The sequence below is a fragment of the Dendrobates tinctorius genome, unplaced genomic scaffold (genome assembly GCF_039654945.1).
Source record: "Dendrobates tinctorius isolate UK_male_01 unplaced genomic scaffold, ASM3965494v1 ptg000011l, whole genome shotgun sequence".
Classification (NCBI taxonomy): Eukaryota; Metazoa; Chordata; class Amphibia; order Anura; family Dendrobatidae; genus Dendrobates; species Dendrobates tinctorius.
Genome location: NW_027361679.1, coordinates 128,478,997 through 128,767,354, shown reverse-complemented (window position 1 = coordinate 128,767,354; position 288,358 = coordinate 128,478,997). Strand labels below are relative to the sequence as shown.

Below are 288,358 nucleotides of genomic sequence, written 5' to 3'. Positions count from 1 at the left end.
TAGAAGAACACAGCAGTATCTTACCAACATCTCCACAGCCTTGAAAGACCGTGAGAAGGGTAAAAGCCTAACATCAATAGGCACGCATTTCTTGGACGTCCATAGGAGCCGCCCCACGGGACGTAAGGTGTCACGTCGGAGGCAGCCGCCGCCCCAGCAGCGGCGGGGCCTGCCGCCGCCTATACTTACCGGCGCTCACCTCCCCGCTCTGTGCCCGCCTCCTTCTCCTCTGTCAGGCGCGTGCCTGCTTCCTGCGGGCGCCTTAGGCCGCAGGCGCGCGCTCTCCAGGTCTCTTAACCCTGGAGTGCCCGCCCAGAAGCCTAGGCACCCAATCAGCCGGCAGCACAGGGTATATCAGGCGTCTCCAACATGGTGGAGACGCCTGATTATCGTGTGCCTTTCCTACGGTATCCTGGCCAAGTGTTTAGGGGTTTCCCCTTCACACTCCCTATCTCAGTCCTGTCTCCGTCCTGTACTCCAGTGCCCTGTCCTGTACTCCGTGTCTCCGTCCTGTACTCCAGTGCCCTGTCCTGTACTCCGTGTCTCTGTCCTGTACTCCAGTGCCCCGTCCTATACTCCGTGTCTCCGTCCTGTACTCCAGTACCCAGTCCTGTACTCCGTGTCTCCGTCCCTTATTCCCCTCTTGGTGCCTGGTCCTATACCCTGTGTTTCCGCCCTGCTCCCACTCCGTACTTCCTACTCCCTTCTGCATTCCGTGCCTCAGTCCTGCACCCCTCACTCAGTCTTGTGAGCCGCCCCTCTTGGGTCTAGCAGTCGCGGCATCTGTCTTCCGAGGGCCTGCCCCTAACGGCCCCTGTATAGGGGTCGGCACCACCTGGTGCGCTCGCCCCTGGGAGCTCCAGTGCCGCGACCCAGAGGGTCCACTCTCGGACGTAACCTACCCGTGGTCAGTTTACGTCACAGTATAATCAGGCCATGGACCCTGCTAGCGCCTCGGCGGCCACCTAGAAAAATTGCTCTTGCGGGAAAATCAAACTAGGATAATGTCCTTTATGAAGTCCATGGACACCCGCCTTTCCGCCTTGCAAACTACCGATCCGGGGAACGCCCCGTTACTAGCGGGACTCCAGCAGGAGCTCGCGCAGCAGCGGGACGCCCAGTCCCATATTCTGAGCTACATGGCATCGGGGACGACCGACTCCAATCCCTACATTCCTCTGCGGCCGCCTCAGCCCTACCTTGGGACCCCCAATCCCATCCGCCACCACGCCTAGGGAAACCTCCCAGGTTTAGTGGCGACCCCAGGTTTAGTGGCGACCCCAAGTTGTGTCGGGGGTTTTTAAACCAGTGTCGCTTGCACTTTGAGCTCCTGCCTCAGCAATACCCTTCTGATCGGGCCAAGGTAGCTTTCATTGTGTCCCATCTTGAGGGGGAGTCCTTAGCGTGGGTGAATCCCCTATGGGAGAGAGATGACCCGGTGGTATCAAGTATCCATAACTTCTTGGATACTTTCCGCAGGGTATTTGATGAGCCTGGCCATGTGGCCTCTACCACTGAGGCTCTTTTCAATCTTCGCCAGGGCTCCCTCACCGTGGAACAGTATGCTATCCGCTTCCGGACACTGTCCTCGGAACTGGGGTGGAATAATGAGGCTTTGGTTGGGGTGTTTTGGAGGGGTCTCTCCGGTAAAATAAAGGACGAGCTTGCCGGCCGAGACACTCCTACCACTCTGGAAGATCTCATATCTCTAGCTACCCGTATAGACTTACGGTTTCAGGAACGCACCCGGGAGTCAGTTATGGAAAAGAGATCTTTTAGGCTATACCAAGCGCCGCTCCCCGGCATCCTCTAGTAATTCCACTCCTGAGCCCATGCAAGTAGACCGAGTAAGGTTGTCTGAGCAAGAACGCAGGGAGAGAAGGACGCATGGCCTATGCCTCTATTGTGGTGGGGCTAATCATTTTGTGCGTACTTGCCCAGTACGGCCGGGAAACGCCTCCGCCTAGGCCAGGTAAGAGAGGCTTTCCTAGGTGATACCGATTCCTCTCTGCCCCTTACTATTTCAGCTCTATTTGTTTTAGGTCGGGAGCGCAGTTCGGTGGAGGCGTATGTGGACTCGGGTGCGGCTGGTAACTTCATCCAGCTCAAAGAGGTGGACCAGCTCCGAATTCCGGTTGTTACATTAGAGAATCCACGCTCTATCGCCTGTGGATGGCAAACCGCTACCTGAACCCATCACCATTGTCACTGTCGAGGTGGAGATACAAGTTGGAGCTCTTCACCGAGAAAAAAATCGCCTTTTATGTTTTGCCCAGTTTGTCCCACGCCGTGCTCCTCAGCTTACCCTGGCTTCTTCTACATGAGCCCGTTCTAGATTGGCGTTCCGGGGAGATCCTCCGCTGGGGACACTTTTGCCATGAACGTTGCCTGTATCTCGCCCAAGTCCGCAGCAAGCTCCTATCGATCTTCCCGGGCTTCTTTTGGCTTACCACTTGTACGCCGATGTCTTCAGTAAGAAGGAGGCTGAGACTCTACCGCCGCATCGTGCCTACGACTGCCCAATTGAGCTTCTTCCAGGAGCGATTCCTCCCAGGGGAAGAATTTATCCTTTGTCTCCGGCAGAAACCTCGGCCATGTCCGAATATGTCCAGGAAAGTTTGGCTCGGGGTTTTATTCGGAAGTCATCTCCCGCTGGGCAGGATTCTTTTTTGTTCAGAAGAAAGACGGGTCCCTTCGGCCATGTATTGACTACCGAGGCCTGAACAGCATCACGGTCAAAAATCGGTATCCCCTTCCGCTGATCCCTGAACTCTTTGACCGCTTGAGAGGGGCCCGGATCTTTACCAAATTGGATCTGCGGGGAGCCTATAACTTGATCCGGATCCGCGCTGGCGATGAGTAGAAGACGGCCTTCAATACTCGGGACAGGCATTACGAGTATTTGGTTATGCCTTTTGGTCTCTGTAATGCTCCGGCGGTTTTTCAGGAGTTCGTTAACGAAATCTTTCGAGACCTACTCTACTCATGTGTCGTCGTATACCTAGATGACATTCTCATCTTTTCCCCTGACTTATCCACTCACAGGAGGAGTGTTCGGCTGGTTCTGCAACGTCTACGAGAGAACAGACTCTACGCTAAACTAGAAAAATGTCTGTTCGAACAAACCTCACTGACCTTCCTAGGGTATATCATCACGGACTCCGGAGTAAAGATGGATCCCGATAAGTTGTCGGCTGTGCTCAAATGGCCACGTCCGGTTGGAGTAAAAGCCATCCAATGGTTCCTGGGCTTCACAAATTACTACCGACAGTTCGTGCCCTTCTTCTCTTCGGTGACTAAGCCCATCTCTGCGTTGACCCGGAAAGGGACCAAACCAAATGCCTGGACTCCAGAGGCTGAAGAAGCCTTCCTCGCCTTGAAACAGTCCTTTGTTTCCGCTCCGATTTTACATCGGCCGCTAGTCAATAGGCCCTTCATCCTTGAGGTGGATGCCTCTTCTACTGGTGCGGGAGCGGTCCTTTCTCAGCGGACAACTTCGGGTCAAGTGGTACCTTGTGGGTACTTTTCTAAATCATTTTCTCCCGCAGAATGCAATTATGCAATTGGAGAACGGGAATTATTGGCCATTAAGATGGCTCTGGAGGAGTGGCAGTATCTTTTAGAAGGGGCAGTTCATCCCTTCATAATCTTCACAGACCACAAGAATTTGGCGTATCTTCAGTCCGCACAAAGGCTCAACTCCAGGCAAGCCAGGTGGTCGCTATATTTCTCCCGGTTTGACTTCAAACTTCATTTTCGGCCTGGGGACAGAAACATCAAGGCAGACGCTCTGTCCAGGTCCCTACAGTCACCTGAGGTGGAGGAGGGTTCGTCTCACATCATTGAGCCTGCCAAAGTTATCACCGTGGCGCCCTCTCCCATTCCGCCAGGCAAAGCCTTCGTCCTGCAGAATAAGAGGTCAGAGGTCCTGGATTGGGGGCATTCCTCCAAGGTTGCGAGTCACGTTGGGGGTCAAGAAAACCCTCAGCCTCCTTTCGCGCTACTACTGGTGGCCATCCCTTCGCCAAGATGTGACTGATTATATAGCCTCCTGCACGACTTTTGCTCTGAACAAGGTACCAAGAAGTCTGCCGTCCGGCCTGCTCCACCCTCTGCCTCTTCCTGAAGCCCCTTGGCGACAGATTGGTATGGATTTCATCACCGATCTACCATGCTCTTCCGGGTGCACTACCATCTTAGTAGTGGTCGACCGCTTCTCCAAGATGGCCCATTTCATCCCGCCGCCCGGGTTGCCTACGGCCTCGAGCTAGCCAAGGTCTTCATACACCAGATCTTTAGGCTTCACAGACTTCCTCAACGAATTGTCTCCGATCAAGGGGTCCAATTTACCTCCCGTTTCTGGAGGGCACTCAGCAAGCTCATGGGTATGTCTCTGGACTTCTCCGCTTATCACCCTCAGTCCAATGGGCAAGTGGAACGGACCAATCAGGTATTAACAGCCTACCTGCGTCACTTCTCTAACGCCCATCAAGACAACTGGGTGTCTCTTCTGCCGTGGGCAGAGTTCGCCCACAACAATCATCCTAATGAGTCCACCACTAAAACACCGTTATTTGTGGTTTCCGGCCAGAACCCTGGTGTTCCACTACCTCTCTCTACGCCCTCTGGTGTTCCCGCAGCAGATGCCCTCGCTACCGAATTTTCTCAAGTCTGGAAGGAAACCAGAAAGGCACTTGAAAGATCTAGTATCCAGATTAAGAGACATGCAGACAAGAGGCGCAGGGATCTTCCACCATACCAACCTGGCGACAAAGTTTGGCTGTCAACTAAGTATATCCGTTTGAAGATACCTTCTTACAAACTGGGTCCTCGGTACACCGGTCCGTTCGAGGTTTTGGGACGCATTAACAACGTGGCTTATAAATTGAAGTTGCCGGCTTCGCTTCGGGTCCCTAACGCCTTCCATGTCTCGCTCCTTAAGCCTGTTGTTCTGAATCGGTATCACTCAGTTCCACCTCCTTCTCCTCAGCCAGTAGGGGCCGATGACGTCTTTGAGGTGAAAGAAATTCTTGCCATGAAAAAAGTTCGGGGGCGTATCCTCTACCTCATTGATTGGAAGGGTTTTGGCCCCGAGGAGAGGTCCTGGGAACCCAGGGAGAATATTAATGTTCCTCTTCAATTAAGGAGATTTTTGTCTAACTTCAGGAGAGGGAGACGTAAAGGGGGGGGTACTGTCACGTCGGTGGCAGCCGCCGCCCCAGCAGCGGCGGGGCCTGCCGCCGCCTATACTTACCGGCGCTCGCCTCCCCGCTCTGTGCCTGCCTCCTCCTCCTCCTCTGTCCGGCTCGTGCCTGCTTCCTGCGGGCGCCTTAGGCCGCGGGCGCGCGCTCTCCAGGTCTCTTAACCCTGGAGCGCCTGCCCAGAAGCCTAGGCGCCCAATCAGCCGGCAGCACAGGGTATATCAGGCGTCTCCAACATGGTGGAGACGCCTGATTATCGTGTGCCTTTCCTACGATATCCTGGCCAAGTGTTTAGGGGTTTCCCCTTCACACTCCCTGTGTCAGTCCTGTCTCCGTCCTGTACTCCAGTGCCCTGTCCTGTACTCCGTGTCTCCGTCCTGTACTCCAGTGCCCTGTCCTGTACTCCGTGTCTCCGTCCTGTACTCCAGTGCCCCGTCCTATACTCCGTGTCTCCGTCCTGTACTCCAGTACCCAGTCCTGTACTCCGTGTCTCCGTCCCTTATTCCCCTCTCGGTGCCTGGTCCTATACCCTGTGTTTCCGCCCTGCTCCCACTCCGTACTTCCTACTCCCTTCTGCATTCCGTGCCTCAGTCCTGCACCCCTCACTCAGTCTTGTGAGCCGCCCCTCTTGGGTCTAGCAGTCGCGGCATCTGTCTTCCGAGGGCCTGCCCCTAACGGCCCTGTATAGGGGTCGGCACCACCTGGCGCGCTCGCCCCTGGGAGCTCCAGTGCCGCGACCCAGAGGGTCCACTCTCGGACGTAACCTACCCGTGGTCAGTTTACGTCACATAAGGTAATGGGCCTGGAGGAGATTCCCTCAAAATTCAGAGGGGGTGACATAATCAAGAAATTGTTAAGATGTGAATCCAAATGGATCTATGATTTGCATAGTTTGGCACCTCATGGTCTCAATGAGGAGCTCCTCTTTACTGGCTTTTACAAACAAATTTGAGGTCTATATACCTGGCTTCTTTACTTGGATGGATAGCTCACATTGTGTTGTCTTTTTGTCATACAGGAATATATTTTTCCGTGAGGCTTTATGGCATTGACCTCCCCAATCCATCGATTGACTACTGCGATCATGAAAACCCCAGTACCTAAGGATGGCCTTCCTTTGGGCCTGAAAGGAAATTTGGCTCCTCCTTTATAATATAATACATCTATTTATACATTTAATCGAACTCTGATATGGACATCTTGGAATCACGCTCTTAATCTAAAATGGACTTTTCCCAATATTCGACAATAGGATCTTGGGAGCTGTGATTCTTTGGATTGGTACACTCCTGCGCCTTGAAGAGGATCTGGTCCTCTGCTCATCATTCATCTTACATTTTTTTTTTTTTTTATCATCTGTTGGCTCTTTTGCCGCCCTTGCCTATCAGTGATACAGGGGCTTTGTATAATTGTACATGGCCCTTTGGTTGGCTATGCCTCTCTATGATCTATATAAATTTGAACCTTTTGTTTCCAATGTCTTAGGCTAGTTTCACACTAGCATTTGGAGGAGCTGCGGAGGGATGCGGGCTACCTCCATGAAGCTCCGGCCAGCTCCGCCTCTGTCCGCATGCAACCTGTGTACCCTATCTTTAGCATTAGGTACGCAGGCCGTGCCGATGTATGCGGATGCCTCCGCATGCGTCGTTTTGACGGTGCGGCAAAAGCACCAGAATGCAACGTTGCGTTTGGTGCAGGTCGCCACACCGTCAAAACGACGCATGCAGAAGCATCCTCATACATTGGCACCGCTTGCGTACCTAATGCTAAAGATAGGGTACGCAGACCGCATGCTGACGGAGGCGGAGCTGACCAGAGGTGTGGCTGTGGGCGGAGCTTCACGTAGGAAGCTCACATCCCTCCGCAGCTCCTCCATACGCTAGTGTGAAACTAGCCTTATTATTTTGTCTTTAATATATTTCTCTGGATTTTTGTAATATGGGATCTGTATGGTTTAATATATTATAACAGAAAGGGATTGGTTTTCCTTTCTCGGCTCCCTCCTTGTAGGGTTTATTCTGCTACCATTTCTACATGATGAATCTTTCCATCACATAGAACAGATGAACAATGTTCTCTGAGACCATGGTCTTTTTACATCACATATCTAGGGGCCACTCCACTCTATGCCTCGTTTCTTGGTTGTGACACAATATTACTGCACCCTGCAACTTTAATATATCTATTTATTCTTTCATTCCTTTATAGTTATTTCATGCATATGTAGCTTTATGCCTTTTTTTTACATTAGGATAGTTGCACATCATTGTATTTCCTGTCGTGATAATGTGTGCACCCTTCGATAACACCAACCGGGGCCTGGTGCTTTGATTCCCCTTATACTGGGGTGTCCTGATAGGGGTGATATTGACATTCTCCCAATTACCTGCCTTCTATTCGTTCCTTTCCATCCCACAGTTGCGGCTACGGTCCCCCAAAAAATTCCGCTGCGTCTGCCTCACTGCGGCAGCGACGTTTCTGCTTGTTCCACTCCTCCTGCCGGTTGTCCTGATCCAGACTGGGGTTGAAGTCCTGTCTTCCCTTTTTCCTGGTCTGGTCATGAAGGGGTTAACCTTTCTCAGCCTCAATCTGGGTTCAGGTTTGCTATTTATCTCCGCTGCTTCCCGCAGGCTATGTCGGTTATAATTTTGCCTAGGGCTGCTGTAGCTGACTCTGATTCCTCTGATTTGTCATCCTGTGCTTGCTGTCTGAACCCGTGTCTCTGTTTTCCCCCATTCCCGTTTTGACTCAGTGTTCCCTTTAGTGTATTGACCTCCCGGTTCTGACTTGGCTTGTATCCTGACCTACTTCTGTTGGCTTATCCACTTCCGACCATTGCTGATTCTCTGCCTTGTTTCTGACCACGTGTATTGCGGTTCCATATGGTACTTTGTTCCCTCTCTGTTGCTGACCCGGCTTTTCTGATTACTCTTCCGCCACCTAGTGGCTCCTCCCTTCTGCTCTGTGGTTTCACTGTGAGTGTACCTGTTTTCCTTCACCTACACCCCTGGTGGAGGTTGTGTGCTACTGCACTGCAGCAGGCATGACATTATAACTGACCAGAAACAGCTAGTTTTTTCTGCTCTGCTTTCTATGGATCCGCTCCATACCTTGGTGGATCAAATGAATAGTTTGACACAAATGATTCAAAACCTGTCTGTAGAACATAGGGCTTTGGCCTCGTCTCATAACCACCTGCAAAAGGAACTTTCTGACTCGGTAAAATCTTTGCAGAGACTTTCTTCCCAGTCTGTCTGTAAGTACTCTAACACTGTTGATGTCTCATTGAACTCTCCTGTACCTACAGTCAGTCTCCCAGATAACTTCTCTGGGGAAAAGGAGAGGTTCCATACGTTTAAGGAGAGTTGCAAGCTATTTTTTTCTCTTAGACCCCGATTCTCTGGAAATGAGAGTCAGCAGGTGGGGATAATCATTTCCTTACTGCGGAAGGTACCTCAATTGTGGGCTTTCTCTTTACCTGCTTATGCCCCTGAATGTGTGTCTGTGGATAGGTTCTTTGAGGCCTTAGGACTTATTTTTGACGAGCCTGACCGGGTCAGAGTGGCAGAGGACACAATCGTGAGTCTCTTTCAGGGGAAGCTCTCAGCTGAAATGGTATTGCTCCGAGTTCCGTTGATGGTCTACTGAGGTGTCCTGGGATGACACTGTGCTGAGATGTCAGTTCAGGAGAGGACTGTTGGATCACCTCAAGGACGCTCTAGCTCTCCATCCACCACCCAGCTCATTGGAGGAGGCTATGACTCAGGCTATCTGTATCGATCGGAGACTAAGGGAGAGAGGTGTTAAGGCCCCATTACACATAACGATGTCCCAGCAATCCCACCAACGATCCGACATGGATGGGATCGCTGGGACATCGTTAGACTGATCGCTGGTGAGCTGTCACATAGACAGCCCCTCCAGCAATCAGGACCAGCGAGCAAGCTGGTATCTAAGGTAAACAGCGGGTTTCTAAGAGCCGCGCAGCTCTTGGATACCCGCTGCTTACCCTGGAAACCAGCTTTTTCAGTGTCACCCATTGTCTGAATAGAGCAAGTTCACGATCTTCCTGCTGCAACTGACCCCGCTCATCACGAGATCTTCCTAACACTCCTTCATGATGGGGGGGTCTGTATTTGGTCCAGCGTAGCCGCCACCATGCCAGCAGTCTTTTGGAACCGACGAACCTCCTCGTCCTCCAGCATCTCATCTTTACTCTTTCCCGGCGGCGCATGTCTCGCTCTGGACAGAGCATCAGCGTGAGTGTTCTCCGCCCCCCTCTTATAGGCGATTCTGTACCAAACTTCGCCATCCGGGCCACATGGAGTTGTTCCAAGGCTCCTAATTTGGCATTCTCCAGATGTGTTAACGGGTTATTATCGGTGCGCACCAGCACCTACGAGCCGGACAGGTATTCTGCGAATCTCTCCGTAATGGCCCACACCAACGCCAGCAACTCCAGCTTGAAGGAACTGTAATTATCCAGGTTGCGTTCAGAATCGTGAAGGGACCGACTAGCTTAGGCGATCACTCTTTCTCTTCTGTCCTGCACCTGTGACAACACAGCCCCAAGTCCGTGCATGCTGCCGTCAGTGTGTAGAATGAACGGTATAGAGAAGTCCGCATAAGCTAGTACCGGAGCTTCAATCAGCGCCTTCATTAAGTCACAAAGCGTCTTCTCTTGCCTATCCTCCCAACGGATGGATCGACTCCTAGCATTTGGGGGTACCCCTTTTAAGAGTTCAAATAATGGTTGCACCACCCGGGCAAAATTCTTCACGAGGTGACGGTAGTACCCGTCAATCCCAGGAATGCCCGGACATCCTTTATGTTCTCCGGGGTCGGCCAGACTCTGATTACCGCAATCTTCTCCTATGATGGCTTCACTCCCTCGGCGGAAATGACATGACCTAGGTACTCGATCTGAGTCCGGAACAGGTGACATTTTTGGGGTTTCACGTTTAGCCCATACTTCTGTAAGCAGCTCAGCACTTGCTCCAGTCTCCAAATGATCTTCAAACAAGGCAGCATACAGTTGTGGCCAAAAGTATTGACACCCCTGCAATTCTGTCAGATAATACTCAGTTTCTTCCTGAAAATGATTGCAAACACAAATTCTTTGGTATTATTATCTTCATTTAATTTGTCTTAAATGAAAAAACACAAAAATAATTGTCCTAAAGCCAAATTGGATATAATTCCACACCAAACATAAAAAAGAGGGTGGACAAAAGTATTGTCACTGTTCGAAAAATCATGTGATGCTTCTCTAATTTGTGTAATTAACAGCACCTGTAACTTACCTGTGGCACCTAACAGGTGTTGGCAATAACTAAATCACACTTGCAGCCAGTTGACATGGATTAAAGTTGACTCAACCTCTGTCCTGTGTCCTTGTGTGCACCACATTGAGCATGGAGAAAAGAAAGAAGACCAAAGAACTGTCTGAGGACTTGAGAAACCAAATTGTGAAGAAGCATGAGCAATCTCAAGGCTACAAGTCCATCTCCAAAGACCTGAATGTTCCTGTGTCTACCGTGCGCAGTGTCATCAAGAAGTTTAAAGCCCATGGCACTGTGGCTAACCTCCCTAGATGTGGACGGAAAAGAAAAATTGGCAAGAGATTTCTACGCAAGATTGTGCGAATGTTGGATGTAAAAGCTCAACTAACATCCAAACAAGTTCAAGCTGCCCTGCAGTCCGAGGGTACAACAGTGTCAACCCGTACTATCTGTCGGCATCTGAATGAAAAGGGACTAGGTAGGAGACCCAGGAAGACCCCACTTCTTACCCCGAGACATAAAAAAGCCAGGCTGGAGTTTGCCAAAACTTACCTGAAAAAGCCTAAAACGTTTTGGAAGAATGTTCTCTGGTCAGATGAGACAAAAGTAGAGCTTTTTGGGCAAAGGCATCAACATAGAGTTTACAGGAGAAAAAAAGAGGCATTCAAAGAAAAGAACACGGTCCCTACAATCAAACATGGCGGAGGTTCCCTGATGTTTTGGGGTTGCTTTGCTGCCTCTGGCACTGGACTGCTTGACCGTGTGCATGGCATTATGAAGTCAGAAGACTACCAACAAATTTTGCAGCATAATGTAGAGCCCAGTGTGAGAAAGCTGGGTCTCCCTAGGAGGTCATGGGTCTTCCAGCAGGACAATGACCCAAAACACACTTTAAAAAGCACTAGAAAATGGTTTGAGAGAAAGCACTGGAAACTTCTAAGGTGGCCAGCAATGAGTCCAGACCTGAATCCCATAGAACACCTGTGGAGAGATCTAAAAATGGCAGTTTGGAGACGGCACCCTTCAAATATCAGGGACCTGGAGCAGTTTGCCAAAGAAGAATGGTCTAAAATTCCAGCAGAGCATTGTAAGAAACACATTGATGGTTACCGGAAGCGGTTGGTCACAATTATTTTGGCTAAAGGTTGTGCAACCAAGTATTAGGCTGAGGGTGCCAATACTTTTGTCTGGCCCATTTTTGGAGTTTTGGGTGAAATGATCAATGTTTTGCTTTTTGCTTCATTCTCTTTTGTGTTTTTTCATTTAAGACAAATTAAATGAAGATAATACCAAAGAATTTGTGTTTGCAATCATTTTCAGGAAGAAACTGAGTATTATCTGACAGAATTGCAGGGGTGTCAATACTTTTGGCCACAACTGTATATGATGATATCATCCAGATAGATGAGCGTGGCCTCAAAGTTCATATCACCTAGACACCTCCATCAGTTGTTGGAACGTACCGGGGGCATTGGCCAGGCCAAACGGCTTCCTGTTGAATTCAAAGACGCCCATGGGAATTATAAAGACTGTTTTCGCCTGATCCTTTTCTGACATGGGCACTTGCCAGTAGCCACTGGTGAGATCCAACGTCGAGAAGAATTTAGCCTTTCCCGATGCGGACAGAGATTCCTCAGTCCGGGGCAGAAGGTATGAATCCCGTACAGTGTTAAGCTTGCGGTAGTCTACACAGAACCTCAGTGACTTGTCCTTACGCACCAGCACAATGGGAGCTGCCCACGGACTCTGGCTCTCCCTAATGGCGCCCGCCTGCAACATCTGACCAAGCATTTCTCTCACTTCCTGATATAACTGGGTGAATCTGCCCGGAACATTCTCGAATGGGTGCTGTATCTCCCATTGGTATTTTGTGAGTGATCGCCGTGTTGCAGCCGAAGTCATCTTCATGATTCGCTAAAACGGACTGATATCGCTGCAGTAATGCTTCTACTTGGTTCACTTGGGTGGGCGTGAGTTCAGACAGTTCAGCGCGCAGATGCGCCAACCCTCTTGGATGTATTGAGGTTCGGCCGTCGGAGAAGTAGTGACTTTCACCGACCAGGGGTCTTCCGGATCCACCGCCATCTGTATGACCTGGGCCGGTATGACTTCTTCGGGCATGCCCTCTACCCGCGCGACTTCACCCCTGCGTGGGACGACAATCTCCTGGTCTGTCAGATTCACGAAACCTACCAGCACCATCCCTTCTCATGCCACGGCCAGCATTCGGGCCACCAAGAGTCCTGCAATCAGTTGTTCCACTACCGAGGGTACTTCCACCCCCTCCAGCGGGGCATGTGCTCGGACGGGCAGGGTTAGCACGGTCTATCCTGGTGGTAAGGTGAGTTGAGTGGAGGCAGGCACAATCACTTTTCCTAACGTTTCCCCTTGACTAGAGACTTCCTGCACCCGAGCTGTATGAATTAACTGTTGAAACACCCGCCGCTGAGGGGTGTGTGGACTCCACTGGTTTAGAGACGAGTGTGAGGGTTCATCACTCAGCAGTTTTCTGAATTATTTCAGGATATTCATCACCAGCGTAACGATATGACCATGGCTAGCCTCTCCTTGGGTCAGCACGATACCCCTCCATCTGAGATCCTTCCCGTACAAGGAGACCTTCATCCATACCACCCCTGCAACCGGGATGGGCAGGTGATTTGCCGCCGTCAGCTTTACTACTGGGCCCCACTCAGGCCTGAGAGTCTCTGGAAAGTGCTGACGGAAATATGCTTCATCGTGGTCACTTGAGACCCGGTATCCACGAGGCAACGCATGGCCCGGCCATCGAACTCAGCCCAGACCAGCGGGCATGTAGACACCAGATTCGTGGGACTTTCACTACTCCTTCCTTTCCATTCTGTCTCCGGGCGATGTCCCCCAGGCTCAGAGCCTTCTATTTTAATGGGCGGTGTGGCCAGGGGCCAGCCCGTAGTGGACATTCCCTAGCCATTTATCCTATCTCTCCACAGTTGTAACAAGCGAAAGACCTCGGCGGCTCCTTCGGGCCTCGTTACAGACATTTGCCTCACGATGGCTTCCAGAGTGCACTGGCTGGCCTCAACTTTCTCTTTCATCTGAGCCAGTTCCCCTTGAATATTCAACAGTTCTTTTCTCATCTCTTCAACCCATTGGGGTTCAGCTACCGACTGCACTGCTGCATCACTACTGTGGACCTTTCCTACCGGGACTGTCACCCCCTGCTCCTGTTCATGTGACCGGGCCTCTCTCCCTATGTCAGCAAAAGTGAAACGAGAGTCTACCCGCACCCGCGCTCTCAGGGTCTGCTTGGTCAGGGCGTCCCGCAGGCCAGTCACCGGCAAGTCACGCAGCACGATGTCTGTCGGCCTTATCCCCCAACCGTATTTTCTGACAATGGCGGTGTGTTATTCTTGTAGGGCATTCCTATATTGTGTAACCGTCTCCCCCTCTCTTTGCATACGGCTAAACAGGGGAGTCATAAGTTCTCCTACGTCAGTGGCCTCAATACGCCTCTGTGCTCATCCTGGGGGGAACACACAGCAACCCCTACATGGGACACTGGTCACTGCATCACAAACAGCAAAACAAAATGGTAGCACTACAAGCAGCCCTTGCGTCAATGGGGGTCAGCCCACTCAGGGTTAGCAATGTCCTTTAACAGGCACCACGAGCACAAACACTGTCCTGGAGTTTTGCTCTAAAGTCACTCAACAATAACCGACTGCCCCTGGAGATCAGCCATTTAAGCCCAGACTATTAGACTCCGCATACATGTGACTGATCACATGACTGTGACATCACACAAAACTTGTCAGCACACGGCAATGCCGGCTATGCTGGTGGAAATAAGGTGGACACCGTCCCAACCACTCTATGGATGTCCACATTAAACAAGCAGCTTTAGCTTAAGCCTCACAACTAGAGTTGAGCAACTTTTGGTTTTTATGGTCGAGTTTCGTTTCGTGAATCCCGACTTTTCCAAAAGTCGGGTCGAGCAAGATCGGCCGATTATAGGGAAAAGTCGGGGTCGTCCCAAAACACGAAACCCAATGTAAGTCAATGGGGAATAAAAGTCGGCAGTGAGAGGAGGACAGGAAACACACCTACAGTGCTCATTTGAATGCCAAAAGCATCAATTCTTCTTACTTAAGCTGGTCAACCTTAATTAACTTCATAATACAAGTTACGCACTGAAAAATGGGGGTTATTTGGCTAAAGTTGTGGGGGGTAGGGCTGGCTCCAGGTTTTCATGTGCCCTGGGCGAAAGAGCGCCCCTTTAACACATACCACAACTCATCATGCTTCGATACGGCAGAGAAATAGCGGTATAGTACAATGAAAAATACTTCACTTTTTACATCTCATGACGAGGCCCATCTATTTCTCCATACAGAATCATTGGTCCCATATAATGTTTGAAACAGTATATGATGCGCTCCACATAATGGTACAGTATATGTTGGTCCCCATGGATGAAGCTCCACTGTCTTATGGGCCCAAATAATGCTCCAAACATAATGGGCCCCATTTCTAATGCTCTAGTGTATAATGGGCCCTGTAAATGCTGCTCCAGTGTCTGATGTCCACCTTTGGAATGTTCCAGTGTATGGTGGGCCCCATCTATCATTCTCCAGAGTATAGTGCTCCCCAAAAATTGCTGTCCCAACATTGAAAACAATCAAATAAGTCTCCTCGCTAGGGAATCCCTGTACTAGTCTGGACTCCTCGTCGTCCCCATCTTCCATCTCACTGCACAGTATTTCAACCTTGCAAGTGCTGTGATCCTGAGCAAGCAGGGGGGGCCCACTCGGCGACGGCACTGGCACAGGGCCCCTGATAGTACGGTGGTGTGTCTGATGGCGGGTGGGCCGAACCTGCACTTTCATCTGCAGCTTCCTCTTTGTCACCGTTTAAGATGGAACTGTATATGGGAAGGGTAACCTGAGTTTCATCAGGGTCAGATTCAGGCCGGGTAGCGTGTGAGGGGAATGTAGTGGTCTGGGTCAATGTACCAGCAGATTCATCGAGAAGTGGCTGGGCATCAGTGCACTTGTGTCGCCCCCAGGAGTACGGTCGCCACAGTGGCATTACCTTCCTCCTAGGGAGTGTGATGTCATGCTTGGGAGCAACGAAGGATCTCTCTAGCAGGTTAACTGATTGGGCGGCGTTATTCCCACGAGTCATGACCCTCCAAACAGCGTTCATGAAGGCAAAGTGTTTGTTTTACGTGGGCAGTATGGTTGCAAAGCTGAACCTTAAAGGAATGTCCAGAAGGGCACCACCAGGAGTGGAGCCTACGGCGTAATTTGACTCAACACGGGCAACCTCAACCATGCCAGCTACAGAACAGATGCACACATTGCAAGCTTAATTCCGTTAACGAACGAGACTCCGTCATGCCCCGCGGTCCGAGTCCGGCTTACTAGAGGGACACGTGAGGCTCTGGCACATGAGACTGGCCAATAACTGGTGTGTCATGCCCTTACATGTCCGTGGCTGCATGTGCGCTACACTGAAAAGGCCAGCGTTTGTCGCTTACAGGTGCAGATAACCCGCTGAACAACGTTAGTGATGGGGATCACTGATTACAATTATTACTCGCGAACAATGATTTCCCAGTAAGTGCAGGTCAACCGCAGTTCCGGAATTAGGCCTAACCGTCATTCCTGAAAAAATGAAAAACTTACGTGTGCAAACCACAGGTGTTGTAGCTTGCTTAACAGCTCGCCAGCCGTTCTCACGCCCAGTATGGATTACACGTGATTGCACAAAGGTGAGAAAGGGTACCGTATCCCCGGATAACATGTATGGATGGCGTACACATTCAAAAGATATGTCTATACATCAGGAGGCAGGCTCAGACGGTGTTAGGCCCAGTATGGCTTGCAAGTGATTGCACAAAGGTGAGAAAGGGTACCGTATCCCCGGATAACATGTATGGATAGCGTACACATTCAAAAGATATGTCTATACATCAGGAGGCAGGCTCAGACGGTGTCAGGCACAGTATGGATTTGACGGCCCAGACTACACAGCGGAGGAGCAGGGAGAGGTAAAGATTGCAAATGCTGGGGCCCTGCCCAAGCAAGGGGGCCCACTCGTGGGCGTCGGTACTGGCACTGGGCCCCTCATAGTACGGCGGTGTGTCTGACGGCGGGTGTGCACCATCACCGTCAGAGACACTTGATTGCACTATGAGGGACCCTGTGCCAGTGCCCGCGCCCAAGAGTCGGCCTACCCACCTGTCCATGGCAATGGCACTCCCACGGTGTCGTGCGCTAGGTGGTGACCCCGGCCATGGGGGGGGAGGCAGCACAGTTAGGGAGTTTTAGAAAGTGGCATATGTTGATGTTGGACATTCAGCTGATGCAAAAGGCGAAATAGGTCAAGTCCCAGGAAGAGGTGGACCAAAGCAAGCCATTTTTCTGTCACCCTATGTGTCATCAGGGGAAGGTGGGACAAAATCCTTGGAAACCCATGCATGGTTCATTTTAATGAAGATTAGATCATCCACATTTTGGGTTGACAGACGGGTCCTTTTTTCTGTCAGGATTGATCCAGCTGCACTGAAGACTCTTTCCGATAGCACACTTGCAGCTGGGCAAGCGAGCTCCTGTAAGGCATATTGGGCCAATTCAGGCCAGGTGTCCAGTTTAGCAGCCCAATAGTCAAAGGGGAATGACCTGTGTGTGAGAACATCGATATGGGAGGAAAAGTAGTTTGTAACCATAGTTGACAACTGCTGTCTCCTGTCACTTTCCATCGATGCTGTATTACCAGTTGTGTGAGCGGTACTTGAAAAATCAGTCCACAACATTGTCATGAAACCCCTGTCTCCAATGCCACTTCTGCTGTGTGCACCATGAACACCTCTGCCAAGCTGCCCCCGGCCCGTACGGCTCGTGTGAGAACCATCACCGCTGCTGTGTGCTGGGAATGCCTCAAGCAACCGATTTACCAGAGTTGCTTGTTTATTAGCCAATATTAGGTCAAGGTTCTCCTGTGGCATGATGTTTTGTAATTTGCCTTTATAGCGTGGATCCAGGATGCTGGCCAACCAGTAGTCGTCATCGTTCATCATTTTGGCAATGCGGGGGTCCCTTTTTAGGATCCGCAAGGCATAATCTGGCATGTGGGCCAATGTTCCCGGTGTCAATGATGCACTGCGAGTGCTGGTTGGAGGAGCACTTTCTGGCAAATCCACATCCCTCCAGTCACGCACAAACCCTGTACCAGACCTTGCCACGCCAACATTTTCACTTGCCCCACGAGATGCATCCTCCTCCCCTAAGTAATCATCCCCATCATCATCCTCCTCCTCCTCTTCTTCCTCCAACTCGTCCAGGAGAGGTCCCTGAGCAGACAATGGCTGAATGTCATCAAGGATTCCCTCCACCTCTTCCTCCTCGTCAACATTGGCTGCAGACACCTGCTCCTTATGGTGCGTCAAAGTTTGCATGAGCAGACGCATAAGTGGGATGCTCATGCTTAGGATGGCGTCGTCTGCGCTTACCAGCCGTGTGCATTCCTCAAAACACTGAAGGACTTTACAGAGGTCTTTCAGCTTCGACCACTGCACACCTGTCAACTCCATGTCTGCTCTCAAAGTGCCTGGCCGTGTATCCTTCCACAAATGCATTATGGCCTGCCTCTGCTCGCACAGCCGCTCCACCATGTGCAGGGTGGAGTTCCACCTTGTTGCAATGTCGATAATGAGGCGGTGGTTGGGAAGGTGGAGCAATCGCTGCAGCTTCTGCATACGAACGGAGTGTACAGGCGACCGGCGGATGTGTGCGCACAGTCTTCGCACCTTATGGAGCAGGGCTGTTAACTCCGGATAATTTTTGAGGAAGCACTGCACCACCAGGTTCAAGGTGTGAGCCAAGCAAGGTATATGGCTGAGTTTTGAAAGGGCTATGGCTGCCACAAAATTACGGCCGTTATCACTATCTACCTTGCCTGCCTCAAGATGTACACTGCCCAGCCATGACTCAGTTTGTCGCTTCAAGTACTCGGCCAGCACCTCTGTGGTGTGTCTGTCGCCCAAACATCATCTGCAACACAGCCTGCTGACGCTTTCCACTAGCTGCTCGATAGGGGGACACCTCGTGTGCAACAGTGGCAGCTGCAGATGGAGTGCTCGTACGACTGCGCTCTGTGGACGAGCTTTCGCTTCTGGAGGAGGAGGAGGGTGGAACGCCTACAGCCAACTGTTTCCTATACCGTGGGCTAGGCAGCACTGTCCCACCACCGCTGTCCCCTGTGGACCCTGCATCCACCACATTAACCCAGTGCGCAGTGATGGACACGTAACGGCCCTGGCCATGCCGACTGGACCATGCATCAGTTGTGAGGTGCACCTTTCCACTCACTGACTGCTTGAGTGCATGGACAATGCGGTCTTTCACATGATGGTGGAGGGCTGGGATGGCTTTGCGAGAGAAGAAGTGGCGACTGGGTAGGTCATAGCGTGGTACTGCATAGGCCATGAGTTCGCGGAAAGCTGCGCTTTCCACCAACCGATAGGGCATCATCTCAAACGAGATTAGTTTGGCAATGTGGGCGTTCAAACCCAGTGTACGCGGATGAGAGACTGAGTACTTTCTTGACCTACTCATAGTGTCTGGGAGGGTGAGCTGGACTTGAGAGCTGCATATGGTGGAAGTAGCGGTGGACAGGGCGGACTGAGAGAGGGTTGATGATGGTGATGGAGTTGGTGTTCTTTCTGATGGCCTAGATTCAGTATTTCGTTGATATAACAGTGGGATTCCCTGACTGCTGTGGCCTTGCAACGACACCTCAACATTTGCTGCTGTGCTAACCGGTGGGCTTACAGTGGGGGAAACAATGTAGCGTTGCTGACTACCTTCTTTGTGATCAGTTGCACATGTGGCACTTGAGGTTTGGTGTTGTGTCCACGCTTGCAAGTGCATGCTGGTTAAATGTCTAAGCATGCAACTGGTATTCAAATTTTTCAGATTTTTCCCTCGGCTAAAGGTCTTTGCGCACTTCTTACAGATAACCTTGGCCTGATCATGAGGATTTTGTTCAAAAAAGTGCCACACTGCACTCTTCCTACTTTGGCAGACATTTTGCGGCCTAGCACGCTGTGATGTTTTGACCCTCTGGACAAGCTGTCCAGCAACTCTTTTGATTTTTGGAACCTGTCTTTGGAGTGCTCCGGGCCTGCCAGATAACAGCTGTTGCGATGTCGATGTCTGCTGTGGATGCTCCTCATCTGAGCTATTGGAAGCAGCACCCTCTTCACCCAATGGATGCCAATCTGGTTCAAGAACTGGGTCATCCATCACCTCCTCTTCAATGTCATGTGCACCTTCCTCTGTGTCACCGTGTATGGTGGTATAGTGTGCGGGAAGGGGCACCTGAGTCTCATCAGGGTCAGAATCTGGCTCTGTACACTGCGAGGACAATGTAGTGCTCTGAGTGAATGTACCAGCAGAATCATCTATCAGCGGCTGTGCATCAGTGCACTCCATGTCAGATTCATCTTGGCCTGGGTAATTCACCATTTCACTTGATAATCCAGGCATGGTATGTGAAAACAGCTCCATGGAGTAATCAGTAGTATGGCCTGCATCATCCTTCAATCTTGGTTGTGGTGAAGGACACAAGGAAAGGTGTGGTTCATGAACATGAGCCTCCAATGACGACTCAGTGCTTTTACTTTTTACAACTGAAGAAGAGGAGGCGATAGAGCTGGAGGCTGAGTCAGCAATGTAAGACAAAACTTTTTCCTGATGCTCTGGCGTTAAAAGCGGTTTGCCAACTCCTAGAAAACTAAGCCTTCGAAGCCTTATGGAGCCAGACGATGACGCAGGCTCAACACCTCCTGCATTCAGTCCTATTTTGCTTTTGCCACTACCATCAGATCCACCACCAACACCATCATTACCAGCTGCCAACCCCCGCCCAATTCCACGGCCTCTTCCACCAGCCTTCCTCATTTTTGGTAGAAATGTAGACAAAATCCTACAAACTATATAGTAATGTAAAACAAGGTACAAGGTGTCTATAGGACAGGGGAGATTTAGATTTTCTGCAGACACTTGTGGACACTGGACACTTGGATTGTGTGAGGCCCACTGAATATCAGAGCGCTATGTCACAGGCTCGATGCAGCAGGTGTGAAAAAAGTGACTACAGGATAAGGGAGATTTTGAATTTCTGCAGACACTTGTGGACACTGGACACTTGGATTGTGTGAGGCCCACTGAATATCAGAGCGCTATGTCACAGGCTCGATGGCACAGGTGTGAAAAAAGTGACTACAGGATAAGGGAGATTTTGAATTTCTGCAGACACTTGTGGACACTGGACACTTTTGGATTGTGTGAGGCCCACTGAATATCAGAGCGCTATGTCACAGGCTCGATGGCACAGGTGTGAAAAAAGTGAATTGTAGAATTGGGCAGAATAGGAATCTCCCTAGAGTGTAGGTCTGTAAGAACGGAACAAGTCCTCCACTTATCCTTCCACAGTGACACACAGATAGCTTCACTGTGGCTGTGATAACAGCCGTTACACGGTACTGTGTGAGGAGCGTACACCGCTGTATGGTGTGAATAAATGCACGCTCAGTACCTTAGCAGGACAAAAAAAAAAAATTGGGATTGCTTTTAAAAAAAGCAGTTTGCAGAGCAGTGGGGAAACAGCAATGCAGCTGTCAGGAAGCCTTAGAAGGCAGCCTAACAACCAACACCGCTGGTCCACCACAATATAGCCTCCCCTTGCACTGCACACACAGTGACTGGTGTGTTGCACAGGCAAAATCGCTAGCAGCAGAAGCAGTTTTTTTGTCTTCTTCCCTGCCTAACGCTCTCCCTACAGAATCAGCAACCTCTCCCTATGCTAAGATCGGCAGAAGTAAGATGGCGGTTGGCGTGCACGCCCTTTTATAACCCCTGTGACGCCCACCAAAGCAAGCCAATCACTTGCATGCCCTTCTGAAAGATGGTGGTGACCCCTGCCTATGTCATCACGTTGCCCACAGTGTCCGTGGATCCTGATTGGCTGAAAAAGAGCGCTAAACAAACTTTTGAAACGCGACTTTGGCGCATAAGTCGCCGACCTCGTGGCCGACCTCATCCTAGGGTCGGGTTTCGTTTCATGAAACCCGACTTTGCCAAAAGTCGGCGACTTTTGAAATTGTTCGACCCGTTTCGCTCAACTCTACTCACAACTAGAGTTGAGCGAAACAGGTCGGTCAGATTCAAAAGTCGCCAACTTTCGCCAAAGTCGGGTTTCATGAAACGAAACCCGACCACAGTGTGAAGTCGGCCATGCGGTCGGCGACCCAAGCGCCAAAGTCGGGTTTCGCCGAATGCTTGCATGTGACTTTTTTCAGCCAATGAGAGAAGCATAGCGTAGCGAGAGCGTAGCTGGAGTGGGAGAGAGAGGGAGAGGGAGGAGAGAGAGGAGAGAGAATTCGCCGTCTCTAGGGTTAAAATTCATGCCAGGTGTGTTTACAGTCCTCCACTCACTGCCAACTTTTCTCCCCATTGACTTGCATTGGGTTTCGTGTTTCACGACTTTTCCCTATAGTCGGCCGATTTCGTTCGACTCGACTTTTGAGAAAGTTGGGTTTCATGAAACCCGACTCGACCCTAAAAAAGGCAAAGTCGCTCATCTCTACTCACAACTCTTTAGAGTGCTGGAGGAAAATACTCACTGATGCCATATATCACTGATGCCATTAAGCGAAGTTATCTCCCCTCCAGTACTTTACCAGTGACTCTGTCACAATAATAAAGGGGGAGAGATTGTCATGGTAAATATTTATACTTTGCTTTGATTATCATTCAGACAATTTATATATCTTTGATCATTCAATATTTTTAACCCCTTTTCGACATCAGGTGTACATTTATGCTAATGTTGGACTCCCTCCCTTTGATGTGAGCTCCAGCGGTGAACCCACATCTTTCCCGGGACATGTCAGCTGTTTTGAGCAGCTGACATGTGCCCACCATAGCCGCGGGTGGAATCGCGATCCACCCACGGCTATTAACTAGTTAAATGCCACTGTCAAACGCTGACAGTGGCATTTAAACGGCGCCTACGGCAATCGCGCCAGAAATACGCACAACGGTGACCCGGGTCACATGATCGCGATTCACCAGTGTGTCAGTATGACAACCCGAGGTCTCCTGGAGACCTCTATGGTTGTCAATGCCGGCGCCACCCAGTGGTCGGAGCTCATAGTAGGTCAGAAATTCTACTACATAGAGGCGATTTGACCATTGCCTCTATGTAGCAGAGCCGATGAAGTTGTGGCAGCTTCTAGACATCTATGGAGACTATTGAAGCATGCCAAAAGTTAAAAAAATGTTTAAAAATATTTAAAAAAATAAAAAAATATAAAAGTTTTAATCACTCCCCTTTCGCCCAATTCAAAATAAAACAATAAAAATCAAATCAAACATACACATATTTGGTATTGCTGCATTCAGAATCGCCCGATCTATCAATAAAAAAAGGATTAACCTGATCTCTAAAAGGCATGGTGACAAAAAAAAGTAAAAACGCCAGAATTACTCTTTGGTTGCCGTCACATTGCATTAAAATGCAATAACGGGCGATCAAAAGATCATATCTGCACCAAAATGGTATCATTAAAAACATCAGCCCGGCACGCACAAAATAAGCCCTCACCCAACCCGAGATCACGAAAAATGGAGACGCTATGGGTCTCAGAAAATGGCTCAATTTTTTTTCACCACTTAGATAATAAAGAACCTAGACATGTTTGGTGTCTACGAACTTGTAATGACCTGGATAATCATAATGGCAGGTCAGTTTTAGCATTTAGTGAACCTAGCAAAAAAGCCATACAAAAAAAGAAGTTGCAATTTCACCGCACATGGAATTTTTTTCCAATTTTCTAGTACATGATATGGTCGAACCAATGGTATCGTTCAAAAGTACAACTCGTCCCCAAAAAATAAGCTTTCACGGCCATATTGATGGAAAAATAAAAAAGTTATGGCTCTGAGAAGCAGGGGCGTGAAAAACGAAAATGCAGAACAGAAAAAAGCTCCGGGGTTTAAGGGGTTAATATTAGCTTTATAAGTGTTATTCATAAAAGCAATAACAGGGCATTGTATCTGATAATAATAATAATAATCTTTATATAGCGCCAACATATTCTGCAGCGCTATACAGTTTAACAGTTTCAAATACAACAGTCATATGTAACAATGATGCAATGATTAAAGCAAAATAAAACAACCCTGCTCGTGTGAGCTTACAATCTACAATGAGGTGGGAAAGATACAAAGTATAGGTGTGTATTTACAATGATGGTCCAGCCATCTTGAAGGAGAGGGGGATAGATGGAGATAGTGAATGGGCTACACACACACATAAAATGACTTTGATTAGGGAACGTGATAGGCTGCTCTGAAAAAATGTGTTTTGAGGGAGCGCCTAAAACTGTGCAAGTTGTGGCTGGTCCTAATTTCTTGGGGTAAAGCATTTTAGAGGACTGGCACAGCGCGGAAGAAGTCTTAAGAGTCGAGAGTGGGAGGCACGGATTAGCGCAGAGGTTAGTCAAAAGTTGTTTGCAGAGCGCAGCGATCAGCTAGACCGATAGACAGAAATGAGGGAGGAGATGTAATGGGGTGCCACACTGTGGAGAGATTTGTAGGTGAGAACAAGTACTTTGAATTGGATCCTATAATGAATGGGCAGCCAGTGTAACGACTTAAAGAACGGATGCGTCCAAGTACCAATTAGCCAGAAGGATGACCCTGGCTGCTGCATTAAGGATGGACTGGGGAGGGGAAAGTCGAGAGAGGGGCAGGCTAATTAATAAAACATTACAGTAGTCCAGGTGGGAGTGGATCAGGGCGACAGTGAGGGTTTTTGTTTCCATGGAGAGAAAAGGGCAGATTCTAGAGATGTTCTTTAGGTGTAAGCGTCAAGAGCGGACAAGAGAATGTATATGGGAGGTGAAGGAGAGATTGGTGTCAAACATAACACTTCTGCTGGGTGTTATTATGGTACCATCCACGGAGAGGGAAATGTCAGATTTAGGGAGGGTAATAGACAACGAGAGCAGAAAAAGTTCAGTTCTGGAAAGGTTGAGTTTCAGATAGAGAGCAGACATGATGTTGGAGACTGCGGACAGACAGTCACTGGCATTCTGTAGTACAGCGGGGGGTAAGGTCAGGGGATGACATATATAGCTGTGTGTCATCAGCATAAAGATGGTACTGAAAGCCAAATCTGCTGATGGTCTGTCCAATTGGGGCCGAGTAGAGGGAGAAGAGAAGGGGACCAAGTACTGAGCCCTGAGGTACCCCAACAGTGAGAGGAAGAGGAGATGAAGTGGAGCCAGCAAACAAGACACTGAAGGAGCTGTCAGAAAGATAAGAAGAGAAAAAGGAGAGAGCAGTGTCCTTAATGCCTAGTGACTGGAGCCTAGAGAGTAGGAAACGGTGGTCAACAGTGTCAAATGCTGCAGAAGGATCGTGAAGGATGAGCAGAGAGTGGTGACCATTACATTTTGCTGTCAGAAGGTCGTTGGTCGCTTTGATGAGTGCAGTTTCTGCTGAATGTAGGTAGCGGAAGCCGGATTGTGAAGGGTCTAGGAGGAAGTGAGTGGCGAGGTAACGGGTAAGGCGGGAGTAGACCAGTCACTCCAAGAATTTAGAGATGAAGGGGAGATTGGAGACTGGTCTGTAGCTGTAGAGCGGGTTTCTTTAATAATGGAGTGATGATAGAGTGAAGGAGGAGAGGAAAATGCCCAAGGAGAGGGAGAGATTAAAGATTGTAGTTAGGTGAGTTGTGACCACTGGAGAGAGAGACTGTAGGAGATGTGAGGGAATGGGGTCAGTAGTGCATGTAGTCAGACGAGAAGAAGAGAGGGGCCTGGAGACTTCTTCTGTGATGGGATCAAATGTGGATTATAAGCCAGGGGAAATGCATGGAGGGATGGGAGTCATGGCACCTGGATGGATATTATTTATTTTCTCTATAAAGAGGGAGGCCAGGTCATCAGCACAAATATCTGTGATAGGGCTTGTGCTTTCGGCCTGAGGGAGTGAATGATGTTAAAAAGTTTCTTAGGGTTGTTGGATAGTGAGGAGATCAGAATGGTGAAGTAGGTCTGTTTGGCAAGGTGCATGGCAGAATTATAGATTCTTAACATAAATTTCAAGTGGATGAAGTCTTGTGGTGTGCGAATTTTCCTCCATAAGTGTTCAGCACACCTAGAGCATTGCTTGAGAAATCGAGTTTGCGATGTGAGCCAGGGCTGTTTTACTCTGTGCTTGGAGGTTCTGTGGGTGAGGGGAGCTACTTGGTCAAGGGTGCTTCTGAGGGTGTTATAGTGCTGTACAGCCAGATCAGGAAAAAGAGGAGATTGGGGACAGTGATGAGTGTAGGGAGTCTGAAAGTGTATGAGGGTTAATGGCTTGTAGATTTCTGAAAGTGTGGTAGGTAGGAGTGTGCTGGGGTGGGCGAGGAATTGTGAGTGTGAAGGAGAGAATGTTGAACAGAGCCGGACAAAGACCAGGTCAAGGGTATTACTGTCTTTGTGTGTTTGAGAGGTTGAGAGTTGTGAGAGGCTGAGAGAAGTGGTTAGTGATAGAAGCTGGGATGCAGATGTGGAAGTGGGGCTGTTAATGGGGATTTTGAAGTCTCCCAGGATAAGGGTTGGGAGGACATGAAGTGCGGCAGCCAAGCAGAGAAATGGTCAAAGAAGTGGGTTGGTGAGCCCGGGAGCCGGTATATGACTGCTTCTCTGAGGGAGAGGGGATGGAAGAGCCTGATGGTGTGGACCTCAAAAGAAGGGAATGAGAGTGATGGAACTGGGGGGATGACCTGGAAAGTGCATTGTGGGGACAGGAGTATGCCGACTCCACCCCCAAGTCTGTTTGTGGGTCTCAGGGAATGGGAGAATTGTAAGCTACCATGGGAAATGGCAGCAGGGGAGACTGTCAGAATCCTGAATCCAGGTTTCAGTGAGGGCCAACAAATTAAGAGAGTTGTTCAGAAAGTAGTTGTGCAGGAAAGGAAGCTTGTTGCATACAGACCGTGGATTAAGGGGAAGACACAATTGAAAGGAGATGAAGGAGTGCAACTAATATTAATAATGTTATTAAGATTTCGATGTGAGGTAGGGTAGAGGTTGCGGAATGGTGTACCAGGGTTGGGGGAGATGTCCCCTGAAATCAGTAGGAGTAGGAAGATAAAGAGCAAGTAGTTATTGGAATTGTAAGAAGATTTGTAGGCGATGAGCTGAGGTTTTTCACGAAGGGGAGAAGTGCATGGGAGCTGTACATGGGAGAGGGACGTATAGAGGGGCTGATGTGTATGAGTTGTGATGGAGGGGGGATGGGACTGTGAATGTGGATGGCAAGGGAACACAGGAGGGTAGAAACTTAGCACATGGTTAAAAGTTAGTGCAGAGTGTGGGTTACCTGACTCCTGCCATGGAATAACTGCTTCTTCTAGATACTTAGCTAATGGGATGCTTTGCTACATGGGATGCGTGCGCCCCACACTGCGTGCACCCCTTAGAATGCATTTACATTTTTAGGCCACACTACAGGGTCAGGAGAAAGGGATTGTGGGAGCTGGTTTGGGATAATTTGGCAGCTGAGGCCAGCACACCAGGGGGTGGTTAGATGATCAAAGACACTGGGCCTGACTACATCTATATGCTATAGCACCTTCCACCAGATAACATCTACAGTGATCCCAGTCATGGATATACAGCAGTGAGTATTAAGTACAATGCAACAAATTAATTATACCAAACATTTAGCAGACACATTAAAATATGTTGCAAGATGGTAAAGCATCAGATGACAGGCAGCAAGCAGAGGTTGTACCATTAAAATATGTTGTAAGATGGTAAGGCATCAGATGACAGGGAGCAAGCAGAGGTTGTACCATTAAAATATGTTGCAAGATGGTAAAGCAGCAGATGACAGACAACAAGCAGAGGTTGTACCTGTGTGAAGAGAGAAGATGAATGTTAATTCCTTGCATGGAATAACTGCTTCTAGATGCATAGCTAATGGGATGCTTTGCTTGATGGGATGCGTGCACCCCTTAGAATCCATCTGATAAAGTCTGTGATAAGCTTTGTTACAGAAGGCATAGGAAACTGGATAGAAGTTTCAAAGACAGCAGAATCCATAATTTACGAGTTTGTTATTACCAATTAAAAATACTTTCTTTTTCCAATTAAAATATCATCTTCCTTAAGTAATGTAAAGCTATACACCTTTTCATATCTTTGTGGTTGTAATAAATACTTGTTACTGGGCATCTGAGATCATACAAGCCCGAACACTAACAGACACTGGTTGTGTGCCCTTGTCTCCAATCGATCGACTCTGATTTGATCAAAACTGGCAAACGTGTGAAACCTTTAGAGTTTCTCTGAAAGCTTTCCATACAGGTTTCCACATCACTGTACATGTAATGTTACTACAGCTCTAAATAATAGCTCTAAATAATATCTCATCATGAAATGTTATACAGTAGTTACATTTATTTTAAAAACATTTCAGAGCAAGAAACATGACATACATTCAGTCTTATGTCCATGTTTTTCCAAGATCTTTAGCAAACCAACATTTGATACAATGACATGTACATGCAGGATAACAACACAGTGAATGTGAAAAGAAGCCTTTCATTTGAATTCTTCCAAGTTAAAAGTAGGGGAGGGAATCCACTGAACGATCTAGGTATTTCTTCTTTAGACATGTCACGAGGTGATAGTGGAAACCGAACATGGGATAAATCAATACATCTCGTCTTGCTTCTGCTTTCATCAAGTGTCTTACCCATCATAGCTGTTATTTTGCTTACAAACATTTGAGAATATAGAAATTACAAGAAGTTCCTCTTGGACAATTACAGAGCTTCCCAATTCGTGCTCCTTTCCTTATTGCACATTGCTCTCCAGCGTCACACTAATCGAAACAAAGAGATAAACCAAGAGATCAATATCAATAAACATTAAAGCACATGTAAAAGAAATGTACAGTCCAATTTCCTAGTCTGACTCCTGAGTGCCCACAACAATTGAAATACTTTGAAACATTACCCCCCAAGTTATCATTCAGATACTCAAATTACAGTATCATATCACTAATAGTCAATTAGTGAATTAGTCAATATGAATATTCCATGATTATGCATGAACACCTGCTCTGCCGAAGGGATTTCTGAAGTTGGCTTCATTCTGAACCTGTCAATCTGTTAATTCATTATATATGTATATATATATATATATATATATATATATATTAGCTGAAGAGCCAGGCGCTGCCCGGGCATAGTAACTAACTGTGGTTAGTTATAGCAAGTTATAATTATCCTCCATCCCATAGTCCCGTGCCCATATACCCATCATACATATCCACGATCCCATAGGCCCGTGCCCATATACCCATCATACATATCCTCCATCCCATAGTCGAGTGCCCATATACCCATCACACATCCTCCATCCCATAGTCCCATGCCCATATACCCATCATACATATTCGCCATCCCATAGTCGAGTGCCCATATACCCATCACACATCCTTCATCTCATAGTCCCATGCCCATATACCCATCATACATATCCTCCATCCCATAGTCCCATGCCCATATACGCATCATACATATCCACGTTCCCATAAGCCTATGCCCATATACCCATCATACATATCCTCCATCCCATAGTCGAGTGCCCATATACCCATCACACATCCTCCATCCCATAGTCCCATGCCCATATACCCATCACACATCCTCCATCCCATAGTCCCGTGCCCATATACCCATCATACATATTCACCATCCCATAGTCATCATACATATCCTCCATCCCATAGTCCTGTGCCCATATACTCATCATACATATCCGCCATCCCATAGTCCCGTGCCCATATACCCGTCATACATATCCTCCATCCCATAGTCCAGTGCCCATATACCCATCACACATCCTCCATCCCATAGTCCCGTGCCCATATACCCGTCATACATATCCTCCATCCCATAGTCCAGTGCCCATATACCCATCACACATCCTCCATCCCATAGTCAACCATTATGACATAATGAGCGGCGTGGCTTGCAACCTATGATGACATCAACGTAGCCATGGCAACTTTTATGACATCATAATGAGGGGCGGGGCTTGATACACACAAACTTTTTCCCCATTATGTAGATAGGGGCAAAATTGTTTGGTGAATTGGAATGCGCAGGGTTAAAATTTCGCCTCACAACATAGCTTAGGACACTCTCGGAGTCCAGACGTGTGACTGTGCCAAATTTTGTGGCTGTTGCTGCGACGGTGCGGATGCCAATCCCGGACATACACACACACATACACACACATACATACATACACGCACTTGAGCTTTATATATTAGATATATATATATTGTGAGGTAGCGCTGTTATTCAGTTAGGGGATCCTCGCTAGGCAGCGAACAAAACACATCCGGCACCGTGTTTTCATAACTCATTACATAGTCCATGCAGTTTATTGTGCAGCATAAACCGTGACCAATAACATAAAGTTCGTATCACCAGCATTGCGTCCATTATAGCTTCATTCTGGTAGCAATGTCCAGCATACACAGGCTCTTCAGCCTCATCATTATCTCACCCACGTCAGGGTTTCCTCATGGCTGTTGCTCCACGCTGCACACATCCGCTCTCTCCTCTGGGACTCTCAGACCCTGGCAGCCATTACACACAGCCACACACAGGCTGTTAGCCAGGAGACAATTCTCCTCACGTGACCTTCCGCTCTGGACCAACCAGGTCCCTGCATTCACTCCTTTTGACTCACCCTGGCCACATTATATCGTTCATAGCCACGCCCACCGGGTCACATGACTCTGACCTCATCACAGGTCCTTCAGGCATTTTCACACTCTTTTACAATAGTGCTTTAAACAGACCCCCTGGGTTGGTTTGTAGGTAACCAGAACCTCCCAACACTCTAGTTACCTGGAGACTTCTCCCTAACACGTAGAAACGACACCTCAGCAGTATCACTGCTGGTCAATACACGCATCAGTCTCCATCTCAAGGCCACCCACCTTGAGATACATAACGGTCCTTCATGGTTCTGCCATTCATCCGTTCTCTTGGGACATCTGCACAGCGCCCCCTAGTGGATACAGTGGTTACTACACCACATATCTCCCCCCTCTGTTCAAACTTGTGGGGTTGAACACACAACATTACAGCAGGCTCTCGAGACCGGGCACTCATTACACCTTGCCCCACAGGTTGAGAGAACGTCTCCATCTATCATACGGCCTCATCTCTACGTTAGGCCTCCCCCGCCCCCAGCGGTCAGAATATCGGTCATTGGCTTTGACCCTCCAGTCACAGTCTGTCTGCATCGTCAGACATTGTCTAGTCACCACATTCCTCTCTCTGTTTATTCTGTTCCCCGACCAGCTCCCCCGGTTGGTACGGTCATCAGTCTTACTCGGACCTACTGTCTGGCCTGAGTCTGACCCACTCAGCGTCTCACAGGAACTAATGTCTCTCAGCCTCATACGGCCCGTCGAACTGCCACTCGCTGACATTCTTCGGCCATCTGCCCTGTCACTTCTTGGCGGAACCCTTCGGGTCCTTACATCTTGTTGGGTTGGAGGCGGCCGCCACTTGGTATTCCGTACTTCTCTATTAATTCGCCGGCGGTCCAGCCTCAACTGCTCAATTTCTTGCAGGTACCCCACTCGATACTCCACGAGCATTCGAAAATCTCTCAGGCTTTCCACGGAACCAACCACCATGATGGGAATCCTACCCTCTTCACTGATTACCTGGTCTTCCTCATCAGGAGGGATCCTCACCCTCACCACACCAGAGATATTCACAAGGTCTTGCATTACCTTCCCGGATCTTCCAATGATTCTTCCAATCAGAGCTTTGGGCACCGGAACTACCTCTTTCCGCAAACCCAACCGATCCATAGCCTCTCTTGCTAACTCTAGGCGTCGAGTAGCTTTCATATTACTCCGCCTAACCAACTGTTTGACATGGAGACACTGCAGATGCATGTTTTCCAGGACAGCCACCCGCTTTGCTGTGTCTTCCCGGGCTGACATTATCACCAACTGCCGAGTCTCAGGCGCCCAGTGCACCTTATACGCTTTGACCGCCTCTTTGAAAGCCTCATGCACACCTTCTTCAGCACAGGCTTCTTGCATGTCTTCTGGTACCTCAATCACAGACTGGAAGGTCGTGGTCTTGCTCTCTTCCTGACCAGGAGGCTCTGGCTTTACCATGGACACTTCTGTTATGAATGAGTCACCATAGGAGGCAAAAGCAGAAATACAAGCTAAGTCCAGAAAACCAAAGAGGTTGGCAACTATCAGATTGCAGACCCCTGAACCTATCAACACAACTAGCAGTCGCCGTGGGGGGTTCCTACGATGCCCTAGACCCCTCGATCACAGCCGGAGAAATACATAGGCCTAAAGAAAGAAAGGGGAAATCTAAACTGCCCCAGAGCAGACCCCAAAGCAATAGGCAGCCCCCAACATATAATGACGGTGAAGCAAGATGAAAATACTAACACAGACAGAAAGATAGACTGAGCAAAGACAGGGCCCCAAAACTACCTAGATAGGAAAGGACAGGAAGGCTGCTGTCTGCAATCTGCCAAAACCCTATCAAAGACATAAGCCAACCAGCTGATATGAAAAAGGCCCTGAAGCAGCTAGGCTTCCAAAACTGAATCAGCACTCAGGTATTTTCAGAAGACAGAGCTAAATGAATTCAGCACACCCCAGCAGGGAATGGCAGAAATCCAGAAAAACAAAGCAAAAACAAAGTCAAAGCACAAAAGCAAAAGGCCGAGCAGCAAACTTAGCTTTGGAGGAGCAGGAATTCAGACTGGTCTCCAAGGATCCCACAGAGAAATCACCCGCAGAGCAGAAGGGCGTCGGCAGCATTATATCCAGTCCGTAACTCCACTCAGCCAGTCACAATCATCAGCCTCAGGTGTTTGACAATCAGGATCACTACCTTTCTTTACCAGAAGAGGGAGTTCCTCGGGCCTCCGTAATGAAGGGGAAAATGAACTCACAACACACTTCCCTCACTACAGTTGCCCCTACGGGGTGACTGTCTCCTTCAGTTCTCCGTTCCCCAACTTCACGAGATCTCATCTCCTCCCGACCGTCTGCCAAGGTGGGCACCGGCAGCTCCGTTTCACCACCAGTCGGACCCGGCCACGGTTCATCACTGTTCAAGTTCTTCTCCCGCAGAAGACCACTTACAGTTTCTTTGAGCTCTAAGACCTCTTTCTCGAGTTCCTCAACCCTGTGCTTGGCCCGTTTTCTCAGGACTCTCTCGTTTCACATGTTCTTCCATCTCTTCCCTGAGCGTCTTGTTCACGTTTTGCCACGTTGACATGTGACCTCTGAGCTCAGAGACTTCCTTCTCTAGCCCTTCTATTCTGTGCTCTCTTTGTCTCTCAGAGGCACAGTCACCCCCAGAGTCTGAGTCACGCCGATCATCCAAGTCAACCCTCCAGTTACCGTCTGACCGTGTGTCCACTCCAGTCACCTCATCTCCCAGCCCACCATCTGTCTTGTCACGAGACGTCAGGTCCATCAGTTGGGCAGATGTATTTCTTCTTCTGGACAGTTCTACCTCTGACCTGTCCACGTCAGGAGCAGTCACTGTCTCAATATCTGTTAACCCAACAGTAAAAACGTCTCCAACCTCCTGCCATATGTCATCAAATGCGACAAAGTCCCGGCCCCTCTCCAAGGCATAGACTAAGTCCCGTGGTATCCCGCCCCCTTGGCACACACCACCCACGGGCCACTCAAACATTACCCTGTCTACGGCATAGTTCACCATGACCCCGTGTTTACAGCGAATCCTAACGTTTTTCTCAGTCAGAAAGAAAACGAGAGGAGTTCCTGTTAGAGTCACCTGACTCTTTGAGCCCAGCCAACCCAATACTCCTTCTCGGTGCAGCATTACAATACACACCTGTGGCCCGTCATTATCCGGAAAGAATATTCCACACTCCTCAAAACTCATACAGACACACTGCGGTTTCCCAGACATACCCACTGAGCCAACCAGTGCTGCCATTTTTCCAAACTCGGCCCATTTCTGGACCACCACCCCGATTTGGGTCACCGCCCCCCTCTGGGACTCCACCCCTTTTTGGGTTACCACCCCAATTTGGGCTACCACCCCCTTTCGGTACTTCCCCATGTCCGTTATACCAGTCTTGTCAGACCACAGTTCACACCACACAGTTTATGTCGCTATAACGATACCACACAAGTCCTTGCTGGCACCACCACAGCTCCTGCTGTCACCGATCACCACCACCACCGGCTGCTGTTCACACACAGCGGCTGGTGTCACTGCAGCTCCTGCTGCGCCGTCTTCGTGGACCCGCCAATCCACCGGAAGCCGCTTGTCCCCTTCGTAACCCCGCCGAGTTACCGGAAGCCGCTTGTCACCATCTTGACTCCCTCTGAGCCACCGCAGGCTGAGTTGAGAAAAGAAGAAAAAAAACTCACGTGTCCTGTCTGTGTACTATTCAGGACGTACCGTCTCCGCCTGAGACCGTCCAACACACAGGGCGCACCGGGTGCTATTCGGGGAGCGGCCCTCCTCCCAGGGTTTCCCAACACACCGGCCTCAACAGGTCCAGGGGCTCAACGGGTGCTATTCAGGACATCCATCTCCTCCTGAGACTGCCCAACACTCACGCCTCACCAGGTCCAGGGGCTTAGCGGGTGCTCTTCAGGACATCCATCTCCTCCTGAGACTGCCCAACACTCACACCTCAACAGGTCCAAGGTCATACCACGTGCTCCAGGGATCCGATTCTTCTCCTAGAACCTCCCAACACTGACCCTCCAGGACCTTTGCTCACTGAACCCTCCAGGTACACAGTCTTTATCACTGACCCAGGTCAGCACAACACGAACACCTGTCCGTTACCTGTGTCGGCCACACAGGTCCTCGGATACCTCTTCTCCACAGAGGCACCCTATAGCAGACCACAGTCTCTTTCTCACTGACCCCGGTCAGTACAACACGGTTTTCACGACCGTCACCTGCTGGCCGCGCAGGTTCTTGGACCCCTCTACCGCAGAGGTATCCTATAAGTCTTTTCCACTGCCTCCAGTCAGCATATCACATGGCTTTCCAGACCGTCAGCCCTCCTGGCTCAGCGTTGCCCTTAGCAACCGACTTTGCAGTCCTTTTCCGTTGCCCCTAGCAACAAGGCTACAATATTGCCCATAGCCTTTTTCACCATATGTGAGGTAGCGCTGTTATTCAGTTAGGGGATCCTCGCTAGGCAGCGAACAAAACACATCCGGCACCGTGTTTTCATAACTCATAACATAGTCCATGCGGTTCATTGTGCAGCATAAACCGTGACCAATAACATAAAGTTCATATCACCAGCATAGCGTCCATTATAGCTTCATTCTGGTAGCAATGTCCAGCATACACAGGCTCTTCAGCCTCATCATTATCTCACCCACGTCAGGGTTTCCTCATGGCTGCTGCTCCACGCTGCACACATCCACTCTCTCCTCTGGGACTCTCAGACGCTGGCAGCCATTACACACAGCCACACACAGGCTGTTAGCCAGGAGACAACTCTCCTCATGGGACCTTCTGCTCTGGACCAACCAGGTCCCTGCATTCACTCCTTGTGACTCACCCTGGCCACATTATATATCGTTCATAGCCACGCCCACCGGGTCACATGACTGACCTCATCACAGGTCCTTCAGGCATTTTCACACTCTTTTACAATAGTGCTTTAAACAGACCCCCTGGGTCGGTTTGTAGGTAACCAGGGCCTCCCAACTCTCTAGTTACCTGGAGACTTCTCCCTAACACGTAGAAATGACACCTCAGCAGTATCACTGCTGGTCAATACACGCATCAGTCTCCATCTCAAGGCCACCCACCTTGAGATACATAACGGTCCTTCATGGTTCTGCCATTCATCCGTTCTCTTGGGACATCCACACAGTGCCCCCTAGTGGACACAGTGGTTACTACACCTCAATATATATATATATACTGTATACATAAATACTATATATACAGTGCCTACAAGTAGTATTCAACCCCCTGCAGATTTAGCAGGTTTACACATTCGGAATTAACTTGGCATTGTGACATTTGGACTGTAGATCAGCCTGGAAGTGTGAAATGCACTGCAGCAAAAAAGAATGTTATTTCTTTGTTTAATTTTTTTTAAATTGTGAAAAGTTTATTCAGAGGGTCATTTATTATTCAACCCCTCAAACCACCAGAATTCTGTTTGGTTCCCCTAAAGTATTAAGAAGTATTTCAGGCACAAAGAACAATGAGCTTCACATGTTTGGATTAATTATCTCTTTTTCCAGCCTTTTCTGACTATTTAAGACCCTCCCCAAACTTGTGAACAGCACTCATACATGGTCAACATGGGAAAGACAAAGGAGCATTCCAAGGCCATCAGAGACAAGATCGTGAAGGGTCACAAGGCTGGCAAGGGGTACAAAACCCTTTCCAAGGAGTTGGGCCTACCTGTCTCCACTGTTGGGAGCATCATCCGGAAGTGGAAGGCTTATGGAACTACTGTTAGCCTTCCATGGCCTGGACAGCCTTTGAAAGTTTCCTCCCGTGCCGAGGCCAGGCTTGTCCGAAGAGTCAAGGCTAACCCAAGGACAACAAGGAAGGAGCTCCGGGAAGATCTCATGGCAGTGGGGACATTGGTTTCAGTCAATACCATAAGTAACGTACTCCACCGCAATGGTCTCCGTTCCAGACGAGCCCGTAAGGTACCTTTACTTTCAAAGCGTCATGTCAAGGCTCGTCTACAGTTTGCTCATGATCACTTGGAGGACTCTGAGACAGACTGGTTCAAGGTTCTCTGGTCTGATGAGACCAAGATCGAGATCTTTGGTGCCAACCACACACGTGACGTTTGGAGACTGGATGGCACTGCATACGACCCCAAGAATACCATCTCTACAGTCAAGCATGGTGGTGGCAGCATCATGCTGTGGGGCTGTTTCTCAGCCAAGGGGCCTGGCCATCTGGTCCGCATCCATGGGAAGATGGATAGCACGGCCTGCCTGGAGATTTTGGCCAAGAACCTCCGCTCCTCCATCAAGGATCTTAAGATGGGTCGTCATTTCATCTTCCAACAAGACAACGACCCAAAGCACACAGCCAAGAAAACCAAGGCCTGGTTCAAGAGCCAAAAAATCAAGGTGTTGGAGTGGCCTAGTCAGTCTCCTGACCTTAACCCAATTGAAAACTTGTGGAAGGAGCTCAAGATTAAAGTCCACATGAGACACCCAAAGAACCTAGATAACTTGGAGAAGATCTGCATGGAGGAGTGGGCCAAGATAACTCCAGAGACCTGTGCCGGCCTGATCAGGTCTTATAAAAGACGATTATTAGCTGTAATTGCAAACAAGGGTTATTCCACAAAATATTAAACCTAGGGGTTGAATAATAATTGACCCACACTTTTATGTTTAAAATTTTTTAACATTTAACTGAGCAACATAACTTTTTGGTTTGTAAGATTTATGCATCTGTTAATAAATCCTGCTCTTGTGTGAAGTTTGAAGGCTCTAACTTATTTGCATCTTATCAAACCTGCTAAATCTGCAGGGGGTTGAATACTACTTGTAGGCACTGTATATATATACTGTATATATTTATATAATTGCCTTGTAATGTTTTAATTTCCTGTTCTGTCCACATGTCACCGTATCCCAGAATTCCAAGGGGAGGAAGTTCACCGACTCACATATTGGGACACCCAAGTGATGGGTGTCTCAATATGGAAAATGCTGCTGGTACCAACATATTGCGTGGTACCACCAGCGGAACACCGTCGCACCACACACACACACTATACACCGTACGCACCACACACACTCACACCACTCTCACACTCATACTCACACACTCACTCACACACTCTATCGCACTCACACACTCACACTCACTCAGCCTCTTGCGCTGTACCACCAGCCGAACACCGTCGCACTGCACCTGCATGAATTCTGCGTAGGCGCAGTGAATCATTCAGCTGATCCCGGCGGCAGATGCACGATGTCTCTAAAGGCAGAGGAAGCCGGTCACATTAAAGGGGTTTTCCTGTGAACGAAAGTTCATTTTAAAAATTGTCTGTGTATGCACGGAGCATAGCACATCTCCTGGGCAGGGGAGGAAGCAAAAGACAATACTGACATTACAGCAGGGGATCGCAGAGTATTCATTTTGTGAGATAAAATATTTCACTGACTGTTTTGAAACAATATTTTACCTCACAAAATGTATCTTCTGCGATCTCCCGCTGTAATGTCAGTATTGTCTTTTACTTCCTCCCCTGCCCAGGAGCTGTGGTATGTTCTGTACATGGTCAGGCACAGGGGTGAGAGAGACAGAGCACAGGGGGAGACAGCTCAAACAGGACAGAACATGAGGGGAGAACACAGCACAGGAAGGAGAGAGACAGCAGACAAGGGGGATAGCACATGGGGTAGACAGGTCAAAGAAGAGAGCACAGACGGGAGAAGTCAGCACATGGGGAAAGAGAGAGTGGATAGGTGGGTGAGCACATGGGGGGAGAGATTCTCAATACTGCAAAGCCTGCCCCCATCGTGACATTACCGCCCTCCCCATGCGATAGCGTCAGGCATCCATCTAGTATATATATTATATATATATACACAGCTCTGGCAAAAATTATGAGACCACCACATCAAAACTCTGTCATGGGCAGCCCTTTCTCCAGACCTGAACCCCATTGAAAACCTCTGGAATGTAATTAAGAGGATGATGGATAGTCACAAGCCATCAAAAAAAGAATTGCTTAAGATTTTTTTTTGCTTAAGCAGTGTGAAAGACTGGTGGCAAGCATGCCAAGACGTATGAAAGCTGTGATTAAAAATCATGGTTGTTTCACAAAATATTGATTTCTGATCTCTTCTTGAGTCAAAACATTAGTATTGTTGTTTCTAAGTGATTATGATCTTGTTTTCATTATTTGAAGACTGAAAGCCATGTTCTTTTTTTAAATTATAGCTATTTTTCTTTAAAGAGAAAAATCAGACAAACTGAACACTTTGCAGTGGTCTCTTAATTTTTGTCAGATATATATATATATATATATGTACAGTTGAAACCAGAGGTTTACATACACTATTTAAAAGGATACATATGCATGTTTTTCTCCAGATCTGACATGACATCAGAATAAACCTTTCCAGATTTGGGTCAATTAGGATTACCATTATTATTAATAATTGCCGAATGCCAGAATAATGAGAGAGAATGTTTCAAGGAATTTTTATTACTTACTGCTAATTCAAAAGTTTACATACACTAATATTACTATGCCTTTAAACAATTCTGGACTGCCCATATGATGATGTCATGCATTTGGAAGTTTGGCTGCATCTGAATTAAAGGGAACCTGTCACCTGTTTTGACCCCACCTTTCAGGGCTTATGTACAGCATTCTATAATGCTGAAAACCACAAGGGAAAATAATAAAAACAATCAAATTTTATTTATCTCTAATCAATAAAAAAATCATATAAATCATATAAATATGTTACAAAAAGTCATCTGACAGGTAGCAAGGAGGAACTTCCAAAACAAACAACAGGGCAACCCATAAAATATTGACAGAGTAATGAGTCACCCAGAGTGGATAAATATAATAAAATACCCACTGGCTAAATCTGCCTAAATAGTAGATACAAAAAAGTGCATGTACATAAACATAAGGTGCCAAGGACAAGTAGCATGTCTATTTAAGTTCTGTATGTATCTACATGATTAGCACTGTATGGCCTAATGGGTCATAAGAAGTCCAGGCTGCCAGTTACCCATGTCAAAAATAAGATGGAGTGCCACCCTTGTCCCCGACGTGGGTTTTGCCACGGGTTTCTCAAGGGGCAAAGTACTGCAGTGCGCAGACAAAGGTGCCAGGAAAGGCTAGAGAGGCCCAGTGCCTGCGAACTGCAGTACTTTACTCTGCCCTCAACAGGGCAGATAAGTACGCCTAAGCAGAAACGCTATGCCTTGAGCGATGAAGCAAGCAGGAGGGGCGGCATCGAAAGAAGATGGGAGGCGCCAGACCCAGACCTGCGACACCCATCGGACCTGACCGTTCCCCCGGATGAGTATAATGAAACTTATTTTTCTTATCTTTCAGGTCAGACCGGGGGCTTATCTACAGCATTATAGTATACTGTAGATAAGCCCTGAAAGGCAGTGGCCGCATCCTATAGCGGCCAAAACAGGTGACAGGTTCACTTTAATTAGAGACACACCTGTGGATGTATTTTAATGAACTTTAAAGTGCTATGCACTTTACGTACATGCCCTAATAGACTAAATGAATTTTAATAACGATCATGTTGTAATAATATGCACATATACTGATATGAATCATGTATGGATAACATGTGATTATGCACTTGAATTTTATATGTAAAATTTCACTATTGAATTTATCAATTGACTAGCTGAAGAGCCTGGTGTTGCCTGGGCATAGTAACCAACTGTGGTTAGTTATAACAAATTATAATGATTATATTGCACATAAATCCGTGCATCTAATCCTATCCTGTGTGATACTGACTGCTGAGCTGTGTATCTAATCTTATTCTGTGTGATACTGTCTGCTGAGCCGTGTATCTAATACTATTCTGTGTCATACTGTGTGCTGAGCTGTGTATCTAATCCTATCCTGTGTGATACTGACTGCTGAGCTATGTATCTAATCCTATCCTGTGTGATACTGACTGCTGAGCTGTGTATCTAATCTTATTCTGTGTGATACTGTCTGCTGAGCCATGTATCTAATACTATTCTGTGTCATACTGTGTGCTGAGCTGTGTATCTAATCCTATCCTGTGTGATACTGACTGCTGAGCTATGTATCTAATCCTATCCTGTGTGATACTGCCTGCTGAGCCATGTGTCTAATCCTCTCCTGTAATTGTATTCACTAAAAGGTTGAAACAAGAGCGCAATAGGGTCTTATCCGGGTAAAATGTACAAATACTAAAAGTATTATACTCACCTTCTCAAAGAGAAAGTAAAGCCTGCTGCACGTCCAACGGTCCACAGCGGAACCGCACCACAGTTCAATAAGGAATAAATTCTTGGACTTTAAGTGCGCTGCCAGACAGATTCCATAACCACACAAGGTTAAAAAAGTTAACCCTTTAATCCCTACGCGTTTCGAAGCATAACGCTTCTTCTTCAGGGGTTGACACCCTGAAGAAGAGGCGTTAAGCTTCGAAACGCGTAGGGATTAAAGGGTTAACTTTTTTAACCTTGTGTGGTTATGGAATCTGTCTGGCAGCGCACTTAAAGTCCAAGAATTTATTCCTTATTAATCCTCTCCTGTGTGATACTGACTGCTGAGCTGTGTATCTAATCCTATCCTGTGTGATACTGCCTGCTGAGCCATGTGTCTAATCCTCTCCTGTGTGATACTGACTGCTGAGCTGTGTATCTAATCCTCTCCTGTGTGATACTGACTGCTGAGCTGTGTATCTAATCCTATCCTGTGTGATACTGACTGCTGAGCTGTGTATCTAATCCTATCCTGTGTGATACTGACTGCTGAGCCGTGTATCTAATCCTATCCTGTGTGATACTGGGCTCCCCCTGCAATCTGTGTCAGAGGGTGGTCTCTGTTGGCACGGTAATAAATTGTGTTATTTCCAGCTTTACAGAAGGATGATAACACCATAGAAATGATAAGAATAATAGGCCTCAGTTACCACAACTGTCTACAAAGAAATCTGTTGCTGATAGCAACCAATCACAGCTCATTTTTCATCTTTTTAAACAGCTCTGGGACAGCATGGCGAGTTTTGAGTGGCGACTTTTGTGTTTCGACTTTTATGTGGCGAGGTTGGTGTATGTGTGGTGAAATGTGTGCTGAGGGTGGTATATGTGTTGAAGCACGTGGTAGTGTGTGGCGCATTTTGTGGGTGTGTTCATATCCCTGTGTGTGGTGAGTATCCCATGTCAAGGCCCCACCTTAGCAACTGTACGGTATATACTCTTTGGCGCCATTGCTCTCATTCTTTAAGTCTCCCTAGTTCACATCTGGCAGCTGTCAATTTGCCTCCAACTTTTTCCCCATTATGTAGATAGGGGCAAAATTGTTTGGTGAATTGGAACGCGTGGGGTTAAAATTTCACCTCACAGCATAGCCTATGACGCTCTCGGGGTCCAGACATGTGACTTTGTAAAATTTTGTGGCTGTAGCTACGACGGTGCAGATGCCAATACATACATACACTTTTTCCCCATTATGTAGATAGGGGCAAAATTGTTTGGTGAATTGGAACGCGCGGGGTTAAAATTTTGCCTCACAACATAGCCTATGATGCTCTCGGGGTCCAGACGTGTGACTGTGCCAAATTTTGTGGCTGTAGCTGCGACGGTGCGGATGCCAATCCCGGACATACATACAGTACATACATACATACACACCCACATTCAGCTTTATATATTAGATGATGAGGTGATGCACTATATATAATCTGATGTTTATGCCTATTCAGTGCTTGAGAAAGACTGGTCACAGCTGAAATGCTGAAACACCATATGGGCTAATAAAGTCCACTTTTTGCATAATTTATTGAAGTGCTGCCTCCTTTTTTCTTTTTTTATATGTACATATTGTGAGTGGTTGACTCACTCTGCTGCTTCAGAAAGGTAGACACAGAAACAGTCCTAGTAGAAAATCAACTGCTGGTTTATTTTAGACAGCAAAAACCTTCGCAGGGTTCAGAAAAACAAACCAAGCCTTTCTGGCAAAAATGAAAAACAAAAAGTCTCTCAGAGTCCTTGTAGTGCAGGCTTCACAGTGCAGGTAATGCACACAGCGTCCTTAGCTCCTATGGGAGCCATGTGGGAGTTCCATCTCTCTCCCAGCACACACCTAGACTGACCCACAGGTCCAGGTATATCATCACATATACTAGTCATGTGATCATGACATCATTGCAGGTCCTCATACACCTGCCGCTCCTGCAGGGAAAAGGGGTACGGTGAGCACCCTCCCACCCGCACTGCGGGTGCTCACATAAAACCGGCCCATTAAACTCTGTACCAGCCTCTCAGCACCTAGTGTGCTGTAAACACAAAAACATTTCGGTTTTACATCACTGAACACTGCATGCGCAGTGACACGTACCTCCCTTCCTCCACAAAGCCAGTTAATATTGTGACAAAGTCACTGGTAAAGTGCTGGAGGGGAGATACGTCTCGCTACGCTGAATGGCGTCAGTGATAAAACCCATAAATTTTCCTCCAGCACACTAAGTGCTATGAGGGGTTAACCGCTAATTTACATAATGGTCTGGGTTTTATGTGGACGACCATAGAGTGGGTGGAAGGTTGTTCACCTTATCTCCACCCCCAGGGTGTAGTCTAGGGCTTAAATAGCTGGAGGCAGTCATCATTCAGTAGGACTGGAGAGTGGAGCTCCAGTGCATTGTGTCCTGTAAATGAAGCTAAACCTTTGTATGCTGATTTCTCCCATGTGGGCACATGAATGCACGGTGTTATACTATTTTGTTTTATTTTCCTGTTTTGCCCTGCCTGAGGGGCCGTGTTTATTTGTCTTCAATGTGATTTAAGCCGAATGTCTATAATAAACCTGTGAAGGTTCCTTTGCCTACCTCTGTGTCAGCTGAGTGAACCGCTCTACCACTTTAAAGTAATAGATATTTCAGATCGGACATAAATGTATAATCACATGAAGCCCTACCGAACCAAGCCAGCGTTCATGCGGAGTGCATCACCACCGCTCTATTTATTCTCCTCCTTATTGCGTTTACATCACTAACAGACAGAATGAAAGATCGTTGTTTTTTTTTTTACTCTAAAAATATTGTGAAGACTTCCCACCTTCCAAAGTACTTTTTTCCATAACTTCCAACCCAGAGCATTTGAATGGACACTTCACATTCTTTTACAGGTGCTTCTCACAAAATTAGAATATCATCAAAAAGTTAACTTATTTCAGTTCTTCAATGCAAAAAGTGAAACTCATATATTATATCGAGTCATTACACTCAGAGTGATCTCTTTCAAGTGTTTATTTTTGCTAATGTTGATGATTATGGCTTACAGCCAATGAAAACCCAAAAGTCATTATCTCAGTATTAGAATACTTTATAACACCAGCTTGAAAAATTATTTTAAAATCCAAAATGTTGGCCTACTGAAATGTATGTTTAGTAAATGCATTAAATACTTGGTCAGGGCTCCTTTTGCATCAATTACTGCATCAATGCGGCGTGCCATGGAGGCGATCAGCCTGTGGGCACTGCTGAGGTGTTATAGAAGCCCAGGTTGCTTTGATAGCAGCCTTCAACTCGTCTGCATTGTTGCGTCTGGTGTCTCTCATTTTCCTCTTGACAGTACCCCATAGATTTTCTATGGGGTTAAGGTTAGGCGAGTTTGCTGGCCAATCAAGCTCAGTGATACTTTTGCTTTTAAACCAGGTGTTGGTACTTTTGGCAGTGTGGACAGGTGCCAAGTCCTACTGGACAGCGAAATTTCCATCTCCAAAAAGCTTGTTGGCAGAGGGAAGCATGAAGTGCTCTAATATTTCCTGGTAGATGTCTGCGCTGACATTGGTCTTGATAAAACGCAGTGGACCTACACCAGCAGATGACATGGCTCCCCAAACCATCACTGACTGTGGAAACTTCACACTAGACCTCAAGCAGCTTGGATTGTGGCCTCTCCACTCTTCCTCCAGACTCTGGGACCTTGATTTCCAAATGAAATGCAAAATTTACTTTCATCTGAAAACAACACCTTGGACCACTGTGCAACAGTCCAGTTCTTTTTCTCCTTGGCCCAGGTAAGACGCTTCTGGTGTTGTCTATTGGTTATGAGTGGCTTGACACTAGGAATGCGACACTTGTAGCCCATGTCCTGGATACATCTGTGGCTCTTGAAGCAATGATTCCAGCAGCAGTCCATTCCTTGTGAATCTCCCCCCAATTTTTGAATGGCATTTTCTTAACCCCTTAGTGACAGAGCCAATTTTGTACTTAATGGCCAAGCCAATTTTTACAATTCTGACCACTGTCACTTTATAATTCTGATTCTGAGACTGTTTTTTCGTGGCATATTGTACTTAATGCTAGTGGTAAAATTTCTTTGATATGACTTGCATTTATTTATGAAAAAAATGGAAATTTGGCAAAAATGTAAAACATTTTGCAATTTTCAAACTTTTAATTATTGTGCCCTTAAATCAGAGAGTCATATCACACAAAATAGGTAATAAATAACATTTCCCACATGTCTACTTTACATCAGCACAATTTTGGAAACATTTTTTTTGCTAAGGCGTTATAAGGGTTTAAACTTGATCAGCGATTTCTCATTTTTCCAACAAAATTTACAAAACCATTTTTTTAAGGACCACCTCACATTTGAAGTGAGTTTGGGGGGGGTCAATATGACAAAATACCCAAAAGTGACACCATTCTAAAACTGCACCCATCAAGATGCTCAAAATCACATGTAAGAAGTTTATTAACCCTTTAGGTGCTTCACAGAAATGTTTGGAATGTGAAAAAAATGGACATTTTAATTTTTTCACAAAAAAAATTACTTTAGACCCAAACCTTTTTATTTTCACAAGGGTAACAGGAGAAAATGGACCAAAAAATTTTGTGAGAAACACACTGGTGCTCCAAAATTAGAAAAACGCCTAAAGTATCTGCAAGTGAGGAACAGGTACTGTGCAAAACTTGTTAAGATGCAAACAACAAAACAATAGGTATGGATTCACTGTGCTTACTCCAAGAGACCTGAAAACTAAATACAGAGATCAGTGTGCAGTGCCAGTACACTGAAGTGTGCTAATACACATCCACTGTTAGTGAATGGCAAAACAAAATGTTGAACACTTAAGGCCCCATTACACATAAAGATGTCCCAGCGATCCCACCAACGATCCAACATGGATGAGATCGCTGGGACATAGTTAGGCTGATCACTGGTGACCTGTCACATAGACAGACTCACCAGCGATCAGAACCAGCGAGCAAGCTGGTATCTAGGGTAAACAGCGGGTATCCAAGAGCCGTGCAGCTCTTAGATACCCACTGTTTACCCTAGATACCAGCGTGCAGCGTCGCTGATCGCTGGACTCTCGCTGCCACACGCAGCGATGCGTGCTGGCCAGCGAGAGACCAACGATCAAAAAATGGCCCAGGACAATCCTGCACAATCAGTGATACCCGGCGGGGGGGCCGGTCGCTGATGGATGTCACACAGCGATATCGCTGGAGAGATCGCTGATGCGTCACAAAATCAGCAATCTCGCTAGCGATCTCGTGTGTGACGGGGCCCTTACTTGTATGAACTTCATACAAGTAAGTGTTCAACATTTTTTTATTTTTTTTTTTATTTGCCACTCACTAACAGTGGATGTGTATTAGCACACTTCAGTGTACTGGCATGGCACACTAATCTCTGTATTTAGTTTTCAGGTCTCTTGGAGTAAGCGCAGTAAATCCATACCTATTGTTTTGTTGCTTGCATTTTAACAGGTTTTGCATAGTACCTTTTCCTCACCTGCAGCTACATTAGGGTTTTTTCTAATTTTGGAGCGCCAGTGTGTTTCTCACATTGTTTTACTTTCTCTTCACTAATCTGTGCATCACACACTCGGGCAGCCCACCATAGCCATTAATGAATTATGGCACGATAGGGATTTTCGGCTCAATTTAATTAAGAAACAATTCAACCGATGCCTCTACCTTGTGCGAGTCACTACACTGGCTACCCATCCACTCCAGAATTCAGTATAAACTTATTACCCTCACCCACAAAGCCCTCCATGGCTCAGCACCACCCTACATCTCCTCCCTTGTTTCAGTATACCACTCTACCCGTGCCCTCCATTCTGCTGATGACCTGAGGTTAGCATCCTCAATAATCAGAACCTCCCACTCCCGTCTCCAAGACTTTACACATGCTGCGCCAATTCTTTGGAATGCACTTCCCAGGTCAATACGATTAGTCCCCAATGCCCACAATTTTAAGCGTGCCCTGAAAACTCAATTATTCAGACTGGCCTACCGCCTCAACACATTAACCTAATCTATCCCTATGTGGCACAGTCAAAAGTTTTACCATAACCAGGTTCCCTGCATCATGTTCCCACATGCTTTATGCATCCATTAGCCATCTGTGTCTGTACTGTTACACACTTAACATTATGGCTGGTCCAAACAATCAGGGCAATTGTTACCACCCACCTTTCGTGTCTACCTCTTTCCTCATAGACTGTAAGCTTGCGAGCAGGGCCCTCATTCATCTTGGTATTTGTTATAATCTATGTGATTATTGTTATGCTGTAATGTCTATTGTCTGTACAAGTCCCCTCTGAAATGTAAAGTGCTGCAGAATATGTCAGCGCTATAGAAATTAAATTTATTATTATTAACGGAGTACGGTTTCAGCAGATTTTGAGCAAGCAAAATCACTGCTGAAAACTCTAGAAAAACACCTACATACAGAAATGAGAGACTTGTGGGAGATAGCCTCTTTGGAGCAATATGCCAAAGCAGGAATTGTGCCAAGAGGTTTAATAGTATATAAAACCATAACCAGTGATTTTGGGGATGTGGCTATTCAAACGGAATGGAATACCCTCTTTGCCTCTTTCTCCAACCAAGCTTTACATACGCTTTATTATTGAAAAGAGATAATTAAATCTAAAAAAACACACACTCAAATCATCACCAATTTATTTGAACAACTTTAAACATTCAACCAGGTAGAGGGTATTCAGGATCTCACCTCTCACATCATATTGAGACTAAAGGGAAAAGAAAATGAAATCATGCATAAAAAAATGAAAAAATTCACTCGTGATAATGTACCTCTAAACTCTGGTGCCATTTCTCCCATTTCACAGAATGGGAGACTACAATCTAGTCCCTCACAACAGTTTTTAACCCTTGATGAATATCAACTAACACCATCCACAACTCCGGTCGATAATTCAATTTTTTTTCTACATACACAGATACCAATTCTACTCAATATACACCAGTCTCTATACATAAAACGAGACAAGGATTAATAAGTAAAGGCACTCCACCCAGGAATAATAGATCAAATAATTCTATCCCGGTTGAACTGGATCCTAGTACGCCATTAGGTGCACAACACTGTTAAATATTAAATCGGTTGTTAATTTATATTTCTTATTGCACTCAGTTCTGTACTGAACATTGCCTTCTGCTGACACTACATATGTTATTTTTGTAAGTTTAGCTCATGGTAAAAGTCAACCTCATATATAGAGACCACGTGCTCTGACAGACGGATATATATGTTGGGACTTACTCTAGGGGTCGCTCGCTCCTTCACTACCATCAGAGGGGACATCTCTGCTCGGCCACTACGTTGAATGGACAGCTGGTATGTAACTTAATCACCATGTGTGACTTCAAGAGAAGCTACGTGCTGAAGATAGATGTTTTTTCCATTCAGAGTTCAGAATTCCGGGAAAGAAGGATACAAGTTTAGCTGTGAACAAATGGACAATCTCTTTATAATCATTTAACCTATTTTTTATGTTTTTCTGTAATAATCTTTTCTTTGATGGAAGAATCCAAATAAACCACTACATTGTCATATTTTAGAGTATCATATCTGGTAACAAGTCCTGAATAATATACAAGAATATGTATATTCAACATTGGAGAGCCAGCCATATCTGAATTTTTGTACTTTTTTTTGCGAATTTCCCTCAACTTGCCCAAGGGGGAGTGTTTGTTAAGCTTTGATAACGTCAGATGTGCAAGTTATCAGGAACTCCTCTACTATGGACAAATCACAAGAATCAGACAGAACCTAGAAGTGAGGACTAAGAATTGCCAGATGGATTGAGAAGTATTACAAGTGCCAGACGTACTACAAGTTAGACGTGTGAAGACAAGAGCCCAGCGTTGTCCATCAAAGGAACTACAAGCTAAGATATTTCAAGGTAAGAAACATGGATGTCATTACTTCTTTTTCTAAGCAAAGTAAACTAAAATTTATGTCTGTAGATGAGCCTAATTTAGACGTTTTATGGCTCAGCTTATATGCAGAATGTGAAATGGAAAATCTAAGTTAGATTCTAAGCTGGTGTCCTTTAATAGAGAAAGAGAGAAATTGAAAAATATTTTACAAATGGTTGATTTATTTCACAAGGTTGTGTCAGAGAAATCCAAAATTGATTGTGTAAAGGAAAATAGTGATGTTCCCGAGATTGACTGTAATGTGGAAAAGCAGTTACAAGATGAAAGGCATGGTGTGTCTGTAGCAGCAGCCATTCAAGGTGACCTTGCAGACTTGGAACAAGATGGAGAAGTAGGAGGAGACTTCAGAACTGACGTAGAGGACATACGAGGGACAGACGTACCACTAAAAATAGACCACTCAGAGGCCCAACTCCAAATTAAAGTTAGGAAAAATTTGTTAAAATTATGCAAAATCATTCCTGCATATGATAACAAAATCCATGTTTGTAGAAACTCTGAGGTTTTTGAAAGCTTTATTGATAAGTTTGATTTGACTAATGAGGAGAAAAATCAGTTGTTTAAAATGTGGATCCCTTTCCAGGTGGTTATCTTTAAGGATATCTGGTGAATCACATATAAATTTAAACGATAAAGACAGATTAAAAATTCTGATTTTTTTGTGCATCAAATGAAAATTATTCAGATATTGATATTCTTCAAAAATTAAGGATTGGTCGGAAAGAATGTACTTTTACATTCATGTCCATATTTGATCGGTTGTACAGAACTCTTGTTAAAAATGTCAAAACACAGTCTCTGATAAAGAGTTTTGTAAACAAATTTGGGTTTCTAAATCCTGCATCTCGTGTTATTGCGTCACAAAAAGATTATTTGAATGTGCGCAATCCCTTGATTTTGCTAGAAAACATGAGAATCGTGAAAGGAAGATAAGTCATGCTAACTTTGTAAAATCTTCTCAGAAGCCAGTATCAAAATCTAAACTGAGTTATCACCGTAATCAAATCTATGAAGAACGAAGAAAATCACATATTTGTTATATGCCGTATGAAATGATGAAAACTTCACAGATTGAATTCAAAATTCTGACCTTCTTTCTGTAAAAAGGCAAATGGCAGAATTTGACAGACAGAAGCAGCTGACTTAGAATCATAGAATCGTAGAGTTGGAAGGGACCTCCTGGGCCATCTGGTCCAACCCCCTGCTCAAAGCAGGATTCGCTAAGTCATCCCAGTCAGATGTCTGTCCAGCCTCTGTTTGAAGACTTCCATTGAAGGAGAACTCACCACTTCTCGTGGCAGCCTGTTCCACTCATTGATCACTCTGTCAAAAAGTTTTTTCTAATATCTAATCTGTGTCTCCTCACATTCAGTTTCATCCCATTGCTTCTAGTCTTTCCTTGTGCAAATGAGAATAAAGTTGATCCTTCTACAATGTGACAGCCCTTTAGATATTTGTAGACAGCTATTAAGTCTCCTCTTCGCAGAGTGACATCATTAGCTGTAAACTGAACATTTTGCTCAGAGAATCCGTTCAATCCTTCAAAATGGCAAGAATTTTTCAGGACTTTTTTTTACAGAGAAATAAGATTGGGTTTAGGAATTGGCTAAAATGTAATTATATGTTTTGTAAAAGTGTTATACAATGTATTAGTCAGTTATATGTAATTATTTTATAGAATATTATTCTGTAGTTCTATAGTTTTGTAGATATATACATGTTCATACAGTATTTAGTATATTTGTATAAGTAGAGATTGTAGAACTGTATTTTTTAGTGAAAATTAAAATTTACTCCAGTACATATATGTATAGGATATTGCAATTGTTTTGTTTCTGGATGAATATGATATTAACCTTATCTTTTATTTTTCCTTAGAATTTTCATTTCAAAGCAGGACTTAATCGGGAAAAATTCTCTTACATGGATTTATGCCTTTATTTACACAGGAAGTTGTAATAATTGCATGATTTCATATATTTAACGCTTAAAAGAAAATAACTAACTGAATCTAAAATCTGTGTGCTGCTAATATGATGTCTTTACTGCATGGCTTGACATGACAAACACAGCATGTGAAATCTGAACCTTGTTCTAATAATAAGTATACCATGTCCCTGTTTTTAGTGCTGTAATTTAGCCTGTATCCTTAGTGAAAAGAATTTTTGAGAGACCCCAGCCTTTGCAAGACAAAGGAATGCCCAAGTTTCAAGTATAGCTATACAACATATATTTATGTTATGTGTATTTGGGGAATATTCAAAGAAATATTAAGATACTAAATTTAATAGTTTACAATACGCATTGATAATTAGGACAATAATTTTTTGGGTTATATTCATGTATTCATACCTTCATATGTGGAATAATTTGTTTTGAACTTATATGTGACACAGTCTGAGTGACAAATGTCAGATGCGTGTATGATCAGCTGCTAAGGAGTAATGTGATACGTTTGATGTATGAAAGATTCCTCAGGATTTTGTATGCAAGAAAAAAAAACCTTTATCTTTAGGATAAATATGCAGATCAGTTAAATTATTAGAATATTAAGATACATAATGAAATATTATCTGCACAACATTTATTTCTATATTTCTTTAGTAATTATTTCTTGATTTAGTTAATTGTGGATAATTGTAATCACACATCAAAATGGTTTATTAAGAAAATCTACATTTAGATTAATTTTTTCTAAAGGATAATTTTTCTGATATTCAATTTTGTTTTTAATTGTTACATAGATGGGTACACATCTTCAGATAAATATATGGTATAAAACAAGTATAGAATTTACACAAATAATTTATAAATTAATTATTTTTTTTAATTTTGGTTTTGATAAATGAATTATTTAATAAAACAATATTTTTTTGGTATTAATGTGTTTTTGATCCTGACTACATCATCACATTTGATTAATACCTCTTCTTCACAAATTTTAATAAAGAAGAAATATTAATAAGGTACAATGGTATAAGTATTGGGTATAATAACATTAAGTATTATAAAGAGTAATTTATTTACACTAAGAAGAGTATTAAATGCAAAGCTGCAAAATTTGAATATTTTGGTAATACAAGTTTATGACAAATATGAAATAATCCAGATCATGGAAATATTAAGGGTATATGTTATTGAAGACATAACTACTCTGCTTTTGTTATCAACATAAAGGCCTTATTTTTATTTTTCATTTTTAATTTTTATTATTCTTACTATTTTTATTTTTTAATTCTTAAATTTTTATTTTTTCTCTCAATCAAGAAAAAATCATCAATATTTAATAAAGTAATGTCTAGTATGAGACTATTGCTTCATTAAATATAGCAATGATATTTTTCCATTACTAAGGAAAAATGTTTCAATTCTGAGTTATATGCAACAATTCATTCATTCATTTATTCGCTTACTCATATATTCTTATTTTGGTTCATGGCTATACATTCTTACATATTATTGGTATAATAAATATATTCTATTAATAAAGTTTTAGTAATAAAGATGGAAACACTTGTTGCATAAAACACACTGACACCTATGGGTTGAAAAAGGTAATTACACCTATGACTTAAAAAATGTTCTTTCACATGAAGAATATGGTTAATAATGTATTATCACTTATTATTGTTTTATTATTCCAAACATGAAATCCATATATGGTACATATTCTGATAATGATTATATGGATATTACTGATTGCTATGGTACGCTGTGATATTATGGGTTAGGAAAATTGCCAGATTTGGTATAGAATAGGGAATGAAGACTTCAAGCAAGATGCTGAAATTACGTTAATAAAGACTTTTCATATTTCTAAATTCAATTGATTCATAGTAGTTTCAATTGATTCCAGTTGCAAGAAGAATGCGATCCAGAAGTCCCAGAAGGTAACAAAGCTATGATTTCTGAGTAACAGACTGTGTTAATTACAAGTGCAGTATCCACCACTGACAGTCACAATTAAAGTATCTAACCTGACAACCAGAGGACGATGATCCTATGATGCTGAGATGAACTGTGTCATCACGTTCTTACCAAGTTCCAGTGGTTTCCAATCACCTGTAAAGCTTCAATGAAAATCTGGTGAACAATGAGGGTAATTGTCAGGAAGCTACAACCCTGACATGTGTCCTGTGCATTAGGAGTGACTGGTAATGGTGCTATAACAAGGAAGAGTCATTTTAACCCTTGCTTTGCTGACCAAATACGTTACACCTGTTCAAATACCAGTGCCGATGAAGGATTCCAGAAATATCCAAGGCGAGCCAATGTAAACCCAGATTTTTAAAGGTGACACTGCACAGATATTAAAGCTACATTTCATCTATAGGCTTTGTTTTATTATCCACATTTGAATTTATGGACTTTGATTTGACCTACGACATGATTTCTACAACATCTATATGCTATTTCAAAGGAATTATAATATAAAGACTGTTTTAAAAGAACCAAGAAGAAGACAAGACATCAAAATGAAGACCAGATGACATCAGATGATGATGACTGGACCTGAGATGCTTCAATTTAGATTTAGGGAAGTATAATTATACATATTGTATATGAATATTGTTCACGGCTTACCATGAATTCACATCATTATGTTATTGAGTATCTATAACAATAATCTGATATTATTATTATTGATATTAAATTATTTTGCCAAGAAAAGAAGAAAGAAGATCTCGTTATATTTTGAGGATTCCAATTAATGTCTGTCACCCTCAAAAGGGGGAATTGTTAAATATTAAATCGGTTGTTAATTTATATTTCTTATTACACTCTGTTCTGTACTGAACATTGCCTTCTGCTGACACTACATATGTTATTTTTGTAAGTTTAGCTCATGGTAAATGTCAACCCCATATATAGAGACCTCGTGCTCTGACAGACGGATATATATGTTGGGACTTACTCTAGGGGTCGCTTGCTCCTTCACTACCATCAGAGGGGACATCTCTGCTCGGCCACTACATTGAATGGACAGCTGGAATGTAACTTAATCACCATGTGTGACTTCAAGAGAAGCTACATGCTGAAGATAGATGTTTTTTCCTTTCAGAATTTTTGGGCTAAACATGGGAAAACCAAAAGAGGCAAGAGAGGTGGGCAATTCACCAAAAATAAAACAACCCTAATGGATACATCACAATAACAAAAAATATTTAATTTGAGTTCCTATTCACTATCCCCTAATGAACAGTCATTGCTTTAAAAAGGATTAAAATTTACTCCTACAACAACCACTAGCTCTTTCAACCTGTATATCAGTATAAAAAAATTCCTATGGAATCTAGCCCTCAAAAAGTATTTTCTAAAAAGGACACAGTCAATACAGACGGTTAATTCTACCATAACAATTCAAGAAAAACCATCAATTATACACACCTCTCTAACTAAACCCTCCATGTTCAATCCCATTAGTGAATATTCTAATGCTTTTCATTCCTTTGAAACCTTGGTCACTTCTGATCTGAGAAAATCATGCAAGGGTAAACCTAAATTCCTCAAATACAATCTCAGTAATATGGAAAAGAAATCAATCATTGATCTTCAGGAAAATAATAATATAATTATTCGACCAGCAGATAAAGGGGGGGCATCGTTATTCTTGATCAAATCAAATATCATCAAGAATCCGTTAGATTACTGGAGGATACTACAACTTATCAAAAATTATCTAATGACCCCTCCACTACTTTTATCAAACAATTGAGTGAATTAGCTCAATCTGGCAAAATTTGTGGTATTCTTACAAAACAGGAACATTCATTCATTACCAATAAAACACCCACCCTAGCAGTCTTCTACCATATCCCGAAAAGACATAAGAATCTAACACACCCTCCTGGTAGACCAATTATATCTGGTATTAATTGCCTGATGGCTAACCTATCTAAATAAGACACATATCTGCAAAGATGTAGGAGTCTTCTACCAGCATATCTTAAAGACACAACACATATGCTCCAAATCTTGGAAACTGTGCAGTGGAAACCAAACTATTTTTTGGGCACACTCGACATTAAATCGCATTATACCGTAATTAATCACCAAAAAGGCAGTGAGGCAGCAATTTTCTTCCTTCATAATCTCGGGATTTATGAAGAGAGTCAAATCAATTTTATTGGGAAAAGCATTGAATTTATCCTTACCCATAATTATTTTATTTATGAAAAACAGTTTTATTTGCAGGTATGTGGAACTCCAATGGGTAAGCGTTTTGTGCCCAGTTACGCCAACACATGTGTTGGCAAATGGGAGGAATTATCTATTTATATCAATGGCAGCCAGTTACAAAAAGGGCTAAGTCTATGGTGTCGTTTTACAGATGACTTTTTTTCATTTGGGAGGGTTCAAAATTGGAACTAGAAAATTTTCTTTCAGGTTTAAACAATAACGGCTTCGGCCTTGAATTTACGCCAACCATCAGCCAACCTAGTATAAACTTTTTGGACCTTACAATTTTTACTGAAGGTAGCAAGTTCCAAGTTGGTAACTAAGTGTTATAGAATATCAGTTGATTCTAATAGCTATATTCATCTCAATAGCTGCCATTTACCAATCTGGCTCACAAATGTCCCTAAAGGCCAATATATTCGAATCAGAAGTAATTGCATAAATAGTGAGGATTATGACAATGAATCCAGACATCTCACTCATCAACTAGTAGCTAAAGGCTATGCATTTGACTCATTAGAAAAAAGCCGACTAACAATTACAATCTCCTGGAACAATCTCATCCACAGATCTATCCCGAGTAGAAACCCGCCAAGCCTTCAGGGGCAAATTTATGTTACCTTTTATTACCCAGTATCATTCAGGACATGCAAAATTCAATACAATTATTAGAAAACACAGGCCACTATTACAGAGAGACAAAGTCATTGATAATCTTTTATCCCCCTGACCAAAATTCATATATAGGAAAGCCCCAAATTTAGGTCTCTTACTAGCCCCTACTACCAAATCTGTATTTCCCCTCAGAACACCATCTGTGAACCACTTTCAGACTCTAAAAAAGGGTTTTATTCCATGTGGCAAATGTTCATGTTGTCTACGCACGTGCATCAAAAAAGTTTATTTTTTTTCTCATTTATGTACACTCTGCACCCCATCTCGACTGAAAAAAAAACAGAAATGTAGAAATTTTTGAAAATTTATTAAAAAAGAAAAACTGAAATATCACATGGTCATAAGTATTCAGACCATTTGCTCAGTATTGAGTAGAAGCACCCATTTGAGCTAGTACAGCCATGAGTCTTCTTAGGAATGATCCAACAAGTTTTTCAAACCTGGATTTGGGGATCCTGTGTCATTTTTCCTTGCTGATCCTCTCCAGTTCCATCAGGTTGAATGGTGAATGTTAGTGGACAGCCATTTTCAGGTCTCTCCAGAGATGCTCAATTGGGTTTAGGTCAGGGCTCTGGCTGGGCCAGTCAAGAATGGTCACAGAGTTGTTCTGAAGCCTCTCCTTTGTTATTTTAGCTGTGTGCTTAGGGTCATTGTCTTGTTGGAAGGTGAATTTTCAGCCAAGTCTGAGGTCCAGAGAACTCTGGAAGAGGTTTTCAGGCAGGATATCTCTGTACTTGGCCACATTTGTGTTTCCTTCAATTGCAACCAGTCGTCCTGTCCCTGCAGCTGAAAAAAAAAAAATCAATAGCATGATGCTGCCACCACCACGTTTCACTGTTGGGATTGTATTGGGCAGGTGATTAGCAGTGCCTGGTTTTCTCCACACATACCGCTTAGAATGATCACCAAAAACTTCTATCTTCATCTCATCAGACCAGAGAATCTTATTTCTCAGAGTCTGGGAGTCCTTCATGTGTTTTTTAGCAAACTCTATGCGGGCTTTCATATGTCTTGCACTGAGGAGAAGCTTCTGTCAGGCCACTCTGCCATAAAGGCCAGACTGGTGGAGGGCTGCAGTGATAGTTGACTTTGTGGAACTTTATCCCATCTCCCTACTGCATCTGTGGAGCTCAGCCACAGTGATCTTGGGGTTCTTCTTTACCTCTCTCACCAAGGCTCTTCTCCCACGAATGCTCAGTTTAGCTGGACAGCCAGGTCTAGGAAGACATCTGGTGGTCCCAAACTTCTTCCATTTAAGGATTATGGAGGCCACTGTGCTCTTAGGAGCCTTGTGTACTGCAGAAATTATTTTGTAACCTTGGCCAGATGTGTGCGTTGCCACAATTCTGTCTCTGTGCTCCTTGGCCAGTTCCTTTGACCTCATGATTTGGTCTGACATGCACTGTGAGCTGTGAGGTCTTATATAGACAGGTGTGTGCCTTTACAAATCAGGTACTATCAGTTTAAGGTAATTTAACACAGCTGGACTCCAATGAAGGAGTAGAACCATCTCAAGGAGGATCACAAGGAAATGGACAGCATGTGACTTAAATATGAGTGTCTGAGTAAATGGTCTGAATTATTATGACCATGTGATATTTCAGTCTTGCTTTTTTGCTAAATTTGCAAAAATTTCTACATTTCTGTTTTTTTCAGTCAAGATGGGGTGCAGAGTGTACAATAATGAGAAAAAAATGAACTTTTTTGAATTTACTAAATGGCTGCAATGAAACAAAGAGTGAAAAATTTAAAGGGGTCTGAATACTTTCCGTACACATTGTACTGTATGAGCATATACATAGCCTTCTATATACAGCATGAGCCCCCAAATAGCTTCCTATATATAGCATGAGCCCCACATAGCTCACTATATAAAGTGTGAGCTCTCACATAGCTCCTATATACAGTTTGACCCCCCCCCACATAGCAACCTACATTGGGGGAAATAAGTATTGGATCCATTGCTGATTTTGTAACTTTTCCCACTGACAAAGACATGAACAGTCTATAATTTTAATGATAGGTTAATTTTAGCATTGAGAGATAGAATATCAAAAATAAAATCCAGAAAATCACATTGTATAAATTATATGAATTTATTTGCATTTTGCAGTGAGAAATAAGCATTTGATCCCCTATCAACCATTAAGTGTTCTGGCTCCTACAGTTAGACGCTGCTAATCAACTCGTTACCTGCATTAAAGATAGCTGTCTTACTTACATAGTCACCTTTAGAAAAGACTACTTTCCACAATCTCAATTAATCAGTCACACTCTAACCTCTACAACATGGGCAAGACCAAAGAGCTTTCGAAGGATGTCAGGGACAAGATCATAGACTTGCACAAAGCTGGAATGGCCTACAAAACCATAAGTAAGACGCTTGGTGAGAAGGAGACAACTGTTGGTGCAGTTGTAAGGAGGTGGCAGGTCCCCTCAGTTGCACTCTCTCCTCTTTCCATGTGACCCCCCGTGTACTTTACTGTATATACATATGCTATGTGTTCATTATTGTAATATATGCGGTACCCGGACAGAGTACCTATGAGTTAATACTTTAATGTAAAATGTCCATGTGTTCTTAATGGGCTATGTTTTCAATGTTTCTATGTGTATTATAGTGTAATGTATGTGATGTACTCTGTGTTATATCTTGTTATTCCTGTAATGTGAGGAGTTCCCCTTTAACTACTGTTGGTAATACACTACCATTCAAAAGTTTGGGGTCACCCAGACAATTTTATGTTTTCCATGAAAATGTATACTTTTATTAATGAAATGAGTTGCCAAATGAATTTAAAATCTAATCCAGACATTGACAAGGTTCAAAAAAAAGATTTTTAATTGAAATAGTAATTTTCTCCTTCAAACTCTGCTTTCGTCAAAGAATGCTCCCTTTGCAGCAATTACAGCATTGCAGACCTTTGGCATTCTAGCAGTTAATTTTGCTGAGCTAATCTGGAGAAATTTCACCCCATGCTTCCAGAAGCCCCTCCCACAAGTTGGTTTGGCTTCATGGGCACTTTTTGCGTACCATGCGGTCAAGCTGCTCCCACAACAGCTGTATGGGGTTGAGATCTGGAGACTGCGCTGGCCACTCCATTACAGATAGAATACCAGCTGCCTGCTTCTTCCCTAAATAGTTCTTGTATAATTTGGAGGTGTGCTTTGGGTCATTGTCCTGTTGTAGGATGAAATTGGCTCCAATCAAGCGCTGTCCATAGGGTATGGCATAGCGTTGCAAAATGGAGTGATAGCCTTCCTTATTCAAAACCCCTTTTACCTTGTACAAGTCTCCCACTTCACTAGCACCAAAGCAACCCCAGACCATCACATTACCTCCACCATGCTTGACAGATGGCGTCAGGCACTCTTCCAGCATCTTTTCAGTTGTTCTGCATCTCACAAATGTTCTTCTATGTAATCCAAACACCTCAAACTTGGATTCATCTGTCCATAACACTTTTTCCAATCTTACTCTGTCCAATGTCAGTGTTCTTTTGCCCATGTTAATCTTTTCCTTTTATTAGCCAGTCTCAGATGTGGCTTTTTCTTTGCCACTCTGCCCTGAAGGCCAGCATCCCGTAGTCGCCTCTTGACTGTAGACGTTGACACTGGCGTTTTGCGTGTACTATTTAATGAAGCTGCCAGTTGAGGACCTGTGAGGCGTCGATTTCTCAAACTGCAGACTCTAATGTACTTGTCTTGTTGCTCAGTTGTGCAGCGGGGCCTCCCACTTCTCTTTCAAGTGGTGGCAGCAATGGTATTCTGCGGGGAAATAAGTATTTGATCCCTTGCTGATTTTGTAAGTTTGCCCACTGACAAAGCCATGAACAGTCTATAATTTTAAGGGTAGGTTAATTTTAACATTGAGAGATAGAATATCAAAAATAAAATCCAGAAAATCACATTGTATAAATTATATAAATGTATTTGCATTTTGCAATGAGAAATAAGTATTTGATCCCTCTGGCAAACAAGACTTAATACTTGGTGGCAAAACCCTTGTTGGCAAACACAGCAGTCTGACTTTTTTGTAGTTGATGATGAGGTTTGCTCACATGTCAGGAGGAATTTTGGTCCAATCCTCTTTGCAGATCATCTCTAAATCATTAAGATTTTGAGGCTGTTGCTTGGCAACTCGGAGTTTCAACTCCCTCAATAAATTTTCTATGGGATTAAGGCCTTAATCCATGACCTTAATGTGCTTCTTTTTGAGCCACTCCTTTGTTGCCTTGGCTGTATGTCTTGGGTAATTGTCTTGCTGGAAGACCCAGCCACGACCCATTTTTAATGTCCTGGCAGAGGAAAGGAGGTTGTCACTCAGGAGTTTACGGTACATGGCTCCATCCATTCTCTCATTAATGCGGGGAAGTAGTCCTGTGCCCTTAACTGAGAAACACCCCCAAAACATAATGTTTCCACCTCTATGCTTGACAGTGGGGACAGTGTTGTGAGTTAATTTTCCCCTTCGTCACTGAGGTCTGGTGAACTCCCTATTCTGGTAAAGGAAGGTAATGAGCCTGATTATCAGGCACCTGAGTCTAATGAGGATGACTGGCTGAGTGGAGTCACTGACTGGATATAAGGCTGCCGATGCCCTTCTGCCCTGCGGGTGATTTCTCTGTGGACTTCTAGGACACCAGTCTGATTGCTGCTTCCCTAAAGCTAAGTTTCTGCTTTGCCTGTTTGCATTTATGTTTTTGTGTTTGTTTTCCTTGCTTTTCTGGATTCTGCCATTCCCTGCTGGGATGAGCTGAATCTCCTTTTGCCGGTTGCTCTGTCTTCAGAATATTCCTGAGTACTGACATAGCTTTTTTGAAGCCTAGCGTCTTCAGGGCCTTTTTCACTGTCAGTCTGTTGGCTCTTATTTTCATAGGGTTTTTCACGGATTGCAGACAGCAGCCTTCCTGTCCTTTCCTATTTAGGTAGTTTGGGCCCCGTCTTTGCTCAGTCTATCTTTCTGTCTGTGTTAGTGTTTTCATCTTGCTTCGCCGTCATTATATGTTGGGTGCTGCCTATTGCTTTGGGGTCTGCTCTGGGGCAGTTTAGATTTCCCCTTTCTTTCTTTAGGCCTATTTAATTCTCCGGCTGTGATCGAGGGGTCTAGGGCATCGTAGGAACCCCCCACGGCTACTGTTAGTTGTTGTGATAGGATCAGGGGTCTGCAATCCGATAGCTGCCAACCTCTCTGGTTTTCTGGACTTAGCTAGCATTTTTGTTTTTGCCTCCTACGGTGACTCATTCATAACAGAATCACCCGCCATACCGCAGATCCTAGGGTACTCAATAGCAGGAAAGAATTGTGTTTAAAAAAAAAAAAAAGTGTGTGTATATTCTTTCCTCTATATCTCTGAGGCCGTAGGGGGAATTTTTTTTTTCTCTCAATGGAGATAAAGCAATTGTCTGATCGTGTGGAGCATCTCGCTGCGGAATGCTGGGAATTTCCGCCTACCTTGCTCATTCGCATGCTGTTGAACCAAAGATCCCTACACCTGATGTATTTTTTGGGGATCGATCTAAATTTTTGAGTTTCAAAAATAATTGTAAATTATTTTTTGCCTTGAAGCCTAACTCGTCAGGGAGCTCCGCGCAGCAGGTTAAAATTGTCATCTCTTTGCTGCGTGGCGATCCCCAGGATTGGGCGTTTTCTTTGAAACCAGATGATCCTATTCTGACTAATGTGAACGCATTCTTTCAAGCTTTGGGGTTGTTGTATGACGAACCTAATGCTATTGATCAGGCTGAAAAGACCCTGTTGGCATTAAGCCAGGGTCGGGATTCGGCAGAGTTGTACTGTCAAAAATTCCGAAAGTGGGCGATCCTTACTACCTGGAATGATGGTGCCTTGGCAGCCCTCTTTCGGAAGGGTTTGTCAGAAACTGTAAAAGATACTATGGTGGGATTTCCTGTTCCCTCTGGTCTTGACGATTCTATGTCATTAGCCATTCAGGTGGATCAGCGTTTACGTGAACGCAAAACAACACGAGAGATGTTGCCACCTGTTGAACAAATGTCTGAACCTATGCAATGTGATAGAGTTTTGTCTAAGGCGCAACGTCAGGAGTTCAGAAGGCGTAATAAGCTGTGTTTTTTCTGTGGAGATGCCTCGCATATTATTTCTGTTTGTCCTAAACGAGAGAAACGCTTTGCACACACGTTTTCTGTTGGTGGTGTTCAACCTAAGTTTCTTCTGGCAATTACTCTGATCTGCTCCCTGTCCACATTTTCCGCCAAGGCTTTTGTGGATTCGGGAGCAGCGCTAAACCTAATGGACTTGGATTTTGCTAAACGTTGTGGATTTCCGATGACACCTCTGCAGACGCCTATCCCTTTGAGGGAGATTGATGCTACTCCTTTGGCTAAAAATAAACCTCAGTTTTGGACCCAGGTGGTCATGCGGGTCGCCCCAGACCATCAAGAAAATTGCAGATTTTTGGTGTTGCATGGTCTGCATGATGCCGTTGTTCTGGGGTTTCCCTGGTTGCAAATTCATAATCCAGTTTTGGATTGGAAGTCTGTGTCTGTGGTGAGTTGGGGTTGTCGGTGTGCCTTTAGTGAGGCTCCGGTTTTTTCCACCTCTTCTCAGTCGCATGATGTTCCTGACTATTTGGCGGACTTTTATGATGTATTTAGTGAGAATGAGTCTGCGTCCTTGCCTCCTCATAGGAGTTATTACTGTGCAATTGAACTAAGCCCGGGGTGTAAATTTCCCAAGGGTCGGCTCTTCAATTTATCTGTACCCAAGCACGAGGCTATGCGGTCCTATATTAAGGAGGCGTTGGAGAAGGGTCATATTAGACCATCCTCTTCACCCTTAGGTGCCGGTTTTTTTTTTGTGGCCAAAAGGGATGGTTCTTTAAGGCCTTGTATTGATTATCGTGCCCTCAATAAAATTACTATTAAATATCAGTATCCGTTACCCCTGATTTCGGATCTATTCTCTAGAGTTAGAGGTGCTTGCTGGTTTACCAAGCTTGACCTCAGGGGGGCGTATAATCTTATCCGCATTAAGCAGGGGGATGAATGGAAGACGGCGTTTAATACTCCGGAGGGACATTTTGAGTACCTGGTGATGCCTTTTGGGCTCACTAATGCCCCTTCTGTCTTCCAGTGCTTCATGAACGATATTTTCCGAGACTTTGTCGATAAATTTTTGATTATCTATCTGGATAATATTTTGATCTTCTCCAAGGATTGGGATTCTCATGTGGAACATATTCGGACTGTGTTCCGGATCTTGAGGGAGAATTCCCTGTATGTCAAAGGATCGAAATGCCTTTTTGGAGTACAGAGGATTTCATTTTTGGGATTTATTTTGTCTCCGTCAACTATTGAAATGGACCCGGCCAAGGTACAGGCCATTTATGATTGGGTTCAGCCCACTTCTTTGAAGGCCCTCCAGAAGTTTTTGGGGTTTGCTAATTTTTATCGGAAATTTATAGCAAAATTTTCTAGTATTGCCAAGCCATTGACTGATCTGACTAAGAAGGGTGCTGATGTGTTGAATTGGTCTCCGGAGGCTGTTGCTTCCTTTCAGGAGCGGAAGCAAAGATTTACCTCCGCCCCGGTTTTGCGGCAACCGGATGTCTCACTCCCGTTCCAGGTAGAGGTGGATGCTTCTGAGATTGGTGCAGGAGCTGTTTTGTCCCAAAAGGATCCTGTAACATCTAAAATGAATCCCTGTGCTTTCTTCTCCATCTGAACGTAACTATGATGTGGGGAATCGGGAACTGTTGGCCATGAAATGGGCATTTGAGGAGTGGAGACATTGATTGGAGGGAGCTAAACATCAAGTTGTGGTCCTCACTGACCACAAGAATTTGATTTACCTAGAGTCGGCTAAACGCTTGAACCCTAGACAGGCTAGATGGGCCTTGTTTTTTACACGTTTTGATTTTGTGGTCTCTTTTCTTCCTGGAACTAAGAATGTCAAGGCAGACGCCCTCTCTAGGAGTTTCTTTGCTGATTCTCCTGTGGTGACCAAGCCTGCTACCATCTTAGGCGAAGGGGTAGTTCTTTCTGCCATCTCGTCCGATTTGAGACTTGCTCTGCAAGAGTTCCAGGAGGACAAACCTGAGCGTTGTCCCAGTGGAAAGTTGTATGTTCCTGACCAGTGGAAGAAGAGAGTGATGTCTGAAGTTCATTGCTCTGCATTGGCTGGTCATCCAGGTATTTTTGGTACTAGAGATCTGGTGAGTCGCTCTTTTTGGTGGCCCACCTTGTCTCATGATGTCAGGAATTTTGTGCAGTCCTGTGGGACTTGCTCCCGGTCTAAATCTTGTTCTCGCTCTAGTGGGTTGTTGATGCCTTTGCCGGTCCCCAGGAGGCCATGGACCCATATTTCAATGGATTTCATCTCTGATATGCCGGTCTCTCAAAGAATGACTGTTATTTGGGTGATTTGTGATAGGTTCTCTAAGATGGTTCATCTTGTACCACTCCCTAAGTTGCCATCTTCCTCTGAGTTGGTGCCCCTGTTTTTGCAACAGGTGGTTCGCTTGCACGGGATTCCTGAGAACATTGTATCTGACAGAGGAGTTCAGTTTGTGTCTAGATTTTGGAGGACTTTCTGTTCCAAGCTGGGAATTCAGTTGTCCTTCTCCTCTGCTTTTCACCCTCAGACCAATGGGCAGACAGAGAGAACAAACCAGACCTTGGAGTCGTATTTGAGATGTTTTATTTCCGCTGATCAGGATGATTGGGTTTCATTTTTGCCCTTGGCCGAATTTGCTTTAAATAATAGAGCTAGTTCTGCCACTTTGATGTCACCTTTTTTTTGTAACTTTGGGTTTCATCCTCGATTTTCTTCAGGGCAGGTGGAGCCTTCTGCCTGCCCAGGTGTTGACACTGTGGTGGAGAGAATGCACCAGATCTGGGACCAAGTGGTGGATAAGTTATCTCTCTCCCAGGAAAAGGCCCAGCGGTTTTCCAATCGACATAGGACCATTGGTCCCCAGTTTAAGATTGGTGATATGGTGTGGTTGTCTTCAAAAAATATTGCTATGAAGGTGGCTTCTCCTAAGTTTAAGCCTAGATCAGGAGGATAATTCCTGGGTCTCTGCCTCTGATATTCATGCCAAAAGATTGGTGCGTGCCTTTCATCGGGCTCACACTGATCACCCTGGTGGCATGGTTGAGGTTCGGTGACCCCCTCCTCAAGGGGGAGGTACTGTTATGAGTTAATTTTCCCCTTCGTCACTGAGGTCTGGTGAACTCCCTATTCTGGTAAAGGAAGGTAATGAGCCTGATTATCAGGCACCTGAGTCTAATGAGGATGACTGGCTGAGTGGAGTCACTGACTGGATATAAGGCTGCCGACGCCCTTCTGCCCTGCGGGTGATTTCTCTGTGGACTTCTAGGACACCAGTCTGATTCCTGCTTCCCTAAAGATAAGTTTCTGCTTTGCCTGTTTGCATTTATGTTTTTGTGTTTGTTTTCCTTGCTTTTCTGGATTCTGCCATTCCCTGCTGGGATGAGCTGAATCTCCTTTTGCCGGTTGCTCTGTCTTCAGAATATTCCTGAGTACTGACATAGCTTTTTTGAAGCCTAGCGTCTTCAGGGCCTTTTTCACTGTCAGTCTGTTGGCTCTTATTTTCATAGGGTTTTTCACGGATTGCAGACAGCAGCCTTCCTGTCCTTTCCTATTTAGGTAGTTTGGGCCCCGTCTTTGCTCAGTCTATCTTTCTGTCTGTGTTAGTGTTTTCATCTTGCTTCACCGTCATTATATGTTAGGGGCTGCCTATTGCTTTGGGGTCTGCTCTGGGGCAGTTTAGATTTCCCCTTTCTTTCTTTAGGCCTATTTAATTCTCCGGCTGTGATCGAGGGGTCTAGGGCATCGTAGGAACCCCCCACGGCTACTGTTAGTTGTTGTGATAGATCAGGGGTCTGCAATCCGATAGCTGCCAACCTCTCTGGTTTTCTGGACTTAGCTAGCATTTTTGTTTTTGCCTCCTACGGTGACTCATTCATAACATGACAGTGTTCTTGGGTCATAGGCAACATTTCTCTTCCTCCAAACACGGTGAGTTGAGTTAATGCCAAAGACCTCAATTTTTGGCAAACTTGAGACTGGCCTGCACATGTGCCTTCTTGAGCAGGGGGACCTTGCGGCACTGTAAAATTTTAAACCTTTGTGGCGTAATGTGTTACCAATAGTTTTCTTGATGACTGGTCTCAGCTGCCTTGAGATCATTTCTAAGGACTAAAGGAGGACTAAGGACTGCAACATGGGCCCCAGGACTCTGGAAGGGCCCCAGCTGAAGGGGTTTTCACAGCTGACACCCGGCACTATGTGTCAGGGGTCCCCGACATGTTAACCCCCGGCACACTGCGATCAAATACGATCGCAGTGTACCGGGGGTTTAGGGAAGCATCGGCAGGGAGGGGGCTCCCTCTGTGCTTCCCTGAGCCCCCCAGAGCAGCACGATGTGCTGCTCTGCTCTGGGGGCCTCCTTCCCTGCAGGTCCCCGGATTCAATATGGAGGTAGGGACCTTCGGGGGCCTACAGGGAGTAGGCTTCCTCACTGTCTGCAGAGAGCAAGCATGAGGAAGCCTGTGAAGCGCCTGTGTCAGATCGCTGATCTGTCACAGTGATCTGTGATGTGACAGATCAGCGATCTGTTACATGACAGTGATGTCCCCCCTGGGACAATGTAATAAAGTTTAAAAAAAGTGTAAAAATAATTTTAAAAAAAATCGCTAAATAAACTAAAACAAAAAAAATATTCCCTAATAAATTCATTTTTTGGAAAAAAAGCAAAAAAAAACAATAAAAGTACACGTTTGTTATCGCCTTATCCGTAACGACCCGCCCTATAAAACTGTCCCATTAGTTAACCCCTTTAGCAAACCCCTTAAAAAATAAAAATAAAAAAACAAAGCAAAAAATAATGCTCTATTATCATACTGCCGAACAAAAAGTGCAATAACGCGCAATAAAAAAGACGGATATAAATAACCATGGTACTGCTGAAAACGTCATCTTGTCCCGCAAAAAACGAGTCATCATACAGCGTCATCAGCGAAAAAATAAAAAAAAGTTATATCTCGCAGAATAAAGCGATGCAAAAATAATTATTTTTTATATAAAATTGTTTTCATTGCATAAAAGCACCAAAACATTAAAAAAAATAAATGAGGTATCGCTGTAATCATACTGACCCGAAGAATAAAACCACCTTATCAATTTTACCGCACGCAGAACGGTGTAAACGCACCCCCCAAAAGAAATTCTTGAAATGCTGGTTTTTGTTCATTCTGCGTCCCAAAAATCCAAATAAAAAGCGATCAAAAAATGTCACGTCCCCGAAAATGGTACGAATAAAAACATCAACTCGTCCCGCAAAAATTAAGACCTCACATGACTAGGTGGGCCAAAATAGGGAAAAATTATAGCTCTCAAAATGTGGTGATGCAAAAACTATTTTTACAATAAAAAGCGTCTTTTAGCGTGTGACAGCTGCCAAACATAAAAACCTGCTATAAATAGTAAATCAAACCCCCCTTTATCACCCCTTTGGTTAGGGAAAAATAATAAAATTTAAAAAATGTATTTATTTCCATTTTCCCATTAGGGTTAGGGCTAGGGTTAGCGTTAGGGTTAGGGCTAGGGTTAGGGCTGAGATTACAGTTAGGGGTGTGTTGGGGTTAGGGTTGGAGTTAGAATTGGGGGTTTCCACTGTTTGGGCACATCAGGTGCTCTCCAAACGCAACATGGCGTCTGATCTCAATTCCAGCCAATTCTGCATTGAAAAAGTCAAATGGTGCTCCTTCCCTTCCAAGCTCTGCCATGCGCCCAAACAGTGTTTTACCTCCACATATGGGGTATCAGCCTACTCAGGACAAATTGAAAAACAACTTTTGGGGTCCAATTTCTCCTGTTACCCTTAGGAAAATAAAAAATTCGGGGCACAAATATCATTTTTGTGGAAAAAAATATGATTTTTCTATTTTCACGCCCGGGCGTTATAAACTTCTGTGAAGCACTTGGGGGTTCAAAGTGCTCACCACACATCAGGGGTCTGCAATCCGATAGCTGCCAACCTCTCTGGTTTTCTGGACTTAGCTAGCATTTTTGTTTTTGCCTCCTACGGTGACTCATTCATAACAGAATCACCCGCCATACCGCAGATCCTAGGGTACTCAATAGCAGGAAAGAATTGTGTTTAAAAAAAAAAAAAGTGTGTGTATATTCTTTCCTCTATATCTCTGAGGCCGTAGGGGGATTTTTTTTTTTCTCTCAATGGAGATAAAGCAATTGTCTGATCGTGTGGAGCAGCTCGCTGCAGAATGCTGGGAATTTCCGCCTACCTTGCTCGTTCGCATGCTGTTGAACCAAAGATCCCTACACCTGATGTATTTTTTGGGGATCGATCTAAATTTTTGAGTTTCAAAAATAATTGTAAATTATTTTTTGCCTTGAAGCCTAACTCGTCAGGGAGCTCCACGCAGCAGGTTAAAATTGTCATCTCTTTGCTGCGTGGCGATCCCCAGGATTGGGCGTTTTCTTTGAAACCAGATGATCCTATTCTGACTAATGTGAACGCATTCTTTCAAGCTTTGGGGTTGTTGTATGACGAACCTAATGCTATTGATCAGGCTGAAAAGACCCTGTTGGCATTAAGCCAGGGTCGGGATTCGGCAGAGTTGTACTGTCAAAAATTCCGAAAGTGGGCGGTCCTTACTACCTGGAATGATGGTGCCTTGGCAGCCCTCTTTCGGAAGGGTTTGTCAGAAACTGTAAAAGATACTATGGTGGGATTTCCTGTTCCCTCTGGTCTTGACGATTCTATGTCATTAGCCATTCAGGTGGATCAGCGTTTACGTGAACGCAAAACAACACGAGAGATGTTGCCACCTGTTGAACAAATGTCTGAACCTATGCAATGTGATAGAGTTTTGTCTAAGGCGCAACGTCAGGAGTTCAGAAGGCGTAATAAGCTGTGTTTTTTCTGTGGAGATGCCTCGCATATTATTTCTGTTTGTCCTAAACGAGAGAAACGCTTTGCACACACGTTTTCTGTTGGTGGTGTTCAACCTAAGTTTCTTCTGGCAATTACTCTGATCTGCTCCCTGTCCACATTTTCCGCCAAGGCTTTTGTGGATTCGGGAGCAGCGCTAAACCTAATGGACTTGGATTTTGCTAAACGTTGTGGATTTCCGATGACACCTCTGCAGACGCCTATCCCTTTGAGGGGGATTGATGCTACTCCTTTGGCTAAAAATAAACCTCAGTTTTGGACCCAGGTGGTCATGCGGGTCGCCCCAGACCATCAAGAAAATTGCAGATTTTTGGTGTTGCATGGTCTGCATGATGCCGTTGTTCTGGGGTTTCCCTGGTTGCAAATTCATAATCCAGTTTTGGATTGGAAGTCTGTGTCTGTGGTGAGTTGGGGTTGTCGGTGTGCCTTTAGTGAGGCTCCGGTTTTTTCCACCTCTTCTCAGTCGCATGATGTTCCTGACTATTTGGCGGACTTTTATGATGTATTTAGTGAGAATGAGTCTGCGTCCTTGCCTCCTCATAGGAGTTATGACTGTGCAATTGAACTAAGCCCGGGGTGTAAATTTCCCAAGGGTCGGCTCTTCAATTTATCTGTACCCGAGCACGAGGCTATGCGGTCCTATATTAAGGAGGCGTTGGAGAAGGGTCATATTAGACCATCCTCTTCACCCTTAGGTGCCGTTTTTTTTTTGTGGCCAAAAAGGATGGTTCTTTAAGGCCTTGTATTGATTATCGTGCCCTCAATAAAATTACTATTAAATATCAGTATCCGTTACCCCTGATTTCGGATCTATTCTCTAGAGTTAGAGGTGCTTGCTGGTTTACCAAGCTTGACCTCAGGGGGGCGTATAATCTTATCCGCATTAAGCAGGGGGATGAATGGAAGACGGCGTTTAATACTCCGGAGGGACATTTTGAGTACCTGGTGATGCCTTTTGGGCTCACTAATGCCCCTTCTGTCTTCCAGTGCTTCATGAACGATATTTTCCGAGACTTTGTCGATAAATTTTTGATTATCTATCTGGATAATATTTTGATCTTCTCCAAGGATTGGGATTCTCATGTGGAACATATTCGGACTGTGTTCCGGATCTTGAGGGAGAATTCCCTGTATGTCAAAGGATCGAAATGCCTTTTTGGAGTACAGAGGATTTCATTTTTGGGATTTATTTTGTCTCCGTCAACTATTGAAATGGACCCGGCCAAGGTACAGGCCATTTATGATTGGGTTCAGCCCACTTCTTTGAAGGCCCTCCAGAAGTTTTTGGGGTTTGCTAATTTTTATCGGAAATTTATAGCAAAATTTTCTATTATTGCCAAGCCATTGACTGATCTGACTAAGAAGGGTGCTGATGTGTTGAATTGGTCTCCGGAGGCTGTTGCTTCCTTTCAGGAGCTGAAGCGAAGATTTACCTCCGCCCCGGTTTTGCGGCAACCGGATGTCTCACTCCCGTTCCAGGTAGAGGTGGATGCTTCTGAGATTGGTGCAGGAGCTGTTTGTCCCAAAAGGATCCTGTAACATCTAAAATAAATCCCTGTGCTTTCTTTTCCCGAAAGTTCTCTCCATCTGAACGTAACTATGATGTGGGGAATCGGGAACTGTTGGCCATGAAATGGGCATTTGAGGAGTGGAGACATTGATTGGAGGGAGCTAAACATCAAGTTGTGGTCCTCACTGACCACAAGAATTTGATTTACCTAGAGTCGGCTAAACGCTTGAACCCTAGACAGGCTAGGTGGGCCTTGTTTTTTACACGTTTTGATTTTGTGGTCTCTTTTCTTCCTGGAACTAAGAATGTCAAGGCAGACGCCCTCTCTAGGAGTTTCTTTGCTGATTCTCCTGTGGTGACCAAGCCTGCTACCATCTTAGGCGAAGGGGTAGTTCTTTCTGCCATCTCGTCTGATTTGAGACTTGCTCTGCAAGAGTTCCAGGAGGACAAACCTGAGCGTTGTCCCAGTGGAAAGTTGTATATTCCTGACCAGTGGAAGAAGAGAGTGATGTCTGAAGTTCATTGCTCTGCATTGGCTGGTCATCCAGGTATTTTTGGTACTAGAGATCTGGTGAGTCGCTCTTTTTGGTGGCCCACCTTGTCTCATGATGTCAGGAATTTTGTGCAGTCCTGTGGGACTTGCTCCCGGTCTAAATCTTGTTCTCGCTCTAGTGGGTTGTTGATGCCTTTGCCGGTCCCCAGGAGGCCATGGACCCATATTTCAATGGATTTCATCTCTGATATGCCGGTCTCTCAAAGAATGACTGTTATTTGGGTGATTTGTGATAGGTTCTCTAAGATGGTTCATCTTGTACCACTCCCTAAGTTGCCATCTTCCTCTGAGTTGGTGCCCCTGTTTTTGCAACAGGTGGTTCGCTTGCACGGGATTCCTGAGAACATTGTATCTGACAGAGGAGTTCAGTTTGTGTCTAAATTTTGGAGGACTTTCTGTTCCAAGCTGGGAATTCAGTTGTCCTCCTCTGCTTTTCACCCTCAGACCAATGGGCAGACAGAGAGAACAAACCAGACCTTGGAGTCGTAGTTGAGATGTTTTATTTCCGCTGATCAGGATGATTGGGTTTCATTTTTGCCCTTGGCCGAATTTGCTTTAAATAATAGAGCTAGTTCTGCCACTTTGATGTCACCTTTTTTTTGTAACTTTGGGTTTCAGCCTCGATTTTCTTCAGGGCAGGTGGAGCCTTCTGCCTGCCCAGGTGTTGACACTGTGGTGGAGAGAATGCACCAGATCTGGGACCAAGTGGTGGATAAGTTATCTCTCTCCCAGGAAAAGGCCCAGCGGTTTTCCAATCGACATAGGACCATTGGTCCCCAGTTTAAGATTGGTGATATGGTGTGGTTGTCTTCAAAAAATATTGCTATGAAGGTGGCTTCTCCTAAGTTTAAGCCTAGATCAGGAGGATAATTCCTGGGTCTCTGCCTCTGATATTCATGCCAAAAGATTGGTGCGTGCCTTTCATCGGGCTCACACTGATCACCCTGGTGGCGTGGTTGAGGGTTCGGTGACCCCTCCTCAAGGGGGAGGTACTGTTGTGAGTTAATTTTCCCCTTCGTCACTGAGGTCTGGTGAACTCCCTATTCTGGTAAAGGAAGGTAATGAGCCTGATTATCAGGCACCTGAGTCTAATGAGGATGACTGGCTGAGTGGAGTCACTGACTGGATATAAGGCTGCCGACGCCCTTCTGCCCTGTGGGTGATTTCTCTGTGGACTTCTAGGACACCAGTCTGATTCATGCTTCCCTAAAGCTAAGTTTCTGCTTTGCCTGTTTGCATTTATGTTTTTGTGTTTGTTTTCCTTGCTTTTCTGGATTCTGCCATTCCCTGCTGGGATGAGCTGAATCTCCTTTTGCCGGTTGCTCTGTCTTCAGAATATTCCTGAGTACTGACATAGCTTTTTTGAAGCCTAGCGTCTTCAGGGCCTTTTTCACTGTCAGTCTGTTGGCTCTTATTTTCATAGGGTTTTTCACGAATTGCAGACAGCAGCCTTCCTGTCCTTTCCTATTTAGGTAGTTTGGGCCCCGTCTTTGCTCAGTCTATCTTTCTGTCTGTGTTAGTGTTTTCATCTTGCTTCACCGTCATTATATGTTGGGGGCTGCCTATTGCTTTGGGGTCTGCTCTGGGGCAGTTTAGATTTCCCCTTTCTTTCTTTAGGCCTATTTAATTCTCCGGCTGTGATCGAGGGGTCTAGGGCATCGTAGGAACCCCCCACGGCTACTGTTAGTTGTTGTGATAGGATCAGGGGTCTGCAATCCGATAGCTGCCAACCTCTCTGGTTTTCTGGACTTAGCTAGCATTTTTGTTTTTGCCTCCTACGGTGACTCATTCATAACAGGACAGTGTTCTTGGGTCATAGGCAACATTTCTCTTCCTCCAAACACGGTGAGTTGAGTTAATGCCAAAGACCTCAATTTTTGTCTCATCTGATCACAGCAACTTCTCCCAATCACTCACAGAATCATCCAGATGTTCATTGGCAAACTTGAGACTGGCCTGCACATGTGCCTTCTTGAGCAGGGGGACCTTGCGGCACTGTAAAATTTTAAACCTTTGTGGCGTAATGTGTTACCAATAGTTTTCTTGATGACTGGTCTCAGCTGCCTTGAGATCATTTCTAAGGACTAAAGGAGGACTAAGGACTGCAACATGGGCCCCAGGACTCTGGAAGGGCCCCAGCTGAAGGGGTTTTCACAGCTGACACCCGGCACTATGTGTCAGGGGTCCCCGACATGTTAACCCCCGGCACACTGCGATCAAACACGATCGCAGTGTACCGGGGTTTAGGGAAGCATTGGCAGGGAGGGGGCTCCCTCTGTGCTTCCCTGAGCCCCCCAGAGCAGAACGATGTGCTGCTCTGCTTCGGGGGCCTCCTTCCCTGCAGGTCCCCGGATTCAATATGGAGGTAGGGACCTTCGGGGGCCTACAGGGAGTAGGCTTCCTCACTGTCTGCAGAGCGCAGGCATGAGGAAGCCTGTGAAGCGCCTGTGTCAGATCGCTGATCTGTCACAGTGATCTGTGATGTGACAGATCAGCGATCTGTTACATGACAGTGATGTCCCCCCTGGGACAATGTAATAAAGTTTAAAAAAAGTGTAAAAATAATTTTAAAAAAAATCGCTAAATAAACTAAAACAAAAAAAATATTCCCTAATAAATTCATTTTTTGGAAAAAAAGCAAAAAAAAAACAATAAAAGTACACGTTTGTTATCGCCTTATCCGTAACGACCCGCCCTATAAAACTGTCCCATTAGTTAACCCCTTTAGCAAACCCCTTAAAAAATAAAAATAAAAAACAAAGCAAAAAATAATGCTCTATTATCATACTGCCGAACAAAAAGTGCAATAACGCGCGATAAAAAAGACGGATATAAATAACCATGGTACTGCTGAAAACGTCATCTTGTCCCGCAAAAAACGAGTCATCATACAGCGTCATCAGCGAAAAAATAAAAAAAAGTTATATCTCGCAGAATAAAGCGATGCAAAAATAATTATTTTTATATAAAATTGTTTTCATTGCATAAAAGCACCAAAACATTAAAAAAAATAAATGAGGTATCGCTGTAATCATACTGACCCGAAGAATAAAACCACCTTATCAATTTTACCGCACGCAGAACGGTGTAAACGCACCCCCCCAAAAGAAATTCTTGAAATGCTGGTTTTTGTTCATTCTGCGTCCCAAAAGTCGGAATAAAAAGCGATCAAAAAATGTCACGTCCCCGAAAATGGTACCAATAAAAACATCAACTCGTCCCGCAAAAATTAAGACCTCACATGACTAGGTGGGCCAAAATAGGGAAAAATTATAGCTCTCAAAATGTGGTGATGCAAAAACTATTTTTACAATAAAAAGCGTCTTTTAGCGTGTGACAGCTGCCAAACATAAAAACCTGCTATAAATAGTAAATCAAACCCCCCTTTATCACCCCTTTGGTTAGGGAAAAATAATAAAATTTAAAAAATGTATTTATTTCCATTTTCCCATTAGGGTTAGGGCTAGGGTTAGCGTTAGGGTTAGGGCTAGGGTTAGGGCTGAGATTACAGTTAGGGGTGTGTTGGGGTTAGGGTTGGAGTTAGAATTGGGGGTTTCCACTGTTTGGGCACATCAGGTGCTCTCCAAACGCAACATGGCGTCTGATCTCAATTCCAGCCAATTCTGCATTGAAAAAGTCAAATGGTGCTCCTTCCCTTCCAAGCTCTGCCATGCGCCCAAACAGTGTTTTACCTCCACATATGGGGTATCAGCCTACTCAGGACAAATTGAAAAACAACTTTTGGGGTCCAATTTCTCCTGTTACCCTTAGGAAAATAAAAAATTTGGGGCAAAAATATCATTTTTGTGGAAAAAAATATGATTTTTCTATTTTCACGCCCGGGCGTTATAAACTTCTGTGAAGCACTTGGGGGTTCAAAGTGCTCACCACACATCTAGATAAGTTCCGTGGGGGGTCTAGTTTCCAAAATGGGGTCACTTGTGGGGAGTTTCAACAGTTTAGGCACATCAGAGGCTCTCCAAATGCGACATGACACCCGCAGACCATTCCATCAAAGTCTGCATTCCAAAACGTCACTACTTCCCTTCCGAGCCCTGAGGTGTCCCCATACAGTAGTTTTCTCCCACGTATGGGGTATCAGCGTACTCAGGACAAATTGGACAACAACTTTTGGGGTCCAATTTCTCCTGTTACACTTGGGAAAATAAAAAAATTGGGGACTAAAAGATCATGATTTTTTTTATTTTCACGCCCGGGCGTTAGAAACTTCTGTGAAGCACTGGGGGGTTGAAAGTGCTCTCCACACATCTAGATAAGTTCCTTGGGGGGTCTAGTTTCCAAAATGTTATCATTTGTGGGGGGTTTCCACTGTTTAGGTACATTAGAGGCTTTCCAAACGCGGCATGGCGTCCAATCCCAATTCCAGCCAAAAAAGTCAAATGGCGCTGCTTCCCTTCCGAGCTCTGCCATGCGCCCAAATAATGGTTTACCCACACATATGGGGTATCAGCGTACTCAGGACAAATTGCACAATAACTTTTGGGGTCCTGTTACCCTTGGAAAAATAAAAATTGATGGTGAAAAGCTCATTTTTGTGGAAAAATATGATTTTTTAATTGTACTGCTGTACGTTATAAACTTCTGTGAAGCCCTTGGGGGTTCGAAGTCCTCACCACACATCTAGATAAGTTCCTTGGGGGGTCTAGTTTCCAAAATGGTGTCATTTGTGGGGGGTTTCCACTGTTTTGGTACATCAGGGGCTTTCCAAACGCGACATGGTGTCCGATCTCAATTCCAGCCAAAAAAGTGAAATGGCGCTGCTTCCCTTCCGAGCTCTGCCTTGCGCCCAAATAGTCATTTACACCCACATATGGGGTATTAGCGTACTCAGGACAAATTGCACAATAACTTTTAGGGTCCTGTTACCCTTGTGAAAATAAAAATTGGGGGTGAAAAGATCATTTTTGTGGAAGAAATATGATTTTTTTAATTGTACGGCTGTACGTTATAAACTTCTGTGAAGCCCTTGTCGGTTCAAAGTTCTCACCACATATCTAGATAAGTTCCTTAGGGGGTCTAGTTTCCAAAATGGGGTCACTGGTGGGGGGCTTTCACTGTTTAGGTACATCAGGGGCTCTCCAAACGTGACATGGCGTCAGATCTCAATTCCAGCCAATTTTGCATTGAAAAAGTCAAACGGCGATCCTTCCCTTCTGAGCTCTGCCATGCGCCGAAATAGTGGTGCCCCCCCACATATCAGGTATCAGCGTACTCAGGACAAATTGCACAATAACTTATGCAGTCCAATTTCTCCTGTTACCTTTGGTAAAATAAAAAGAATTGGACCTGAATTAATTTTTTTGTGAAAAAAGTTAAATGTTCATTTTTTTTTAACATTCAAAAAACTCCTGTGACGCACCTGAAGGGTTAATAAACTTAATGAATGTGGTTTTGAGCACCTTGAAGGGTGCAGTTTTTAGAATGGTGTCTCTTTTGGGCATTTTCTATCATATAGACCCCTCAAAGTGACTTCAAATGTGATGTGGTCCGTAAAAATAAAATGGTGTTGCAAAAATGAGAAATCGCTGGTCAACTTTTAACCCTTATAACTTCCTAACAAAAAAAAAATATTGGTTCCAAAATTGTGCTGATGTAAAGTAAACATATGTGAAATGTTACTTGTTAAGATTTTTGTGTGCCATATGTGGCGCCCCCAGGAGTATGGCCGCCACAGTGGCTTTGGTTCAGGGAGGGTAATGCCAGGCTTGGAAGCAGTGAAGGGTCTCTCTCGCAGTTAACCTATACATGCAACACCGTTCCACTTCAGTCCAGCAGGGGGAACTCTGAACCGGAATTGAAGGGAGGAGTGCTCTCTGAGGGCCAACAGGATGGAGTGATCAGTTAGTGTGAGGAGGGTGAAGTGTGCAGACGTGAGGAAGAAGTGCGGAGATCGAGCGGAAAGGAAAGGCTCATCTCCAGTGAGAGCGCATGAACTGGAGCCTGGTCTCCACGGTTGTACGGATACTAATGGTTCTGCAACAGACACCAGAGGAGTAGGAGGCTGTAAATGCCCTACCCCCATCTAAGACTCGGAGGCACAACAGCACGGAGTGAGCCAAGAGAGGAATAGCGGCTACAGCTGTCTGCTATACAAGGAGTGCTAGTAGAAGAGAATTAGGAGGAACTTCAGTGTAACTCAGTACTAGGAGTACTTCACTCAAATAAGCGCTAGGGAAGGAGACTGCACAACCCATCTGCTGAGAGAGAATCGAGAGCTGCTTCCAGGCTAGCCTGCTCCGGTACCATCTGTAATCAGGACCCTGGACTGCATTTATCAAGTAAAGGTACAGAAATTGCACCCTGCTGTGTCTTTGTCTGCTTCTTGCCCTTCCGGCACTGCTACATCCCCGTGCCAACCACATCTACACTGCCCTGGGACTACAGCTTCACCTGTGGGGAGCTTTTACATCTTTGCTGCACCATACCATCAGTCCCAGTGGATCTGCATGCAGCGTCGGCTTTACATCTCACTTGCCGAACACCACAGGTGGCGTCACAAACTATTCATTTAATCAACTACATTCCACCATTTCAATTCCCCCATTACTTGGGCGCCCAGGGCCACGGACCGGGTCACTGCTTCTGTGACACATCCTGCTGACACCGGCCCGGTACCGAGTACCCCACAGCCCTGGGAGGGCGACCCACATATCTCTGAGATTTAAGGGCATAAAAATTCAAAGTTGGAAAATTGCGAAATTTTCAAAATTTTCGCCAAATTTCCGTTTGCTACCCTGACGAAGCTGTCGTGGGGACAGCGACACGCGTCGGACCTGACAAACCTGACGGAATGACTGGGGTGATGGGTTATATTGCCGCATTAGTATGCATTACTTTGTAACTGCTATTGCATGCTTGTCAATTAACACAGGGCCATTGCTGAGGGAATCTATGGACATAGTTAAACTATTGAGCTGGACTCCAGATAATGTTATTTATAAACTATTGATATTAGATTTCTGTGGTACAGATGTATCTATAAAATACTGGCAGTATATACAAATTATTTTTCATAAGCTGCCCTAGCTACGAGCCATGTGTTTTTCATTTTTTAGCATCTATTCACTATTGTTTATGATGTGTTTATTTGTAAATCTATGATGCATGCATATGCCATTGAAGACAGAATCGTCGCTGAGGGCGCTATATTCTGGGCTTAGAATTTCACATATTGGAGAGATCCTCCAGGAGAAAAAGATTAAATCCTTTTTTTTTTCTTGTTGAGATTTATAAGGGGAATTTAAATGCTGTTATTAGCTTCATCATGATATAGCTTGGATCTACATGATTATAAGTCCTGCATATAAAACTAAACATTCATGCTACCTCAGCCATGATTTATGTGTCAGTTACTTACTGATTCTTTATCCTTTACTATACCCTGATTAAATATTGCTTTACCAGTCTACCTTGTCAGGTTTGAATTGTCCATGCTTTTTGTGATTTTTATAGTGTTTTTAACTTGTATTTTCTGTCTGTCAGGCATTGGTGTCTAATAAAGCCTTTTTATATACATATTTCAGCTGTGTGTGCACTGTTTCTTGCGTTTATGTCCTCGTGCCCTTTTTCAAATTTCCGTTTTTTTCACAAATAAACGCAAGTTATTTGAATGAAATTTTACCACTAACATGAAGTACAATATGTCACGAGAAAACTATGTCAGAATCGCCGGGATCCATGGAAGTGTTCCAGTGTTATTACCTCATAAAGGGACAGTGGTCAGAATTGTAAAAATTGGCCCCGCCATGAATGTGCAAACCACCCTTGGGGGTTAAGGGGTTAAAACTAGAGTTGAGCGACTTTTGGTTTTTTAGGGTCGCGTTTCGTTTCGTGAAACCCGACTTTTCCAAAAGTCGGGTCGAGCAAGATCGTCCGATTATAGGGAAAAGTCGGGGTCGTCCCGAAACACGAAACCCAATGTAAGTCAATGGGGAATAAAAGTCGGCAGTGAGAGGAGGACAGGAAACACACCTACAGTGCCCATTTGAATGCCAAAAGCATCAATTCTTCTTTCTTAAGCTTGTCAACCTTAATTAACTTCATAATACAAGTTACGCACTGAAAAATGGGGGTTATTTGGCTACAAACTGTGGGGGGGGAGGGCTGGCTCCAGGTTTTCATGTGCCCTGGGCGAAAGAGCGCCCCTTTAACACATACCACAACTCATCATGCTCCGATACGGCAGAGAAATAGCGGTATAGTCCAATGAAAAATACCTCACTTTTTACATCTCATGACGAGGCCCATCTATTTCTCCATACAGAATCATTGGTCCCATATAATGTTTGAAACAGTATATGATGAGCTCCACATAATGCTACAGTATATGTTGGTCCCCATGGATGAAGCTCCACTGTCTTATGGGCCCAAATAATGCTCCAAACATAATGGGCCCCATTTCTAATGCTCTAGTGTATAATGGGCCCTGTAAATGCTGCTCCAGTGTCTGATGTCCACCTTTGGAATGTTCCAGTGTATGGTGGGCCCCATCTATCATTCTCCAGAGTATAGTGCTCCCCAAAAATTGCTGTCCCAACATTGAAAACAATCAAATAAGTCTCCTCGCTAGGGAATCCCTGTACTTGTCTGGACAGGTGCTGTAGCTTGCTTAACAGCTCGCCAGCCATTCTCACGCCCAGTATGGATTACACGTGATTGCACAAAGGTGAGAAAGGGTACCGTATCCCCAGATAACATGTATGGATAGCGTACACATTCAAAATATATGTCTCAGGAGGCAGGCTCAGACGGTGTTAGGCCCAGTATGGATTGCACGTGATTGCACAAAGGTTAGAAAGGGTACCGTATCCCCGGATAACATGTATGGATAGCGTACACATTCAAAATATATGTCTATACAGCATGAGGCAGGCTCAGACGGTGTTAGGCCCAGTATGGATTGCACGTGATTGCACAAAGGTTAGAAAGGGTACCGTATCCCTGGATAACATGTATGGATAGCGTACACATTCAAAATATATGTCTATACAGCATGAGGCAGGCTCAGACGGTGTTAGGCCCAGTATGGATTGCACGTGATTGCACAAAGGTTAGAAAGGGTACCGTATCCCTGGATAACATGTATGGATAGCGTACACATTCAAAATATATGTCTCAGGAGGCAGGCTCAGACGGTGTTAGGCCCAGTATGGATTGCACGTGATTGCACAAAGGTTAGAAAGGGTACCGTATCCCCGGATAACATGTATGGATAGCGTACACATTCAAAATATATGTCTATACAGCATGAGGCAGGCTCAGACGGTGTTAAGCCCAGTATGGATTGCACGTGATTGCACAAAGGTTAGAAAGGGTACCGTATCCCTGGATAACATGTATGGATAGCGTACACATTCAAAATATATGTCTATACAGCATGAGGCAGGCTCAGACGGTGTTAGGCCCAGTATGGATGGCACGTGATTGCACAATGGTTAGAAAGGGTACCGTATCACCGGATAACATGTATGGATAGCGTACACATTCAAAATATATGTCTATACAGCATGAGGCAGGCTCAGACGGTGTTAGGCCCAGTATGGATTGCACGTGATTGCACAAAGGTTAGAAAGGGTACCGTATCACCGGATAACATGTATGGATAGCGTACACATTCAAAATATATGTCTATACAGCATGAGGCAGGCTCAGACGGTGTTAGGCCCAGTATGGATTGCACGTGATTGCACAAAGGTTAGAAAGGGTACCGTATCACCGGATAACATGTATGGATAGCGTACACATTCAAAATATATGTCTCAGGAGGCAGGCTCAGACGGTGTTAGGCCCAGTATGGATTGCACGTGATTGCACAAAGGTTAGAAAGGGTACCGTATCCCCGGATAACATGTATGGATAGCGTACACATTCAAAATATATGTCTATACAGCATGAGGCAGGCTCAGACGGTGTTAGGCCCAGTATGGATTGCACGTGATTGCACAAAGGTTAGAAAGGGTACCGTATCCCTGGATAACATGTATGGATAGCGTACACATTCAAAATATATGTCCATACAGCATGAGGCAGGCTCAGACGGTGTTAGGCCCAGTATGGATTGCACGTGATTGCACAAAGGTTAGAAAGGGTACCGTATCACCGGATAACATGTATGGATAGCGTACACATTCAAAATATATGTCTCAGGAGGCAGGCTCAGACGGTGTTAGGCCCAGTATGGATTGCACGTGATTGCACAAAGGTTAGAAAGGGTACCGTATCACCGGATAACATGTATGGATAGCGTACACATTCAAAATATATGTCTCAGGAGGCAGGCTCAGACGGTGTTAGGCCCAGTATGGATTGCACGTGATTGCACAAAGGTTAGAAAGGGTACCGTATCCCCGGATAACATGTATGGATAGCGTACACATTCAAAATATATGTCTATACAGCATGAGGCAGGCTCAGACGGTGTTAGGCCCAGTATGGATTGCACGTGATTGCACAAAGGTTAGAAAGGGTACCGTATCCCTGGATAACATGTATGGATAGCGTACACATTCAAAATATATGTCTATACAGCATGAGGCAGGCTCAGATGGTGTTAGGCCCAGTATGGATTGCACGTGATTGCACAAAGGTTAGAAAGGGTACCGTATCCCTGGATAACATGTATGGATAGCGTACACATTCAAAATATATGTCTCAGGAGGCAGGCTCAGACGGTGTCAGGCACAGTATGGATTTGACGGCCCAGATTACACAGCGGAGGAGCAGGGAGAGGTAAAGATTGCAAATGCTGGGGCCCTGCCCAAGCAAGGGGGGCCCACTCGTGGGCGTCGGTACTGGCACTGGGCCCCTCATAGTACAGCGGTGTGTCTGACGGCGGGTGTGCACCACCACCGTCAGAGACACTTGATTGCACTATGAGGGACCCTGTGCCAGTGCCCGCGCCCAAGAGTCGGCCTACCCACCTGTCCAGGGCAACGGCACTCGCACGGTGTCGTGCGGTAGGTGGTGACCCCGGCCATGGGGGGGGAGGCAGCACAGTTAGGGAGTTTTAGAAAGTGGCATATGTTGATGTTGGACATTCAGCTGATGCAAAAGGCGAAATAGGTGAAGTACCAGGAAGAGGTGGACCAAAGTAAGCCATTTTTCTGTCACCCTATGTGTCATCAGGGGAAGGTGGGACAAAATCCTTGGAAACCCATGCGTGGTTCATTTTAATGAAGGTTAGATCATCCACATTTTGGGTTGACAGACGGGTCCTTTTTTCTGTCAGGATTGATCCAGCTGCACTGAAGACTCTTTCCGATAGCACACTTGCAGCTGGGCAAGCGAGCTCCTGTAAGGCATATTGGGCCAATTCAGGCCAGGTGTCCAGTTTAGCGGCCCAATAGTCAAAGGGGAATGACCTGTGTGGGAGAACATCGATATGGGAGGAAAAGTAGTTTGTAACCATAGTTGACAACTGCTGTCTCCTGTCACTTTCCATCGATGCAGTATTACCAGTTGTGTGAGCGGTATTTGAAAAATCAGTCCACAACATTGTCATGAAACCCCTGTCTCCAACGCCACTTCTGCTGTGTGCACCACGAACACCTCTGCCAAGCTGCCCCCGGCCCGTACGGCTCGTGTGAGAACCATCACCGCTGCTGTGTGCTGGGAATGCCTCAAGCAACCGATTTACCAGAGTTGCTTGTTTATTAGCCAATATTAGGTCAAGGTTCTCCTGTGGCATGATGTTTTGTAATTTGCCTTTATAGCGTGGATCCAGGATGCTGGCCAACCAGTAGTCGTCATCGTTCATCATTTTGGCAATGCGGGGGTCCCTTTTTAGGATCCGCAAGGCATAATCTGACATGTGGGCCAATGTTCCCGGTGTCAATGATGCACTGCGAGTGCTGGGTGGAGGAGCACTTTCTGGCAAATCCACATCCCTCCAGTCACGCACAAACCCTGTACCAGACCTTGCCACGCCAACATTTTCACTTGCCCCACGAGATGCATCCTCCTCCCCTAAGTAATCATCCCCATCATCATCCTCCTCCTCCTCTTCTTCCTCCACCTCGTTCAGGAGAGGTCCCTGAGCAGACAATGGCTGAATGTCATCAAGGATTCCCTCCTCCTCCTCCTCCTCATCAACATTGGCTGCAGACGCCTGCTCCTTAAGGTGCGTCAAAGTTTGCATGAGCAGACGCATAAGTGGGATGCTCATGCTTAGGATGGCGTCGTCTGCGCTTACCAGCCGTGTGCATTCCTCAAAACACTGAAGGACTTTACAAAGGTCTTTCAGCTTCGACCACTGCACACCTGTCAACTCCATGTCTGCTCTCAAAGTGCCTGGCCGTGTATCCTCCCACAAATGCATTATGGCCTGCCTCTGCTCGCACAGCCGCTCCACCATGTGCAGGGTGGAGTTCCACCTTGTTGCAATGTCGATAATGAGGCGGTGGTTGGGAAGGTGGAGCAATCGCTGCAGCTTCTGCATACGAACGGAGTGTACAGGCGACCGGCGGATGTGCGCGCACAGTCTTCGCACCTTCTGGAGCAGGGCTGTTAACTCCGGATAATTTTTGAGGAAGCACTGCACCACCAGGTTCAAGGTGTGAGCCAAGCAAGGTATGTGGCTGAGTTTTGAAAGGGCTATGGCTGCCACAAAATTACGGCCATTATCACTAACTACCTTGCCTGCCTCAAGATGTACACTGCCCAGCCATGACTCAGTTTGTCGCTTCAAGTACTCGGCCAGCACCTCGGCGGTGTGTCTGTCGCCCAAACACATCATCTGCAACACAGCCTGCTGACGCTTTCCACTAGCTGCTCGATAGGGGGACACATCGTGTGCAACAGTGGCAGCTGCAGATGGAGTGCTCGTACGACTGCGCTCTGTGGACGAGCTTTCGCTTCTGGAGGAGGAGGAGGAGGAGGAGGGTGGAACGCCTACAGCCAACTGTTTCCTATACCGTGGGCTAGGCAGCACTGTCCCACCACCGCTGTCCCCTGTGGACCCTGCATCCACCACATTAACCCAGTGCGCAGTGATGGACACGTAACGGCCCTGGCCATGCCGACTGGACCATGCATCAGTTGTGAGGTGCACCTTTCCGCTCACTGACTGCTTGAGTGCATGGACAATGCGGTCTTTCACATGATGGTGGAGGGCTGGGATGGCTTTGCGAGAGAAGAAGTGGCGACTGGGTAGGTCATAGCGTGGTACTGCATAGGCCATGAGTTCGCGGAAAGCTGTGCTTTCCACCAACCGAAAGGGCATCATCTCAAACAAGATTAGTTTGGCAATGTGGGCGTTCAAACCCAGTGTACGCGGATGAGAGACTGAGTACTTTCTTGACCTACTCATAGTGTCTGGGAGGGTGAGCTGGACTTGAGAGCTGCATATGGTGGAAGTAGCGGTGGACAGGGTGGACTGAGAGAGGGTTGATGATGGTGATGGAGTTGGTGTTCTTTCTGATGGCCTAGAATCAGTCTTTCGTTGATATAACAGTGGGATTCCCTGACTGCTGTGGTCTTGCAACGACACCTCAACATTTGCTGCTGTGCTAACCGGTGGGCTTACAGTGGGGGAAACAATGTAGCATTGCTGACTACCTTCGTTGTGATCAGTTGCACATGTGGCACTTGAGGTTTGGTGTTGTGTCCACGCTTGCAAGTGCATGCTGGTTAAATGTCTAAGCATGCAACTGGTATTCAAATTTTTCAGATTTTTCCCTCGGCTAAAGGTCTTTGCGCACTTCTTACAGATAACCTTGGCCTGATCATGAGGATTTTGTTCAAAAAAGTGCCACACTGCACTCTTCCTACTTTGGCAGACATTTTGCGGCCTAGCACGCTGTGATCTTTTGACCCTCTGGACAAGCTGTCCAGCAACTCTTTTGATGTTTGGAACCTGTCTTTGGAGTGCTCCGGGCCTGCCAGATAACAGCTGTTGCGATGTCGATGTCTGCTGTGGATGCTCCTCATCTGAGCTATTGGAAGCAGCACCCTCTTCCCCCAATGGATGCTAATCTGGGTCAACAACTGGGTCATCCATCACCTCCTCTTCTATGTCATGTGCACCTTCCTCTGTGTCACCGTGTATGGTGGTATAGTGTGCGGGAAGGGGCACCTGAGTCTCATCAGGGTCAGAATCTGGCTCTGTACACTGCGAGGACAATGTAGTGCTCTGAGTGAATGTACCAGCAGAATCATCCATCAGCGGCTGTGCATCAGTGCACTCCATGTCAGATTCATCTTGGCCTGGGTAATTCACCATTTGACTTGATAATCCAGGCATGGTATGTGAAAACAGCTCCATGGAGTAATCAGTAGTATGGCCTGCGTCATCCTTCAATCTTGGTTGGGGTGAAGGACACAAGGAAAGGTGTGGTTCATGAACATGAGCCTCCAATGACAACTCAGTGCTTTTACTTTTTACAACTGAAGAAGAGGAGGCGATAGAGCTGGAGGCTGAGTCAGCAATGTAAGACAAAACTTTTTCCTGATGCTCTGGCTTTAAAAGCGGTTTGCCAACTCCTAGAAAACTAAGCGTTCGAGGCCTTATGTAGCCAGACGATGACGCAGGGTCAGCACCTCCTGCATTCGGTCCTATTTTGCTCTTGCCACTACCATCAGATCCACCACCAACACCATCATTACCAGCTGCCAACCCCCGCCCAATTCCACGGCCTCTTCCACCAGCCTTCCTCATTTTTGGTAGAAATGTAGACAAAATCCAACAAACTATATAGTAATGTAAAACAAGGTACAAGGTGTCTATAGGACAGGGGAGATTTTGAATTTCTGCACACACTTTTGGACACTGGACACTTTTGGATTGTGTGAGGCCCACTGATATCTGAGCGCTATGTGACAGGCTCGATGGCACAGCTGTTACCAAAGTGACGAGAGGATAAGGGAGATTTTGAATATCTGCACACACTTTTGGACAGTGGACACTTTTGGATTGTGTGAGGCCCACTGATATCTGAGCGCTATGTGACAGGCTCGATGGCACTGCTGTGACAAAAGTGACTAGAGGATAAGGGAGATTTTGAATTTCTGCACACACTTGTGGACAGTGGACACTTTTGGATTGTGTGAGGCCCACTGATATCTGAGCGCTATGTGACAGGCTCGATGGCACTGCTGTGACAAAAGTGACTAGAGGATAAGGGAGATTTTGAATATCTGCACACACTTTTGGACACTGGACACTTTTGGATTGTGTGAGGCCCACTGATATCTGAGCGCTATGTGACAGGCTCGATGGCACTGCTGTGACAAAAGTGACTAGAGGATAAGGGAGATTTTGAATATCTGCACACACTTTTGGACACTGGACACTTTTGGATTGTGTGAGGCCCACTGATATCTGAGCACTATGTGACAGGCTCGATGGCACAGCTGTGACCAAAGTGACTAGAGGATAAGGGAGATTTTGAATCTCTGCACACACTTTTGGACACTGGATGGACACTTTTGGATTGTGTGAGGCCCACTGATATCTGAGCGCTATGTGACAGGCTCGATGGCACAGCTGTGACCAAAGTGAAGAGAGGATAAGGGAGATTTTGAATATCTGCACACACTTTTGGACAGTGGACACTTTTGGATTGTGTGAGGCCCACTGATATCTCAGCGCTATGTGACAGGCTCGATGGCACTGCTGTGACAAAAGTGACTAGAGGATAAGGGAGATTTTGAATTTCTGCACACACTTGTGGACAGTGGACACTTTTGGATTGTGTGAGGCCCACTGATATCTGAGCGCTATGTGACAGGCTCGATGGCACTGCTGTGACAAAAGTGACTAGAGGATAAGGGAGATTTTGAATTTCTGCACACACTTGTGGACAGTGGACACTTTTGGATTGTGTGAGGCCCACTGATATCTGAGCGCTATGTGACAGGCTCGATGGCACTGCTGTGACAAAAGTGACTAGAGGATAAGGGAGATTTTGAATATCTGCACACACTTTTGGACACTGGACACTTTTGGATTGTGTGAGGCCCACTGATATCTCAGCGCTATGTGACAGGCTCGATGGCACTGCTGTGACAAAAGTGACTAGAGGATAAGGGAGATTTTGAATTTCTGCACACACTTGTGGACAGTGGACACTTTTGGATTGTGTGAGGCCCACTGATATCTGAGCGCTATGTGACAGGCTCGATGGCACTGCTGTGACAAAAGTGACTAGAGGATAAGGGAGATTTTGAATATCTGCACACACTTTTGGACACTGGACACTTTTGGATTGTGTGAGGCCCACTGATATCTGAGCGCTATGTGACAGGCTCGATGGCACTGCTGTGACAAAAGTGACTAGAGGATAAGGGAGATTTTGAATATCTGCACACACTTTTGGACAGTGGACACTTTTGGATTGTGTGAGGCCCACTGATATCTGAGCGCTATGTGACAGGCTCGATTGCACTGCTGTGACAAAAGTGACTAGAGGATAAGGGAGATTTTGAATATCTGCACACACTTTTGGACACTGGACACTTTTGGATTGTGTGAGGCCCACTGATATCTCAGCGCTATGTGACAGGCTCGATGGCACTGCTGTGACAAAAGTGACTAGAGGATAAGGGAGATTTTGAATTTCTGCACACACTTGTGGACAGTGGACACTTTTGGATTGTGTGAGGCCCACTGATATCTGAGCGCTATGTGACAGGCTCGATGGCACTGCTGTGACAAAAGTGACTAGAGGATAAGGGAGATTTTGAATATCTGCACACACTTTTGGACACTGGACACTTTTGGATTGTGTGAGGCCCACTGATATCTCAGCGCTATGTGACAGGCTCGATGGCACTGCTGTGACAAAAGTGACTAGAGGATAAGGGAGATTTTGAATCTCTGCACACACTTTTGGACACTGGACACTTTTGGATTGTGTGAGGCCCACTGATATCTGAGCGCTATGTGACAGGCTCGATGGCACAGCTGTGACCAAAGTGACTAGAGGATAAGGGAGATTTTGAATCTCTGCACACACTTTTGGACACTGGATGGACACCTTTGGATTGTGTGAGGCCCACTGATATCTGAGCGCTATGTGACAGGCTCGATGGCACAGCTGTGACCAAAGTGACGAGAGGATAAGGGAGATTTTGAATATCTGCACACACTTTTGGACAGTGGACACTTTTGGATTGTGTGAGGCCCACTGATATCTGAGCGCTATGTGACAGGCTCGATTGCACTGCTGTGACAAAAGTGACTAGAGGATAAGGGAGATTTTGAATATCTGCACACACTTTTGGACACTGGACACTTTTGGATTGTGTGAGGCCCACTGATATCTGAGCGCTATGTGACAGGCTCGATGGCACAGCTGTGACAAAAGTGACTAGAGGATAAGGGAGATTTTGAATCTCTGCACACACTTTTGGACACTGGACACTTTTGGATTGTGTGAGGCCCAATGAATATCTGAGCGCTATGTGACAGGCTCGATGGCACAGCTGTGACAAAAGTGACTAGAGGATAAGGGAGATTGGATTGCTTTTAAAAAAGCAGTTTGCGGAGCAGTGGGTAAACAGCAATGCCAGCCTGTCAGGAAGCCTTAGAAGGCAGCCCAACAACCAACACCACTGATACACCACTATATAGCCTCCCCTTGCACTGCACACACAGTGACTGGTGTGTTGTGCAGGCCAAATTGCTAGCAGCAGAAGCAGTTTTTTTTTCTTCTCAGCAGGACAAAAAAAAAAAATTGGGATTGCTTTTAAAAAAGCAGTTTGCGGAGCAGTGGGTAAACAGCAATGCCAGCCTGTCAGGAAGCCTTAAAAGGCAGCCCAACAACCAACACCACTGATACACCACTATATAGCCTCCCCTTGCACTGCACACACAGTGACTGGTGTGTTGTGCAGGCCAAATCGCTAGCAGCAGAAGCAGTTTTTTTGTCTTCTTCCCTGCCTAACGCTATCCCTACAGAATCAGCAGCAACCTCTCCCTATACTAAGATCGGCAGAAGTAAGATGGCGGTCGGCGTGCACGCCCTTTTATACCCCCTGTGACGCCCACCAAAGCAAGCCAATCACTTGCATGCCCTTCTGAAAGATGGTGGTGACCCGTGCCTATGTCATCACGTTGCCCACAGTGTCCGTGGATCCTGATTGGCTGAAAAAGAGCGCAAAACAAACTTTTGAAACGCGACTTTGGCGCATAAGTTGCCGACCTCGTGGCCGACCTCATCCTAGGGTCGGGTTTCATTTCATGAAACCCGACTTTGCCAAAAGTCGGCGACTTTTGAATTTTTTTGACCCGTTTCGCTCAACTCTAGTTAAAACATAACCTTTAATCAATTATTAAAAAGACAAATATCACAAACAAACCAAATAAAGTGCTCGTGCAAACCAGTGCTCATTAAAAAATGGTTTGGTCTCACCACTGTTCAAGGACAAAAGATCCCAGCATCCTTCCGGAAGTACTTTGCCAGGTGATGGATCCAAACAAGGGAAAGGAGGAATATATATGGGGAGAGAGACGTAAGCTGTATGTAATAATTTAAACAGTGGCTTTCCCTCACATACGTGGTATTGGCTACTCAGGAGAAATTGCACAACAAATTTTGTGGTCCATTTTCTCCTGATACCCTTGTGAAAATAAAAAATCTTGGTAAATGTTTTTGTGAAAAAAGTAAAATGTTCATTTTTTTCCTTCCACATTGCTTTAGTTCTCGTGAAGCACCTGAATGGTTAATAAACTTCTTGAATGTGGTTTTGAGCACCTTGAGGGGTGCAGTTTTTAGAATGGTGTCACTTTTGGGTATTTTCTGTCATATTGACCCCTCAAACTCACTTCAAATGTGTTGTGATCCCTAAAAAAAATGGTTTTGTAAATTTGGTTGGAAAAATGAGAAATCGCTGGTCAACTTTTAACCCTTATAATGTCCTAACCAAAAAAAAAATATGTTTCCAAAATTGTGCAGGTGTAAAGTAGACATGTGGGAAATGTTATATATTAACTATTTTGTGTGACATATCTATTTGATTTAAGGGCACAAAAATTAAACGTTTGAAAATTGTAAAATTGGCAACCTTTTTGCCATATTTCCATTTTTTTCATAAATAAATGCAAGTCATATCAAAGAAATTTTACCACTAATATGAAGTACAATATGTCACAAAAAAATCTTAGAGTCAGTGGGATTCATTAAAGCGTTCCAGAGTTATAACCTCATAAAGTGACAGTGGTCAGAATTGTAAAAATTGGCCTGGTCATTAAGTACCAAATTGGCTCTGTCACTAAGGGGTTAAAGTATGATTTATGATATATTTTGGGAAAGTTTTTTTAAAAATTGTTGTTTTTTTGTAATATTGGGTTAATTTTATAAATTCTTGCCATGCATTTTCAAGACTATGTCAACAACTTTAAAGTAAGAAGTTAACAAGTCACTTGTCATTCTTCTTTATTGAAAAATTAAAGTAAAAAAAAACATAAATATTTTGTGGGATACATTTTGGATATTTAATTGCCAAATTACTTTATTTCTATTACTGCTACTAAATGCAATGTGCAATAGTCACCACTTACCGAAGGCACCCATCCCAGCTTTTTGTCCAGGGGAAGAATCCTTTTGCTTTTGAGTTTCTCCAGCACTTCCTGTAAAGCTTCTATCTAAAATATGAGATATATTACATGTTTGTATGCTGTATCATTTCTTAGAGGGGTTTTCCATTCTTATCACAAATATATGCCATCACTAGGCAATCAGTGTGGGTCTGACAGCAGGGACGCTCGCAAAAAATAATTAAAGTGAATAACATGGTGGTGCACTTTGATAGATGGGATGCTGAGTAAAAATAGACAGAGCTTAGAGGTTTCTTCATTCTAGCAATCAGTGGGATCCCAATGGTCAGTCCCTCAAAATCTGCAATTATAGACATCCTATTGAAATGATGTCCTGTGCTAAAATGTAGAATCCCCTTAAAGTGTACCTGACAATTGCATTCCCTAAATAAATTATTTTTTTTCTTTTCCTAACTTGTGGCACTACAGGATTTATAGAATTAAAAAATCCTGCTTTTCTCATGTGGGTTTATGCTAGGTGATAAAGGAAAAGGATTGCTGTCGTCACATCTTGGTATTCTTTCCTCTTAAAGGGAATCTGTCACCTATTTTTAGCCCTATCAGCTGCCAGCGCCACCATCAAGGGCTTATCTACAGCATTCTGTAATGAAAGATAAGAAAAACACGTTAGATTATACTCACCCAGGGGGCGCGGTCGGGTGCGGTGGGTGTTGCGGTCCGGTCCGGCTCCTCCCATCTTCACACGATGATGTCCTCCTCTTTGCTTCTCCTTCGACTCTTGCGCAGATGTACTTTATCTGCCCTGTTGAGGGCAGAGTAAAGTACTTTAGTGCGCAGGCGCCGGACCTCTCTGACCTTTCCCGGCGCCTGCGCACTTCAGTACTTTACTCTGCCCTCAACAGAGCATATAAAGTACGCCTGCGCAGGAGCTGCCGCAGAAGTAAGGAAGAGGACGGCATCGTATGAAGATGGGAGGCGCCGGACTGGACCGTGACACCCATCGGACCGGACGCCAGGGTGAGTATAATCTAAGTTGTTTTTCTTCTCTTTCAGGTTACATCGGAGGCTTATCTACAGAATTACAGAATGCTGTAGATAAGCCCCTGATGGCAGTGGCTGCACCTCATAGGGCAAAATGGGGTGACATATTCCCTTTAAGTGGGGATACAGACGTGCCAAAACTTCTGGTTTAGATATATATTATAAATTTGGGAATTGTAAAATTGCAGATCACTAAAACCCTATTCACATCACCTTGTAAGTCTCCTTTCGACATACTGTATAAGCTAGGAGAAGTTTCCTGGGACATAGTCCTTCAATGGTGGGCTGCAACACATTGCACTGTACAGACATGCAATTCAAAAGGAACACTACCTATAGGCTTCCATAGCAAAAAGGATTATATACCATACGGTAGACTTTTTTTTTTTACATATTCCAACTAGTGACAGGTGAACGTGCTTGGATAGCGTCTTATCCAAGCATCTGGGCGTGCTCGTATATTATGTTCGAGTCCCCGCGACTGCATGATTTGTGGCTGTTAGACAGCCTCGACACATATGGGGATTGCCTCTTTGTTACACAATCACACATGTGTTGCTGCTGTCTAACATCCACAAATCATGCAGCCGTGGGGACTCGAACATAATATACGAGCACACACAAGACATTCGGATAACACCCAAGCACGCTCGGATAAGACGTTATCCGAGCACGTTTGCTCATGACAAATTCCTACTTTATTTGTAAGGAAGTGTAATTTAACAAAAAATAAATTATACAAACATATAGCAGCCTAAGGCCTCTTTCACACTTCAGTTTTTTACAATCAGTCACAATCCGCCAGGTTTTGAAAAAAATGGATCCTCAATTTTCTTTTGAGGATCCGTTTTTTTTTCCCCATTGACTTCCATTTATGGCGGATTGTGACGGATTGCCGTCCGTTGCATCCGTTTTTTTGGAGGATCCGCCAAAAGTAGCTGTCCGTCACCATCCTCAAAGATTTCAAAACGGAGCTTGTAATGTTTTTTTCTCTGGGGGATCCTCCAGACACTCATTTAACCCGAAATTCTTTCTGGGTGCCGGACAAAAAAACTTCTCTCTCTCTCTCTCTCCTCTCTCCCCTTTTCCAGGCTGCGATTCCTTTAAAATTCTTCATTTGTCGGATCCGTCAAAAAAACGGACGGGTGGCATTCGTTGTCATCAGTACTACAACAGATCCGCCATCCGTCCTTTTGGCGGATTATGACTGATGCAAAAAACTGAAGTGTGAAAGAGGCCTAACAGAGGCAGAACAGACTCTTTTTTCGGGGAAGGCACCTGTATGCATACACTTGGAATAATACGACAGGAACCTTTCCCAGTATATATGCCAAGCAGAGGACCATAATATGATGTTCTCAGGGCCCAAGTAATAATAATAAGCTTACCAAAGCTGACTACCCAGACGCACAGGATTATACAAGCTACTTCAGTATATACAGTAGTTAAATAGAATTGGAAATCTTACCAGCTCCTTTTCTTCCTGGCTATTATTGTCAGAGATATCTGCTGATCTGACCCCAACTGTCTCCTCACTGCACACCAGCAGCATTAATAGGGACAAGGAGACATAGACGAGTGGTAGCCGACTGATCAGCATGGTGCAAGTCCAGTGGATCCTTTTAGCCTACTTTGTCTATGGTACTGATTCTTACTTTTATACCTTATCTGTATACAATCATTATCACTATCACGTCAGTCTAGTTCTTTCTTCACCGGATTTGCTAATGTTTGTTTGCAGACACATCACCTCTCTTCCTGAAGTGCATGTGTTTCTATTAACCCATTGACTTTAACAGAGAATTCTTGAAACATATATTGCATGTCATTTATTATAAAGTAATACAGTTATACCCTGGGGCGTCTCAATAGATTAAGAGGTGGGAGGTTTTGTAGGCATTGTATAATTAGAATAGATTACCTAATGCATGACACGTTAACTCTTTTAACTATGTATAGCCACCATCTACAGTGCCATGAAAACGTATTCATATCCTGAGACCTTTCCACCTTTTTTCATGTTACACCCACAAACTTAAATTAATTTTATTGGGTTTTATGAGATATACTAACCCAAAGTATTAACCCCTTCGCACCAGAGCCTGTTTTTGCCTTCGTGACCGGGCCAATTTTTTCAATTCTGACCAGTGTCATTTTATGAGGTCATAACTCTAGAACGCTTCAACAGATCTTGCTGATTCGCACATTGTTTTCTCGTGACATATTGTACTTCATGATAGTGGTAAAATTTCTTAGATATGACTTGCGCTTATTTGTTAAAAAAAATAGAAATTTGGCGAAAATTTAGAAAATTTAGAAATTTTGCATGTCACGTTTGGAGAGCCCCTGATGTGCCTAAACAGTGTAAACCCCCCACAAGTGACCCCATTTTGGATACTAGACCCTCCAAGGAGCTTATCTAGATGTGTTGTGAGCACTTTGAACCCCCAAGTGCTTCACAGAAGTTTATAACGTAGAGCCATGAAAATAAAAAATCATTTTTTTTCAACAAAAATGATCTTTTAGCCCCCAATTTTTTATTTTCACAAGGGTAACAGGAGAAATTGGACCCTAAGAGTTGTTGTCCAATTTGTCTTCTGTACGCTGGCACCCCATATGTGGGAGAAAACTACTGTTTGGGCACACGGTGGGGCTCGGACTGGTCTATGGGCATCATGTTGCGTTTGCAGAGCCCCTGATGTACCTAAACAGTGGAAACCCCCAATTCTAATTCCAACCCTAACCCCAACACACCCCTAACCCTAATCCCAACTCTAACCATAACCCTAACCATAAACCTAACACCAACACACCCGTAAGCCTAATCCCAGCCCTAGCCCTAACCTTAGCCCTAACCCTAGCCCTAGCCCTAACCCTAGCCCTAACCTGCGTACCTGCTTTTTTTTTAACTTTTTTTTTTAGACAAGATCACTGCCCTGCGATCTGACTCATAGTAACACCACTTCTCCTCTAATCTCGCACTGACAGGAGATCAGAGGAGAAGCAGCATTACTATGTGACAAGATCGCTGCCTGGCTCATAGTAACGCCACTTCTCCTCTGATCTCACACTGACAGATGATCAGAGGAGAAGCAGCGTTACTGTGTGACAAGATCGCTGCCTGGCACAACTGTGCCAGGCAGCGGTCATCTGTGCCAGGCAGCGATCTAGTCACACAGTAACGCTGCTTCTCCTCTGATCATCTGTCAGTGTGAAATCAGAGGAGAAGTCACGTTACAATGAGTGAGATCACCGGGAAACAAGCAGCTTTCCCAGCGAGCTCTCTCATTGGCTGCTGTGACGCTGACATCATCAGGACCTGAACCAATCAGGTCTCGATGACGTCGGGGATCCCAGCATGCATTGTGCACCGGGATCCCCGCATTATAAGGTATGTGGGGGTCCCGGGGGGGGCACAAAACCGCCAACAGTAGATAAACATCAGCGCTGCACAAAGCCCAGCAAGCGCCGACGTTTATCTACAGTTGGTGGTCGGGAAGCGGTTAAGCGGTTGTGAATTGTAAAGGAAGCGATACATATTTTTCTAATTATTTTAAAATTAAAAATTTGAAAATTGTGACTTTCATTTGCATTGAGCACCCATGTATTATGATACAGTCAACTAAATAAAATCCTGAGTGACTAATTGATTCCAGAAGTCACGTAATTTGTACATTGAGTACACCTGTGTGTAATTTATCACTAGTATGACTACAGCTGTTCTGTGTATGCCTCAGAGATTTGTTTGAAAGCATTAGGGATCAAACAGCATCATGAAAACCAAGGAACACACTAGACATGTCAGGGATAAAGTTGTTTAGAAGAAAGCAGGGTTAAGTTATGAAAAAAAACTAGCCCAAGCTCTGAACATCTTACAGAGCACTGTTCAATCGATCGTCCTAAAATGGAAGGAGTATAGCATAACTGCAAACCTACCAAGACATGGCAGTCTATCTGCAATCAAAGAATAAAAAATCCACAGCACCTCATAGCAATAAGGGGTCAACTTTACCCACAATAGAGGCGCACGTCAATTCCAGAGAGTCCCTCCAAGAAAATATTCAGACATCCAAATAAAATATGAAGACAGCGCCTCAAAAGTTGGTGAAAAGTTGGTGAAAAATTCTGTTTCTTTATTCTGCCATCTGAGGCGCTGTCTTCATTTTTTATTTGGATGTATGGCAGTCTATCTGATCTGACATCCCAAGAAAGGCAAGTGCTAATTAGGGAAGCACCCAGGAGGCTCATGGTCACTCTGAAGGAGCTGCAGAGATCCACAGCTCAAATGGAAGAAGGTGCTGTTGTCAAATGAGAGCAATATAGAACTTTTTGCGCTAAATGCAAAACGCTATGTGTGGTGTAAAGCTAATACTGCATGCTACCCTGAAAACACAATCTTCACCGTCAAACATGGTGGTGTTTGTCTTTAGCATGTACAGGGAGTCTAGCCAGAGTTGATGGGAAGATGGATGGAGCTAAACAGGAGGAAATCTGTTAGACGCTGCAAAAGACTTGAGATTTGAGAATAAGACAACGACCTTAAAGATACTGTTAGGCGTCAGGTTCCGGGTGCTGCACAGCGGGAATCCCGAGCCTTGCCACCTTCGGTCTCCCATTCCTCTCCGGCCACAGTGGAGTCTGCTCAGCAGACTTCACGATCCTGGCGTTCAGCCCACACCAGCATTGTGGGTTCAGTTGCTACAGCCACCTCCGGTTCAGTTATGGCAATGCAACCTGGCCAGCAGCAAAAGACTCCAGAGGCTCTTTCCTTCGGCCCACTGAGCATGCTCATGAGACGATCTCCCATTGGGGATAGGGAGTCACATGCTCAGGTCCTTCTCCTGTTCCGATTGGTCCATCTGGAGCATCAGGAAGGTCTCGGAAGCGCACATCTTTAAAAGGTCCGCACGGCCGCTCAGCCATGCGCTAGTATAGACTCTTGTTGCTATATGTGTGGATGATGACGGATGCATGTACCAGGTGAATGACTCATTAAGATTCCCCTCCCTTGGATATTACGTGCGAGGTTAGGGAACTAGTTTCAGAGTCAGCGCCAGTCAGTGGCTAGCCATAGGCCACAAGTGCTCGCCACTTCCCAGCACTAGCGTCCGATGGTGTCGCCTGTCATTGGGCACCAACGTACCACACCTAGCACTGTCGCTCCACCGCAGGCACCATCGTACCACGCCTAGCACTGTCGCTCCGCCGCAGTCATCTTCAGTTAGCGGTGTTCGCAGCTGCGACGTCACACGCTCAGTAGGTCTAGAGGGACGTTGGTCCTATGTCCTGGGGCCAGAGTTCTGTGACCATATACCGAGCGCTCATCTCCCCGAGCGCTGTGAGTGTGAAGAGGCTCGGCATTTGTGTATTAGCGATAGTGCAGCTCTGTGAGGTAACAGAGTCCGCCCAGCGCACACCGGATGACGTTTAACCCGTGTGTGTTTTACCGCCATATAGGGCGTCCGCTGTTATGAATGGGTCACCGAGGAGAAAAAAACAAAACAAGCTAAGTCACAGAAAACCAGAGAGGTTGGTAACTATGCAGATTGCAGATCCCTGATCTTACCACACAACTAACAGTAGCCGTGGAGCGTGCCTACGATGTTCCTAGACGCCTCGTCATGGCCGGACGACTAAATTAGCCTAAAGCAAGAAAAGGGAAAACTAACTGCCCCAGAGCAGACCCCAAAGGAATAGATAGCCCCCACACATGTATTGACGGTGAAACAAGATGAAGGCACAAACACAGGCAGGAAAATAGGCTGAGCAAATGATGGGGCCCAAACTAACTAGACAGGATGATAAGGAGAGAGTTAAATTAACCCTTCATGGTTGAGCCAGTGATTTCCAAATTATTCCAGTGTTGCTAGCAACTCAAATGACCACACGGAGACGGGGTCTCTGTACGGGAGGATCGAGGCAGATCACTAAGCCCCTTTATTTTAGTCACATCTTTTATAATCTTTTGCTTAATTATGCAAGGTTCTCAAGTACCAATAGCATCTTTTCACTTTATAAGCCAATAATATTGCAAGAAAACCGGAAACTACATATATGTCCGTATCCAAATAGAAAGTAGTATAATGGCATATTCAGAGCAATACACTCCCCCCCCGAGCCCCTTATCTTGCACCTGATGGAAACAGTCTGGTTTCATGACAGGCCATGCCAATTATAAAAATTTATCTTACAACAACAAAAACGGAGAAACGAAACCTTACATTGAATGGATAAAACGAAACTTCAACTCTGATTTTAGTATTAACCCTTAACATTCCCCCCTAGATAAATTTTTTTAACACATATGCAGCATCAGAGGTGCTATCCCAAGCTAACAGCTTGAGGGGTACTGGTCTTCACATGACTGATGCCGTGTTACCAGTCATGGCTGTCGCGGCGCACCCGTCCCCCCTGTATACTGCAGTTCACGAATAACAATTTTTGATGACGGTGGTGGAGATCTTTTGTAGGTAGCCATGCGCTTGGCTTCAACATCTTCATCAAGTAGCCTTTTGAGATCGGTGTAGAGAAAAGCAGAGGCAACGACACCTTTGGTATCATCATTAGCTGGCTTAGTGTAGAATTTCCTAATACATACAGAAATACACCAAAAAACAAGTTTTAGTATCACATATACAACAAGGATACAGGCAGCAATGTGTAACAAGCTTTGTAAGATCCCAGCTATTCAGCCCCCAATTCCCCTAAATCAATTGGCTGAATTGAAAAAGGAGAAGGTGTCTGAACAACCAACTGTCCTTATTACGATCATTGTCTTTATCGTATTAATCTCTTAGTCATTGAATATCTTCTAACTTTAACTTTTAACTTCTACCACTAATAATATGAAAAATGCAGAAAACCAAAACATTATGCCCTTTCATTTGCTATTGGCTTGTTGGGTGATGAGGAGAACTTGATAGGGACCGTCATACAAGGGTTCTAGTCCGTGCTTCCTGACATGCCTTTTCACGACTACCAAATCGCTAGGCTTCAGGTTATAACAGGTATCGGTTTCTGCTGAATCTGGAAAGGAAAAGAAAACTAGAACATAGGTGTTAGCAAGATTTTTACTAAGCAGAATAACATATTGAACAACACGGTCAGTCTCTTCTGATAACTGCTGAGGCTGGAAATTTGCAACTGGGGGCCTAGTACCAAACAATATCTCATATGGGGACAGGCCATATTTTGTAATAGGGGTAGTACAGATGTGGTATAGCACAATGGGTAGGCGCTCTGGCCATGGAGCCGTAGTCTCCTGCATCATTTTGGTCAATTGTCCCCTCAGTGTGCCATTCAACCTCTCAACTTTCCCACTGGATTGTGGGTGGTACGGAGTATGGAGGGCTACAGTGGATGCAAGCATTGTCAGAACTTCTTGGTACACATGAGAAGAAAAGGCCGGGCCTTGGTCACTTTCAACAACTTCTGGAACCCCATATCTGCATATGACTTCCATCACCAGTTTCTTCGATGTGGTCTTTACAGTCATGTTGGTAACAGGGAATGCTTCCGGCCAACTGGAGAACCGGGGCCCAGTAGAATTTTTGCACCAGTGCGAGGGCCTGATTCTTTCCTCGATGTGTAGGTCCATGTGCCCATATGGCAATAGCAGGGTACATCCGCTTAGGGAGACACACAAGTTGGTCCTTTTTCCAGAGACCATTATCCATTCGTGCCCCATCAGTCTTCCATTGCTTCACCTCTTCCTTTGGAGACATTCTCTGCATCGTCATTAAGCGGTCTCGCGGGGTCCGACAGAAAACTTCAGTCTGTTGTAGATCATCAGGTTCTTGTAGGGTCAATGCTTCTTGTAACTGTTTACGCTGAGAGCGTGTGGTCACCATAGTTGGTATGGTTGGTTCAACGGATAAGAGAGCGGCGGCTTTTGCTTGCATATCCGCAAATGTGTTGCCAACAGTCTGTGGACTGTTCCTAGGACCGTGCGCCTTAACTTTGATAATAGCCACCTGAGTAGGTAATTTGATCGAGTCCATGAGGGTTTTAACAGCTTCAGCATTTTTCACTGGGGTTCCGGCAGTAGTAATAAACCCTCGATTGGCCCATAGAGCCCCAAAATCGTGAGCAATACCAAATGCATACCGTGAGTCTGTGTATATATTAGCCCGTCTGTTCTTGGCCAAAGTACATGCATTAGACAGAGCCTGAAGTTCTGCTTCTTGTGCTGACTGTGAGGGCGGGAATGCAGCTGCGCGCACTACAGTGTCCTCTGTGGTAACAGCATATCCCGTGTGGAATCTACCAAACTCGTCAGCATATCTTGAACCGTCCGTGTATAACACCAGATCAGGATTTGGGAGTGGGTTCTCACTGACATTTGGTGGAGTAGCTGTTTCTTCAGTCAAAAGTTGGGAACAATCATATTGGAGGTAATCCTCATCACTGCCATCTTTCCTTATAGTTCATTATACCGTCTTTCAAGGCGTTGTAAAGGGGTTGCATTATGCGGGATGCATCCGGTATCCACTGACAACAATAAGTGCATAGTCCAAGAAAACGCTGGAGTTCAGTTTCATCTTTTGGGAAAGGAAGGGAGCTGACAGCTATTTTTCTTTCTTCTGCGAGGTGTCTGGCACCCTGAAGGAGACAGTGACCCAAGAATATCACTTGACCAAGGCAGAACTGAAGTCTCGAGGCCGAAACCCGACAGTTCAGTGCTGCCAGATACTTAAGGAGGCTAACAGTGGCAGAAATGGCAAAAGACACCTGCTCATATTTTTTTTGCAAACTGGTTGGGACTGTTTTGGGCCCCTTGTGACATAGCAGGGACGACAGTTAATATGGACAGTTAAGTGAATACAAATAGAAACTGGCAGTCTGGGTATAACGGAATGCTAAAGAAGGCATTGGTAAGATCAATAACTGTAAACCAAGCAGCATCCTGGGGTATTTGGGACAAAAAAAGTATGAGGATTAGGCACCAGGTTTGAGAAACACTTTTACTGGTTCTACAGGCATTTTCCCTATATCATTTGGCCCTTTTGACAGGAGTTTAGATAGTATCTCTGAGAGGTATGGGGTGAGTCATTGATCCTCAGGCAATATTGGGGGTGGATCTGGGCCTATCAGGGCCATCATAACTGTAGGAAGGGCATGCAAAATACAGATTTTCTCACTGTCTTCATCTACATAGGGATTATATAACAAAAAAAACAACCATCTGACCATCATCTTGGAATTGTATTCAGGAGCGGAACTGCGATAATAAATCTCTCCCTAGTAAATTTACAGGGCATGTGGGAGAGAATACAAACTGGGCAGTAACTTCGGGGAAGGGTCCCACAGAAATAGGGTTTATAAAAGTATATTAATTGGGTCTACCATCTACTCCGATCAAAACAGCAGGGGAATGACAATCTCTGATAGTGCTCGAGTCTGGCGCATCGCCAGAATTAGCAGGGAGGGGCTGAGGAGCAGGATTCCCAGTAGCTGAAGTCTGAGGGGGGGGGGCCAGAGTTTGCTGTGTGCTCCAGTGATAAGAGATTGGCTGTGCACTCGCAGCTGCAGTGGGGGCGAAGGGGGATATGGTGTGGGCTAAGATGGGAGGGGGTACTGAAGCAGCTGCAGCTGTTAGCTTGCTTTTTTTTTTTTTTTCTTCTTCACTTTTAACTATTTCCCTGACACATTAACCTCGATCTCAGCGACACTACTCTGTCCTCCTCCTCCTGGACCTGTCGGCTGCCTTTGACACAGTGGACCATTCCCTATTACTACAGACCCTCTCATCTCTTGGCATCACAGACTTGGCCCCATCTTGGATCTCATCATACCTAACAGACCGGACATTCAGCGTCTCCCACTCACACACCACCTCCTCACCTCAGAGACCTCTGCTCTCTCTCCTCACCTCGCCCCCTATCCGTCGGAGTCCCGCAAGGTTCAGTCCTTGGACCCCTGCTCTTCTCCATCTATACCTTCGGCTTGGGACAGCTCATAGAATCTCATGGCTTTCAGTATCACCTCTATGCTGATGACACACAGATCTACATCTCTGGACCAGATATCACCTCCCTACTAACCAGAATCCCTCAATGTCTGACTGCTATTACATCCTTCTTCTCCGCTAAATTTCTGAAACAACATGGACAAAACAGAATTCATCATCTTTCCCCCATCTCACGTGACCCCCCCCCAACGAACCTATCCATTACAGTAAATGGCTGCCCACTCTCCCCAGTCCCACAAGCTCGCTGCCTCGGAGTAATCCTTGACGCTGATCTCTCCTTCAAACCACATATCCAAGCCCTTTCCACTTCCTGCCGACTTCAACTCAAAAATATTTCACGAATCCGTTCATTCCTCAACCAAGAATCTGCAAAAACCCTAGTCCATGCCCTCATCATCTCTCGCCTTGACTACTGCAAACTCCTGCTCTGTGGCCTCCCCTCAAACACTCTCGCACCCCTCCAATCTATTCTAAACTCTGCTGCCTGACTAATCCACCTGTCCCCCTGCTATTCCCCAGCTTCTCCCCTCTGTCAATCCCTTCACTGGCTCCCCATTACCCAAAGACTCCAGTTCAAAACCCTAACCATGACATACAAAGCCATCCACAACCTGTCTCCTCCATACATCTGTGACCTCGTCTCCCGGTACTTTCCTGCACGCAACCTCCGATCCTCACAAGATCTCCTTCTCTACTCCCCTCTTATCTCCTCTTCCCACAATCGCATACAAGATTTCTCTCGCGCATCACCCTACTCTGGAACTCTCTACCACAACAAATCAGACTCTCACCTACCACCGAAACCTTCAAAAAGAGCCTGAAGACCCACCTCTTCCGACAAGCCTACAACCTGCAGTAACCACCGACCGACCAAACCGCTGCACGACCAGCTCTACCCTCGCCTACTGTATTCTCACCCATCCCTTGTAGATTGTGAGCCTTCACGGGCAGGGTCCTCTCTCCTCCTGTACCAGTTATGACTTGTATTGTTAACATTATTGTACTTGTTTTTATTATGTATACCCCTCCTCACATGTAAAGCGCCATGGAATAAATGGCGCTATAACAATAAATAATAATAATAATAATCACTCAGAAAAACATTGCAGACCTCCAACCCATATTCCACAGAGACCACAGACTGAAAGCAATATTCCCGGAACTGCCACTTCTCTCCTACAAACAGCCTCCCAACCTAAGGAATATCCTTGTCAGAAGTACCCTCACATCACCTTCAGAGACAGGCACAGTCCCTGTAACAGTAAGAAATGCAAGACCTGCCCCCACATATCACCAACAGATAAAGTCCCCATACCCAACACAAATCAGGACTATAAGATCATGGACTCTTTCTCATGTCCATCCTTCAATGTCGTGTACATGACACAGTGTACAAGGTGCAATGCAGGGACATACATCGGGGAAACTAAGCAAAAGCTACAAACAAGGATGAATCTGCACAGACATACGATAAAGACTGAGCTGGACACACCTGTAGGGATACACTTCTCTAGACCTGGACACAGCTTGGCAGATCTAAAAGTCCTAATATTGAAAGGTCATTTTTCATTTTTTTTTTAATAGTGACAGAAAAAGGAAGATTTGGGAGTTTAAATTTTTAAATATGTTCCAATCGCTAACAATAGGACTGAATTTGACACCTGGGTTCATGACTCATTACATGGACACAGTTCACACCTCCACAAGAATGTCTTCAGATCTCTAATAGAACACTTGGTCCTCATCTGCATGTGTAACAAAAACCTTAATTTGATTTCCTTGGCATGTCTATAGCTAGCATCATCTCATGTCCTGTTGTAATTCCTATTTAAATGTTGCCATCTTTTCTCAGTGATTCACTTGTAATCTAGCCTGATGAAGGGGCCGCCTGAGCCCTGAAAGCTTGCTTGCAAATATAATTTCTCTGGTTAGCCAATAAAGGTATCACACCTTGAATAATTACATCTATTTTTCTGGCTAACACGGTACCACAATTTTATTTTGTATTATACATGTGCCAAGCCACAAAATTCTTCTTTTCCTTCCACAGATTCTCTCATTTACAGCTAAATACCCTTACTTCAATTGTGCACAATACTGGAGCGGCCGTCTCAGTTTGTTCCACCGGGTCAATAATCCCCCTCTGGGATTGCCCAAAATTCGTGGTACTCAGTGAAAGGAGGAGGGCGTCTCAGACTCTCCCTCCGGACACCTCTGGTTATATATATATATCTATATATACCTGAGTTACGTATCCTACCCATCTTCGATCACATGACCACCCTGATTACTAACAGTGAATTCAGGAATTCAGGATATTTTGACTATAAAGAGAGCCACAATCACTGGTCAATCCGGGGTGTCCGTCCCTTATGAGGTATGGTTCGAGCACTGGGCCCCCAACGGGACTACACATCTATATGATTCCACCCATGAATCACCCCACCAGGGGACAAACCTCAGATCCTCTTTGCAGCAGCAAGCACAGGAAAACCACACCAATGGTCAGTCTGAACAGTATAACTGCCAACTTACCGTGGTCGTGGGGGGGGTGATCAGTCCCAATTTTCCAGCACCTGTGTCCGCTCCGAGGGTCCTTTGTCTTGTTGTCCTCCGGGGGGGGCAGAGGCGTCCCTATTCAGGGGCCCCACGTTGCGCGCCAAGCTGATAAGGAGAGAGTTAAATTAACCCTTCACGGTTGAGCCAGTGATTTCCAAATTATTCCAGTGTTGCTAGCAACTCAAATGACCACACGGAGATGGGGTCTCTGCACGGGAGGATCGAGGCAGATCACTAAGCCCCTTTATTTTAGTCACATCTTTTATAATCTTTTGCTTAATTATGCAAGGTTCTCAAGTACCAATAGCATCTTTTCACTTTATAAGCCAATAACATTGCAAGAAAACCGGAAACTACATATATGTCCGTATCCAAATAGAAAGTAGTATAATGGCATATTCAGAGCAATACACTCCCCCCCCCGAGCCCCTTATCTTGCACCTGATGGAAACAGTCTGGTTTCATGACAGGCCATGCCAATTATAAAAATTTATCTTACAACAACAAAAACGGAGAAACGAAACCTTACATTGAATGGATAAAACGAAACTTCAACTCTGATTTTAGTATTAACCCTTAACAAGGAAAGGAAAGGAGAGACACTGTCTGCAACCTGCAAAAAACCCTACAAAAATCATGTCCAACACTTCTGATAGCAAAATTAACCCTGAAGTCACTAGACTTCTCCCACTATATCAGCACTCTGAAATATTCTGAGACAGAGCAAAAAGAGACCAAACTAGTAAGGGACAAAAAGCCAATTGGCAAAATACTGATAAATAAGAGTGGAAATTCAGCACAGCCCCCAGCAGGGGCTGGCTGACCACACCAAAAAACTGAATAGGCCAACAAAATCAAGTGTGAACATTAGCAGAAAAACTTAGCTTTAGATGACTGGAACAGAGATGAAAACCAAGAGCTGACAAGCCAGAAGGAATCACCAGCAACTGAATAGGGCGTCGGCTGTCTTAAATCCAATCTGAGACTCCTGAGATCCAATCGTCATCCTTATTCTCAGGTGGCAGATCTCCACCGATCAAATCAGCCTCTCTACCTCCTGTTACCACCAGAGGGAGTCTGGAAGGAGAACTCACAACTGGTGAACCAGAGAATGAACTCACAACAGTCCGCCATTCCTTAGCAGCAGCGTACGACCTCTGCACGGTGGACCCCGGGCGGCGAACGCACCTACTATTATTTTTTCATTTGGTTTTACGCCAGCCCTAACACATACTGCCAGAGTTGCAATAGAATGGTTTACATCAAAGCATATTCATCTGTTTGAGTAGCTCAGTCAAAGTTCAGACCTACAGTAAGTCCTATTGAGAATCTGTGGTAAGACTTGAAAATTCCTGTTCACAGACACTCCCCATCCAATCACACTGAGCTAGAGCTAGTTGGCAGAGAAGAATGGGCAAAATTTCCAGCCCCTAGTTTTGCAAAGCTAGTAGAAACATACCCCAAAGACTTCCAGAAGTAATTGCAATGAAAGGTGGTTCTGCAAAATATTGAATCGGTGGCAGAATGCAAATGCACGTCACAATTTTCAGATTTATATTTTTTAAATATTTAGAAAATTATGTATAATTTATTTTACACTTCACAAACACTTTCTACTTTGTTTTTATATATCACATAAAATCTCAATAAAATTCATCTAGGAGTATGTTTCCACATTCAGTAAAAGCTGCGGGTTTGACGCTGTGTTCATCCGCAGCGTCAAACCCGCAGCAGCCAGATGTTGCAGCATAGTGGAGGGGATTTCAAGAAATTCCATTGTGAGGGATGACAGAGATATCCCTTCTGGAATGTGTCCCCACCTTGGCATTCCCCCAGGCCATAAAAAACCATGCAATGTTTATCTTTAATTAAAATCCAAGGAAGAAACACTTTGAAGCTGGGGTCCTTACCAATTTGCATGAGGGTGCAAACTCATCTGCAGCTGCAGCCAGTTGGCCCCCTTTGTGTGTGTGACTGAAGCACATGGAGACAGGGTGTACAACAAGTCACAGCAGGCTCTGAGGTATTGAATCTGAAAATGACCTACTGTATAATAATAGAATGCAATATGTCTGAGCCTAACTGAGCACATAATCTGAATTGGCATTCCTTTCCCGACGCACCCATATTATTTAGCCACCTACAGAATCCTGCATTATGGAGTTATAAAGCATAGCTAACAGGAATTGCATACAGTATATTTAGTCTCTATGAGCAAATAAAATCCAGCGGAACCCATTGGCGGCGCCACCGACCAATTCAGAGCTTCGGGTCGAAAGTTATGGGTCATCCATGATTCTGGGCAGAAAATCATATTCTCAGACATGGAAGAAGGGAGGCAGCCCAGCCCAGGGGTGGCAGCAGAGTGTGGGAGGGAGCAGCCTAGGAGATATAAGGCAGTCAATCATTTTGGACTTAGTTTTCTACTGGCAGGAGGATACGTTAGTTGACGCAGCCAGGAAAGCCTGTAACTAAGATTTGGACCTGTGATCCATCAGCGCCTCCCTGTGGTCACATGCTACATAACATGGTAATTGCAACCTATCTATACCCTATCCTTGTACTACACTTGTGACTGTATACCTTTATATTGTTCTTATAAATATATACCTGTATATTTCTAGTGTGTCTTTTCGGTGATTAAATATAAAATTAATCTTGGGCTGCTCTTTTATCTAGATTCATGAATCCCCATGTCCGCACGCTCAGTTGGTCAATTGTACGCTACCTGGGTTGGTTTCTGACCCGATATAAGCCTGTCGTCGGACAGGGCTTATGACAAATGAGGAACTGGTGGCAGAATACCGTATTGTTTTAGTGAGGAACTCTGGCAGTTATGGCCAGGAGATTTAAATATATATATCCCCAGCCTAGATTGATGATATATATCCCCCTCACTGGGAGCATCTCGTACCTATAAGGGAAGCCTTTCCGGTGACTATTTGCCCTCAGTGCAGTTCCCTGACTGACCTGGAGCAAGTGGTGGCGCCAGAGGGCCAATCCCTGCGGGTCCTTCTCTCCCCTTCCCTGAGGTGAGCGAAGTCGACGTACCCTTCCCATGTGAGATTCACACACATCTCCACTATGCGTTCTGAGACGCCTCCGGCTTCTCTGTGTAAACGGACATGCGGTGCGTCTTTCCAGAACGCAGCATGTCTATTTATGTTGCGGAGACGCTCCGCTTCCGCAGCATAAATTTCTCATAGACTATCATTAGATGTGGTAAAACCACATTATCTTTATAGTCACATGCGTAGTAAGTGCGGGAACTAATTTAAATAATGTCTTACCTTCTGCCACAGCTGGAAGTTCGCGTCCACTGCAGTTCTCGCGATGAGATGAGCTGACCGCGAGAACTGCCGTACTCTTGTCCGCTGGGGTTATCTCTAGTCACTAGGCAAGTTCTCACGGTCAGCTGATCATGAGAACTGCAGTGCAGGTGACCGCCGGGGACCGAGTTGTCTCTGGTAATCAGCTGCAAGCTCTGCTCTGTCTGGATGTCAGGCTGAGTCATGGCATAATGCCACCATTCAACCAAAGGCATCCAGATGTAGCAGAGCTGGACTCGTCATGGCACAGGATGTATATCCTCTCTGCAGACAAGTATGGTATATTGTTGCTTTTTTATTTTATTTTTATTACAGGATATTGACGGCTTTGCTTGGCTTAGGCAATGCAGTAAGTATGGTTTAATTTAGAATATTAAAGGAGTCTGTGTCATTATTTCAATCAAATGACATTTTTCTGGGTGTCTGTGTTTTATTACAATGTGATTATAGGATTACTAATGAATAGGTGTGTTATAGACGCCTCTCCATTGCTAAGTCGTGGGCTTGATGTCACCGCACATCAACCCCACAAATATTACCCCACTTGCCACAGCTACAGGGCAAGTGGGAAGACCCGGGTAAAGTGCCAAAATTGGCACATCTTTGGATGTGCCAATTGTGGGGCAGCTGTGGGCTGCTCAATTTAGACTGGTGAGGACCAAAATCCATGGCCCTTGCCAGCCTGAGAATGCCAGGTCGCAGCTGTCGGCTTTTTCCTTGTCTGGTAAACAAATATAGGGGGACCCCACACCATTTTTTTGGGAGGGGATCCCACTATTTTTGCTAACCATCCAAGGTAAGCAGGCTGCTACCTGGTATTAGGCTGGTAAGGTTCATGGATATTGGTTCCTTACCAGCCTGAAATACCAGTCCCAGTAGTCTGCTTTACTCTGGCTGGTTAACATATATAGGGGGACCCCACACCATTTTTTAAAAATTGTTATTTATTTATTAAAAAGTAGGGGACCTCTCTCTGTGCTTTCCACCACTTTCTGTGTCGTGTACTTCTGGCTGTGTCGCAAAATTTATAGTTATGTAAATTAGTACACATGCTTAGTAAGCTGCATTCCAGCACTTAATACGCATGTGACTAGGAAGATAATGCAGTTTTACTACATTTAATGAAAGTCTATAGGTAATGTACGCAGCGGAGACAGAGCATCTCCACTACATAAATTGACATGCTGCGGTCTGTCAACCAAAGCAGGTGCCACAGATGAACCAAAGCCAAATGTGAGGATACATACAGCAACAGCAGAAGTATAAGAAACTGGTAACTTTTGGCAGGAAAGCAGTAAATCACAGAAATACAGTCTACAATATTTTGGCAGAGCAATGGTTAAACACAGGAGTAACCGAGTAATTGCAGGGCAATAGTGAATAGCAGCAATATAACAGAAAAGTAAATGCCGAATGCTATCTTAAAGCAAGGCAATTGATAATTAATAGCAGTGGTGTTTGCAAACTGGAACTTGCAGCAAGGAAATAGTTAACTATGTACTTGAAGAGATGTGTTACCTTGATTGCAGAGGTTAGGTGTGCACAGCACCAAGAACAAATGCGGAAATGAGGAAACCTTGATGTGGACAGTAAACTGTACTTAACTTGGAAATATCTATGGTTGCGGAAGCCAGGAGAAGCTGAGAAAATGAAAGTCGCCTTTCTGGAGCTGAGCCAAGTAAAGTAGCAGCAAACTCTTGACAAACATGAGGTTACTGCGGACAATGCTACTTAGTACCCAAGCACCTGGCCTCTCTTGAAGCCAGCCTTAAAAGGCCTAGAGTGATAATGTAAAGGAAGGTAGCAATAAGAGAAGGGAGCCAGGCTCAGCGCATGTGCCAGGACAAGCAACAGATATAGAGCTAGTATAGAGAGAATATTGCCATAACTCTGCAATAAACATCCTTGTAAAGGTGAGTAGAAGAGTCCCCAGGTATCCTAATTTCTTGGGAGATGCAGAAATTATCAAAAAAACATTTATGGCATATTGATAAGATATGTTAGAAACTTCTGATGGGTGGACTCAACCGGGGGAGATAATTTACTGGATCTGGTCTTGTCAAATGTATCAAATACAATTTCAGATCTACAAGTCTGGGAGCATTTGGGATGCAGCAACCATAATATAGTAAATTTGTAATATTCAATAAAACATTTCAAAGGGGAAATGCAAAAACCTGCACCTTTGGGAAAGCTAATTTCAACAAACTAAAGGAAGAGCTTAATCATGTAGATGGTGATCATATCATGGTAACTGGGGATAAAGAACATAAATGGAGCATGTTTAATTCTTTTACCCCCAAGGGTGGTTTGCACGTTAATGACCGGGCCAATTTTTACAATTCTGACCACTGTCCCTTTATGAGGTAATAACTCTGGAACGCTTCAATGGATCTTGGCGATTCTGAGAATGTTTTTTCGTGACATATTGTACTTCACGTTAGTGGTAAAATTTCTTATATGTAATTTATGTCTATTTGTGTTAAAAATGGAAATTTGGCAAAAATTTGGAAAATTTTGAAATTTTCAAACTTTGAATTTTTATGTCCTTAAAACAGAGAAATATGTCACACAAAATAGTTAATAAATAACATTTCCCACATGTATACTTTACATCAGCACAATTTTAGAACCAAAAATTTTTTTGTTAGGAAGTTATGAGGGGTAAAAGTTGACTAGAGATCTCATTTTTACAACAAAATTTACAAAACAATTTTTTTTAGGTACCACCTCACATTTGAAGTCACTTTGAAGTGTCTATATGGCAGAAAATACCCAAAAGTGACACCATTCTAAAAACTACACTCCTCACACTGATCAAAACCACATTCAAGAAGTTTATTAACCTTTCAGGTGTTCCACAGGAGCAGAAGCAACGTGGAAGGAAAAAATGAACATTTAACTTTTTAGTCATAAAAACAATTTTTAGCAACAATTTTTTTATTTTCCCAAGGGTAAAAGGAGAAAATGGACCCCAAAAGTTGTTGTACAATTTGTCCTGAGTACACTGATACCTCATATGTGGGGGGGGAACCACTGTTTGGGCACACGGCAGGGCTCAGAAGGGAAGGAGCGCCGTTTGACTTTTTCAAACGAAAATTGTCTGGAATTGAGATTGGACACCATGCCCCTGATGTGCCTAAACAATGGAAATACCCCACAAGTGACCCCATTTTGTAAACTAGACCCCCTAAGCAACTTATCTAGATGTGTGGTGAGCACTTTGAACCCCCAAGTGTTTCACTAAAGTTTTTTAATGCCAGGACGTGAAAAAAAAAAACAATTTCCACAAAGATTATTTTTAGTCCCCAATTTTTTATTTTCTCAAGGGTTAACAGGAGAAATTGGACCCCAAGAGTTGTTGCCCGATTTGTCCTCACTACACTCATACCCCATATGTGGGGGACCACTGTTTAGGTGCACGGCAGGGCTCGGAAGGGAAGGAGCGCAGTTTGACCTTTTCTAACTAAAATTAGCTGGAATTGAGATCGGACGCCATGTTCCGTTTGCAGAGCCCCTGATGTTCCTAAACAGTAGAAACCCCCCCTACAAGTGACCCAATTTTAGAAATTAGACCTCCCTAAGGAACTTATCTAAATGTGTGTTGAGCACTTTGAACCCCCAAGTGTTTCACTAAAGTTTATAATGCCTAGGCGTGAAAACAAAAACATTTTTCCCCACAAAAATGATTTTTAGTCCCCAATTTTTAATTTTCCCAAGGGTAACAGGAGAAATTGGACCCCAAAAGTTGTTCTGCAATTTGTCCCGAGTAGGCTGATACCACATATGTGGGGGTAAAACTGTTTGGGCAGACATCAGGGCTCGGAAGGGAAGTAGTGACGTTTTAGAATGCAGACTTTGATGGAATGGTCTGCGGGCGTCATGTTCCATTTGCAGAGCCCCTGATATGCCTAAACAGTAAAAAAAAAACACAAGTGACATCATTTTGGAAACTAGACCCCCAAGGAACTTATCTGGATGTGCCCCCTTTTTGGAACAAATCTACTGTTTCCTGTAAATCTAAGTAAATTATTAGTGCATGGAGGTGTGGTACAATTTGAAGCAATCCTTCATATACAGGCCAGGTTTCTCGGGGCAGGTGTCGCATTGATAAATGGTGTCCTTGCGTATTCCCCTCTTGTAACACACTCGGCACCTTTTTGCGGCTTACCTTTTCTTCCAGTTGTCGGGACCACCCTTGGGAAATGCTGACCTGGTACGATACAAGCACCTTCAGTTCCAGAAGTACTGGGGCCTGCTCCTTCCTGAGTGCCAAATATCAAGGCCTTAACCACCACCTCCTGGAACTGAAGGTATGGCGTATCGGTGTGGCGTGCACATCGTGACAGCAGGAAAGCATTGAGCATTGCCATTTGTACGATGTGCACGGCCAGCTTTTTGTACCACACCCTGGCCTTTCTCAAAGCACTGTATGGTTGGAGGCGTTGATAGGAGAGATCAATGCCATGTTTTTGTTGTACCCCAGTACACAGTCCGGTTTGCTGACCTATGTAGAGGTACCTCATGCAGTGCTGAGGGTGCTGCCATCACCGTGTACGGTGGTCAAGAGAAGGGCATCCCTCTTGTCCTTGTACTTGACCACCAGCAGGTGGTCGCTACATTGGGCTCTGCTATCTCCCCTTCTGATCATCTACCCAAGTAGCGTTTTCGGGAGGCCTCTCTGATTTTTGCGGACAGTACCGCAGGCGGTACCTAGCGCAGAGAGGGATTTGTAGAGTGGGATGCTGGTATAAAAGTTATCGGTGTAGAGGTGATAACCTTTATCCAGCAGTGGGTGCACCAAATCCCACACTATTTTCCCACTCACTCCCAGGACAGGAGGACATTCAGGGGGTTCAATCCCAGTGTCCTTTCCTTCGTAAACACTAAACCTGTGGGTGTACCCTGAGGTACTCTCACACAGTTTGTAGAGTTTAATTCCGTACCTGTCCCTCTTGCTGGGCAGGTACTGATGGAATCCGAGCCTTCCCTTAAAATGAATTAAGGACTCGTCCACGCAGATGTCCCTTTGGGGCACGTCCACTTCAGCGAACTTTTTGTTGAAGTGTTCGATGACGGGCCGAACTTTGAACAGACGGTCAAAGTTGGGGTCATTTTGTGGGGGACACTGTGCATTATCAGTATAATGCAAGAATTTGTGGATGGCCTCAAAACACATCCGGGCCATGACCATTCGGAACACTGGAGTGTTGTATAAAACATCATCACTCCAATATTGCCGAATTTCTGGCTTCTTCAGGACCCCCATGTGAAGGACCAGGCCCCAAAACTGCATCATTTCAACTGCATCTACAGGAGACTAGGTAGAATATGAGGAACCAGGGTTTTGTGCCAAAAATTAATGAGTGTACAAATTAGTTTGGTCCACCATGAGGTTAACAAAATCCTCAGAGAAAAAGACTTTGAAAAAGTCTATTTCTGTGAGGCCGGTGGTCTCAAACTTGATTCCTGATTCTGCCACAAAATCAGGAATCAGTGGCTTGTAATTTTGGGGGGCGAGGTCCATAATGGGTCCGCAGTGGGATGCGCTGGTTCAGCTTCATCTTCGGGAATGGTGGGCGCTGCCTCATCTTCTGACCTGCGACGTCTGCGTAGCGATTTTGCAGGATCAAAAGAGGAAGATGAGGAGGAGGAAGAGGATGAGAATTAAGAATCCAAAAAGTAAAGAAATGTGGGATCCTCTCCCTCGCTATTAATGTCGGAGGCAACAAAAGCATTTGCCTCCTCCAATGAATAGCGCTATTGGAACGAACGTGACGGGCGGGACATTTTTTATGAGTATGGTGCTTGTGTGTACTTTATTTATAACTGTATGTGTGGGGGGATAGTAATTGGTGAAAACTATTCTGAAAACAAAAAGCTAAAAGAAAAAAAGCAAATAGGGAGAAAAAATGCCTGTGAAAAGAAAAGTGTGAAACAGCAGGCACCAGCATTAATAAGTGAACTGCGTCACTTATCAAAGTTTGGCGGCTACTGGATGTGCGCATGGAGGCGGCGCAAAGCGGGGTGGAGGGGGGGGAGGGGGAAAGGGGGGATGGGGTGGATGAAGAGAGATCGGGGGCAGGGATCAGGGATCAACACTTGCGGTTGTAGTCTCTCTTCTTTCTTCTGTCTTCTTTCTTCAGCAGGGATTGTGGTGTTACAGGCGTCTGTAGCACCACAAGGCCCAGCACAGGAGGAGATCTAGCAGTCACACACAGGTCAGAGACAGGTGACAGACAGGTCAGAGAGCGGTCATACTGCTGCTGTGACCTGTCATTGGTGGGATCAATGATCACATCAATCCCACCAAACAGAGCTGGCCCTGGTGATGCCGGTGTTGCTAGGTACCGGCCTAGGATCAGGGCTCACAGCTCTGATCCTAGACAGGTCACTGGCAGGTCACCAGCAGGGCACAGCGTGGTCACACCGCAACTGTGCCCTGTGATTGGCACAATCGACAATCAGCAGCTGCAGGCCATGCCTGTCCTGTCCTAGCCACCTTGGGGCTCTTACAGCACCGATCCAGGCAGGTACCGGCAGGGCACAGCGCGGCGACACCGCTGCTGTGCCCTGAGATTGGCGTGATCGATGTGATCGTCAATCGCACCAATCTAAGGGGTTTTCGCCGATGATTGGCGTTGCCAAGCACCGGCCTAGGATCAAGTACATCGGTACTCGATCCGAGCCTGGGAACTCACTTTTTCAGCCAATCTGATTAGCTGAAACAATGAGAAAGGCTGCAATTGGCTGTTCAGAATTGAACAGCCAATTACAGCGATCGGGAGGCCAGGTCGGTGGGGACACAGCCTGGGATGTCGACACCATCTTCCTACAGGTAAGATGAAATCGGAATTTTAATGCGATCACCACGATTTAAATAGCAGTGTCGCATTAAAGGGCATGTCGTACTATCCCGTCCATGGGAAGTAAGGCCCAGGTCACATGGATGGGATAGTACGTCAGATGGCAGAGGAGGGTTAAGGATATACTGCTAGAATCCTATAGAAAACTTATGAGCTCTGCTAATAAAATATCCAGGAATAAAAATAAACCATTATGGCTAAATAATATAGTACAAAGTTAAATAGGACAAAAACAAAGGGCATTCAAAATCTTGAAGGCAGAGAATACAGAAATAGCATTTCAGGAGTATAAAGATCTCAATAGGAAATGTAAATAAGAAATCAAGGTAGCAAGGTTATCTACTGAGAAACAAATTGCCATTGATATTAAAATAGGACCCAAAAATTAAATAAATACATCAATGCCAAAAAAACCCTGATGGTATTGGCCTTCAAAAAGATAATAATAACAAAATAATTATAGAAGACGAAGAAAAGGCTGAGATATTAAACATGCACTTTTTGTCCATGTTCACCAATGAACTGACTGTTCCAGGAATCATTCAAGGCAAAAATCAAAGTTCACTACCTGATATACAGTAACTAATTTAGCAAAAGAAGAAGTATGCCTGCATCTGAGCAAATTAAATATTGACAAATCCCCCGGCCCAGATGGCATTCATCCACGGATACTAAGGGAATTAATCTCAGAAATTCACAGACCGCCATATCTCATCTTCTTAGACTTGCTTGTAACAGGGTTGGTGCCACAGGTTGGAGGATGACTGATGTGGTACCGAAGGTGGATCAAGGCAACAATCATCCTGTAAGTCTGACATCAGTAGTGTGCAAAAGTTTTGAGGGCATTGTAAGAGTTGACCTACAGAAATATATTGCAGAGAATGATATAATAATTGACAACCAGTATGGATTCATGAAAAATTAGTTGTGTCTAACCAATATATTGGGTTCCTATGAGGAGGTACAGTACAGACCAAAAGTTTGGACAAAACTTCTCATTCAAAGAGTTTTCTTTATTTTCATGACTATGAAAATTGTAGATTCTCTCTGAAGGCATCAAAACTATGAATTTACACATGTGGAATTATATAATTAACAAAAAAGTGTGAAACAATTGAAAATACTGTATGTCTTATATTCTAGGTTCTTCAAAGTAGCCACCTTTTGCTTTGATTACTGCTTTTCACACTCTTGGCATTCTCTTGATGAGCTTCAAGAGGTAGTCAACGGAAATGGTTTTCACTTCACAGGTGTGCCCTGTCAGGTTTAATAAGTGGGATTTCTTGCCTTATAAATGGGGTTGGGACCATCAGTTGTGTTGTGCAGAAGTCTGGTGGATACACAGCTGATAGTCCTACTGAATAGACTGTTAGAATTTGTATTATGGCAAGAAAAAAGCAGCTGAGTAAAGAAAAACAAATGGCCATCATTACTTTAAGAAATGAAGGTCAGTCAGTCCGAAAAATTGGGAAAACTTTGAAAGTGTCCCCAAGTGCAGTGGCAAAAACCATCAAGCGCTACAAAGAAACTGGCTCACATGAGGACCGCTCCAGGAAAGGAAGACCAAGAGTCACCTCTGCTGCGGAGGATAAGTTCATCCGAGTCACCAGCCTCAGAAATCGCAGGTTAACAGCAGCTCAGATTAGAGACCAGGTCAATGCCACACAGAGTTCTAGCAGCAGACACATCTCTACAACAACTGTTAAGAGGTGACTTTGTGCAGCAGGCCTTCATGGTAAAATAGCTGCTAGGAAACCACTGCTAAGGACAGGCAACAAGCAGAAGAGACTTGTTTGGGCTAAAGAACACAAGGAATGGACATTAGACCAGTGGAAATCTGTGCTTTGGTCTGATGAGTCCAAATTTGAGATCTTTGGTTCCAACCACTGTGTCTTTGTGCGACGCAGAAAAGGTGAACAGATGGACTCTACATGCCTGGTTCCCACCGTGAAGCATGGAGGAAGAGGTGTGATGGTGTGGGGGTGCTTTGCTGGTGACACTGTTGGGGATTTATTCAAAATTGAAGGCACACTGAACCAGCATGGCTACCACAGCATCTTGCAGCGGCATGCTATTCCATCCGGTTTGCGTTTAGTTGGGCCATCATTTATTTTTCAACAGGACAATGACCCCAAACACACCTCCAGGCTGTGTAAGGGCTATTTGACCAAGAAGGGGAGTGATGGGGTGCTACGCCAGATGGCCTGGCCACACAGTCACCAGACCTGAACCCAATTGAGATGGTTTGGGGTGAGCTGAACCGCAGAGTGAAGGCAAAAGGGCCAACAAGTGCTAAGCATCTCTGGGAACTCCAAGACTGTTGGAAGACCATTTCCGGTGACTACCTCTTGAAGCTCATCAAGAGAATGCCAAGAGTGTGCAAAGCAGTAATCAAAGCAAAAGGTGGCTACTTTGAAGAACCTAGAATAAGACATACTTTCAGTTGTTTCACACTTTTTTGTTAATTGTATAATTCCACATGTGTTAATTCATAGTTTTGATGCCTTCAGAGTGAAACTACAATTTTCATAGTCATGAAAATAAAGAAAACTCTTTGAATGAGAAGGTGTGTCCAAACTTTTGGTCTGTACTGTAAGTACAAATATAAATGTTGGTAATGTGGCTGATGTGATTTATAGGGACTTTGTAAAGGCATTTGATACTGTACCACATAACATCCTTATACTGAAGCTACAGAAGTAGGTACTAGGAGAAACTATATGCAGATGGGTAAGGAATCGGTTAAAAGACAAGAAGCAAAGATTAATCGAAACTGGTACATTCCTTAAATGGGATATAGTGAGCAGTCGGGTAACGCAAGGGTCCCTGCTAGGACCGATTCTTATTTATTTCTTTATTAAAAGGAACCTATCAGGTCCCCTGTCCTCCCAGGACCACCAGTTGTTGCGCCTGGATATGTAACCACCCTGACTATATTACATTACACACATGAACAGATCTTTAGAAAAAGTATTTCAAAAGTCCGTTTATGATATGTAAATGCAGCCTTTGACTAGTCAATGGTGCGTTAGTGTCGCCAGACTAGTTGTCCCTCTTAGATGTTATCACGCCCTTGTGGGCATGACAACATAACGTACAAGCGCCGGAGTCATCTCAAACGCTATACTTACCTCGTACATGTGCTCAGCTTCTTCCCCTCACATCATTGATCATCTGAAGCCAAGTATACGTGCCCAGACTTCTGAGAAGCGCAGTGTGCATGATTGGAAGTGCAGAAGACATGTTTGATCAATACAAAGGATTGGCACATGACCTATTCCTTCCAAACACCATACTAAGGACCAGGTATCACTGATTACGGGTGGAAGAAAGGCGATTCCGGCTGCTAAATAGGAAAGGGTTCTTTACCGTTAAGGGCCCGTAACACATAGCGATATCGCTAGCAATATCGCTGTAACGTCACTGATTTTGTGATGCAGCAGCGATATTGTTAGAGATATCGCTATGTCTGATACTTACCTCCGACAGGCTCCCCCGCTGGTTATCGCTGATCGCGCGAGAACGTCCTGGACCATTTCTCCTCGAGCGCTTCCTGCTGGGCTTCCTGTGGCACCGACGAGCGACGCGTGGACGCGGGCGGGAGGACGTCAGGATCGCCGCGTCTGACAGGCAAGTAGCGACCCCTGACCGCTGCTATGTCGTTGGTGAGATCTGCCTGTGTGGCAGCTCACTAGCGGCCACTTAGCGATGCACCAGCGATCCATATAGTTGTCGGGATCGCTGGTGCATCGCTAAGTGTAACGGTACCCTTAGAGCAGTCAGACTGTGGCATGCCTTACCATAAGAGATAGTAATGGCAAACACTATAACAGCTTTTCAAAAAGGACTGAGTGATTTTCTCAATACACAACATTGTGGGTTATAAATAATATGACGTATCCATATGTCCAAGATCGGTAAGTACCAGCCGACCATCACGTTTGGATACATCCAATGTCTGGAAGGGGTTAAATTTTAAAGAGGCATGGATACAAAGACATAGAACAGGAATATTTTTTTTTAAAAATTCAGTGCTCATTCTGGGCTTGAAAGTTTAATTGAGTAAAATTATAATAAATTTGTCATCACTAATATTTTATCAATACTCTCTACATATGTATTAACATGCTGCAGATGAGATTGCCTGTTTAATGTGTCCCCTTTAATAGCTTTTGTATAACATTTTAATAGAATCATATAAGGTGGTGAATCTTGCTTGATCTAAGTCTAAAGATTTTGGTCTATATTTAGCACATTTATCAGGACTGACGTTTAAATTAGCCAGCCTGAAAAACAAATGATTGTTATTTGTGCCAAATATATTAAAAGGTGCCACCCATTTATTGAATTTGGCTATTCTGAGATTGTCTTCAAATTAGGAAATGAAATCTATGCCTGCTATGAGCAAAAAAACTTACATAAAATTACTAATAAATGTGAGCAAAGTATAGTAGGTGTCCTAAAATTGACACTATGAGGGTATGCTCACACTGGCGTATAAAAAAATCGGTCCCATTCTCATCCAGAAAAGTGGGACGAGTTTATCATATGTCATAGGAGTGTGATTATTTTCTTGGCTCGCATCCATTTGACATGCATATGCAATCCCTATGCAATCCAATTTTCACCATCTTTTCCAAATTTATGAGCCTATTTGTGAATGTCTTTTCTGCAGGTAGCGTAATCACCAACAGCAGAAACAATATCAACTCTTGACTATCTACCTCTCAATGTGTAGTGTTTGGGAAGTGATCCCTTATGGGGATATAGGGGCTGCTAGGGAGAGATGTCAAGCCGCAGGGTAGGGCTGCTGCCCTGCTCTTGTTCCTCCTGGTTTGGCTTCACTGCTGGGCCAGCTGATGTTCCAGGCTCCTCCTCTAGTGTGTCCACCACCCCAGGCTCAAATGGTGTGTCCGGTCCTGTAAGTTGGTATCACTTCTGGAATTTAACATTTGCAGGATAAGTACAAATAATAGACAAAGCACAATTGGAAACAACAGCACAGATGATTGTACTTACGCTCTAAGCTTCATGATGGGCTCAAGAAAATTAACCCATAGATCAATGACCTATGTTTCACTGTCACTAGGCTCCGAGTCCAAGAGACCCTTCAACCACTGTCCGTTGACACGCACCTGGCACAGATGGGGTTTATTAGTTGTAGCGATGGCATCCGCGGTTTAGACGGTCTGGGCATACTGTTATGAATGGGAAACCGAGGAGGAAAAAAAAGACAACAAGCTAAGTCTCATAAAACCAGAGAAGTTGGTAACTATGCAGATTGCAGATCCCTGATCTTAACCGCACAACTAGCAGCAGTCGTGGAGCGTTCCTACGTTGGTCCTAGATGCCTCGTTACAACCGGAGAACTACAAAGGAAAGACACTGTCTGCAATCTGCCAAAAAACCTACAAAAATATTGTCCAACACTTCTGATAGCAAAATTAACCCTGAAGTCACTAGACTTCTAAACCTATATCAGCACTCTGAAATATTCTGAGACAGAGCAAAAAAGAGGCCAATCTAATAAGGGACAAAAAGCAAATTGGCAAATACTGATTAATAGGAGTGGAATTTCAGCATAGCCCCAGCAGGGGCAGGCTGATTACACAAAAAACTGAATTGACCAACAAGCGCAAGTGTCAACATTAGCAAAAAACAAACTTAACTTGAGAAGACTGGAAGAGAGCTGAAGTCCAGGACCTGAGAAGCAGACTGAATCACCAGCACCCAGATAGGGCGTCAGCTGTCTTATATCCAGTCTGATACTCCAGAGATCCACTCGTTATCTTCCTCATCAGGTGGCAGATCACTACCACTTAAACCAACCGCACTACCTCCTGTCACCACCAGAGGGAGAACGGAAGGGGAACTCTCAACTGGTGGAGCAGAAAATGAGTTAATGACAGCATACATCAACACCCGCAGTCCATGGGTTCAGCAGTCAGGTGGCTGTTGGGAGCCACATGTCCTGGCTATTGGCACCGCCAGCACCAGATAGCGGTGGCACCGCTAGTCCACAAGACCGGTTTAGGTGAAACTGGTCTCCTGCCACCCTCATTCCAGGGAACCTCCAGATTATGGGCTTGATTCTGACTGCCCCCGCAGAGGGTTGTGTCCCTTTTTTAGGCTCCTGGGGCTGAAGCAGTGGGAATGATACCTGCAGTGGGGCAGAGTCCCGTAACAGTTAGAGGGTGGCCATATAAAGTTCTATCAGGCTAACTACTGGACCAAGATTACACGAGTCCCCTTGCCCCAACCAGTACTGTATGGCTACTGTCAGAGTTCGCATTATCCGGTTGACTGCTACCCTCTCAACCATCTGGGCTACGCTCATGGCCTGACTGGAGCCACTTTTTTACTAGATTCAACAAGTTATATGATTGATACCATCGGGTCAGGCTTCCACAAATGACCACTGGTATACTCTCTGTGCCCATACATAGTATTACCCCCATCCAGGCAAGGAACTCACCTTTGAGCTTCCCATAGCCCTGGGCATCCTCCCAGATGAGGTCAAAATAAGTTTCTGGGCATCTCCCATCAGGAATGGGGCCTCCACTTCAGCCCAATGGGAGATTGGCAAACTCTCCTACTTCGCTATTCTTTCAGTCACTGTGAGAAAGGCTTCCATGTCATCTTCCGGACTCATCTTCCTCAGCGCCAACCTGACTTTGTCACTGGTCAGACCGGGGTCGCTGATCTCTTGTAGAGCCGCAATCTGCTGAGCTAACAGGTGGTTAGTCTGCTCCTGTTGCGCCATGGAATTGACCATCTGCTGTAGGAGTTCCTCCATCTTGTCCATGGGCCAGAGTTGTAATGTTTTCTTTGGAGGTATGCCTCAGTTCACACTGCCAATGGCTTTGCTGTAGTCTCTGGCTTTGGTCAGTGTTCAGTCTCACATAGATAGGCATACATGGAGCTTCCTACTCTGCTGCTTGCAAGCCAACACTGACACACCCAATCCTTACCTGAAAGTCTAAATGGGAATCGTGGTCATGGGCCACTTTCAAGACCAGGACTGAGAGGGAGAGATCGGTCCCAGTACCTTCCTACAGACCTCTTCACAAAGAAAAGCCCATGTCTGGTTTTCCTAAATCTGACTTGGTCAAATAGTTGGATCAAGTTCACACTCACTTCTATTTTTGTTTTATTATGTTTTCATAGACATCATGGGGGACATGTAATGACCCTCGTATATAATTTGCCTCACTGCTTTACAGTGTTCTTTTTTGGCACTTATTTATGGGTTGAAGACACATTGCCTGTTCATGCATATCTCCAATTTCAAAATCTAGTATGTCAGTGTTGAGCAAATGTGATTAAGAAGAGAACAACAAGCATTTGGTCATTTAGGAACAAGCAACATTACATAGAGAAAATATATAAGAAAGCATATGTCAGAGTGCATGCGGTTTGTTACACATGTTGAATGTTGCATTAGGTATGGTAGCCAAAATCAATGTCTAAATGAACTGGAGGTACATATGCTGGCAATCTAACATATGTGGGACAAATATGAGTGAGGGATACATAGTAACATAGTTATTAAGATTGAAGGAAGACTTTAAGTCCATCTAGTTCAACCCATATCCTATCCTAACTTGCCCTAACATGTTGATCGAGAGGAAGGCAAAAAAAACCCATGTGGCAAACAGTAAGCTTCACATTGGGGAAAAAAATTCCTTCCCGACTCCACATACGGCAATCAGACTAGCTCCATGGATCAAGCGCAAGTGTCAACATTAGCAAAAAACAAACTTAACTTGAGAAGACTGGAAGAGAGCTGAAGTCCAGGACCTGAGAAGCAGACTGAATCACCAGCACCCAGATAGGGCGTCAGCTGTCTTATATCCAGTCTGATACTCCAGAGATCCACTCGTTATCTTCCTCATCAGGTGGCAGATCACTACCACTTAAACCAACCGCACTACCTCCTGTCACCACCAGAGGGAGAACGGAAGGGGAACTCTCAACTGGTGGAGCAGAAAATGAGTTAATGACAGCATACATCAACACCCGCAGTCCATGGGTTCAGCAGTCAGGTGGCTGTTGGGAGCCACATGTCCTGGCTATTGGCACCGCCAGCACCAGATAGCGGTGGCACCGCTAGTCCACAAGACCGGTTTAGGTGAAACTGGTCTCCTGCCACCCTCATTCCAGGGAACCTCCAGATTATGGGCTTGATTCTGACTGCCCCCGCAGAGGGTTGTGTCCCTTTTTTAGGCTCCTGGGGCTGAAGCAGTGGGAATGATACCTGCAGTGGGGCAGAGTCCCGTAACAGTTAGAGGGTGGCCATATAAAGTTCTATCAGGCTAACTACTGGACCAAGATTACCCGAGTCCCCTTGCCCCAACCAGTACTGTATGGCTACTGTCAGAGTTCGCATTATCCGGTTGACTGCTACCCTCTCAACCATCTGGGCTACGCTCATGGCCTGACTGGAGCCACTTTTTTACTAGATTCAACAAGTTATATGATTGATACCATCGGGTCAGGCTTCCACAAATGACCACTGGTATACTCTCTGTGCCCATACATAGTATTACCCCCATCCAGGCAAGGAACTCACCTTTGAGCTTCCCATAGCCCTGGGCATCCTCCCAGATGAGGTCAAAATAAGTTTCTGGGCATCTCCCATCAGGAATGGGGCCTCCACTTCAGCCCAATGGGAGATTGGCAAACTCTCCTACTTCGCTATTCTTTCAGTCACTGTGAGAAAGGCTTCCATGTCATCTTCCGGACTCATCTTCCTCAGCGCCAACCTGACTTTGTCACTGGTCAGACCGGGGTCGCTGATCTCTTGTAGAGCCGCAATCTGCTGAGCTAACAGGTGGTTAGTCTGCTCCTGTTGCGCCATGGAATTGACCATCTGCTGTAGGAGTTCCTCCATCTTGTCCATGGGCCAGAGTTGTAATGTTTTCTTTGGAGGTATGCCTCAGTTCACACTGCCAATGGCTTTGCTGTAGTCTCTGGCTTTGGTCAGTGTTCAGTCTCACATAGATAGGCATACATGGAGCTTCCTACTCTGCTGCTTGCAAGCCAACACTGACACACCCAATCCTTACCTGAAAGTCTAAATGGGAATCGTGGTCATGGGCCACTTTCAAGACCAGGACTGAGAGGGAGAGATCGGTCCCAGTACCTTCCTACAGACCTCTTCACAAAGAAAAGCCCATGTCTGGTTTTCCTAAATCTGACTTGGTCAAATAGTTGGATCAAGTTCACACTCACTTCTATTTTTGTTTTATTATGTTTTCATAGACATCATGGGGGACATGTAATGACCCTCGTATATAATTTGCCTCACTGCTTTACAGTGTTCTTTTTTGGCACTTATTTATGGGTTGAAGACACATTGCCTGTTCATGCATATCTCCAATTTCAAAATCTAGTATGTCAGTGTTGAGCAAATGTGATTAAGAAGAGAACAACAAGCATTTGGTCATTTAGGAACAAGCAACATTACATAGAGAAAATATATAAGAAAGCATATGTCAGAGTGCATGCGGTTTGTTACACATGTTGAATGTTGCATTAGGTATGGTAGCCAAAATCAATGTCTAAATGAACTGGAGGTACATATGCTGGCAATCTAACATATGTGGGACAAATATGAGTGAGGGATACATAGTAACATAGTTATTAAGATTGAAGGAAGACTTTAAGTCCATCTAGTTCAACCCATATCCTATCCTAACTTGCCCTAACATGTTGATCGAGAGGAAGGCAAAAAAAACCCATGTGGCAAACAGTAAGCTTCACATTGGGGAAAAAAATTCCTTCCCGACTCCACATACGGCAATCAGACTAGCTCCATGGATCAACGCAATATTAGGAAACTAGTGTATATACCCTGTAATATTATACTTTTCAAGAAAGGCATCCAGTCCCTTCTTAAATTTTAGTAGGGAGTCACTCATTACAACATCATATGGCAGAGAGTTCCATAGTCTCACTGCTCTTACAGTAAAGAAACCGCGTCTGTGAGTATGCTTAAACCTTCTTTCCTCCAGATGTAGAGGATGCCCCCTTGTCCCCGTCACAGGTCTAAGATCATTAGAAAACAAACAATACCTTTATATATATATAAAAAAAAAAACTTACTTATTCCAATGTGGACATCCCGTGGGCTGGTGTCATACTGCGGGTACATTTGACGGCATATATATAGGTCCTTGATTCAGTCCGCTTCTACTTGTCGGCATCACTCGAGTCCCTAATTTCCCATTGGCCAGAACGCTCCTCTATAAGGACTAGGAGCATCTCAAAATTGATTGTCCTTGACATATTATTTTATGCTGTTCTCTGTAGAAGCGTGTATGTTCTGCTTTGAAAAAAACTACTTTGGGTAGGGTACCAACACATCATGGAGTGGCTACTTCGTGTCATGGGATGATGTGTCATTTTTATTTGCGATGCATAAAAATTGGATGCCATACGGATAGCCCGTGTGTAGTTCGATTTTTTTTTTTTTACCACTCAGACTTGCATTGGTGAGTCTCATCCGATATATATGCGGCCATACACAGCATGTGCTCTGACTCCAATTTTGGGTAGTTATAGTAGAGATAAATGACAATTTTCATTTTAAACTCTCTTTACAATCTTTTATAGCTAAATAAAATGGTTGGGGACAAACAATCACCTCACATACTGAACATGTCAAACCTGTGTACATAGGGAACAGTGCTCACTGAGAAAGCGTGATGAGAAAGATGACTTCCGTATGGCCATAACTATCAACCTAATCCCTCAGTAAGAAGACGCACGTGCCTTTTCTGATTTACCATCTATGTTGTTTGTTTATGTAGAAGATACGAAATTGAAAATGGAAAGGATTCATGTTTACATAATGTGGTTGTGTCTAAGAGGAAAGGCGCAAGGTCACCGATGATGTGCAAGTACGAGTCCTACCTCTTTACATTGATCATTTCCGATTTTTGCCTGGCTCTTAATGTCAAATCTTACATTTTGCATTAATTCACGCTGTGAATGACACAGTCATATTCATCCTTTAGGTTTTTGAATATTGAAACTTGGGTATTAGATTTGTAGCTATCCATAAATAAGATTTATGTATACAGGATAGAATATACACCATAAAAAATAAGCAAGGAATTGGAAATAACTTTTATTTTTATATAGCACTTCAGATTTTTTTTTTAATATGGGTTTCTCAACATCTGTGAGCATTTATAGGGCGCAGGAAAAAAGGGAATTGGAGGAGGCTTTCCATTGGGACGTAGGGGTACCTAGTAGAGTATCCTGCCTTCTCCATGGGAGAGATAATCCTTTTGTTCTGAAAGCAAAAAGAAAAATATCAGGAGTAAAAGGGATTACACATATTAAAACAGACTATCTATATCAACACTGATTATCAAATTCAGATTCTCAAGTGAACTAATACCGTTTCTAAAGGATAATAATAAGAGCACCGAATCAATGCTGTCCATTCACTTTGGTCAAGCCATGTGCCGATAAAAACACTGCCCTCATAGCTGGTTCAGAGCAAAATGTGGTGAAAGATCAACAATGACATACCATTAAAAATTTCCATTTGAAATGAAAAAACTGGGCAACAAACTAACTTGAATAATTTTAGACCTTTTTCATTTTAATGTGACTCATGATCTATACAATTTGATTGAAAAATAAACTGAAACCGTTTTGGGATGAAGAAATAAAATAAAGAGCTAAAATAATGTGGTTGCATAAATATGCACACTCTTAGGGTTCACGCACACTGGCGTATAACACAGCCAAGAGCTCTTGGATTTGTTTTATCTGATAGCACTTGGCACAGTGTTATTCTATGGGGCAGTGCAGCGATTCGGCATGAGAAAAATCGCAGAACACTGCAAGTGACTCCAATATTTGGGTCACACACACCCATGCAAGTCTATGGGTGCGCGTGAAACATTGGACTACACTCGGATATCATTTGAGTGCAGTGTGATGTACGCTCACAGAGACAATGGAGGAGATGGAGAAATTATGTTCTCCATACTCCCTGCACCAGTGCTGCGATTCTCTCATGCGAGATGACGGATCACACTCGGATGACACAAGGATAAAATGATTTGAGCCGAGTGCCATTAGCATAATTGACCTGATTCTCTCGCATTAGAGAATGTACTCAAGTGTGAGCGAGCTGTTAAACTAACACTTTGTTTAAGTACCCTTTAAATTTATAATTTTCAGTATTTTTGGGTAGGAGTTTATCAGAATGGCACATGTAGAATTGGCGATGTTTGCTCACTCTTCTTTGCACTAGCACAACAAATCTGTCAGATTGCGAGGGCATTTCCTCTGTACAGCAATCTTCAGGTCATCCTCAGTTTTCTCTATTGGATTCAGGTCTGGGTTCTGGCTGGGCCATTCCAAAACTTTGAAGCGTCGAGCTATCTTGGCTACAAACTCTGTCAGTCCACTGTTTACCCGGCTTCCTGATGATCTTGTTTCCTATGGGAGGGGATGTGCATTGAGGCCATGCCTTAGGAACACTTCTAAAAGGGAAGTATATCTTCCTTCCAAAGCCCTTTTTTTGCAATTTACTGTATGCTTTTTATCAAACTATGTGAATTAGTGATGTTTTACCCACTCTGAGTAAATGTGTGCATTGGGTATGTCCATTGTGACCGGTTGAATCACTAATTATACATATATACACATATGAACATTAATTTGTTTGCTGTGAGTAGGGCTCTTCCTGCTTTATCACCACTGAGTTTGGTTATGCGAGCCATTTTTTTGTGTCACCTCCTCATTCTTTATGCTACAGTACATTGGCTGTTGATGGATGAATTTTGTGTAGGGTTTTAGGGACAGAGAGGAAAAGTCTACGCTGACCAGGGGCGCCACAACTTGGGTTGCTTCTAGGGTGCCAATTTCCGTGGCAAGGTAATACCAGATAATAGGGCTGCTTAGTGACAAATTATTTTCCTCCCATCAAACCTGTCACAATTTTACCAAGAGAGGGGCCAGAAGACCACAGTGTCTGATTTTACGCACTCCTGCACTGTGATTAGAAGCTCTTCATCATATTAAACAGTGCAGGTTCCTGCTAGCAATGCACAGGGATTAATCTGTTCAGTTGAGAGCTCCTGAAGCTTTCCTGCTTTGCTGATCTCAGCTGTTCAGTGTTGGCCACTCCCCTCTGCTATATATACTCGCCTGTGACAATCAGGAATTGCCAGTGTTAGCTTCGTACTGCCTAGTTCTGGAGTTGGAGGTGTTGGATGTTTGAGGAGGCATTTGGAGTGTTGTTCAGAAGACTGTTGCTTGATTTGTCTGTGTGCATATCCTCATCCTCTCCTATTTGGTTTTCATTCCTTTACTTCCCAGTGTTCCACTCAGCTGTTTTGAGTGCATATTAGTATGACTGGTATTGGTATGTCTTCCCTTGTTAGTCTGGTTTGTTTATTCTTACAACCTACAACTCTCCACTTTCCTGGGTGGGGGAGGAGACAGATAAGGGCTGATTTAGGAGCTCATCAAGGCACGTGGTCCTGGTGTCTTCACCATCAGAAGTAATCTGAGGAGCAATGATAGCTAAGATATCCTGCAACAGTGTTGTGACAAAACCAATATCCCTCAATAGGATGTTTATATTTAAGTGTATATCGCATTTTTTTAATACACCTTGGTCTTGTGTGTATATGTTGTGTGTTTTAATTTTTAATGCATAGCTATTAAAATTTGTGTTTTATCCTTAATGAAGGGATTTTTATATATATACTAGTGAGCGTCTTTTTCTTCCTTTGCTTGGAGGTATGCTTAGGGTCATTGTCATGATGAAAGTGTAATTCAACTTTTTAGCAAAGGTTTGAAGGCTTTGATGCAAAATTGACTGATATTTGTAACTGTTCATAATTTCCTTCACCTGGACTAAAGCCCCAGTTCCAGCTGCTGAAAAACAGCCACAAAGCATAATACTACCTCCACCATGCTGCACTATGGGTATAGTGTTCTTGTAGTGATGCTCAGTGTTGGCTCTGCGCTAAATATACCTTTTGGAGTTATGGTTACAAGTTAAACCTTGATCTCATCAGACCATAACATGTTTTCTAATATGATTTTGGCAGATGCAGGATTTAGCAAAACATTGCAGGGATTGGATGTTTTTCTTTGTAAAAAAAAATTCCATCTTCCCACCCTACCCCCACAGGGCAGGCATATGAAAAATGAGAGAATGTTGTCACATGCAGTATTTGCCACAAATTCCAGCAGATCCTTTAATATTGATGTAGGCCTCTATGCAGCCTCCTGGACCAATTTTCTTCTTGTCATTTTCATAAATTTCTGAGGGACATCCAGTTCTAGGTAATGTCACTGTTGTGCCAAATTTAAGCTATTTAAGGCCTCTTTATCCACTTAAGAGGTGCCTCTTTTTTTCTACACTTGTTCAAAATCTCTGCACTCATTAAAAAGCAATATCAGCTAGGAAGAATTAATATTTGAGTGTTTTCAACCTCAATAAGGGTTTATTTTAAATAGCGCAGAACTGTAACACAGTGTGAGGCCGGGATCACACAGGCGAGAATCTCGGACGAGTTTCGCATGTTAATACCCGGCACTGCTGCCAGCACTCGGATCGGAGCATGCGGCCACACAGCAATATTTGCAGTCACACGCTTCCCTCCTGAGTGCCGGCGGCAGTGTCGGGTATTACCATACGAGACTCGTCCGAGTTTCTCGCATGTGTGATCCCGGTGGAAAGCTACATATGCATGCGCTATCTCATATCAATGCTTCATTAAAAGCAGCACAGGTCAGGCTTTTCATGTACCATGCCCTAAACACTCTGAAATTATTGTGTGTATGTGTTTGGGTGGTTGACTGCTAGTAATCAAGTAATCAAGTCTCATGGAGTGGAAAGCAGCAATAACACGGAGTTCACTTTAGCCATTAATCAGAGCCTTTAGGGTTCTCAGTATTGTTGGCTGGTGACAAAGTTTATTGATTCTCAATTTGAGAGATCATAGCAGATAGCATTAGCCCCTTCTAGAGCAGAGCTCAGAAAACAGAAAAACAATTACAACTGGAGTGTACAGACAGAAAAAACTGTTGATAAATGCTTCATGTAGATCATATAGTGATTAGGAATACTATTATTACTCCAGTATACACCTGGTGTCTTATTCTATACAATATTGACTTAAAATTGAAATCTCTGCTCTTATATGGCTTTATGTGTGTAACATATTGCCTGTACCGCACTATATTTTTGTATATACCCTTGCACCATGGGGACAGGATGCTCTAGTTCTTAATTTTATTTAAAAACAGAGAATTTCTTATGTACAGCTCTATATGGAGAAAAGAAAAAATGATACAGTACTCTACCTTAGCTAAACCTTTGACTTCTAGTGAATTTATAAAAATCACACATCATTCATCCATTCCAAGATAAAAAGCCTTTATGGAAGCAGAAAACCTTACCTGATCATGCTATTTTCTTCTGGAGCCTTTTTTAAGGTTGGGTCTCAAAGCTTCAGCACGACCCTGTTTTAGACCCTACACAGCAAAGAAATGAGCTTTACTGGAAGCTAATAAAGCTTTGTTTATAGCACGGTTAGGAGGGAAGGAAGTGATACACAGACTGCAGGACCCAAGTTAAATGACTTTTGAAATACAACACATACACAGTTTAAAAGGAACATTACAGTAATGTATTAATACCCATATCTTACCTATAATACCTTATCCTTTGCTGTAAACTTACCTTTTTCAGTACATCTTCAACTGATGAATCTACTCATGATGAAACTCACACAATAATAGGGCTCCTAGCTTGGAATATTTTTCATGCTGCACAGGGGCTCCTTTTTAAGGGTTAAGTGCAAGACCATCAATTTAGGGAAGTCAGGTGGGAAAGGGAGAATATTACTTGGACATCTATACAATGAACGATTCCCAGTGTTGTAAACCAACCTGAAATTTCTGAGATATTATGTAATCTACCTTGCATTTTTATGCAGAATACATCACATCTCTCCTTATTAACCCCTTCACCCCAGACACTGTTTTCACCTTCCTCACCAGGCCAATTTTTACAATTCAGACCACTGTCATTTTATGAGGTTGTAGGGAAGGTGACCTGACGGACAGATTTGTCTGTAGGGAGAGAAGGGATGGTTGGTGCACTGAAGATGGATGCTTGTAATAGTAGAAGGGAAACAGCTGGGGAAAATGGAATAGGAGTGCAGTACCTAAGTTTGACCACAAGATGGCAGGGTGGAGCGTGAGAACAGGACTTTACAGCAGCTTAGGGCTAAGAAAACGCTTAGTCATGGGGGGCGGGGAGATAGCAACCCAGGAGGGAAATTCCCGAGGAGAGAGATAAATAGGACAGGAGAGGGTTCCAGAGGGTTCCAGTCCCGGGAGGAGCTCAGGAGGAGAAGAGACAGTGAAGGAGAACGAACAGCAGTGGGGAGCTCGACCAGGGGACTGAGGAGAGAAGACAGTCAGGGGGTGGCCCCCAACACGAAGAACCGCAGAACAGACGAAGCCCCGGGGGTACCAAATTGACGACGACCTCGGACTGGTTAAGCGCTGGCGGTAGATAGGCCTAGGGCAGCCCCAGTGAAAGAGCCGCGAGGACCGTCACTACGCAGAAGGAAGGTGCAAGTACCCGGGCCTGATTACGGAGAGCTGTAAAGGTGCTGTGGTGTATGGCTATGGTCGTCAGGAGGACGGCCAATAAACTCGGACCTGTTGTACCTGAAAATCTGCCTCCGTCTCGTCTGTGTCGTCTGTGCGCGGTAAGCAGTGGACCACCCCCCAATCTGGGCCCCCTACCACAAGGTCATAATTCTGTAACGCTTCAACAGATCCCACTGATTCTGGGAAAGTTTTCCTGTGACATATTTTACTTTATGACAGTGGTAAAATTTCTTTAATATGACTTGCGTTTATTTGTAGAAAAAAAATGGAAATTTGGCAAAAATTTAGAAAATTTCACAATTTTCAAAATTAATTTTTATGCCCTTAAATCAGAGAGTCATGTCGCACAAAATAGTTAATAAATAACATTTCCCACATGTCTACACATCAGTACAATTTTCGAAACATATTTTTATGAGTTAGGAAGTTATAAGGTTTAGAAATTGATCAGCGATTTCTCATTTTTTCAACAAGATTTGCAAAACCATTTTTTTAGGGACCACGTCACATTTGAAGAGACTTAGAGGGGCCTATATGACAGATAATACCCAAAAGTGACAATTCTAAAAACTGCACCCCTCAAGGTACTAAAAACCACATTCAAGAATTATATTAACCCTTCAGGTGGAATGTGGAAGGAAAAAATAAATTTTTTTACTTTCACAAGGGTAACAGAAGAAAATGGACCATACAATTTGTTGCGCGATTTCTCCTGAGTACGCCGATACCCCATATCTTGGGGAATACTACTGTTTGGGCGCACGGCACGGCTTGAAAGGGAAGGAGAGCCGTTTGACTTTTTGAATGCAAAATTTAATTGAATAATTAGCAGACGCCATGTCGCGTTTGGAGAGCCCCTGATGTGCCTAAACAGTGGAAACCCCCCACAAATGACACCATTTTGGAAACTAGACCCCCTTTTGACCTTATTTAGATGTGTATTGAGCACCTTGGACTCACAGGTGCTTCACAGAAGTTTATAACGTTAAGCCGTGAAAATAAAAAAAAAAAAAAAATCACATTTTTCCTACAAAAGTCTTTTTAGCTACAAATTTTGCATTTTCACAAGGTAAAAAGGAGAAAATGGACCCCAAAGTTTGTTGTGCATTTTCTCCTGAGTTCACCGATACATTAAATGCGGTCGCAAACTACTTTTGAGGCACCGTGCAAAGCTCACAAGGGAAGTAGCGCCATATTACAGTGCAGATTTTGCTGCACTTGTTTGAGGGTGCCATATTACATTGGCAAAGCCCCTGAGGTGCCAGAACAGCAACACATGTTGGGCACTTTCACAGCTCCCCCTTGTTTTGATCGATTTCAGGCAGGAACACCCTGCCCATGAATATCTGGCTAAGTATCGCTTAATCTGTGCATTTTTATTTGGGTGAAATTTCCTTTGTCCATGAATCTTTGCTTTGGACATTCATTGCCTGTCTGACCTAAACCTCTTGTACATTTAGGATTGCCTTATTATTTGATTTTGGGTCTCATTGCCTTGGCTCCAACATTTGCATTTTTTGTACTAGATGCCTTGGTTTTAGTTCAATTTCCTTCGGATATTTGATCTGTTATTGCATCATGGTATATTTCACAACCAGATTTGTTACATGATAACATCTTCCATCCACTTGTGGGGTGTTATATGCAAGTCATTATTACTATGTTTCCATATAGTTCATGTCTGCCTTTTCTGGGCAGCTGTGGGCTGCTGTTTTTAGGCTGTGGGGGGCCAAGATCAATGGCCCCTTACCAGCCTGAGAATAGCAGCCCCCAGCTATGAGTTTTGCCAGATTGGTTCACAAACAGAGAGGGACCCCACGTCGGGTTTTCATTCAATCATTCTCGCTGTTGCCGGCAGAGCAGGAGAGAATGACCACTGCGATCAGCACCAGCCGCCGGGGAACAGCGCTTACTGTAGCGCTTCTTCCCTGGCGGCCGTCCGTGTGGTCCTGATGCGGCACACGGTTGCCACACGTGTGCTCCACGGATGTACTACGTATCCACATGGACACAGATAGCTCTGGTGCAATTTTTTTACAGTACCGGAATTATCTGGAAGTGTGAGACTGCCCTCAAGCAGTTCTATTCCTATGAGTTGTCATTTCACAACTTGGTTGCTATGAGGAAAACATCCATATCTGGTCTGAACTACACAGATTTCATACCAGAGGTCCAATTTTTGTAGAGCATCTATAGTACATACCTTTCATTTTTTTGTCACATAACCTTGTTTTTTTGTGCAATGAGTTGTAATTTTAATGTCACCATTACTTTTACCGTGTAATTTATTACAAAATGAGGAAAAAAATATAAGTCTAGTGAAATGGTGAAGAAACACAATTCCACTATTGTTTTTAGGGTTTAATTTTTACAGTAGTCATTGTGCAATAAAAATGCCCTGGCAACATGATTCTTCAGATCACTATATTACAGCAATAGCAAACATATCAATAATCATGGATTTCTAAACCTAATAAAATGCATTAACTAAGACCATTGACATAAGAGCCATCAGAAAGGGGGGGTTGTAATTTCATTTGTTTTAACTCATTCCCTCCGCTGGTTGTAACAGTACATTCTAGAGACAGCGTGAGTGCATGGAGAGAGCTCGGGAGCTGAGCACCCTCCATGCAAGTCAGTTCCTGGCTGACTAATACAGCCACCTGTCACTAGCTATGATCACTGCTGTTAGACCACTTAAGTGTGGTTTAAGTGGTGATCCTGGTGGGGTGGCCGTTCCAGCACCCATCGCAATCACCTACTCACCATGTAATTGGAATCAAATACTCTCTCCCCTAACCAGTCATTCCAGTGAATTGTGGTTGAAGTTGTCTATGTGGACCAAAAAACTAAATGAAAATGAAATAAAAATAGTTTTTAAAAATACATCTAATATATAAAGCTCTCTGCAGCAATCGACACTGTGGATCATCAGCTCCTCCTCACTATGCTCCGTTCCATTGGCCTCAAGGACACTCCTGGTTCTCCTCCTATCTCTCTGACCGCTCCTTTACTGTATCTTTTGCCGGTTCCTCCTCCTCTCACCTTCCCCTTACTGTTGGGGTTCCTCAAGGATCAGTCCTAGGCCCCCTCCTCTTCTCTTTGTACACTGCCCCTATTGGTCAAACAATCAGTAGACTTGGTTTCCAGTACCATCTCTATGCTGATGACACCCAATTATACACTTCCTCTCCTGACATCACGCCTGCCTTTCTAGAAAACACCGGCAATTGTCTAAACGCTGTGTCTAATATCATGTCCTCATTATATCTGAAACTGAACCTGTCAAAGACTGAACTCCTTGTGTTTCCTCCCGCTACTAATGTACCTATATCCGACATTGCCATTTCCGTGTGTGGTTCCACTATTACTCCCCAGCAACATGCCCGCTGTCTTGGGGTCATACTTGACTCCGAGCTTTCCTTTGTCCCCCACATACGGTCACTGGCTCGCTCTTGTCATCTGCACCTCAAAAACATTTCTAGAATTCGACCTTTTCTTACTTTTGACTCCGCAAAAACTCTTCCTGTTTCTCTTATTCATTCTCATCTCGACTACTGTAACCCTCTTCTAATCGGTCTCCCTCTTACCAAACTCTCCCCCCTCCAATCTGTCTTGAATGCTGCTGCCAGGATTATATTCCACACCAATCGTTACACCGATGCCTCTACCTTGTGCCAGTCATTACACTGGCTACCCATCCACTCCAGAATTCAGTATAAACTTATTACCCTAACCCACAAAGATCTTCATGGCTCAGCACCACCCTTGTTTCAGTACACCATCCTACCCGCACCCTCCGTTCTGCCGATGACCTGAGGTTAGCATCCACAATAATCAGAACCTCCCACTCCCGTCTCCAAGACTATACACGTGCTGCGCCAATTCTTTGGAATGCACTTCCCAGGTCAATACGATTAGTCCCCAATCCCCACAATTTTAAGCGTGCCCTGAAAACTCATTTATTCAGACTGGCCTACCGCCTCAACACATTAGCCTAATCTATCCCTGTGTGGCACAGCCAAAAGTTTTTACCATAACCAGGTTCCCCGTACCATGTTCCCACATGCTTTATGCATCCATTAGCCCTCTGTATCTGTACTGTTACACATTAACATTATGGCTGGTCCATACAATAAGGGTAATTGTTACCACCCACCTTTCGTGTCTCCCTTTTTTCCTCATAGATTGTAAGCTTGCGAGCAGGGCCCTTATTCCTCTTGGTATTTGTTAAAATCTATGTGATTATTGTTATGCTGTAATGTCTATTGTCTGTACAAGTCCCCTCTGAAATGTAAAGTGCTGCGGAATATGTCGGCGCTATAGAAATAAAATTTATTATTATTATTATTTTAAAGCTCAATGTGGGTTTGTATGTATGTATGTATGTATGTATGTATGTATGTATGTATGTATGTCCAGGATTGGCATCTGCACCGTCGTAGCTACAGCCACAAAATTTTGCACAGTGACACGTCTGGACCCCGAGAGCGTCACAGGCCATGTTGTGAAGCGAAATTTTAACCCCGCACGTTCCAATTCACCAAACAATTTTACCCCTATCTACATAATGGGGAAAAAGTGTATGTATGTATTGGCATCTGCACCGTCGTAGCTACAGCCACAAAATTTTGCACAGTCACACGTCTGGACCCCGAGAGCATCATAGGCTATGTTGTGAGGTGAAATTTTAACCCCGCGCATTCCAATTCACCAAACAATTTTGCCCCTATCTATATAATGAGGAAAAAGTGAAAAGAAAAGTGTTGGAGACAAATTGACAGCTGCCAGATGTGAACAAGGGGGACTTAAAGAATGAGAGTGATGGCGCCAAAGAGTATATACCGTACAGTTGCTAAGGTGGGGCCCTGACATGAGATACTCACCACACACGGGGATATGAACACACACACAAAATGCACCACACATTACCACGTGCTTCAACACATATACAACTCTCAGCAAACATTTCACCACACATACACCAACCTCGCCACATAAAAGTCGAAACACAAAAGTCGCCACTCAAAACTCGACACGCTGTCCCAGAGCTGTTTAAAAGATGAAAAATGAGCTGTGATTGGTTGCTATCAGCAACAGTTTTCTTTGTAGACAGTTGTGGTAACTGAGGCCTATTATTCTTATCATTTCTATGGTGTTATCGTCCTTCTGCAAAGCTGGAAATAACACAATTTATTACCGTGCCAACACAGACCACCCTCTGACACAGACTGCAGGGGGAGCCCAGTATCATACAGGATAGGATTAGATACACGGCTCAGCAGCCAGTATCACACAGGATGGGATTAGACCCATGGCTCAGCAGTCAGTATCACACAGGATAGGATTAGATACATGGCTCAGCAGTCAGTATCACACAGGATAGGATTAGATACACAGCTCAGCAGTCAGTATCACACAGGATAGGATTAGACACATGGCTCAGCAGGCAGTATCACACAGGATAGGAATAGATACACGGCTCAGCAGACAGTATTACACAGGATAGGATTAGATACGCAGCTCAGCACACAGTATCACACAGAATAGGATTAGATACACGGCTCAGCAGTCAGTATCACACAGGATAGGATTAGATGCACGGTTTTTATGTGCAATACAATCATTATAATTTGTTATAACTAACCACAGTTGGTTACTATGCCCAGGCAACGCTGGGCTCTTCAGCTAGTAAAAAATAAAAATGGATTTGAATCACCTTCCTTTTTCCCATCCAAAAATAAATTTTAAACAATTAAAAAAGCATATTCATTATTTGCAAGACACCATATTATGAAAATAGAAAATTATTTAACAAGGTAAACACTGTAAGCAAAAAAAATAAAAGTTCCAGAATTGTTGTTGTTTTTGGTCACCACACATTTCATAAACCAGTCAAATTGTTGTATGTTGAAAAATAACATTGATAAATAAAGTTGTGAGGAAAAGGTGACACTAACCGATACTTATTTTTTTAAAACCTCTGAATTTTTTAAAGGGAACCTGTCACTACATTTAAGCTCTCTAACATATTAATATGGGTATGCAGTTTATAGACTACTGAAAAGAGTGATACCTGTATGTCTGATCAGATGCTTTGTTGTTGCTGAGAAATCATCTTTTATCACTTTATATAGTGACCTCTTCCAGGGCCCTCTTCGGGGGCGGATGGTACCTGGAAATAACTCTGCCCCCTGTGTGATATGTAATGGTTACCAGTGTGATGTGACATGGTTACCAGTGTTACCAGTGTGCTGTAGTAGAAAATTCACCATACACTCTGTAGTTTTGAAGTGATGCAAGAAATAATGTTTATTACAATTGGTGAGAACAAAAAGTAAAAATTGGTAAAGCACAGGAGAAATTGCTAGAGCGACTATATTCAAGTGACGCTTCGACCTGTCCCAGGTCTTACTCAATACGTCGTTCACATATTCTTAGTTGTGAGAATAGAAATTGGTCTCGGTGGGGTTATCACCCTTGTATTAGTATAATGCAAGGTGAGCTGTATAGTCCTCAAGACCAGAGAGATGTGGCTATATGCTCCAAATTGTATTAGTGGCAGCGCTCTCGCGCCTTGCCTGGCTGCTGCTGGTTTATGGGGTTGATGTCAGCTTTGTAATGTCAGCTGCAGTCAAGCTCATGGGTTAGTAATGGAGAGGCGTCTATCAGATTCCCCATTTGCTAACCCAGTAGGTTAAATAAAAAAAAAACACACACAAAAATTTTATTTGACCCCCCCCCAAGCCTGTTTTCATCTTCATGACCAGGCCAAATTTTACAATTCTGACCAGTGTCAATTTATGTGGTAATAACCCTGGAAAGCTTCAACAGATCCTAGTGATTCTGAGATAGTTTTTAGTGATACATTGTCCTTCATGATAGTGGAAAAATTTGTTCGATATACTGTAACTTGCGTTTATTTGTGAAAAAAAAATCTGAAATTTGATGAAAATTTTACAATTTTCAAACTTTTAATTTTTATGCCCTTAAATCAGAGAGATATGTCACACAAAATAGTTAATAACATTTCCCACATGTCTACTTTACAAAAGAACAATTTTTGAACCAATAGTTTCTTTTGTTAGGAAGATAGAAGGGTTAAAAGTTGACCAGTAGTGATGAACTAACGTCATCAGATAAAGTGTTCTCAGAGCATGCTTGTGTGCTAACCTAGTGTCTTCGACGTGCTTGAAAAATATGTTCGAGTCCCCGCGGCTACACGTCTTGCAGCTGTTAGACAGCCACAACACATACACAAACAGGCACTCCTTGCATGTGTAGCGGCTGTATAACAGGTGCAAGACATGCAGCCGTGTGGACTCGAACATATTTTTTGAGCACGCCGAAGACACTCGGTTAGCACACAAGCATGCTCGGATAACGCCTTATCCGACCAAGCATGTTCACTCATCACTATTGACCATTGATTTCTCATTTTTCCAACAAGATTTACAAAAGCATTTTAGGTGCTCAAAAAAACATTCAGGAAGTTTATTAACTCTTCAGGTACTTCACAGGAATTGAAGCAATGTGCAAGGAAAAACAGCACCGTTTGACTTTTTGAACGCAAAATTGTCTGGAATCTAAAGCATTGGAAGCTCCCCACAAGTGACCTCATTTTGGAAACTAGATCCCTCAAGGAACTTATCTAGATGTGTGATGAGCACCTTGAACCCCCAGGTGGTTAACAGAAAATTATAAATAAAAATGGAAAACTGTGTTTTGTTTTATTTCTAATAAAAGACTTTATACTTGTTGTGCCTTTATTTACCAAACAACTGTAGAATTAGTAACGGAGAGGTGTCTTATAGACACCTCGCCATTACTAAGCCGTGGGCTTTATGTCACCTGACTATACAAAGGTGACATCAACCCCACAAATATGAACCCCACAAGCCACCACTTGGCATCTAATAGATGCGACTTTTCTGGGCAGCTAGAAGCTGATATTTTTAGGCTGGGGGGGGCTATATCAGTGGCCCTTACCAGCCTGAGAAAACCAGCCCCCAGCTGTGAGCTTTAGCAACGTTGGTTGTCAAAAATAGGGGGACTCCACGCCTTTCTTTAAATTATTTAAATAATTAAAAAAAACAGCAATGGGGACTCCTCTATTCTTGCTAACTAGACTTGCTCAAGCTGACAGCAGAGGGTTGCAGCTCCCAGCTGTCAGTTTTTCCTGGCTGGTTATAGAAAATAGAGGGGAACCCATGCCGCACTTTTGCATTTATTTATTTATCTACAGTGCAGGCAGCGGGTGAGGAATACTATCATCAGCCACTCATGCTGTCATGGTTATTAGCGGCAGCAGGCATAGGTTGATGGGAGTAATAGTCCCATCAGCTGCCACCTGCTGTTGCTGTGAGGAATACTATCATCAGCCACTCATGCTGTCACGGTTATTAGCGGCAGCAGGCATAGGTTGATGGGAGTAATAGTCCCATGAGCTGCCGCCTGCTGTTGCTGTTATCAGTTGAATATAACTCATCATTCTCGCCTGCTCGTGCTGATCATCGGTAGAGCAGGGGATATTGATGAGAGCGGTCTTCAGCACCTGGCATCAGGGAACAGCGCTTACTGTAGTGCTTCTTCCCTGGCGTCCTTGTGGTACTAATGCGACACATGGTTGCCACACGTGTACCGCAAGTATTACACACATGGACACTGTCATCTCTGATACCGGTAAAAAACGGCCATGTAAAACCGGCCTAAAACATGCTTTTCTTTTTTTGCAAAAACAAGTTTTTCCATGACCATATTTTGAGAGCTATAATTTTTCCAAATTTCGGCAGACAGAGTCATGAAAGTGCTTGTTTTCTGTGGATTGAGTTGACGTTTTTACTGGTACCATTTTCAGTCACATTTTTTGTCACTTTCTGTTCTGATTTTTGGGAGTCTAGCGTAGTGCCTACTGTGTGTGTTGGGGAACACTCGCTTAACGTAGACAGGCACGGTTTTTCACACAAAACAGTCCATACGGTTTATTTAAACGTCATAAACCACACTGTAAACCATGTTGCACATCACCGGCTTACACATAGTCCATTACTTCATCACGTATGGCTTTACAATGCATTCACTAGTCACGTCTGACTCTCTCCAGTCACCAGGTGATCGCACAGTTCAGTAACTGACCTTTGTCAGTGCACATAGTTCTTTCCCCATACCCGGGGTTACCGCTCAGGAGCTCCTGCTCCACAGGCTGACTCCTCGTGAGTCCAAGGTCCTCAACAGGATGGCATATTTCTCAGGGTAGGGCCGTCCCAGGCTCTGCACACACGTGGCCTGTCCGGGTGGTATTCAGGAAGTGTCCGTCCAACACGCAGGCCACCAGGTCCAAGGTCTCACCGTGTGCTCTTCAGGAAGTTCATCCCCACCCGGGACCTTCCAACACAGACCTTCCAGGACCTAGCACTCTGAACCATTCAGGTTCATACACTCTGCCCATGCGACCAGACCTCATTCACATTATATATTGTAACCATTCCCATGGATGGGCGGTGCACGTGTGGTTAGTCAATTCCCGCCCAGCTCTCTGACTAACCCTATAAGCCCCGCTTATAAGTAATACACAACAAACACTTGTGGAACTATAAGTCCCAGCATAACCATATCATTTTGGGCATACAGTGCAGAGGGCCTCTGCGACACACACCGGCCATTTACAATAATGCCAGTCCCTAATTCACCATCATAATTATGCCTCCAAGAGCATCCTGAAGTGCATACACAGTGCCCCCTAGCTGTAACGGGGGTCACTGAGTCACAGGAGGCAGAATGAACAAAAGCCAATAATTTGGGAATTGTTTTTTTGTTTGATTTTTATGCCTTGATAAAACAGCTTTATTGTCACACAATAAAAACTATTTTACAGAAAAAAAAATAATATTTTTGCATCGCTTTATTCTAGGACCTATAACTTTTTTTATTTTTTCATTGATGGAGCTGTATGATGCTTATTTTTTGTGGGACAAGACGACATTTTTAGCGTTACAATATTTATTTACATTTGTCTTTTTGAGAGCATTTTATTACACTTTTTTTTCGGTGTTATGATGATAAAGCATTGATTTTTGCCTCGCTTTTTTATGGTCTTCACTGAAGGGGTTAACTAGTAGGATAGTTTTAAAGGATGGGTCGTTCCAGATGTAGCGATTTCAAATACGTGTACTTTTTTTTTCCATAAAAATACTTACGGTATTTATGGGTACAAGATATTTTTATTTTATATTATTATTAGTTTGTGAATTTGTTTAACTTTTTTACTTAATCTCAATATGGAACTTTCGCTTTCATCGCAGTTATATAGCATTAACATTGCATACTTTATAACTGTCAGTGCTGCACTGACTCAAGTTAGTTAGATCATGCACTGTGCATGATCTAACAGCCTTGTTAGACCTGATGACCCAGATATTGTCATGACGACATCGGCTCACCATGGCAACAATCGGCCCCTCGCGATGATGTCGCGGGGACACTGAATGGAGGGAAGAGGTGGCCCCATCCCTCTTCCTGCCTTCTAAATGCTCAGATCAATACTGATCATAGCCTTTAAGGAGTTAGGCTGGGGTCACCTTGCGTTGAATACGGATGAGTGCTATGCGATAAACCATCACATAGCACTCGGGCCACTGTTAATGTATGGGGCAGCTCCCATCACCCATTTTTTTTTCCGCCCGTATTCTACATGTAGAGAAATCGCAGCATGCTGCGATTGGCATCGAGACTCGGCCAAGTCTCGGCTCACTCGCACTTACATATGTAAGTCTATGGGTGCGAGTGACACAGCACACATCACTCGAATATCATCCGAGTGCTGTGCAATTTACTTTGGCCCCGGAAATCGAGGAGATGGAGAAATTAGTTTCTCTGCCTCGTCCGCAGCTGTGCTCCAACCCGCTCTGTGCGAGAGGCTCTGAGCACAGTAGCATGACACTCGGCTCCTGCTCGCAGCAGAGCAGGAATCAAGGGTCATTAGCATATCGCATCTGATGCTCTCGCATCAGATGCCATACGTTAGTGTGACCCCAGCCTTAGACTGCTAGAAGCATTGCAGACACCACTCCTCGCAGTTAGTGCCAGGTGTCAGCAGTCATATCAGCTGAACACCCATCGGCGATCGCGTGTGCACAGCTCCTGTGCACGCAGAATCGCCATGACATATCCATACGTCCAGGTTGAGACGTAATTCTAAGGTTGTGAAAGGGTTAAAAAATACTCCCCACACCTTATCCACCAATTCATTATAAACAAAAACATGAAGAACCGACATAGTCCCCTGAATCCGAAGTAGTCCAAAAATGGGAACCTGAATATACAAAGAGAGGTAAAAACATTTTTTTAAAAAACACTCCCTCATTCATCAATTTATTGACAGAAAAAAATCCTCGCAGCTGTGACGTAATCCATGCCATTCCCAAGATGTTAAAGTTGCTAGCTCCCTCCATACCTGGTGGCTCTGAGCGGTCTCTATTGAGTGGTATAGCTATTGATGTCACCGCTGCTCAGAGCCGCTGGGTATGGAGGGAGCTGGCAACTTTGAATTTCTACTGCAACCAAGGGAGGGTTGTTCTGATAACTACGTTTCATAGGTCACTCGCGGTCATGTCTCACACGCGATGACAATACTGAGTTACTGACGTCATCGCGTGTGAGACACGACCGGGAGTGTCCTATGAAGATTGCAGTACTAAATCGCTGGACATCGTGGGAACATCATGGATTACGTCGGAACGGAAGGGATTTTATTGCTAAATTGGTGAATGAGGGAGTGTTTCTTGTTTTTATTTCTTTACCTCTCTCTTTTTATGTCATTCAGGACATTTTTACACTACTTTGGATTCAGAGGACTATGTCGGATCTTCATATTTTATTTGTCTGTTTTTTTTTTAATAAATTGGTGAATGAGATGTGGGTGAGTGTTTTTTATAAATCAAATTTTTGTGTGTGTTTTTTTTTCTTTTAACATACTGGGTTAGTAAAGGGGGTATCTGATAGACACCTCTCCAGTACTAACCCCTGGACTTCATGACAGCTGGCATTACAAAGCTGACATCAACCCCATGAATTATTACCCCAAATGTCACAACTCCAGGGTAATTGGGAAGAGTTGGTGTGAAGTGCCAGATTAACAGATGTGCCAATTCTGGGGCGGCTACGGGCTTGTATTTTTGGCTGGAAAGGGCCCATTATCCAGGGACATTCCCAGCCTGATAATTTAAGCCCAAAGCTGTCTGCTCTACGTTGCCTGGTTATGAAAAATAGAGGGGACTCCACATACCGTATATACTCGTGTATAAACCGACCCGAGTATAAGCCGAGGCACCTAATTTTGGCACAAAAAACCTGGGAAAACTTATTGACTCAAGTATAAGCTGGGTATGAATTGTCCCCTCATCTCTATCCTGGTATGCATGGTTCCTCATCCCTATCTTTGTAGGCATGGCTCCTTATTCCCATCCTTGTCTGCATGGCTCCTTGTTCCCATCCTTGTCTGCAGGGTTCCTTATTCCCATCCTTGTATGCATGGCTCCTTATTCCCATCCTTGTATGCATGGCTCCTTATCCCCATCCTTGTATGCATGGCTCCTTATCCCCATCCTTGTATGCATGGCTCCTTATCCCCATCCTTGTATGCATGGCTCCTTATTCACATCCTTGTCTGCATGGCTCCTTATTCACATCCTTGTCTGTATGGCTCCTTATCCCTATCCTGGCATGCATCACTCCTCGTCCCTATCCTTCTATGCATGGTTCCTCATCCCTATCCTTGTATGTGTGGTCCCCTTTGGAAAAGCCTAAGAAAACCAAAAACATCCTACTTACCTTCCCTGCGCGCCCTCGCAGCATCTTGTTTCGGTGCCAGCAGCTCCTGTGGCCGGGTGATCACGTGTCCCCGCTCATTAAGGGAATGAAAATTCACAACTCTCCACGCCTATGGGAGTGGAGAGAGGTGAATATTCAATACCTTAATGAGCGGGCACCCGTGATAGCCCGGCAGCTGCTGGAAGCCAGCGACTGCTGCTGTAACTGTGGAAGCTATAAGAGAAATGAATATTCATTGTCAGTACATGAATATTCATTGTCAGTGCAGTGAATATTCACTTCTATTTAGCAGTGGGCACAGTTACACCGCAGCCACCAGCTACTGCCTTCTGTGACCTGCTACTCCGCAGCCGTCTCCTGTCACAATGACTTGCATATAAGCCGAGGGGGTTGTTTTCAGCACAAAAATATACTCGGGTTATACAATATACTCGGGTTATACACGAGTATATATGGTAATTTTTTATTTATTTAATAGTTTTAGTAAAGTAAATATCCTTTAGTACCACATTAAAGGCACTAAAGGGTGAAAGTTTATTATATATAGGGTACTTGTGACATTAAATATCTACCTATTTTAGCTGTCAATCATTCAATCTATCTATCTATCTATCTAAAAATAGAAAAAGCAGGCAGCACTTCAATATTTACCATAAGCAAAGTGGGCTTTATTTAGCCCATGTGGCGTGGCAACATTTCGGTTGCGTTTCTGTTGCAGTGAACCTTTCTCAAGCTCACTTTGCTTTGGGTAAATATTGGAATGCTGCCTGCTTTTTCTATTTTTATATATTTTTGCAAATGGCGGATATTTTGCATGGGAGGCCCTGCACCCATCATATTCAGTATAAAGTGTGCTGTCCCGATTTTATATTCTATCTATCTATTCTATATACTGTATCTATTCATCTATTCTCAGGGTTCTGGCTGTGGCTGTGAATTTTCTGTATACTAGTGACCAAAATTGTGGATACACTTGAAGTTTTAAATAATTTTTGAGGCTTCTGGATCTTTTGGCGATCATACTTGCTTAAGTAATTATATTTATAGCCCAGGCACGCAATCTGTTACTAAAGATATCGGGAGACTTGTTTGTGATATTTTGCCTATAGTTTTTATAATTTTGGCAAGAAATACTGGACTTCATTCTCTGTGCGTAAAATTCATACATTTTTAGTTATATGTTAACTTAATGTCCGCATTAAATTAAAAATAGTGCTTTAAAGCTACAGGCGTCACTTGATCCTTTCAGTATAGGTCCTACAGGCTTTAATTTCTTTACAAACTATTGAGAATTTTTATTTCTTGTATTTTATTAATATTTCAATTTAATTTTTTTACTGAATAATTATAAATGTCTATTTTGAGCTCCCAAATTTTAGATTTTAATCATGCCAGCCACAAAGAGGTCTGATTAGCTCCAAAAAAAGAGAGCTACGGCTATTGTTTTGAGGAAGACGGGATACAGTTTCAGAGAAATTGCTAGGAAGATGGGTGGTGGAGTCACTGGTTCTTGTTTTGCTGATAGTTGCAGCATCAAAACTAAGAGTGGAAGAGGAAGGAAAAAGGCAACAGCTCCAAAAACAGACAGAAGAATGGTTAGGTTAGCCTTGCAAAACAAAATAGAAGAGCATCAGCCAAGGAACTCAACCAGTTCTTGCACAATGAAGGAGTTTCAGCGTCGGATAGAACAGTACGTCGCCGATTACTTGATGCCGGTCTGAAAGCACGAACACCAAGGAAAAAGCCATTCCTAAATCTTAAACAGAGAAGTAAGAGAATTCCCTGTGCCAAAGAACATCTTAGCTGGACAACTGAAGATTTGAAGAAAATAATCTGGAGCGATAAACGAGAATATCAAATTTTGGTAGTGATGGAGTATGTTATGCTTGGAGAAGGCCAAAGGAAGACTGTCTTCCAGAGTGTATGACAGCTACAATGAAACATCCTGAGAGTGTTATGATATGTGGCTGTATGTCCTGGCATGGAACTGGGATAATACAGGTCCTTGAGGGAACTGTAAATGCTTCGAAATAAATTCATGATGTACTTGAATCATACCTCATCTCATCAATTCGTGACTTTGGCAAGGAACAGACCGAAATTATTTTTCAACAGGATGGAGCACCATATCACACAGCAAGGCAATGTCTAAAATGGTTTGAAAGCAAACTAATTTCTGTGTTTTAATGGCCAGGAAACAATCCTGATCTGAAACCTATTGAAAATCTGTGGTCAAGATTAAAGCGATTGGTTTCTAGTGATTGACCGAGCAACAAACAGACATAGATTGCCCGTTCCTGGTACCATGTTATAACCAGAGAACCTGAGAAGTCTTGTTGAATCAATGCCAAGGAGATGCAAAGCTGTTATCGATACTAAAGGATATCCTACATGCTACTAAAGAAAGAACACATAAGGATAGCATGAAATTAACATATTAGGACGTGATATTTTGATTCGGCCATTCTGCTGTTCTTATAGAAGTAATGAGATATTTTGTATTATGGTAACCTTTTCTCTATGCAGAGGAGTTCTAATCTACCTTAGACTACTTGTGGCATTATTGTTATAAACACTTTGTGTGATTGCATGCTAAAAATTTTAAAAAAATGACATAAATTTGAAGTGAATCCACAATTTTGGCCACTAGTGTACTTGGCTGATGAAATGATGGGTTTCCTTTGAGATGTGTGGGTAAAACTCGTACGGCATACACATGGTCTGTGTGCCATGCGATTTTTTTTCTCGCTCCCATTGACTTGCATTGGCGAGTGCGATCTGATTCTCGCATCCACTTGCAGCACGTTGCGATTTTTTTCTCAGTCCAGTTAGAGCTGAAGAAAAACTCACTGATGAGCTCTAATCCATTTACTAACATTGGTCAGAGTGCACTGTGCTGTTATCTCGCATTGCACTCGTCCGATTTATACCCTATAAGTGCATGCTTGTATAAAGTACAAAATATGAGTATGGAGTTTTATATTTATTTAATAATTTAGCTTTTCTTTGTACATGTCAAAAATGTGAACACTTCTGTTGCAACCAGATTTGCAAAATGTCTAAAAAAATCAGGTAGCAAAAGCCTTAACCCCTTCACCACATGCGCTGTACATGTCTCTCCCTTTGATGTGGGCTCCTGTGGTGAGCCCACAACTTTCCTGACACATTTCAGATGTTTTGAACAGCTAGCACGTGTCCCTAATAGTTGAATCACCCTTGGCTGTTAACCTGTTAAATGCCGCTGTCAATCTCTGGCAGCGGCATTTAATGTAATAGCGCCGGAAGCGCGTCACTAATGGCACCCGTGTCATATGAGTGCAGGTCGCCGATGGGTTGGAATGACAACCCGGGGTCTGCAGCAGACTCCTGTGGTTCTCATTGCCAGATTGCTATGAGCGTCACCAAGCTGTTGGCGCTCATAGCAAGTTAGCATTTCTGCTACACACAGGCAATCTGATCATAAAACATTGAAAAAAAAAATACACATATTTGGTATCACCGCCTTCAAAATCACCCAATTTATCAAGATAAAAAATTCCGATCGGTAAACGTTGTAGTGGAAAAAAAAGTAAAAAAAAAAGCCATAATTACGTTTTTTTTGTTGCCGCAACATTGCATTGAAATGCAATAAAGGGTGGTCAAAAGACCGTATCTACACCAAAATGGTATCAAGAAAAACATCAGCTCGGCGCACAAAAAATAAGCCCTCACCCTACCTAAGATCACGAAAAATGGAGACCCTACGGGTCTCAGAATGACACAATTTTTTTCTTTTTTACAAACTTTGTATTTTTTTCACCACCTAAATAAAAATAAAAAATCTATACATTTTTTATGTCTACGGACTCGTAAAGACCTGGAAAATCATAATGGCAGGTCAGTTTTAGCAATAGTTGAACAAGGCAAAGCCCAAAAAACAGTTTGTGGAATTGCACTTTTTTTTTAAATTTCACTGCACTTGGAATTGTTTTCCTGTTTTCCAGTACAAGATATAATAAAACCAATGGTGTCGTTCAAAAGTACAACTCATCCCGCAAAAAACAAGCCCTATCATGGCTATATTGCTGAAAAAAATAAAAAAAGGTATTGGTTCTGGGAACCATGGGAGCAAAATATAGAAGCACAAAAAATGAAAATGGGCTGCAGTGTGAAGGGGTTTGCATTTTTAACCCAAAAACAACATATTTTTTTTTTCCCACAGAAATAAGTCTATAGTCCTAGCAAAAGCCTTTGCCTAGCTTGTCAACCCACTGGCACCCACCAATCATGATACAAAGTTCCCTTCTCCCTAATTAAATCACTTATATTATTAACGAACAACTGCGATCATAGCTGTTAGTAACTTCACAGAAGCATAGTAATAATGACTAATTCTATTACATCCTGAGATGGCAAATTGTTAAATAAGATTTTTGTGATAGGATCACGTGTTCACAACACTATTACTCACTACTCACTATGATGAGTAATGCAAACAAAGCTAAAATAGTGGTAAAAGCTATCACTTTCCCTGTAGGAATTTGCCACATGTGCTATAGGAACTTATACAGTAGATCTTCATATTACAATTATTTTCAAGGAAGAGAATCATTTAATTCATGGAGCATCTTCAAGCTGTCAAATTGATTGATTTCTTGTTTTGTAAAGCAAGCATTGCGATATTATCTTTTCCATTGTTTCTCCAACATGTGCACCAGCAAACTTCTCTCTGAATGATTCACTTTACAAATTAATTGTGAAACACCTAATAGCTATAAATTGCATTTATGCCTAATTAATGAGAAGCAACAAGATGCTGTACCTACACACAGGGCCGGGATGAGGGGTAACGTAGGCACATGTCTATGGCACCACCTCCTGCCTACACGAGGGGGGGCACTTAGAAAAAAATTTGCTGAACGTCTGTGGTCGTCCGACATCTTCCTGCGGCCACAGACATTCAGCATAGTGATGGCCAGGGTGCGGGCGCACAGTGGAGAAGAGTCAGTCACTGACACGGCTTACCCCTTTCTGAGCCCTGCGCCCAGCCGTTGTTACCTCTCTGCTCTCAATTGCATTTGCGTCTGTCAGACATGAATACAATTTCTGTGTCAGCCGTACTGGCCAGGAGCAGATGAGCTGTCATCTCCCCTGCTCAGCCGAGAAGTCCAGCAAGATGTAGGCCACTTATTGTTGGAGAAGGCACACACAGGGGAAGTTGGATGGCGTGGTGCAGTGACGTCATCACAACATCCAGCGCCCACTGCTGCACAGAGGAAATGGGAGCTGGGATTACAGTGAAGAGCAAAAGGGTAACAATGTTTTGAACTTTTGACTTTCAGGCTCCAAATTTCACCATCCAATTCTGCTTTGAACTTTAGACTGCCATCATTTTATAGACAATCATCTTAGATATCTCATACATAAATTTGATTTGCAACTATTTAGCATATGATTAATTATGCAGATTCCACCATGGTAATCTGCATAACTAATCATATGCTAAATAGTTGCAAGTCAAATTTATGTGTGAGATAGCCAAAATGATTGTCTATAAAATGATGGTAGTCTCATGCTCGAAGCAGTAGTGGATGGTGAGATTTGGAGCCTGAAAATCAAAATTTCAAAACATTGTTACCCTTTTGCTCTTCACTGTATGTGATTATGAGCTTTTTTTAATTCTTATATTACTGTGCAGGGGGCCATAAAATAAGGGGGTGGGCTGTGCTGATGCGGGAAATAAAATAAGGGGAGGAGCTGTGCTGATGGGGGGAATAAAATGAAGGGCTGTGCAGATGGGGCAATTAAAATTAGGGGAGGGGCTGTGCTGATGAGGGGGGAATAAAATGATGGGCTGTGCAGGGGGGATAAACTGAGGAACTGTGCAGATGGGGGAATAAACTGATGGTCTGTGCAGATGGGGGGAATAAACTAAGGGGCTGTGCAGGTGGGGAGAATAAACTGAGGGGCTGTGCAGAGGGGGGGATACAATGTGGGGCTGTGAAGATGGGGGAATAAACTGAAGGGCTGTGCAGACAGGGAGTATAAACTGAGGTGAAGCTGATGGGGGAATAAAATGAGGTGAGGGGCTGTGCTTATGGGGGAAATAAAATTAGGGGCTGTGCAGATGGGAGGATTAAAAAGAGGGGAGGGGCTGTGCTAATGGGGGGAATAAAACGAAGGGCTGTGCAGAGGGCGATAAACTGACGGGCTATGCAGATGGGTGGAATAAACTGACGGGCTGTGCAGATGGGGGGAATAAACTGACGGGCTGTGCAGATGGGGGGAATAAACTGACGGGCTGTGCAGATGGGGGGAATAAACTGACGGGCTGTGCAGATGGGGGAATAAACTGACGGGCTGTGCAGATGGGGGGAATAAACTGACGGGCTGTGCAGATGAGGGGATGAAATGTGGTGCTGTACAGATGGGGGAATAAACTGAGGGGTTGTGTTGTTGGGTGAATAAACTAAGGGGCTGTGAAAAGGGGCATAAAATGAGGGGCTTTGCAGGAAGGCATGAAATAAGAGGCAGTGCGGAGGGGCCATAAAATGAGGCGCTGTGAAGGGGGTACAGCAAAGTATTTGAGCCACTGTGGTGACCATACTGTATATGAGGCTGTGGAGGTCATTATACTGGGGGCTGTGGTGACCATACTGGACAGGGGACTGTGGTGAATATCACAATGATTGGGGTGTTGTATGTGGACCATAATGTTGCATGGGGTTTTGTGGAGACCATTATAGTATACATGGGGACGGTTTTGGACATCATACTATTTATGGGGGTTGTGGTGGCCTTCATACTATATAATGGGGGGCTGTGGTGGTGACCATACTATATATTGTTGGGTTGTTGTGCATATCATACCGTATGGGCAGCTGTGGTGACCATCAAACTGTATAGGGGGACAGTGAGAGGAATGGTGACAGTTTGAAGTTGGCAGCGTGGTGTGCAGCATGAGGGCATAATGTGAAAAGGGGCATAGAATGGATATGGAAATGGGACAGCATGAAATGGAAGCACAATATGGAGAGGGGTTAGCATGGTGGGGGGACAGTGTGGAGATATAGAAAGTGTAATGGAAAGTTAGAGAGTGGAAAGCCACGTTATAGGCTGTGGTTTATAAGGTTGGATTGTGTGGCAGTTATTGCTGATAATGGTAGCCAGTGTGGAGGCCGTATTTCATAGGAGGCTTATTTAGGGTCATAACATGGACAGATATTTTTATGCAGAGGGCATTTTAATAACACTCTTATTTTTACGGGCACTGTGTTGGGATGTGCTGCAAAAGACTGGAGAAGAGGGAGGTTTGCAGAGAACTGCTGTGGGTGTGAAAAGTCATCATGACATCTAGACAAGATGGAGATGAAAAGAAAGAAATGACTGTAAAATGTAATCTATAATGTACCTGGATGTAAATGATTATTTGTGATACGAATTGTCATCAGTACTGAGGTTTCTGTATGGTCCGCACTCTTATGATGGCTGTTAATAACAATTCCCAGTAACTCCTTACCATTATTAAGGACCTACTGGGAGTTGTAGGTTCATGCAATACAATTGTTTATGGGGCTGACTTGATATTACAATTGATTGTTGTACCAAGCTTGGTCCTTGCATTCAAGTACTCTTGGTTCCTGTCATGTATTTATGGAGGTTTTGGTGAAGCATTAATTTATTGATGGTGGTTCTGGTGACGTAGTCAAGTACTGATGGTGGGTCTGTTGATGTATTCATGTACTGATGGTGGTTCTGGTGATGTATTCATGTACTGATGGTATGGTGCTTTAATTATGTACTGAAGATGATTTGGGCTTTGCATTCATGTACTGATGATAGTTCTGATTATGAATATATCACCAGAATCATCATAACTGCATGAAAACAGCACCAGAACAACTATCACTACATGAATATGTCACCAGAAACAGGATACAACACCAGAACTACCAAGAGTTTTGTGCAAACAATCAGACATATCCCTTTATTTATAATGGCGATCTGTTTATTTTCGATTAGAGTATTTACCAAATGCTGGACACCTTAATTGAAACCAAATGGCCCAAATTATAGTTTCGCTTTATTAATTTCCATAACTATCCTTGGGTTCTACATTTAAAATATAGGACGTCACTTCAGGGATGAATATTGCACCAAAATACTTTGTCCCAGCCCTGCCTACAGACTGAAAGAAGTGTAATTCTCATCTTAAAGTGAACCTGTGAGCTGATGCATGCTGCTCAATCCACAGACAGCATGTATCAAGTACTGGCTGTAAGATATCAGCTACTACAGTATATAGCATACACACATGGGAAAGAAAACATGTAACTTGAAAGTGGCAATGGAATTTTCAGGATCCATTTGCGGTAAGTAGTTTCTTAGTACAAACTGATGTTCAAAAGTGGAGTTTTTCTTTAAAGTTGATTTGCATAAAAGTGGAAAACCATTTTAAAGTTAAAAATATAATGAAGGTTTATATTTGTGATTCAATATCAAATTATACTTAATCAATCAACATATTACCTTGTAAAAGCCAGTGTGATATCCAGTCATATACCAAGCCATGAGCATACAAGCTAGTACATCTTCATCCTCTTGTTCCTCTTCATCATAATCCTCCCACTCTGTGCTGAAGAAAGGAGGTGGCGGTGGAGGTGGGGGAAGGGGTGCTGACTAGGGGAAAGAAAATGGAGAAAAGTGACAATAAAATGGGTCTGAAAAAACACTGGGATAAATTATAGTGTACAAGATGACAGCTACATACAGGGGGCCAATTGTGCCAGGCAGGAAGATGAGCTCTCACAGGAGGTGGTGGTGGTGGCCAAAAGCAGCCCTGTGATGGCAAAAAAAGAGAAAATGGAAAAAAATAATATATATTTATGTCATTATGTTCACTGATTTTCCTTAACATCATCAAATGAGTGAAAAATGCTACACATGGACAGGAATCAGAGACAGGTTATTTAATTATTCCACTTCTAGCTCTTCTTTTTCAGTTAGCTACTTCTACAATGCTGGAGCTGCAACATGATTCACATAGCTATGGAGAGATTGCAGTCTCGATCATCTCTTCTTGCCCCTTCAGAAACATAAACAACTGGGCCAGTTCCATAGGTTGACAACCCATCAGTTAGGCCGGGGTCACACTTGCGTGTGCAATGCGAGAAACTCGCATCAATACCCGGCACTGCCGCCGGCACTCGGGACCAGAGTGTGCGGCTGCATGTATTTCTGTGCAGCAGAACATTCCGGTCCCGAGTGTTGGCAGCACTAACGGGTATTGAGGTGAGAGACTCGCGAGAGTTTCTCGCACTGCACGCGCAAGCGTGACCCTGCAACTTGGACTGTATTTTCATGGTGAAAGGTTCCCTTTAAATTAAGCCAACTGAGCCTATTGGAAACTGTCTGGTCTCCATCCCAGCAGTATTTCTTTTTCAGAAGTGCACAAAAATATGATCTGTCATGTTTTTTGTGCGTGTCTGACAAAAAATACTGCCTCGATGGGAGGCCAGATGGTGTCCAGGAGGCTCAGTTGGCTTCATTTAAGTGAATCACTACATGTGTGCTCTGTCAGGATTATCGACAGAATCCTGTTTTCGGGGAGTCTGACAGAAACCTCCATGTAGAGCTTAGAGAAAAGCACTGTATGGGTGGGAACCTAGCCTTAGTCAGGCCATTGTGCTAAAAGGCAAATTTGGAAACGAAATGGTGCAAACCTCAAGAAATTAATTTTGTCGAGAAATCCATTATGTCGAAAATTCCTGGTAGAAATTCAGGTGTATAAAAAATGTTTTAAAATAATAATAATGCTTTCCAAAATAGAAATGTTAATAGCTTATTTTTATTGATTAACAAATTGCCTTCAAAATGGCATCAAAGCACCAATTGTTCTGGCACACTTAAACACAGTTTTTGAAAGCATTTGGAGTGGAGATTGTTCCAAATATCTTGGATAGCTATCCACAGATCATCTGTAGATGCAGGCTGCTGAAAATCCTTTTATATATGCTGTACCAGACAGAGTCGATGATGTTCACATGAGAGCCCTGTGGGGGCCATATTATCACTTCTAGGACTTCAATTTCTTTATACTGACAATATTTCTTAATGAAATTGACTGTAGGCCATTTTAAAAATTAGTAGCCAGTCAGCTGCCTCCTTGATGGTATTGCATATTGTACAAGTATCAGTGTAAAGAAGAACAAGGAGACGATTTCATTGAACCGATTAAGCCTTATGATCAGCAGTTTGCTAAAGGACTCCTATCCCAGAGAGGATTTTGCACATGACCCACCATCAACTCAGCTGAGTGATTCTGTTTTGAAACCAGATGTTTTTTTTCTCCAAGGGAATGATACAAGTAGCAAGGTTGTCCACCATCCATCAGCACTAGGGCATCCTAGAGCTAATGTGAATTAATTTGCATGTCCCATTCCTTTGGGCACTATAGTGATCTGCAGTCATTAAAATGGAAGAGGGAGTACAGCCCCTTACCTGATGGCATCAGTGACTCTTCTTTTCATTTACTTGTCTGGAACAATGTCATGTGTGACGTGGGTATCGCTACAATTATGAACTCGTGCCAGGCTGGCTAATCAAAAGAAGAGCTGAGGAAGCCGTCATGTAAGGGGATGTACTTCCTCTCCTATCCCAGTGGCTATAGACCACTGTCATGGCCGATGGCATGGGATGTCAGAATACCAACTCTATTTGTCATACACACAGACTTTGGGCCAAATCCATTTAGTACTCATGAACAAAGGCAAAACTCTTTCCAATAATTTAGATATGCAATTAAGGAGTGGTTCCATGTCTTAAAGCTTCCTCCACAGACTCTGCTCTCTTCTCAGTTGTCTCTGGCACACTGCTCCCTGCTAGGCCAACTGGTAGACATACTGACCTCAAGCAGTGTGATGGTGCACCTTACTCTCACTGGAGCTCTGCTAGTCTCTCGGGAAATTCTTCCTCATGTCTCCTCCAGGCAGCCTCTCTCTGCTGCTTCTACCACGCTCATCAACCTCATCAGCCATGCAGTACACCGTTGCTTCAGCTACACATACACCTCCTGGTTTTTGTTGCCAGAAATTAAATGCAATAAATGCAAATAAAAAAAACTGCACATACAGTGGGGAAAATAAGTATCTGACACACTGCCGATTTTACAAGTTTTCTCATCTTCAAAGAATGGAGAGGTATGTACCGTATATACTCGAGTATAAGCCGACCCGAGTATAAGCCGAGGCACCTAATTTTGCCATGGAAAACTGGGTAAGCTTATTGACTCGAGTATAAGCCGGGTATGCATTGTCTCCCCATTCTATCCTGGTATGCATGTCTCCCCCTATCTTGTCCTGGTATGCATGGCTCCCCCCGTCGCTGTCCTGGTACGCGCAGCTCCCTTCCTCCCGTAGCTGTCTCCCCTCCTCCCTCTAGCGCCAGCAGCTCTTCCTGTGCTGAGATCATGTGGCACCGCTCATTAAGGTAATGAGTATTCTCTCCACACCTATGGGAGTGGAGACGCATGCATATTCATTACCTTAATGAGTGGTGCCACGTGATCGCTCAGCACAGGATGAGCTGCAGGAAGCCAGAACCAACAAGATGCTGCAAGGGCGCTGGGACCAACGAGATGCTACGAGGGCACGCTGGAGGGTGAGTAGGATGTCTTCTGGAAGCCTGCAGCTGTCACTGTGCACACTATAAGAGAAATGAATATTCATCTCTCTTTAGCAGCAGCACCGGCTTTAGCCACAGCCACTGGCTCCTGCCTCTGTGACCCACTGCTCCTCCTCTAACACCGGCTTTCTGGGACTATTGACTCGTGTATAAGCCGAGGGGGGCGTTTTCAGCACAAAAAAATGTGCTGAAAAACTCGGTTTATACACGAGTATATACGGTAATTTTTATTGTAGGCACACTTCACCTATGAGAGACAGAATCTAAAAATAGAGAACAGAAAATCACATTGTATGATTTTTACATAATTAAATTGCATTTTATTGCATGAAATAAGTATTTGATCACCCACCAACCAGCAAGAATTCTGGCTCTCACAGACCCTCCTACTCTGCACTCATTACCTGTATTATTTGCACCTGTTTGAACTTGTTACCTGTTTAAAAGACACGGGTCTACACAATCAAATCACACTCCGACTTGTCCACCATGGCCAAGAACAAACAGCTGTCTTAGGACACCAGGGACAAAATTGTAGACCTGCACAAGTCTGGAATGGGCTACAGGACAATAGGCAAGCAGCTTGGTGAGAAGGCAACAACTTTTGGCACAATTATTAGAAAATGGAAGAAACACAAGACGAATGTCAATCTTCTTTGGTCTAGGGCTCTAGGGTGAAGATGTTTCTGAGAAAAGTCAGGAATCAGCCCAAAACTACACAGGAGGACCCGGTCAATGACATGAAGAGAGCTGGGACCACAGTCTCAAACATTACCATTAGTAACACACTACGCCGTCATGGATTAAAATCCTGCAGGACATGCAAGGTCCCCCTGCTCATGCCAACGCATGTACATGCCTGTTTGAAGTTCACCAATGACCATCTGGATGATTCAGAGGAGGCATGGGAGAAGGTCATGTAGTCAAAGAAGACCAAAAGAGAACTTTTGGTATCAACACCACCATGTTTGGAGAAAGAAGGATGTGTACAAACCCAAGAACATCATCCCAACCATGAAGTGTGATGGGAAAAACATAATACTTTGTGGTGCTTTTCTGTAAAGGGGACAGGATGACTGCACCGTATTGAAGGGAGGATGGATGGGGTCAGGTATCGTGAGATTTTGAACAACAACCTCCTTCCCTCAGTAAGAGCACTGAAGATGGGTCATAGCTGGTTCTTCCAGCATGACAATGACTCGAAACACACAGCCACGGCAACTAAGGAGTGGCTCTGTAAGAAGCATTTCAAGGTCCTGGAGTGGCCTAGCCAGTCCCCAGACTTAAACCCAATAGAAAGTCATTGTAGAGAGCTGAAACTCAATACCTGAAAGATCTGGAAAAGATCTCTGTGGAGGAGTGGATCAAAATCCTTTCTGCAGTGTGTGCAAAATTGGTCAAGAACTACAGGAAACGTCCGACCTCGTAATTGCAAACAAAGGTTTATGTACCCAATATTAAGTTCTGTTTTTCTATTGTATCAAATACTTATTTCGTGCAAAAAATGCAAATTAGGCTACTTTCACACTTGCGTTTTTTTGCGTTGCGCACCGTGCGCTGTGCAAACGTATGATGCGTTTTTGTGCGTTTTTGCGATTTTGCGCGCTTTTTTCTTTTTTAAAAACGCATGCGTGTTTTTGATCTGACGTGCACATTAACATGCGCACGTCAGCGCACACAGACTATAATGGGTGGTTGTGTGAAAAAAAACGCATTGCGTGCGCATGCGTTTTTTGGGGGCAAGTCGGACGCTCAAAAAATGCAACATGGTGCATTTTGTGCGCCCGAGCGCACACTACAAAAAAGCGTATGTGCATACAAACGCGTACAAATGCATGTGTATGTGCACCCATGTTAAGAATAGGAAAAAAAAGCATGCGTTTTTTTGCGCGAAAAAACAGCGCAAAAAAAGCAAGTTTGAAACCAGCCTTAATTATGTAAAAATTATGCAATGTGATTTTCTGTTTTTTTTACTTTTAGATTCTGTCTCTCACAGTTGAAGTGTACCTACAATAAAAATTACAGACCTCTCCATTCTTTGTAGGTGGGAAAACTTGCAAAATCATCCTTCGTCAGGACACAGTTCCGAAACACGCGTCAGGGTGTGCTCCGCACTGCACCAGGGACCGCGACTTTACCACCACCAGGTATTACTTAATCAATCTCTTACACTACCTCCCTCATGGTTATAGGCTACTACCTTTATATATTATATCGGCAGTTTATCTTCCTTTCATATGTTCTTTAAAATATAAGATCCGAGAGGGGCGTGGTTTGCAGGGGAAGGGAGCAGACCTGTTCATCAGGAGCTCCTGCAATTCCCCTATTTGAAGCGGCTTAAATCTACTAAAGGTGGAAAATTTTGTGACTTAAAACCTTTAGAACATGCCTGGATCCACCTACAAGAAGAAAGAAGCTGATATTGCTGAGAAAAATCATATGCTGGGATGAGAAAGCAGTGGAAGACCAGGCAGAGGCCTGACTTCAGCCGGAGGTAAACAAGCTGTACCTGCACCTCAAGCCAGACAAGCCTTGGTGAAGTCAGAGCCTTCCAAAGCACCTTGGATTCGTGGGACACCTGTGGGGAAGAAATCCTCCCCTAAAGCAACTCCAGTACTTGAAGACAGACCTAGGAATGAAAGTCAGGAGATCGCAGTGAGCCCAGGTGCTGGGAGGCAGAAGAGAGGAGCCAGAGATGACTCAGCAGTTCTCACAAAGCCAAGACCTGTTGGTGGATCTACAATCAAGCAGGCAGGAGGATTAAGAATGGAAGCGCCAGCTTTTGTTCCTTGGACACAAACAAAAAATGGATTTACAACAGAGGATGCGACTAAGGAGGAGCAGGAGACAGTGACAAGCACATGGAACTGGCCTGGGGAATCCCTAGGTCTCCGGACAGAGAGGGAGCCACCTGGAGTGCATTTTGGAGAACGGGAGCAGGAGGGGAGAGCCATGACAACAGGGAAGGAGAAAGCAGGACAAAGGAGTACACAAAAGTCTGAAAAACTTCAGCAGACAACTGAAGGGGTAAGCAGACTCATACAATTCATTTCTACATCCCCTATTATGAAGCGGAGTACCTCTATTAAATCTTCCCACAAGAGCCCTAAAGTTACAGATCGCGTGGAAAATAGTTATGTATGTAATGAGAAGCCATGCAATAACAAATTTAATAGAGGGGAAGATAGAGGGAATGTTCATAACAAGGAAAAATCACAGCAGTCTCTGATTACATGCTTTAATTCTTGTGAGTCTGGTCTGCAGTTAAATGGGACTAAACCTGCTCCTTCTGCTGATAAGAGTGGAGTACATATGGGACTGTTGGTTGAGGGGGGCTCTACTTCCGATCCCCAAGAATATATGGTACAAGCTAATGTAAAACTTAAAGGGGCACCCCTAAGTAAATCCTCAAAGCACCCGGAATCTTTGGTTGGGAGATCAGATCAATTGGAGGACTCTCTTTATTTATCAGAAGAACTGGAGAGTGTATATTCAGAGAAGATTTTTAAAGGGACAGATTTTTTTGAACTCAGTAAAAGTGATTATTTTAATGATGATTCTGATGAATCTTCATCCACAAATTCCTACTTGGGAGTTGATGATATACGGGGAAACTTAGAGTCTATTGAAAATTCTTTACAACAACTGGACATAGCTAAATTGGATCAGGGGAAACATGGAAAATCCTCTTCCAATTTGATAGACGAGATACCAGCATCTGACGACTATCCAACAGAGGCCTTTATGGTTAGCATGTTTAAAGCTCTTCTTACATCAGTGGAACTTTTGGGGAAAGAAGATAATGCTGATATCATCTGTAATGTATCCTGTGATCCCACTCTTAAAAACATTGACCTTAAGCAATTAAATAAATCCAAAGCCTCTGAGGCTTTCATAAAAAGACTTTTTAGTGATACATTAATGATTTTGACCGACGACACCCATTCAACCTCGTCTAGAGTCTCTGATGGTCCTCTTTGTGGTCGGAAAATGAAGATCCCCTCTAATAATAAAAAATGTGAAATAACGCAACATAGAGATGTTCATATTTCCCCTACATTAACAGATTCATTAGATAAGATTCAAAAAGATATTGCTTCTCTAGAAATTCATATGGCTAACTTCGAGGACTTTAGAAGAAAAAATAATGTCAAGATCAGAGGGATTTCTGAGTCAATACACTCTTCTCAATTAAAAGATTATATATCCTCGATGATCTCTCACTTGATCCCTGACATTAATGAGAGATGTTTGGTTGAGAGAGCGTTTAGGATACGAAGGCCGCCCTCTCTGCCGCAGGGCTTAACAAGTGATATAATTGTATCCTTTTACCCCAACTGGATAAGAAGTGCGCTCCTGAGTATTTCAAAAGAGCCAAGATTTCTATCTTCCAAATACAGTCATCTGATCTTCCTCAAGGACCTTTCAAGAGAGACTTTACAAAAAAGGAAAGCGTTTGCACACACCACACGTGAACTCCGGCGAGCTGAGATACCATACACCTGGACTCTTTCTTCAACTCTTCAAGTAAAATATGCATCAAGAGTGATTCCTATTTCTTCTCCGGATGAGGGAAAGGACTTCCTCGATTGCGCTGGAATAAGTACTCAAAAGGTTATCCCGAGACTTTCAACGTCGAAATCGGATCTTCCTCTTGGCTGATGGTCTTGTAATTTATTTGTTGCTGTTCAATCTAGAGTTACATATAGAATTGTATAAAGAAATATTTTCCACTTTTATATAGTTTTTTTTTTTGAAAGAACCAATTTTTTGCCTCCGCTCAGTCCTAGGGACATCACTGGATGTCCCGGACAGGACAGGCTTTCATATTCTTTACATTCAATTTAATATGATTTTTTTTTAGGTATAGCGGTATCTATGATATATATAACGTACCTAGCTATTTAAATTTTTTTCTGAAGTATCAGGAATATAATACGTGTATTGATCTATTTTTTTTTGAGCTACCACAATTGTGTAAAATTTAACACAATATGTGTACTGTTTTTTTTTTCTGACGGCTATTATAAGTATATTGATCTTTGCATTTGTATTGTAATCCTTTCTTCTTACAGGTTTTTTGCAAAAAAAGCAAAAATTGATTAGTACATTCTTACAGACATAGGTACTTAGAGTTGAATAGCATACAATTTGCTTTGCGATTTGTTACACTACTTATACAACACGTATGTTTGCCTGTCTAATTCCCCACTTTGTGGGGTATCCCTGTCTTTACAGGGATTATGTTTTCCCTACCCTAATCCCTTCGTTTTGTTCTGTACCCTTTTCCCCCTCCCTCAAAAAATTCTAAAATGAATAATAAAAAATATTGAAACACATAAAATATAAGATCCATGGTTATTATTTTTCATCTATATTTTATGGGAAAATTGACCGTATACATTAATACACACCTTATATTATGACCTATCATATTTCATTATATATTTGTTGACATCTTTGTGTACTAAGATTGATTTATAGTACAGCATTGCCAATTTAATGGATCTATTTAGATACTGTGATTTATTTATATTAACTAGATATATATTTTTATTTTCATTCATTTTTTTCCAACATATGTGCTATATATATCTTTATGACAACTACATTATTTTTTTTTCTGGGCGGTCTCTGACTTTTTAAATTGTTTTATTGTTATTATAATTATTGATCAAGATTTTATCTTTTTTCAGTGCGGGCACTCTTGCACACTGTATCATTTTGCCATTCACTTTAATAAAGGCATTTTATATTATCCTCCCCTTTTTTTGTCCCTTTAATTATTTTGGAATTGCATTTCCATGTCCTGTGGTCCTTTCTGGTCTTAATTCCGAATGGTTTGCCATTCAAATTTCTGGATATATATGACTATATTATTTAAAGTATATGTTTGGATATTAGCTGTTACGTCTAACCTTTGCCTCATTATAGTGACTGAATCCCTCGGGGGTTTCATTTGTTACGTCACTTGGAGATTTAGATGGAAACCCCAAAGTAAGTGCTCAGTGTAGAGCGCTGGATAAATGTGATCTCAAACATTAGGAAAAATGTTCCCAATAAAAGCTTCAACTCAATCCACAAAAAAAGCAAGTCCCCACTCAGGTCCATCATCTGTTAATGGAAATATAGGAGGCTTCTACATTACTGGTAGCACAAAGGCTCTGGAAAAGCAAAATGGCTCATGGCCCCCAAAAAGAAATTCAGTGAAATCTGCACTCCCAAATCAAAATGCCCCCCCCCCTTAGCCCCAGTGTGCATAAATCACCTTTAGCGTTCACATTTGGCAGGTGTATAGATTCCAAAATGGGGTCACTTGGGGAGGGGGGGATTCTGCTCTCTAGCACTTAGGCGGCTCTGAATATGGAGCCCGCAAACTATGCTTGGAAAATCTGGGCACCAGGTGGCAAACAGCGCTCCATCCCTACCGAGACTCTCCACATGGCTTAGCAGTACTGTACAGCCACATATGGTGTATTTCTGTATTCAGCTAAAATTGTAGGACAAATTCTGGTGCCAATTCTACCCACTTCTTGTGTGAAAATGTTAAATCTGGGGCTAAAACAAAATTTTTGTGGTAAACATTAAATTTTTTCTTCACTGCACAACGGTATAAAATTCTTTGACCCAACGATGGCGTCAAAATGATCACGGCACCCCTAGATTAATTCAACAGGATGTGTATTTTGTAAAATGGGGTCACTTAAGAGGAGTCTTGTTGTTCTGGCACCTCAGGGGTTCTCCCAATGGGTCATGCACCCTCAAACCATAATAGTAAAATCTGCACTATAATATGGCGCTCCTTCCCTTTTTGAGCTTTGCACTGTGCCTCAAAAGTAGTTTTCACCCACACATGGGGTATTGGCACACTCAGGAGAAATTGCACAACAAATTTTGGGGTCCATTTTCTCCTGTTACCCTTGAGAAAATATAAAATTTGGGGCTAAAAGAAAAATTCTGCTGGAACAATGTCATTTTTTATTTTCTTAGCTCTGTTCTAACCTTCTGTAAAGCACCTGGTGGTTCAAGATGCTCACCATACATCTAGATAAGTTCCTTGAGAGGTCTGGTTTCCAAAATGGTATCACTTGTGGGGGTTTCCACTGTTTAGGCACATTAGGGGCTCTCCAAACGCGACATGACATCCGCTCTCGATTCCAGCCAATTTTGTGTTCAAAACACGAAACATTGCTTCTACCCTTTCGAGCCCTGCCATGCACCTAAACAGTGGTCTTCCTCCACACATGGGGTATCTGTGTACTCTAGAGAAATTGCACAACAATTTATGTGGTCCATTTTCTCCTGCTACTTTTGTTAAAATAAAAAAATTGGTGCTAAAATATGACTTTTGTGGAAAAAAATGTGATTTTTTTAATTTTCACGGCTCTACGTTATAAACTTATGTGAAGCACTTGTTTGTTGTTCAACCTGAATCCCCATCTATATAAGTCTCTTCTTGAGGGGTCTAGTTTCCAAACTGTAGTCACTTGTGGGGGGTATCCACTTTTTAGGCACATCAGGGGCTTTCCAAACGTGACATGGCATCAGCTCTCTATTCCAGGCAGACATACTCACCTCTCGTCGCTGACCCCCATAGCGCGCCGGTGTCCCCGCCTGCTCAGGACACCGGAACCTGGTCCCCAGCAACGAGAGATGAGCATGTCATTCTCTTTTTTCAATCGCAGAAACCGTGACTCGATTATAAGCCGAGGGGGTCTTTTTCAGCCCAAAAAGGGGGCTTAAAAACTTGGCGAATATTAGTCAACCAAAAACTATCTGTATGCAGCTGTTTTGGGGTACTTGCCACTTGTCAGTACAGAGCAGGATACTGGCTGGCCTGATGAAATATTTTTGTTCGATCTCCATAGTGAGAACAACCCCCAGAACTGCATCAAGGGCATCTCATCCAGTTAACCTGCACACTACTATGTCCTGAAGAGGAGCAAAGATTTCAAAGCCGTGCTCTGCAGATAGGTTTCTCGTTGGCTACTATTACTAGTCATGTTGAAAGGCTTGTTAAAGTGTCAGAGAGAAATTGAACATGTGTAACTAATTATAGATAGGGAGAGAGAAACTAATTAAAACAAAAGAAATAGGGTGAGAGATGAAGCTTCAACCTCCTTTGAAGTAGATGACCCCATGCAGTGGCCAGGTAATCAAGACAATGGACATTCGTTTATGCAGAGGAGGAGAACTCCCCCCTTCCCAGGCAGAAGTTTCCTCTCTTCCAAGAATATGTAGCAGTCCAGTTATTGCCAGTGTGCAGATATGAATATCAGAGTCTGCATTGATCTAATAATTATGGGAGATAAATTTCCGGTGTCGTAAGGCAACAACGAACAGAACGCATTCACTCACATTATGGTGAGGTCATTCTAACCCCTCCAATTAAATAATGGTCAGATAGATGATGTTATCCATCTCATGTTTGATACTTACAGTTGTGCTCAAAAGTTTACATACCCCGGCAGAATTTTTGCTTTGTTGGCCTTTTTTCAGAGAATATGAATGATAACACCAAAACTTTTTCTCCACTCATGGTTAGTTGCTGGGTGAAGCCATTTATTGTCAAACTACTGTGCTTTCTCTTTCTAAATCGTAATGACAACCCAAAACATCCAAATGACCCTGATCAAAAGTTTACATACCCTCGTGATTTTCTCCTGATAACATGCACTGAAGTTGACACAAATGGGTTTCAATGGCTACTAAAGGTAGCATCCTCACCTGTGACAAAAGCCAGGAAAATTGTTTGGGATGCAAAGAAATACCCACAAATAACATCAGCTGAAAAACTGGACTCTCTGAAAACTAGCGGTGTGGCTGTTTCAAGATGTACAATAAGCACCGACCATACAATTTGTGATTGACAGGATGAACCTTCATTGCCAATACGAATGGGCTCTGGTATTATCTGCGTCATCTAAAAAGAAAAAGTTCCAGATTTGGGAACTGTGGCTTGGTAGCTGGCTCTCCTTCAATCCACCATGAAGATGCTTGTGCTACTTCGATTCAGGACCTGATATTCCCTGCCCGCGATGAACCCTGCTATGTGTCTAGCTTATATGCCACTTCGATATTCAGGAACCTGCACTTTGGCGGGTCAGTTTCTGTTAAGACCTTTGATCTAAGTAATTTACAGTTGTATACCTAGGTGTACCTATCCCCTCCCCCCCCTCATTAGTTTTTTCGGTTGATAGCTACCGCGCTTGTTGATGTAGGAGCATGGTAGCCCCTTCCCCTTTCCTCCTCCCTCCCCTTTTTTATTCCATGCCTCCTATGTTTGTATGTCTGTTTTCTTGACGTATTATTAATCTACTCTGCACTGTTTGCGGAATTGATGTGTTTACCTGTTTAACTATGTAAAATTTCAATAAATATGATTTTGGAAAAAAAAAAGATGTACAATAAGGAGGCACTTTGACACAAGTTTTGTAATTTTCCTTTGTTATCCTATTTATTTTATGTAATTGTATATATCGTATTGTTTTGCAACCATTTTGTAACATCTTTGTATATTTTTTTTATAAACAGTCCCCATCTTTCCGGATTAAATATAGAAAATTTAAGAGCTTTGCTCCTCTTGCTCTGTAAACTGCACCCATTACCTGTAACGGCTGTCCAACTGGCCTGCATACAGGTGGTGGTGGCAGCTAGTAGTTCTTTTTGTTATTGTGGAGGTGGCAGTGACCGTAACGTGGTCTATATATATATATATATATATATATATATATATATATATATGAGAACAACGACAAAGCAAAGTCCAGCAATAACGTGAGCAATCCAGGATGCTGTTAAAAAATTTTTTTTCTTTTTATTCATAAATCCATTAAAATGCAATGGTCCAAGCAGTTCAAAACAGCAATAACGCAGGAAAGTCGTGCAGCTAGGACTACGCGTTTCAGCGGTAGAACCCGCCTTCTTCACGGTCCAGAATCTGAATCCAGATTCTGGACCGTGAAGAAGGCGGGTTCTACCGCTGAAACGCGTAGTGCTATCTGCACGACTTTCCTGAGTTATTGCTGTTTTGAACTGCTTGGACCATTGCATTTTAATGGATTTATGAATAAAAAGAAAAAAAAAATTTTTAACAGCATCCTGGATTGCTCACGTTATTGCTGGACTTTGCTTTGTCGTTGTTCACATTTGTATGGATGGACTCCTACATCCAGATCCGGGCACAACGGAGTTAACCAGGTCAGCTGAGGTTTCAGGTGGTTCACAGGAGTGAGCTGGTCTACATTGTTGGATATATATATATATATATATATATATATATGTATATATATATATATACACACATACACTGTATATATTCCATACGTTGGAATAGGATATGTATATACCAGATGCTCACTGTGAGTTCCACAATAACCGGTTTAGTAGTGAAAGTAGCCGTGGCCTCGTCCATCCCTCTTCAGTCAATTGCGTAATTGCCCTGACGATTGGAGGAAGCAGAGTTGTGTTCCCTTGACAATTGGTGGCAGCAGTGGGATCTGTGTGAGCTCTCCGACCTCATCTGTGAAAGTGGTAACAGTGGTACAATCTGCGTGACCCCCCTGGCTGTTATCCCTGACAGTAAAGTAGTGTGGGGTAACTATCATGCAGCCAGCCAATTACCAGGTGCACCAGGGAGGTTACTGGTTTTCGGTGATGACACCACTCCCGGCCTGACAGAGACTGTCGTAGCAGCAGTGCAGAGTTGTGTAGGCAGTTTAACTTTCCATGGCAGATCACAGGGATATTTACACTTGGAACCCACAAAACACTGTCTCTAATGTATTGATATATCTGTAACTTTGCTGGTATATTACAATGTGGGCGAGTGTCACTATGTTAGTGCAACAGTTAAGTATTCTTCACATTCGGAGTGTTAGTAGACCTGGGACATGGACGACTAGGCACTGCTTGGTAAGTAGCAGGATGCTTACATTCAGGGTGCCAATTAGAAACTGCCTTTCCATGAACCTGTCGGACAGAAATATAATGAAGAAAGGTGGGAAGAGATACGTTTTTGAACCAGTTTCTGTTCCTGTCCATAAGTAGCAAGAGTAATCATCATGTGATGCTGACCAATAAGATGTCTGAAAATTAAATTTTATACTGTACTCGATAAAATACACAAAGTGCCAAAAAACATCATAGCTCACAAAAATACAAGGATTAATGTTTATCTAGAGTCCACTTAATGCAAAAAGAAGGTGTATCGTGCAATACTGACCTTAGGTGGTGGAGGAGGAGGTAATGAAGGTGGAGGTGGTGGAGGGGGAGGTGGAGGCGGTGGTGGAGGTGGAAACGTGTACATCCAATCAGACTTCTTTCCTTGTTTTCTCCAATTGCGGGATAGATCAGGTGAAGAGGTAGAACTCCTCCGAGTGTACAGCCAATCAGTGTCTTCCTCATCCTGCCAATTAAAGCTGTTAAATGTGAAAGCCAGCCTGCATCTGGTGTACTGTGCTTAGCCTCCCCAGGTCTACTGGTGACACGTATTGTGATAACCATGTAAGCATCAAACAGACAGATGTGTAGCCACAGCAATTCAGCAATTTCAGGCTATACAGTCACCACACTACAACCTACCAGGAATATGAAAGCAAGGTGTATGAATTCTTTTTTGGTCAGAGAGTGAACTGTCATTGACTTTTTTTTAGCTCAGTGATTTCATTTTTTTCATATGTGTTTATTTTTCACATCAAGAGGATCTCCACCTTGTCACTTTTAGGCCCAGAGTTCTGTGATGATTATTTATCACCATATTGTTATAGCAATCAAAACTCTATACTTCATAGACTTGAAAATATGATATTCTGAATACCTGCCCTTGTCACTAGATGAAACATAGCAGCTTCCTGCACACGTTTTTTTTTTTACATTTGAGTAGTATGTGTAAACAGTATGCACTAAGCATTTACGTATCCCTTTATATGTAATGGTGGCTGTAAGCTACCTACACGTTTTGTTTTAGCTATGTCTATGTTGGGAATGTGGAGAACTGAACTAGAACAGAAACAAAAGCTAATTTTAATGATTGAATGAATGAATTAACTAGATGGGCATTTTCTGAAGGAAATACATGGTGCTTGAACAGCGCTGCCAGATTTACAGCAGTGTATCGACTGTAAGAAAGTAAAGTTAGAATATGAATGTTGTGTATAGCAATGACACAACCTGGGATGGGTTGTATATGAAGCCAATGGGGGTGATGTAGTGATGTCACCATCATATAATATTGGGTGCAGGCTAAAGGACCTGAGTGATGTCACCACCATTTGCTTTAAGGGGACACTGGGACCCACAATGATGAAATGAACGGGGTTCAGACACTTGTGAAGAACAGGCAGACTGTCCTAGGCAGAGTCTGTACATAAGAAATTGTGGCTGCTCAGTTTGATTTATTGATTTCACTAGAAATTCTGATTGCAACGAATAATCTCTCTAGCAACAAGTTCTCACAGGTAGACTCTGCTAATGTAAAGTCTGTCTGCTTTTGGCAGATTTTAATAGGGACGGCCATAATGGAAACAAACTATTTTTATGTAGCTAATGAAGTCACATTTAGGGCTAGTACACACAGTCAGAATAAATAATCGGTCAAATTCGGAAGTAAAAATCGGACTGTGTGTACAAGTGTGCACATACTACAGTATGATTACTTAAGCCCGTTTAAGCGCATTAGTGCTGGGAAATTGCCCATTATAACCTACGGGAGCCTTGAAAATCGCTTGCAAAAACATCTGGCTGGGCAATTTTGCAGGTGATTTTAACATAGACGTTTATAAAGGGGCCATGAAAAGCCCTGTAAAAGCATCAGGAGTAGGTGCAAAAGACAAAATTGGTGCAAATCTTTACAGTATAAATTTTGTTTTTGAGCTTCTCTCCTGGTTTTCGCCTCCAAACATCATTGAAAAATCAATGATCAAACGCTGCTGTATGCCTGAGACCTATTTTAGTAAATTTTCCCAAATTAACTGCAGACTGCAAAATTGTTACAGACACGCAGCAAATCCACAGCATTAGGGCCGTTTCACAGGTGCGATTTTTTGGCATGAGAATTGCGAACAATTTTCCCGCTAAAAATCATGACCCATTGTTATCAATGGGCATATTCACATGTGGCCATGTGATTTCATGTGGCCATGTGAATACGGCCATTGAAAAGTCGTCCGCTCAATGCCGACTTTTATTTCCCATTGACTTGCATTGGGGTCGGGTTTCGGACGAAACTCCGACTTTTTTTGCCCTAGTCGGACCAGTTTCATCTGAAACAAATTTTGTTTCATGAAACCCGATCCGACCAAAGTCGCTCAAGTCTAATTGAAAATAATAGGATGTGATGTGTAGAGCTAAAATGTCCGGCAATATTCGCGCCAAAGAATCTCCTGTGTGAAACGACCTTATTGCCACAAAACCTGTAGCACATCTGCTGGAATAAGCACGGCGTAGTTCCCCCCATGGAAATTAATAACATAGGTGAAATACTGTATTTTAGGGCTGCGGGAAAGAAAGAATGACATGCCCTATTTTTTGGCTCCCAGCCCTTACATAATAACTGTATGGCAAATATTGCTATGAGAAAAAAATGGCAGCGATTTGTTAACTGCTCCTCTCACACGTGTGAATACACCATTAGGGGCAGATTTACCTCAGTGGAAATTCCTTCAGAAATTCTGCTTTATGTTATTCACCGAACACAGAAATTAGAAGGTGACTAGCAGATTAGGAAGAGCAGGCCTCACACAGTGAAACTGCCTGACAGACTGCTCGAGTGGCCCCGACAACCAATCAGAGGTCAGCTTTCATTTTACCTCAGCAGTTTCAAACATGAAAGCTGACCTCTGGTTGCTATGGACAACCAAAATGGTTTTACTCTGAGGCAATTTTCATTAATCAGGCCACTAACATTTGTTATAGAAATCAGGGAACCTTGTCACATACATTTCTTAAAGCAGTGCAGTGGTCCCTATTTACTCAATAAAATTGTACAATTAGTGGACTAGTAAGTCCTTAAGGTCCGTTCACACCGAATGATACCGCAAACCCGACATCGCAGCGTTGCAAGCGCAGCGGTCACAATGAACAATTTTCTTCGCTGGGAGTGTATGATGCATGACACCCCAGTGATGATAACGGCCGGGACTGGGATCTGCCAGGCTCAGGAATGCCCCCTGCGACGTTGTATCCCGCTGTCACACGCAGCAGTTGCCGCCGTCACAGCGGGGTATTGCTGAAACGTCATGGATCGGATGCTCGTTCAGTGTGATGGGGACCTTAGTAGTGATAGCAACCATTTAATTGCAGCTGTACCCATGAAAAATAAAAATGGACCAAAGCGCATATCGCGTTTTCATGGAAATATTTTGTGGACATTCTTGTGGTGCGAATCATCTTAGGTTGGCAAAAGCCAGAGCGACTGGCATAGTACAGCCCCTCACAAGCCACTTTGGCATGGTGTGGCCCCTCAACAGCTGCTATGATGTCGGGGCCTTTCAGGTGCCAGTCTGGCATGCGAGGCCTCTCAGCGGCCACTTTAGTATGTGAAGCCCAAAACCCACTTTGTTATGCGGGCCCCCTCAGGAGCCAGTCTGGTTCCCAGGGACCCTCAGAAACCACTTTGGTGCCAATGAACCTCACGAGCAAGTCTGGCAGGGCCCTGCCCCTAGGTAGTCATTTTGGCCCCTTGGTAGCCACTTTGATGTGCGGGCCCCTTGTTAGCCACTTTGGCCCCTTGGTAGCCATTTTGGCATGCAGGAATCCTTGGTAGCCACTTTGGTGCACACAGTCCCTCGGTAGCCACTTTGGCCACTTGGTAGCCACTTTGGCATATTCAGCACCTCGGTAGCCACTTTGGCCCCATGGTAGCCACTTTGGCATATTCGGCACCTCGGTAGCCACTTGGTAGCCACTTTGGCACTTTAGCACATTCGACACCTCGGTAGCCACTTTGGCCACTTGGTAGCCACTTTGGCACATTCGGCACCTCGGTAGCCACTTTGGCCACTTGGTAGCCACTTTGTCACATTCGGCACCTTGGTGGTCACTTCGGCCACTTGGTAGCCACTTTGGCACATTCAGCACCTCGGTAGCCACTTTGGTCACTTGTTAGCCACTTTGGCACATTTGACACCTCGGTAGCCACTTTGGCCACTTGGGCACATTCGGCACCTCGGTAGCCACTCTGGCCACTTGGTAGCCACTTTGGCACATTCAGCACATCGGAAGCCACTTTGGCCACTTGGTAGACACTTTGGCACATTCGGCACCTCAGTAGCCACTTTGGCCACTTGGTAGCCACTTTAGCACATTTGGCACCTCGGTAGCCACTTTGGCCACTTGGTAGCCACTTTGGCACATTCGGCACCTCTGTAGCCACTTTGGCCACTTGGTAGCCACTTTGGCACATTCGGCACTTCGGTAGCCACTTTGCCCACTTGGTAGCCACTTTAGCATATTCGGCACCTCGGTAGCCACTTTGGCCACTTGGTAGCCACTTTGGCCACTTTAGCCATGTTGACACATGCTGCCACTTTGCCTCGGAGGCCACTTTGGCACACTGGGCTTCTAAAGCCACTTTGGCGTCCGACTGCAGTGATGGCGAACCTTGGCACTCCAGCTGTTGGAGAACTAACTACAACTCCCAGCATGCCTCAACTGCTGCAGGTTGCAAGGGCATGCTGGGAGTTGTAGTTATAAGACAGCTGGAGTGCCAAGGTTAGCCATCACTGGGTGGGGCTTTTCATAAGCCATTGGCGGGCTGCGCCTTTAAGACCTTGAATCAGCGATCTGTCAGCTTCTATTAGCTAATACAGGTCATGTGTGGAAGCTGCATTTGCATAGCTGCCATCTTTGTAAGGTCACTGCACCTGCGTTGTGGCTTCAATCCATGTCAGTTAGGGGTCATGGAAAGGTCGCCATTAATTCCTATGGGAAAATTTTTGCTTAAAATGCGATTTTTTTAAAAACTACAAATCAGATCGACTACAAAAATACATAGCACACCTGTCCCCACCGAGGGCTTCGAAACGCCACCTGAACGGGGTCTCTGCTCCAAGCGGTTCGGGCCGCATTGCAAAAAACGCTGAGAAGTAGAATAACTAGATGTGTATTTCCTGAAGGAAGTACAGATAGTGCTTTGAAATGGTGCCCGGGCTGCCCCTTTAAGAGAGACTTGCCTGCTGCCCCTGCAAGACTTTCAACTCAGGGCCCGTTTTAACTGTGGGTGCCTCTCAGGGGCCACTTTGGCCTATGGGGCCCCTCAGGGTCTGATTTGGTGGGTGAGGCCCCACAGGATCCAATTCGGTGGCCTGGGCTCCTCAGGGCTTGAATTGGTGGACAGGATCCCTCAGGGTCCGATTTTGTGTCTGGGGCCCCTCAGGGTCCGATTTTGTGGGTGGGGCCCCTTAGGGTCTGATTTTGAGGGCCGAGCCCCTCTGGGTCCGATTTGGTGGGCGGGGCCCCACAGAGACCAATTTGGTGGGCAGGCCACCTCCGGGTCCGATTTGGTGGGCGGGGCCCCTCAGAGTCTGATTTGGTGGGCGGGGCCCCACAGAGTATGATTTGGTGGGCGGGGCCCCACAGAGTATGATTTGGTGGGCGGGGCCCCACAGAGTACGATTTGGTGGGTGGGGCCCCTCGGGGTCCGATTTGGTGGGCGGGGCCCCTCACAGCCCGATTTGGTGGGTGGGGCCACTCTAGGTACGATTTGGTGGGCGGGGCCCCTCAGGGTCCGATTTGGTGGGCGGGGCCCCTCAGGGTCCGATTTGGCGGGCGGGGCCCCTCAGAGTCCGATTTGGTGGGCGGGGCCACTCTGGGTCCGATTCGGAGGCCAGGGTGGCTCAGTCTCCGATTTGTAGGCCAGGGTCGATCAGCCTCCGAATTGGAGCCTGGGGTCACTCAGCTTTCGATTTGGCGCGCCGGCCCTTTAAGACTCATTTCGGTGCGCCGGGCCTTTAAGAATCACTTTGGCGCGTCGGCCCTTTAAGAGCCAGTTTGGCTCACTGGGCTTCTAAATCCAGTTTGGCGCACATTCTCTCTCAGGGGCATGCGTCATGTGATGAAGCTAGATTTGCATTTGTGCTGTGGGTTTCGCTTTAAGAGCTGAAATTATCTGGCACAAACTGTGTCCTGGGGGGTCATGTAAAGTTCGTAGGTGTTGACATAGTAACTGGGTGTGCCTGCGTATATCAATGAGCTTAACTGCCATTTGAATCGCCTCAGGGCATGTTTTCCCTGTGGCAAAATTTTCCCATTGAAATGCATTGAGGAAAATGCTTTTTCAGATGCAAATTGCGTAAAAACTACAAATCCGATCGACACGAAAATTACTTAGCACATCACTCGTGGACGCTGGCTTCGAAACGACACCTCATCGGAGTCTATGCGTGTAGCTGTTCGGGATGCATTAATTGCGGAAAATCAACTGAATAATAACTAAATGTGTATTTCCTGAAGGAAGTACAGATAGTGCTTTGAAATGGTGCCCGGGCTGCCCTTTAAGAGAGACTTGCCTGCTGCCCCTGCAAGACTTTCAACTCAGGATCCGTTTTAACTGTGGGTGCCTCTCAGGGGCCACTTTGGCCTCAGGGTCTGATTTGGTGGGTGGGGCCCCTCAGGATCCGATTTGGTGGCCTGGGCTCCTCTGGGCTTGAATTGGTGGCCGGGATCCCTCAGGGTCCGATTTTGTGGCCGGGGCCCCTCAGGGTCCAATTTTGTGGGTGGGGCCCCTCAGGGTCCGGTTTTGTGGGTGGGGCCCCTCAGGGTCCGGTTTTGTGGGTGGGGCCCCTCAGGGTCCGATTTTGTGGGTGGGGCCCCTCAGGGTCCGATTCTGTGGGTGGGGCCCCGCAGGGTCCGATTTTGTGGCCGGGGCCCCTCAGGGTCCGATTTTGTGGGTGGTGCCCCTCAGGGTCTGACTTTGTGGCAGGGGCCCCTCAGGGTCCGATTTGGTGGGTGGGGCCACTCTGGGTCTGATTTGGTGGGCGGGGCTTTTTCACCCATAGATAGCAATAAGTAGGCGCAAACACGCAGCAAAAATGCAAAAACGCCCCCTGAAGTGTGAACGAAACGTGCGTCAGGGTGGAGGGACACAGCACAGACTTCACACACCATGTGAGTACAAATTAAGAGGTTTTGAGTTTATATCTCTATTATCAATATTGGGTCTTGGTTGCCTTCATGCTCAAGGGTCAGCTGCACATATATTTAGGATGATTTAGGGCTATGGAGATGGCCAAGCAGGTAATTTAGGTGCATTAAGACTTTCCCAGTTTGCACAAGGCACTTTATTTATTCTGGCACATTTTTTTGCCCCCAGCAGAAATTTTTTTTTTGCAATAGACTGCTCCTCCCAGTATGCATTTTGTATACTCTATCACACTTTAATTATACAGGTTGTGCGTTTAAAGGGGTCTGTAGCCTTAAGTGTCTCTCACATCTGAGGTCAATTTTCTTGTAATTTTGTCATTTTTTATCTCATATCTTTGTATTTATTAATACCTAATAAAATGTTATTTTTGTTTATTTCTTGGATTTGTGCTTTTTCTTTTCACTCCCTTTACATGGGATGATAGTGTAACGGACGTAATATTATATGTTTTTGAAAACTGCAGCGTGTCATTTTCAGCAATTTTTGCAGCGCTTTTTCACCCATAGAAAGCAATGAGTAGGTGCAAAACCGCAGTAAAAATGCAGGTATTAGGTTTTGCTGCTTTTGTGGTGCTGAAAACTTTGGAACAGCAGGATGTGACCTTACAGAAAAGAGAATAGGCAGGCATAAATAAATATATGAAAAAATGGTGTCCCCCTTATTCTTACTAACCAGCTGAGGTAAAGCCGACAGCTGGGGGCTGGTATATTATTCTGAGAAGTGGCAAATATCCATTAAGGTTTCAAGGCTATTAATAACAGCTCACAGCTGTGAGCCTAACCTTTACTGGTTATTAAAAAGGGGGGAACCAAAAAAATGTGGGGTCCCCCCTACTTTCAATAACCAGCAAAGACTAAAACAGACAGCTGCAGGCTGAACTTATTAGGCTACAAAGGGGCCATGGATTTTGGCCCCATATCAGACTAACAACACCAGCCCTTAGCCGCCCCAGAAATGGCGCAACCATTAGATGCAACAACTCAGAGGCTTAACCTTGACTCTTCCCGCTTGCCCTGGTGCGTTGGCAAGCGGGATAATGGTTTTGGGGTTGATGTCGCTGTGTAATGTCCACTGACATCAAGCCGAAGGATGGCTTGAATATCCAAATGGCTCTTGGCAGATAGAAGGTTCCTCACCTCTGATCTAGTGGTTGATTTATAACTCATACTTGAATCTTCGGTTATAGCTAATTTCAAAATCTAGATTTCTAAAATAAAACGACAGCCCAGTGACCAATACATGAAACATCATCTCCTGATCTTACATAAATTTAGTCACCTCGCCTCACCCGTCAACTCAAGAGGATGGTAAATGAACAGGAGAATGGAAGAGAGATCTTTCATTTTTCGAATTACTGCTGTTGGTAACACGCCATTCTTCTGAGTTGTTAATGGCGCATGTTAATTCATCTCCTATGATTTGTTAATACGAGAAATTGCTCTCTGTACATTTCATACATTCTTTTCGACCTCCTCACAGTTATTGAGCCCTAAATACCAATGTGCATGGAAAAATACCTATCAAAGCAACAAAATTCACGTCACTTCGTATCACAAATGTCAACCAGATCTACCGCTTTAGAAACACCTACATCTTCTACCCTAAGTAAAACAAAAATTGTAAAAATAATAAAGATAAACAATTACAGTATTTACAAAGTCTCAAATGTCAACATCATCAGAAAATCCAGAGGCACTGGCTGAACTTTTAACTGGTGAGGACAATACCCCTCCTAAAATGTCACCATGCCAGACTCCTCCAGCTGCGCCTGCAATAGAATACCTGCAACCAGCTGCTGTCGCTCAGGAAGTCTCAAGATGCCTCATACCATTCTTTGATAAAAGATTATATGTCCTCCATGAATCTATCAATTTGGTTCTAGCCCTGGTTATGACAAATGCACAACAAATTGCTAAACTAGAGAACAGGATCAATGATTGTGTAACTACCATCATCTCTTTCGCTCAGGCATCCACCAACAGTCAAAGAGAAGAAATTTCCCTCTGTGTCAAGTTGGAGGGCCTAGAAAATAGAGAGAGGCGGAGTAATCTCCTATTCTCACTACTGGTGTAATACAACCTTTGCAACTTCCTATCACTGTGGATTCACTGATGGTTGAGAGCCCATTGCATAGGTCCTCTTAAGGAACAAAGAGGAGGTCGTCGCTAGATTCCTAAATTGGTCCATTAAAGAACAAATCTTCAGAGCATACTGAACTCAGTTAAAAACAATCATATCCTCAGCTTTGAGGACTCACGGTATCTTCTTCGATCACTCAAAAACATAAAGGCTTCTTACCCATTTGTCAATACCTTCATGACAACTCTAATAGGTTCCAGCTATTATATCCAGCCAAACTAAAAGTCTAAGACAGTGGCCGCACCCACATTTTTGACGATCCAATAAATGTGGGTCGCCCTCCCAGGGCCGTGGGGTACTCGGTAGCGGGCCGGTGTCGGCGGGAAGTGTTACAGCAGCGGTGACCCGGTCCGTGGCTCTGGGCGCCCAGTTAATTGGGGGAATTGAATTGGTGGTGGAATGTAGTTAGATGAATAGTTCGTGACGCCACCTGTGGTGCTCGGCAAGTGAGGTGTTAGGCCAACGCTGCATGCAGATCCTCTGGGACTGGTGGTGTGTTGCAGCCAAGATGGTGAAGCTCCCCAAAGGTGGAGCTGTAGTCCCAGGGCAGTGTAGATGTGGAATTAGAGGAGAGGCACAAGTGGTGTAGAAGCTGGTACCCAGATGTAGCGGTGCTGGGTGCATTGGCGCGAGAATGAATGGACGACACCAGGGCTTGTAGTTCCAAAGCTTTACTCACAGTCTGTAGTATACACAGGTGCCTGCCTCCGTGCCGTGTCCTCCGGGTCAGGGACTCAGTCAACTTCCAGACAAGATGGAATGCTCCCTTCCAACGCTCCGCCAACATGTACCTTTCTGAACGTCTCCTCTATAGCGCCTTTAAGTGTGAAGTACTCCTAGTACTGAGTTACACTGGAGTGCCTCCTGACAGATGTTCCCAAGAACTCTACTTGTACGGCAGACAGCTGTAGCCTGCTTCGGGGACTCCTTACTCCTGAGTCCCGGCTCTCTATCCAAGTTGCTGTTGTGCCCCCAAGTCTTAGATGGGAGTAGTGCATTTACAGCCCACTACTCCACCGGTGTCTGCTGCAGAATCATTAGTGTCCATACAACCTCGGGGACCGGGCCCCGGCCTTGCGCTTAGAACTTCTAGGCAGGGTTCTCTCCTAACCCACGTCCTCTCTGATCCCTTTTACTCCTTCGTTCCATACTAATCTCTCTCTCTTATGGAAGATCAGGTTTCAGTTCAATGTCTTTCTCCTTCTTTCCTTTCCCGTGCCAGCTGGCTCAGATCACTGAGGCAGCTGCAGCACTCCTTCCTCCATCCCTTTTCCAGGGATCCCCACTCCTCTCCGAGTGGCTTCCTTCCTCAGACTCCCCTACTGTCTGACTGACCTGTAATCCTAAACCTCCCCGCTCTTTTATGTATTCTCAACTCCACCCGCCTCCCAGCACGTTTTGTGTTCCAAGCAGGGAGCCACCAAAGGTGCTCTGCTACTCTCCAAGCAAAGAGCCACAATGTGGCTTTGCTGAACTACTGTGTTGTGTGGGGTGCGGATGTTGGAGCGTGGTCAGGAGCCTCCAACTTACCTGAAAGGTGGGCACCACACCTCAGGAGGAGGTGCAGTACCTCTGTGGCGACTGAGCCTCAGGGGCGCCACAAATGCATGCCGCCATTTCCGGTTGCCAAATGAAGTATGAATAAACAGCTTTTAAAAAAGGACTGGATGATTTCCTCGATACACATAACATTGTGGGTTATAGCTAAATTAGTGACAAAATGTAAAATTGGTGGAGAAAGGTTGAACTTGACCTAGGTCTTTTTTCAACCCATGTAACTACCGTATTTTTCGGACTATAAGAATTTTGATTCCGGTGTCCTTCGACAGCTCTTTGGTCTTCACCATAGTGGAGTTTGGGGTGTGACTGTTTGAGGTTGTGGACAGGTGTTTTTATACTGATATCAAGTTCAAACAGGTGCCATTACTACAAGTTATGAGTGGAGGACAGAGGAGTCTCTTAAAGAAGAAGTTACAGGTCTGTGAGATCCAGAAATCTTGCATGTTTTTAGGTGACCAAATCCTTATTTTCTACCATAATTTGCAAAATAAATCTTGCCAAATCAGACAAGGTGATTTTCTGGTTTTGTTTTCTCATTTTGACTCTCATAGTTGTGGTCTACCTATGATGTCAATTACAGGCCTCTCTCATCTTTTTAAGTGGGGGAACTTGCACAATTGGTGGCTGACTAAACACTTTTTTTCCCTACTGTAAATATCAACAATTTTTCCCCACCTTACTGACACAGAGTGGAACCCACAATTAAGAATATTCTTTTAACAATCTCAGCCCTCAAAAAGCCAAATATCAAGGTATTTTAAGCTCCTTAATAAACCTATAAACCACGTCGCCCAGTCAACATCACTAACCAAATGATCGAGGGATATACCAGAAATCACTACACTAACCATACTTACAGAAATTGATTATAGCCATTAAGTACATAGCTAAGTGACAATTACAAGAAGGGGAAGAAGCTCAGTCCTGATCTGGCACAATCTAGTAAATATGCCTGTTTGGCTGATATTAAGAATGCAGGCCCAGGACTGGGATCACTATAGCTGGGCGTTGCTCCTAGCAACCAGGAAAACAACTGCAAACTAAATAGGAGTGTGGCAAATGCCAGACAGATATTGGTGGTGGGAGACTCTATAATTAGGGGGACAGACAGGGTCATCTGCCGAAACAGTGAATGCCGAACAATGTGTTGTCTACCTGGTGCTCTGGTTCGACATATTACGGATCGGATAGACAGAGTGCTGGGTGGGGCTGTGAAAAATCCAGCGGACATGGTACACATCTGTACCAATGACAAAGTTAGAGGGAGGTGGAAGGTCCTTAAAAATTATTCCAGGAAATTAGGAAAGAAGCTGAAGCCCAGAACCTCCCAGGAGGTGTTTTCGTAAACACTGTTGATGCCATGAGCGTCACTAGAAAGACTTCAGGAACTAAAGGAAATAAATAAGTGGCTTAGAAATTGGTGTAGGAAGGAGGGCTTTGGGTTCATGGAGAACTGGGCAGACTTCTGTCGGCTACAGGCTACACAGTAGGGATGGGCTGCACCTCAATGGGGAGGGTGTAGCTGTGCTTAGGGAAACAATGGTCAGATGGATGGAGTAGCTTTTAACCTAGGATCTAGGGAGGGTAGTTGTGCTAATAAGGGGATAGAGATAGTAGACAGAGGGAGGGAGGCATTAGGGGGTCATTGAGGATTTAGGGGGACTGGGATATGCAAGGAAAGTAAGGAGCTGAGTAGGAGTAATAAATGTGATAATAATATTAAATGTCTGCTGGCAAATGCAAGAAGTCTATCAAACAAAATGAATGAATTGGATACTCTTATGTCAATCCCAAAATAAGATGTGGTGGGCATTATGGGAACCTGGCTGGATGAAAGCCATGACTGGGTGACAAATGTAGAGAGTTACACTACATTTAGAAAGCAAAAGAAAGATTAAAAAGGTGGAGGGGAGAGCATTTTCGTAAAAGCCAACTTAAAGGGAACCTGTCAGCAGGATTGTGCACAGTAACCTACAGACAGTGTCAGGTCAGCGCCATTATACTGATTAAATTGATACCTTGGCTGATGAAATCCGTTTTGTGGTTGTTTAATCTTTATTTTCAGTTTTGAGTTAATCATATGGTCATGCTTCGGGATGGCCTGTGGGGGGGGGTGTCTTTATGTGGTGATTTGAATAGCTATTCATACTGAAGACTGCTGACAGGTCACTGATCTCTCACTGACCTGCCCCCTAGTTAACATAATGAATATATTTATCCACCAGAGAAAAGCATATAGCACTCACCGGTCTTTTGAAGAAATTCCGCTCTTTATTAGCAATAAAAAAGCATGTTGGCCGGGGTAGTGAGGACGGGAGTGGGCAGAAACTTGACGACGGCCATTTTGCACCGACTAGCGCTTCCACGGATCAATTAGTGAAAGGATGTGACAAGGGGGGAATATCCCATCACCCCATCACTCCTCCTTCCACAGCTGCTGCCATAGTGACGTGAAACATAAAAACAATTAAAATCAATATTAAGCATGTATGAAAACATACAGTTATGCAAAGACAGGTGGAGAAAAAAAAGGGAAAACTAACAAGCACAAACACTGTATACACAGCGTTCTTTATACAAACTTGTTTCTAAAGATAACATGTACCTGTAAGCTAATTCCTCCAACCAGTATTCACACCAGAAATATGCCCACTTTTTTATTGCTAATAAAGAGCGGAATTTCTTCAAAAGACTGGTGAGTGCTATCTTCTTTTCTCTGATGGATTTATTACCTGTGTTTTTCTTGGATAAGTACCCGGGGTCATGAGGGAAGCCTGCAGCATGGTATAAGACCAGCAGCATAGAATTTCAGCAGTACACACGGTGCCGTCTGTCTTTTTTCTTGCAGCGCAGGCGAATGAGCATCACATCCTTGAAACAAAGCTGTTTACCCACAATTTTGGAAAGATGCCAACATTTTTGGGGTTTTGTGTGAAATTATGTCCAATTTGCCTTTTTTCTCTGTTTTTTTATGTTCCAATATACACAAAAGAAATAAACATTTGTATAACAAAATGTGTACCGTATTTTTCGGACCATGAGACACACTTTTTCTCCAAAAATTTTGAGGGAAAATGAGGGTACATCTCATGGTCAGAATATACTTACAAATCCTGTGGCTGGTGCGGCTGTAGCGGTGCGGCGGGGCTCTGTGGTCTGGTGGTGATGGCGGGCTGTGCTCCGATGCAGTGGCAGCGGCTCTCTGTGCTCCGTTGTGGGATCCACCAGCATCTCGTCAAAGCCCGGAGGCACCCGCGCAATCGTTGCTGCCATGTTGCGGTGGCCTTCGGGAACATGGCTGCCTGGAGATGGCTCCTGGGCCGGGGGCGGCGCATGCTCAAATTCAGATTCAGATCTCGTCCTAAGATCTCGGGAGACGAGATCTCGGGACTAGATCTCGTTGCCAAGATTTGAATCTGAGCATGTGCTATCCCCGACCCGGTGGCCATCTACCCGGCCATCTTCGCGGAGGCCACAACGGATGTGCGGCGGCCTCTGGGCTTTGACAAAATGCCGGCGAAGCCAACAACGGAGCACAGAGAGCCGCTGCCACTGCACTGGAGCACAGCTCCCCTGCCCCAGCACAAAACCCCTGCCCCAGCACAGAGCACCCGCCACTGCCCCATCACAGAGCACCGCCACCCCACCAGCTTGGGATGGGATTTCCCGGAGACCACTGCACCAGCCTGGACCACCAAACGACCCCTGTGACCATTTCTCCAACTGTGCCGATCCCTTCCCTGGTAAGCTGAATTCGGACTGTAAGACAGACCCCCACTTGACACATTATTTTTTTCCCCTATTTTCCTTTTGAAAATTTGGGGTGCATCTTATGGTCCGGTGAGTCTTATAGTCCGAAAAATACGGTAATTCCAATAAATTTCTGGGAGAAATACTTCATTTTCTGTAAACACTTTCGGCCATAACTGTATATCAGAAATGTTATAAATAGAATGGTTTCTGTTTAGTCAAATCAACCATTTATTACTCTATTTCCTTTGTTTATACACATTCTGTGTTTTTTTGTAATCTGACAAATGTTAATAGAAACATTCTTTAAAAAAACAAAACGCAAATACAGAAATTTGCCATGTCGGGGAATGGGTTAAAGTCTCTGTGTTATAAATACAGTAGTGAACAGGGAGGAGACAGACTTTTTGAAGTAGAGGTGAAATAGTTTCAGGAGTTAAGATGCCAGACAATCAAAATGGTGGCAATAGCATAGATCATCATAGTGACATTGATGACAATGGGAATAAGTGAAAACTAATTGAAACACTTGAAACAATATACCAAAAAACATCAATGTACATTATAATAACTTTCATAAGTATAAGGGCTTGTACAGATGACTGTATTTTCGGTACGAGTGCGATCCGACAAAACATCAGATTGCAGATCCTGTCCAAGGAAAAAATCGCAGCATGCCTGAGTTTGATCCAATATTCGAATCGCACTAATACATGCAAGTCAATGAGTGCGTGGAAAATATCGGACAACACGTTAATGACTGAGTGCCGTCTGATTTCCACGGACTGACACAAAGGAGAAGATGGAGATATTTTTTTCTCCATCTTCTCCCCCAAGAGAATCAGATCACACTATGATCACGCTCTTAGCAAACTCTCATCAGTGTGATTCGTATAATTGACCTGATTCTCTCGGATGAGAGACTAGACGCTCGGTTGACCCTAGCCTTAAGAGCAAGAACATTGATACTGTAGTTGCCTTGGGTTAGGAAAGACAGTACATGTATTTGGTTAATTGCAATTGGATGCCATGGGTTTTGTAAGATTCATCAAAATGTTGAAGTAAAATGCTGGCAAAAAGAGTAATGAAGACGCAGAATGTGGGAAAAGTGAGTCATTAGAGGAGGTGAGGGAGGGGGTTATAATTATTTATCACAGAATATAGGGAAGTGATAACAATGACAAGAAAGATTTAGTCACCTGTTTAACAGGTGGGGTGCTGTCCCCACTACTCCCCACAGACACTATTTCATCCAGCTGATGCCTCTCAGTATTTCCATAGCCGTCATACTGCACCACACATGTCCCTGTTTCTCTGTCAATGGATTTTACCGTAGCAGGATAGACACATCCATCTTCTGACCAAACAGCACTACAAGGGTCTCCCACCTTCCACTAAAAATCAAGACAGAATAAAATGGTATAAGGTATCATGCTAAAATATTACCCCCAAGCGCCAAGTTAAACCACTAATACATTCACATAGTGGACTCGGTGCACCCTTGGCATGGCCAAGAGCTCATTAAACTGATTGGAGTGCTGTTTAAATAGAATCTTCAGTCTTGAATGCACTGACACTGCAGGTGATGAGCGCACACAGCGTGTACAGGTGAGTTCGCATCACGTCTGTAGCGGACGCTTGCTGCTTGCAGAATAAAACAGTAGGGGGCAGCCAATGCTGATAGGATAAAGATAGGGGAAGGAAATGACAGGGTGCTCACACTGACAGTGCAAGTATGGGCACACCCAGCGTCAGAGCGTGATCTGATCTCTCCTGTCCCTGTCAGCTGCCCACTGATGTGCGATCCTTTGTGCAGCGAGTGGCCATTGCAGACAGGAGAAGGGTGAGAACACATTAGCAAACACTGACACTGTGTCCGCTCTCAGTTCTTGTAGTGGCAGTGTGTGCTAAGCTTAGGTTTCAGTTTAGGAAGTGCTCCAAAGCAAGCGCAGGCAATCAAAATAAGGGGAGGTGTGAATAATTGCATTTGAGGGAGTGGCACTGAGCCCTTGTTTTTTATGTAAAAGAAGATAAATAAAATCTACACTAATAATTTTAATACAGGCTGAGTCCCCTATGTGAATGTATAAATGGCTTAATTTGAGGTTTGGGAGTGACATACTCCCTTTAATTTGATACTGGTCTCCTACTCTTGGGAGTCAGAAGTTCCAGGCCTTTTTTAACATCTTGGACAAAAAGTATATTTTTTGTATTTGTACCCACTATGTAAAAAAAAAAAGTTGAATCATTTCTGCAAGCTACTTAACAGAGTTGTCCCATTTTTGTTATTTTCCTAGCATTTAGACAAAACGTGGTATAAACTTCAGATACTTGTAGATGAGGGTGCCACCACTGTGACCTGTACGTACTTCAAGAATAGAGCTATGGCACGCACTGTCATTAATGTTTATGGAAACTTTGAAAATACTCAATCTCCGCAATTTACAGTGTTATCTTAGAAATTGATAGAGAGAGCCGCACAGGCACGGTCACCTCACCATTTCTTACAGGGGCCCATTCGTGAGACAGATGCAGGTCTCAACAGTGGGACGCATCTATCGGACATTATTAGCATACCCTGTTGATCCTGTTTATCCATGCCATAATATGTCCCAGATGGGAATCCTCTTTTAAGTATGATGCATTTTTGCAAACTGTGCATGACTTCTAATTCACTAGTGAAAAAATGAAAGAACAAGGTGGCATGTGCAATTATTTGATTATCTTCTCAGTGTTATGTGACATACCTGAGAGGGTCATTCTATGCAAAAGGAATGCAGGAAAGATTTTAAAATGCATTCAAACATCAGTATGTCACAGTCTGTGATGCATATACAGTGGAGAAAAAAAGTATTTAGTCAGCCACCAATTGTGCAAGTTCTCCCACTTAAAAAGATGAGAGAGGCCTGTAATTGACATCATAGGTAGACCACAACTATGAGAGTCAAAATGAGAAAATAAATCCAGAAAATCACCTTGTCTGATTTGGCAAGATTTATTTTTCAAATCATAGTGGAAAATAAGTATTTGGTCACCTAAAAACATGCAAGATTTCTGGCTCTCACAGACCTGTAACTTCTTCTTTAAGAGGCTCCTCTGTCCTCCACTCATTACCTGTAGTAACGGCATCTGTTTGAACTTGTTATCAGTATAAAAGATGCCTGTCCACAACCTCAAACAGTCAAAATCCAAACTCCACTATGGTGAAGACCAAAGAGCTGTCCAAGGACACCAGAAACAAAAATGTATCCCTGCACCAGGCTGGGAAGACTGAATTTGCAATAGGCAAGCAGCTTGGTGTGGTGAAATCAACTGTGGGAGCAATAAAGAGAAAACTGAAGACATACAAGACCACTGATAATCTCCCTCCATCTGGGGCTCCACACAAGATCTCACCCCATGGGGTCAAAATGATCACAAGAACGGTGAAAAAAAATCCCAGAACATAGAGCTGGGACCACCGTAACAAAGGCTACAATCAGTAACACACTACGCTGCCAGGAAATCAGATCCTGCAGTGCCAGACGTGTCCCCCAGCTTAAGCCAGTACATGTCCGGGCTCTCTGACGTTTTCTAGAGTATTTGGATTATCCAGAAGAGTATTGGGAGAATGTCATATGGTCTGATGAAACCAAAGTAAAACTGGTAGAAACAAAATTTGTTGTGTTTGAAGGAGACAGAATGCTGAGTTGCATATAAAGAACACCATAGCTACTGCGAAGCATGGGGATGGCAACATCATGCTTTGGGGCTGTTTCTCTGCAAAAGGACTAGGACGACTGATCCGTGTAAATGAAAGAATGAATGGGGCCATGTATTGTGAGATTTTGAGTGCAAACCTCATTCCATCAGCAATGGCATTGAAAATGAAATGTGGATGGGTCTTTCAGCATGATAATGATCCCAAGCACACTGCCAGGGCAACGAAGGAGTGGCTTCGTAAGAAGCATATGAACGTCCTGGAGTGGCCTAGCCAGTCTCCAGATCTCAACCCCATAGAAAACCTTTGGAGGAATTTGAAAGCCTGTGTTGCCCAGTGACAGGCCCAAAACATCACTGCTCTAGAGGAGATCTGCATGGAGGAATGGGCCAACATACCACCAACAGTGTGTGGCAACCTTGTGAAGACTTACAGAAAGCATTTGACCTTTGTCATTGCCAACAAAGGATATATAACAAAATATTGAGATGAACTTGTTAATGACCAAATACTTATTTTCCACCATAATTTGCAAAATAAATCTTGGCAAATCAGACAAGGTGATTTTCTAGATTTGTTTTCTCATTTTGACTCTCATAGTTGTGGTCTACCTATGATGTCACTTACAGGCCTCTCTCATCTTTTTAAGTGGGAGAACTTGCACAATTGGAGGCTGACTAAATACTTTTTTTCCTACTGTATGAGGCTGTTATGTTTGGGTTGGTCAGAAGACCTGAGCATTAGTTCTTAGCGGTCCATATTTGGGCCGTGTCACTTGGATGTGTAAATCTGGCCTTACATTAATGATTACTGCATGCAAATCATGTAAGTACAAGTAATGCTGCATAGCTAACCTGCCACCACTAGTCTTTTCACTTCCAAAAGTTCCTGCAGGCCCTTGAGAATGAAATAGGAGATTTGCTTTCAACCAGTCTACAAAGAGTTGAGGTATTGGGGTATAATAACTAGATCTAAACTGATCCTAAGGTGAACATAACCTCTAGTTCATGTGACTAAAAACTTCCATGTTTGAAGTTTGTTTGAGCATTTACCCAGCATTTTGGGGCACCCTTTGTCTTGGTCTTTTCAGGGTATTTTTTTTAACAGCATTCAACAATGAAGAAATCTCTACCTGTTTATCACGCTGTCATAAAGCTCAAAAATACTACTGGACATTTTTTAAGCCTTCCCAATGAATTGTATATTAAATATGGAGCATCATCCATATGGAAATCACCTGAAGAATGATCAGATCACTTTTTTTAACCTCTTGGCATCTTAGCAAACCTGGGTATGCTCAAATGCCTGAACATTATGGACAAGTGTTTTCCTACATAGAAAGATATATGCTCGTGTTTTTCCAGGCAGCTTTCACAGTGAATTGACTCCAAACATGGCTAAAAAAGACATTGTGTGCACACACCCTAAGGCAGGAGACACATTAGCGTATCACATACGATGCGAGAGCATTGGATGCGATATGCTAATGACCCTCAGCTCCTGCTCCACTGTAAGCAGGAGCCGGGTGTCAGTGCTCTGTGCTCCGATCCTCCTGCAAGAGAGAATGGGAGCACAGGTGCGGAGGAGACGGAGAAAGTAATTTCTCCATCTCCTCTGCTGCCGATGTTGACGTATATCGGACTGCAATCAGGAGATATCCGAGTGCAGGGCGATATTTCACACGCACCCATAGACTTACTGTTTATGGGTGCGCATGATCCGAATCTTGCATGCAATCACAGCATGCTGCATTTTTTTTGAACCAGTATGTCCGATTGTGATCCAATTGGAGAAGGAAAAAAAAACACCACTGAGAACAAAAGCATAGGATAAACTGACACGAATGCAATCTGAATTTTTAATCGGATTGCATTTGTCCGATTTAATATCAAGTGGGAGTGAGCCCTATCAGTTTTCTTTCACTCCTTTGCTTAATGGATTTTCAGACGTTAGAAATTGTATGCAGATAGCATCTAGATAGGCAATGCCTTTTATTCCAGAATCTCAATCAGTTGCTTATAGGCCTTAACCAGTAACAGTGCCACCGTAGTCCTTATACTACATCTATTAATGCAGCACTTCCCCACTCAAGATGCAACAATGTTCCTGGACTACCCCTTTAAAGCCCTTAAACTCAAGAAAGTGAGAGACTTAAAGAATTCATTATATTTTGGATTTGTCTAGGAGTCAATGTTTAAAGGGGTTTTCAATTTTTAGACAAGTGGACCCCAATCTATTCCAGGAAAGTAAAATAACAAAGACAGATAGCACTCACCTTTCCCTCCTCCAGTGCCAGCACCTTGCTGCCGTTCTGGTCTCTTTGTTTTGGCTGCAGCTGTGATGTCACGTCAACAACTCGCATCACTGAGCTTAGCGGCTTGTGCTAACAGCTCATTCACTGCTGCAGCCAATCACAGAGCTCAGCCGTTTGTGGCATCTAGATTGTCTGAACTCAAGGTTGGCTGCAGAAGTAATGTGAACTGTCGACATAACATCACCACTGCAGCCAAAACACAGAGACCAAAAGTGTGGCGGGATGCCAGCGCGAGAGCAGGGAATGGGAGTAATAATTGTCTTTTATATTATGGAATTGTTTGAGTTCCACTTTTCTAAAAGTTGAAAACCCCTTCAACAATTTAAGCTCCGAGACTAAAACAAACAAACAAAAAAATACTCACAGGGGTTTTACCACGAACAAAAGTTCATTTTAATCAATAGATCTTGGATCAATAATAATTTCCACAATTGGCTGTGTATAATAAAATGTTCCTGTGCTGAGATAATCTTATAAATGTGTCCCTGCTGTGTATGGTGAAATGGCTGTGTCTGACTGTGCAGGAACATGGTCTGATCATACCACAGCTGCTGGGCGGGGCGGGACGCAAGAAAGTATACAGACCGGACAGCATGGGGATCACAGCCGATTCTTTCTGTGAGGTAAAACATTGTTTAAAAACAGGCAGGAAAATGTTTTACCTCACAGAAAGAATCAGCGGCGATTCCCGTGCTGTCTGTATACTCTTTTGCGTCCTCTCCTACCCAGGAGATGTTGTATGAACAAACATGTTCGTGTACGATCAGACACGGCCATTACACAGTACAGTCATGGCCAAAAGTTTTGAGAATGACACAAATATTAATTTTTACAAAGTCTACTGCTTCATTTTTTCTAATGGCAATTTGCATATACTCCAGAATGTTATAAAGACTGATCAGCTTAACAGCAATTACTTGCAAAGTCAATATTTGCCTAGAAAATGAACTTTATCCCCCAAAACACATTTCAACATCATTGCAGCCCTGCCTTAAAAGGACCAGCTAACATCGTTTCAGTGATTGCTCCATTAACACAGGTGTGGGTGTTGATGAGGACAGGGCTGGAGATCAATCTGTCATGATTAAGTAAGAATGACACCACTGGACACTTTAAAAGGAGGCTGGTGCTTGGCATCACTGTTTCTCTTCTGTTAACCATGGTTATCTCTAAAGAAACACGTGCAGTCATCATTGCGCTGCACAAAAATGGCCTAACAGGGAAGAGTATCGCAGCTAGAAAGATTGCACCTCAGTCAACAATCTATCGCATCATCAAGAACTTCAAGGAGAGAGGTTCCCTTGTTGCCAAAAAGGCTCCAGGGCGCCCAAGAAAGACCAGCAAGCGCCAGGACCGTCTCTTAAAAGTGTTTCAGCTGCGGGATTGGGCTACCAGCAGTGCAGAGCTTGCTCAGGAATGGCAGCAGGCAGGTGTGAGTGCATCTGCACGCACTGTGAGGCAGAGACTCTTGGAGCAAGGCCTGGTCTCAAGGAGGGCAGCAAAGAAGCCACTTCTCTCCAGGAAAAACATCATGGACAGACTGATATTCTGCAAGAGGTACAGGGAGTGGACTGCTGAGGACTGGGGTAAAGTTATTTTCTCTGATGAATCCCCTTTTCGATTGTTTGAGACATCTGGAAAACGGCTTATTTGGAGAAGACCAGGTGAGCGCTACCACCAGTCTTGTCTCATGCCAACTGTCAAGCATCCTGAAACCATTCATGTGTGGGGTTGCTTCTCAGCCAAGGGAATGGGCTCTCTCTCAGTCTCGCCTAAAAACACAGCCATGAATAAAGAATGGTACCAGAATGTCCTCCAAGAGCAACTTCTCCCAACCGTCCAAGAGCAGTTTGGCGATCAACAATGCCTTTTTCAACATGATGGAGCACCTTGCCATAAAGCAAAGGTGATAACTAAATGGCTCAGGGAACAAAACATTGAGATTTTGGGGCCATGGCCTGGAAACTCCCCAGATCTTAATCCCACTGAGAACTTGTTGTCAATCATCAAGAGACGGGTGGACAAACAAAAACCTTCAAATTCAGACAAAATAAAAGCATTGATTTTGCAAGAATGGACTGCTATCAGTCAGGATTTGATCCAGAAGTTGATTGAGAGCATGCCAGGGAGAATTGCTGAGGTCCTGAAGAAGAAGGGTCAACACTGCAAATATTGACTTGCTGCATTAACTCATTCTAACTGTCAATATAACCTTTTGTTACTCATAATATGATTGCAATTATATTTCTGTATGTGATAAAAACATCTGACAAACACACATAAAAACCAGAGGGCAGCAGATCATGTGAAAATATAATATTTGTGTCATTCTCAAAACTTTTGGCCATGACTGTACACAGCAGGGGCACATTTATAACATTATCTCAGCACAGGAACATTTTATTTATACACAGCCAATTGTGGAAGTTATTATTATTCCAAGAGTAATGGATTAAAATGAACTTTTGTTCGGGGAAAACCCCTTTAAGTAGCTTTGGAACATGTTCCAACTCTATGACATACAAGATATGGCAAATAAACAGTGATGGGGTGTTTTCATGTAGGAAATCAATGGCACAAACGTAATACAAAAGCATCAATACATATTTAAACCTTGATAATTCATTGAGCCTATTACACAAACATGCAGATTTTCGTTTATGGTACTCACTTTGGATACAAGAGAGCGAGAAGTAGGCTGGTTGGTCGGGTGGATTAAAGGAGGAGGAGGCTGTGCCTTCTTTTTCTTGCTCCACTTCTCTCCATCATCTTTTGAGTGATCCCTGTGACCATCTCTCTCCCAGTCGGGCTCTCTAGGTGCCTCTCGTTGACAATCTTTTTGGGTATCACTAGATGCAGTAGCTCCTTCTTGTCTCCGGTTCTTATCACTGCACCTGAGCATATCCTGAAGGATAGTGAATGATATAGTTAGAGGGGTATTTCTACTGCATAGGTCATAGTTGCAACAATAACCAGTAACAGGATCTACATTTTACCAAATATATGTTTTTAAGGAACAGCAGCGGTGGCCACTGAGTTCCTCTAGCACTCTTGCGCACATTTTTTGAAATGCATATTTGCATGTGTTCTCCATTGCCCATGGATGTAAATAGGAGCCTGGAAGTTTTTGGAAATACTTAAAAAAAAATAGCAAGGCAGCAAGTATTTGGTCAGTATTTTATATCAGTATTTGTAAGCTAAAACCAGGAGAGGAACGATCAGAGGAAAGTATAATAGAAACACTTCTGTATTTATGACCTACTCCTGGTTTTGGCCTACAAATACTGACCAAATACTGATAGTGTGAACATGGCCTTACTGCAATATTTTACTCCTTCTGACCAATGGTTTCTAATCCAGCCACAGACTAGAAAAATTCTAACAGAATAAAATTGTCCAATAAAAGGCAAGTGACTGAAAATAATATATTATCTGTTTTTTTACATGGGAAATATAGCTTTTTTCACACTGTTTCATCATAAATCCCCATCTATAATCTGCTATTTTTATGCTGGCGTCTTCTATCGTGTCTAAGCTTTTTGTGGACTCCTCAGGCACAGCCACTTTCACACTCTTAATAACTAGACTCCAGGTCCAGTTCAATTATTTTTTGCATCTCAAGTTCATAATATAATCAACACCATTTTACTTCAAGAATTAGCATACGCATACACCTAGTGCCCACTCCATGTAACGCTTTATCCCTTGGTTTCCTTTACTTGTTACTTAATGGTATCGAAAAGCGGTAAAACATAACCTCATTATACATAAACACAACTGGGAATTCAAGTAACTGTGAGTTTAAGAGGATCCTTCACTAGTCTGAGCATGATAAACTGGCCACATCATGGAATATTGTCTGCAGAGCTGAGTAAAATGTCAGTTTAAAAAAATTGCTCCTATGTTTTGTGAGATATTAGCCTGTAGAATTAAGGTTATAATTTATGATAAGCCAAAATCAGTCTTACACGAGAATTTTTCTCTGGTGGTATTCACTTTTTCCCCTACACGATGTTGACCAATCATAAGCAGGAAGCGTCATGCACGGGAAAAAAAGAAGCCTTCTACAAGGTCAGAAGAACCTGCCCTCTCCTGTAAGATGTAAAGACAGACAGTCATGCTCTCAACAATGATCGTTGTACCTATTATACAGACTATAGCAGAACTGAGTGTGATTACAAACATCCTTTACATTTTACAGACGTCAATTTAGAGGGATGGGGAATAAAGCAGAGCTGAGAATGACTCTGTGTGTGTGGAGGGGAGTAAAGCTGAGCTGTGAGATTACAAACGCCTCTAAACCTGCAGTACTCTTCTTACAGTGCTATTAGCTCTGCTGTAATTCCCCTCTCTCCACACTGACTGCTGTGAGATGAAAGCTAAGGCCGGGATCACACTAACGTGTGTGATGCGAGAAACTCGCATGAATCTCTCGCATCAACACCCGACGCTACCGCCGGCACTCCGGACCGGAGCTGCGGCTGCATGTATTTCTATGCAGCCGCAGTTCCGGTCCTGAGTGCTGGCGGTAGCGTGGGGTGTTGATGCGAGAGATTCGTGCTAGTTTCTCGCATCACACATGGTAGTGTGATCCCGGCCTTAACACTGGGCTATGCTATACACAATAGCTGCAGGAATAATCGCTGAAGCTGCCTATCATTACATGTCTCACAGGAGAAAGCATGTTTTGGTAATGTGTGCAAAACTGTAAAGTGCTGCGGAATATGTTGGTGCTATATAAATAAAAGAGATTATTATTATTATTCTAAGTTTCTCTTGCAGGGTGCTCTTTTTGTCCCCTACATGATGCTTCCGGCGTATGACTGGTCAACATCATGCAGGTGAAAAAGTACAGACCTCCAGAAACAAAAATTCTGGTAACAACCCCTTAGACTTATCAGAAATTTCCGCATATGATAACAAATTAAAGGGAACCTTTCTGAAATGTTATTAACCTGCAAATACAGGATTAATACACAGGTTAATAGCATTGGCAGAGTGCCCGGGCACCAAAACAAAAGTGCGGCAAGTGGGAGAAAATTAACTTTATTTTTCTTGGAATCCATGCACACAGCCCCGATGCGCGTTTCGCATTGGTTTCCTCAGGGGCCATGCGTTGAGCTTGTGCGCATGGTCTCACAAATTTAAATATGGGTAAGAGCTTCTAACTGATAGATGTATTTTGCCACCAGTAATACTGGTAGTGGGACCCAGGATTTAATCACTTATAATGTGACCTTATCCCATTTTGTAATGGCTTAGTATATTGATTACTACTATTATGCTGCACTTTATATAAAAACTGTAATCCATTGCTATGCTCTCCTTACTCTATACCATATTTGGGATACTCATGCTCCCCCTCTTTTTGGTACCCACTCTCCGATTTGAATTACTTTGTTCCTTGATACATATTTTATATTTATTTTGCCTTGTATGTGTAATCATGAATAAAATATTTTTATATTTCATCTTGGACTATATACTCCAATTTTTGTGTACGCATAATAGCATTATCTGACTTGACAAGTTCCCTTTAAAAAATAAAACTGCTCTATTCAGCGCTGCAACCAGTATTCCATGATGTGGCCAATTACCATGCCTAAACTGGGGAAAGGGGTCCACTTTAAACTAAGAGGTCTTACCAGAAAGTAAGAAAAAAAAACTATTTCTCCATTTAATGAAAGCAAATGTGATGGACAGAGGAAATGTACATTACCTTCCTACACACTGTCGCCTTTACGATAGAAAAAATGCTGCTTTTGGGTTTTGCCTCAAATTGGAAATCCGCCCAGGGCTCTGAGTGGCATCTAGCTGACTGATCAGAAATGCAAGAAGAATTTGATGAAAACTGTCATTCTTCATTCCACTATATGAGACTTAGCTGGAATTCTAGGTTTAAAGCGTGTCAACAGTATTTATGCGTTTAACCACAGCAGAGGGGAACGTATAACAGTTCTCTTGAGGCTAGAAATTAATTAGTATTTATTATTAGGTAAATGCAGCTAGTAATTAGGTACCTGGAAAGACTGGACAGCCTTTTCATAGGATTTAATAAGGGCAGCATCGTCCCACTCATCAATATCTTCACTCTGAAAGACCCGAGAGAAGATATTTCAAGACACATCCGATTCTCATGTTCTCGTCATCAGCACACTTATTACTCTCCTTTTCCAACCGGGAAAATACAGTCATTACTTGTCACATACTCACAAAGCCAAATCCATTCTTGTCATACTCAGAAATACACGTATCCGTCATCAGCTCCAACTTCTAAGATCAGAACACGTACAAAGGACCCCCTACTCTTAACACTCAGTCATAAGGACGGGCTCATATCTTCTCAGCTTATAGAAACCAGAATATGACTCACACTTCATTTTGTATGAAGAATAATTGGTTTAGTCACCATTTAATTATTCCTCATTTATAGCAATGGCCATTTTTTATCCATGTTCTCTTTCTTACATCTTACTAATAGCAGAAGCCTACAGGGTGGCACAAGGAGTCCATAAGCTAATATGACAGAGCTGTAGGCAATCCATGTGTTGCTGTCATTGCTTCTACGGAAGAATATTTTGTTATATGGCATGAAATAGCACATACCCCAATGATTTCCCTCATAGATTCTTCCTTGCGCTTCCATCGGAGGTATACAAAGGTGGACAATGGACCTACAGATTTCTATGGATGTCCTTTTATAGATTAAGTATGCTCCCTGACAATTCCTATTTTACATATAAAAATGAGGCCAAAGTGCTTTTCGGGTGCCGAAGCACTTCCCAAACCTCTGCCTCCCAAGGATTATTTCTTGCCTAGTGTCACCTTTTTCTGTTTGACTGACACCTTACTTACTATGTGGTCAAGCCAGGGAGCTATCAGTCAAACAGAAGAGGGTGTTATGCAGTTATTGGAGACTCATTTGCATATGAACTAATACAGCAATTTTTCAGTTGTCAAAAAGCAAGAGAATGCAGAAAGGCATATTTTATGGAGAGCGATACGACCATACAGTGTGGGGCAGGAATCGCACTGACAGAGTGCATAAATAAAGGCATATTGTATGGAGAGCGATACGACCATACAGTGTGGGGCAGGAATCGCACTGACAGAGTGCATAAATAAAGGCATATTGTATGGAGAGCGATACGACCATACAGTGTGGGGCAGGAATCGCACTGACAGTGCATAAATAAAGGCATATTGTATGGAGAGCGATACGACCATACAGTGTGGGGCAGGAATCGCACTGACAGAGGGCATAAATAAAGGCATATTGTATGGAGAGCGATACGACCATACAGTGTGGGGCAGGAATCGCACTGACAGTGCATAAATAAAGGCATATTGTATGGAGAGCGATACGACCATACAGTGTGGGGCAGGAATCGCACTGACAGAGGGCATAAATAAAGGCATATTGTATGGAGAGCGATACGACCATACAGTGTGGGGCAGGAATCGCACTGACAGAGTGCATAAATAAAGGCATATTGTATGGAGAGCGATACGACCATACAGTGTGGGGCAGGAATCGCACTGACAGTGCATAAATAAAGGCATATTGTATGGAGAGCGATACGACCATACAGTGTGGGGCAGGAATCGCACTGACAGAGGGCATAAATAAAGGCATATTGTATGGAGAGCGATACGACCATACAGTGTGGGGCAGGAATCGCACTGACAGTGCATAAATAAAGGCATATTGTATGGAGAGCGATATGACCATACAGTGTGGGGCAGGAATCGCACTGACAGAGGGCATAAATAAAGGCATATTGTATGGAGAGCGATACGACCATACAGTGTGGGGCAGGAATCGCACTGACAGAGTGCATAAATAAAGGCATATTGTATGGAGAGCGATACGACCATACAGTGTGGGGCAGGAATCGCACTGACAGAGGGCATAAATAAAGGCATATTGTATGGAGAGCGATACGACCATACAGTTTGGGGCAGGAATCGCACTGACAGTGCATAAATAAAGGCATATTGTATGGAGAGCGATACGACCATACAGTGTGGGGCAGGAATCGCACTGACAGTGCATAAATAAAGGCATATTGTATGGAGAGCGATACGACCATACAGTTTGGGGCAGGAATCGCACTGACAGTGCATAAATAAAGGCATATTGTATGGAGAGCGATACGACCATACAGTTTGGGGCAGGAATCGCACTGACAGTGCATAAATAAAGGCATATTGTATGGAGAGCGATACGACCATACAGTGTGGGGTAGGAATCGCACTGACAGTTTGCCTTTAAAGTAATACTTTTTTATTTGGAAGACTAAGTGGGCGAAGTGTCAAAGCTTTTGTAAACTATTAATGTGGATATACAGGTTACAAACTGCTGAAAACAGTCCTCCCTTTGTGTCTGATATCAGATGTGTTGTTGCTGAGAAATCATCATTTATCACTTTATATAAATTACCTCTTCCGGGCTCCGGGGCGGATGGTGCCTAGAGAAAACTCTGCCCCCAGAGCTTACTATACACTAGCAGAACAGCCCGGCATTGCCCGTGCATAGTCCCTCCGCAGCCCCGCTCTCCACTCGCCATCCTGCTCTCTCCCTCCGAAGCCCAGCTCTCCACCCTCCATCCCGCATTCTCCCTCAGCAGCCCAGCTCTCCACCTGCGTCCCTCTCTCTCCCTTAACAGCCACACTCTCCACTCGCCATCACGCTCTTTCCTCAGCCGTGCTCTCCTCCCGCCGTCCCACTCTCTGCATCTGCAGCCCAGGTCTCCACGCGACGTCCCACTCTATCTCTCCGCAGCACCGCTCTCCATCCTTTTACTGCTCTCTCCTTCGCAGTTCCACTCTCCACCCGCATCCTGCACTTTCCCTCTGCAACACCGCTCTCTGTTCGCCAGTGGGTGGGGCTATGTGGAGTGGGCGGGGCTTGATACATACACACATACATATACTCAACTTTATATATATAGATGAAGGGGAATTACCAGTGTGATATGTAATGGTTACCAGTGTGATGTGTAATGGTTACCAGTGATACCAGTGTGATGTGTAATGGCTACCAGTGTGATGTGACATGGTTACCAGTGTGATGTGTAATGATTACCAGCATGATGTGCAATGGTTGCCAGTGTGATGTGCAATGGTTGCCAGTGTTACCAGTGTGATGCGTAATAGTTACCAGTGTGATGTGTAATGGTTACCAGTGTTACTAGTGAGATGTGTAATGATTACCAGTGTGATGTGTAATGATTACCAGTGTAATGTGCAATGGTTAACAGTGTTACCAGTGTGATGTGACATGGTTACCAGTGTTACTAGTGACATGTGTAATGATTACCAGTGTGATGTGTAATGATTACCAGTGTAATGTGCAATGGTTAACAGTGTTACCAGTGTGTTGTGTAATAGTTACCAGTGTGATGTGACATGGTTACCAGTGTGATGTGACATGGTTACCAGTGTTACCAGTGTGATGTGTAATAGTTAGCAGTGTGATGTGACATGTTACCAGTGTTACCAGTGTGATGTGCAATGGTTACCAGTGCGATGTGTAAGGGTATGTGCACAAGTTGCAGATTTGCTGCAGAATTTTCTGCACGGAATCTTTTGGCAGAAAACACAGGTAAAAATCTGCGTGTTTTTTACGGATTTTGTGTCTTTTTTGCTCAGATTTTGTGCAGATTCTTTGCGGATTGGCATGCGTTTTTAGCCCTGCGGATTTCATTAATGGAATGGGTGTAAGAACGCATGCTGATCTGCAAAAAGAATTGACATGCTGCGGAAAATAAACCGCTGAGGATTCCGTGCGGAATTTTCCGCAGCATGTGCACAGCTTTTTTTTTCCTATTGCATTACATTGGTTGGTCACACACTTGTGGATCTGCAGCAAATCCGCGCGGAAAATCCGCTGAGGATCCGCAGCAAATCTGCAACGTTTGCACATACCCTAATAGTTACCAGTGTGATTTGACATGCAGGGTCGGACTGTCCCACCAGAGAAGCGGAGGATTCTCTGGTTTGCCCAGGTAATGACACCTGCTGGCATACAGGACCAGCAGTTGCCTAGGGTCCCTACTGCTCCAGGGGCCCCCAGCCAGTGGCGTGTCGCAAATAGCAGCACACCTCGCAGCTGCTATGGGGGCCCCCAGTGCCAACGGAGCAGCAGGGGGTGACAGGAGGCAGAAGCCTGCTGCTACGGCTGAAGTGAAATGAATATTCACTCTTCCTCACGCCCCCATGGGCTTGGAGAGGGGAGAATATTAATTTCACTTTAAAAGCGGGCAGTGTTGGCCACTGCAGCCTGCTAACACTGCCCGCTATCAGGGCCGGCAGACCAGGGCCCCTGATCCCCCAGCCCCTGCGGCCGCTATGGAGCCATAAGTCAGGGAGGCCCAGCGCCATAGATGCCGATACAGTTGAAAGCAATAATGGAGGCAAGAGCGTCAGATGACTCCCTCTCCCATCATTCCCCTCTGCCTCTGACACTGTTGGTGCGCGATGAAGTCATTTCATCGCGTACCGGCTGTGTGAAGGGCAGACGGCAGTGAGAGCAACTGCTGATATCGGAATATATATATATAGCTGTATATATACAGCTCTGGCAAAAATTAAGTGACCACCACATCAAAACCCTGTCATGGCCAGCCCATTCTACAGACCTGAACCCCATTGAAAACCTATGGAATCAAGAGGATGATGGATAGTCACAAGCCATCAAACAAAGGAGAACTGCTTAAATTTTTGAGCCAGAAGCAGTGTGAAAGACTGGTGGAAAACATGCCAAGACGCATGAAAGCTGTTATTTAAAGATCACGGTTATTCCACAAAAATATTGTTTTCAGAACTCTTCCTGAATTAAAATATTAGTATTGTTGTTTCTAAATTATTATGAACTTGTTTTCTCTGCATTACTTGATGTCTGAAAGCACTGTTTTTTTTGTTAATTTTGACCATTTTTCTTAGTCAGAAAAAAAATACAAAATTTATTGCTTGGAAATTTGGAGACATGTTGTCAGCAGTTTATAGACTAAAAGAACAATTTACATTTTACTGAAAAATCTCTATATATAAAAATGAATGTGTGTGTGTGTGTGAGCGCGCATCACCAACCAATCACGAAGCATCTTTCATTTTACCAGAGCTGTTCAAAAGAAGCTGAGCTGTGATTGGTTGCTATGACCAACAGTTTTCCCACTTGACAACACCTCAGCAGACACTGACATGGTGGGAGAAATCTAGCATCCCAGGGAGCATAAGCTCACAGCCATTGTCTGCCCACCTGAAAGGAGAAGAGAGGACATGACAGAGATGAATCCCCCTCCCGTGCCCATATACACATCACACATCCTCCATCATATAGGCACATCTTCCCTCTTAAAGGGATCATTGGTATGGAAGTCAGAGCAAATCCATCCAGCGCTTTGGTTTTGACCCCAAGGCCTCTCTTAAAGGGATCCCTGGTATGGAAGTTAGGGCAAATCCACTCAGCTCTGTGGTTCTGACCCCAGGGTCTATTAAAGGGATCATTGGTATGGAATTTAGGACAAATCCACTCTGCGCCTTGGTACTGACCCCAGGCCCTTCTTAAAGGGATCTCCGGTATGGAAGTCAGGAAAAATCCATCCAGCGCTTTAATTCTGACCCCAGGCCTGTTATAAAGAAATCCCCGGTATGGAAGTCAGGGCAATTGCCTTCAAATGCTCTGGTACTGACCCCAGTCTCTCTTAAAGGGATCTCCTGTAAGGAAGTTAGGGTAAATCCCTCGGTGCTCTGATTCTGACCCCAGGGTTCTATTAAAGGGATCATTATTATGCAAGTCAGGGCAAATCCACTCAGCACTCTGGTTCTGATCCCAGGCTCTCCTAAAGGGATCCCCGGTATGGAAGTTAGGGCAAATCCACTCAGCGCTCTGGTTCTGACCCAAGCCTCCTCTTAAAGGTATCCTCGGTACGGAAGTGAGGGAAAATCCACTCTGCGCTTTGGTACTGACCCCAGGCCTCTCTTAAAGGGATCTCCGGTATGGAAGTTAGGGTAAATCCCTCAGCGCTCTGATTCTCACCCCAGGCTTCTATTAAAGGGATCATTGGTATAGAAGTCAGGGCAAATCCACTCAGCGCTCTGGTTCTGACACCATGCCTCTCTTAAAGGGATCCCCAGTATGGAAATTATGACCGTTCCACTCAGCGCTCTTGTTCTGACCCCAGGCTGACAGGATGATGTGGGATATTATGGGTAGCAGTCTGATGGCTCTGGCTGACAGGATAATGTGGGATATTAGTGGTAGTAGTCCGGTAGCTCTGGCTGATGGGATGATGTGGGATATTATGGGTAGTAGTCTGGTGGCTCTGGCTGACAGGATAATGTGGGATATTAGTGGTAGTTGTCCAGTGGCTCTGGCTGACGGGATGATGTGGGATATTATGGGTAGTAGTCCGGTGGCTCTGGCTGACGGGATGATGTGGGATATTATAGTGAATGTGGCTATGCGGAGTGGGTGGGGCTCTACACTCAGCTTTATATATATATATATATATATATATATATATATATATATATATATAATCATTATAATTTGTTATAACTAACCGTAGTTAGTTACTATGCCCAGGCAGCGCCGGGCTCTTCAGCTAGTATACCTATAAAGAGAAAAATCAGACAAACTGAACATTTGAAACTTGTCCCTTAATTTTTGCCAGATTTGTGTGTGTGTATATATATATATATATATATATATATATATATATATATCAGTTAGCCCTGGTTGCATTACACTATATGAGGGGGGCAGCACGATACTCTATGAGGGGGGCAGCACTATGGCCTATGAGGGAGGCAGCATAATACCCTATGAGAGGAGTTGCATTATACCCTATGAGGAGGGCTGCATTGTACGATATGAGAGGGCTGCATTATACTCTGAAGGGGCTACATTAAATTCTGTGAGAGGGCTGCATTATATTCTATGGGGGGGCTGCATTATACCTTATGAGGGGGCTGCATTATACCCTGAGGGTGCTACATTATATTCTGCAGGGGGGCTGCATTATACTATGTCAACCTGGCTGCATTATACCCTGAGGGGGCTACATTATATTCTATGAGAGGGCTCCATTATACTATATGAGGGCTGCATTACATTCTATGAGGTGGCTACTTTATATTATTTGAGGGGGCTACATTATATTCTATGGGGTGCTGCATTATATGGGCCGTGTGAATGGGGCTTTGCGTGTGGAGTGAGTGTGGCTATGCGTATGGGCGGGGATATACGGAGTGGGCATGGCTTGATACACAAACACACATACATACACTCAGCTTTATATATATATATATATATATATATATATATAGATGAGAGGGTTACATTATATTCTATGAGGGGGCTGCATTATAATCTATGAGGGGGCTGCATTACACTATATGAGGGGGCTACAATACATTATGAGGAGGTTACTTTATATTCTATGAGGGGGGTACCACAAGCCTTGCTATATCATTTAGACGTGTACTAGCTTATATTATACCCATATATTAGTGTGTTTTACCACACAATTGGTGGTCATGTATTTATTTTTATGTAGCTACATAGTGGGACTCAAGAATGATTTTCTCTGGTGGGTCCAAGGTGGTCCAGTCCGACGCTGGTGACATGGTTACCAGTGTGATGTGTAATAGTTATCAGTGTTACCAGTGCGATGTGACATGGTTGCTAGTGTTACGAGTGTGATGTGCAATGGTTACCAGTGTGATGTGTAATAGTTACCAGTGTGATGTGACATGGTTACCAGTGTTATCAGTGTGATGTGACATGCTTACCAGTTTGATGTGTAATGGTTTCCAGTGTTACCAGTGTGAAGTGTAATGATTACCAATGTGAAGTGCAATGGTAATGTGTAATAGTTACCATTGTGATTTGACATGGTTACTAGTGTTACTAGTGTGATGTGTAATGGTTACCAGTGTGATGTGTAATAGTTACCAGGGTGATTTGACATGGTTACCAGTGTGATGTGCAATGGTTACCAGTGTTACCAGTATGGTGAGACATGGTTACCAGTGTGATATGACATGGTTACCATTGATACCAGTGTGATGTGACATGGTTACTAGTGTTACCAGTGTGATATGTAATGGTTGCCAGTGTTAACAGTGTGGTGTGACATGGTTACCAGTGTGATGTGCAATGGTCACCAGTGTGATTTGACATGGTTATCAGTGTTACCAGTGTTATGTGTAATGGTTACCAGGGTGATGTGCAATGGTTACCAGTGTTACCAGTGTGATGTGACATGGTTACCATTACCATTGTTAGCAGTGTGATGTGACATGGTTACCATTGTTATCAGTGTGATGTGACATGGTTACCATTGTTACCAGTGTGATGTGACATGGTTACCATTGTTACCAGTGTGGTGTGACATGGGTACCATTGTTACCAGTGTGATGTGACATGGTTACCAGTGTTACTAGTGTGATGTGACATGGTTACCAGTGTTACCAGTGTGATGTGACATGGTTACCAGTGTGATGTGTAACGGTTGCCAGTGTGATGTGTAATGGTTATGTCATGATATGTATTTTTCCCCAATACTTTGCAATGTCTTGTGTATACCTGTAACAATATGTTTCCTTTCCCCATTGCCTGTGTCTCTGGGACTATAATGTAATTATGTAAGTAACCTGTCTCCTTTCCACAAGACTTGTGTATCTAGACCATAATTGAATTCAGGCTTGGGTCAACACAGCTAGGGGAATCACCATTGTTCTCCTCAGCAGGGGGAGGACTCACAATACACATCCTTGTAGACACCTCGGAGCCGTGCGATGGACCAAACCATTGACTAGGAGGTGGGAACTTCTACTCCCCTACACTTGGGCTGATCCCAGGAGCCCAAGACAATGGACTTATGTGTGACCCAGCAGATGTGAGTTGGATGCTGAAAGAGAAGGGCGAGGCTGTCTGAGGAAGCCTCGGCCTTAGTGTGATCGTGGCGGATTTCTGGGACTCTAAAACGACTATGGTTTTGTGATCTGGCACAAGGATTGTCGGGAGGTGCCCCGAATCAGTTTCCTGTGGACTTATTTTGGGACTCTGCAAATTACCTTCGTGTTGTTCCTGTGTTCTGGTCAATAAATCTGTTGGATCGTTCCCAGGCCTGTTGTCCCTCCTTGCTCTGGAGAATACTCCCGTCACAAACTGGTTGGCAGCGGTGGGATCAGAGCAGAAGAAATGGAGGACAACGGCCCATCAACTTCTGGAACCAGAGCCTCAGAGTACAAGAACTGGACTGCAAAGAACCTACAAACAAAGGCCCGTGAACTGGGAGTCAGCTGCAAGGGACTCTCCAATGAGCAGCTGATTGAAGCATTGGAAGCAGTTCGCCTGCAAGATGATGCTGAGGAAGGATCCTCACAGCAAAGAGAGGAAAGGCGGCAGTCGGAGGTAAATACCCAAAAAAGTCAGTGGGTTGTGTGGTACGAGGAGGAGATGGCCTTGCTGGGAGAAGAGGCTACCATAGAAGATAAGAGGGAGGTCATGCGCACAGCCAAGGAGAGGCAGCGCAGGATGGAGGAGAGGGCAATGCTGGAGAGGGAGATCGCTTTGGAGGCAGCGAGAAGCTCCAGACAGACTGTACCCACAGCATCCCCCATGAGGGAACTCCCCAGAGTGTCCCGCAAAGACTTCAAGCCGTTTAATGAGGCTTCCGGTGACATTGAGGGCTTCTTCCTGGACTTTGAGCATCAGTGTCGATTAATGGAAGTCCCGGAAAGGGAGCGCGTCCGACATCTTGTGGGGCTCTTAGAGGGTGGAGCTGCCGCAGCCTATAGAGCTATGGACCCTCGGTGGAACTGTGAGTATGCAGAGATTAAACGGACTGTTCTAGAACATTATGCTGTGACCCCAGACACTTACAGGACCCAGTTTCGTACTTTAGCCTGTAATGAGGAAGTGTCTTTCAAGATGTATGCCCACAGACTCAAACAAATATGTAATCGCTGGCTGGAGGCAGAGGAGGCCTTAACCTGGAACACCTGTCTCCAGGTTATCCTAAAAGAACAATTTTTTGCCCAGTGCCCCGCTGAGATCAGGGAATGGGTGCGTGAGAGGAAACCTGCTACAGTGGAAGAAGCTGCATCTCTCGCTGATGAGGCTCTCACCATCAAGCCTCGGTGGAGAGTTCTGTTGGAGGATGGAGAGAGGCCTACCAGCTCCACAACACCGGTGGCCCCCAGTTCTTCTGTCCCCATTGTTCCCCGTTCCTCTGAGCCACCACCTCGTGTTGATACCTGTGTTAATGTGCCTCCTGTTGCTTCCACTGCGTTTTCTGGAATACGACGAGGAGAGGAAGTAGCAGAGCGCAGGTGTTATGGTTGTGGGCATCCGGGGCATCTGCAGGCCTCATGTCCAGCCAGCTCATGGAGGAATCGTCCTCAAACCCCTACAGCACCTTCAGGTGGGAGCCGACCGGCAGGTTCCCTTACTCCTCGCCCAAGAGGACGCATTGGATGGAGTGAGACACAGCACAGATGCTATCGATGTGGGCAGCCGGGGCATCTGCAAGCCTCCTGCCCAGCTATTCAAATGAGGATTGATCCTGTACCCAATCATATTATTAATTATGTACAGCCAAGTGCCATGGAGGAAGACGTGTCACCACTACGTGAGGACTGGCCTAGTGCCTCACCCACCCATGTTGCACCACTAGGAGTTTATGGTGTGCGACCCGCAGCTATGACGACTTCAGCTCATCGTGGTAAGCACTTGCAGGAGGTCGTGCTGGATGGACAAAGACTTGTTGGATTTTGTGACTCAGGGGCTTTCCTCACGCTGGCTGATCCCCGAGTGGTTCGGCCTGAGGCAATCCATAGAGGACCTGGGATTGTCATTGAACTGGCTGGTGGACAATGGAGGACTATTCCCACAGCCACTGTGGATCTGAACTTTGGTTTTGGGGACAGGCGATGTTTGGTTGGGGTGATGGGTGGTCTGCCTGCAGCTGTTCTCCTGGGCAATGATGTGGGAAAGCTACGATGCCAATTCGTGGCTGCATGAAGCCACATGTAAGTTACGCCATGCCTGTGTGTACTTAACCAGTGACCTGTAGAGGTCCCTAGTACGCACACAAATTAGGAGGGGAAGGGATTGTCATGATATGTATTTTTCCCCAATACTTTGCAATGTCTTGTGTATACCTGTAACAATATGTTTCCTTTCCCCATTGCCTGTGTCTCTGGGACTATAATGTAATTATGTAAGTAACCTGTCTCCTTTCCACAAGACTTGTGTATCTAGACCATAATTGAATTCAGGCTTGGGTCAACACAGCTAGGGGAATCACCATTGTTCTCCTCAGCAGGGGGAGGACTCACAATACACATCCTTGTAGACACCTCGGAGCCGTGCGATGGACCAAACCATTGACTAGGAGGTGGGAACTTCTACTCCCCTACACTTGGGCTGATCCCAGGAGCCCAAGACAATGGACTTATGTGTGACCCAGCAGATGTGAGTTGGATGCTGAAAGAGAAGGGCGAGGCTGTCTGAGGAAGCCTCGGCCTTAGTGTGATCGTGGTGGATTTCTGGGACTCTAAAAGGACTATGGTTTTGTGATCTGGCACAAGGATTGTCGGGAGGTGCCCCCGAATCAGTTTCCTGTGGACTTATTTTGGGACTCTGCAAATTACCTTCGTGTTGTTCCTGTGTTCTGGTCAATAAATCTGTTGGATCGTTCCCAGGCCTGTTGTCCCTCCTTGCTCTGGAGAATACTCCCGTCACAGGTTACCAGTATGAAGTGACATGGCTACCAGTGTTACCAGTGTGATGTGACATGATTACCAGTGTGATGTGACATGGTTATCAGTAATACCAGTGTGATGTGACATGGTTACCAGTGTGATGTGTAATGGTTACCAGTATGATGTGTAATGGTTACCAGTGTTACCAGTGTGATGTGACATGGTTACCATTGTTACCAGTGTGATGTGACATGGTTACCATTGTTACCAGTGTGATGTGACATGGTTACCAGTGTGATGTGACATGGTTACCTGTGTTACCAGTGTGATGTGACATGGTTACCATTGTTACCAGTGTGATGTGACATAGTTACCATGGTTACCAATGTGATGTGACATGGTTACCAGTGTTACCAGTGTGATGTGACATGGTTACCTGTGTTACCAGTGTGATGTGACATGGTTACCAGTGTTACCAGTGTGATGTATGTGTAATGGTTACCAGTGTGATGTGTAATGGTTACCAGTATGATGTAACATGGCTACCAGTGTGATGTGACATGGTTACCTGTGTTACCAGTGTGATGTGACATGGTTACCATTGTTACCAGTGTGATGTGACATGGTTACCATTGTTACCAGTGTGATGTGACATGGTTACCAGTGTGATGTGACATGGTTACCTGTGTTACCAGTGTGATGTGACATGGTTAGCAGTGTGATGTGTAATGGTTACCAGCGTGATATGTAATGGTTACCAGTATGATGTGACATGGTTACCTGTGCTACCAGTGTGATGTGACATGGTTACCAGTGTGATGTGACATGGTTACCAGTGTGATGTGACATGGTTACCTGTGCTACCAGTGTGATGTGACATGGTTACCAGTGTGATGTGACATGGTTACCAGTGTGATGTGACATGGTTACCTGTGTTACCAGTGTGATGTGACATGGTTGCCAGTGTTAGCAGTGTGATGTGTAATGGTTACCAGTATGATTTGACATGGTTACCTGTGTTACCAGTGTGATGTGACATGGTTACCAGTGTGATGTGACATGGTTACCTGTGTTATCAGTGTGATGTGACATGGTTACCATTGTAACCAGTGTGATGTGACATGGTTACCAGGGTGATGTGACATGGTTACCAGTGTGATATGACATGGTTACCAGTGTGATGTGACATGGTTACCAGTGTTACCAGTGTGGTGTGACATGGTTACCAGTGTTACCAGTGTGATGTCGTTACCTGTGTTACCAGTGTGATGTGACATGGTTACCACTGTGATGTGTAATAGTTACCAGTGTGGTGTGACATGGTTACCAGTGTGATGTGTAATGGTTACCAGTGTGATTTGACATGGTTATCAGTGTTACCAGTGTGATGTGTAATGGTTACCAGGGTGATGTGCAATGGTTACCAGTGTTACCAGTGTGATGTGACATGGTTACCATTACCATTGTTAGCAGTGTGATGTGACATGGTTACCATTGTTATCAGTGTGATGTGACATGGTTACCATTGTTACCAGTGTGATGTGACATGGTTACCATTGTTACCAGTGTGGTGTGACATGGTTACCAGTGTGATGTGACATGGTTACCATTGTTACCAGTGTGATGTGACATGGTTACCAGTGTGATGTGACATGGTTACCATTGTTACCAGTGTGATGTGACATGGTTACCAGTGTGATGTGACATGGTTACCACTGTTACCAGTGTGATGTGATGTGGTTACCTGTGTTACCAATATCATGTGACATGGTTACCAGTGTGATGTGTACTAGTTACCAGTGTGATGTGACATGGCTACCAGTGTGATGTGTAATGGTTAACAGTGTGATGTGTAATGATTACCAGTGTGAAGTGCAATGGTTACCAGTGTGATAAGGAATAGTTACCAGTGTAATTTGACATGGTTACCAGTGTTACTAGTGTGATGTGTAATGGTTACCAGTGTGATGTGTAATAGTTACCAGTGTGATTTGACATGGTTATGAGTTACCAGTGTGATGTGTAATGGTTACCAGTGTGATGTGACATGGCTACCAGTGTTACCAGTGTGATGTGTAATGGTTAACAGTGTGATGTGTAATGATTACCAGTGTGAAGTGCAATGGTTACCGGTGTGATAAGGAATAGTTACCAGTGTAATTTGACATGGTTACCAGTGTTACTAGTGTGATGTGTAATGGTTACCAGTGTGATGTGTAATAGTTACCAGTTTGATTTGACGTGGTTATGAGTTACCAGCGTGATGTGTACTGGTTACCAGTGCTACCAGTGTGATGTGACATGGTTACCAGTGTGATGTGACATGGTTACCATTGTTACCAGTGTGATGTGACATGGTTACCAGTGTGATGTGACATGGTTACCTGTGTTACCAATGTGATGTGACATGGTTACCAGTGTGATGTGTAATAGTTACCAGTGTGATGTGACATGGTTACCAGTGTTACCAGTGTGATGTGTAATGGTTAACAGTGTGATGTGTAATGATTACCAGTGTGAAGTGCAATGGTTACCAGTGTGATAAGGAATAGTTACCAGTGTAATTTGACATGGTTACCAGTGTTACTAGTGTGATGTGTAATAGTTACCAGTGTGATGTGTAATAGTTACCAGTGTGATTTGACATGGTTATGAGTTACCAGTGTGATGTGTAATGGTTACCAGTGTGATGTGACATGATTGCCAGTGTTACCAGTGTGATGTGACATGGTTACCATTGCTACCAGTGTGATGTGACATGGTTACCAGTGTGATGTAACATGGTTACCAGTGTGCTGTGACATGGTTACCATTGTTACCAGTGTGATGTGACATGGTTACCAGAGTGAAGTGACATAGTTACCAATGTTACCAGTGTGATGTGACATGGTTACCAGTGTTACCAGTGTGATGTAACATGGTTACCAGTGTGATGTGATGTGGTTACCTGTGTTACCAATGTGATGTGACATGGTTACCAGTGTAATGTGTAATGGTTACCAGTGTGAAGTGCAATGGTTACCGGTGTGATAAGGAATAGTTAGCAGTGTAATTTGACATGGTTACCAGTGTTACTAGTGTGATATGTAATGGTTACCAGTGTGATGTGTAATAGTTACCATTGTGATTTGACATGGTTACTAGTGTTACTAGTGTGATGTGTAATGGTTACCAGTGTGATGTGTAATACTTACCAGGGTGATTTGACATGGTTACCAGTGTGATGTGCAATGGTTACCAGTGTTACCAGTATGGTGAGACATGGTTACCAGTGTGATATGACATGGTTACCATTGATACCAGTGTGATGTGACATGGTTACTAGTGTTACCAGTGTGATATGTAATGGTTGCCAGTGTTAACAGTGTGGTGTGACATGGTTACCAGTGTGATGTGTAATGGTTACCAGTGTGATTTGATATGATTATCAGTGTTACCAGTGTGATGTGTAATGGTTACCAGGTTGATGTGCAATGGTTACCAGTGTTACCAGTGTGATGTGACATGGTTACCATTACCATTGTTAGCAGTGTGATGTGACATGGTTACCATTGTTATCAGTGTGATGTGACATGGTTACCATTGTTACCAGTATGATGTGACATGGTTACCATTGTTACCAGTGTGGTGTGACATGGTTACCAGTGTGATGTGACATGGTTACCATTGTTACCAGTGTGATGTGACATGGTTACCAGTGTGATGTGACATGGTTACCAGTGTTACTAGTGTGATGTGACATGGTTACCAGTGTTACCAGTGTGATGTGACATGGTTACCAGTGTGATGTGTAATGGTTGCCAGTGTGATGTGTAATGGTTACCAGTATGAAGTGACATGGCTACCAGTGTTACCAGTGTGATGTGACATGATTACCAGTGTGATGTGACATGGTTATCAGTATTACCAGTGTGATGTGACATGGTTACCAGTGTGATGTGTAATGGTTACCAGTATGATGTGTAATGGTTACCAGTGTTACCAGTGTGATGTGACATGGTTACCATTGTTACCAGTGTGATGTGTCATGGTTACCATTGTTACCAGTGTGATGTGACATGGTTACCAGTGTGATGTGACATGGTTACCATTGTTACCAGTGTGATGTGACATGGTTACCAGTGTGATGTGACATGGTTACCTGTGTTACCAGTGTGATGTGACATGGTTACCATTGTTACCAGTGTGATGTGACATAGTTACCATGGTTACCAATGTGATGTGACATGGTTACCAGTGCTACCAGTGTGATGTGACATGGTTACCTGTGTTACCAGTGTGATGTGACATGGTTACCAGTGTTACCAGTGTGATGTGTAATGGTTACCAGTGTGATGTGTAATGGTTACCAGTATGATGTAACATGGCTACCAGTGTTACCAGTGTGATGTGACTTGATTACCAGTGCTACCAGTGTGATGTGCCATGGTTACCATTGTTACCAGTGTGATGTGACATGGTTACCATTGTTATCAGTGTGATGTGACATGGTTACCAGTGTGATGTGACATGGTTACCTGTGTTACCAGTGTGATGTGACATGGTTACCAGTGTTAGCAGTGTGATGTGTAATGGTTACCAGCGTGATGTGTAATGGTTACCAGTATGATGTGACATGGTTACCTGTGCTACCAGTGTGATGTGACATGGTTACCAGTGTGATGTGACATGGTTACCAGTGTGATGTGACATGGTTACCTGTGTTACCAGTGTGATGTGACATGGTTACCAGTGTTAGCAGTGTGATGTGTAATGGTTACCAGTGTGATGTGTAATGGTTACCAGTATGATGTGACATGGTTACCTGTGTTACCAGTGTGATGTGACATGGTTCCAGTGTGATGTGACATGGTTACCTGTGTTATCAGTGTGATGTGACATGGTTACCATTGTAACCAGTGTGATGTGACATGGTTACCAGGGTGATGTGACATGGTTACCAGTGTGATATGACATGGTTACCAGTGTGATGTGACATGGTTACCAGTGTTACCAGTGTGGTGTGACATGGCGACTTCCAAATACATGTGCACCTTACGAAGACTGGAAAACATGTATTTGGAAGTCGCCTTGCTACACTTGTAAGGAGAGCTTTAAACTAGAACAACATGGGAAGGGAAGCAAAAGACCAGAAAAAGCCATACATCTGACAAATGCTATTGAGAACTCTGCTATTAGAAGTGGAAAGGAAGAACAAAGACAAAAGAATCTAAATAATAATAATATTGGAGAAAGAGAAACCAATCACAAACTAAAATGTTTCTATACTAATGCACAAAGCATGGGCAACAAACAAGGAGAATTGGAACTACTAACACAGGAAAAGAAATATGATGTCATTGGAATCACTGAAACTTGGTGGGACAATACACATGATTGGAATACAAGACTAGAAGGATACAACTTATTTTCAAGAAACAGACTTGATAAACGAGGAGGAGGTGTCGCATTGTATGTTAGAAACGCGTATATCTGGACAGAGATTGAAACTTCAGAGACTGGGAGTACCGTGGAAACTGTTTGGGTAAGAATACAAGGACAGAACAATGGAAAGGACACCATTGTAGGCATTTACTACAGGCCGCCTGTGCAAGCTGAAGATATGGATGAACTCTTTATGCATCAAATGGCCAAGTTCTCCAAAAAATATGACATAGTTGTCATGGGAGATTTCAACTATCCAGACATTTGTTGGGAATCTCTCTCAGGCAAAACGAACAGGTCAAGGAAATTCTTATCCTCTCTTGCTGACAACTTTATCTTCCAAAAGGTAGGGGAGAAAACAAGGGGAACTGCTACCTTGGATCTAATCCTTACAAACAGGGAGGAAATGGTTGAGGAGGTAAAAGTGGCTGGGACCCTAGGAGGTAGTGACCATGCTATTTTAGAATTTTGGATAACTAGAGGAGGAAGACATGTGAAGACTCAGACGTCAAGGTTAGATTTCAGAAACGCAGATTTTAAGGGATTCAGAAAGAGAATTGGAGGGATCCAATGGCTGGATATCCTTAAAGACAAAAATGTCCAGGAAGGATGAGAAATCGTGAAAAATGAAATTCTCAAAGCATAATTGTTAACAATTCCAAAAAGAGGGAAGAATAGGAAGCATTTAAGGAAGCCAGGATGGATGAACACAGAACTTAAGCACATGCTAAAAAGGAAAAAAAAAATGTTTATAAAATGGAAAGAGGGAGGCATATCTAAAGAAGAATATAATGCTGTCTGCAGAACCTGCAGGGAACAAATCAGATTAGCTAAAGCTGACAATGAATTGAGGCTTGCAAGAGATGTCAAAAGCAATAATAAAGGATTTGGGGGATATGTCAAAAGTAAAAGAAAAGTCAAAGATGCTATAGGATTTTTACAGGATGAAAATGATGAAATGGTAAATTACACCCCAGAAGGAGATAGCAGAAGAAATTTCTGAACCCCTCTCCATAATCTTTGAAAATTCTTGGAGAACAGGAGAATTCCCAGAAGACTGGAGAAGAGCAAATGTTGTTCCTATCTTCAAAAAGGGGAAGAAGGTGGACCCAGGCAACTATAGGCCAGTGAGTCTGACTTCTATACCAGGAAAGATCTTTGAACAAATTATTAAACAACATGTATGTCAGTACCTGGATAAGAATGAAGTGATTAAACAGAGTCAGCATGGGTTTGTAACTAATAAGTCATGTCAGACTAACTTAATTTCCTTCTATGATGGAATCACTGATTGGGTGGATCAAGGAAATGCTGTAGATATAGTATATCTTGACTTCAGCAAAGCATTTGACAAAGTATTTCATACAATCCTTATTGAAAAAATGACTAAGTATGGAATGGACAAGGCAACTGTTAGGTGGATTCATAACTGGCTTAGTGATCGGACCCAAAGAGTGGTCGTAAATGGCTGCACATCCAGTTGGAAGAATGTCTCAAGTGGGGTACCACAGGGCTCTGTCCTGGGCCCTGTATTGTTCAACATCTTTATCAATGATTTAGATGAAGGAATTGAGGGTAAACTGATTAAATTTGCTGATGACACAAAGCTAGGAGGGATAGCTAATACTAGAGAAGAGAGAGAGAGGATTCAAAAAGATATAAATAAACTGGAGAAGTGGGCAGCAACAAACAGAATGGTTTTTAACAGGGAAAAATGCAAAGTACTACATCTGGGCAATAAAAATGAAAAAAGCATATACAGAATGGGAGGAATAGGGCTAAGCAACAGCACATGTGAAAAAGACTTGGGCATACTAATAGATCACAGACTGAATATGAGTCAACAGTGTGATGAAGCAGCAAAAAAGGCAAATGCAATTCTAGGATGTATTAACAGAAGCATACAGTCTAGATCACGTGAAGTCATTATTTCCCTCTACTCTTTGGTCAGACCTCATCTGGAATATTGTGTCCAGTTTTGGGCACTACATTTTAAAAAAGACATCAACAAACTGGAGCAAGTTCAGAAAAGAGCGACCAGAATGGTGACCGGTCTGCAAACCCTGTCTTATGAGGAAAGGTTGCAGGATTTGGGAATGTTTAGTTTGCAAAAGACAAGATTGAGAGGAGACTTAATAGCTGTCTACAAATATCTAAAGGGCTGTCACATTGTAGAAGGATCAACTTTATTCTCATTTGCACAAGGAAAGACTAGAAGCAATGGGATGAAACTGAATAGGAGGAGACACAGATTAGATATTAGAAAAAACTTTTTGACAGTTAGAGTGATCAATGAGTGGAACAAGCTGCCACGAGAAGTGGTGAGTTCTCCTTCAATGGAAGTCTTCAAACAGAGGCTGGACAGACATCTGACTGGGATGATTTAGCGAATCCTGCTTTGAGCAGGGGGTTGGACCAGATGGCCCAGGAGGTCCCTTCCAACTCTACGATTCTATGATTCTACCAGTGTTACCAGTGTGATGTGACATGGTTACCAGTGTGATGTGATGTGGTTACCTGTGTTACCAATGTGATGTGACATGGTTACCAGTGTGATGTGTAATAGTTACCAGTGTGATGTGACATGGTTACCAGTGTTACCAGTGTGATGTGTAATGATTACCAGTGTGATGTGTAATGATTACCAGTGTGAAGTGCAATGGTTACCAGTGTGATAAGGAATAGTTACCAGTGTAATTTGACATGGTTACCAGTGTTACTAGTGTGATGTGTAATGGTTACCAGTGTGATGTGTAATAGTTACCAGTGTGATTTGACATGGTTATGAGTTACCAGTGTGATGTGTAATGGTTACCAGTGTGATGTGACATGATTGCCAGTGTTACCAGTGTGATGTGACATGGTTACCAGTGTGATGTGACATGGTTACCTGTGTTACCAGTGTGATGTGACATGGTTACCATTGTTACCAGTGTGATGTGACATAGTTACCATGGTTACCAATGTGGTTATGAGTTACCAGTGTGATGTGTAATGGTTACCAGTGTGATGTGACATGATTGCCAGTGTGATGTAACATGGTTACCAGTGTGCTGTGACATGGTTACCATTGTTACCAGTGTGATGTGACATGGTTACCAGAGTGAAGTGACATAGTTACCAATGTTACCAGTGTGATGTGACATGGTTACCAGTGTTACCAGTGTGATGTAACATGGTTACCAGTGTGATGTGATGTGGTTACCTGTGTTACCAATGTGATGTGACATGGTTACCAGTGTTACCAGTGTGATGTGTAATGGTTACCAGTGTGAAGTACAATGGTTACCGATGTGATAAGGAATAGTTACCAGTGTAATTTGACATGGTTACCAGTGTTACTAGTGTGATATGTAATGGTTACCAGTGTGATGTGTAATAGTTACCAGTGTGATTTGACATGGTTATGAGTTACCAGTGTGATGTGTAATGGTTACCAGTGTTACCAGTGTGATGTGACATGGTTACCAGTGTGATGTGACATGGTTACCATTGTTACCAGTGTGATGTGACATGGTTACCAGTGTGATGTGGTTACCTGTGTTACCAATGTGATGTGTAATAGTTACCAGTGTGATGTGACATGGTTACCAGTGTGATGTGACATGGCTACCAGTGTACCAGTGTGATGTGTAATGGTTAACAGTGTGATGTGTAATGATTACCAGTGTGATGTGTAATGATTACCAGTGTGAAGTGCAAAGGTTACCAGTGTGATAAGGAATAGTTACCAGTGTAATTTGACATGGTTACCAGTGTTACTAGTGTGATGTGCAATGGTTACCAGTGTGATGTGTAATAGTTACCAGTGTGATTTGACATGGTTATGAGTTACCAGTGTGATGTGTAATGGTTACCAGCGTGATGTGTAACAGTTACCAGTGTGATGTGTAATGGTTACCAGTGTGATGTGACATGATTGCCAGTGTCACCAGTGTGATGTGACATGGTTGCCATTGCTACCAGTGTGATGTGACATGGTTACCAGTGTGATGTGACATGGTTACCAGTGTGATGTGACATGGTTACCAGAGTGATGTGTAATAGTTAACAGTGTGATGTGACATGGTTACCAGTGTGATGTGTAATGGTTACCAGTGTGATGTGACATGGTTAACAGTGTGATGTGTAATGATTACCAGTGTGATGTGTAATGATTACCAGTGTGAAGTGCAATGGTTACCAGTGTGATAAGGAATAGTTACCAGTGTAATTTGATATGGTTACCAGTTTTACTAGTGTTATGTGTAATGGTTACCAGTGTGATGTGTAATAGTTACCAGTGTGATTTGACATGGTTATGAGTTAACAGCGTGAAGTGTAATGGTTACCAGTGTTACCAGTATGGTGTAACATGGTTACCAGTGTGATGTGACATGGTTACCATTGTTACCAGTGTGATGTGACATGGTTACTAGTGTTACCAGTGTGATATGTAATGGTTACCAGTGTGGTGTGACATGGTTACCAGTGTGATGTGTAATAGTTACCAGTGTGATTTGACATGGTTATCAGTGTCACCAGTGTGATGTGTAATGGTTACCAGTGTCACCAGAGTGATGTGTAATGGTTAACAGTGTTACCAGTGTGATGTGTAATACTTGCCAGTGTGATTTGACATGGTTATCAGTGTCACCAGTGTGATGTGTAATGGTTACCAGTGTCACCAGTGTGATGTGACATGGTTACCAGTGTGATGTGTAATAGTTACCAGTGGGATGTGACATGGTTACCAGTGTGATGTGACATGGTTACCAGTGTGATATGTAATGGTTACCATTGTTACCAGTGTGATGTGACTTGGTTACCAGTGTGATGTGACATGGTTACCAGTGTGATGTGTAATGGTTACCAGTGTGATGTGTAATAGTTACCAGTGTGATGTGACATGGTTACCAGTGTGATGTGACATGGTTACCAGTGTGATGTGTAATGGTTACCAGTGTGATGTGACATGGTTACCAGTGTGATGTGACATGGTTACCAGAGTGATGTGTAATAGTTAACAGTGTGATGTGACATGGTTACCAGTGTGATGTGTAATGGTTACCAGTGTGATGTGACATGGTTACCATTGTTACCAGTGTGATGTGACATGGTTACCAGTGTTACTAGTGTGATGTGTAATAGTTACCAGTGTGATTTTACATGGTTATCTACCAGTGTGATGTGTAATGGTTACCAGTGTTACCAGTATGGTGTGACATGGTTACCAGTGTGATGTGAAAAATGAGGATGAATGGAGATCAACATCCAACACTGCGGAGACACCATCACATGTTTCTCAACGCAGTGATTCTAGAGCAATGCCCCCATCCCTTATGGGAAATATGTAAAATATGCAAAACACAAGCCGCGGAGACACCGTCACATGTTTCTCAACGCAAGCAATGACTAGCCAGGTCTTTCCCCGGGAAGGAACAACCACGGGAAGGGCAGTCTCCAGTGAAGGAAACCACCTTTGCCAAAACATGGTATCCATCCACAGACAGTTGTTTCGGGGATTGCCCCTCATCAGTGTGGAGTAGGAAACTGGCCAGTAGGAGCAATGCCTAGTAGAAGACTGTGAAAAATGAGGATGAATGAACTCATGGAGATCAACATCCAACACTGCGGAGACACCATCACATGTTTCTCAACGCAGTGATTCTAGAGCACTGCCCCCATCCCTTATGGGAAATATGTAAAATATGCAAAACACAAGCCGCGGAGACACCATCACATGTTTCTCAACGCAATCAATGACTAGCCAGGTCTTTCTCCGGGAAGGGCAGCCTCCAATGAAGGAAATCACCTATGCCAAAACATGGTATCCATCCACAGACAGCTGTTTCGGGGTATTGCCCCTCATCAGTGTGGAGTAGGAAACTGGCCAGTAGGAGCAATGCCTAGTAGAAGACTGTGAAAAATGGAGTGTTACCAGTGTGATATGTAATGGTTACCAGTGTGGTGTGACATGGTTACCAGTGTGATGTGACATGGTTACCAGTGTGATGTGACATGGTTACCAGTGTGATGTGACATGGTTACCAGTGTTACCAGTGTAATGTGACATGGTTACCAGTGTGATGTGACATGGTTACCAGTGTTACCAGTGTAATGTGACATGGTTACCAGTGTGATGTGACATGGTTACCAGTGTGATGTGACATGGTTACCAGTGTTACCAGTGTGATGTGTAATGGCCGCTCTCTGCACTCCTGATAACTGACACATCTGCAGGTTCCTTTCAGCTTCCAACTCACAGTCAGATAGGGCTGCAATATTGTTACAATTCAGCAGAGCTCAGGGAGATGCAAAAAATGTGTTTGCAAGAAGACAAATGTAATTTCTCCTGTTCTGTGTTGGTTACTTGTCTCACACTGGGAATGGCGCCTTCATGTATAACAATCTCTGGAGGCAGAGTTATGTCCAGGCACCATCCAGGCCAGAGTTCTCTCAGCAGCAACACATCTGATATGAGACACATGGGGATAACCTGTATGCCGTATTAATAGGTTAGATAGGTCAAATGTTGTGACAGATTTCCTTTAAGCCGGAAATCTGCGTAAAGTGCTTAAAAAAGTCAGGGGTTTTTTTGCGCAATATGAAGTTGTGAGAAAAATGTGTGACATTTGGCGTTTTCACACCAGTTTGAAGCAACTTCTTAGATTTCAGGCGAAGTGCAGGCCATGGAGAAGATGCACCAAATCCATTAAGTGATGTGCGCCTCTTAATGAATTTGGCACATCACGCCCCAGCGATCCCTTCATTGACACTGACACGCCAGTCTTAATGAATCGGCCCCTAAAAGTGTCATCATAACTTGTAGCAATCCAGAGATTAGAAGAGTCCCCACGGTGAATATCCATTGGTCACATTATTGCCCTTCTCAGATTGCTCAGCTGGCTCTTTGATCATTTCTTTGCTACTATTGTGCCACTCGGTGGCACCTCATTCACACTCTCTATGTCTATGAGAAGGGGCAAACGTGATCTGGATTCTCTTCCTTATACCCCAGAGCCACTGCCTAATTCTCTTTCATGATATGAATTGTTTTTCTTATTCTTTCCGGCTACCTTGTAAATATGGAGCATATGTGTGCTGGATGCTAGAAAGAACCTATTTGAGCCTTTGCCTAGCAACAAGTGTACAAAGACTTATAGACTTATATTGCCAATAACATTTCTATAGTAAATGATTTAAGAGTGCTACAATATGTTGGAGTGAATATATCCACTAGCTGTCACTGTAATCACAGCCCCTCTTTACACTCATTTTACTTGGTTCATGTTCCTTTACATCCATATAGCTAGTGCCTGACTTGCTATTTCCGTGAGAAGGTGGCGGATGATCAAATCTACATTGTAGCGACACATTGTACCAACCTCTCTGCTCTACGTAGACATGGATGCTCTATCTGTATACATTGACAATGCCAGGAACAGTAACAGAGGGGAATTTCTCAGCCCCAGTTTTCCGCTATTTCTTCAGCTTTATAAAGGAGTGGTTCTGAAATACGGCAAGTTGCATTTTTGGCCAAGGACTAATGTATTCACCAAGAAGGGTCATGGCCTAAGTGGCCAATATGGACATGTACTGTCGATCATACCGTGCAAGTTTAGAGAAGTTCACATGAAAGATGGACATACCAGCTTCCATCTAATGTCCACACGTAGCTCAGCTAGCCACAAGTAAGTACCTCTTCTGCCTCATATCAGCAATAGATTAGTTCTTACATCCTACAAATTGCCTGGACCTTGTCCATAGTAGCGATAGGTTGACTACACAATTACTGATGGAAGAAGGTACAGTACAGACAGTAACATGCATGGAAGACGGGATGTCCCACAGCAAGGATCAAATGTGTAGTCTGCCACACAAGACAGTAGGCCTGGTAATTGTTTCCTTCTCTAGCACCTTTCCATAAGCCTTGGACCAAATCCTCACCCCATGTTTGCCCACAGTGCTGCTCCTCTAGGTTAAAGACAGAATCCTCAGAGGTTCTCCCTAATCAATGCCAAAGTGGAAGGAATGAGGCAATGTTGGCCTCCGTTTCTCCAAGTGCCACATAGCCACTGTATGGATTATATATATACAGTAGATATATATATATATATATACACACATGCGTGTGTACAGCCTTGAACACTTGAACAGATATACAATGCTGCAGGACAGTTAAGATGGGGCAAGAGTTATGGCCAAGATAATGGGTGCTTTTAGTGAGTTTCATCCAGTATCTGTTACCCATCTGTTGCAGAATCGGTAAATTATAGGGAATCTGTCAGCAGAATTTCGCCCCACAAACCATTTATATGCACATGTAGCTTTTTCAAAGACGAATCCAGCCATACCTTTACAGGACCAGTCCGTTCTTCCATTACTTAGAAATTGTCACGGTCACGTGTGTCTGGACGCAGCGACTACCGCAAGGCGAACCCATGTGACGCACGTAACCCTGGATACACAGCCTCCAGTGGGGCGAATTTAAATAATAAACACGTGCAGCTGGATACACCGCCTCCAACTGGCGAATTTAGACATTACACGTATATACAAGTCTGGAAACCCCCGCCTCCAGTAAGGCGAATTTAAACAATAAGGGAAACCTGGGAAACATTAACAATGGTGGGCCCTGCGATAGGGAATAGGGAAGTGGAGAACTCCTGAGCTCCCCTGAGCCAGTGTCCCTGCACTCCTAACGTTCCCTATGCCGGTTCCGCACCGGGCGCGCAACAGGAACCTAAAAACCTAGCTCGTCCTGACCTAAACCCTCACTGGGGAATTGGTCGGTGCGGAAACTAATCCCACCACTGCACTAAAACACACATGAGGAAAGATGACAAAACAGGGAAAACACCACTTAGCTTTGCTCTGTTGCGTACGCTCCTAGCAACAGAGCCCACCACCTGTGTGCATCTTCTCTTCCACCCGGATCCATCACCATAACTGGATCCTTCACCATAGTGCAGCCTTGGAGCAGAGTCCACCACCAATTGCAGAAGTCCAGTAACAGAGTCCCAAAGATGAGTTCAGCTCCTGCCCAAAAAGTCAAGCATGCTTGAGTCCAGCTCTCAGCAACCAAGTCCCGCATGCTGAGTGCAACTCTCTCCATAGTCGTCACTCCACCAAGCCATGCAAGCACTTCCTGCCAACACCATAAACTGGGACTCCACCACGCCATGCCAGCCCTTCTTGCAGACCACCTAGCTGCCACTCGTCCCCTCTGGCTGGGCTGCGCAGGACTCATGTTCAGCTCCTTCATTCACCAGGCTTCCTTGTGAATGACTAACACAAAATATCACCAACAGTGAATGATACACCTGACACTCATTTATAGAGCATTCACACCTGTTACCTAATCACGTGCACTTAACCAAAGAACTAAAGTGCGATACCACTCACCACCACCGGGGCAACTTAGAAAGAACGACACCACGTGTAATAATTCTAATGGCCATCGGGGGCAATCACATCACTTTGGCACCTAGCCAAAGGAAAAAAAGTTCAATTTGTGCATTTAAACTGTCAGATCCACGCTGGATCATGACAGAAATCAGCATTTGGGTTGATATGGAAATGAGGCTGTAGATCTGAAGACTCTGTCACTCCAGCTCTATTCTCTACCCAGCACCACTGCCTCTTCCTACATTACTGACAAATCCATTGCATGAAGCCACACAGCATAGAGGCTGTCAGTAAAGCAGGAGGAGAGGGTGCTGGGTTAGGAATAGAGCTGGAGTGACAGAGGCTTCAGATCTCCAGCCTCATTTACATATTTGTTCAAACGCTGATATCTTAGTAACGGCGGTACGGACCGGCCACGTAAAGGTATTGCTGGACTTATCTTTGAAAGAGCTAAATGCACATACAAATAGCTTGTGGCTGAAATCCTTTGACAGATTCCATTATATGCTATAGCTCTGGTAAAACTCAAGTTGTGGAGATTCGTTCTCATGTACATCTCAGTGGACTGGATCTCGGCATTGATCCAGCCCTCAGCAGACATATAAGGAAAAAAATTGCTTGTAGATGATGTGCAAGGGGCATAGACAAGGCAAGGATTGCTACAGGGCATGGCAATCAACAAACTACTGTACAAGGAAAGAAGTATGCACCACCACGATTTTTTGGATTTTCCCAGGACAGCCATATAAAATGACATATACTACCGTATTTCCATATCATGTTTTGCTCTACTGGTCGCACCAACAATGATTCTAACCTATATGAGAGGCCCGTACTGTACACTGCGATCAGCGGGCACAAGACAGTGAAATCACACGGGAATGGCAATGTACACTGCGATCAGTGGGCACAAGACGGTGACATCACACGGGAATGGCAATGTATATTGCGATCAGCGGGCACAAGACAGTGACAACACACGGGAATGGCAATGTACACTGCGATCAGCGGGCACAAGACGGTGACATCACACGGGAATGGCAATGAACACTGCGATCAGCGGGCTCAAGACAGTGACATCACACGGGAATGGCAATAAACACTGCGATCAGTGGGCACAAGACGGTGACATCACACGGGAATGGCAATGTACACTGCGATCAGCAGGCACAAGACAGTGACATCACATGGGAATGGCAATGTACACTGCGATCAGCGGGCACAAGACAGTGACAACACACGGGAATGGCAATGTACACTGCGATCAGCGGGCACAAGACGGTGACATCACACGGGAATGGCAATGAACACTGCGATCAGCGGGCACAAGACGGTGACATCACACGGGAATGGCAATGTATATTGCGATCAGCGGGCACAAGACAGTGACATCACACAGGAATGGCAATGTATATTGCGATCAGCAGGCACAAGACAGTGACAACACACGGGAATGGCAATGTACACTGTGATCAGCGGGCACAAGACAGTGACATCACACGGGAATAGCAATGTACATTGCGATCAGCGGGCACAAGACAGTGACATCACACGGGAATAGCAATGTACATTGCGATCAGCGGGCACAAGACAGTGACATCACACGGGAATGGCAATGTATATTGCGATCAGCGGGCACAAGACAGTGACATCACACGGGAATGGCAATGTACACTGCGATCAGCGGGCACAAGACGGTGATGTCACACGGGAATGGCACTGTATACTGCGATCAGTGTGCACAAGATGGTGACATCACACGGGAATGGCAATGTATATTGCGATCAGCAGGCACAAGACAGTGACATCACACAGGAATGGCAATGTATATTGCGATCAGCGGGCACAAGACAGTGACAACACACGGGAATGGCAATGTACACTGCGATCAGCGGGCACAAGACAGTGACATCACACGGGAATAGCAATGTACATTGCGATCAGCGGGCACAAGACAGTGACATCACACGGGAATAGCAATGTACATTGTGATCAGCGGGCACAAGACAGTGACATCACACGGGAATAGCAATGTATATTGCGATCAGCGGGCACAAGACAGTGACATCACACGGGAATGGCAATGTACACTGCGATCAGCGGGCACAAGACGGTGATATCACACGGGAATGGCACTGTATACTGCGATCAGTGTGCACAAGATGGTGACATCACACGGGAATGGCAATGAACATTGCGATCAGCGGGCACAAGACGGTGATATCACACGGGAATGGCACTGTATACTGCGATCAGTATGCACAAGATGGTGACATCACACAGGAATGGCAATGAACATTGCGATCAGCGGGCACAAGACGGTGATATCACACGGGAATGGCACTGGATAGTGTGATCAGTGTGCACAAGACGGTGACATCACACGGGAATGGCAATGTACACTACGATCAGGGGGCACAAGACGGTGACATAACACAGGAATGGCAATGTACACTACGATCAAGGGGCACAAGACGGTGACATCACACGGGAATGGCAATGTACACTACGATCAGGGGGCACAAGATGGTGACATCACACGGAAATGGCAATGTACACTACGATCAGGAGGCACAAGACGGTGACATCACACGGGAATGGCAATGTACACTACGATCAGGGGGCACAAGACGGTGACATCACACAGGAATGGCAATGTACACTACGATCAGGGGGTACAAGACAGTGACATCACACAGGAATGGCAATGTACACTACGATCAGGGGGCACAAGACGGTGACATCACACGGGAATGGCAATGTACACTACGATCAGGGGGCACAAGATGGTGACATCACACGGGAATGGCAATGTACACTACGATCAGGAGGCACAAGACGGTGACATCACACGGGAATGGCAATGTACACTACGATCAGGGGGTACAAGACAGTGACATCACACAGGAATGGCAATGTACACTACGATCAGGGGGCACAAGACGGTGACATCACCCGGGAATGGCAATGTACACTACGATCAGGGGGCACAAGATGGTGACATCACACGGGAATGGCAATGTACACTACGATCAGGAGGCACAAGACGGTGACATCACACGGGAATGGCAATGTACACTACGATCAGGGGGCACAAGATGGTGACATCACACGGGAATGGCAATGTACACTACGATCAGGAGGCACAAGACGGTGACATCACACGAGAATGGCAATGTACACTACGATCAGGGGGCACAAGACGGTGACATCACAAGGGAATGGCAATGTGCATTGGCTTGCAGATAGCACCCAGGTAAAGCTACAGACAACAATGGAATGCTTACAATGGATCCCACCACGGCTCGTCCTCTGCTTAGCACTACCCACACATACAGATACGTATCGCAGAACTGTCATGTATGTGGACACTGGACCTCTGGAGAAGAGCAGAAAAGCCAACAGACAAGGAGAGAAGCCGGCCAGTTAACCCCTTGCGTTCTATCTGCTCCTATCTGTCTGAAAGTGACTTTGAAGGCGCAGAATTACTTTACTCTCCGGCTCCTCCATGTTGTTGCTAGGCAGATGATTCTCTGTACTCCCCAGCACAAGCCAATTTGTACTATGTTTTCCTATGGAGCTGTCAGGGATGCATTGAGCAGGGCACAGCATGGGAATGAGGCATTTCTGCTAGATGCTGCATGCAGCAACATGTACCACCACCCGCTCTCCTAAGCAGGCATGCCCACTGTGGTGAGGAGACATGTATGCCAGCTGATGATTGCATCCCTGCACCACACCACCGCACACCAGGACATCCATGCCCACACCACCAACACAACATTTGTCACCTGGGAGCTGTCCTTGTGATACACTATCTCCCTGTCACAAGCTGCCATCCTCCGGTCAATGCTCTAGACTCATCCCAGCCACCGGCACCCCATCCTTGCGCTGCAGCCAGTCTACCATATGTGGGGAGCTCTGGGAAATGTAGTCCTCTACCCGCAGAGCCAGATCCGCTGCATTACCAGCAAACATCATCTCCCAGAACGCAATGCTTTCAGCTGGCAGCCTGGCGGGACAGCGCCACCTAGTGCTCAGTGAGCGGTACTACAACACTGATTTTCTGCTGCTCTATGTGTACCTGTACCTGTAGCTTCAAATTATATTAATAATATACATATTATTAGTAGCAAACAATTCTATAGTTACAAACGGGGAAAAAAAACAATGCACACTGTTGAAGACATGAAAGAATAAGTATCTTTACGTAATATATATGAAAGAAGTCATGCTATCAACAATAATATTTTTTCAAAGTATTACAAAAGATGGGAACCGTGAATTGATACCTTGTTGAGTGCTCAATCTTCTACAATTATTTCTCATTCTTTTTTTTACTTTCACAAGGGTGACAGGCAAAAATGGACCATACAATTTGTTGTGCAATTTCTCTTGAGTATGCCAATACCCCATATGTGGAGGAAAACCACAGAGCTCGGAAGGGAAGGAGCGCCATTAAACTTTTTGAATGTAAAATTTGCTGTCATAATTAGCAGGCGCCATGTCGCGGTGGTAGAGCCCCTGATGTGCCTAAACAGTGGAAACTCCTCTCAAGTGACACCATTTTTTTGAAACTAGACCCCCTCAGGGAACTTATCTAGATGTGTGGTGAGCACCAGCAACCCCAAGATGCTTCACAAAAGTTTATAACGTTGAGCTATGAAAATAAAAAAATCTAATTTTTCCCATAAAATGTTTTTAGCTCCAAATTTTGCATTTTCATAATGGTAACAGGAGAAATTGCACCATACAATTTGTTGTGCAATTTCTCCTGAGTACGGCGATACTCAACATGTGGGGGAAAACTACTCTTTGGGCGCACAGCAGGGCTTGGAAGAGAAGGAGAGCCATTTAACTTTTTGAATGCAAAATTTGCTGGAATAATTTGAGGATGCCATGTCACGTTTGGAGAGCCCCTGATGTGCCTAAACAGTGGAAACCACCCATAAGTGACAACATTTTGGAAGCTAGACCCCTCAGGGAACTTATCTTGATGTCTGGTGAGCACCTTGAAACTCCAGGTACTTCATAGAAGTTTATAATGTTGAGCCGTGAAACTAAACAAAAAAAATCACATTTTCCCATAAAAATGTTTTTGTTTGCCCCAAATTTTGCATTTTCACAAGGGTAACAGGAGAAATTTGACCCCAAAATTTCTCCTGAGTAGACTGATACCCCATATGTGGACAAAAACTACTTTTGAGGCACAGTGCAAAGCTCAGAAGGGAAGGAGCTCCATATTACTGTGCAGATTTTGCTGCCCTAGTTTGAGGGTGCTATTAGCAGAACCCCTGAGATGCCACAAAACCCTAAGAAGTGACCCAATTTTACAAACTCCACAGCTCAATTAATTCATCTAGGGGTGCAGACGTGCAGTGATCATATTGACACCACTTGTATGTCACAGAATTTTATACCATATGTTAGCCCCAAATTTTACATTTTCGTACTGTGAAATGGGTAAAAATGGCACCAAAATTCATCCCACAATTTCTGCTGAATGTAGAAAAATCCTATATATGGCTGTACAACAATGTTTAGCCACACGGTCGAAACTTGGGAGTAATGGAGCACTATTTGCCTCCAGGAGCGCAAATTTTCCTAGAATAGTTTGTGACTCCATATACAGAGCCCCTAAGTGCTAGAAAAGCAGAAATCCCCCCTCAAGTGACCCCATTTTGGGAATTTATATACAGATGTAGTGACGATTTTGACTCCATCTGTGTTTTCCAGAAACAAGCAGCAGTGGATGTTGAAGTGACCAGTACGTTGTAGTCACCAGTACGTTGCAGTGACCAGTGCAAAATGACCAGCTCATGCCAAATAAGTGGGTGCTAAATGTGGTTTAGACACATTGTGGGGCTTAGAAGGGAGGGGAGCATTTGGATTTGGGAGAGCAGAATTTGCTGGATTTTTTTTTTAAGGGCAAGGAGCCATTTCACTTTTCAGAGCCTTTGTACTACCAGTAACTTGGAATCCCCCTATAGTTGCATTAAAAGATGGCGAACTTGAGTGGGGATTTGGTTGTTTTTTTTGTGGATTGAGCTGAAGCTTTTAATGTGAACATTTTACGTAACATTTAGGATTAAATTTATCCTGTGCTGTAAGCTGAGAACTTACTTTGGGATGAAATCTCCTGGTAACATGACAGATGAAACCCCCGAAGGATTCATACACTGTAATGAGACAACAGAGTTACTCTAACTCCATCTGGATTATTATATTCTCGGCAGACAGATGAGGAATATGGTTGTTTATTATTTTAATTTTTTTACAGGGTACATTGGCTTCGCTTCAGTGGATTGAACGTTGAGGTGAGTATATGTGTTTTTGGTAAAATTAGATTCATTTAATGAGTCTATGTCATTTGTTCAAATAAAGGACTTTATTCTGGGTGATATTTTTTTCACAATTTGACTATGGAGTTGGTAATGGGGGTGTCTTATGCCACCGCACCAGGGCAAGTGGGAAGAACGAGGCCAGATTTGGTGCCTTTTTTATGCCATTTTGGGCGGCTAAGAGTTGATGTTTTTAGTCTGGGAGGAGGCCAATATCCATAGCCCCTTCCTAGGCTATTAATATAAGTCCGCAGCTGTCTGCCTAGCCTTTGCTGGTTATTAATTATAGAGGGACCCTACATCATTTTTTTGCAGGATCCCCCATTTTAATAACCAGGAAAGGCTAAGTATACACATGTGAGATGATATTAATAGTCTGAGAAGCTCCATGGGTGTTACCCCCTTCCTTTGCTATAAGCATCTCCCTCCAGCTGTCCACTTTCCCTCTGCTGGTTAATAAAATTTAGGGGGATACCATGTTAAGGTCCGTCGGATGCAGTGAACAGCAGGAGGCAGAGAAGGGGTTAACAAAAGTTTACTTAAGCAATTACTGTATATTAATTCAGGGAGACCTCCGCGCAGGGAGGTGTTAAGGCAAATAGTGAACTATAAAATAAACACAACAAGAAGGGAGAAAGTGAAGGTAATGACTTATTGATTGGAGCTCTTGTTGGAGAGTGGTTGGAACAGTTCGCGATGGCGTCGCAGTCCATCAACAAATAACAAATAGTAACTTGGCACTCAACTTGAATGATCCTTTTTGAAAGAAAATGTTATTATGTGCAGTCTCAGAAATGTTTCGGCCCACAACAGGCCTTCATCGGTCTGCCGACTGATGTCACATTGTGGTGACTAAATGCAAGTCCAAAATTTTGTATATATTGATTCCTGCAATCAACGTTGGTGCAGGTGGGGTATGTAGATCAAAACGCGGTATCCACCGCTTGTATGGCTGTCATACAAGCGGTGGATACCGCGTTTTGATCTACATACCCCAACCGACCTCCACAAGCTTTAGGGGATACCACTACATTCATTACACCGCTTATCTTGTGCTCCCTCTCAGCTACAGTCCTGGATGGACCTATGGTTCAAGAGCACTAACGCCTGTCTTATATGGCCAAGCATCTCACAATGTGCATCATCCTAATTTGAATCCAAGGAGTTAGGTACCGCACCAAAATCAATATATATTGAGTCTGGCTAGTTTACCAGCCCATACGCAAACAGTATCAAGTGAGTGCACAGTGCACACCTGCACCAACCTTGATAGCAGGAATCAATATATACGAAATTTTGGACTTGCATTTAGTCACCACACTGTGACATCAGTCGGCAGACCGATGAAGGCCTGTTGTGGGCCGAAACGTTTCTGAGACTGCACATAATAAAATTTTCTTTCAAAAAGGATCATTCAAGTTGAGTGCCAAGTTACTATTTGTTATTCATTTGGGTCTGGGTAACCTACTTGTGCACCCTGCGGTAGTGCCACGCCATACTTATCACAGTCCATCAACAAAGTCTCTGTCTCTACTGTGTAGAAACGTGATGCACTGTCTCCTGACCGTGCCGAAGTATCCAGATCCGTTGGTCTTGGGTCCGTTGAACTTGGGTACGTTGATCTTGGGTCCATTGGAGAGGGAATACAGTTCCTTCTGTGGGTTCCTGGAGTGTGACGCAGCACACCGGGAGCACACTACCGTACAGGCCGCAGGAGTGACAAGGCCTCGCACAGAATCACAACGCTCAGGAATGGTCGCAAGTATGTTATACTACCCGTCACGGGTCTCATTCGTGGAGGGGCACTGGGTAGCAGGTATGAGAGGACAGTCTGTTGAGGAATGGTGTCAGTGGCAGAAGTTAAGGAGAGGGAGTCAACCTTTGTCCTGCTCTGACGTCGGCTTCCCGCCAAGTCCCTCTCCTTCCCGCGCTCCGCTCCTTTTAAGTCTCTCACGCCCCTTTCAGTCAGGTGCTCGAGCTCTCCCCACCCAGGCAAGTCACCCCCCTGCAACAGTGATGGCGGCCCCAATAGTTCCAGCTCCAGAGCGTATTTCAGACCGATGACACTGTTCCTGTTCGTCCCCTTACAACCACACCATTTTTTTTTCTAAAGGAATTTATTTACCAAAAAAAACGTACAGTAAAATGCAACCAAAACCCTGATTATACAGCTCTGGCAAAAATTAAGAGACCACAGCAAAATTTTCAGTTTGATTTTTAATCTTTATATGTATATTTTTGAGTAAAATGTAAATTGCTCTTTTATTCTATAAACTACGTCTTCGAATTTCCAAGCACTAAATTTTGTATTTATTTTCAGAAAATGAGAAATGGTCAAAATAACAAAAAAAATTCAATACTTGCAGACCTCAAATAATGCTTAGAAAACAAGTTCATAATCATTTAGAAACAACAATACTAATGCTTTAACTCAGGAAGAGTTCAGAACTCAATATCTTGTGGCATAAACAAGATTTTAATCACAGCTTTCATGCGTCTTGGCATGCTTTCCAACAGTCTTTCACACTGCTTTTGAGTGACCTTATGCCACTCCTGGTGCAAAATTTAAGCAGTTCTTCTTTGCTTGATGCCTTGTGACTATCCATCTTCCTCTTGATTACATCCCAGAGGTTTTCAATGGGGTTCAGGTCTTGAGATTGGGCTGGCCATGGCAGGGATTTGATGTGGTGGTCCTTCATCCACACATTGATTGACGCATCTACTCGGCTGCTGCCTGCTCCACAGGTATCTTTTGAGCACAATTCGCTTCACTCAGGACACGCGCACTGGCTCAGTGAGCAAGTTCAGTGTGGTGTTCCTGACATTATAACTGGCCTTGAATTTTTTTTTTCTCTCCTCACTTCTGCAGCATGGATCCAATGTTTGCTTTATCTGAGCAGGTGAAATGCTTGACTCAGTCACTGCAGAAGCTTAGTTTGGAACACCAAGCTCTGGCCCAGTCCCAACGGCGGGTTGAGCACTCAGTTCAGGGGGTACTTTCCGCAGGCTTCCAGCAGGTGGGGAATAGAGATGTCATTTTAGTCCCACCCGAATCCCCCGGTTAAATTGCCAGATACGTTTTCTGGTAACAAAGATGAATTCAGAGCATTTAAGGAGGGTTGTAAGCTCTTTTTCTCTTTGAGACCCCGCTCCTCTGGGGATGAGAAACAGAGGGTGGGGGTGGTTATGTCCCTGCTTAGGGGGTCCCCACAAGCCTGGGCATTTTCGCTTTCCTCTTCTGCCCCTGAGAGAATGTCTGTGGATGCGTTTTTTGAAGCCTTAGGGCTTATTTATGATGAGCCTGATAGAGTGCGTTTGGCTGAAGACAAGGTGATGAGTGTCTGTCAGGGGGAGCACTCGGCCGAGTGGTTCTGTACTGAATTCAGACATTGGGCAGCCAAGATTTCTTGGAGTTATGCCGCCCTTCGGGGGCTGTTCCGTAGAGGCCTGTGTGAACGTCTGAAGGATGCCTTGGCACTCCATCCTTCGCCTGACTCCCTGGAGGATGCCATGACCCAAGCGGTTCGCATGGATCACAGACTGCGGGCTACAGGCGTTATGCAACTGGAAACACCATTATTCTTCAGTGGAGATGAGACCCGGACTCTTCCTGTGGCTATGGAGGTAAGCGCTGTCACCTGTGAGGAAAAGGAAAGAAGACACCGCCAGGAGAAGCAGTTGTGCTTCTATTGTGGGGAATCTGGACACTGGAAGAAGGACTGCCCCCCCCTGTCCATCAGCCTCCAAGATGGCGGGAAACGACTAGTTCTGGGTAGTAGTCGAGGAGGCTACCCAGACCTTCAGGTACAATTTTCCTCACGTGCAAAAATGGTGCTGCAGGTGGAACTGGAACTTGGTAATGGTCCGGTTCAGACTACTGCTTTTGTTGACTGTGCTTCTGTTGTGAACCTGATTGATACCAAAATTATGACTCTTAATAAGACAGGGCTTCAGGATCCTGTTAAACTTGTGGCAATTGACTCGTCTCCTCTTACCCAGGACGGTATCTGTTGCAGGTCTGAACTTTTTTCTCTAAAAGTGGGTTCCACTCATGTGGAAAAACGAAGTTGTCTTGTGCTAGATAACTTGCCTGCAGGACTGGTACTGGGGATGCCTTGGCTTCAATGCCATAATCCTACCATTGATTGGGTTACAGGGGAGATCACTCAATGGGGATGTAAGGATAAATGTGGTAACCTGGGACATCTTGTTAATGCTGTTAAATCCGTATCTGTGTCGTCTGTCGGTCTGAAAGGTATTCCGGATTACCTGAAGGATTTCGAAGACGTTTTTTCCGAAAGTGAGGCTGAGGCGCTGCCACCACATTGTGCCATTGATTTAGTACCCGGAGCCAAATTACCTAAGGCTCGATTGTTCAATTTGTCTGGGTCTGAGCGCCAAGCCATGAAGGAGTACATAGCTGAGAGTCTCCGCAAAGCGCATATCAGGCCTTCTGTGTCACCTGTGGCAGCAGGATTCTTCTTTGTGAAGAAGAAAGATGGTGGTTTGCAGCCGTGCCTCGACGTTCGGGAACTTAACAAGATAACGGTTAGGAACACTTACCCGCTTCCCCTCATCCCAGACTTATGTAACCAGTTAGCTAGGGCCCAATGGTTCTCCAAGTTAGATCTCCGGGGGGCCTACAATCTGATAAGGGTTCGGGGAGGCGACGAGTGGAAAACTGCGTTCCTCACATCAGAAGGACTCTTTGAAAACCTGGTAATGCCGTTTGGGTTAACTAATGCACCCGCTATTTTCCAGAATTTCATCAATGTTGTGTTTTCTGACCTGATAGGCAGTTTTGTTATTATTTATTTGGATGACATTTTGGTGTATTCCCCAGACAGCCAATCTCACTTGCAACATTTACAGACAGTTCTCCAGAGACTCAGGGAGAACCAATTGTTCGCTAAATTGGAAAAATGTTCGTTTTTTGTACAGGAACTGTCTTTTTTGGGGTTGATTGTGTCCTGTGAGGGGTTTCGTATGGATCCTAAGAAGGTGTTGACGATCGCTGACTGGGTTCAGCCTTGAGATCTCAAGGGTCTCCAGCACTTCTTAGGATTTGCGAACTAATTATCGAAGATTCATTAAAGGTTTCTCACAAGTGGTTAAACCACTCACGGATCTTACCCAGAAGGGCGCTGATGTAAAAAATTGGTCTGTACTCGCTAAGGAGTCCTTCTCAGCTATTAAGAAATGTTTCATGTCTGCCCCGGTGTTGGGACAACCAGACCTGTCCAGACCGTTCTTTGTGGAGGTGGATGCTTCTGAAGTGGCGGTGGGGGCTGTGCTGTCCCAGGGTCCGGCCTCCCTTACCAATCTCAAACCCTGTGCCTTCTTCTCCAAGAAGTTCTCTTCAGCCGAGAGAAACTATGATGTAGGCAATAGAGAACTTCTTGCGGTCAAACTGGCATTTGAGGAATGGAGGCACTTTTTGGAAGGGGCGGTTCACCCTATCACGGTTGTCACGGATCACAAAAATTTGGCATACCTTGAATCTGCTTACTCCTAGACAAGCCCGTGGGTCACTTTTGTTTTTCAAGATTTCAGTTCTCCATTACTTTTTGACCGGGGTCCAAAAATGTTAAAGCAGATGGATGCCTGTCCAGAAGTTTTGATCCAGTGTCTCCCCCTGAGCCGCCATCCTCCTTTCTTCCCTAAGGTGTGGTAGTGGCGGGGGTCTCAACTGAGTTGGAACAAGAAATTCTAAGGGCTCAGGCCCTAGCTCCGGCAACCAGGCCAGGGGATAAACTGTTTGTTCCAGATTCATTGTGGCCTAGACTTCTTGCAGGAGTTTCATGAGTCTAGGCTGAGTGCTCATCCAGGTATCATGGCCACTAGAGAGGCAGTAGCCAGGGGTTTTTGGTGGCCTTCACTAAGGTGCGCCGCTCTTTGCAGTACCTGGTCCACTGGAAGGGATATGGACCAGAGGAGCGCTCATGGGTCCCTGCTCAATCTGTACATGCAGATCGCCTGGTTTGGGCTTTCCGTGCCAAGTACCCGGGGAAGCCTGGGGGTCCAGAGGCCCCCCGTTGAGAGGGGGGTACTGTCATGATCCCAGTGCAGGTTTTTGAGCTGCATGTCAGGGGTTAATGTCTGGAGCTCAGTGCATGTTTTGACCTGCACACCTGGGGTTAATGATTGTGGCCTCTTTTTGGTTCTGGGAGAGCTTCTTAAACATCTGGGAAGCTCCAATCCCTGCCAGTTATACTTTTTCCTTTGGCCGAGTGTGCTGACCTCTGTGTGCCTGTTCGTTCTTACAGCTTGTTTATATGGTTCTGACCCGGTTCTGTTTCCCGTTGTGAGTTTGCCTGTTGATTCCGTACTGCGCTACCCTCTCTGTGTATGACTCATTGCCCGTGATCTGACTACTCTCTGCTCGCCCCTCTTGTACCTTGCAGCTATCTCTGTGTATGACTCATTGGCTACGTCCTGACTATCCTCCCTGTCTATGCCCCTTGGTAACCTTGTCTCGCAGTTACCCTGCTAGGAGTTCTCTTGCAGCTCCTAGCTCTCTGGAGTTTAGGCTATGCCCCTAGCAGTCACGTGCTTCATGTCCTGCTGTTCTGAAGTACACATCTACTCAGCTGCTGCCCACTCCACAGGTATCTTTTGAGCACAGTTCGCTTTACTCAGGACACGCGCACTGGCTCAGTGAGCAAGTTCAGTGCGGTGTTCCTGACACTGTTCTTGCTGTGCATTTCACCCCAGCTGCCATTTTCCATACCTTTTGTAGGTTACTTGATGTCATTCTGCAGTTGCTGAGTGACATTCGAATAAGATGAGTCATTTCGGTCAGTGGAGAGTCGTTTTCGCCCTCTGCCGGTCTGTAGCTTTGTTGTCCCCAATATCTGCTGCTTGAGCTTGTTGTAACGGTCTGCCGTCTTAGAAATTTTAAGGATGAAGGCAACATGACGCTCCCTGTATCCCTCTGCTAGTAAAGCCAGAACTGAGCCCTTCTTTTCCTCACTCAAGCCTATTTTTTCATTCCTGTTACTTTTGGGATATTGCTAGCACTTGTTTTGTCATCCAGCTGGTCCTATTGCAAGAGGATTGTGAACACCACAGCAGGGTTTTTTATACTTTCATTTGTTAAATAAGATTTGGTTCAGGTGATCACCTATTCAGAAGCATATTAAGTAGAATGAGGTGTACTCTGGTTGGAATTCAACTGACACTGGAATGGAATGGCTGTCAAACATGTAGAGAAGTTGTTTTATAAAACTGTGCAGCGGTCTCTTAATTTTTGCCAGAGCTGTATATCTCACACACATATTTATATCTATCTTTCTGTCTCTCTCTCTCTATATCTATCTATCTAATCACTCTTTCTATTTATATATATTGTGACAGAATCACTGGCAAGTTGGTGGAAGGGGGATGTGTGCTTAACGGCGTCAGTGATATGAAACCAGAGCATTTTTCTCCAGCACACTACGTGTTGTGAAGGTTAAGTTGCATAAAAGAGCTGGTTTTCTGTGGACCTTCATAGAGTGGGTGGGAGAAGGTCCACTTTATCACCCTTGGCAGACTTCCCAGGACCTGCCTTAGGTCATGATCATATGTTCAATCACATGATGGGAAAATCACAGGCTTTAGTAATGGGCGAGCACTAAAATGGACGGGTGCTGGTAGCTCGGGTTGAGCAAATTGGAATGCTCGGGTGCTCAACCCGAGCAATGAGTCCAATGCAAGTCTTTGGAAACCTTGAGCATTTTTCCAGTGGCCCACCCGGTGGTCTGCAGAGGGACTAGAAATTGCAAAAATCGGTGGAAACAGTGCTCAAATGACATGGGTACAGCATGGGGAAGACCCCTGGAAGCATTTGTGACTCCCAGGTCACTGCTGTGAACAATGTTGTCAGAGTCTTACCCAACTTTTACAGACTCACAATAAAACATACAAAAACAAAATGGATTTTCCTGGGAAATATTTTAAGGAACATCCTTTCCAGTGTATGACTTTTATATAAGGCAAAATAAATAACCAAAAACAAAAATGCTCCTCCACACCTTGGTCTATGTTCACACGTAGCGTTTTTGAACTTTAGCATTGCTTTCAACCAAGACAAATGCATTCCCTGGGAAATGTCATTTTAACATTTTACAACCTTATCTGGCCATGTGGTGTGTGACACATCATCAGACACATACTGTTTGATTTCTGAAGGAGGGACTCTGAAAGTCACAAAGCCGATTTTTATAGAGCCATCAGGCGACTTTTACTATTCTTAAAGGGCCAGCAGTCAGCCCTCACTATTCTTAGAGAGCCATCAGCCGGCTATGCTTTGTTGTTCCCATTATTAAACAGTGGGTCTCCTATACTGGTATGGTGTATGCAGTGAGTGGCAAGGCTTCCCAATATTTGGACGCACCCCAATACCCCTTGGAAGAGACGTACAGGAGGGCCTCATGAAAACAATGTTCCCATTATTAGGAAATGGGTCTCCAATAGTGTTTACCTATGCAGTGAATGCAAGGGCTGCCAAAAATTGGGAGGCACTCCAATGCCAAGACGTGGAAGTGGGCCTCATAAAAAGTGTTCCCATTAGAAAGGAGCGGGTCTTCTATACTTATAATGCTCATGCACTAAGTGTATGGGCTGACAAACATTTACCCCTGGGGGTAAACATGAACATACTGTATAACAATTCTTTTTAAGGGCATCATAAACACCCTTTAAAAAAATTATGTGGGTGTTGCATCACGGACCACGGTCACCCTGGTGATATGGTAGTGGAGGATGAGGATGAGAAGGAAGAGGACAGCAGCAAATAGCCAAATCAGGAAGCATATACCCATGTGTGGGTGTGAAGAGGTGCATGGGAATAGACCTCCCAAAAAAGAAGCTGGATTTGAGTTTATGTTACACTGCTATCATTCCGTGGTGTTAAGAAGTCTGGCCCAATCCAGCCCTTGTTCATTTTTGTGAAAGTCAGCCTATCAGCATTTTCCGTTGACAGTTGGATGCGTTTATCAGTTATAATTCCACCAGCGGCACTAAAAACCGCTCTGACAAAACGCTAGCGGCAGGGCAGGCCAAGACCTCCAAGGCGTACAGAGCCAATTCATGCCACGTGTCCAGCTTGGATAGTCAATAATTATAAGCCACAGAGGAATCACAGACGACGTTGGTACGGTCAGCAAAGTACTCCCTCAGTATCTTCAGAAAAACTTTGCACTCCTTGTGAGAGGACCTCGCGCCTCAGGGCCTGTGCAATGGGAGGGTCTAAGAAAACTCTCCCAGAACTTTGACAGTGTTCCCCTTGCCTCTGCTGGATTGGAGTTGTGTCTCTCTCACCTGTACTCCTTGGTTGTCCACCGAACTGTGACCTCTGCCGCCAGAATTTTCAGATGGGAATTTTTTAGATAATTCCATATCAAGGGCCTTCTGGTACTGCCCAATTTTAGTGGACCTGTCCACCTCGGGAATAAGAGATAGAAAGCTCTCTTTGTAACGTGGGTCTAGAAGTGTCACTAACCAGTAATGACTGTCACCCAAAATTTTGAGAACGCGAGTCACGGGACGACTGACCATGCTCTCCTCCTCCTCCCTGTCCTCAGGCCATCCACGCTGAACAGACAGTATGACAGTTGTGCAGGTAGTACCGTATATATAGTGCATGAAACTAGCTGCTGTTCTTCCTCCTTCTCCTCTTCCTCATTGTCACCCAATCAACATTGGGATGAGATGAGGTTGTGCTGTGTGTAATCACCCTGTATGGTTACTTGCTCCATCTCATCGTGCTCCGCCTGCAATGCATCCTCTTTGATTGTGAGCAGAAAGCGTTTCAGAATACAGAGAAGCGGGATGGTAACACTAATTATGGCGTCATCGCCGCTCACCATCTTGGTGGAGTACTCAAAGTTTTGGAGGATGGTACATATGTCTGACATCCATGTCCACTCGTGAGGTCTTACGTGTGGGATCTGAACTGAATACCGACAGCCTTGTTGATGCTGGTAGTCAACAACTTCCCTCTTCTGCTCACAAATCCTTCCCAACATCTGCTGTGTAGAGTTCCAACGCATGGGGACATCACACACCAGTTGGTGAGCCGGACGCTGCAAATGCTGCTTAAGCACGGCAAGGGCGTTGGAAGCTGTAGCTGACTTTCTAAAATAGATACATTGTCAGCGTTCTGTGACAATCAGATCCAGCAGCTCCGGGTAGGTTTTGAGACACCGCTGAACCATGAGGTTAAGCACATGGGCCAGGTATGGTTCGTTTGGGAGCTCACCTCGTCTCAGAGCCGCCACCAGGTTCCAGCATTGTCACACACAACTATGCCTGGCTGAAGGTTCAGCGGTGTCAGTCACAGATCTGCCTGCTCTTTCAGATATGTCCACAACTCAGCATTGTGTGGTTTGCCACCTAAGCATATTAGCTTCAGCTCAGCCTGTTGCCTCTTGGCTGAGGCAGTGCTGCAGTGCTTCCAGTTTGTGACTGATGTGGTCATTTCGGAGATGGAGGCTGAAGAGGAGGAGGAAGAGGCGCAGGAGCTATAAACTGTTGGGGCAACCCTGATAGACTCAGGGCCCGCAATCCTCGGCATCAGGAGGACGTGTTCCATCCCAAGGAATAAATGGGTATCGGCTTCCACTATGTTAACCCAGTGTACTTTCAGCGAGATGTACCGTCCCTGCCCCCAAGCACTTGTCTATGTGTCCGTGGTTACGTGGACTTTCCCAGTAACTACATTGTTGAGGGCATGGCTAATGTTGTGGGACACGTGCTTTGTAATGCGGGGACGGCACATCGGGAGAAATAGTGGCATCTAGGGACCAAGTACCAAGGAATGGCCGACACCAACAGGTTGCTGAAATCTTCTATCTCCATGAGCCTAAAAGGCAACATTTCGAACGCAGTCGCGAAATGTGGGAATTTAGTAGTGTGGCCTGTGGGGCGTTGGCCCCGTATTTGCGCTTGTGTTCTTCCAAGGACCGGGGTATGGACAACTGAAGGCTGCACTGTGACAAGGACGTGCTTGCTGATGGTGCTAGTTGACTATGTGCAACAACAGGTGCAGGGCAGGAGGCATCTTCGTATGCGCCATGGACAGAGGATTGGCTTGCTCGCACATAACAGCAGAAGCAGTGGTGTCACCAGCAGACACTGTTCCTGGACCTTGGGGTTTGGCCCACAAAGTCGGGTGCTTTTGCTGCCATGTGTCTGATCATGCTGGTGGTGGTCAGGCTGGTAGTTTTGCTACCACTGCTGATGCTGGACTGGCAGGTGGTGTAAATGGCCTTTTTGGGGTTATCGGCAGTCTTTAAAATTAAACAACCAGACTCGGGAAGACCTAACAGTTGTACTGGCATCTTCCATCGTGTTGGTGTTGCAGGGAGCGGTTGCCCGCCTTCTGTCTGTGGCCACCACACTGCTTCTTCCTGTCTGTTGCGGTGCTATGCCTCCCTCCCCCTGTGTGCTGCTGTCCTTGCTCTGCATGTCCTCCTGCCAGGTTGGGTCAGTTACTATATTATCCACCACCTCGTCTTCTACTTCCCCACCCTGGTCCTGCTCCTGACTTTCTGGCAATTGTGTCTGATCATCGTCCACCTCTTGTGAAACTTTCCCACTGTCACCTTCATGTGACCACTCAAATATTTGCGCATCGCTACAGGCGATCTCCTTTTGCCACGCTTCAAGTGGACCGGCAAGAGGTCCGAATCTAAATGGAAAAGTGAACAGATCTTCGGAGTGTCTAAGCGTGGCATTAGTCGTCTCCAGGCACTCGGCATAGTGGGAGAAAGGAAGATCAGGGTGAGGAATATGCGATCCAGACTCACGGCTACTGAAACTTGACCGTGTGGAAGACAGCGTGGTGGTAAAGTGACTGGAAGCATTAACCGCTATCCAACCAACAACCTTTTGACACTGCTCTGGGTTCAATAGTGGTGTGCTGCGGTCCCCTAGTAACTGGGACAGGAAGGTCGGTGGAGAAGATGCGGCACTGGTCAGAAATGTAAAATTTGGCCTGGTCAGGAAGGTGAAAACAGCCTAGGGGGTGGAAAGGGTTAACTGGTACATTAATGATATTTTACTCACTTATATAGCCCTATCATATTCTGCAGCACTTTAGACATTAAATTCAGTCTTCCTACCTCAGTGAAAAAAGGGATGAGAAAAAAAACTGATGCAACTAGGATGACACCTGACCAAAAAAATAAAAGTCTGTTTCTCTCTGATGACTCACCATAAAAAAGTCTATTTTCCATTACCATGCCATGCTAGCAGGTCAGTGCTTCTATAGTACTGCATATCTTTCAATACACTGCTGCTCCTGGTCTGAAGCGTATTCTGAAACAGTCGTCTCTAAGCCGTGCATAATGTTTTTGGTGACAAAACCCTGAAAGGCACATCATTTACATGTCCTCTATTAGCTCTCACTTTCACTATGTCCTTGTTCTTCTAATCTAAAGGGTCAATTTATCATAGAGTTGTTGATCAAAATCTTATGTATAGTGGATATAGTATAAATGTGGATTCTTGGCATATCAAGCTGTACAATATGTTTCCTATTTGCACCTGTTCTCTCCACATTAAAACTGTAAAAATATTAAGCACCTATGTGGCACATTCACTGCTCAGCTATCAAAACGGATCCATTCTGGTTCTTCACACAGCAAGCAAAATATGGACAAAATATTGAGTTTCCCAAAACTACATTGACATGCAAATTAGTTTTCAAATTGATTGCAGCTAAAAGCAGTTTATTAATGGCTACACTGTATTGTGCCGTGAAGCCGCAAAACCACTCAACTGCAACACCGCCCAAGGCGGATAGACAAATGTATACTTTACACAGAATGGGAGAGCACTAAATATACGGCACTACCACCGAGCTGGGTTATGGTCATCCTAATGCAAGATAATGAAAGGCATTTAATATTTGAAACTTATTTTCCACACTAAAAGCTAGATACCTTAGCAAAGGTTTTTTTTCCATTTGCTCCTCAAAGGGAACCTGTCATTTGAAAAATGCTATTGATCTGCAGACGTGCAGTTTTCAGTTACCACTCAGTACATAGTGAGTGGCGGCTGTAAGCACTTCCTGGTACTGACAGCCAGCTCTGTACTGATGCACTGCTGAGCTGGCTGTCAGTTAGTGCTGAGGGCACAGTTACAGCAGCCACTCACTATGCAAGGGCTTTGTGTTGCTACATATAATAAAATTCAAGGACATCTGAGTGAGACCTAAATAGTCTGCATTTCAGAGCTAGGACATTTTTAAAGTAGAGTCTGTACATAGTTGGCTGTCCAGGATTTTTTTCCACTATTCTGAAAGAAATCAACTGGAGTATAAGTTGGTATACATACAATGTGTAGGAGCATGTTCACACTGGCCATTAAACAGACCCAACCTAAGATAGAAACAAAGTGAACATATACCCTGATATGATTAAAAGGAAATGTTGGGATGGCTTTTATGCTTTTTTTTTTTTTTTTTTTTAAATCAAAAAACTGTTTACCAAGTACCCTAAGGCTAGTTTCACATTTGCGGATGGAGGGCTGCGGACTTCCTCCGTGAAGCCTCACCTCCTCCGGTTAGCTCCACCCATTTCTGCATGTGGCTTCATGTGGCCTGCGTACCCTATCTTTAGCATTGGGTACGCAGACCGTGCCGCAGTATACGGATGCCGCCGCAGGCATTGTCTACCCGAATAGTCCACGGAAGGATGTCGCGTCCCTGCCTGCTACAAGATCCCAAAGGAGGGGAGAAAGTGTCAAGTGTCCCTGAAATGCTCACTCCCACGATTCGCGATGGTGATGAGGAAGAATCCCTTGCCTCGTTTCCAGTCATGGATAGTTCACTCCCCGCCAGTCCAAGGGAAGTACGTAGGCCTGAAACTCCAGAGATGGCTGCTCCATTGAACGCGGACGTACTGAACAGGCTAAGTTGATCTAACACGAGCTGCTACTATTTTTTCCCGTTTTCATTGACTCTGCACATCTTTTTTGCATTTGAACTGTTTTTTGTCCTCCCTTTAAATGTTTGCCTCCCTGCATGGAGTATTCCCCTGTAAAGTAAAACTGTTAACCCTTGCTCTACCTCCAGTCTGTCACTGGATCCAGCAACCTGCTTACACCGGGTCACAAGATCACACATCAGAGGACATTGTGTCATCGTAGTTATCTTCCGCATGTGATATTTGTGATCACATAACCGTTCGATCATATGCCCTTATACCACCCAGTCAAGAAAGAGGTCACTTGACCCCCCACTCCACACCCAGGGTCACATAACTGATTCTGTGCACCTGTACTGGCGTCTAACATGGTTTCCGGTCATTGACAGGATATACACTGTGGACGTTAACACATGGCATTGAGTATTTAAGCGTTAGCACATTTGTGATGTATGCTCTTACTGATGTTTCAGTAGTTAAATATTGCATTACACATATAGCATTTCGGAAAAACTCCGGATGAAGCTTGATGTGAAACGGACATCGTGTGCATTTTCTTGATAGGTGAGGTCTTTCTGACACCACTGTTCATGGGAGTGTGATGCCTTTGTCCAACTGTTTCTATGTTCATTTCACAGTTTGTAATTATTACTTCATAAAATCAAATACATATTTTTATTTGAGTGTTGAGCCTTGGAATGACCTTGGCAGACCCTGGAATGTTATGGCCAACAACAAAGGTGTTTGAACTTTAAAATAACAGCACTTGAAACCTTATAGGAAAAATAGAATGATAAATAAAGATTTATTGATCTACACATCATTCACTTCACCAAATCTTTTACGTATTTCCAGCCCTCAGCAGTGTAATCACAAAGTTTTGTTGGGGCGACAGAAAGAGCAGACACAGACTTCTGTACACCTACAAGGAAAAGCAGAGAATGATAGAAGTCAATCATCAGTAAAATAGGGTACATCAACAATTCAGCAAAATGAGAAAACATTAAGCCACATTCACACTATCAGTATTTGGTCAGTATTTTACATTAGTATTTCTAAGTCAAAACTAGGAGAGGAACAAATCAGAGTTAAAGTATAATAGAAATCCATCACCACTTCTGTCTTTATCACCCACTCCTGGTTAATACTGAATGTGTGACCACGGCCTCAGTTTGTGTAATGTCGTGATATATTCTGCCATAACACATCTGTAAAGCTATACAATGCACATACTCACGTTCAATATTTGCAGCAAAAATTTGCAGTTTACAACATCCGCAAACTGAGATTTCTAAAATCTCAAGCACCCGTTGCATATTGTTTTTCCTTGCAGATTTAAAGCAGTTTGAAATCTGCAGAACATCAATTCTTTCGCTGTTTCTGCAGAGCCTTCACCCATTCAAATAAATAGGGAAAAAAATCATCATAAAAGGCATGCAAAAAAAAAAAAAAGAATGCATGTACAGTGCCTACAAGTAGTATTCAACCCCCTGCAGATTTAGCATGTTTGATAAGATGCAAATAAGTTAGAGCCTTCAAACTTCACACAAGAGCAGGATTTATTAACAGATGCATAAATCTTACAAACCAAAAAGTTATGTTGCTCATTTAAATTTTAATAAATTTTAAACATACAAGTGTGGGTCAATTATTATTCAACCCCTAGGTTTAATATTTTGTGGAATAACCCTTGTTTGCAATTACAGCTAATAGTCGTCTTTTATAAGACCTGATCAGGCCGGCACAGGTCTCTGGAGTTATCTTGGCCCACTCCTCCATGCAGATCTTCTCCAAGTTATCTAGGTTCTTTGGGTGTCTCATGTGGACTTTAATCTTGAGCTCCTTCCACAAGTTTTCAATTGGGTTAAGGTCAGGAGACTGACTAGGCCACTCCAACACCTTGATTTTTTGCCTCTTGAACCAGGCCTTGGTTTTCTTGGCTGTGTGCTTTGGGTCGTTGTCTTGTTGGAAGATGAAATGATGACCCATCTTAAGATCCTTGATGGAGGAGCGGAGGTTCTTGGCCAAAATCTCCAGGTAGGCCGTGCTATCCATCTTCCCATGGATGCGGACCAGATGGCCAGGCCCCTTGGCTGAGAAACAGCCCCACAGCATGATGCTGCCACCACCATGCTTGACTGTAGGGATGGTATTCTTGGGGTCGTATGCAGTGCCATCCAGTCACCAAACGTCACGTGTGTGGTTGGCACTAAAGATCTCGATCTTGGTCTCATCAGACCAGAGAACCTTGAACCAGTCTGTCTCAGACTCCTCTAAGCGATCATGAGCAAACTGTAGACGAGCCTTGACATGACGCTTTGAAAGTAAAGGTACCTTACGGGCTCGTCTGGAATGGAGACCATTGCGGTGGAGTACGTTATTATGGTATTGACTGAAACCAATGTCCCCACTGCCATGAGATCTTCCCGGAGCTCCTTCCTTGTTGTCCTTGGGTTAGCCTTGACTCTTCGGACAAGCCTGGCCTCGGCACGGGAGGAAACTTTCAAAGGCTGTCCAGGCCGTGGAAGGCTAACAGTAGTTCCATAAGCCTTCCACTTCCGGATGATGCTCCCAACAGTGGAGACAGGTAGGCCCAACTCCTTTGAAAGGGTTTTGTACCCCTTGCCAGCCTTGTGACCCTCCACGATCTTGTCTCTGATGGCCTTGGAATGCTCCTTTGTCTTTCCCATGTTGACCATGTATGAGTGCTGTTCACAAGTTTGGGGAGGGTCTTAAATAGTCAGAAAAGGCTGGAAAAAGAGATAATTAATCCAAACATGTGAAGCTCATTGTTCTTTGTGCCTGAAATACTTCTTAATACTTTAGGGGAACCAAACAGAATTCTGGTGGTTTGAGGGGTTGAATAATAAATGACCCCCTGAATAAACTTTTCACAATTTAAAAAAAAATTAAACAAAGAAATAACATTATTTTTTGCTGCAGTGCATTTCACACTTCCAGGCTGATCTACAGTCCAAATGTCACAATGCCAAGTTAATTCCGAATGTGTAAACCTGCTAAATCTGCAGGGGGTTGAATACTACTTGTAGGCACTGTATATTAGACAGAGTTTTTTTATGCCAAGACCTGTGGGGTTTTTTTAGGTTAGAAAGAGTTTGTGGATAGTCTCCGCACTGCCGACAGGATTTTAGACATGTCCCAATGTAGTAAAATGATGGTTTATTTTGATGCGTTTCAAAGTACTAACTTCTTCAGGAAAACTTCGGAAGAAGCTAGGTGCGAAACGCGTGTTGGGGTGAGGAGGCCGCGCCATCTTTATCACTTATATCATACGCTTCAGATACAGTTACCATTTGATTGCGTCTAATCTCTTTTTTTCACCTGCAGCGTATTTTCAGTGTAGTTTCAGGCTCTGATTGCCACAGGTACTTAGACACTTCTTTTGTCATGTTACCGCCGTGATTACATACTTTTGTATACTTCTCACTGAATTTTTGGCATTTTTTGTATGTACTTTGAAAATATTGCATCATTTGCACAAATGGTTTGTATTCTAGTATTTTACTTCAGGATTTAGGCCTTACGGTACCTTTATGTGACACTGGTTATAGTTAGGCGATTGAGTGCCTCCTACTGGGCATTAGTTTATTTTTTTTTTTAAAATTAATATTCATTAATAAAATATGATTTTTTATTGTTTTTTGGATCTCTTCATTTTTTTCGGCTAATTTTTAATACATAAGTCCGAAGATTGTGTGTTTATTATTCTCGAGAAGTGCAAGTGTACAGTTGTGGCCAAAAGTATTGACACCCCTGCAATTCTTGCTTCATTCTCTTTTGTGTTTTTTCATTTAAGACAAATTAAATGAAAATAATAATAGCAAAGAATTTGTGTTTACAATCATTTTCAGGAAGAAACTGAGTATTATCTGACAGAATTGCAGGGGTGTCAATACTTTTGCCCACAACTGTATATAACTGTTTATGGACTAATTTTGGTATAGTCATGAACATTTTCTTGTTTACTTCTTGTCTGACTTCAGTTTGTAGGGTATACTCGGACTACAGCATCTAGCTATGTCCAGCCTTGTTTTAGCAAAATTAGGCGGTATATTGGTGCTTATAATCTGTGCAGAAGTGGAACATTAATTCATGATGCCCCAACCACAGGCAGCATGAGTCAGAGACTGGTAGAATGATTGGTAGATTGTCTTCGGAAACGTCCTGGCATTTCAGAGATGGTATAGTTGTAGCGCTGCCTGGAGACCACAGGGATATTAGAGACAAGTCTAGCACCTACATCACCGGCTTCGCCTCGCTCTGCTCCAAGTGATTGACAGATGTCTCCCTACAAGAGAGACCTGTCAATCACCTCAAGTGGAGCAGGGAAAAAGAGGCCAGATTTGTCACGCCTATTCTTATGGTTCCTCGCCTGCTTATCAAGGTATATCTTCTCTGTAACGAGGGAGCATGTCAGGGAAAAATATACCTGGCTGCAATCATGCGCACAGGCTTTGATTCATGCTGGTTTAATCGAGTGACTGGTTCCCTTTACCGCACCTTGTCTTAAAGGGAACCAGTCAGGTCCTCCATGCTCTCCAACCCCGCAGCACTCACCTACGTAGTAGTAAACTCCCTCCCTAACCAGCCCTGTATAAGGTTATTCAGTATAATGTCCCCATTCCCTATGCTAAGGAGGGCTTTGACTTGTTCCCTTTAAGTGTTTATTTCAGTCCCACATTTTGCCGAAAATTCATGTACACACCCCAGACTACTTATTCTGAAAAGTTACTTGATAGTCCAGTTACCCTTGAAGATGCAAAGTACTCACCCCAGTTCCAAGACTCACAGACTGAGAAGTCCAAGTTCGGTGTGGAAGGAAGCTGTGAGGGAAAACATCTAGATATTAGTATCTGCTAGGATTGTCTGTCATGCTTACCTAATAAACTATTTTACATGAATAACTGATACACAGATATTAGCCAAAGCAACACAACTTAAGGAATGGATTATTAGTATTTTGTATTCTATTACAGCATATTCTCTGTGGGCTCTTTTCGGCAGTTCCCTTGTCCCCTAACACTGTCCTAGTGCCCGTATTGCTGCAGAGGTGCACTGTTCTAACCCACGTGCCATTCCGTTCTTCCTCTCTCAGTACTGCATTCGCTTGCCTTGTATTTTGGGCTGGACTGTGGCGACGTGGTGTTCAGTCCTGTGACTTATCAGCGTGGCCCAAAGTATTGGGCCCAATTCATTATTGCATTTACGCCACTTTTTTGTCAAGCTTTTAGTGTTTTACGCTTTTTTTATTTGCACCATATACATCTTTCCAATGGTGCCTTTTTTTTTTTTAACGTCACAATGGGCCCGATGCGTCAAGACAATTGTGAACAACTTGATGAGGAGATCTGCTGGAGTCTGAGGCGTCTCTTCATGAGTCGGGTGCATCCAACGAGTGGCGTGTGCCTCACCAAGTCCTACTCCAGTCCTTGCGGAAGATTTGTGGCATAGCGAATGCCGCTCGTCACGAATTTGACAGTGGACATCACGCCGCTTCCTATCCTCCTTGTTGGAACTGGGTGAAAATGGAGAGAGAGCACCAGATGTTGCAAAATTTTAGCACAGCCTCGAGTTGTGTCAAAATCATGCAAGTTTTCAGATTTGATAAAACAGGATGTGTGTTGATTCTTTCCCCTTTTGTTATTCTCCACTGTGGGTGGGATTTGGCGTCACTAGATGTTCTCCCTATGATTCATAATGTGAAACTTTTAGAAAATTCACAAAAACTGGCACTAACATATTCTAGGAATATATTCTAATGTCATCTATTCTAGGAATGCTTTTACAGATGCTTAAAACTTTTGGACAATTTGAGTGACAATTTTATCAAAACATCCGATTAATTTGTGCTAAAAAGTCACAACACCAACTAAGTGCAACTGTACTTATTCCATTACATAACACCCGGGAAAAAGGGAAGATGGCTGCTGCATAAGGCCACAATAATAGTAATAATGCCCCCACACCTTTATGTTGCACCAGATTTTCAATGCTAGAGTTAATAAAAATGTAATATTTCCTGAATTACTTAAGCACATCACGTCCCAATGGACATGCCACTTTCCACTAGGATGTGCATGGGTAGCGATTTTCCACTGTGGGTTCATGGAATCTAACATCCAATCCTGCAGTGATTGAGCACAGTCACTCCTTGCAGTGGCTCCATTAACTCCTTACATTGATCGCTGCACGTATGGAGTGTGACAGAGGGAGATCACTCCCTCTGTCACCCCATTGGCTCCCTGCAGAGCTGAACGTTAATAAGGCAGCTAGGGGGTCTAACGCGACCTCTGGTGTGTCATAGATCAAAGCCAATTAGATACTGCAAGACCGCTCCTCTTGTAGCTTCCAGCCCACCAGGCGCTGCTCTCCCTTTTCTGGTCAAAAGGGCATGTGACCGCTGCAGCCAATCACATGTAGTCACAGCTGTGTGGTCCAGCTGGTAGAAAAGGCACAGACCCCAGGAAGATAAAGGAAGTGCTGGAAGAAGAGCAGGCGGGGTCCACCACCTCGTGAGGACAAGCCCACGGTGACCCAACACCGGTCGTCCAGCTGAAAGAAGAGCAGGCAGGGTCCACCACCTCTGATAAGTGTGAGGACAAGCTCACGGTGACCCAACACCGGTCGTCCAGCTGAAAGAAGAGCAGGCAGGGTCCACCACCTCTGATAAGTGTGAGGACAAGCCCACGGTGACCCAACACCGGTCGTCCAGCTGAAAGAAGAGCAGGCAGGGTCCACCACCTCTGATAAGTGTGAGGACAAGCTCACGGTGACCCAACACCGGTCGTCCAGCTGAAAGAAGAGCAGGCAGGGTCCACCACCTCTGATAAGTGTGAGGACAAGCCTACGGTGACCCAACACCTGTCGCCCAGCTGAAAGAAGAGCAGGCAGGGTCCACCACCTCTGATAAGTGTGAGGACAAGCCCACGGTGACCCAACACCGGTCGTCCAGCTGAAAGAAGAGCAGGCAGGGTCCACCACCTCTGATAAGTGTGAGGACAAGCTCACGGTGACCCAACACCGGTCGTCCAGCTGAAAGAAGAGCAGGCAGGGTCCACCACCTCTGATAAGTGTGAGGACAAGCCTACGGTGACCCAACACCTGTCGCCCAGCTGAAAGAAGAGCAGGCAGGGTCCACCACCTCTGATAAGTGTGAGGACAAGCCCACGGTGACCCAACACCGGTCGTCCAGCTGAAAGAAGAGCAGGCAGGGTCCACCACCTCTGATAAGTGTGAGGACAAGCCCACGGTGACCAACACCTGTCGCCCAGCTGAAAGAAGAGCAGGCAGGGTCCACCACCTCTGATAAGTGTGAGGACAAGCCCACGGTGACCCAACACCTGTCGCCCAGCTGAAAGAAGAGCAGGCAGGGTCCACCACCTCTGATAAGTGTGAGGACAAGCCTACGGTGACCCAACACCTGTCGCCCAGCTGAAAGAAGAGCAGGCAGGGTCCACCACCTCTGATAAGTGTGAGGACAAGCCCACGGTGACCCAACACCGGTCGTCCAGCTGAAAGAAGAGCAGGCAGGGTCCACCACCTTTGATAAGTGTGAGGACAAGCCCAAGGTGACCCAACACCGGTCGCCCAGCTGTTATATACATGCTTGTAGGAAAATGAAGGCTGCCACAGAGGAAGCGTACATGGCCGTCACTGTGCAGGTGCCCTAGGATATCAGCATTGCCTACCTGTACGCCGAAGTAGTCTGCCCACTCGTGCAGCGCAGGTGGCACAGCAGCGGAGGTCTTCTTCAGGACTTGCTGGCCTTCAGCCCCACGTCCCATGAGGCCATAGTCATAGGCCACGTAGACCGCCCCTCCTGCCACCAGCACCTTGGTGGTAAACCTGCAATAGTGTCCTCAGATTAATACAAGCAAATGAAGGGATGGATTTCATTCCTATTAACCTGTATGGAGACATTGTAAAAGATAAGGGCACGAGACAGAGATATGCGTAGTGGGAACACACCGCGCTTTCCGGCAACGTGAAGAGGCCTTCACAAGCTAACGGCCACATGACCTGTAGCACTCACTTCAGCACTCTCAAGACGGCAGGAGCCATGTCTCTTTTTCAACAAGGACACCGAGCGAGCTCAGAGCTTCCGATCACGTGTGCAGCGGCCGCAGTGCACGCCGGTACTTGTAGTTTTCTTGGCTTGTTTTCACTGTGTGACTCACAAGGCGACGGGTGAAGCAGCACCTGATGTCTCTGCAGGCTGGGCTATCCTGTCCTACATGCTACAGAACATGTGGGTGGGGTAGTTACAATATAACTGGGGTTAAACCAGTGGAGTTTATGGGCTGTGACCCTGTAAGTGCTGGGTGACAGACCTTCCATGCTGTAGCATCCCCACTATGGGCTTCAGGAAGCAAGGCTTGTGCTGGGTGGCCCTTGTGGCAATGCTGGGCTACCTGTGCAGGGACACATAGGTTTTCTTCTATACTTGTAATTCCTGCAATGTCTGGCCATCTTGTAGGTATAGCTGCCTTTCCCTGCATTCTCACATCTATATGTAACTGACATGCAAGAGAATCTATGGCTGTCTGCATTAGCCCTAATAATAATACAATAAAAAGAATTGTACGAAAAGCTGGACCCCTCCTTGAAAAGTCAGCAAATGTTTTATTGTGGGAAATATTGTGCATTTGCATTATCTCACGGATCAGTAAATGATGCAATTACAGCGCTGACCCCAAGCAGCAAAACTTTTTTTTAAAGGGAATCTGTCACCTGGTTTTGGCGGGCGATGAAAACAAGGTTGGTCCCATCCGATGGGCGGTGTTCTCAATGTGTGCCGCCTCCCCATCCTTGGCCGCCGTCCACAGTTTTTTGAGGAATAGGAGTAGGTGTCTGCCATTTTAAGCATTCTTGGCTAGCGCACTCACAGTATGCTTTGCCCAACTGCGGGCAAAGCCAAAAAGCCTGACTGCGCATGCGCCGGTTAACTAAGCCTTGCACCACATCAAAATACTTCCGGGGCTTAGTTAACCGGCGCATGCGTAGTCAGGCTTATACTCAGAAAGGCTACGCAGACATCTGCGGGCTGATCTTTATAGCCTAGGAGAGGCCATGGATATTGCCCCCTCCCCCCCCCGAATACAAATACCAGCCCGCTGCCACCCTAGAAATGGCGCATCTGTACGATGTGCCAATTCTGGCACTTTGCCTCTCTTCCCACTGCCGTGTAGCGTTGGCATATGGGGTAATAAGGGGTTAATGTCACCTTGCTATTGTAACATTAAGCCCGGTTAATAATGGAGATTCGTCAATAAGACACCTATCCATTATCAATCTTTTAGTAAGAAAGGGTTAAAAAAGACACATAATGAAATAAAACAAGACACAGTTTTTCATAATTTTTATTACACGCCTAAATCCATTCGAAGCCATCGATCACCTGCAAAAAAACTGAAAAAACAAGCCAGCAATATAATCCCTGTCTGACGTAATGTCATTAATAATGATTGTCCCACGACGATCTCCCCTATAGAGCTGTCACATCAGCAGATGTGACCTCTCTATAGGCCTCCGATGACACACTGACCGGAGATAACCCTCCAGCAGTGTCATCGGTGATAAGCCTCTCGATTTACGGCACTACAGCGTGAGAAAATTCTCACGCTAAAGTGCCGCAAAGTGACAGGTGAACTCAGGTGACCTGTCGGCGGCAGAGTGATACAATGCGGAGGATTATCTCTGTCATTGTATAACCGGAGCCCCTGGAGAGCGGACACACGGAGTATATTGTTGATTTATTTTAATTTTTTTGCAAGTGAGCGAGGGCTTCGGGAATTAGCAGTATATGGTGAGTATGAACTATATATGTGTGTATGTGTTTTTGTTTTTTTTACATTCAACACATTAGCTGGATGATGGGATTACTACTGTCCCGTCATTGGCTAATGTGTCAATCACTGTCACTGTAGCAGGCATAGCCGGATGGGATGATGCCTGCATACACACTGACACCCACACAGCCCCGGCAGACCCCCACACAGCCCCGGCAGACGCCCACACACACGCACACACACATAGCCCGCACACGCCTTACACGCGCATAGTCACTGCCCACACCCTATTCACGCACACAGTCACTGCCCACACACTTCCCTCCTCCCGATTTGCAGCGTTTCATCCGCAGCAAAACTGCAGATCTTTTTTTAGACCTGCAGTTTTGCTGTGGAAGTGCCTGACTCAGTGCAAGTCAATGGGTGCAGAAATGCTGCAGATCTGCACAAAGAATTGACATGCTGCGGAAAATAAAACGCTGCGAATCTGCGCGTTTTTCCCCAGCATGTGCACAGCGTTTTTGGACTTCCCATTGACTAACATTGTGTGCACTCTGCACTGCGGATTTGATGCAATTCCGCGCGTCCAAAAACGCAGCGGAAACGCATCAAAAACCGTAACGTATGCACATACCCTTAGCATTCAAAACATAGGTTCTTGTAAGTACTCTTGAATACAGTTTTTTGAAGGAACTCGGCAAGGAAGTTGTTGCAAACATCTTAGAGAACAAACCACATTTCCAGTGTGGATATAGGCTTGCACGTATTATTTTGTCTTTTAATGTAATTCCAGATAGACTCAATTTTGTCGAGATCAGAGCTCTTTGGGGGCCTATCATCACTTCCAGGACTCCTTGTTCTTCTTTCATATCACAGATTATACACTATGACAAGACTGAGCGCAGCAACAAGATACAGGGTATGTAATGGGGTCTTCCAAGCAGGGGTACCTCTTTCAGTACCACCCCGTGTTTTCGGAGGTCCGCTCTGCGTTGGCTGGAGTCTGAATGAAGGACGCTGGCTGGAATTCCTCTGAGTGCATGGGCGCATATAAAAGATCACTGCTTCTCCATGTATTTCCAGTCTGACAACACTTTACTCACAGGACACAGAATATATCACACAGATACAGAGGGCCGGCCAATAGACAAGCGTCAGGCCAGACATGCATTACAAAAGCAGCAGGTGGCCGGAGCCTGCGTATGTTTACTGTGGGAATTATAAAGGTAGGGGGAGGGCGGACACTGCTGATACATTAGGGACATGCATCTCACATGGAACCTATTATATATACATATAACTGCACAACATATTCTGGGTGCTGAGTGGTTCTGTAACAGGGTAGTTATACAGCAACAGCAAGGTTTCTCCCAGGTAAAGAACTCAAAGGAGACTTGAGTTTCAAGCAGTAGTATCTGTGAAGCATGATGGATGTTCCTTTCAAGTTTAGGGCTGCAGTTCAGCCAGTGGAGTTGTTGATTTCGTCAGTATAAGTGGTGTGCTCAATGTTAAGAAATACAGGCAGATATGTTTCCATCAAGCAGTACTATCAGGGAGGCATCTGATTGGCTCCAAATTTATTCTGAAGCAGAACAATGATGCCAAATATATAACCAGGAGTGCACTGCTCATTGCGACAGACCATGCAGTTGGTATGGGACCCATGAGCTGGGGAAACCCGGTGCCAATTGGAAGCACTCTCCTTCCCCGTTTTACACCAATTCAAATCTTACCAATATTTGCATCCTTGGGATGCAGATAACCCTGAATACAATGATGGTTCAAGGAGCCATCAACTGTTCTATCATTTAGCCTGGGCAGACCTCTGTTTCAGCCTTCATTACTGTCTTGCTCTGCATTTCGAACGCCTTGAAAGATGTTCTCCGGGATTAGAAAAACTAAATAATAAAAGGAAATGTCATTATAAAGTCATAAATACGTTTACATAGCAAATGGAGGTAATCACTGTAGAATTTTTAAATTGGCCCCCCCACTGTTTTTTCAGAGAGAAGCCTGTCCCAGAATGTTTGGACAGATGTTTGTATGTGCAGTAGGAAGCTTCGGCCTTCATCTGAAAACTAATGTCATTTAATCATTACATGTATTTAGGCAGTGCCGTACTACTAATACAGCTAATATCGGCAGACCACGCAGCTGTTTTATATTATACTGTATGGAGGTTTTTGTGGGCAGCCATCCTACTGTGTTTGGGACTGTGAGGGCTATCATACTGTGTACGGTGCACTATAGGGACCATCATACTGTTTTGGGGTCACTGTGAGGCATGATACTGTGTTGGGTTCACTGAGGGGGTATCATAGTTAGTATGTGGTACTGTTGGGTCATCATACTGCATATGGAGGAACTCACTGTGGGGGTATCATACTGTGTTTGGGGGGCACTTTTTTGGCATCATACTTTATGGGCTCTATGAAGGAGGTTTCTTTATACGTTGGAACACTAAGAGACTTTAATAGAAGTAAAATTACTTTTTAAAGGCTGCAAAGTTGTGAGGTATGCCCTTCTCTGACATTGCCAAATACAGTATAATAATTTTTTTTTTTTTGTAAGGGGTGGGGTAGCCAAATTAGGAGTCCTGCTATGGGACCCCATGAATTCTATGTACGCCCCTGTATTTAGGAACTTATTTATAATGACATTTCGCCTGTGGCTGAACAACTGACTAGCAGCCCAGTGTTGCATAAATGCTTCTTGATGGTTTAGATAAACACTTTGACGCCTTAAGCTTGGTATGTGATGGCCAATTACATTAGAACACAATGGATTATTTGTAGAACCATTTCTCCAAAATGTTCCATAGCCATTTTTGAACGCGACAGCACCAGGCCGCATGTTGCTCGTGCTACTGTAAGCAGCCTGCGTGGCCTAAATGTGTTATTATAGCCTGCAGAGTCTCCAAGGCCATTGTAGTAGTAATAGCACCCGCCGTACCGTAAAATAGTTGTGTAAGGAATGGTCATGCCGCATGAAAAGCTTCAGCAGTCCTCACCTACAATTGTGTTCTCCCACTCCTGCTGGCAGAAGGCGATGAGCGATGCGGGAAGGTACAGTTGCCGCAGCAACTCGGAGAGAAGAGTATCGTGCATGGGTTCAAATCTAATTAATTGGATCCGTGCTCTCCCGGTGTGGTGTGGTTTCCATGGCGACTCTACTGTCCAGGCATACAGCTTGGTCAAGAGATTAAAATGTAGGTGCCATTCAATGCCAACAGGATCAATACTGCAGCTGTAGCCTCAAGCTATAATTTAGCAAAAAGTCTGCAGGTAGAAAACCCTATGACTGAAGTATCATAATCTGATATCTGTTCCATCAATACACCCAGGTTTGCACACGAGCTGTGAAATTTTTTTTTATTATGACTAATTGTAATGTTGAGTTGTTATCTTTCATCAAGCTGTACATAGTCTTTAAATGGGGGTTGTCCATTTCTTTTCTATTGACAGCCTATTTTTAGGGCAGCCCCACCAGCCAGCTGTGAGCAATTTCTTTTTTTTTTTTCGTAATTCTTTATTTAAGAGAATTTTTACATACAATACAGTAAAAGAACGTTACGGCTCAGCCAATTAATCAGCATATGTTTCACAAATCAGAAAATATCAGTGGGATAGAGTATCAGTTAAATTCCCGTGAAATCGTACTGGTAGATACCGTTAAACATATAAACTATAAAAGGAACTAAACAATAGAAAGAACTAAGTTCAGGTAGTATTAACTTAGTGAATGTATAAACGGCTCCAAAAGAACGTACGGAGTCCCACTGGAGACCTACAAAGATGAGACAACTATAAGTACAGAGTGCACCGGTTAAAGCAGTCAAATGAGTAAGCAGCTGGTTAGTCTGATCTAACAAAATTGGAGATGTTTGCAATAATTTGGGGTAGTTTTTGGGGTCGGGCTCTGCCATTCCGACGGTGAGCAATTTCTAAGTGCAGAAGAACACTGCTGCCGGGTACTGCAGATCAGCTCCTATTGCCTTCAGTGTGACCACGGAAAGAAAAGTGCTATACCTCTCAGCACGCTTTACATCCGGCCTCTGACAGATTATGGGGTTGCTATGTGTTTGACCCCCAGCAATCTTACATAGGGGACCTATCCCTCAGATAGGTCATGAATATCAAATTAGTGACAAAACCTTTATTTCAAAAGAAACCACTTCTACATGTAATTTGTTTTAAATACTTTACGTATCTTTTTATAATTGTGATGTTGTGCCTAATGTATTTAGTAGTAGTCATCTATGAAAGTACACTAGGAAGCATGCTCCGTTCCGTAGTTTATTAAAAAGAAATCTAACTTGTAAACTAATTTCTATGGTTTATACACCTTCAAACACCCTTCACCATTTTTTACACCTGTGTCTCCATCTAGGTAAAATTGCAACCTCATTCACCACCTCATATGGTGCATCAAAATTTGCCTTAGATGGTTTTCTTTGGTTCACTGCAACATGAACTTGCCATGAAAAGTACTCCTGTGTCCATCGCCTTGTGTATCTTGGGACTAATATACTCAGTCAGCCATGAATAAAGTGAAGTAAGATGTGTTTCATATGGTTCCACTTTGCGTGACATTTACTTAAAGGGTTATCCAATCAATCACCCCTGTATCTGTCTGCTATCAATGGTATGTGTCCCGGCTGCAATACCATCTTCACCCATCTTTCCTGAACCCCAATCAATCACCCCTGTATCTGTCTGTCCAGTCTCCCTACTGCTCCTCCCTCCTTCTGATCACACCTGGCCTGTTTGATGTGCAATTGACTTCTTATAAATTCAGACTCCGAGGTCTGTCTGGACCTCGGTCTGTCATTCCAAGGATGTCTTCTAAGGATAATATCTGAAATGAGCCTGAAATGACAAAAAGGTACAACTAAACCCTGCGTCTAAATGTACTAAATTTCTTTTGCTTTATAAATTACTCTCACCATGCTGACATACGCTCTAACAGTTTTGGCTCCTTTAATCCTCACTCTCCTTCACTATCCGCAAACCCCAGCACCCACTTACCAAATAATAATCTCTCCTTCCCTCTTGGCTCCCCACCTGACCTCCTCTGCTGAACTGCTCCTCAACCTCAGAGCTCTCCTAATAAAATACAAAACAAGCCACACACGCTCCTCCCACATGCTCACTTTCTCTCTGCTTCTCCTCACCGCTGGCGACATATCTCCCAACCCTGGACCCCCACAGCCCATACCTCCCATTATTACCCCCTTCTATCATTCCCAAACCAACACAAACACCAGAAATCTTTCACACCTCAAATCCGTGCCCTTGACAACCACCACCCTGCTCCCACTATCTGGATCACTCTGGAATGCCCACTCCGTCTGCAATAAACTCCATGTGATTCACGACCTCTTTACCTCTCATAACTTTTCCTTCCTTGGCCTCACCGAAACATGGCTGACACCCTCCGACACCGCCTCCCCTGCTACGCTATGTTACGGCGGCCTCCACTTCACCCACACTCCTCTCCCGGGCAACAGACATGGCGGAGGAGTGGGCCTTCTCCTTTCTTCCAACTGCACCTTCAACCCAATCCCACCTCTACCCTCCCTTATCCTCCCCTCTGTTGAAGACCACTCTGTACGCATCTATTCTCCCTCCAACCTCCAAGTGGCCGTCATATACCGAACTCCAGGCCCGACCACTGCTTTCATTGACCAATTCTCTATCTGGCTCCTTCACTTTCTCTCTGCTGACATTCCCACCATCATCATGGGTGACTTCAACATCCCCACTGACACTCACCAGTCAGCTGCCTCCAAACTCCTGTCCCTTACTTCATCTTTTGGACTTACTCAGTGGTCCTCCTCAGCCACCCACACAGACGGACACACATTAGACCTGGTCTTCACCCGCCTCTGCTCTCTTTCTAACTTCACTACCTCCCCTCTCCCTCTATCTGACCACCATCTACTCACTTTCTCATCCCTGTCCTCCTCACCTGTCACCCATGTCCAGCAGCATGCGCACATCCCGCAGAAACCTCGCACATCTAGACACTCGCACACTCTCTGACTCTATTCTACCACTAGCCTCCATATCTTCACTCCAAGACACAGACACTGCCACTACTTTCTACAATGCCACTCTTGCATCAGCCATCGACTTGGTCGCCCCTGTCATGCATAATAGAGTGCGACAAATCAATAGACAACCCTGGCACAATAACACCACTAAAAAGCTTCAGCAAGCATCCAGAATTGCAGAACGGCGCTGGAAGAAAACACATTCGCAAGACGACTTCACTGCACTCAAACAAGCAACACTTGCATTCAAATCTGCCCTCACCTCTGCTAAACAGGCCTACTTTACATCCCTTGTATCTTCCTTATCCCACAACCTCAAACAGTTGTTCAATACTTTTAACTCCCTCCTCCGCCCACCACTGCCCCCTCTGACTTCCCTAATCTCTGCCGAGGACTTTGCCGCACACTTCAAAAACAAGAGAGACCAAACACGGCAAGTCTTTATTGCTCAACCACCACAACCCCTTTGCATACCAAACCAATGCCCAAACCCCATAACCTCCTTATCTAACATCACTGAAGGGGAAGCTTGCTCATCTTCTGGGGAAGCTTGCTCATCTTCTCTCCAAATCACACCTCACCACTTGTGCACTTGACCCTATCCCATCCCACCTCCTCCCCAACATCACCACCACTCTTATCCCATCCCTAACCCACCTCTTCAACCTATCACTAACTTCTGGTACCTTCCCTTCTGCTTTCAAACATGCCACAATCACACCTATCCTTAAAAAGCCAACTCTCGATCCAACAGCCATGTCCAACTATCGCCCAATATCGCTGCTCCCATTCGCTTCTAAACTCCTGGAGCAGCACGTCCACGCTGATCTTTCCTCCCACCTCTCATCTAACTTGCTCTTTGACAATCTACAATTTGGCTTCCGCCCCCATCATTCCACTGAGACAGGCCTGACCAAAATTACCAATGACCTACTTACAGCCAAAGCTAACGGACAATACTCTATACTCCTCCTTCTAGACCTGTCCTCTGCTTTTGACACTGTTGACCACTGCCTCCTACTACTGATCCTCTCCTCCTTTGGCATCAAAGACCTCTCCCTATCCTGAATTTCCTCATACTTATTCCAACCGCACATTCAGCATCTTCAACTCGCACACTACCTCCTCATCCTACCCTCTCTCTGTTGGAGTCTCCCAAAGCTCTGTTCTAGGACCCCTACTCTTCTCAAACTACACACTTGGCCTGAGGAAACTCATAAAGTCCCACGGATTCCAGTACCACGTTTATGCCGATGATACTCAGATCTACCTCTCTGGCCCAGACGTCACCTCTCTGCTCTCCAGAATCCCAGAGTGTCTATCCGCCATATCCTCCTTCTTCTCCCCTTCTTCCTCAAACTCAATGTGGACAAATCTGAACTAATCATCTTTCCCCCATCTCACAGATCTTCCTTACCCGACCTTTCTATAACAATTGATGACATTACGCTTTCCCCCGTACCAGAGGTCCGCTGCCTCGGCATAACCCTTGACTCTGCCCTGTCCTTCAAACCGCACATCCAAGCTCTCTCCACCTCCTGTCGCCTCCAGCTGAAAAATATTTCCAGAATCAGTCCCTTCCTCAACCCTCAATCTACTAAACTACTTGCGCATGCCCTCATCATCTCCCGCCTTGACTATTGCAACATCCTTTACTGTGGCCTCCCTGCTAACACCCTTGCACCTCTCCAGTTCATCCTTAACTCTGCCGCCCGACCAATTCATCTCTCTCCTCGCTACTCCTCCGCTTCTCCCTTCTGCAAATCTCTTCACTGGCTCCCATTCCCTCAGAGTATCCAAGTCAAATTACTAATACTGACCTACAAGGCCATCTACAACCTGTCTCCTCCATACATCTCTGAAATAATCTCCCGATACCTTCCCTCACGAAATCTCTGGTCCTCCCAAGACCTCCTTCTCTCTTCCACACTTATTCGCTCCTCACCCAACCGCCTCCAAGACTTCTCCCGAATAGCCCCCATTCTCTGGAATTCCCTGCCCCAACACGTCCGGCAATAAACCACACTCAGATCCTTCAGACTGAACCTGAAAACCCACCCCTTCAGGAAAGCCTACAGCCTGCAATGATCCCCGCTGCCTCCTCACCACTACTGGAGCTACCGCATCACCATCACTGGAGCTGCTGCAACCCCCCAACCTACTGTCTCCTTCCCCACCATACTGTAGCATGTAAGCCCGAAAGGGCAGGGTCCTCTCTCCCCTCTATATCAGTCTGTGATTATTAGTTTGTTTACTGTAAGCGATATCTGTAGTTTGTATGTAACCCCTTATGTGCAGCACCATTGAACCAATGGTGCTTTATAAATAAGTAATAATAATAATAATCCCCAACTTATGTGTTCAGCAGCAAGCAGCTCAGTTGTCCCCTTACTTCCTTGTTTTTGGGGAGAGTTGAGTTAATGATACAGTGACACATTAGTGGTCTGTCAGTGCACTTGTTCTGAAGTCTAGACTGTTATCACTATATTTGCATATAGCGATAACAGGGTTTTTGAACAAGCAAATCTCCTAACCCATAAGGAGATTTGCTCTATAAACTGATGATGCTTGGGGCTGGTAATTTTGCAGGATTGATAACAGCAGCTCATGAGGTGAGAGGGAGGAGATGAGAAGTGAGCAGCAAACTATTGTGTACAAATCAATGGGCTGGAGAGAGGTGGCTAAGAACTCAAGAGTCGCCGCCTCAGCCTGGAATGTAGCTACTGCGCGCTTGCTTTTTCAGGACCTGGTGGTCTATCACCTATGTACACCATATCAGATAAAAACTCTCATTGGAGGAGAATAACCACATTTAAAAAAGCAAGTCAATTGTAAACTTGATGATTTTAGCGCTGTGGTCTAGAGCAGTGGTCCCCAACCTTTTTTGCACCAGGGACCGGTTTCAAGCAAGACCATTCTTCCGTGGCCCGGCAGGGCGGGGATGGAGGTGTGGCAGGGGCGGGGCTTTGGTCATAAGGGGCGGGGCTATGGACGCGGTTGTAGTGTAGCAGTGCATACTTATAATTAAATAACATTTATAATGTGACTCAACTCACCATAGGTTTTGAATAAGTGCTCCATCACCCCCTTCTCCCCATCATTGCCTTCACCCCATCACTCCCTTCTCCCCATCATTGCCTTCACCCCATCACTGCTGTCTCCCCATCATTGCCTTCACCCCATCACTGCCATCTCTCCATCATTGCCTTCACCCCATCACTCCCTTCTCCCCATCACTGCCTTCACCCCATCATTGCCTTCACCCCATCACTGCCTTCTCCCCATCATTGCCTTCACCCCATCACTGCCATCTCCCCATCATTGCCTTCTCCCCATCACTGCTGTCTCCCCATCATTGCCTTCACCCCATCACTCCCCTCTCCCCATCATTGCCTTCACCCCATCACTCCCCTCTCCCCATCACTGCCATCTCTCCATCATTGCCTTCACCCCATCACTGCTGTCTCCCCATCATTGCCTTCACCCCATCATTGCCTTCACCCCATCACTCCCCTCTCCCCATCATTGCCTTCACCCCATCACTGCCATCTCTCCATCATTGCCTTCACCCCATCACTGCCAACTCTCCATCATTGCCTTCACCCCATCACTGCCATCTCTCCATCATTGCCTTCACCCCATCACTGCCATCTCTCCATCATTGCCTTCACGCCATCACTGCCATCTCTCCATCATTGCCTTCACCCCATCACTCCCTTCTCCCCATCATTGCCTTCACCCCATCACTGCCATCTCTCCATCATTGCCTTCACCCCATCACTCCCTTCTCCCCATCATTGCCTTCACCCCATCACTGCCTTCTCCCCATCATTGCCTTCACCCCATCACTGCCATCTCCCCATCATTGCCTTCTCCCCATCACTGCTGTCTCCCCATCATTGCCTTCACCCCATCACTGCCATCTCTCCATCATTGCCTTCACCCCATCATTGCCTTCACCCCATCACTCCCTTCTCCCCATCATTGCCTTCACCCCATCACTGCCATCTCTCCATCATTGCCTTCACCCCATCACTGCCATCTCTCCATCATTGCCTTCACCCCATCACTGCCATCTCTCCATCATTGCCTTCACCCCATCACTGCCATCTCTCCATCATTGCCTTCACGCCATCACTGCCATCTCTCCATCATTGCCTTCACCCCATCACTCCCTTCTCCCCATCATTGCCTTCACCCCATCACTGCCATCTCTCCATCATTGCCTTCACCCCATCACTGCCATCTCTCCATCATTGCCTTCACCCCATCACTGCCATCTCCCCATCATTGCCTTCACCCCATCACTGCCATCTCTCCATCATTGGCTTCACCCCATCACTCCCCTCTCCCCATCATTGCCTTCACCCCATCACTGCCATCTCTCCATCATTGCCTTCACCCCATCACTGCCAACTCTCCATCATTGCCTTCACCCCATCACTGCCATCTCTCCATCATTGCCTTCACCCCATCACTGCCATCTCTCCATCATTGCCTTCACCCCATCACTCCCTTCTCCCCATCATTGCCTTCACCCCATCACTGCTGTCTCCCCATCATTGCCTTCTCCCCATTCACTCCCTTCTCCCCATCATTGCCTTCACCCCATCACTGCCATCTCCCCATCATTGCCTTCACCCCATCACTGCCATCTCTCCATCATTGCCTTCACCCCATCACTGCCATCTCTCCATCATTGCCTTCACCCCATCACTGCCATCTCTCCATCATTGCCTTCACCCCATCACTGCCATCTCTCCATCATTGCCTTCACCCCATCACTGCCATCTCTCCATCATTGCCTTCACCCCATCACTGCCATCTCTCCATCATTGCCTTCACCCCATCACTCCCCTCTCCCCATCATTGCCTTCACCCCATCACTGCCATCTCTCCATCATTGCCTTCACCCCATCACTGCCATCTCTCCATCATTGCCTTCACCCCATCACTCCCCTCTCCCCATCATTGCCTTCACCCCATCACTGCCATCTCTCCATCATTGCCTTCACCCCATCACTGCCTTCTCCCCATCATTGCCTTCACCCCATCACTGCCGTCTCTCCATCACTCCCCTCATGGCCTTCTCCTCATGTCCCCATCTCCTCCAGGGCCAGGCTACACAAACACAGACCAACACACACACACACACACATTATACATACACACACACACACACACACATACATGTACACACACAGACAGACATACACACACACATTATACATACACACACATTACACATACACACACACAGACAGACATACACACACCACCTCTCTCCTCTCACCTGCCCGCCGCCCGCGCTTCCTTGCTCTGACACAGCAGCGGCCGCGCTCCTCTCTGTGTCAGAGACAGGAAGCGCGGGCGGCGGGCAGGAAGCTGGACGGGTCCTTGCAGCTCCGCTCCTGCTATTCCCTCTTGCAGGCAGCGGAGCTGCTTGGATCGCTCCCTGGCCGCCGCTAAGAACTGCTGCGCGCCGCCCCAGCCCCCGCTACGCCACTGACCGCCCCTGGCTCCCCTTGTGTCCGCGGACCGGCAAGGGCACTGCAGCGGCCCGGTGCTGGGCCGCGGACCGGCGGTTGGGGACCCCTGGTCTAGAGCAATTTAATAACATGAGATTCCACCTTTAATAATGGCTTTATTCTGGCAAGGTCCAAATGATTGTATTACAATGACAACCAACACGTCTTTTTACGGACCTGAGATATAAGAGAATAGCATCCCCATACAGGTGACAATTCAGCAGCTGTCGGCTGTACACTTTAGCTGATAACTTGCTGCATCACCCACGATCAGTGTTGGCACCGTCCATATCTATTTAACCCCTTAGATGCTGCTGTCAATAGTGACTACATGTCAGAGTGACTGGCCCAGTGTGACACCAGGGAAAACTTTAAGAACGGTGGGTGTTGTGTATTCACTTTCTAGCCTACCTCTGGTTGCTGGTGAAGGTAGTGGAAATGGTTGTATTGACAGAGGGGTCGTGAGTTTTCTTTCCCGGCTCCCTCTGGTGGTTACAGGAGGTAATGGAGCTGATCTAATTAACAGAGGCCTGCCACCTGATAATGAGGAGGAAGATTGGACATTGGGAGTTTCTGACTGGATTTTAAGACAGCTGACTCCCTCTATCCCTGCTGGTGATTTTTTTCCTGCCTCCTGAGGTCTTAGTTTCCAGCTCAGTCCCTGCATGCTCAAGCTAAGTGTTCTTTTGCTATTGTTCACATTTGATTTGGTTTTGTCTATTTCAGTCTTGTGTGGTCAGCCAGCCCCGGCTGGGGCTGTGCTGAATTTCCATCCTTATGTTATTGTTTGTGCCAGTTTGTTTTTGTCCCTTATTAGATTGGCCTCTCTTTGCTCTGTTTTCAGAATATACCAGAGTGCTGATATTGTGGGCGAAGTCTAGTGACTTCAGTATTTTTTCTATCAGACATGTTGGGCATTTTTTGCAGGGTTTTTTGTGTGATTGCAGACAGTGTCTTTCCTTTCCTGTCTAGTTAGTTTGGGCCCCATCGTTTGCTCAGCCTATTTTCCTACCTGTGTTTGTGTTTTCATGTTGTCTCACCGACAAAATATGTTTGGGGGCTATCTATTCCTATGGGGTCTGCTCTGGGGCAGTTTCGATTTCCCTTTTCTTGCTTTAGGCTTATTTAGTTCTCCGGCTGTGTCGAGGCGTCTAGAATCATCGTAGTTACGCTCCACGACTACTGCTAGTTGTGTGGCTAGGATCAAGGGTCTGCAAACCGCTTAGTTACCAACCTCTCTGGTTTTCTGTGGCTTAGCTTGGTCTTGCTTTCCTCCTCGGTGACCCAATCATAACAGGTGGGCCCTGCGTTAGGGAATGGGGGAATGGACACCTCCTGCACTCACCTATGTGACCTGCTCTTACTACAGTCCCTATACAGGTTTTTTCAACCCATCACTGAGCAGGATACCTAAACCCTCACTTGCCCTGCTCCTATCCCTAAATAGGAAATTGGCAAGTGAAGACACTGGTACCACCGCTGCACTAAGACAACACAAGGTAAGGTAAGACAAACACCACAGGGAATAGGAAACACAAAAACAACACTTAGCTTTCTCTGCTGCAATGCACAGCAGAGTAAGGCACCAGATCACAGCATTCAGCTGAAGCACCTCTGCACTAGCAGCCTCCTGTATTCAGCACGGTTAGTATCCAAAAGGACCTGTGTCACCAACAGTCAGCTGATGCATCACAGACATCAGCAAACCCAGCAGCAATGTAATTACACCAGCAGCCACCGGGGGGAAAAACTAACATTAACCCCCGATGGCCTGAAAGGAAAAAAAGTTTTAATATGAAACACCCAATCTGCGACAGATCCAAAAATGGATCGTGACACTTCATCATATAAATGGTTAACAGAGTGTGTGGGATTCTTCTTTATCCCCATTGGCACCCTGAGATCATGTTTGTGTAGTTCTGATGTTTGCCATGGCAATTCATGACCAAATAGAGGCCTTAGAGTCTGCCGGCTATAGTAACATGTTCCGACGTTAGCGACATTTAGGTGGTAAATGCATAGGCAGCCTCAATAGTAAAAATTTGGTCACACTAGTCAAACAACTTATCCACTACTTGATCCCAAATCTGCTGCATTCTCTCTACCACAGAAACAACCCTTGGACAGGCCAAAGCCTCCACCTGCCCTGAAGAAAACCGAGGATGAAACCCGAAGTTTCAGAAAAAAGGAGACACAAAAAGTGGCAGAACTAGCCCTATTATTTATAGCAAATTCAACCAAGGGCAAAAAAGAGACCCTGTCATCTTGATCAGCAGACACAAAACATCTCAAATAGGTTTCCAAGATCTGGTTTGCTCTCTTAGTCTACCCATTGGTCTGTGTCACGTCACCGCTTCCTTCTGCCGTGCCACCGCTCCCTGTGCCCCGTCGGACTCACCAGATTGCAGCTTCCCGGCGCGTCCTCGTCTGTGCCCCTGCTCTGACGACAGCGCTTGCTTCCTCCCGGGCGCGCGCTCCCCGCAGCTCTCTCCATGCACGAGCACTTCCTCCTCTCTGAGCCGGTCACTCCACCAGGTCCTCTCTATGGTCAGGAGGACCCTGACCCGGGAGTTCCTCCCCACGCTCCCATATCAGGCCGTCACCCCCTAGTGACGCTGCCTGATCGTCACTTGCCTTCCCTTGTGATTCTGGCCCCTCTTGCTGGCGTTCGCCGCCGCTTCCTCCACGTCTCGTCTCCTGTCTCACTCTCTCATATATGTTACCTGTTCTCTCCTATGTTCCAGTGTTCCTGCCTTCCCAGCCCACAGCTCCAGTCTCCTGTGTTCCTGCCGTTCTACCCTGGTCCAGTCTCCTGCGTTCCTGCCACTCTACCCCGGTCCAGTCTCATGTGTTCCTGCCGTTCTACCCCGGTCCAGTCTCCTGGGTTCCTGCCGCTCTACCCCGGTCCAGTCTACTGTGTTCCTGCCGTTCTACCCCGGTCCAGTCTCCTGTGTTCCTGCCGTTCTACCCCGGTCCTGTCTCTTGTGTTCCTGCCGTTCTACCCCGGTCCAGTCTTCTGTGCTTCTGCCCTAGGTACCAGCTGCCGCGGTAATAGTTTCCTCTGGGCCTGTCCCTAACACTCCCTGTATTGGGGGTGGTCCACCTGGTCCGCTCGCCCAGGGGAGGTTCGTTGCCGTGGTCCAGTGAGTTCACCTTCAGGGTTCCTAACAGTACGATCAGGCCATGAATCCCGCTGGTGCCTCAGCAGCCACCCAGAAGGAACTGGCGACACTACGAGACAACCAGGCCCACATTATGACTTTCTTAAAGTCTATGGAATCCCGGTTATCGGCACTACAGCCCTCTGATCCCGGTAGTGCCTCTCAGCTGGCCAGTCTCCAGCAGGAACTGGTCCAGCAACGCGATACTCAGGGCCATATTTTAAATTATATGGCCTCGGTGGACAATCGACTCCTCTCTCTCCAGTCTGCCGCGGCTGCCCCCGCTCAGGCGCCGCTTCCACATCCACCGCCTCATTTAGCTAAGCCTCCGCGGTATGGCGGAGACCCCCGATTGTGCAGGGGGTTCCTTAACCAGTGCCAGTTGCACTTTGAGTTGCTACCTCAGCAATATCCCACGGATTGTGCCAAGGTGGCTTTTATGGTATCCCACTTGGAGGGCGAGGCATTTGCCTGGGTAAACTCCCTCTGGGAGCGAGACGATCCAGTGGTTTCCCAGCTTTCCACGTTCCTCGAGACCTTTCGCAAGGTCTTTGACGAACCGGGACACCTGGCCTCAACTACGGAGTCCCTCTTTAACCTCCGCCAGGATACTCTCTCGGTGGGCCAATATGCCATTCAGTTTCGCACCCTGGTCTCTGAGCTCGGGTGGAATAACGAGGCTTTGGTGGGAGCATTTTGGCGGGGCTTGTCTGCTCGTATCAAGGACGAGCTGGCGGGTCGGGATACTCCCATGTCCCTGGAGGATCTCATTTCCCTGGTGACTCGCATTGACCTGCGATTCCAGGAGCGCTCCCGCGAGTCTGCCAGGGAGAGAAGACTTCCTCGTGTTTCCCTAGCAACCCGCAGCCCCTCCGGTCCACAATTTGGCTCTACCTCCGCTGTCCCGGCGTCGGAACCCATGCAGGTAGATCGCCTCAAACCGGCAGAGCAGCGCCGCCAGGAGAGGTTCGACAAGGGACTGTCTGTACTGCGGCAGTTCCTCCCATCTTCTGCGCTCCTGTCCAGTGAGGCCGGGAAACGCCTCCGCCTAGGACAGGTAAGAGAGGCCTCCCTAGGTGTTAGTGATACCTCTCTCCCCTTGACCCTTTCTGTCCTATTGAATCTTGGTTCCTCCCGCATCTCTGAGCTGGCCTATATTGATTCAGGGGCTGCCGGGAATTTCATCCAGCTCGAGGCGGTCAAAAAGTTGCGGATACCTGTCAGATCCTTGGAGTCTCCTCAGCAGTTAGCTTCTGTCGACGGCGCTCCCCTGCGGGAGGTCGTTACCCTGGTCACCGAAGAGGTGAAATTACAAGTCGGAGCCCTACATCGGGAGAAGATAGCCTTCTTGGTATTGCCCTCACTATCCTGCACGCTCCTCTTAGGTCTTCCGTGGTTAAGGACCCATGAGCCCGTCCTCGATTTGCGATCTGGGGACATTCTTCGTTGGGGTCAGTCGTGCCACCCATCGTGTCTTCTTCCCGTTCAGCCAATCAAGTCGCCTAGGATTCCAGCGGCGCCCGGGGGTTTGCCTTCAGCCTATTGGTCCTTCACGGACGTTTTCAACAAAAAGGAGGCAGAGTGCCTGCCCCCACATCGTCCTTATGACTGCCCCATCGATCTCGTTCCAGGTTCTACACCACCCCGGGGTCGAATTTATCCCTTGAATCCTCTCGAATCTCGAGCCATGTCCGAGTACGTCCAGGAAAATCTGGCTAGAGGCTTTATCCGGAAGTCTTCCTCACCCGCAGGCGCGGGCTTCTTTTTCGTCAAGAAGAAGGATGGGGCTCTTCGTCCATGCATCAACTACCGGGGCCTCAATGATATCACTATCAAGAACAAGTACCCGCTGCTCCTTATTCCTGAGCTGTTTGATCGATTGCGGGGGGCACAAATTTTCACCAAACTGGATCTCCGTGGGGCCTACAATCTCATCCGCATTCGCCCTGGTGACGAATGGAAGACCGCGTTCAATACCAGGGATGGCCACTACGAGTATTTGGTCATGCCCTTCGGCTTGTGCAATGCTCCCGCAGTGTTCCAGGAATTCGTGAATGACATTTTCCGAGATCTCCTGTACTCTTGTGTGGTAGTGTATCTGGACGACATTCTTGTCTTTTCCTCGGATTTGGCTACCCATAGGAAGAGTGTTCGTCTAGTTCTCTCACGCCTGAGGGAGAATCTCTTGTATGTGAAACTGGAGAAATGCTCCTTTGAACAAACCTCTCTTCCGTTCCTGGGGTACATTGTTTCTGATTCAGGCTTAAGCATGGATCCAGAGAAAGTGTCAGCAGTGCTCAACTGGCCGCAACCTCATGGAGTCAAGGCAATTCAACGATTCCTGGGTTTTGCCAATTACTACCGGCAATTCATCCCACATTTTTCGTCCTTGACCGCACCCATCTCCTCTCTGATTCGTAAGGGGGCTAACCCGCATGTTTGGACCTCAGAGGCCGAAGAATCCTTCCTTGCCCTGAAACAAGCCTTTGCTTCTGCTCCAGTCCTTCACCGCCCGGAGACTAACAAACCTTTTATTTTGGAGGTGGATGCTTCTGCCATGGGGGCCGGAGCCGTACTCTCCCAGAGATCCCCGTCTGGGCGACTGGTCACCTGCGGCTTCTTCTCGAAGATGTTCTCCTCTCCAGAACGCAATTACTTCATTGGTGACAGGGAGCTTTTGGCCATCAAGATGGCGTTGCAGGAGTGGCAGTACCTTTTGGAAGGAGCTGTGCATCCTTTTAAGATCTACACAGACCATAGGAACTTGGCTTACATCCGATCGGCACAGAGACTAAATCCACGACAAGCAAGATGGTCTTTGTTTTTCGCTCGGTTCGATTTTGAATTGCACTTTTGCCCGGGTAGTAAGAACCCCAAGGCTGATGCGTTGTCCAGATCCTTTCTTGCGGTCGATGCCGAGGAAGACCCTACGCACATCCTGGATCCCTCCAAGATCATCACAGTGGCACCCCTCAGGTTGTCTACCCTACCACCGGGTAAGACCTTCGTCCCAGTGACCAACCGAAAACGAGTCCTGCATTGGGGTCATGCTTCCAAGATTGCAGGCCATGTTGGGTTGAAAAAGACCCTTTGTCTGGTCTCACTCTACTATTGGTGGCCTACTCTTCCCCAAGATGTTCGTAGCTTTCTAGCCTCGTGTCCATCCTGTGCCAAAGACAAGGTTCCTGTCACGTTTCCGCCAGACTTAGGGCCTGCTGTTCCGGTCGCGGCCACTAGGAGGCGCCGGACCGCCACTTTATCGTCAGACTCAGGGACGGCTGTTCCTGCCTCGGCCACTAGAAGGGGCCGTGGTTCTGTCACGTCAGGCTCAGAGCCTACTGTCCCGGCTTTAGCCTCTAGGAGGCGCCGGTCTGTCACGTCGCCGTTAAATTCTGGGTCTGCTGCTCCTGTCGCGGTCACTAGGAGGCGCCATGGCTCGCCCGGGAGTTATGGTGCTGACAGAGTAAGGGCACCTGCGCAGGCATCTGGTGGACGCAGGCTCCACCCCTCTGTCAGTCATCAAGAGGTTACTGCATCTCCATCTGGCCTGGTCCTGGGGGCGGTACTGATGACATCATCAGTCCAGGAACCTATGAGGGGTGACCTGATCCCTGAAATACCTTGGGACTGGTCTTGCAAGCCGCCGGATATATTCTTGGTTCCCCTGTGTGTTGCTGTGTGAATTACTTTCTGACTGACTGACTTTGGCCTGGACTTCTGACTCTCCTTCTGCCTAACGATTCTGTACCTCTGCTACTCTCCTGGTTTATGACTTTCGGCCTGAATCTGACTCTGCTTCTGCCTAACGATTCTGTACCTCTGCTACTCTCCTGGTTTATGACTCTCGGCCTGAATCTGACTCTGCTTCTGCCTAACGATTCTGTACCTCTGCTACTCTCCTGGTTTATGACTCTCGGCCTGAATCTGACTCTGCTTCTGTCTACCGTTTTTGTACCATTGCTGCCCGACTGGTTTAGACCCGCATATCTCCACGTTTGTGTCCTGTATTGGAACACCTTTCTGACGACCGTCCTGCTCTGGTCACTGCTCCTACTCAGACAGCGCCTCCTGGGCTCTGCTATAAATCCAGATCCCTGTATAGGGGTAAAGGGTATCAGTGTTTCTCGGGGTGTTGCCTGGCTGCAGCCCAGACCCGCAGGCGGACGTCACATTATATCCGGCCATATAAAAAAAACTGCTTCTTGTGTATATATCCAGCATATACAAAAGCAGTCTCCCTGAACTTTTTTTTTCTCTCCCTTCTTCTGACTGGGCTGATTTCTGGCCTAAACACCTGGTTCAGTGCACAGCCTGAAGGAGCACTTTCATCTTCCTGCACCAGTATGCTGCAGTCTGGAGCCTTCAGAGAAAGAGCTGAGCGTCAGAGATCCATACTACTGAGACATCGGCCTCTGGGCAACTCTGGCTATGGTTGCCCAGGGGCACAGGTATTGCCCGCAGATGCGGCTAAAGTTTTATTGCCTATTGCCCTTTCTTTTGGTCAGAAATCTCAGTGTGTGAACGCATATGTGGATTGTGGATCTGAAGGGAATTTTATGGATTCTTTGGTTGCTAAAAGTCTCGGTGTACCCCTATTAAGACTTAATGCCCCTATAACAACTACGGCTATTAATGGCACATCTATTGTCCAGGAGGGGGTTAAATTTGTTACTGACAAAATCACTATGTCGGTGGGAGCATTGCATACCGAGGTTATGTCATTTTTTGTCATGGATAATTTGTCTGCTGCAGTCATTTTGGGGATGCCATGGCTACGCCAGCATAATCCAGTCATCGACTGGCACCTAGGCGATGTTATACGCTGGAGTTCACACTGTCAGGAAAACTGCATGTCGCTAACAGTAAACCAAGTTAAAGTTAAACCCCTCCACATACCGTTTGCCTTCAGAGATTTTGAGGATGTCTTTTCTATTGCAAAATCTGAAAAGCTACCCCCTCACAGAAAGTATGATTGCCCTATAGATCTGATTCCAGATGCCCGTCTCCCAAAAGGGAGAATATTTAATCTCTCAGGTCCAGAGCGTCAGGCTATGAACGAGTACATAGCAGATAGCTTAAAAAAGGGGTTTATTAGACCATCTATTTCACCAGTTGGAGCTGGCTTCTTCTTTGTAGAAAAGAAAGATGGTTGTCTCAGACCCTGCATTGATTACCGGGAATTGAATGCAATCACTATAAAGAACCAGTACCCGCTTCCACTCATCCCTGATCTTTTTAATCAGCTAATGGGAGCCCGTTGGTTTACTAAACTGGACCTCCGGGGGGCATACAATCTAGTCCGCATAAGAGACGGGGATGAGTGGAAAACAGCCTTTAATACCCCTCTTGGCCACTTTGAGTACCTGGTAATGCCCTTCGGACTCAGTAACGCACCTGCCGTGTTCCAGCACTTTGTAAATGACATTTTCAGGGACATTTGTGGGGTGTATGTCGTCGTGTATTTAGATGACATTTTGATTTATTCTGCTGACCCTGTGACACATGCTCAGCACGTTCGCTCTGTACTGCAGAGACTGCGAGAACACTCCCTGTTTGCTAAACTGGAGAAATGTGGTTTTTTTGCGGAGGAGGTACAATTTTTAGGATATGTGGTTTCAAGCACAGGCTTCCGTATGGATCCTGCCAAGATCCAACCTATTAAAACTTGGGTGCAACCCAAGTCGCTAAAAGCGCTGCAGCGATTTTTAGGGTTTGCAAATTATTACCGAAAATTCATCAGGGGTTTCTCCGAAATTGCTAAACCACTCACGGATTTGACCCGAAAAGGGGCAGACGTGACCAATTGGAACCCTGAGGCAATTCAGGCTTTTGCTACGTTAAAAGAGTGCTTTGTAGCCAACCCAGTTTTGGTTCAGCCTGATCTGGACCGCCCGTTTATTGTAGAGGTGGACGCCTCTGAGGTCGGAGTTGGAGCAGTGCTGTCGCAAGGCACTGCATCACTCACTCAGCTTCGCCCATGTGCCTTTTTCTCCCGCAAATTCTCTGCCACTGAGAAGAATTACGATATAGGTAATCGGGAGTTATTGGCGATCAAATGGGCCTTCGAGGAATGGCGCCACTTCCTCGAAGGCGCCAAACATAAGATCACTGTGATTACAGATCACAAGAATCTGACTTACCTGGAGTCAGCTAAAAGATTAAATCCTAGACAAGCGAGGTGGGCCTTGTTCTTCTCTAGGTTTGATTTCTTAATAACCTTTCGTCCTGGTACCAAAAATGTGAGGGCTGATGCTCTCTCTCGAAGTTTCTGCCCCTCACAGGCTGAGGACTCGGAGCCAGTTCCAATACTGGCCAATGGTATTGTTGTGTCGGCTGTGTCTCTGGACCTTCTGGAGGAGATCCGTAGGTCCCCAGAACCAGCCCCTGACTCGACGCCCCCCCAGAAATTGTTTGTTCCAGCGCCGTTTCGCCTACAAGTTCTGAAGGAGTCGCACGACTCCGTCCTGGCAGGCCATCCTGGGGTCAATAATACCGCCAGACTTGTGACTAGGAGTTTTTGGTGGCCAACGGTAGTTAAGGACTGCAAGGATTATGTATTAGCTTGTGAAATCTGTGCTCGCGCCAAGTCCCCTCACAATCGGCCTGCCGGCTGGCTCCAGTCCTTGCCCGCTCCAGAGAGTCCATGGACCCACATCTCCATGGACTTCATTACTGACCTACCACCCTCAGAGGGGAAGACATGCATCTGGGTGGTGGTGGACAGGTTCAGTAAGCAATGTCATTTCGTTCCCCTCTCTGGATTACCTAATTCAGAAACTCTGAGTAAGTTGTTTATTGTTCATGTAATAAGGCTGCATGGCGCTCCAGAGAATATCGTGTCCGACCGAGGTACCCAGTTTGTTTCCAAATTCTGGAGAGCATTCTGCAAACGTATTGGTATTGAATTATCCTTCTCCTCCGCTTACCACCCTGAGACCAATGGTCAAACGGAGCGTACCAACCAGGCTCTAGAGCAATATCTTCGCTGCTATGTCTCGGAACATCAGTCTGATTGGGCGGAACATCTCCCATTAGCTGAGTTCGCTCTAAATAACCAGTACCAGGAATCTATCAAAACCACCCCGTTCTTCTGCAATCATGGTTTGCACCCACGTTTTGGTTCATTTTCGGCCAAGATGTCGGAGCTTCCGGGAGTAGAGAATTCCATACGTCACTTAAGGACAGTCTGGTCGGAGGTGAACACAAACTTGAAAGGGTCCCAAGTCAGGCAGGCTTTGGCCGCAAATAAACGGAGGTCCACAGGGCCGCACCTAGGAGTTGGGGACAAAGTTTGGCTGTCTACCAGAAACATTAAGCTTAAGGTGCCATCTGCCAAACTGGGGCCCAGGTTTATTGGTCCCTACGAGATATTAGAAGTAATTAACCCGGTAGCCTTTCGTTTAAGGCTCCCTCAGTCTTTTAAAATTCCTAATGTTTTCCACAAATCCCTTCTCAAGGTGTACCGCTCCCCAATTCATCCCGTCCAGTCCCCTCCTCCTCCAGTTTTGGTCAAGGGTGCCTTGGAGTACGAAGTCCAGGGCATCCTTGATTCCCGTTTAGTGAGAAAGTCTGTGCAATATTTAGTTCATTGGAAAGGCTATGGCCCAGAGGAGAGGTCCTGGGTCCCCGCTAGTGACATTCATGCCAAGGGGTTGATTAGAAGGTTTCACCTCCTTCACCCTGATAAACCGGGTTTTGAGGGTCCAGAGGCCCCTCTTGGAGGGGGGGGTACTGTCACGTTTCCGCCAGACTTAGGGCCTGCTGTTCCGGTCGCGGCCCCTAGGAGGCGCCGGACCGCCACTTTATCGTCAGACTCAGGGACGGCTGTTCCTGCCTCGGCCACTGGAAGGGGCCGTGGTTCTGTCACGTCAGGCTCAGAGCCTACTGTCCCGGCTTTAGCCTCTAGGAGGCGCCGGTCTGTCACGTCGCCGTTAAATTCTGGGTCTGCTGCTCCTAGGAGGCGCCATGGCTCGCCCGGGAGTTATGGTACTGACAGAGTAAGGGCACCTGTGCAGGCATCTGGTGGACGCAGGCTCCACCCCTCTGTCAGTCATCAAGAGGTTACTGCATCTCCATCTGGCCTGGTCCTGGGGGCGGTACTGATGACATCATCAGTCCAGGAACCTATGAGGGGTGACCTGATCCCTGAAATACCTTGGGACTGGTCTTGCAAGCCGCCGGATATATTCTTGGTTCCCCTGTGTGTTCCTGTGTGAATTACTTTCTGACTGACTGACTTTGGCCTGGACTTCTGACTCTCCTTCTGCCTAACGATTCTGTACCTCTGCTACTCTCCTGGTTTATGACTTTCGGCCTGAATCTGACTCTGCTTCTGCCTAACGATTCTGTACCTCTGCTACTCTCCTGGTTTATGACTTTCGGCCTGAATCTGACTCTGCTTCTGCCTAACGATTCTGTACCATCTTCTACTCTCCTGGTTTATGACTCTCGGCCTGAATCTGACTCTGCTTCTGTCTACCGTTTTTGTACCATTGCTGCCCGACTGGGTTAGACCCGCATATCTCCACGTTTGTGTCCTGTATTGGAACACCTTTCTGACGACCGTCCTGCTCTGGTCACTGCTCCTACTCAGACAGCGCCTCCTGGGCTCTGCTATAAATCCAGATCCCTGTATAGGGGTAAAGGGTATCAGTGTTTCTCGGGGTGTTGCCTGGCTGCAGCCCAGACCCGCAGGCGGACGTCACAGTTCCCAGGCAATTACCTTCTGGACTCTTGCACCCGCTTCCAGTTCCTTCGGCTCCCTGGCAGTACATTGCTATCACTGACCTACCTCGCTCTTCTGGATGTACTGTCATCTTGGTCGTTGTGGATAGATTCTCCAAGATTGCCCATTTCATTCCCCTGTCTGGGCTCCCTTCGGCTCCTGAATTGGCGAAGATTTTTATCCACCATATTTTTCGTCTCTATGGCTTCCCTCAACGTATTGTCTCTGATAGAGGAGTCCAGTTCACCTCCCGATTTTGGAAAGCGCTCTGCAAGTTTATGAACATCACGCTGGATTTCTCCTCCGCTTATCACCCTCAGACCAATGGTCAAGCAGAGCGTACTAACCAAATTTTGGTTAATAACCTCCGTCACTTCTCCAACGCTCACCAGAACGACTGGTCTGACTTGCTCCCATGGGCCGAATTTGCGTATAACAACAACGCCAACGAATCTTCTGCCAAGTCTCGATTCTTTATCGTCTACGGGCTACATCCAGGCGTACCTCTACCAGTTCCTCCTGTCTCGGGTGTGCCGGCTGCTGATCTTCTGTCTGGGGAGTTCTCCAGGATCTGGCAGGAGACCAAAACTCGAACAAGCGCAGGTTCAGATGAAGATACACGCAGACAAAAGGCGCTTGGATCCACCTCTCTATCATCCTGGCGACAGAGTGTGGTTATCCTCCAAGTTCATCCGCCTTAGGATTCCTTCGCCCAAATTGGGTCACCGGTATATTGGACCCTTCGAGGTCTTGTCCCGCATCAACGACGTCTCTTACAAGTTAAAGCTCCCTGCCTTGCTTCACATCCCCAATTCGTTTCATGTTTCTCTTCTGAAACCTGTGGTCCTCAACCAATTCCATGCCACTACCACCCGCACCCCCCCAGCCTGTTTCCGCCGATGATGTCTTTGAGGTTAAAGACATTCTCGCCATGAAAAGGCTAAGGGGAAAGACCTTGTTTCTGGTCGATTGGAAAGGTTTTGGCCCCGAGGAGAGATCTTGGGAACCTCGGGAGAACATTCAAGCTCCCCGGATTTTGGCAAGATTTCTCTCCAGCTTTGGGAGGGGGGCGTGTAAGGAGGGGGGTACTGTCACGTCACCGCTTCCTTCTGCTGTGCCACCGCTCCCTATGCCCCGTCGGACTCACCAGATTGCAGCTTCCCGGCGCGTCCCCGTCTGTGCCCCTGCTCTGACGACAGCGCTTGCTTCCTCCCGGGAGCGCGCTCCCCGCAGCTCTCTCCATGCACGAGCACTTCCTCCTCTCTGAGCCGGTCACTCCACCAGGTCCTCTCTATGGTCAGGAGGACCCTGACCCGGGAGCTCCTCCCCACGCTCCCATATCAGGCTGTCGCCCCCTAGTGACGCTGCCTGATCGTCACTTGCCTTCCCTTGTGATTCTGGCCCCTCTTGCTGGCGTTCGCCGCCGCTTCCTCCACGTCTCGTCTCCTGTCTCGCTCTCTCATATATGTTACCTGTTCTCTCCTATGTTCCAGTGTTCCTGCCTTCCCAGCCCACAGCTCCATTCTCCTGTGTTCCTGCCGTTCTACCCTGGTCCAGTCTCCTGCGTTCCTGCCATTCTACCCCGGTCCAGTATCATGTGTTCCTGCCGTTCTACCCCGGTCCAGTCTCCTGTGTTCCTGCCGCTATACCCCGGTCCAGTCTCCTGGGTTCCTGCCGTTCTACCCCGGTCCAGTCTCCTGGGTTCCTGCCGTTCTACCCCGGTCCAGTCTCCTGTGTTCCTGCCGTTCTACCCCGGTCCTGTCTCTTGTGTTCCTGCCGTTCTACCCCGGTCCAGTCTTCTGTGCTTCTGCCCTAGGTACCAGCTGCCACGGTAATAGTTTCCTCTGGGCCTGTCCCTAGCACTCCCTGTATAGGGGGTGGTCCACCTGGTCCGCTCGCCCAGGGGAGGTTCGTTGCCATGGTCCAGTGGGTTCACCTTCAGGGTTCCTAACAGTCTGAGGGTAAAACGCAGAGGAGAAGGACAACTAAAATCCCAGTTTAGAACAAAAAGCTCTCCAAAATCTGGAAACAAACTGGACTCCTCTGTCAGACACAATGTTCTCCGGAATACCGTGCAAACTAACCACCTGCTGTAAAAACAAGGGCACCAACCAAGAGGATGGCAACTTCGGCAGTGGTACAAGATGGACCATCTTGGAAAATCTATCACAGATCACCCAGATAACAGTCATTCTCTGAGAGACAGGGAGGTCGGAAATAAAATCCATTGATATATGGGTCCATGGCCTCCTGGGCACCGGCAGTGGCACTAACAATCCACTAGAACAAGAACAGGGTTTGGACCGAGAACAAGTCCCACAGGACTGCACAAAATTCCTGACATCACGAGATAAAGCAGGCCACCAAAAAGACCGACTCACCAAATCTCTGGTACCAAAAATACCAGGATGACCACCTAACAGGAAGCAATGAATTTCAGACATTACTCTTCTCCGCCACTGGTCGGGGACATACAATTTCCCCATAGGGCATCGTTCAGGTTTGTCCTCCTGAAATTCCTCCAGGGCAAGTCTCAAATCGGGTGAAATAGCGGAAAGAACCATACCCTCATTTAGAATGGTAGTAGGCTCAGTCACATCAAAAGAATCCGCAAAGAAACTCCTAGAGAGGGCATCCGACTTAATATTCTTAGTGCCCGGAAGAAAGGAGACCACAAAATTAAAATGCGTTAAAAACAAGGCCCACCTAGCCTGTCTAGGATTCAATCGCTTGGCTGATTTGAGATGGATCAAGTTCTTGTGGTCGGTGAGGACCACAACTTTATGTCTGGCCCCCTCCAACCAATGTCTCCACTCTTCAAACCCCCACTTCATAGCCAACAACTCCCGATTCCCCACATCATAATTAGGTTCAGATGGGGAAAATTTTCGAGAAAAGAAGTCACAAGGATTCATCTTAGTGGTTACTGGATCTCTTTGAGACAAAATGACTCCTGCACCAATCTCAGAAGCATCTATCTCCACCTGAAATGGGAGAGAAACATCAGGTTGCCGTAGAGCTGGAGCAGAAGTGAATCTCCGCTTAAGCTCCTGAAACGCTGAGACTGCCAGTGGAGACCAATTCACCACATCTGTGCCCTTTTTGGTCAAATCCGTCAGTGGTTTAACAATACCAGAAAAATTACTTTTGAATTTACGGTAGAAATTAGCAAAATCCAAAAATTTCTGGAGAGCTTTCAAGGAAGTGGGCTGAACGCAATCATAAATGGCCTGGACCTTGACCGGGTGCATTTTAACAGCGGACGGGGACAAAATGAATCCCAAAAACAAAAAATTTTTGTACGCCAAAGAGATATTTCAATCCCTTAACATACAGAGCATTTTCTCTCAAAATCCGGAATACAATCCGGACATGTTCCACATGAGAATCCCAATCATTGGAAAAAATCTAAATATTGTCCAAATAAACGATCAAAAACTTGTCCACAAAATCCCGGAAAATATCGTTTATGAAAGATTGGAAGACAGAAGGGGCATTAGTGAGCCCAAAAGGCATCGCTAGGTACTCAAAATGCCCCTCAGGAGTATTAAACGCCGTCTTCCATTCATCACCGTGCTTGATGCGAATAAGATTATATGCCCCCCTAAGGTCAAGCTTGGTAAACCAACTAGCACCTTTCACTCTGAAGAATAAATCGGAAATCAGGGGTAATGGATACTGATATTTAACAGTGATTTTATTAAGGAGACGATAGTCAATACATGGCCTCAATGAGCCATCTTTCTTGGCTACAAAGAAAAAGCCGGCACCTAAAGGTGAAGAGGACGGTCTGATATGACCCTTCTCCAATGACTCTGATATAAGATCGCATAGCATCATGTTCAGGTACAGATAAATTGAAGAGCTGACCCTTGGGAAATTTACAACTGGGCACTAACTCGATCGCGCAATCATAACTCCTGTGAGGAGGATAAGGACGCAGACTTACTCTCACTAAATACATCAGAGAAATCAGCCAAATAGTCAGGGACATCATGAGACTGGGGAGAGGTAGAAAAAACAGGAGTGTCACTACGAACACATTGACAATCCCAACTAACCACAGACACAGATTTCCAATCCAGAACAGGATTATGGGTCTGCAACCAAGCAAAACCCAGCACAATAATGTCATGTAAATTATGCAACACCAAAAATTTACAATTCTCTTGGTGGTCCGGGGCTACCCGCATTATCACCTGGGTCAAAAACTGGGGTTTATTCTCCGCCAAAGAGGTAGCATCAATACCCCTCAAAGGAATAGGAGTCCGCAGGGGTACCATGGGAAAACCACGTTTGGCAAAGTCAAAATCCATCAGGTTCAGGGCTGCTCCTGAATCAACAAATGCCTTAGCAGAAAATGAAGATAAGGAGCAGATCAAGAAAACCGACAAAAGGAATTTAGGCTGTACATTGCCCAAAACAAATGAGTGAGCAAAATGTTTTTCCCACTTAGGGCAGACGGAAATAGTATGAGAAGCATCCCCACAAAAGAAGCACAACTTATTACGCCTTCTAAATTCTTGATGTTGAGCCCTAGAAAAAACCCTATCACACTGCATGGGCTCAGAAGTTTGTTTGAAAGGCAACACCGCCTCTTGCATAGTTTTACATTCACGTAAATGTCTGTCAATTTGAATGGCTAATGACATAGTCGTTGAAACCAGAGGGGACAGGAAATCCCACCATAACATCTTTTACGGTCTCTGCCAGACGTTTCCGAAAAAGAGCCACTAGGGCATCATCGTTCCATTTAGTAAGGACCGCCCACTTTTGGAATTTCTGACACTATAACTCTGCCGCTTCCTGACCCTGGTTCAATGCCAATAAGGTTTTCTCAGCTTGATCAATAACATTAGGTTCATCATACAACAACCCCAGAGCCTGAAAAAAACGCATCCACATTAGCCAGAACAGGATTCCCAGGTGTCAGGGAAAAAGCCCAGTCCTGATGGTCGCCGCGCAACAGGGAGATGACAATTTTAACCTGCTGCACCGAGTTCCCCGAGGAATTAGGTTTCAAGGCAAAAAACAGTTTACAATTATTCTTAAAGTTCAAAAATTTAGACCAATCCCCAGAAAATAAATCAGGAATAGGGACTTTAGGTTCCACAGCAGACAACTGAGAGAGATAGGCAGAAATTCTCCGAACTTCAGCAGCGAGCTGCTCCACACGATCAGACAATTGCTTAGTATCCAATAAAGACATAATCCTCCTACGGCCCCCAGAGAAAAAGAGGAAAAAATATATAAAAAATTCTGACACCCTCTTTATTTATTTATTTATTTTTTTTACTATTCTTTCCTTCTTTAGAGTACCCTAGAATCTACAGTTAGGCCGGTGATTCTGTTATGATCCGGTAACCGAGGAGGGTAACAGGGGAATAGGCGAGGCAACCAGATAACCAGAGAGGTTGGTAACTTAGCGGATTGCAGACCCCTAAACTGACAACACAACTAGAATTAGCCGTGGGACGTACCTACAATGCCCTAGACGCCTCAGCACAGCCAAAGAATTAACTAAGCCTAAAGAGAGAAAGGAGAAAGCTATACTGCCCCGGAGTAGACCCCCAAAAGAACAGATAGCCCCCGAACATATATTGCCGGTGAGACAGGATGAGGAACAAACACAGGCAGAAAATAGAGTAAGCAAATGATGGGGCCCAAACTGTCTAGATAGACTAGGACAGGAAAGGATACTGTCTGAAATCACGCAAAAACCCTAAGAAAAATTCCAACGCGTCTGATATGCAAAAATACTGAGTCCACGCGACCTCTCCCCCACAAAATCAGAACTCTGGTGTAACTGGACGCAAACAAAAGATACTGATATAACAGGGGATTAGAGATACAGCAAAGACTGACATAAGCTGTGGCAAATGAAACCGAGTCCAGCACAGGTCCCAGCAGGGAACCAGGCTGGACTCACACCAGCAAGGCAGAAATCGGAGAAAAGTAAAAAATGGATCAAATGCAAAAAGATTCAAGCAGACAAATAACTTATCTGAAAGGTGCAGGACGAAGCAGTAGGCAAGCAGACTTCCAAAATGCTCAGGAAGAAAACCAGATCACCGGCAAGAGCTGAGGGAAGGTTGCTCACTTAAATCACTCCAGTCTGTAACACCTGACCTCTAATCATCCTACTCAGGTGATTGACTTCTGTCAGCCAGACCAGCTCCTGTAAGGTTCTCAGTCTCTTTTGACATGTTTTTTGAAACTCCGTTTTTCCGTCGGCCATTTTGCTTTCCGTCTTGCTGCAGCTATCTTGCCCTCAGTTAGTATGGAGTTTCCAGCTTTCATGTTCCTGCCCTTATTCTCTCCCTCTTGCCTCTTAAGCAGCCTCAGCTGAGCAATCAGTGCGTCAGAATCAAGTCTGCAGTTAGCCTGTGACCTGGCTCCTGGAAGCCTTGGACTTGGTACTCCAGCCATCTGCTGCTGATGAACTTGGAAACACTTGTGGACACTGGAAACCTGTTGCCTGCTAAATCCACAGTTGCAAGGGAAGTAACAGAGAGACCATGAACCTGTTGTGGAAGTTCTGCAGTGCTTAAAGTTTACTCTTGCCTGCTGTGTCTCCTGCCTTTGTATCTGCAAAACTGTGTGAACCCTTTTGCTTACATGTATGAAGTAATACAAGTCCCTCTTAATCAAACCTGTGTCTCCTGTGTTATCCTCGCACCCAAGCACAAGACGCTATATGAATCGTACACAGTACATCACAGCTCCATTACCTGCAGCAACCACCAGAGGGAGCCCAAACTCAGAAGCCAGGTCAAAAGTGTTCATAACAAAACACTATGTTTGACGAGTGTGACCAACCTGTCAATCAGTTTTCCAAGCGATGCTACAGATCGTTTGGAAAATGCTAGTATTCTGCAAGCTAATTATGCTTGCAAAACGCTTGTTTTTCGCGGGAATTATGCATTTGGATTTCTCGTGTATTTCCCGCAGCAGGGAGTTGCGCAATTGCAGAAATTTCCACGGGAATTCCGCACATGTGCACATAGCCTTATAGTTCCTGTCTCTGGCTTGAGCAGCTGACCCCGTTATACCCTGATTTGTCCTCTGCCCTTTATCCTAGGTCCCGTTCCTGTGTTCCCCTGTAACTTCGCTCGTCATAGTACTCACTCTCTGTGTTGTGACTCCTTGATATTTGACTCGGCTTGCCCTGTGACCTGTTTGACTCTCTTCCGTCTTTGGCTTTCCTGCTCCTGACCGGCTCTGACTTCTCTGGCTTGTTTCTGACCACATGTATTGCTATGACCTCTGGTACTTCGTTCCATCTCTGTTGCTGACCCGGCTTTTCTGACTACTCCTCCGCCATCTAGTGGCTCCTGCCTGCTGCCGAATGGTTTTGCTGTGAGTGTACCTGTTTTTCCTTCACCCGCACCCCGTGGTGGAGGTGGTGTGCTACTTCGCTGCAGCAGGCATTACAGGTGATTCATCAATTATGACTTTTTAAAAGGTTGTAACATTTTTGTGCAAAGGTACTCCATTCCCCCTGTACGTCTTAATTTTTTTTTTAAAAGTTTTGCAACATTTTAACAGAATGTGCACTTCAACTATTATCTACCACAGAGATGTGGACATGGCTTTGCTTAGACTTATGGAAAGGGGTTATCCCAATTGGATATTGACCAAAGTGACTAAGGTGGAAAATAAAATAGACAGGAGTACTGTTTTAAACAGTAATAGTAATAACTCTGAGCTTTCTTCTTTGACATACCGCAACTACAGAAAAAGGAAGTTTTCACAAATGAATCGTACGCCATCCTCAATCAGTCCACTACGCTGGATTGGACGTAGAGGAAGACCTGTCGTTCCCTATTATACTATTTCTACTGCGGTGAAATTGATGCCACCTCTGTGGTGTAAGGCCCTCATTTGTTTAAATGTGAACACTCCTGGTTGGGTATCCATCTGCTGGATTCTGCAGAATTAATCGTCGAATATTGCAAATTCGGCAATCGTAATCCGAACCGAACATTGAAATATTCGCTCACCTCTAGTAGCTGGCACCACATAACAACAAATAATTCATCAAATGGCAAGACAGTTTCCAAAAGGAATTTATACAACCTTCATTTGTCAAATACATGTTAAGTAAAATTCCTTTTGGAAATTGTAGGTCTTATCATTTGATGAATACTCTACCCAGGGTTGTTATGGTAATTTATATGTTCTTAGCTTTCCCTATTTTTTCGTTGTTATGTGGTGCCATCTACTGTCTAATTGATATATTTATATTGAATTTGCATTTTTCAATAAATTATTTCAAGAAATATTTTATGTAAATTTTGTTAATTAATTTTGTGTTAATCTTATTACTGGTTCAAATGCACATTTTCGTTTCTGATCTGCTATTACTATTATACCAGTCCTGGGTGCAAACCTATTTACTATGGTTTAAATTACTTAAATTTACAATTATAATTTTCTATGTATTTGGACTGATCATTAATATTGGTTTACCTTCCAAAATAAAGCAGGCACCCCCCAAAAGAATCATACTCATCAGACCACAAACAATTAGAGTTGGCAAGTTTAATTTATTGGGGTCTGATGAGTGCAATTCTTTTGGGGGTGCATGCTTTCTTTCATGAAACGTCCTGCTGTATTCTTTAACTTTTTAGCTGCGTGGACACTTTCTTACTGAATCACAACTGGGGCTTATTTTTGGAGTAGGGTTTCTATTTTAAGCATACTCTGAAAAGCCTGAAAAATCAGGTTAGGTCTTATTTTTGGGGAAACATAGTATATTAGCCCTGGACTCTTTCTACAGTCCCCAATATATTTTTTTATCAAAAGTTTACCATTTTTTAGAAAATTCAATTATGGCAATAGAGAAGTGTTGTAGTATAAAATGGAAATTTTTTATTAATATAAATCTTATCAAAACATGTAAAAATAGAAGGGTGCTGAAAAAGAAAAGGGAGTGACACAAACCAATAGTGTACATGCGAACTTGGTAAGGAAAGGTGTGTGTATGTGTGTGTGTATATATATATATATATATATATATATATATATATATATATATATATATATATATATATATATATTTCAATGTTTAATTCCAGAAAGAAACATTTCCATCCAATATAGTTTAACCCCTTAGCGACAGAGCCAGTTTGCAGCTTAATGACCAGGCCAATTTTTACAATTCTGACCACTGTCTCTTTATGAGGTTATAATTCTGGAACGCTTTAACGGATCCCGCTGATTCTGAGATTTTTTTTTATGACATATTGTACTTCATGTTAGGGGTAAAATTTCTTCGATATGTCTTGTGTTTATTTATGAAAAAAACGGAAATATGGCGAAAATTTTGAAAATTTTGCAATTTTAAAACTTTAAATTTTTATGCCCTTAAATCAGAGAGATGTATCACACAAATTTATTAATAAATAACATTTCCCACATGTCTACTTTACATCAGCACAATTTTGGAAACAAAATTTTTTTTGTTAGGAAGTTATAAGGGTTAAAACTTGACTAGTGATTTTTCATTTTCACAACAAAATTTACAAAACCATTTTTTTTAGGGGCCACATCATATTTAAAGTCATTTTGAGGGGTGTACATGACAGAAAATACCCAAAAATGACACCATTCTAAAAACTAGACCCCTCAAGGTGCTCAAAACCACATTCAAGAAGATTATTAACCCTTTACCTGCTTCACAGGAACTAAAGCAATGTGGAAGAAAAAAATTTACATTTAACATTTTTTTGCAAAAAATTTACTTCAGAACCAATTTTTTTTATTTTCACAAGTGTTAAAAGAGAAAATGAACCACAAAATTTGTTGGGTAATTTCTCCTGAATACGTTGATACCCAAAATGTGGGGGTAAAACACTTTTTCAGCGCACGGCAGAGCTCACAAGGGAGGGAGCGCCGTTTGATTTTTTCAACGCAGAATTGGCTGGAATTGAGATCAGATGCCATATTGCGTTCGGAGAGCCCCTGATGTTCCTAAACAGTGGAAACCCCCAACAAGTGACCCCATTTTGGAAACTAGACCCATTAAGGAACTTTTCTAGATGTGTGGTGAGCACTTTGAACCTTCAAGTGCTTCACAGACGTTTATAATGTAGAGCCGTGAAAATAAAAAATAATTTTTTTTCCACAAAAATGAAATTTTCGCCCCCAAATTTTTATTTTTACAAGGGTAACAGGAGAAATCATACCCCCACAGTTGTTGTGTGATTTGTCCTGAGTACGCTGATACCCCATATGTGGGGGTAAACCACTGTTTGGGCGCACGGTAGAGCTCAGAAGGGAAGGAGTATCGTTTGACTTTTTCAATGCGGAATTGGCTGGAATTGAGATTGGACGCCATGTCGCGTTTGGAGAGCCCCTGGTGTGCCTAAACAGTGAAAAACCCCCACAAGTGACACTATTATGGAAACTAGACCCCTTAAGGAACTTATCTAGATGTGTGGTGAGCACTTTGAACCCCCAAGTGCTTCACAGAAGTTTATAACGCAGAGCAGTGAAAATAAGATAATCACTTTTTTTTTCTCATAAATGATCTTTTAGCCCGTTATTTTTTATTTTCCTAAGGGTAACAGGAGAAATTGGACCACAAAAGTTGTTGTGCAATTTGTCCTGAGTACGCTGATACCCCATATGTGGGGGGGAACCACTGTTTGGGCGCATGGGAGAGCTTGGAAGGGAAGGAGCGCCATTCTGGAATGCAGACTTTGATGGAATGGTCTGCGGGCATCATGTTGCATTTGCAGAGCCACTGATGTGCCTAAACAGTATAAATCCCCCACAAGTGGCCCCATTTTGGAAACTAGACCCCTGAAGGAGCTTATTTAGATATGTGGTGAGCACTTTCAACCCCCAAGTGCTTCAGAGAAGTTTATAATGCAGAGCCGTGAAAATAAAAAAGTCTTTTTGTTTTCCACAAAAGTGATTTTTTTTTTAGCCCCCCAATTTTTTTATTTTCCCAAGGGTAACAGGAGAAATTAGATCCCCAAAGTTGGTAAACAGTGGAAACCCCTCAGTTCTTGCTCCAACCCTAATCCCAACACAACCCTAATCCCAATTCTAACCCTAATCCTAATTCGCCCTAACCCTAATTCTAACCCTAAGCCTAACCCTAATTCCAACCCTAATCCTAATTCTAGCCCTAACCCTAGCCCTAACCCTAATTCCAACCCTAACCCCAGCCCTAACCCTAATGGAAAAATGAAAAAAAAATATTTTCTTTATTTCATTATGTTTGACTAACTAAGGGGGTGATAAACGGGGGGGGGTATTTATTATTTTTTTTATTTTGATCACTATGATAGTTTCAAGATGGCGGCGCCCACCGGAGGACACCGGCGGCACAGAGGACCACCGGGGGGGAATGCAGGACCACCGGGAGGTACGTGGGGGGGATCGGGGACCGTATTTCTCTCTCCTCTGATGTGCAATCACATCAGAGGAAAGAGAAATTAAATGCAAAATCGCTGCTTTTTTTTTTTTAGATCGACGTTATAGGGTTAATATCGCCATTATAGGGTTAATAACGGCGATCGCAAAAGCGGGGTCGGTAAAAACCAACCCGATTAATGTTCTCTGGGGTCTTGGCTACCTCCGGCAGTCGAGACTCCGGAAAAAATCCGACACTGGGGGGCGCTAGTTACTTTCTCCACAGCGCCGTGAATTAACGGCGCTGTGGTTTAAGTGGCCTTAATTACCGTCGTTAAGGGGTTAAATCTTCCAAAGTTTTCAAACAATCAGTTTTTAGTAGGTGTACAGCAACAAATAATAGGAGATACCCAGTCTACATTGGAATACCCTGGAGTTTCAGCCTAAGGCCAGGTTCACATCACGTTTTAGCAGCCCGTTCAATGCATAGCATTGACTGGCTGCTAACGGTATAGCATAACGCGATCGCGTTATGCTATACCCGCTAGCGCAGATGAATCATGATGGAGACGGAGCCTCAGACGCTGCAGGCCGCGTCTGAGGCTCCGTTAGCAAATAATGGCACATCGCGAACGCGTGCCGCTTTACGGCATGCGTCGCAATGCGCCCGACAATGGGGCACAATGGCGGCGTTAACGGACTGCGTTATACCGCGATGTAACGCAGTCCGTCAACGGACTTCCTATAACGCAGTGTGACCCCGGCCTAACGTGAGGGAGTAAATAAATGTTAACAGGAGCTTGGTGCTATAGGAGCCTATGACTGCTGGCACAATTAACTTTAACAAATCTCCTGTACCGAAACACAATGAATATACAAGATGGATATACATTTGTCAAATAATTAGTTTGCCACAACAAGCACTGTAAGTAAAATGAAAGCCTTTACCTGACAGTAACAATCGCTATAGGGAAAGTGCATGTGGTAGCATCGCTCTGCCCCGACGTGCGTTTACAGTCCCCAATATATGCAGACACAACCAGCAATGATTTTGATCTGCTGTAGAAGGGAACATCCAATACTAATAAAACATTAGCTGTAGCAATCCTGATACTCAAATAGCAAAATATTTTCTAAATTGTACAGTATAAGCACAGATATAGCGATAATACGAGCATTAGTATCTAATCTGATAAGTCATTTACTGCTACATGAGATGTAGCTACACTATACAATGCTTTTCCATTTAGGTTGCAATCAAACATCTATGTGAAATGTCCTTGGTACAGTGCAATTTTTTTTTATCAGACTGCGCACAAACTCATGGAGTATGTCCTATCCTGAGCCTCAAAATCGAATCAGAATATGACCTGCTCTGAGCTTCGCTGCTCTCATTCTTTGATCCGTGTGGTGTGTGAATGCAGCCTATGCAGGCACAATATCTTCCCTTCAGATTCTTTTTCTACCTTACAGTATATAAACAATAAATATGAACCTCTTGACTTGACTTCGTGCTTTTTTTCCTTTAGCTTCTGCGATTTAATTAGCTGATTAGTGATTTGCATTAGCAGAGAAGTGTACAGGTATAACTAATAACAAGTGGGTACTAAGAAATTCATTTTAGTAGAATTGATAAGCTCCCTTGTCTGTAAGCCCTGTTTTTGCATCTTCATTTTTTCCACCCTTCTGATATAACCCTTTTTTTACTTTTTATTTCCACATAGCTGTATGAGAGATGGGACAAGTCGTGGTTTTGAATAATACTAGTAATTTTATCATTCAATATAATGCAAACCAGGAAAAAAAAATCCAAGTGAAATTCTGCAAAAAACACGCAATTCTGCAATTGTACAGTATTTTGGGTTTTGTTTTAACAAATGTTCAGTGTGTGTTAAAATGACCTGGCAGCATGATTCTTTAGGTCAGAAGGAACCTGGTGATACCAAAGTTGCATACAGTATTTTCTTTTTTATTATTCAAATGGTGAAAAAAACATTCCTAAAAAAAAAAAAAAAATTTCACCTGTGTCGCAAATTGTGAGACTCATAACTAAAGCTGGGCAAACCCAAACAGTAAAGTTCAGCGTCCATACCCAACACCTATAGTTTGGGAAGTCCACGTTACTGTTTGGGTTCGGCCCCCTCGAACACTGGGTGCTTGTTGCGTTGTCGTGTGCATAACAGCGCAGCAAACACTGCTTCTGATCAGCAGTAAATTCATTACCATTGGTCAGAGCCATGGATCCACACTGTTAAATTATTTATTTAAATAATTTTAAAAAACAGCATGGGGAACCCTCTATTCTTGATAACCAGCCTTGCTAACACTGACAGCTAAGGGTTGCAGCCCCCAGCTGTCAGTTTTGCCTGACTGGTTATCAAAAATACACGGAAACCCACGCCGTTTTTTTTCTTTAAATTAATTATTTAGAGTGCAGGTGCCGGCTGATGAATGCTCCCATCAGCCGCTCCTGCTGTCACTATTATTAGCGGCAGCAGGCGTCGGCTAATGGGAGCAGTTGTCTCATCAGCCGATGCTAGAGAGGAATAGCTGAACATGGTGGCTGGTGAGTATAAGACTATCGTCAGGGAACTTACCATAGTTTAGTAACACCACTCCAGCACTGAAAAACACTGATGTTACGTAGTGCTTTAAGCCGTTAACATTTTAAGCTCATTTGGATGAGCCAATGTTTGAAATAATGCTTGTTCCTGATTATTGCCCCGTACAAAAACAAAAATACATATGGTGCTGGATCTACATAAATAGTGCCATACAGTGCTATACTATGAAAAATAGTACATATTATATCTAAAAATTGCCATAGTGCCCATATAATACCACACAGCATCAAAATAATTAGTGCCATAATGTCCCCAAATAAATAGTATGCCACCATTTTGCCATACAGTACGCAGATGTCTTTTCATGCCATATACCAGTTTTTTATTATCTTTCTTGATCACATTTATGTCCAGTCTTCGTAGATGTCAGTTTCATGTGGTTTGTGTAACATAGTTACCCTAATTGTAGGGTAACAAATGGCTCTCTCGGACCAACCTTGTAAAAAAGCCTATGTTATGCCTGTCCTTCACACGTCATGAGCAGAGTGTCTCTGGACACCTTACTTATTCCTGTTTTGTTTTTTTCCAGAGATAAGATTGCCATGCCTGCCCATGACGCAGCGCTGACAGTGTTGTCATCTGGAACAAGTCGCGTCGAGGAGATGTACTATCCCTGGTACGTCAGACCACTCTGCTTCATCAGAGATTGGTTTCCACAAAGTAGAGCCTGGTTAATGCAGAAGACATATCAGTACATCCCAGAAGAGACATTGGTACCTTCCTGATAGCCACACATTAATAAAGAATGCTTGGATCTGGTCTAATTGCATATTTGTAGTTTTGTGAATTTTTCTGCAATGCATATACACATATATTGCATGGCGTGTAAAGCTTTGATAGATTAGCTTGCTTGGATTAATTGGAGTCCTGCGGAAATAATGACCGTGGTTTCACAACATTGCCTATAATGAGTTGTACAGAGCGTTTCCAGCACTTGTACTAAAATGACCCAACACTCATTCCTGCTCCAATTCGGGAACTGATGTTGCCATGACAACTGCTGCTTTCCGCCTACAGCATAATACAACTTCTGTACAAAGTCACATCAGACACAGATGTCTTAACGTCATGACGAAGAAGCCATGCTTTTTTTTCCTGTAAAGAAAAGCAAATGTATCATTATTTAGGTGCAATCGCCAGGAGCCACACAGGGCATTCACTTTCCATTTGATGATGACATAAGGGCCTGTCACACTAAGCGATATCGCTAGCAATATCGCTATAACGTCACTGGTTTTGTGACGTAGCAGCGATATTGCTAGCGATATCGCTATGTCTGATACTTACCTCCGACCGACACCCCCGCTGGTTATCGCTGATCGTGAGAAAACGTCCTGGACCGTTTCTCGTCGTCAGCTTCCTGCGGCGCCAACGAGCGACGCATGGACGCGGGCGGAGGACGTCAGGATCGCCGCGTCTGACAGGTAAGTAGCGACCGCCGACCGCTGCTATGTCGCTGGTGAGATCTGCCTGTGTGGCAGCTCACTAGCGACCACCTAGCGATGCACCAGCGATCCTGACCGCGTCATATCGCTGGTCGGGATCGCTGGTGCATCGCTAAGTGTGACAGCACCTATATACTTACTATTGTGCAATAATGCCTCATTTGCAGGAAAGAAAAAAGGCAACACATGACTGAATTTTGTACATTGTCATTAAATGCATAATGTTCTGTTGCTGTTTCAATAGGTTAACCTTCCACTGTGCAGGATGTGTTATATCATGACTTTAAGGCTGTGTGCCCACGTAGCGATTTTTAAGCGTTTTTGCCGCG

General features: G+C 44.7%; 3 protein-coding genes and 1 pseudogene across 8 annotated transcripts; 1 reads left to right on the top strand and 3 right to left on the bottom strand.

Moving 5' to 3' along the window:
* Positions 1–27,969: 27,969 nt before the first annotated feature.
* Positions 27,970–92,668, bottom strand: LOC141100322 (cocaine- and amphetamine-regulated transcript protein-like). The gene is made up of 3 exons (XM_073588718.1): positions 92,509–92,668; positions 90,003–90,086; positions 27,970–28,419 (listed from the first exon to the last, which is right to left on the bottom strand). Exons 1-3 carry the CDS (start codon positions 92,638–92,640, stop codon positions 28,312–28,314), a joined length of 324 nt encoding a protein of 107 aa, XP_073444819.1. The 5' UTR covers positions 92,641–92,668; the 3' UTR covers positions 27,970–28,311.
* A 32,217-nt stretch (positions 92,669–124,885) lies between these two features.
* On the bottom strand, positions 124,886–223,026 carry LOC141050919 (survival motor neuron protein 1-like). Of its 6 annotated transcripts, XM_073547623.1 has the most exons (10): positions 222,853–223,022; positions 192,547–192,618; positions 192,246–192,344; positions 189,198–189,431; positions 181,712–181,906; positions 166,146–166,328; positions 152,010–152,078; positions 151,769–151,918; positions 129,209–129,283; positions 124,886–125,066 (listed from the first exon to the last, which is right to left on the bottom strand). In XM_073547623.1, the coding sequence occupies exons 1-9, from the start codon at positions 222,898–222,900 to the stop codon at positions 129,218–129,220; spliced, it is 1,116 nt and encodes a 371-aa protein (XP_073403724.1). In that variant the 5' UTR covers positions 222,901–223,022; the 3' UTR covers positions 124,886–125,066; positions 129,209–129,217. The 6 variants fall into 6 exon arrangements, with proteins under 6 accessions (XP_073403724.1, XP_073403754.1, XP_073403763.1 ...); XM_073547653.1 differs by lacking the exon at positions 166,146–166,328 and having other exon boundaries at positions 222,853–223,026; XM_073547662.1 differs by lacking the exon at positions 181,712–181,906 and having other exon boundaries at positions 222,853–223,025.
* A 17,075-nt stretch (positions 223,027–240,101) lies between these two features.
* MICOS13 (mitochondrial contact site and cristae organizing system subunit 13) lies at positions 240,102–247,524 on the bottom strand. The gene is made up of 4 exons (XM_073547611.1): positions 247,369–247,524; positions 247,025–247,181; positions 244,108–244,159; positions 240,102–240,237 (listed from the first exon to the last, which is right to left on the bottom strand). The coding sequence occupies exons 1-4, from the start codon at positions 247,395–247,397 to the stop codon at positions 240,140–240,142; spliced, it is 336 nt and encodes a 111-aa protein (XP_073403712.1). The 5' UTR covers positions 247,398–247,524; the 3' UTR covers positions 240,102–240,139.
* Positions 247,525–247,690: 166 nt separating this feature from the next.
* Positions 247,691–287,353, top strand: LOC141100606 (hydroxysteroid 11-beta-dehydrogenase 1-like protein; annotated as a pseudogene).
* Positions 287,354–288,358: the final 1,005 nt, after the last annotated feature.

Excerpts from the sequence above, each read along its gene's own strand:
- LOC141100322 (XM_073588718.1), bottom strand. The coding sequence starts at position 92,640 with ATGCTGATCAGTCGGCTACCACTCGTCTATGTCTCCTTGTCCCTATTA. Across the intron at positions 90,087-92,508 it reads GCCAGGAAGAAAAGGAGCTG|ATAGAAGCTTTACAGGAAGT; the intron begins GTAAGATTTCCA and ends CTCATATTTTAG. Across the intron at positions 28,420-90,002 it reads AGCTGGGATGGGTGCCTTCG|TGTGACGCTGGAGAGCAATG; the intron begins GTAAGTGGTGAC and ends TGTTTCGATTAG.
- LOC141050919 (XM_073547623.1), bottom strand. The coding sequence starts at position 222,900 with ATGGCAGCTTGTGACAGGGAGATAGTGTATCACAAGGACAGCTCCCAG. Across the intron at positions 192,345-192,546 it reads AGGCTGTCCAGTCTTTCCAG|TCAGCTAGATGCCACTCAGA; the intron begins GTACCTAATTAC and ends ATTTCTGATCAG. Across the intron at positions 181,907-189,197 it reads CTCGCTCTCTTGTATCCAAA|TGGAAGGTGGGAGACCCTTG; the intron begins GTGAGTACCATA and ends CTTGATTTTTAG.
- MICOS13 (XM_073547611.1), bottom strand. The coding sequence starts at position 247,397 with ATGGCTCCTGCCGTCTTGAGAGTGCTGAA. Across the intron at positions 244,160-247,024 it reads CAGACTACTTCGGCGTACAG|CTTCCTTCCACACCGAACTT; the intron begins GTAGGCAATGCT and ends TTTCCCTCACAG. Across the intron at positions 240,238-244,107 it reads CTGTGAGTCTTGGAACTGGG|GTGTACAGAAGTCTGTGTCT; the intron begins GTGAGTACTTTG and ends TTTTCCTTGTAG.